Here is a 288,358-nt window from a genome sequence, read left to right as displayed (position 1 = left end):
TGGGGGTATTTATGCATGTACTTGCCCCTGTGCCATCTGTTTGTGAGTTCTGGGGGTATTTATACATGTACGTGCCCCTGTGCCATCTGTTTGTGAGTTCTGGGGGTATTTATACATGTACTTGCCCCTGTGCCATCTGTTTGTGAGTTCTGGGGGTATTTATACATGAACTTGCCCCTGTGCCATCTGTTTGTGAGTTCTGGGGGTATTTATACATGTACGTGCCCCTGTGCCATCTGTTTGTGAGTTCTGGGGGTATTTATACATGAACTTGCCACTTTGCCATCTTTGTGTGAACTAGGGTTGCCACTTGTCAGACAACCGGTATTTTGAAGGGTTGCCCGGGTCAAATTAGGGAAACTGTGCAGGATTCCCTTGATTGACCCGGCGATCGGCTGATCGCCGTGGCATAGCTCCACCCCTTGATGGCAGTGACACACCCACCTATCTCACAGGCCCGCCCACAGATGCCTCCTTGCCCCACCCTGGAAAATTTTCTGCGGACACCCATGCTTTGGGGTTATTCCTCTTGGGAGGTATGAGGATTGTGCTACCATAAAAGCATTTGTTAAACAACAATAATTAAAAAAGCTGGCTTTTTTGGCCTTCTTTTGTTTGCCTATTTTTTTCTGCTTTATGCACCCGTTTTGTTTTTGTTTTCTAAATTGTTGCAATGTTATCTTCACGCTGCAATCTCCAAAATACAGGATACTATTTTTTCCGACTGCTTAGCATGAATAATGCACGTCAGCTCTGCCCACCACTCCCTGGCTCAACAATAGGTATTAATCATTATAAAAGTTTTAAAGAGGAGTATGATGGTACATATTATTCAATAGAGCATATTAAGTGAACACAATTTGAGAATATGTCTAACTAACTTTTTACCGCAGTGTTTTATTGAGGAAGATGTTACTGAAGATGTAAACTGGATAGCATTTAATAAAACTGCATCCTTAGATGATATAATTAATTAGTTGGAGTCCAGGAGAACAGTCTGGATGCTGGCTGATTGATTTCTGATTCATATACACAACTCAGATTTGCTACAGACTTCAACATTATTAATGAATGGCCAAGCTTCTTAATTTGCTATGCAATAAAACCATAAACTTTCTTAAAAAACATGATTCTAAATCTCTCTACTCTCCCTGACTTTGCTAAATGTTAGAAATGGCTAAAAATTTCTTTAGCAACTTAATATTCAACTAGCTATGGAGCAGAGACTATCAATTAAATAAAATATCATGAATCAGCTTTTTAAGATTTAGATAATTTTCTCATTATAGATTAAGAGAAAAAATGAATACCCATATGAACACAACAACATTTTTTTTTTCACAACATCATATGATAGAAAATTTGTGAACAAAAACTTTAAAATCATGAAATACTATGTTAAATTCTTTAGTAAGTAATTAATATTGGCTGACTAACCATGGTTGTAACGCTCCTGGCTACAATTGTAAAATCAATAAACACATATTTGAAAAAGAAAATCATGAAATACACATCATTCCTTCTTAATATGAATTTGAATGGTATGTATGGTCAGTATAATGCATAATGCTTAATATAACATGTTAGAACTATGCTAATGAATGATATTCACAATATTTAAATAATCCCTAAATTGTCTGCAATGTATATTTTAGCAATAGAAATATTATTTACTCAACACTTGGACAATTAGGATAACCCCTCATATGTAATGGAAGGCACTAACTTTACCCAGGTGCTGTAACCGATAGCAACCAATATGATGTTTGCTTTTAAACAGATGACCATTAATCATGCTGATTGGTTGCTATGGGTTACTGCTTCTGGGCAAATGTAGTGCCTTGTTTTATATAAATCCTAAATAGTCTTTTAGTCACCAGTTCATGTTAGTCGGTGGTGTGGTTTAAGTCCCTAGAAATTGGTAAATTCATTGTAATAAGCTTTATAATAAATTATTTAAGATGGTGCATTGCTAGTAATGGCCTAGAGCAGATGCACTTTTTAGAGCTTTGCTTCTTCTAGCCCTTTAAAATAAAAATTTTAAACAACTTTTGCATTGTCAAATTGGGAAAGAATACAATGCTTACCAGATAGGGCAAAGGAAAACTAAAGATCTGATATTTGCTATGTCTCCATTCTTACAGAGATCTTCTCCAATGAGACCTATCCAAATTTAAGATTGTGACGATATCAACATAAATCATGCTGCCTCCTCCCCAGCTTCACAAAATAGAATAAACAAGGCACACACCCTCAAACCAAAATTGTGGGTTGCTAATCCATAGGGGACTCCCCATGAGGGTCTCCAAGAGGGATTACAAATATTACAGAACATGGATTGCACACCCAATTCCAAGAATAATGAATTTATAACAAAAAAGCAAAAACAAGAGAAAATTACAAAATTATACAAAAATTATATAAAGGGGTGAGCCCAATGCATTTCAACCTTAAGGGTCTTGCTCAGGGGCACAAATAGACAAAAAAAAAGAAAAAAGGCAGCTTCATCACACAGTGGTAACGGTGCTTTGCATCCTCCATCTCCAGGTCAGTCACAATTTACTCACACTTTCTCACTAGAATTAAACAATAACCAGTCCAGTGCTGCCTAGATACTATCAGAACAGCTTTCATTAGCTAAATATATGTAAATAAAGCTATCTCTTTGGTTATTTGGGCAGAGACAGAGATATTTTTTTGGGTGACAAGTGACTGCAGACAATGATTATTTCCTTGTAATTGTGTGCTTAGCCGACAGAAATAAATCTGAACTTGGCCCAAACTCAGCAAGAGAATTAAGTCCCCCAACCAATTTGGACCCAGGTCCCCACATAGACCCCTTATCTTTGATAGCCTGCCAACAAAACTCATTGGAAAACAACTCACTTCATCTACCAAATTTGAGGATAAATCAGATTTAGTGTAAAACCTGTGTAGACTCTCCTCCACCCCAAAAACAATAATATTTGTGCTTGAATTAATCTATATGATCCCAGATACGGCTTCAGATGGAAAGAGACAGTATTTATGGGCTTTCAAGGCTATGATCAGAGACTTCTTGTTTCTATTAACTAATTTTGAAAAATAGTATACAGTCCAAGGTTTTAGACATAAGAACTTTTAAACTCAAGTACTAATATACAAATACTACAAATAATTAATTCCCCTACAGTACCGGTATTTATCTTCCATGACTTTCTGCCTGCTTCTCGAGCTGTATTTTGTTACCACCTATTCAGACTTATTCAGTCACTTCTAATACTTATCTCTGTGGGTCCTTGCTGTTTTCATTATTAAATCTTTTGTAAAACACAGTCTTTTTTTACAGCAATATGTTTTACTCAGCATATTGGTTCCTCTCTGGTAATTGTGACACTTAGGGGCAGATGTAAGAAGGGTCGAATATCGAGGGTTAATTAACCCTCGATATTCGACTAGGAACTAAAATCATTCGACTTCGAATATCGAAGTCGAACGATTTAGCGCAAATCCTGCGATCGAACGATTGAAGGATTATTCGTTCGATCGAACGATTAAATCCTTCGAATCGAACGATTCGAAGGATTTTAATACAACGATCGAAGGAATATCCTTCGATCAAAAAATCACAGGCAAGCCTATGGGGACCTTCCCCATAGGCTAACATTGACTTCGGTAGCTTTTAGCTGCCGAAGTAGGGGGTCGAAGTTTTTCTTAAAGAGACAGTACTTCGACTATCGAATGGTTGAATAGTCGAACGATTTTTAGTTCGAATCGTTCGATTCGAAGTCGAAGTAGTAGTCGAAGGTCGAAGTAGCCCATTCGATGGTCGAAGTAGCCCAAAAAACACTTCGAAATTCGAAGTTTTTTTAATTCGAATCCTTCACTCGAGCTCTGTAAATGTGCCCCTTAGTTCATCAGATTTAGAGGTTGTAAATCAGGATTTATATAAAACATTCCATCATAAATTTATTCTCCAGTTACGTTTTAAATCTGTATTCAAAATGAGATCTAGTTCCACCAACTGGCCTTGCCTCACATTAGCTTAGCTCACATTACTCAAGAGAAAAGATGCAAAATGGCAATATTTACTTAAATATTCCAATTTGGTAAGATTATTTAAAATGCTACTTAATATTATGTATCTATCTGTCGCTTAAGTATTAATTTTGGGGGTATAGTTTTTCTTTAAGTGAGAACCTGTAATACACCTGTCACATTCAGTATGCCAAAACCCTTCAGCTCTTCACTACTTGGATGCCGCCAGGTCTTAAAGTGAGAAAACCAAGGTGATGGTTCTGGGCAGGCAAAGGAACAAGAACATGTGACAGGAGGAACAGAGAAAGAGTGGATTTAGTCATGGAACAGGCCAGGGTCAATAACCAATCAGTGCAGTACAGAATCAGAATCTTAAAAGGTCGTCAATAATCAAGCAAAGGTCGGTTCAGGCAGTGAAGCAGCAATGTCAATGATAGGCAAGCATCAAGAACAACAAATAAGACAAGAGCACACCCAGGAACTATCTTAGAATATGCCTACATTGAGCACCAGAAAAAGGGATACTTGAATTTTACACCAAGCACGATGATGTCACACACAGCACGCTGGGTAGAAAAAGTCCTGCACAGGTGGTATGCACGTCAACTATGAGGTAGCGGACACAGGTACTTAAGGGATACTGTCATGGGGAAAAAAAAAATCAAAATGAATCAGTTAATAGTGCTGCTCCAGCAGAATTCTGCACTGAAATCCATTTCTCAAAAGAGCAAACAGATTTTTTTATATTCAATTTTGAAATCTGACATGGGGCTAGACATATTGTCAATTTCCCAGCTGCCCCAAGTCATGTGTCATACTGCTCGGTTGGAACATTTGCACACTATTTTTGACAGGCACTATATGCACTTTTTTTTACCTACATAGCCCTTTCTACTTTTTTAACTGTCCTATGAAATAATTTTTATGTACATGAATTATTTCACTATCAATTAAGGCTATAAATTATTTGTACCAATTGACTGTTTTCTTAGTATGAATTTTACAAAATAATACTTCTATTAACTTATACTCAAACATCTATTTATTTCTAATTTATACTTCATATTTATTCCATGAACTCATTAATGAACATTATTATTCATTCATGACCTTTATGATTGTTCTTTGGCATCTGTAGGGCTATGGCGTAGCTTTCTCTAAATAAATCTTTTTTATTTTCTTTGGTAGTGGTTTCTTTGACATTGTGGCCTTTCATAATCTACAATTTGTCTACACTGGTGAAACGTGATCTATGTAGTATTGAACAAATCTTTTTATTTTTCAATTAAATGAATAATTAAATATTTATTTATTTTGTTGAATTATGTATTTGATATTCCTTCTCTTGTAATCTGTTGTTTCATCTCCCAAGTCTATTCTTTTTCTTGATTTTTAATTATGGGACGTAATATAATCAATCAAGATATACTTGGTAAACTAGATAACATGCTTACCCAGACTGGGCAAACTAAATCCTCCTCTTGTAAGGATCTACTTGGCAAATTGTATAAACTATCATTGAAAGAACTATAAACCTGCTGGGAATCTCAAGCTTTGAAAAAATTAAAAAGTTTACAGATGATCCCCAGGGGCTTACATATTAAGAAGTATCCTAAAAAGCGATGATGAAACGTTTATGATGAGATGGAATCAGGTTCTGTCTGATTGTTCTATAAAGCTTATAGAATTAAACATTTTGAAAAAAACTATTCATCAACGTTATTGTCTGAAATAGAGTCGGTACAAATCATTTTTTGTGAACAAGAGTTCAAGAGAAGGCAATTTTTGATGAGTTTAGTATTAACCTTAAAAGGAAGTTGAATAAATTGGAGGATGATCTTGCAATAAAAGCAATTATGAGGAGAATAGGGTTTGTAACTGGTAACACTTTAGTAAATGTTTTCCATCTATGATTCCTGGTAATGTGTATGTGACTAGCACACCCAGACAGTCTATTTTAAAAAGGAACGTTAAACATGTGAACTTTACTTGTGGGGAGTTTGATACTAGTGGGAGTGATAAGGATGTTGATATTGCTTCTGGCTCACCCTCTTCCCTTTCTTTACAGGACACAAGAGAGAATAGAGCCTTAGCAGCTTTTTCAGGGAGTGAATCAACTAACAGGCCACTACAACAGCAGAAAAACTCCAGAGGGGTCTCCTCAAGAAACTCGGAATGGACTTTTAAGAACAAAAAAAGACCCGAAACAACAGAAGAGTTAGAGGGGGACCCTAGGAGTCCAAATTTCAGGCTACAGGAAAAGAGGAAGCGATTCTAAACCTTTAAAAAAAATCCTTTTATCCTCTGAACTCTTTATTTTAAGAAAAGGACTTTCATCTGTTCCTACAGATAAGTTTGACTTATTTCAGACTGTTGTTGATGTTAACAATTTTGTTTTTCCCCTCATACAAATCAGAGCACTCCTCACTGCACTGCACTGCATATGCAATGTTACTCTTCACCCAAAATACCCAACCCCAAAGCACAAGAAGAGTAACATTGTGTATGCAGTGCAGTGCAGTGAGGAGTGCTCACTGCCAGGCCATTGTGTGTTGGTAGATTGAGTCTCAGACTCATATATGGAGGCATCTCTCTAGTGCCTTTTGATCCTATATGAGTCCCTCCTTGAATACGTTTCACCAGTCGGTAATGCCCTATACCTGTGCAATAAAGGCATTTTAAATTTCAACAAGATATTGTGGTGCTGTTCCCATCGAATCTCTGCTGTATTTGCTGGTGGGAAGTGGCCACTGGAGAACCTGCACCCATACAAAGTAAGAAGATTTAACAAAGATTTAACAAAATTGTGCTGACTATTTTGCCTATATTTGCACAGAAAAGAGAAAAAGTATGACCCATATTGTTGCACCTTCCCACACTTATAATCTGGGTTCCCAAAGCAAAAAAGTAAAACATAACTTTTATTGATCACATCCTAAAATTAATATGAAACGAAATTGGTATAAAGTGTATGTTAAAATCAAGGTTAGGTGAGGAAGCTGAATAGACTCAAGGTCAACAGCTAGTAAATGGTACTTGAAAGTTGGAATAACAATGTGGGTTTTTAAGTCCCAGTGGTGGCAATTTTTTTTTAAATTGTTAGGCAGGGACGGTGTATTGGGAAAGACTGGTGAAAGACGGTGAAAGACGGAAGGGTGGAAGGGTGGTTTGGGGTGTAATGATAAGCTAATACGAGTCCTATGCGTTCCGCTAGTTGGACACCTTTGTTCAGCGTCTTAGGTTAACTGCAAAGGAAGGGTGGTGCGGGAGTAAGCCGGCAGCTAATACAATATGGGGGGTCTGCTCCTCCCTCGCTGACGCCGTGACGGTTATGCCGAACGGGGGAAAGCAGGCTATTTACTTAATACCGGCAGATCCGCTCACCGAGGACTAACGCTGAGCCAGCCTCCCAAGACAGGAGCAAGCGGGCAGACCAGACAATATCGGCTGGTCCGCTCGCCTCCTGCTAGCATCGCATTAGTTATTAAGGACGGTGTGGGAGGGCATATGTGATTTGTCTGTGTACGACAAATCCCTCTGTTTCAGTAAAAATCTATTTCAATTGATACTGATGCCTACCATACTCGGTTGTAAATGTATCCAAGCAATGATATATTGCTAGAATCAGGTGTGTGGTGTATGACTCAGGTCCATTTGTAACCACACTTGGCATTATATACAGCATCAACCTGACCCTATACTCCACCCGTTTCGTACACATACCGTGGGTCACCAGCACTCCACTACTGTTGGGATAGATGTGGGCAAATTGCCACCACTGGGACTTAAAAACCCACATTGTTATTCCAACTTTCAAGTACCGTTTACTAGCTGTTGATCTGAGTCTATTCAGCTTCCTCACCTAACCTTGATTTTAACATACACTTTATACCAATTTCGTTTCATATTAATTTTAAGATGTGATCAATAAAAGTTATGTTTTACTTTTTTGCTTTGGGAACCCAGATTATAAGTGTGGGAAGGTGCAACAATATGGGTCATACTTTTTCTCTTTTCTGTGCAATTATATATAACTAGCGACCTTGCACACCACCATTTTGTATCATATCTCCATCAATGGATGGTGCTACCTACGTTTTCTCTAATCTATTTTGCCTATAGTACGTTTCACCAGTCATCATAGCTAAATTGGGTTTAAAAAGACCAAAGTCCATCAAGTTTAACCTTTCCAAATGAAACCCAGTACTCATGCACACACTTACCCCATCTTACACTAACATAAACTATATATACCAATATCTATACTATTATATATAATTGTAGATTTTGCTTGGATATTATGCTTGTCCAATAAATCATCCAAGCTCTACTAAAAGGAACAGTAACACCAAAAAATGAAAGTGTTTTTAATTAATGGAAATATCATGTACTCTTGCCCTGCACTGGTAAAATTGGTCTGTTTGCTTCAGAAACACTACTATAGTTCATATAAACAAGCTGCTGTGTAGCAATGGTGGAAATTGAAAAAAGTCTATATGGCACAGTTTAAATAGTGGATAACAGATAACACCATTATGTTCTACAGAGATTATATGCTATCTACTGTGTAAACTGAGCATTTTTCCTTTGAATGGCTGCCCCAATTGCTACACAGCAGCATCTTTATATAAACAATAGTAGTGATGTGAAGCAAACACAGCAGTTTCACCAGTGGAGTACAACAAGAAAAACTGACTTTATTGTCTTCTGTGTTTGTATTCTTGGTCTGTATTGGTTTGGGAAACCAATATTTATTAATTTATTTTAGTGCTTTCATAAAGCCAATAAGTTACAGCTTAAAATGAAAACTGGAAACCTTGTTAGTATGAATCAAGTTTATTTAATGATGAAAAGAAAGGTAACAAACAGCATATACCATGCAAAGTACATTCAAGAGGCACCTCATTATACTGGGTGGTAGTTGAGCCAGTCAGCAACCAACAATAAGTCCTTCAGGCAGGCAGAAGGTCTAGGCAGGATGCAATCAAGGGCAGGTCTAAATAGTAGGCCGAGAAAACCAGAAACAAGAAGGGGCAGTAACATCTAGGATGTACAGGAATTACATTTTGTCTTGGCTGCTTTTTTTGTTGCAGGAAATTTTTCGCAGAGAATCCATGCCTGGTGAAATAATTCACTCATCAATAGTAATAATGGGCCGACACTAATATTGATGCCACATTTTTACAACCTATACACAATTGCTTTTTAATGTGAATTTCAGCTTTCTGTTCAAGAGATATTTCCTAATCATGTTGCCATACATTCACACCTTTACTAGACTACTGAGTGACCACAACAACAGCACCCTTCCCTGAACAAGCAGAATCTGTAAAAAGAAATCAACTGTTGGTGGGTCTCCTGTAAAAAAGAAAAGTCAAACCTGTGAAGGTACAATACAGTATAAAAAAATGAGATGGATCATTCGCTCATCAAATCATAACAAAATTATTACTTTAGCCCACTAAATATGTTCTATGGTGTTTTAAAACTCAGAAGACTAAGCTTCCTCAGAAGCCCATAAACATGTTCCAAAAGTGCTATTCCAATAGAATGAGAACAAAACATTTACAATACAATACTGTATATAATTGTGAAACAAGTGCATACTTTAGTACTGATGCAGAAAAAATGCAACATATAGCTTCTTCAGAACTTTATCTAAATTGCCCACCCCTACTGAATAGGAATAGGGAAGCTTAAAATATCACTCCCATAAATAATGACAGATTCCCTGGCTAAACGTTGGAGCCCAGTATAAGTCTATGCTTTCAGGCATGCTGGTTATACTTATCCACAGAGTGGATTTGAGGCGATCAAGGTGAATTATGCCCAATACTAATAACAGGAGAGGAATGAATGCTGAACACTGTCATGTCATGTTGCATTGAGTTAATGTAGCCTCTGAACAGAATATTTTAGCAATTGTTGTGTGACATTGTAATATGGAAAACAGATCAAACAATTAAATAAGGACATCATTTCAGACACTAGAAAATTAACTCTAAGAAACTGCAAAAACCTGTATTCCCTGAAATACTTGCTGGTGTTGTGACTATATTTTCTACTGTTGTTATTTTACATGTTTGTGTTATTGTTGTTTGCTGCATTAATTCCCAGAACCATTCTCTCAGAATAGAATATCCTCAGGCATCACAGTCTTTTATAAACAGAGAAGAGGTTGTGTTGAGTTCCAGTCGTCTGTCTCCTTAATATTGTATCCGCATTTACCTCTGATACATCCATTACTGGTGATGTGATTTATTAAGAAAGGTATAAAAACTCAATCAGTCTATGCATGTTTACCCCTATGCTACACCATGCATACACAGCCTGGTAAGGTAGTTGCAATCCTATGAGTGCCTTTGCAATGCATTGCCTAGTAGAATTATGTTGTCCCTATTCACTGCCTGTTAGGATGGTGTAAAGGATGGTGTTGTTTCTAAACGCTGAATGGTAAGATTATGTTATCCCTTTATGCTGCTTACTGGGATATTTTCATTTTTATGCACTGCCTATTAGGATAGTGTCATTTCTATGCACTTTTAGGATGGTGTTCTGGATGAGGTTCAGGATTTAACCAAACCTAGTCTTTTTAGGCAGAATTCAACCAAATCTAAGTGCCAAACCAAACCAAATACAAACCCTTAAAAATTGTGTGACCAGTGCCATCCATTCCATCTGTGCCCACCACTGCTCCATCTCTGTCTGAATGATGTGCAAGATAAAGTAAGGGTAGGGTGGAGTATGATGTGCGCTCCCTACTGCCTCCATGAATACATTGCTGCCAAATTAAGGCAGCATTGCATTTGTGGGAGCAGCCAGAGTGCACTCCCCATGCACCAGGAGGTAGATTCCAGGCCACCATAGTGGGGCATACTCATTTGAATGATTGGGAAAACACCTTTAATATGATAAGTGCCCTATAACTTGCCTATATTTAATTTACACTTGAAAAAGATGCTCATGCTAAAATGCTCACATCTCAAACAAAGGATTCAAGCAAAGTGTTTCGGCTGTAAGTTAGAAAAAGGCATTAGTGACAGCAAAAGCTGTACTGAAACATTAATTTTGTGTGAGTGTGGGTGATACAAGACCAAAGAAAAGGGTGGAAGGTATAAGCAGATAGTGAGGGAAATAAAAAGAATACGTTATAGGTGTTGTGCACACAACAATAGGGTAGAGAAGGAGTGCAGAAAATGGATGTAAAGAAAAAAGTTGAGTATGGTATAAATGTGAGGAAAGGGGAAGGACAAATTTAATTGGTGCTACAAGAGGAGGGAAGATTAGAAGAGTAGTGGGTGGGAGTGAAAGGTATCACTGGAATGAAATATGTGGTGCAGGAAATTAAAAAAAAATAGAAAAAGCAGAAAGAGATAGAAGGAACAAGAACTAGAAGCAGAAAATGGAGGAGGTCAGAGAATGAGAAGGCATGTGAGTGCATAGGGACAACATCACCCTTCTGGGCAGTGTATAGAAACAACAACATTCATGCAGCCAGCACGTAAGGACGACACAATCATACTAGGCAGCTATTCTACTCCTCTACAGGGTTGCTTTCACTTCTCAAATTACTTTTCCTTCAGTCAGGAGGAGCAGATGACATCAAACAATGCATCATTAGAGAGAGGAGCAGATGACATCACATACTCCATTATTTGTCAGCTTTATAAAATGTAATGATGGAGTCTACTGTCCAGTTAGTTGGGGAGGTATATTGGACTAGTCTAGAAGAAGAATGTGGCTGATTTGTTATCAGCCTAAAAAGCAACATTTGTTACCTAATACCCGAAAATTTAAGCAAAGTGCAACAATAATTGTTATAACCAAGAGCTAAAAACATTGGGGTGTCCACAAACACATAAATTGAAAATAAAAGTACTAGAAATGGGACTTAACCCCCAAAAGATCAGCTCTTGAGTAATATGATATTGTAAATAATCCAAACTAGAATACTTAAAGGGCAATATTTATTCACAACCATGCAATGAAATAGTAATTAAAAAAATGTTAAAAACATGCAATACTGCATCTGGAAAGATGGATCGCTCTCCTATAGGTGCTCGACCACGCCACCCGATTGATATGAATCAATCATGAAAAAGCAGGTGATTTGAATTAAGACCGTCTGCTGTACTGGGAATAACAATAAACAATAAGCAATAAGCGACAGATCTGTCTATATCATGTGCGTGGTAGCCACATTTGCAAAGTGCATTGGAAAGATGAGACAGCATAAATCATATTAATCCATTATTAGTAGTGATGGGCGAATTTATCCAGCAGGCAAGAATTTGCGAAAAATTTCTGCATTTCGCGCTGGAAATTAAATTCATGAAATTGGTGTGAAAATTCGCCGTTGAAAATTCGCTGGTGTCAAAATATATTTGCCGCCGAAGACAATTATGATGCCGGCAACAATTCTGACACCGGCGACAATTCTATGCTCCCATTGTCTTTAATGGGCGTCACAATTGTCGCCAGCATTGGAATTGTCGCCGACGTCAAAAATTCACGTTTTGCAAATTTAGCGGAAAATTCGCAAATTTTTCGGCAAAGCAAAACGGGAGAAATTCGCCCATCACTAATTATTAGTTGGTAGAGAAAAGGTCCCAAGGAGCAAGGAGTCCTGTGATGTTTGAAATCTAGTGTAAAACTTGCATCAAAGATATTGAGTGGGTGGGGCTAGTGAGCACATTAATTTCTGTGGAACCTAAAAAGGATCGATGTTGGTAGTGTGTTAAGGACCGTATGGTGGTTGCGTGGAGACTCAGACCGCAGAGTCAATGTACGATGGCCGACAATCAAATCAAATGTTTATAAGCAGAATATTCAGTCCCGTGACACAATTAGCAATTCAGTGATCGCAGTATTGTAAGGTCAGTTCAACACATTGTGTTAATGGTGCAGATAATCTGCCACAAGGGCTTCCAGTGTTATCGAAGTTTTGCTCAAGACAAAGTAAAAGTTTATAAAGACCATATGTCAGGATGCGTCACCACCGAGCCATATTTTGTGTGTGGGATCCACATCTATAAGGAATGGAACCTTGTATTCTCCTTGCGCCACAAATCCTCAGGGAGGGGGCCTCATCTCGCAGATGCAGCACTGCACCTCAACAGCCATTTCGCTACAACCATAGTTTTGTCAAGAGGCCGAGTGCAGGAAATTATGTGATCTTAAAGGGAATGTCACGTGTCATCGACGTAATCTGCCATAGTGATGAGTATAGCCCAAACGGTTTCATAGGACAAATCCTTATGTGCTTACACTTGCCGTGATCCACAATTCCAGACAGTGCGTCCAATCTTCCATAGGATCTGCAATTTCCACAATCACTGTGTTTAAGTGTGGAAACCTTTAGTATGAGAGCTTGATAATAACACAATCTGTTCATGTTATAAACAAGTAACACCTACTTAAATACAACAAATAATATCTCTAGGGCTATTGAGAACCATGGCATTGTAATGATATTGTAATTTAAGATACTCAAATCTATACAACAGTAAAGATAATGACAATAGTGATATATGTACATCAAGGGGCACATTTACTAAGCTCGAGTCAAGGATTCGAAGTAAAAAAACTTCGAATTTCGAAGTATTTTTTTGGGTACTTCGACCATCGAATAGGCTACTACGACCTACGACTTCGATTAGAACGATTCATACTAAAAATCGACCATTCTATAGTCGAAGTACTGTCTCTTTAAAAAATACTTCGACTACATACTTCAGCAGTTTAAACCTACCGAGGTACAATGTTACCCTATGAGGACCTTCCCCATCACTTTTCTAAGGTTTTTTTGATCAAAGGAAAATCCTTCGATCGATTGGAGGATTTGCGGTAAATTTAACCAGACCATAATCAAGATTGAGGAAGCAAAAAAAATTATATATATATATATAGTGGTGGGATGGGGAATATGGTCTGACATGCATCACCACATCACAATTATTTATTAATGAACGCTTGAAAATTCAAGTGACCATTTAAACCAAATTCGGATTTAAAGGTAATGGACCTAAATATCCAAGTGGTTTCCAACTGAAGCAATCTGTTATCCAGGTCATTGCCTCTTGGATCCCTATGTTGACGGTCTATACCTTGGAAATAGGAACCTGCAAAATGTCCCTTATGTGTACAATGAATGTGCTTGGCAATGCTTGACAGAAAATTGCAATGTCTTATGTCCAATAGATGTTCATAAATTTGCCTCTTAAATGGTCTTTTTGTTTTGCCTATATGCAGACTGCCGCAAGCACAGGTAAACAGATATGTTACATGGGTGGTAGTACAACAACTGTAATGGCGCATGTCGAAACTACGTTCCCCTCTCCCAAATGTATTAGACAATTTGATATAACGACTTTGTTCACAAGAACCACATCTGAAGCTTCCAGGTGTCTTATAACAGCCCGTTTTTTGATGTTTCTGAAAATGGCTTTGGGTTAATATATCCCCAATGCTGGTATTTCTTTTATAAGTAAATAGTGGTCGGGGAGTAACTAAATGAGATAAGATAGGATCTTTGGACAAAATGTCCCAGTGTTTCTTATAGATCTGATGTCTTTATCATTTTCATTAAAATTCAAAATGAGTCTGGTCTGACCCTGTTTATGTAAACCCCCTTTTTAATGAAAATAATAAAGACATCAGATCTATAATACACAAACACTTTATGCTAACTTTATGACTCATTTGTACTTAGCTCCTGCTTTGGCCAGGTTAATGCTTGGCATACCTGACATCAATCACATTCTTGATGAAAGATGTGTCAAAATAGGGTGAATATAGGGTGCTGCACTTTTCACACTAGCAATAATTATTAAAGGACCCTAGGCTATAGCAATATATCTTCAGCAAGTGTATGTCTTGTTTTACTGAGGCAATCAAATCTATTATTTAAACAAAAGTATTTCTCACACAATGTTATTAAAGTAAAATCAAATGTAATCAACAAAGTTTATGCACACCATCACCCACACAGGACTAAATCTACCATATTTTATTAAAATAAACTCAGTATTCATGATTTATAAATATATTGATTTGTATGTGTCAGCTACCTAAAGGTCCCTTGATAGGTGTTTGAAGCACTGTGTTTTGCATAAACATTACAGTGCTCATGATTTATTTGACCAGATTACAGGGATATGCATGTCAACAACCACATCACTTACTCCATCCTAGCAGCTTTTTATTTATTTTCCTTTGAATGAAGGATTTATAAACATTGCTTACACTGTAAGCTCTCGTGCAACAAGCAATTGCTATTCTTTAAAAGCTCTTTTTGTACCAGCTTGCTGCCCTTGCTGTCTATGTTCTTAATATTCACATAGCACGATTGCAGGAAACTCATTTTCATGCAGCCAATCAACCCTTTATTGTTCATTCATAACTTGTCAAAATAAATATGCAAGTTAACCATTAGTCAAAATTTAGAGGCGCAATCATAATCAACAGTCATTTCTAAAAACAAGAGACTTCCTTTGCTAAGCCTGGGGATGCAAGTGCAGAAACACTACAGGGTATAAGAGCATACTTTCATTCCTTCCCCATCCTCCTGTAATACAGTGTTATTGTAATGTTAGTGTAAATAATGTTTATTTTTTGTTGTAAATTTTCAATAAAAAAATCCAAAAACTCTCTTTTTGCCCTGCATTGGCTAACACAGTCAGCGCTGGATGTCAAATGAATTCTTGTGTTTAAGAAAAGAGCTATTCCCTTGTTACACGATAAAACAACATTGTAATCCCTTCAGAAGCAATGGAACCAACAACTGTAATAAGATAACTTACAAAAGAGAATTGTGAAGCCATACAGAAGATGCTATTGTCATTCTAGCATCAATATTTCTGTGTTGTATAAATATCTGTCTGGTGTACTGAATTCTTTATCAGAGATTTCTGAAGTCTCTGTAAAGGATCAAAAATGGCGGAACAATTGACCAGGGAATAGAACGGATTTTGTTAAGCTGCTTATCCTAAAGTATTTAGAGACTAAGCTAAAAGTCCAATGAGAAGAGGCAAAAGGAGAAATCATGTTTTTCCATTTTAGGATGACTTTATATACTAAATGACAAGTTAGTGTTCTTAGTGCTGGTCAAGTAGCAGTTCAGAGATCAAGAACAGATTATTTGAAAACCCTTTACACATTTAATAACATTCTTCCCCAGACAGCTAATCTGGGTTTAGAAAAGTTATGGTGTTGCCTGTTCCAGAAAATGTCAGTCTTATCTTTTTCTCTTCTTTGGACATATGGTAAGACTCTCTGAACTATATGTTGACATTGATTCAAGGTGGAATACTGAATATTTCTTTATGGCATTTTAGTAACTCACTGGGGCTCATATATAAACACTGGGCAAATTAGCACCTAGGCAGTAACCCATAGCAATCAATTAGTGGTTGACTTTTTTCAGCCACTTGCAGGTTGAACAATGAAAGCAAAACTTTGATTGGTTGCCATAGGTTACTGTCCAGGTACAAATTTGCCCATTGAGTCTTACTGTCTCAATCACAATTAATGATCCCAAAATCGGAAAGGGATTAGGCTTTGCTCTAGAAAAGACTATCCAGATTCAAAATAATATAACACACCCTTTATATGGAAAGTCTAATCTCAACAACATTACTGCTAATTTGAATTTATTTGGGCCATGCTTTCCCACCTTTACCAAATAAATTGCCTATTTTATGATATACAAATTTTTTGTATCAGATTATCTTAAAACAATGTCATCTTAATTGTTGAGAGTTTGAAGCCAAATGTTAATGTCCACATGTAAACACAATTTGCTACCCATGTAAGTTCCAATTTGGTGGACATTTCATATGCACAATGCATTAAAAATATTTCAGTATTGAAGGGATTCATATCATCCCCCACATAGAAATGGGTATGAGCCCCCACTCACAGCCCATTAAACTGCCAATAACTCCTTAATGACCACACACTTGTTCCACAATTACATGTATGAAGATCCAGTACTTTACCACCGCTGTTTTACCAGAATAGCTGCATACTAGCTCCCTTGTCATAGAGGGTGTCCTCTAATTTCTTAAAGCGATACTGACACTAAAATTAAGTAACTAAAAGGTAACTAAAACTGTTACTTGAAGTTCCTAAACCTGACTGTTTTGCCAACCTGACTGTCCCTTCTCAATATGTCAGTAGAGTTTCTAATGCTAACAGACTGCTGAAGCTCAAAATATGGCAGTCCCCTCATAGAGGAACATGGGGGATCAGATGGGTAATGTAAAATAATCTGCGAATACATTTATGGCAGAATTATAGATAGCATGCAAAGACAATATTATGATAGATGTAAAAAAATGTTTAATTTCTGGTGTCGGTATCTCTTTACTAAGTACAAAGAACATAAACAACATCCTTATGAAAGTAGGTCATTGGCCCCAATTAGATCTTCTAAAGAAATTGCATTGTCTTGTTTTTTTAAAATAGCTTTATTTTTACCCTTGAGTACTGCTAATTATCAGTAAATTATTTACTAATACAAATGGAATATAAACCAGGTCTTCTGCAAGCACTAACAAAAGGCTTCAATCACACATCTCAACTTGTTTCAGTGAGTTATATATCACCTCATGATTTGCATAACAATGTCATTTTATTTGTCTATGCTATATTTCTGTTTCCAGTTGGCAATTCGCTCTTTTATATTAAATATATAAAAAGAGCCGATATATCACAGATGTACCTATGCAATTATCTTGTTTGCTCCATCCCCCCCGTTAGACTGAAATTCTCTGAGAGGCTCAGGTCACCGTGGTGTCTTTGTTTCTGTTATAGCATAATCACTTAGATAAGCTCTAATGTTTCTCTTTATTTCTGCAACTAATTACACATACTTTTGAAGTCAAAGGGTGCTGTGTAAAGACTTTTAATTTAGTATCTAATTTGAGGAAATGTGAGGAAATAAATCCTGACACTGCATCAGAGTAATTGTTTATTTTCTTTAGCTACATTAACTTAAGCTGAAACATAGTTATTAAAGAATAAAGATTGGTAAAACACATACACACTCTCTACAACCTCCTAAATCAAATGGTGTCTAGAGAACGAAGGCTGCATATTTCCAGTTAAGAAATATGGGGTACCACTGGATTGTCTGTAAATTTTTATTTTGCATAGCACAGACACCTCTAAAATAATGTCAGCTTTAAGTTCTACATTTAAAATGACCCAAGGAGGTGTTTTGTCAAAAGCATTTGTTTAGCTTAAAGACCCACTTTCCCCTGCAGCTTTCTGTCACATCTCTCTTGCTTGTTAAGTCTAATGAGGTGCAGGGTCTTCTTTACCTCCCTGTCCCAGGTCAGTGCTTATAATGTACATGTATAAAATGTATTTCTCCAACATAAATTGTGTACTATATTACATAATAAATAATACATAAATAACATTATAATAGCATAAATAACAGTTACCTCAAAGATTAAGATCTCGGATTTCAGAGAGAAAATTAAGGAGAAGGTTCTTAGCCCATATAATTCTTAGCCAGGGGGCAGATTATATAAACATAGATCCAGGTGGTCCCAGATGTCAGTGGGCCCTCATGCTGCTAAACTTTTGGCCCATTTCATGGCCATTCCCTATTTCTATGAGAACACAGAGGCTAAATAGGTGGAATAATAGATTATGTAAAGAAAAGAGACTAGGAGAATAAAGGTTGAGTGAGGAGAGGAATATAATAGTACTGAGGGTGGACCCCTGGTCTAAAAACTTTTGATGGGCCCCTGGTCTAAGGTTTCTTGTTGGGCCCCTGGTGTCCCAGTCCGAAACTGGTAGATGCGACATTTGTATTACTGTACTTACATTAGATTTGGCACATCCGACGTGACGCCTGTTCTTCCTCTCATCGCATTTGATGTGTACCATGTAGTTCCAGCCTTAAAGTTAAAGATCATTTGTAAAAACTCTAACCAGTTTTGTGACACAGCATGATCTAGTCTTACTCCACCTAATGGTTACTTATCCTTACTGTATATAAATTATATATATTCAAAAAGACCAGCAACACCGGGATTTTAGCGAAACAAATAAAATCTTGTATTTCTGAGTGCATATACAGCATACAGCAAGTAAAAGCAACCATTATGTGATTTTTTTTTTTTGACAGGTGAGAAAATACAGGGTTATTGAAAATAACTCTTGTAGTCAGGAAGGTTTTTTTTCCTTCTGTAAGACAAATAATAGAGGCTTCAGATGGGTATTTTGCCTTCACCTGGATCAAATAGCAATTAGAAAGGTTTTATGTAGACATAATGTAAATGGTTGAACTTGATGGCCATGTGTCCTTTTTAATCTAACTTACTATGTTACTCTGTATTTAAAATAGGTATACAGCAATTAATTAGTTACAGATAGTGATGGCTATTTGCGCGATTCGCCGCCAGCGAATAAATTCGCAAAACGCCCGCGAAAATTCGGCCGAAAAAATTAGTCAAAAACGGGCCGCCGGTGTCAAAAACTAGACGCCGGCGCCGTTTCGCGAATTTCGTGCGAAATTCGTGAATTTTCCAGCGAATCGAAACGGTGCAAATTCACCCATCACTAGTTACAGAGTATTTAGTATAATATTCAGTATGCCGAAATCTCACATTAAACCCTCTTACTATTAAAGTACACAGTTACAATGTAATTTAAAATAGTTCAACAGAAATGTTGCCGAATTATAACTTCATAATTGAATTTAAACATTAACTTGAGATTGTCTTTAGATTGTATTCAAAGTAAATATTTTTTTTTTTGTTCAGGTAGGTTTTATTTGAACAACAATAGCAGGTACATCAATGAAATCACATGCATGCGGTTCAGCAGACCGCAATCATAGTATTACAAATCAAGGAGACACAAAGGGGATATGCACAACGAAAAAACATTTCAGTATATAATCATAAATGAATCTAGACATTTTCAAGAATCCATAATTGCCAGACGTCAAGATGTTGTTTGACCGTACCATTTTTCTTAGATCAAATGTTCTACTGCCTGAGTTTCTTGAATAGAAGTTTCCCATTCTGAATAAGTGGGAGGGCTCCTATCTTTCCAGTGCTGTGCAATCAGCCTACGGGCCTGAAACAATAATTTGAGTACAATCTTTTTGGCTGGGCGGGTTAGTTGGATGGGGGGGTCAATACCCATAAGGTACCATTTCGGATCTAGCGGGACCTCGAACCCTAACAGTCTGGTAACTCTCTCTTGTATCGCTAGCCAGTATGGCTTTACTACCCGACAGGAACAGAAGGTGTGGAAGAAAGTCCCCTCCTCCTGGTTGCACCTCAAACACATAGGGGAAATCTCCGGGTTCAGTTTATGCAGAAGAGGAGAGATCTGTAGAGGGGTCAAAAGCACCTGATCCCACTGTTCATCAGTTATCTGCTCAACATCCACTTCCCATCTATCTCTGATTTTCAATGGTGCTCTACGTACCATGGGCAACAAGAGGGCTTTATAAAACAACGTTATTTTATGACCAGGCTGTTCCCGCTGGAACACTTCAACGACTGGTGTAGCCGTCAGCTGAGAGGTCCTATAATGGAGGGAATGCCGAACAGCTCTCCTAATTTTGTAATAGGTAAACCATTGCGTATCTGGCAATAAATAGGTCTCCTTGAGGTGAGCAAAAGAAGCTATACCTTGGTCGGTCCAAATCTGCCCTAAGGTGTATATACCAGCATCCAACCAAGATTTGGGCGGAGTCAGTCTATCAAGAGGGGCAAGAGTTTTGTTATACCAAAGTGGTGAGAGTGGGCCCAAAGTGTCAGCCTTATTGATACGATTTGCTAAGGAAAGAACGTACCTCTGGGAGATCAATAGTGGGTTGGAAATTGGCCTAGGGCCCCCCGACCCAGTGGACTCCAAAGCATGAATGGGGGGTAACTCAGTCTGCAAAACCTCCTGCCATAGCTGGTATAGCGCCTCCCCCTTGCTCGAGTATCTAAGGGTCCAAACTTGTGATAACTGAGATGCCAGGTAATAAAGCTGCATATCTGGTAAAGCCATTCCTCCTAGCTCTTTAGGCCTATGGAGGGTTGCAGTAGAAAGTCTGCTTCTAGATTTACCCCAAATAAACAGCCTAAAAGACTGCGCTAGTTCGTTAAAAAAGGCCTTATGAATTTTTATTGGTGCCTGCCACAACCCATACAATATTTTGGGCGCTAATACCATTTTAATGAGTTGAATACGGCCTGTCGGCCCCAGTGGGAGTTGTTTCCAGACCTGAAATTTATCACGAGACCATTGTAACAGAGGGGCTATGTTGTTCTCATAGAATGACGATATTGGCAGGGCCACCTTGACCCCAAGATATGTAAATTGCGAGGCAAGCTGTAGAGGGAGTGGTGTAGGAAACGTATAAGTCTCCCCAGGGTCAAGCAAGAATAAGGAGGACTTAGCCTGGTTAGTTTGCAGGCCTGAGACCTTCCCAAACTTCTCAGTAAGGATCAACAGAGCCTCAAGTGAACCCAGGGTGTCACCCAAATACACTAGGGTGTCATCCGCATATATCTGAATTTTCTCTTCCCGTTTTCTTATCCTGAGCCCCCTGATGTGCGGATTCTGTCTAATTGCTATTCCCAATGGCTCAATTGCTAGTGCAAAAAGCAAGGGTGACAGAGGACACCCTTGCCGGGTGCCTCTAGAAAGTACAAAACTGTCTGTCTGGGAGGCATTAACTCTAAGTGAAGCAACAGGGGCCCCGTAAAGAATTCGAGTGAGTGAAATATAATATGGACCTATACCGAAGGCCTCCATTACGTTCCATAAATATGCCCATTCCACCGTATCGAAGGCTTTTGCAACGTCTAAGGCTGCAATAGCTCTCTGGCCCGAGTTAGCATGGTCTATAGTGAGATTAAGCATAAGCCGTCTAACATTATGAGCTGTCGTTTTCCCCGGGATGAACCCTGTCTGGTCCTCAGTGACAATATGTGGGATGACTTGTGCCAGGCGCCTGGCTAAGACTTTTGCCAATATCTTAACATCAGCCGTTAGAAGGGATATAGGCCTGTAGGAGTCCGGGCTTGTTAAGTCCTTACCCGGCTTGGGGAGGAGTATGATAGTGGCTTCATACATAGAGGCTGGGAGAATCTTGTGTTGAAGAGCATATTCATAAGTTTTGAGAAGGTGAGGTGCCAAGGTAGCAGCATGCCTCTTAAAAATTTCTATGGGCAACCCATCTGCGCCAGGGGCTTTACCCACTGGAAACGTATCTATTGCCTCTACAATTTCCGCTACGGTCAGTGGTCTATCAAGGTACTCCTTAACTCCGCAGCTAGAGCCGGAAACTTAAGGGAGTACAAGAACTCATCTATAGCCAAGTGCCCTTCAGTCAATTTAGAGCTGTACAGGTTAGCATAATAACTCGTCATCAAGCATTTAATTTCCTCCGGGTCTGAAGTAAACTCAGCTGCGTTTTTCCTTAATGACGCAATTACAGGGGGAGAAGTCTGTTCTCTAGTAAGTAGTGCTAACATTCTACCTGCCCTCTCCTCCTGTTCCAATACCCTGGCCTTGGTAAACAGGTGCCTATACTGTGACCTCTCCCACATATGTTGTGCATATTTGTCTTGTAAAAGTTTTAAGCGGGTGTAGTGTAGAGGGGTAGGAGAGATAGCTAGCTGGGTTTCAGCATGGACTATATCACTCTCCAGTACGGTCTGTTGCTGCCTGGACTGTTTCTTATACCCTATGATCTCAGTATTTAACTGGCCTCGCAAGTATGCTTTAAAAGAGTCCCATAAGACATTCATATCAGTAGTGGCAGCATTAAATTGAAAGAATTCTTTGAACAACACCTCATGCTCTTTATCATTGTCAAGAATTTTTAACCAAACCGGATGAAGTGCCCACCTGCTCTGTGAATGCGTGGTACTTAATGAAAGGGTAAGCTCTAAGGGGGCATGATCAGTTATACCCCTAGGAAGGTATTCTGCCCTCGTCACACAGGTAAGAGAAATATCATTCACAAATGCAAAGTCAATTCTGGATAGCACTAAGTGTGAAGCCGAAAAACAGGAGTACTGCCTATCTAGTGGATGGAGATGTCGCCACACTTCAGTAAGCCCCACACCTTTCGCCAAATCAGCGAGATTAGTATTCGCGTCCACAGTGCCTTGTGAGCGAATCCGCAGTCTGTCTAAGGTACTATCAAGTAAGGAGTTAAAGTCCCCAGCCGCAACAACCCGTGCATGTGGATGTTGGGCCATAAAGTGAATCAGCTGTCTGACACAAGTAGGATCGTAAGGAGGCGGGATATATATATTGGCGATAATAAACTCCTGATGGTAAACATTAGCATGCAAAAATATGTATCTCCCTTTGGCATCCGATTGAACATCTAGTAGTTGAAAAGGGATGTGCTTGGCAACCAGGGTTGCCACTCCCGAGGAGTGGGTACTATAAGTTGCATGGAAGTGCCAGCCTACCCAAGGTTTCTTAAGGGTAAGTATTTTACTACCTGTCAAATGGGTTTCCTGCAAAAGAGCAATGCCCACACCCCTACGTTTCAGGTAGTCAGTAACCAGCCGTCTCTTAATGGGATGATTCAAACCCCGCACATTCCAGCTAAGTAGGGTCAGAGTCATGGTGGCTTTAGACACTCGGGTACCAGTGTAAATGTATCTGCTTTGTCATTGAGTACAACTTCCCTGAACATATTCTGTGCATAGAAATAAACATTGTCAAAAACAACCCATAAGCATTCCCCTAACCCACCCTTTCTACCCAGATCCCCAACAGTAGGTAGAATGTTTCCCATAACCTTAAGTGAGAGGACACACCGGGTGGCCAAACAATAAACCTAAACGTGAAGCAACTTGGGCAGCTCCATATGATGCCCTCCCTCCCATGTCCAGTAACACAGTGTCCGCATATATGGTTATGTCCTATTCAATTAGCCGACCCACATGCAAATCAAACAAGCTTGCAGCCCAACCGGCAGGTAAAAGAAAAAGGGGGCATTGCATGCCATATTGGCTCTTACGTCCCGATCCACGCTTGGTCCCGAGGCCAAACATGTAGCAGAGGCCTAAGATGCATCCGGTACGTAGGGTTGCCTCTGGAAGGAGACACATGGACCAGACGAGGGGAGAATGCCAGCATACTGGAAAAAACACAAAAGAGAGCAAAATGTCACCTCCAGGATCCATCACTGTGGGGCCGGGTGATCCGGATCACCCCTGCGCCCGTTGCGGTCAAGCCAGTCGTTGAGGTCTCGTGGAGAGGTGAAAAAGTGGGTAGCTCCGTCGACAGAGATCCTCATGCGCGCAGGGTACAACATGGCGTATTTTAAATCAAGCGCCCTCAGCCTCCTCTTGCTATCAGCAAACTGGGCTCTCTGCTTCTGTATCTCAGCTGAGAAATCCGCATAGATAGACACATTGGTGAATTGAAAGGAAATGCTGCCCTTCTCCCTTGCCAATTTCAGAAATTTGTCGCGGTCCCTCGCGTTCAGTAGGCGTGCAATCAGTGGCCGTGCAGGAGTCCCTGGCGGCCCCCGTCTAGTAGGGACCCTATGGGCCCTCTCAATGGCGAATGTAGTGGAAAGGTGGTGACTCCCAAAAGTATCTCTAAGCCACTGTTCCAAAAAGGATTCCGGGTTGTCTCCCTCCGCTCCCTCGGGAAAACCCACAAAGCGTAAGTTATTGCGGCGGAGCCTGTTCTCCATGTCATCAGCCTTAAGCTGAGCCTGCTTTAGAGATTGCTGTAGCTGTTGTACTGTGTCCGGCAATGGCAAGCAAGTATCCTCTAGCGTGCTAATCCGCTGCTCCGCCATCTTAGCCCGCTCCCTGATTTTCTGCATGTCATGTTTAATAATGGAAAGATCTACCTTGATCTCCTCTGTAGTGGCTGTAATCAGGGAGGCACATGTTTCTCTCGTGGATCTTATCTCCGCCAGCAAGTCCGAGAGTGTGGGTTCGGCCGTTTCCACCTGTGAAGCAGGATCATCCGGGTCCGGGGAGCTGGGCCTAGAGGGAGAGGCGCCATCTTGCGCAGACTTCCCTTCTCTGGCAAACTTTCCCAGCTTCGCCGCCGCCTCTGAGGCTCGCTTTTGAGCTCGGTTCTGGCCCATCAGTTGTCTGGGAGGTAGTTGGTCACAGGGGTGCTCCACTGTACCAGCGGAATGCGGTTCCGTCAGGAAAAACAGGGTAATTAGGAGTTTGGGCACCGGAGCTCTTAGCAAGTGCGACCGCTCACATCAGGCCGTTGACCACGGCCCCCAAAGTAAATATTTTTACCTATTACCCTCAGGAACTTCAGAGGATTCAGGCTTCTCACTCAGCACTGCTGGCTTCCCCTCCTGGGACTCAGGCTCACTAGCCTCTAACAGTCCCTTCTCCCCTCCAGGGATTTAGGCTCACCAACTTCTGCAACACTTCTGCCTTCTGCCAGGCACTGTCTCTCCCAGCACCACCACACTTCCCTCTGCTCTAGGAGTGTCCAGAGAGCCCTGAGGTGTAGTAACACAGCCCTTTTACATTCCTGGGTAGTTCCTCATTCAGCTGACACTTAATTACTTGACTTGGAGGGAATATTAACCCTACCTGTGCTGGGTATCTTAAATGCACTATTTTCAATGCATTTTACTCCAAGACAGTGGTGTTTCCCAAACACCCTGTCACATATCCTCCCACGTTGTTTCGACTCAAGGGGCGGGAACACGTTTACCACATAAGACTCCCTTCCCTTTAAAGTGCTCACTCTGCCTTTTAAAGGCAATGTTTCACTCACTGTGCCTTTAATTCAAGGGTTAAGAACCTGATTGTCCATTGCACCTCACTTTAAAAGGGATCTTGACCTTTCTTTCGCCTGCAAGAGATTTAACACATTCATCTTAATCTGAGGGCACACACACACACACACATGCGTCCCCCAAAATATTTACCTCTCTCAGGCATCACGTACTGTACATTTGTTTGCACCTTTGGTTCACTTCACTCCCCAGATAAGCATACAGGAGTCACCAGCACATGCAGCCACACATTCCAACATCATGTCTGAAACTATATACAGAGATTTTTTCTCTACATCACCATCAGTTAAGGAAGGTGTTACACTTTTGGAAGAACCTATTAAGGCATACCTATTGCCTATATCACAGGGATCCAACACATATGTCTCTATGAGACTAGTCACAGACCTTTCACCTTTGTGCTTCTCATCAAATAGAGCAAGACTTTTGTCCACAATGTCAGGTTCACACACTTCAGGGGCTTTGTCACAAACAGGCCAACTCTGCCTTTTACCTTTACCCACTGTCTTGGATATAGGCCACCCTTCCGCAGCTGGCAATAGTGGGTTTTCTAACAAACTTTTGGCTTGGACGTGATCAGTAGATGCAGTCTGACTTTGGATAGCCTTTGTTACCTCTTGTCTGCAGACTGGTGTCCCACACTTAAGGCTAACAAACAAAACACATTTGTCATCACCTGTATCAGGACTTAACCCATTCTCTAACAAACACTACTTTCTGTTGGCAACACTCCTTCCACAGCATGTAAGACAGGAGTGCTAACCTCACCTTTAAGAGGCTTTATACACAGGGCCGCTCCGGCCATGAGGCAAGGTGAGAATCTTGCCTCAGGCGGCACGGATCGGCCAGTTACCAGGGGCGGCAAAAAGCCGCCTCTGGTAACTTTAAGAGCCGAATTTCCGTTTTTTAAAACGGAAATTCGGCTCTTCTAGCGCAGCGAGCGCAATAGCGCTCACTGCACTAGCGATGCGGCCCCTCCTCCACCCGCTCCGACGCTTGTACAGTAGTTAGAAGAGCGGAGCAGGAGGAGGGGCGGCATTGGGACTGCTGCCTCAGGCGGCAGCAGCCCCTGAAACGTGCCTGTTTATACAAGGCTTTACAAGAATGTTTTGCAATAAACGATAATGGGCAGTGCAATTATTTTAGCATTTGGAATTTCCATAGGGCATACATAAGGGAAATCCTTATAAAAATGGGATCCATAGAAAAAAAAAACAAGAGGTATCAGGATCATCTTTTACAACTGTACTCTATGGAACATAAGCATAAGCAAAACCCTTCCGAACAATTGGGTGCCCAAATTAAGGAAATGAAGCAGAAATTCCAGAATATAACTATGCTACAAATACAAAATAAACTAAATTATAGTAAAGCTAGCCATTATAGAATGGGTAAGAGGGCCTCTTGTTTGTTATTCAACCAAAGCCAAATGAACCAAGTACAAAGACATATTCATAAGGTTAAAGATAGTCTTAATAAAGACCATAGGACAATGGGTAATCAATTTCCATAGTTTTATAAATCCCTCTACAATTTGGCTGAAAATTCGAGAACAACACCTCCAACTATACATCAAATGAATGCCTTTTTAGATACAGTACAACTTTCTCAACTTTCCTCATCTCAGGGAGTAGAATTGAAGAACAAAATTACTAAAGATGAGGTATCTAAGGCAAGAGCATCGTTCCCCAGTAATAAAGCACCAAGCCCTGATGGGCTGACCCATTTATATTATAAGACATACTCCTCATTATAAATCCCACAATTAACCGAAATTTTTAATTTAGCATTTACCTTGGGAAGTTTCCCTAAGGAAATGCTTCTATCTCGAATAACAATAATAAATGTGGGGAAAGACCCTACAATAGTCCAAAACTATAGACCAATCAGTCTATTAAATGCTGACCTATAAATATATGCCGAAATTATTGCACTGCGTTTACAACCGATGATGACAAAAATAATTGATCCAGACAGGTGGGATTCACTATGTGAAGAGGAGCTCCAGATCATACACGTAGGGCTATAGATATAATTCATTATTTGCAATACACTTGGACGCCTTCTCTGCTTATATCATTAGACACAGAGAAGGCTTTCAATCGAGTTAACTGGATGTATTTATCCACAGAATGAATTTTCCTGTTGAACTGAGAAGGGCCATAATGGCTCTGTACGAGGAACCCTCAGCTCAAGTGATTATTAATGGCACCCTTTCTATTTCTTTTAATATAACTAATGGAACACATCAGGGTTGTCCATTATCCCCCCTGATCTATTCATTCAGTGATTGAACCCCTAGCACAAGCCATAGGGCAAGATCCCAAAATGAAGTGGGTTGATATAGCTGGATATAGTCAAAAAGTGGGATTATTTGCCCATGACACTATTATTTATGTGACCTCTCCATCACAGTCACTGGAAAGTTTAAATAATCTGATACAAGCTTATTCAGAAGTATCATATTATAAACTTAATGAAACAAAAACACATGCACTATGTATTAATATCCCTGACAGCGAACTTCTATTTTTGAAACAAAACTATCAGTACGAGTGGTGATTTGATCTTGGTTAGGAAGGGTACATGCGTTAAAAATTCTGGCGTTACCAAAGATATTGTATATATCAAGAACAATACCTATTCATATTCCTGTGTTAGACTTAAATTAAATTACAGAAATTGTAATTCATGTGGTCAGATCATACCCCCAGAGTGTCACAATCTATATTACAATCTCCTAGATGTATGGGTGGTATCAATGCTCCAAACATAATACGGTATTATCAGGTGGTTAATTTGGAACAATTTAAGGCATGGATGACATTAGATTGTGACAAACGATGGGTGCAAATAGAACAGGCATTGGATTCTCCATTGCTATTACCACAAATTGAAGGCATTCCAACTCCACTGAAAGTAATTAATCATCAAGTAGTTTTACCCACAATGATTCATACTTGTGAAATATGTCAAAATCATAAGAAGAAATTTGATAGTTCCCCTCATCTGTCCCCATTGGCACCAATAGCAATATTTGAACTTCTCATTCTGAATCTTAGATTAGCCCCATGGGGTCAATATCGATTCACACCTATCCATTACTTAGCTAAGAATGGTCAACTATTACCATTCCAGGATGTGCAGCAATTGTTACAAGTACCGAAATCTACATTTTAGCAATATTTACAAATCAGGCATCTTATGGGAGTGATGAATTCGATACCTAAGGAAACGTACTCCTCTGGAAAAATGGTTAACTACTCTAACTCCAGCAAGAGGTGGTATTTCCTTGTGGTACAAAGTCCCAACTCCCTCTCAGGACATTCAACAAACTTCTATAGTACAAAAATGTGAGAAAAGGCTTAATGTGAATCTTTTATCAACAGAATGGATACAGGAGTACTCTAACCCCTCTGTATTCTCTAATTGTATAACCCATTTGGAAACATAGAGAAAAATCCTATATGATTGGTATATGACACCAAATAAGTTACATCAGATTTAGAAGAGGGATACAAATGGGAGCACTCTCCCTCTATCACCTGCACGAGTGATTCAGCAAACCTATATGCTTGCACGCAACATGCCCTCGGTCCAGGCCAATATCATATGAAGACAATACAGAACTGTGAGAACGCATGCTTGCGTCCTGTCCGGCGCAGGCGCGGACGCGCTAATGCGCGTCGGCGTCTGACGCGGGACGCCGGCGACGGTCGCGGACGCGGAGGCGCCGGCGACGGTCGCGGGCGCAAGGACGTAGGCGGAAACGCCTGTGACGGACGTGCTGGCGTCAGCTCCGCGACGTCAGCGCAATGACGCCAGTTTGGCGCCAAAACTCCTGTATTTAAACCCAAACCAGATTAACATGCATTGCCTGGTTATTAGGTTATTTGACTGAAACCCTAGCGATTCTGAACTTTGGATTCCCGATTATTGACCCTTGCCTGAACCCGGACTTTGATTACTGCCGCCTGTCTCGACCTTCTTGCCTGTTTACCGATTACGAATATTGCTGCCTGCCTTTTGACCTCAGATCTCCTGACTACGTCTTTGCCTAATCCCTTGTACTTCGCTGAACGTCTCACTGGCTACTCTCCACAACCCTGCTCCCTGTTCCACTCCAGGTGGGTAGCGGTTGTGTGAGGCGCTTGTGGGTTCATTAACTTCTGCTCCAGCCTCTTCTACGTCTGGATTATAATGGTAAGTCCTGACAGTATAACCAGGCCAAAGATGGATCCAGCTGAAGGGGCGTCCCCGTTTGCAGTCCTGACGCAACAGTTATCTTCCCTTACGCAAGCCGTCCGGGAGCTGCAAAGTGGCTATGCTCAGTTACAGGAGCACATTAGGACCCAACCACCGGTTGTTCTCCCTTCCACGGCCGCAGCAACTCCTCCGGTTCCAGCGGAAGTCCAGGTGATAACTTCTGAGATTTCGGAACCTAAGGTGGCCTTTCCGGAGAAGTTTGCGGGTGACCGAAAGTTGTTCCGGAATTTTAGGAGCAGTTGTAAGCTACTGTTTACACTCAAGCCTCATACCTATCCCTCTGAGCAGACCCGGGTAGGGGTGATTATCTCTTTCCTGACGGGAGAACCACAGACGTGGGCTTTTCGTCTTATGGATCGCCACAGTCCTGCATTGGCCACAGTAGACTCTTTCTTTGATGCCATGGCAGTTCTTTTTGACGATCCGCACAGAGCCACTACTGCTGAAGCCGCCCTGCGTGCCTTGAAGCAAGGTAGCCGCCTAGCAGAAGACTACACCCTGGAATTCCGGCAATGGGCAGATGACACGGAGTGGAATCCGGCTGCCCTTAAGAACCAGTATCGCTTCGGCCTTTCGTCTGAACTAAAAAATGAATTGGCCCGTACTGGCATTCCCGACAGTCTGGAAGACCTTATTTGTCTGGCCATCCAACTCGATCGGAGGCTCAGGGAGCGCAGAGAGGAAGAAGAGGCAGAGAAAGCAGGTCTTCCACCGCAGTCTTGGATGTTACCAACCGCTCCACCTCCTATCCGAATGCCTTCCACTTTTCCTCCAGCTGTTCCGCCACCCGTCTTCAGTGCAGCCCCAGAGCCGATGCAGATTGGAGCCATTAGATCTGCGTTCCAGAGGAACAGATCAGACGTCGCAGACTCAACCTCTGCCTTTATTGTGGACAAGCAGGTCACTTGCTTCGGGGTTGTCCGATTCGTCCAACGGGTAAGAAGATTTTCAAAAGAGACTTTTCCAGTTGTCATGTTCCCGTGCCTCTCCTGACTGTCTCTTTGTCGTTGCAGTGGGGAGACAAGCGGGTAGAGCTCCAAGCAATCCTTGATTCTGGGGCCAGCGGGTGTTTCCTGGACAATAAAGTGGCGCTGCAGTTCCAGATCCCACTCCAGTCCAAAAAGAATCCCATAGCCCTCCGTGTGGCAGATGGTTCCCTGATTACCTCGGGCCCTGTGGTGCAAGAGACCGTCTCAATTTTGTTGTGTTAAATAAAGGGCATGCTGAAGCCATGAACTTTGATGTAGTTTCTTCGCCTCTATTTCCCGTTATTCTGGGTTTACCCTGGTTGCAGAAACACAACCCGTCCATCAACTGGACTACCGGTGAAGTGGACTTTCTCTCAAATTTTTGTTCTTCTCAATGCATTTTCTCTTTCAATAGAGTCTGTTCTTTGTCTCCTGCTTCCGAAATTCATAATCTTCTTCCTCAAGCGTACTGGGAATTCACGGACGTTTTCAATAAGAAAGGGGCAGATAAGTTGCCTCCTCATCGTATTTATGATTGTCCTATTAACCTTCTTCCAGGGGCCCAGATTCCTTTTGGACGAGTTTATCCGTTGTCCGAGTCTGAACTATCAGAACTTCGTTCTTACTTAGATGAAAATTTAGCCAAAGGCTTTATTCGACAATCTTCTTCTCCAGCAGGGGCTGGGATCTTCTTTGTTGAAAAAAAAGATCATTCCTTAAGGCCGTGTATTGATTACCGGGATCTGAACAAGATTACTGTTAAGAATCGTTATCCACTTCCTCTTATTCCTGAACTTTTTCAACGTTTGGCGGAGGCTAAAATCTTTTCTAAACTGGATCTCCGTGGCGCATACAATCTCGTCAGAATAAGAGAAGGTGATGAGTGGAAGACGGCTTTTCGTACACGTTATGGGCATTTTGAATACCTGGTCATGCCCTTTGGTCTTTGCAACGCTCCTGCAACGTTTCAACATTTTGTCAATGATGTTTTCAGAGACTTCCTAGACATATTCGTTATCATATATTTGGATGATATCCTTGTTTTTTCTAATTCCTTGGAGGAACACAGATCACATTTAAAGAAGGTGCTGGCTCGTCTACGTATTCATCAGCTTTATGCCAAGATTGAGAAATGTGTCTTTGAACAAACATCTGTGGACTTTTAGGTTTTCTCCTTTCTCCGCAGGGAATTCAGATGGACTCCAGGAAAATCTCCGCAATTCTTGATTGGCCAATTCCTTCTTCCAAGAAAGCTGTCCAACGTTTTATTGGTTTTGCAAATTTTTATAGGAAATTTATAAAGAATTTTTCCCAGGTTATTCTTCCAATTACTGAGTTGACTCGTAACAATCAAAAGTTTTGTTGGTCACCACAAGCTCAGGCGGCCTTTGAGAAATTGAAGGCACTCTTCACTTCAGGCCCAATTCTTCATCATCCTGACGTTTCCCTTCCTTTCATCCTGGAAGTTGACGCTTCAGAGCTTGCGGTGGGTGCTGTGTTATCACAAAGAGCTGGGTTTCAGGAGGATCTGCATCCTGTTGCTTTTTTTTCTCGTAAACTGGCCAAGAGCGAATGTAACTATGATGTTGCCGATCGTGAACTACTTGCCATCAAGTTAGCACTTGAAGAGTGGAGGTATCTCCTTGAAGGATCTAAACATCCAATCCTCATCTTTACGGATCATAGGAATCTAGAGTACTTACGTTCGGCCAAGAGGTTGAGACCCAGACAAGCAAGGTGGGCTTTATTCTTCATGAGATTCAATTTTCATCTTACATATCGACCTGGGTCTAAGAATGTTAAAGCAGATGCTTTGTCCCGTATGTTTTCTTCTGAAGACGAGCCGTCCTTGGTTCCTGAAACAATTTTAAACTCTAATAATTTTCTCCTGCTACAGTCTACCCTGGTTGATGGAATTAAAGACGCTTCCTCAAATCTCTCTGAACCATCGTTAGTTTCCAAGGAGGGTCTTCTTCTTCATCAAGGTAAAATTTTTGTTCCTGAACCTATGCGCTTAGAGGTCCTCAAGAATGTTCATGATTCAAAATTGGCAGGTCATCCAGGTATCAAGAAAACTATTATCCTGGCTAAGAGACTATTTTGGTGGCCTGGGTTGGCTAAGGACTGTTTTCAATTTGTTTCGTCTTGTGAAGTCTGCTCTAGGTCCAAGGACTCTCATTCTCGGCCTATTGGTCTTCTACAACCTCTGCCGGTGCCTTCTCGTCCATGGGGTTCGGTTTCTTTGGATTTCATTTCTGATTTGCCGTTGTCTTGTGATTGTTCCACGATTGTCATTTTTGTGGACCGTTTAACAAAAATGGCTCATTTCAAGTCGTTACCCAGACTTCCTTCTGCTTCTGAGACTGCTGATACCTTCATTAAGGAAGTGGTAAGGCTCCATGGTCTTCCGGATGAGGTGGTGTCGGATCGAGGACCACAATTCACTTCTCAGTTTTGGAAATCGTTGTGTGGAGCACTCAAGATTTCGGTGTCCCTTTCCTCTGCCTTTCATCCCCAGTCCAATGGTCAGACCGAACGAACTAATCAGACTCTCGAGCAATATCTGAGATGTTATTCTTCATACCTCCAAGATGACTGGGTGAATCTTCTTCCCTTAGCCGAGTTCGCCTATAATAATTCCCATCATTCTTCAATCAATCAGTCTCCCTTCTTCGCAAACTATGGGTTTCATCCAGTAACTTTTCCCTCTGCCATTGTTTCTGCCATTTTAGTTCCTGCTGTTAAAGACCGATTAACCTTCTTATCCAATAATTTTCAAAAGATCCAGGAAAACATGAAGCAGGCCCAACAAAATTTCAAGATGTATGCCGATCGGAGACGGAGAGGGGACCCAGAGTTCAAGGTGGGTGACCGTGTTTGGTTATCAACTGTTAACCTTAAGCTTTCTTGTCCCAGTAGGAAGTTGGGTCAGCGTTTCCTGGGTCCCTTCCCTATTATTCGCCAAGTCAATTCTGTGGCCTTTCAACTCAAACTTCCAGCTTCCTGGCACATCCATCCAGTGTTTCATGCTGCTCTTCTAAAACCAGCCTCAACATTCCGATTCCCTGGGCGTTCGACTCCTCCTCCGCTACCTGTGGTGGTCAACGGACAGGAAGAATTTGAGTTGAGGAGATCCTGGATTCCAGATTAAGAGGCAAGCGGCTCCAGTACCTGGTGAGATGGAAGGGCTACGGTCCGGAAGAGAATTCCTGGGAACCAACGTCGAATATCCACGCTCCTGAGTTGCTGGAGGAATTCCATAGAACTCACCCTGGTAAGCCTTCTGGTGGTCGCGTCCTGAGGCCGCTCCTTGATGGGGGGCAATGTGAGAACGCATGCTTGCGTCCTGTCCGGCGCAGGCGCGTCGGCGTCTGACGCGGGACGCCGGCGACGGTCGCGGAGGCGCCGGCGACGGTCGCGGGCGCAAGGACGTAGGCAGAAACGCCTGTGACGGACGTGCTGGCGTCAGCTCCGCGACGTCAGCGCAATGACGCCAGTTTGGCGCCAAAACTCCTGTATTTAAACCCAAACCAGATTAACATGCATTGCCTGGTTATTAGGTTATTTGACTGAAACCCTAGCGATTCTGAACTTTGGATTCCCGATTATTGACCCTTGCCTGAACCCGGACTTTGATTACTGCCGCCTATCTCGACCTTCTTGCCTGTTTACCGATTACGAATATTGCTGCCTGCCTTTTGACCTCGGATCTCCTGACTACGTCTTTGCCTAATCCCTTGTACTTCGCTGAACGTCTCACTGGCTACTCTCCACAACCCTGCTCCCTGTTCCACTCCAGGTGGGTAGCGGTTGTGTGAGGCGCTTGTGGGTTCATTAACTTCTGCTCCAGCCTCTTCTACGTCTGGATTATACTGGTAAGTCCTGACACAGAACTTGCTGAGCATTTCAGCAGCTGAATTCATAAAATCTTCATTTATTAAATATAATTAAAAGCATATATATCATAGCAGTGACATATACCCCACTCTTGAAGCGTTTTCGTGGCGTCTCGCCACTTCCTCAGAAGCATATATATGCTTCTGAGGAAGTGGCGAGACACCACAAACCACGTCAAGCCTCTGCTCAATGCAACAAGGATTGTAACTGCTACTTGAATTTTTCCAGTTGTCAGATCTGTCTTGCTGGAGGAGACAGGCTTTTGCTACATTGTTTAAAAAGAATCAACCAGGAGTTAAGCAAATGCTGCTTTCAATAACAATTACATTTAGAAATAAGTACTATCAATTTTCATATTGGAAAGTTGCTTGTAATTGTGTTTTGTTTTATTAGGTAAAAAAAAATTTTTTTTTTGGGTTGATATGTCTAAAATTCCCTAAGTAGTATTGAGGGCTGGGATTGGACTGTGTATATGTACTCTGTGTATATCTGTTTGGCATGTTTAGGTGGCTCAGGACCTAACTGCTTCACCACACATTAAGTTTGTCTTCCTATTTAAATTCAAAGTTGTTATCCCAGTAGTTTTCAGGATTACCATCAAAGTGTGAGTCCTTGTAAGGCTTGCAAGCACATGGCAGATCATACAGTACACTCCGCAAACTGAGACATCGCTGACCTTATATTTTGTTGAATTGAGGAGTTTATTAGTGCCTGGCTTTAAATCACTGAAAGATGTGCAGAATTCTTTAGTCCTAGGGGGATTTGGTAAGTGATATTCTCATTGTAGCTGAATTGGAATAGGAATATTAGAAGTGCCTGTCGTAAGATATAAGGTTGCATACCACTTTTTTTTTTAAATTTATATTGTCACAGCCATCTCAGGCAGAGTTTTGCCTCTTTAAAAGAGAATGTATTTAGAGTAGATACTGTACTCTGAAATTTGTTGTTGGGCAATATGTTCTTGCTGAGACCACACTATGCTTTTGTGTAGACTCTTAATTCTTTGATGCACCTTGCACCAAAGTGTGCGGCTAAAAAAAATTTAACTTCCATGTTTTGTGACGAAAAGTCACATGATTTTAAGGATTCGGATTCGGTTCAGCCAGGCTCAAGGATTCGGCCGAATCCTGCTGAAAATGTCAGAATCCTGACCGAATACTGAACCGAATCCTGGATTCGGTGCATCCCTACTTTTTATGCAAAGGCTGGAGGGGACTTTCCTGCTCTGTAGAGGTCTTACATATATTTTACTGCCGATAACTCTAGACCATGTTGGGGAGGTTTACTATGTGTATGTATTTTATAAAAATAGGAATAACTGACTGACTCCTACAGATGCAGCCACTTTGGTTTGTCTGTTTGACACAGAATAACTAAACACAGATATCCCATTTATCTCATTTAACACAGAAAACTGTGTCACAACAACCCATCTAATTAAAGCATTCACCATTGTGAACAATGGAGCTTTGGTATGCTAATGAAAAGGTTAAATGCATTAAATGAGTTAAGATGACTTAAGATAACACAGTTTCTTCAATTACCCCTGAGTCATGACGCATTTAACTCACAAATCCAAGTGGCTTCATCTGTACATGAGGAAGAATGTAGAAAAACAGATGAAGAGAGGGACATAGTGAAGAATGGCCTAATTTATTCAGAATCAGTACAGCATTTTTAACTTTGTTTAAATTCAGAATGTTGTATCGTGATCATGAATCTTTTATTACATTTACATTTTTGTAACAGTTCTCCTTTAATTCTTGCTCCAAGTCTTGAGCCAAGCCCAGCCCATATGGTTGGTTAGATTTTGTCACATGATTCAAATTGGAACATCACTATTCAATTTCTTTAAGTTAAAAATGCCATAATTTTCCAGGCATTACAGCTATGTTTTGGGCACTCCTTTGCCCTTTATCAAGCTTAACTAGCAATTAATCATGTACATTTCACATGTACAGTAAATCTACAGCAACATGTGATACTGTAGTTCTCATTTGGTTGGTTAGATGGTTAGATGTTGGTTAGATGTTAACACATGTACAACAATCAATCAAAAGAACCTGGCTGGTCTTTGGCCCTAACTTGAATTAGTGCTTACTAACAACTGTAATGTAAATATAATCAACAAAAAAAGGAGTCAATGAGTCCGACAAGGAAAGCATATAGTCAATCTGACCTTGTAACTTTGAGGAGACCTAGCCTCCACAAGCCTTTATTTTAACCTGCCCATACTTTCACTAATTGAGTGTTGTGGATATGCAGAGCTAGAAGATTTAGATGACTTGCTGTATGCCTTGAAGATACACTGATATATGATCTGACTTCTTGTAAAAGTGCAAAGAAGTGCACAGTCTTGCACCTCTGCCCATTAATGAGATATTAATGCATATAAAAGAGTTTTATGACAAGATCAGTTGAGTTTATTGTATTTGCAATACCTCGAGTAGCAAGGATTCAATTTCTAAATGTTATTGCATTTGAAATCAGTGTTTTTTTTATCCCTTTCTATTCATGGTTAGTGATGGGCCAATTTCTCGTGTTTCGCCAAAAAACTTCAAGAATTTCCTGCGTAATTCACGAAACAGCAATAAATTAGCAAAATTTGAAAATTGACGTCCATGTAAATTTTGACACAGGCGTTAAAGTCATCTGAATAGTGTTGACGTGTGACGGTTTTGATGCAAGCGACTTTTGCAACACATGTCTAACATTCCTCGAGACTTTGCGCCTGGCGAATTTATTCGCCCATCACTATTCATGGTTGTAATTCTTGAAACAAGGTAGTAGAAGTCAGCTGATTAACAAACATGGAGGAGAACCGGCCTGCTATATTGTTTAACTAAATTACAGAAATTACTACTAATGACCAGTGAAGTTGAAAAAAACAAAAAGATAAACAAATCCTATGGTCATCTTGGGTTCTAAGTAACACAAGTCAAAGTCCTTCTGCTCACCCTGGACCGGTGCAGTTTTTTGCTAACAGGAGCATTGACCCTGGGTAAGTAGTTACAATGACTGGGAGGTTCCCGATATTTGGCAACGCCAAGTGATTTTAAGTTTCTCTTTCCTTTAAATATTAAGCTTTGTGTGCAAGACTGAAAGAGAGTGTGAATTAATAGATACAAAAGCTGGCTTCTAATTTTGAGAACCTTGTTAAAAGGGATTATCTGCAGCGCATGTGAAACATTTCATTACCTATTTTAAAAGTTTAATAAAAATGTGATACTGCCTATTTATACAATATATATGATTTACACATAGGATGATAAAGTACTATGCTAAGCAAGGAAATTATAGGCACCTCTGAATTGGCACCTTTGTTATGGCATATTTTGAATATTAAAGACCAAGAAAAGAAGGGCAGAATACAATCAATATATCCATAGCCAAAGAATCAGAGAGAGTTGCACACTCTATATTTATTTCATCCCACAACTAAATATGAATATGTGGCATTTTAGGGGGGATTTTTTCATAAAGAACCCAGTTAAAGGAAGGAGAGCACTGTAATTTCTCATGAAATTCATATTTTATGTTTATTTTAATGGCAATGTACCGAGTTACTCTGAGAGAGTCCTTCTTTTGTGTTTCATTACATGATTTAATTTGCAGCTTAATGTAATGCAATTTTTATATGTAGTTTAGCAGCCATTTTCTGATGTGCTTGTTGGTTTGTAATAGGACCTTCTTACATTAACTTTTCTTGAATGTTTACAAATAAGAGCTCCAAAATTTTTTATCTAAATTTGTTTTAAAATATAATTTTATGCTACCAAGGTTTTACATGGTCTGGATGGGGGGCTCTAAATACATAAAGGTTGAAAGCAAGACGAAGGAATAATTAATTGATATCTTGGCCCACAGTAAATTAGCGTAATCTAGGTTTAAGTTGCATGCTGCAAGAGAAGTCATCCTGACATAGTTTACGTTTTACCTTATTATCTGCAAAAGGAGAGATGCTTATCAACCAGCAACATTGTTTAGGACAAAAATAGGAGAAGTTCTGGATGAATAGACATTGATAGTCTTGCAAAGCTTGTAACATTACTAATTTAAAATAAATGCATAGTTGATACTTCCAGTCCACCCAACAAGGATCCACTATAAACCCCTTTCTTATCTTGGAAGGGTCAAACATTTCTTCAATGTGGAATTCGGCAGAAAAACAGGCAGTTGACATATACCCATATATAGTCAGACAAAGCAACACTATTTTTTCAGAACTCTGTTATTTCACAACAAAGTATTGGGAACACTATTTGTTTGCTTTAAGTATTGTTTTAAGAAATTTGTCTCAGGTTTAAGGTACTTAAAGGAGAAGGAAATGTTAAAACTAAGTAAGCCTTATCAGAAAGGTCAATCTAAATATACCAGTAAACCCCCAAAGTAGTGCTGCTCTGAGTCCCCTGTCAAAAGAAACACTGCATTTCTTTCCTTCTATTGTGTACACATGGGCTTCTGTATCAGACTTCCTGCCTTCAGCTTAAACCTCATTGCCCTGGGCAAGAGCATGCTCAGTTTGCTCCTCTTCCCCTCCCCCTTCCTTCTCTGCTGTAATCTGAGCCCAGAGCAGGGAGAGACTCAGGCAGGAAGTGATGTCACACCATGTTAATACTGCAGCTCCTATCCTAAACAAACAGAGACTTTCTAGAGCTTTTTACTCAGGTATGGTGAAACATTCTACAGAATAAATATAGCATTATAGCTTGCACTATTGCAGCTAATCTATTCGCAATAAAATGCCTCCGTAGCTTTCCTTCTCCTTTAAAGAAATGTGTCTGAGTGGTTTTTAAAATGTATTTATAACGTACTTGCACATCCTATGCTAGAAATATGCCTACTGTATATTAAGCATTATATTACACATCATTTAATTAATAATTATTATGTGATTACTTATAGTGATAGATGCCATTCCCAGTATGACAGTTACATCTTTTACCACCTAGCACTCCTGGTGAAACTTAGGTCACTCATTTTTGGCACCAGTATGAATGCAATTTTGAGGTCTGTGCTGATACCATAACACTTAACCAACATATAATGTGCCTCATTTGTAGCATATAATACTTTTCTGTTCTTAATTGTCTTGTTTTTCATCTTTTGCCTGACTTGGCTCAATTTCTGGTTTCTCTTGGCTTCTTGGCTTTTGTCCCTAGCTTGTCTGATCTTTTGATTATCTTGATCTTATACATGTTTTTTGAAAACAGGTGCTGAGCTCTCAGTGGTGACTGTATTAATGGTTTATTTCTCTGTTCTACTTTGCAGTCTAACTAGAGCATTGCTTTTGCTGGTAGAAAACATTGAGCAGCTAAATATTCTAAACAATGGCTTATAGAGTCTACAAAAAGCTGGAGGCTTATTTAGGGCCAGATTCCTCAGGTGGCATCCCTAGGCCGCGCGGTCTGATTGCCCGCAAACCCCCTGCCACCGCCACAAGCACATGCCGAAAGGTCCGGTGAACGGCGCAGTTGAATGAGGGATGCACCTAGGGATGCACCTAGGCATGCACGAGGTCCTAGCACCTGCACTACTCCCCGCCATGCGATCATGCGTGTGAGCACTGGCAAACGGCGCAGTTGAATGTCCCCATATTGCGGCTGGACGGCCCTAATTTTTTGCCGCTCTAGGCCCGGGCCTTTGTGGCCTCGCACGGTCTGATTGCCTGCAAACCGCCCCTGCCACCGCCACAAGCACATGCCGAAAGGTCCGGTGACCTTTTTTTTTACAAGGTTTTTGAATATTTAAAGGGGCTTTGGGCTGGAAATCATTGCCCTTTGTTAGGTCTAATTCGTTAGTATATGGGTGTGATTTATATCTGTTTTGATTACGGTTTTGATCCGTGCCTGTCTGACCGTCCTGAACTTTGCCGATTCTGACCCTTGCTTCCCTGATTATTCTGACCCATGCTCTCCCCTGCCTGCTTTATGTGATTTTCCATAAAATTATTTCAGTGGAACATTCAATAAATTTGGATTTTATTATACACATTCGTCTAATCGTGCAATTTTGTGAGCTTTTGGGTGCGCATCTAATGACTGATTATTCTGAACTCTGCCAATCCTGATCCTTGCCTGCCTGACTATTCTGAACTCTACCAATATTGACCCTTGTCACTGAAATAAAAAGCCAGTGCCAAAGTCACGGGAGACAGACAAACAAGCAAGATAGGGTAATATTGTTTTACAATGTTGCCACCTCTTGTGTAAGGAACAAACCAAATTGTTTCACCTTATAAGTTTTACCCTCATTTAGTATTAACCTCCACCAAGGGATTAAAAACTTTTCTTAAATGCTTGTTTAGGTGGGTACTCATAAACAGGGAATATCAGCTTGCACGTAAAAAAATCATGAAGCGCTTCTCCTGGTATGAACTGTAAATCAACATGCAGCAGCGAATAGTGTAAAAATACTTTAATATTTTTAAAAACAAAGCTTAAAATGCACTCACATGGCAAAAGTTTCTAAAAAGCATATCTATGCACCGTCCTCCTGGAAGCTCCTCCTGTATGCAACTGTCCTCTAATGTACTTGTAATCATGTCCCCTCGCAAGCTCCGTCTCTCTACGCGTCACTCAACAGCTCCTCCTCCAATTTAAGTTGGGATTTTCTTCCTTTTCTCCAGCGGTGTTCTGAGTTATTTCCCTTTTATCTGGGCTTCCTGTAGGAAGAGCTCTCTGTGGGTAGCTGAGAGATAATCAGATCAGATAATTATCTCTCAGCTACCCACAGAGAGCTCTCCTTACAGGAAGCCCAGATAAAAGGGAAATAACTCAGAACACCGCTGGAGAAAAGGAAGAAAATCCCAACTTAAATTGGAGGAGGAGCTGTTGAGTGACGTGTAGAGAGACGGAATAAAAGAAGTACACATGCGCAGCTGAAACCAAGCCTCTGAAGAAGTCGCAAGACGAAACGCGTAAGGCAGGTGACGTCACTGGAAGGCGCCCAGCATCACACACGAGGAACGGATGCAAAGAACCGCTTTTCCATCTTCCCAAGTCATTCTGATCTTTTGGGACTTTCTTTGTGCGGATGGTTGCATACAGGGGGAGCTTCCAGGAGGACGGTGCATAGATATGCTTTTTAGAAACTTTTGCCATGTGAGTGCATTTTAAGCTTTGTTTTTAAAAATATTAAAGAGGTATTTTTACACTATTCGCTGCTGCATGTTGATTTACAGTTCATACCAGGAGAAGCGCTTCATGATTTTTTACGTGCAAGCTGATATTCCCTGTTTGTGAGTACCCACCTAAACAAGCATTTAAGGAAAGTTTTTAATCCCTTGGTGGAGGTTAATACTAAATGAGGGTAACACTTATAAGGTGAAACAATTTGGTTTGTTCCTTACACAAGAGGTGGCAACATTGTAAAACAATATTACCCTATCTTGCTTGTTTGTCTGTCTCCCGTGCCTTTGGCGCTGGCTTTTTATTTCAGTGACAAATTTGCGGACTTGGAGGGATACAAGTGGGAGCCGGCTGGGATTTGTGGACACAATTGAACCTTGGGCCTATTTTTCTTCTACAATATTGACCCTTGCCTGCCTGACTTTTATTTGAACTCTGTACCGACCCTGGTCTGATTGACCTTGCTTGAATTCTGCCTTAATTTTATTTTTTGTAGCTTTCAGAAGGCTGATCAGATCTAGTTTATAATTGTCTTAGCAAAACACTATGGGTTATTTAGCACATATTTTAGTAAATCAGCTCCAGTAGTATGAGATGCCAACTGTATCATATAAAAAAGAAAAATATATTGTCAAGTTACTTACATTTAGTATTGTTGTAAGGAATGATTTCCTGTCTTACAATCTGCTGGGTTAGATCCAGTTATCTGGTACATTAACTCACTATACTACACTAGCTGGTAACAGAATGGCTAATAGAATACCTGGGAAACTCCTGGACACAGTTTATGTTTGTCCCAGGTTTCTGTCAGAATGGTTCCAGGCTATGCAGCCGGCCTGGGTTTTCTCGCACTTAGGTAGGCTAATTTAAAGAGTTTTTTTTATTTTTAAACATTATAACTAAAATGTAATATAATACTTTCTGCGTGCATCACTAGAAAATTTCTCATTAGACATTTCTGGGTGAAAAAATCATAGCTGTGTTTTTTTCCAAATAATCAAAATAATAATTGAAGGGTTAATAAAGGATAAGATACTGGACTTCATAGCAAATCATAATACTATGAGTTTGTGCCAGCATGGTTTTATGCGTAATAGATCTTACCAGACTAACAATTTATTTTTATGAGAAGATAAGTAGGGACCTCGATTCTGGGATGGCAGTGGATGTGATTTACTTTGCTAAAGCATTTGATACAGTGCCACACAGAAGGTTACTGGTTAAATTAAGGAATGTTGGCTTGGAACATAGTATTTGTACCTGGATAGAGAACTGGCTAAAAGATAGACTACAAAGAGTGGTGGTATATGGAACATTTTCTAATTGGACCAGTGTTGTTAGAGGAGTACCGCAGGGCTCTATACTAGGTCCCTTGCTTTTCAACTTGTTTATTAATCACCTAGAAATGGGCATTGAATGTACTGTTTTTATTTTTGCAGATGATACTAAATTGTGCAGAACTATAGGTTCCATGCAGGATGCTCTCACATTGGGAAACTGGGCAGCAAACTGGAAAATGAGGTTCAATGTTGATAAATGCAAGGTTATGCACTTTGGCAAAAATAATATAAATGCAGGTTATACACTAAATGGCAGTGTGTTGGGAGTCTCCTTAAATGAGAAGGATCTTGGGTTTTTGTAGATAACAAGTTGTCTAATTCAGTGCAGTGTCATTCTGTGGCTACTAAAGCAAATTAAGTTCTGTCTTGCATAAAAAAGGGCATTAACTCAAGGGATGAAAACATAATTATGCCTCTTTATAGATCCCTGGTGAGGCCTCATCTGGAGTATGTAGTGCAGTTTTGGACTCCAGTCCTTAAGAGATATATAAATGAGCTGGAGAGAGAGTGCAGAGAGGTGCAAATAAACTGGTTAGAAGGATTGAAGACTTAAATTATGAGGGTAGACTGTGAAGGTTGGGGTTGTTTTCTCTAGAGAAAGGAGCTTGCGAGGGGACATGATTACAAGTACATTAGAGGACATTATAGACAAATAGCAGGGGGCCTTTTTACCCATAAAGAGGATCACCGTACCAGAGGCCACCCTTTCAGACTAGAAGAAAAGAACTTTCATTTGAAGCAACGTAGGTGGTTCTTTACAGTGAGGTCAGTGAGTTTGTGGAATGCACTGCAGGGTGATGGCTGATTCTGTTAGTGCCTTTAAGAGTGGCTTGGATGATTTCTTGGACAGACATAATATCAAAGGCTATTGTGATACTAAATTCTATAATTAGTAAAGAAGTGGGTATATTTAATTTATCTGAGAGTAGGGAGGTGTGTGTATGGATGCTGGGTTTTCATTTGGAGGGGTTGACTTTGTCTTTTTCCAACCTGATTTAATTATGTAACGAAGTAAAAGCTAATGCAACATTCAGGGTCAGGGGCAATATCCAACCTTTTTACACAGGGTTACAGCAGTGAAAAAATGAAATAATCTGAAAAGCAGTTTAGCTTTGAAATCAATCAGTATCCAAACAATGATTAGAACATGCATTTGAACAAATATCTTAGTTTAACGTATATATATATATATATATATATATATATATATATATATATATATATATATATATATATATATATATATATATATATAATATATATATATATAGGTCAATTTTGTATTTAATGCCATTAATTATCTATACAATACTAACGTACTTTCCAAAGTGAAAACATAAAAGGTACTTTGTGTGGGTTTACCTTTGTTTTCTATTCTCAGTTTTTTGTTCATTTTCTTCATTCTTTTTTTCAATCAGACCAATTCTATGGAGGGTAAAAGCTTAATTGCTTTATTCAGAGCTGTTTATACAGGCAGTGAGCATTCTGCTCTCTATGGGATCTTTCCTGTTGATTCCTTTTTTCCTTTGGTTTGCCCTATTTATAAAGTAAAAGTATTATCTATTAAATTTGCCAAATCTTTTTAAAGGTGCTTGTTGCCAGATTTCAAACATATCAGAAAATAATAATTAAAATAAATATTGGATCCATTATCTGGAAATCCACTGATAAAAAATAATCTATTACTATACAGCAGTTTCCATCCCGCTAATACCAAAAAAGGCCTACCCTATAGTCAACTGTTTAGAGTTAAAAGGATTGTGTCCTACAATACACTGTATGATTTGAGATTGGAAGAAATGTCACAAAGTTTCATTGAACGTGAGTATAACCAGTCCTTGACACCTGATCCGGTGCACATGGGAAGGTTGCCAGCAGTTAATTAGTTAATGTGCTGGTAAAAGTGTACAGCTGTATGTAATTAAATGCATTTTGTTCCTATTGGGTGCATTTTGGTGCAATATTGCTCAATTTGCAGGTATCTGTGTGATTATTTGCTGGTGAAGGTTAGGTGGTGGTGGACAGAGGGTTTAAATTACCTGGCACAGGTGAGAATTTACCTAATCTGGAACAGTCCTTGAGGTGATCCAGATACAGAATGGCTCTGCATGGGGACGTCAGCATGGGAAGAGAGCTTTCAGTCCCTCCCTCCCACCCTAAAATTAAAACAAAAAAGAATTGTCACAGCTTTTAGGGGGAATAAAGAGAATTTGACTTTATTTTTGATTTGATTATTGCAAAAATAGTACTCCTGGCAGCTTAACGTGGGAGTTGCATATGTATGAGAACACAATTTTTGTTAAAACTATAACATGCTGTTATGGGTTCTTGGTAATTTTAGAGAGTTAAACTTAAATAAAAGCTGTGGCCTTTTTCTCCAACTTCAAATAGTGTCTGGGAGTTTTATTGTGGGTTTATTTTGTTAGTCTGGCATACTTATTCCATGGTTGAGTCACAAAAAAAGAGAGTAAAACAATTGAGAGAGACAAGCTACTAAAGAAACAAGAAAATTAATTCATACTTACCGAGATTTTCTTTTCCTGGACTGGAACATGGCAGTGGGCACACAATGGGTTAATCCCCCTGCCACATGGTTGGACAAGAATTCCTCTGTAAAAAACTTACTGGCTGCCATCTTTGACCTACTGGAGTCTCCCCCAAAACAGGGTGGGTAGCTGTGCCCACATAAAAATGCGAGATTTCTCAGAAAAATGTGAGATTGCTGTAACTTGACCTTGCAGTCTTTCTGGATGAGGATAGACCATTACTCCCTGACTGAGGAGATTCGGGAGGTTGGGAAGGCTGAGAGGTTATTCAACTGAGTCATAGGAGAAGGGGGAAACAGGGTCTCTTTTTCCATAAGAGTGGTCAAGGCTAATAATTCTTTGGATCTTGTTCTGCATTGTTTGTTGCCTTGTTTGTTGATGTACATTACCGCTGTCATGTTGTCGGACTTGATCTGTACTGCCTTCCCCTGGACTATGTGTTGGAATTTTTGTAGTGGATGGATTTTAATTCCTTCCAATTGGAAGTGGTCCCATTTCGAGCTATGGAGTGAATTTGAGCCCATTTTACACACTCTGAGGTGGAACTTAGTTGTTTTTCTTCAAAGAAAGATTTTTTTTCTTCCTTAAATCCTGAATAATCTTGGAGATAGCTAACTTGCTTTCTTGTGACTGCGGAGGAAATAAAACATGTTGGAGGGGCTTTCTTTAGTTCTAGTCTGTATCCCTTTGATACGATGTCCATCACCCACTTGTCTTTTATTTCTCGAGCCCACAGTGTCCGGAAATGAGAGAGTCTGCCTCCTACTATGGACAGAGGGGCTCCAAAACCTTCATGCTATTTTCTCTTGTTTCTGAAACCCTGGTTTTTGGGTTTCCATTGCCTGAATAAATGTCTGCACTGTTTGTATTGTTTTGTGTCCTTTAGAGTGGTTCTATAGGTGTATGGTCTGCCTCTGAAAGAATTCCCATCTCTCTTTTCCTGGGGAAGGAAAGATGATTTTCCTGCTGACATGATTAGATACAGTTCAGGGTCAAACAAAAGGGAATAGAACACAGGTTATGTTTGGATTGAGGGATAGAACTCAAATGTCTGAGCCATAGTCCCCTACTTGTGGAAACTTTCCAGCTAGCTTGACTAAATCCATGGATGCTTCTGCTACAAAGTCATTTGCTACTTTGATGTCTTTTAGCATGTGAGTGAGTTTCCCTCTGTCTTCACCTCTTTTGCGGATTCCGAAGGGATACACCTTCGTCCACTGGTCCTTCTGGCCACTCGAGTGATAGTGGCATCCACTTTGGGCGCAAAGTCCCATGTTTTACACTGTTCAGGTTGAAAGGGGAACATTCTCTTTAATCTTCTGGAGATCATAATTTTCCCATTCTGAATTGACCATTTTCTTAATTAGTTCGTGAATTGGGAAGAGATGATTATTTTTTGACACTGCTTTAAACATCTTATGTCTTTTTGTAGGTGACTTGAGTTTTGTCTTCCAGATCCAGAGTTTGTCTTAAGGCCTTTATTAAGGGCTCAACTAAGTCAAGATTAAAGGTGGACTCTTCTATAATAGAACTTTCTGAAAAAAAGATCTCCCTCGGAGTCTGAGGTGACGAGTCTATCCATTGGACTGGACCGGTCATGAGTAGAGGATCTAGGTTCAATACTAGGTTGGTGTGGATTAAAATTATTGGTGACCTGTGTGAACATGTCTGCCATGTCTCCAAGACATGAATTCTTTAAATTCCCTGCTGGGTTATGTAGGCAGTTTACACAGTGTTCTCCATCTATTAAAGCTGGATCTTTGCAAGACCTGCATTCTCTTCTTGTAAAAATTCCCTGCATCCAGTTAAGCTTCTGCTTTGAGTGCATATGTCCCATTCTTCTGCCTCTCGTGAAAACAAACCTCGCCCCTGAGTGAGAGCGCCTGGAACTCATGATAGTTGTTAGGCTGACTTAGTTTTCCAAGGTCCTGGAATAGAGTAACATGAACAGCTAACCAGGTCATTTGCTCAATTATGTGGGCTAAACGTGACCAGCAGAGATGTACTCACAGTTGTACCCTCTGAAATGCACTAAGGCATGCACTCCAGGCAATCAGATTTGTCTTACCAGTTTGGCAGCTTGTAGGAGGATAAATAGGCATTGGATTTTTCCGGCAAAACCACTACATTGAATCTCTCTGCGTCATTTCCGCCTGGTGTATTGCTTGACGCTCGTCCATGTCCGGAGCCATTCGGCTCGTATGTGCCTGTGACCAATCTCTGCATGCACCGGTGCTATGTTGGGAGTGGGATACATCAGCATCTTATTGCGCATGCGCCATATACTGTATTGTACACAAGGACTCAAGCCTTGGCTACAGAGATTGAGCAGAAGAGAGGCAGTATGCTGGACAACAGGGGGGAGCAACAGGAGGAAGAAGAGATGGCAGCCAGGGCCGGAAGTACATTTTGTTTTTTTTTAGAAGAATTTCTGTCCAACCACGTGGCATTAACCCATTGTGTGCCCACTGCCATATGGAAGGAACAATGGAAGGAACAGGAAACATCCTGTAAAAATGAGAACAGAGTCCCATTTGTTACTACCTATAATGCCCATTTAGATTGCATTAAGGCAATCATTTATAAACATTGGGAAATCTTACAAAAAACAGAAATTTGTATACTTACCATAATTTCTCTTTCCTTTGGATCCATGCAGCAGCACCTATGAGATAGATTCCTCTCCTTAAACAGATAGGACAGTTAACCACACACCCCTCCAACCATTATGTAGCCCATAACCCCCCCCTTCGCTCCACCCACACTATTGTCATATGAAGTCACAACATGTAATGCTAATCAAACATTTATTGAAAACACACAGGGTGGGATATTTGCTGCTGCTTCCAAAGGAATCAGCACATATGAGACATAGAAAGTAATTCTATCATATAGGGAGGGAACTTCCAGACATTGCAGACTGAAGAAATTTTCTGCAAAACTCCGCCTCCTGTGAAGCCCAGATGTCAAGCCTATAATGCTTTGAAAAAGTATTTAGACTGCTCCATGTTGAAACCTTACAGATTTGTTCTGCTGAGACTTGACTCTTTTCAGACCAAGATGTGGCCACTGCTCTGATGGAATGCGCCTTAACAAATAATGGTGGTGATAGACCTTCCAACTAATTTTGATGAAACTTTTGGTTGAAAAGACGGAACAGTTCTCAACAAGAGTCTGTTTTTTAGAAAAAGAAGAAACGGTTCTTTGATAGAGAGTGCCCCTAGTGACAACCAACAGGAATGCCACCTTCATAGATAACAGCTTGATGTCCACATCTTCCATTTGCTTAAATGGAACGATACAAAGCCTGTTCAGAACAATATTTAAATCTCAGCTAGGTACAGGTTCCCTCAAGGATGGACAAAACTTCCAGAAGGACCTCACAAATCTTGCCAGCAAAAGATTAGCTGAAAAGGTAATTCCAGTGAAGGCCGAGATACTGAAACTTGTGCTTTGATTGTACTTGGTTTCAGACCCTTATCAAAGCCTTGCTGTAAAAATTCTAAAACATAACGAACTGAAGGATGCAAGTTCATGACCTTATTCTCCACACACCATCTGTCAAAGACTTTTTTGACTCTTGCATACGCTTTATTTGTAGAGGACATTCGGGACTGTAACATAGTCTCCACCACCTTGGTGGAAAGGCCATATTGAACTAATAGGGGCCTGTCAAGTTCCATGCTGTCAAGTGAAGCATTTTCAAGCCCCTGTACAGAAATTTTCCTTGAGACAGCAGATCCTTGACCTGCGGGAGAACCCAAAATTCTCCATGACTCATTTGCATGAGTTGGGCAAACCATACCCTTTTGGGCCAAAATGGGATCACCGCAATGACTCTTGCTTGGTCTTCCCTCACTTTCTCCAGTACCCTGCCTATCATTGGAAATGGCGGGAATATGTACGCCAGTCTGTAATTGCATGTTACTGACATTGCATCCAGGACCTCCGGAGCATCCCGTACAAACAGTGAGTGAAACCTGGGCAGTTTGGCATTCTCTCTCGATGCAATCAGGTCTATCTGTGGAACACCAAATTTTTCTGTGATTCGCCAAAATATTTGTACATTCAGGGACCATTCTCCAGGGAGCAAAATGTCTCTGCTCAGACGATCCGCCCAAACATTGTCCAATCCTTTTATGTGGACCACTACTATCTAGAAAAGATTGGTTCCTGTCCAATCCAAGATTCTCAGGGCCTCTCTCAGCAGGACTGGGGACCTTGTCCCCCCTTGGCGATTTATATAGGAGACGACCGTAGCATTGTCCGTCTGGACCTTTACGTATTTCCCCGCAACAAGTTCCTGAAAACTCCGTAATGCTAAGCCTACCACTTTCAACTCCTTGAAATTTGATGAGAAGGTTCTCTTCATCATTGTCTAGACCCCTTGGGCTGAGTGGGTACCTATGTGAGCCCCTCATCCCTTGCTGGATGCATCCAAGGTTAGCAGACACCACTTCCTGTGAAGTAATGATCTTCCTTTCCTCAGACTGTCTGTCTGTAACCACCACCTGAGTTGGGACCTGGTCTCCCTTGATAAAATCCAAGACTTGTCCAGAGAACTGACTCTCCTGTCCCACCGTTGCAATAGTTCTTGCTGCAGGTGACGCATATGCAGTCAAGCCCAGGGAACCTCCTCTATCGTCGAGGTCTTTAGGCCCAGAACTTTCATTACTTTCCTTACTGAAACAGGCATTGTTTCTCTCAGGTTCCTTATGTGCTGCATTAATTTTACTTGCCTGTTTTGGGAAACTGTTAACGTCATCTCCTTTGAGTCTATTATGAACTCCAGAATTGCTTATTGTTTTCTGGTTTTAGAAACCACTTCTGGATATTTGTCATCCATCCTAAATATTGCAGGAAATTTACGACTTTGTCCCGATGTTTTTCCAATAAGCTCTCCGATACTGCCTTGAGCCATCATTCAATGGGTATGCCTTCTGCTCTCACAATCGCCACCACCGATGCCACAATCTTCGTGAATACTCTCGTGGCACATGAAATGCCAAATGGAAGGGCTGTGAACTGAAGATGCCAAATTTCCCCCTGAATGCAAACTGCAATCCTCAGAAATCTCCAATGTGGTTGACAGATCGGGACATGTAAATAGGCATCCTTCAGGTCTATCGTTGCCATTAAATCTCCCTTCTCTAAGAGGCTGATTACAGCCTTGATTGAGTCCATTTAAAATGTTTTCTTTTGTATGAAATTGTTCAAATATCTGAGATCTATGACTATGCGAAACCTGCCATCCTCCACTGGTATGACTGTTCGCTTGGAAAACCAAGCGACCGCCACATCCACTTTTGGTGGCATCTCCCACTCATCCACTGATTGTTCTATTGGGTACAGGAGCTTAAACCTTTATTTAAGACCATTCCATCTGCATCAATTCTTTCATTTATGGATGTAAAGGAAAACTCTTAGGGGCAAATTCACTAACCGGCGAAAATTCGCCAGTGCTGGGTTTGCGCACATTGCAACACTTCGCCAGGCTAAAATTCACCTGGACAACGCTAATTCACGAAGATCAGAAGTTTCGCACAGGGTACCGAATGCTGGTGAAATTACACCAGCGAAATTACGCTCAGCAGTTCGAAGTTACGCTAGCGTTGGCTAATTAGCATACAGCGAGCAGTTAAAGTACAATCGCCGTATATGCTGCAGCAAAAACATTACACTACACAAGGCCAGAGAACCTTAATAAAATTATATAAAGTTGTTATAATGTCCTACACATGTGTCCACAGTATTTTAGGTGCCATATGTTAGCAAATGTAGGGGGGAAGGAGGGTACCCCCAAAAAAGCATTTACAATCTTTTTCAGTCAACACCCTTTAAATAGGAAAAAATGCCAGCATTTTGGGACTTAGAAAAAATGCCAGCTACCGTTAGTAAATCAGTATGTCACGCTGGTGAATTTTCGCCAGTGTTAGCCACTTCGCCCTTTAGTAAATTTCCCCCTTAGTTTTAATACACCCTTTGAGATCTCCCTCCGGATCCTTAGACTGAGCTTCCACTTCTGAAGCTTCATTTTCCGATCTCACTGCTTTAATCAATATAGGTACCTTCTCCGTTTGAAAAAGAGCTATATGCAACTACTCTTCTGAGGATGATGAACCAACTTCACCCAGGACTACTAGGTCACTCTCTGGCCCTGTATCGGAGTCCTGTTGAGAAGGACCCTTCTTAGAAACACCACTTTGGTGTCCGACCGCCTGCAGTGATTTTTTTATAAGGTCTTTAATTAGACCAATAGTAGCTGCTGAGAGCTGGTCTCCCCTCTGGGATTCCCCCTCTAAGCACTTTCCACAACGTTCTCTCTGATAATTATCTTGTAAGGGTGCCTCGCACTCTCTACAGACTAAGTGCTTGCTCTTCCTTGACCTCTTTCTAGTCCCTTTCTAGTCCCTCCATTGGACTTGATATCCAAGTATATTTAAGGAAAAAATATTATGTACACACAAAAAATTATATCATATATATATATATATATATATTTTAATTGAGTCTTTTCCAGGAGATACCTTAATAGGGCTCTCAGGGTTCTCTTAGGCAGAAGAATTATGTTTCCATGACTCCCGCACTGTAGAATACAACAGGAGCAAAGATACCCTGCAGAGAACTGCTTTTATAGGCAATTTGAAATATCTTGGCGTGAAAAAACCTGCGCCATTACGCCGACGAGTACTTTTGCACATGCGCATAGACGCCTTCCGCATCTGTGCATCATAACGCCTACGTCAGGATGCGCATGAGTCCCCTCCGGACTGAATGCCCCGCTCGGCACCGGATTTCTGCGGCACAAACAATAAGAAGGACGAAAACTTCTCTACCTAAGCAGAATTCGCCTCCCTGCCTCACCTCATTCTGGCCTTCACTTGAATCCTCTGACCCATATGGCCACAAAGTGCTTCTACTCTGCATCATCAGGCTCCCTGAGCCTGGAGGTATCACTCCCCTAACCCTCCCATCCGTCCTTTAGGACAGAAAAAAACTATAGTGTGGGTGGAGCGAAGGGGGGTTTTATGGGCTACTTAATGGTTGGAGGGGTGTGTCTAACTGTACTATCTGTTTAAGGAGAGGAATCTCTCTCATAGGTGGTGCTGGTACATACCCATGTCTATCCTGTGGGTGCTGCAATGGCATTATTAAGGGTGAAAGATTTAATCACCCTTCCAAGGGTCATACCATTAAGTTACATGATTTTGCCACTTGCACTACTACAGGGGTCATTTACATGTTAAAATGTCCCTGTGGCATATGTCAGCACAACTAAACGAGATATTAAAGTAAGAATTGGTAAACATAAAAGGGCAATTAATAACTGTGATTTGGAGAAAGGAAAATGTTATACCATCGAGTAGATATTTTAAACTACAGGGCAGTAACAGCAAGCAATTGAGTTGGTTAGTTCTACAGGTTGTGAGTAGGCCCCCTAGAGGGGGTGACTTTGATTGGATTTTGTTACAAAAAGAAACCATGTGAATTGATAAACTTAACACCATAGCCCCTATGAGATTAAATGAACAACTTAATTATGCGTGTTTTTTCTTATAATGTGATACCTCTTCTTATTTAATTTAGATAAATTGTGACCTATAGTTTAACCCAGGGGGAATATACTGTACATATGCTTATTTTTTTCTTATGTTTATATTCACAGTTTCAGTGGAGGATCTATCGATTTATGGACTTATATTCCTTGTTATTGCGCGTATTTGAGTTGATGTTGCGCAACCATGATATGAACTAGCACTTCATTGTCACGTAACAGGTATTCTTTCATCTGTATATGATGTTCAGATTTTTGTATTTAAGAATCAGGTGATGTCCCAATTATGTAGGAGGGGCTTTCACCTCTACACCTTTATATAACTGTATCCTGTATTACAAATGTTAGAGGACTTGAGAAAGGGGAAGGAACCCCTGAAACATTGTGTGACGATATCAATAAAACACAAAGGATTTAGCACATATGTTATCGTGAGTGCCATCTGAATTTTTTGTTTTATGCCGATTACTGTTACTCATAGCACCAGAGTTTCCACATTGAGCACCACATTGAATCTTACACAGAACTTTGGACTTTTAGTATCATAAGGTTCCCTGTGCAGAATAACCTATGGCAGTATGTTTACTGATAATGTATAGATCTTATCTTATCTTATCTGTCTTATAAATGTAATATATATTTTGGTTTTATATAAATAGTTAAATAATATTAAGTTTGGGATTTGATTATTTCACACTCAAAAGATCACCAACATTATTTACAGCAGACTCCAATGTTTTTCAAAAGGTCATTATCAATTGGCGGTTTTCATTTTAAAGTAACACAAATGCTATTAATTGGCAAATAGTTATGTTTATACAACAGAGGAATAAACCAGTATTTGATTTATTATTAAGGTTTGTTTTTGTCCATGTTTTATGCAGTAGGATCTTTTTATCTCCCTGTATGTTCAGATCCCTATCAGTACAGAGAGCAGCGGAGATATGACAGGCACTCTGCCAACTGAGATGATAGGAGACATTTCTTAACTGCTTAACCAGTGTGAACTGCCTCATTTCACAAACTAAATTCTGTTTTATATCAGGTAGATGATGCAATAAAAGTAATGTTATTATTATGTTAAGTATTTTTACATTAATGTAAATATGAAGGAAGTCAGTTTACACAATGTACTATACATACCAATAAAGTGGTACAAAAGAATACTAGCAACATTTGGGACTAAAGTATTTGTCTGTCCATGTTTATTATGTAGGGAGAGGAGACCACATTTAACAATACCACTGCAACTACTTTTTGAGTTGACTTTACATTTTGGCAGGTAACACTAAGAGGTTCATTTACAAATTATGATTTGTTTTTTCCACGAATCACAAAAAAAAAAATTGTTGTTTTTGTACATTTCTAAAAAGCTATAAAAATGTAAGCTTTATTAATTGTGTAAAACTTGGAAGATTGAGGAAGATCTGGCTTCTTTTTAGCACTTCACCTGGTCTGAGGTGGCAAATGGCAAACTACAACAAGGGACTCATTTAACAATCGCATTTCATTTTTTTCCACGAACCTCAAAATATTTGTGGTTTTCCTGTGTTTCTAAAATATAGGACATATTTCTATACTCACATTTTGATAAATATGCCCTTATGTGTAGAAAACCCAAAAACATCTAAGGCAAAAGTTCACCAAGTAAAAGTTGCAGAGGTCCCATAGAAGTCAAATGTAGCTGCACTGATCTGAAAACCTCTAAAATTCCACCTTTAATAAACAAGCCTCTACTATTCTATGATCTGAAGCATTCCTGGATTCAGCAGCACAATTTCAGCATTCTCTTCAAATTTCTTTAGCAATAAGCAAAGTTATGTCTCAGCACCCAGTGGTGGTGATTTGTCTGCTTTTAACTTCAGTCCCCAGCACCACCCATTCACTCCTGGAACAACTGTACTCCTGAAGTAAGTCCTCTGATAATTTCACTACCTAGATTACTTTCTAAGCCTGTAAAATACACAAAGTATCATATTTGGGTTTTTGTCAACTGATCTTACTAATAAATGTCTTTTTTACAGCTTTTATTGGTTTTATTGTTGTTTTTTTATTTTTATTGTGTTTGTGTTGCATGTAAAACATAAAATTAAGTCTGAATTTTATCCACAATCCTTACAGACCAATAATTATGTATTGCTTGGAATGGTTTTATAGAATTTTTGGTGGTTTTGTCATTTTAACATTTGTGCATGTTCTTGTTTATTTTTCCCATAAAAGTTTTCATAAGGCTAATAAATCAGCAATATCACCATAAAATATATTTTGTGTTACTTAAGAGTTTATTTAATTTGTAGTGACTTTCGATCTTGTTTTCAGTTTTGTACTGTGCTTGATTATTTGTTTTTGCCTGTAAAACATTAATTGCACAATGAGGCTGATGGATCAAGGATTTGACCTTGTTGAATTCTACAGAAACTGTATATATTAAACAAATGTATATTGTTTAAGGCAGTGATCCCCAACCAGTAGCTCTCCAACCCTTTGGATGTTGCTCTCAGTGTCCTCAAAGCAGGGCCTTATTTTTGAATTCCAGGCTTGGAAGCAAATTTTAATTGCATAAAAACAAAGTATAGTGCCAAGTAGAGCCTCTTGTAGGCTGCCAGTCCACACAGGGGCTACCAAATAGCCAATCACAGCCATTATTTGGCACACCAAGGGACTTTTTTGTGTTGCTCCCCAACTCTTTTTACAGTTGAATGTGGCTCACGGATAAAAAGATTGGGGACCCCTGGTTTAAGGGGATACCTGATTGTGTAGTGTGAGTCTGGTAGGTTTCATCTCTTTAATCCTTACCCTTGAAATAGATTTACAGAAATTACATGTGTAACGATTAATTTATATGACAACAATCCTAATAAAAATAACAATATAATATGTGGTATAGAATGAAATAAAAGATGTAAATGGAATAGAAATTAGCGAAAAAAAGTAAACATAAATAAAGCAAATAAGGTATAAGCAGTTTGGGATCTAATGACCATACAGTAGGAAAAGAGAGAGAGATATTGTATCTGTATGTTACATAGGCCCACTGAATGGTAAACAACTTTGCATTGGCAGATTGTAGGTCTGCAGTTCTGTGTTTGATAGTTTCACATGAACTGAATTAGGAGAAATTTTTTTTTTCTCCAAATTAAATCTCGTACTTGGCATGATAAACAGTGAGAGAACTTTTTCTCACTGAATTGAATCTGGCCCAAAGAGCCACCTTGTGTCCTTGTCATATTCTCTGTAGAGAATACTTCGATGGTCGAATTTAGAAGTGTTTTGCACTTCGAAATTCGACTCTTGATAAATCTGCCCCTAAATGTTCTTATATGTTGGACCTCTTTATATCTGAGGGATTATGCTTTCCTACCCTTTTGATGTGTGTCATTAAAGGGGACCCGTCACCCAAAAAAATAATTCAAAATCCTATTTTATCATGTTAGTCAAGCAAAATGAACTTTAATTACACTGTTTAAATTATTTGAATCTTGTTTCCTTCAGTCTGGGAATTCAAAATGATAGCAAGCAGGCAGAAGCCATTTTGTGGACACTGTTTTTAAGGAAAGCCTTGAATCATCTCAGAATCTTGTTTGTGCACCAAAGTGGGGGACCCGATGTCCATTCCCATGCACTGGCTACACAATTAAATGGTAAAGAGAACGGGGGAATGTGGGGAGAGCAGTGACATCTAGGAAGTGCTGAATGGAAAGTGAAAGTAATTGTCTGCCCCGCCTCTATGCCCATGGCATAGAGGAGGGGCAGACAATATTTGATTGACATCTGAGATTTTTAAATGAGCTTACAGCAGCTATGAATGCTTTAAAAAATAGAAATTGGATTTCATGTTTAATTTGAAAAGGACTTTTATTATACAGATTTTTGTGTCTGGGTGACAGGTCCACTTTAAATAATCTTTCTCTCCATGGAGGTCTTCAAAGTAGAACCTAGTTATATAATGACATTGTCAAGGATTTCCAGGTATCTTGCACAGTTGCCATGATTGCCATCATTAGTTTAAAAAAATAAAGCATGTTTGTGTCTGCTTCTCCTTTTGATTAGCCATTGGCAGCAGTTTAATTGATAAATTGGAGAAAGCATGCTTAGAAAGTAATAAAAATAGTAATGCTGTGCCAAAACATGTAGTGTTTTTCATTTGATATGTTGTCTACATGAAATAAATGTAATTGCTGCAAAGTTTGGTTTCTGACCCTCTCCAATGTATCTATTGGTCCAATGTATTCATGGGAGGGTTACTATACAGTAAGAACATAGGACAAAAGGATCAAGACAAGTGTTCTGCCACAACTGGTCTCACTGATGAAAATCAATTACTCACTCATAGTCTGATGTCATGGTGTCACCTGCCTTGCTGAAGACATAGTTTATAACTCCATTTTTTTTCTCAGCAATTAAATCCTGTGGGAAAGGGGTTTAATGAACCGCTGGCCTGAAGGACTCCCATGGTCATTAAAAAGGCTCTGTTCTATAGAAGTGTAAGACTGTAACATCACAATATTGTCAGAGCTGTTCCTCTAGTGGACCATTTTGTACTGTGATGATGTGGGTTGAAAGAGATACACATAATTTGATGTGATAGATTCATGAGCTGTAAGCAACTGTAAAAATGTAAGGAAGGGATACTGCATGAGCCTATAAAGCATAATAATCAAAAGAGCATGGCCTTATACCTGCAATAACATGAAACCAAAGTGATGTGCTAACTAAATACTTAATTAATAGAATGTGTGCATAGTATTAACTAGTAAATATGATTTTTTTTTAATAAAACATAATAAAAAAGATAAATATTGGCATTTGTCATTTGAGATTCATTTTATTTTAAAGAAAGATAAATACACCGCAACTGATACACCTGATACAAAGATACACCTCTACAAGACCTCCTGCCAGCAAGCGGTTCTCAACGGAGGAAACTTACCACCTTATGGGAAAGAGTTCGTTCTCATTCACAGAGGTCACGTTCTTCTCTGACCTGAAGATTGGGATTTTTTATTTCCTAACCCATTTGGAGTCTTCGTTGGCTCGAAACAACAGATGTGGTTTCCCAATGTCTCTACTTCTTCAATACAGTTAAAGTTAGAATGCTTAGTTCTCATTTTACCATGCTTTTATATGGTCTCTACAGTTGTATTTGCATTTATTTTTGACTAACTCAGAGATGGGCTTTTCTTATCCTAGCAGCTCACATGGACCGAGATCAGCACATTTCTCATATCTGCAGGCTGGTTTCTGCCTTCCTCCCCTTGAAAGTGAGTCCTTCAAGGCCTAGTGTGTCGGACCCTGGCGGGTCGGATGAGGAAGACTCATTTTTCCTGGACGCAATCAGGCAAATTTAGTTGCATTATTGTTGGTTTTTGTTCAGTTGTGTATTATATATTGTTTTGACAAAACCTTAGTACTTTTGTTCAGCAGCTTAGTACCTATTCAGGGGTATAGTAGTCCTTTACTGTTTACTGGAGAATGTGTATTTTTAATGGGTCTGGCGAAGGTCCTAGAGGTTTACGCTTCAGGCAATCCCGTTAGCTACTTACATGGAGGTGTCCAATGGCGCTTAAAGTATTGAGTTTAAACGTCCAGGGATTTAACTCCCCAATGAAAGGGTCCAAAGCTTTTTCTTATTTCTCCTTCCAGAAGGTAGACATAGTCTGTCTACAGGAGACTCATTTTTCGCATTTATCCTACCCAAAGTACAGTATTTGCATAAAAGATTCCCTAATGTTTTTTTTTTTTTAAAGGTTAATTTTTATTGAATTTTAACAACAGAAAATTAGAAGGAAGAAAAGCAAGTTAGAAGAAAAGAAAAGAAAAGAAGGGGAAAGTGGGGAGAAGAGGTATGGCTGAAAAAGTAACTATCAATGGTTGGTCGAGGTGGCTGGCGACTCGAGCCAAGGGTTCCAAATATTCTCAAACTTCTTTGGGCATCCTCGTGCCAAGTACGTAAGCTTGTACAGTTCCAGTTGAGATTTAACCAGACCAATCCATCTACTCAGAGACGGTGGCGATGGGCCCACCCAGTGCAGGGCAATGACTTTCTTAGCGTAAAAGAAAAGCAACCTCATCAGGCATCTAGTATTTACTCTGGGTATCACGGAGTCAAGGAGACCCAGAAGACATGTAGCAGGGTTAAGTATCTGGGGAAGTTCCAGTTCAGTAGCCATGAAGTTCAAAATTGCCCTCCAATATCTGAGTATTACTGGGCAGTCCCACATTAGATGTATGAAATTAGCTACAGGAGCACCACATCTCGGACAGCTGGGTGAAGCTACCTTTCCCATAGTAAATAGTTTCTGAGGGGTGAGGTACGTTTGATGTACTATCTTAAACTGTATAAGCTTGTCTCTGACACTCACTAAAGGAATGTATAGATTGTCTATAATTTCTTCCCAATCATCTGGGTCAACACAAACCCCACTACTCTCCCACTTATACTTCACTCTGGGTCGGGGATCATATCTATTGGAGATTAAGCGCCTATATGCATTGGATAGAAGCTTGACTTTGGCGGGTTGAGATATTAATTCTTCCATCCCTGTGTATTGCAGGAGCGGAGGAGGGGTTGGGAACTGCGCGGAGCAAAGATGACTGATCTGGTTATAACGGAATTAGGACAAATCAGGCAGAGAGAGGATCTGGCGAAATTCAGGCAGTGTGTGAAGAGTTCCATCAGCGTATACTTGTGATAGCCGCTTTAAACCAAATTTAGACCATGTTCCCACCTCTGTGAATGTGGCTAAGTGTGGATAATTACTATTACCCCATAAAGGTGAATCCGGAGAAAGACTGGTATCCGCATTAGTGATTTGCACAATTGCATCCCAGGCTCTCTTAGTGGCATCCATTACAGGTAACAAAGGGCCAAGATCCTTTCGAGTTCTATAGAAAGCATGGTGCAGGCTTTCCACAGAAGTAAGATAGAGTGCCTCTATTATGGATGCCGGGTTATCAGCGTCAAACACTTTCCAACCGGCTGCATGCGAGGCCTGAGAGGCAAGATAGTACAGCTCATAATTGGGAGAGGTCAGACCCAACTGATCATGAGGAGCATTAAGAATGGCTCTGGACAGAGTGGGCGTTTTATTCCCCCAAATAAATTCAGACTGTGTTCGGTCTAGATCATGTAAGGCTTTCTTGGGTATGTGGCAGGGGGTATTACTCAGTATATAGAGAAATTTAGGAAGATAAATTATTTTGCATATATTTATTCTGCCTATTAGCGTGAGAGGGAGTTTGGTCCAGTGTGCAAGTGTGTCTTTGAACTTACGGAGTAAGGAGTGTAAATTATGCTGCAAAAATAAAGTCGTATCTTTGTGCACCATTATCCCTAGGTACTTAAAATTATCCGCTACTTTTAGGTTACAGTTTGCGGCCATCCCTGTTGGAAGCTGTCCGTCAAGGGGAAACAGTATGGACTTGTCCCAATTAATTTGAAGGCCTGAAAATATACCAAATTGTTTGACAATCCCAAGTACAGAGGCAAGTGATTCATGTGGGTCTGCTAAGTATAGGAGCGTATCATCTGCATACAATGAGACCTTCTCCTCTACTGTTTTGTAGATGAATCCCCGTACCCTCTGAGATTGCCGAATAGCTATGGCCATGGGTTCAATTGCCAACGCAAATATGAGCGGAGAGAGAGGGCACCCTTGACGAGTACCTCTGGACAGGCGAAATGGTACGGAAGTAATGCCATTAACCCAGATGGATGCCTTTGGTTCGCTGTACATCAGCCGAAGCCACTTTGTAAAGGAAGGGCCAAAACCCATTCTAGTTACTACCTCCCATAAGTAAGGCCACTCCACCGAATCAAATGCCTTAGCCGTATCCAAGGAGACCACCAGCCTGGAACCCATATTTTCGTGTTTCAGTTGCAAATTTAGGAACAGTCTTCTCAGGTTAAAGCTGGTTGATTTAGAAGGCATAAAGCCGGTCTGATCAGGTTCCACCACCGTAGATACCACTTTGACAAGACGTTTAGCTAAAATTTTTGCAAGAATTTTGATTTCCATATTGAGTAATGAGATTGGCCTATAGGAGGAGCACAATGTAGGGTCCTTCCCTGGTTTGGGGATGACCACAATTGTCGCATCTGAAAACGTTTTAGGGAGAGAGAAATTTTCAAAGGCATACATCAGGGTTTCATGCAATTTGGGGACTATCTCGCGTAAATGAATACGGTACCATTCTATAACAAAGCCATCTGGGCCCGGGGATTTGCCGGAAGGGAAGGATAGTATGGCTTCGGCAATCTCAAGAGGGGAAATCGGGGAATCCATGTACTTTGCTTGCTGAGGTGAGATATTCGGAATGGGAATCCCATTAAGATACTCGTGAAGGTCAGCGTTAGAGTAGAGCGCAGTAGAAGTGTAAAGAGAGGAGTAAAACTTACTGAATTCTAAGGCTATCTCAGACGGAGAGGTCAACATGTCCCCTGTTGAGGAGAGTATCCTGGGGACAGCAGAAGTACCATTAGGAGGATTGGCTAGGAAAGCTAGGGGCTTGCCATTTTTATCACCATACGCAAACGTAGTGCTGGTGGCGTGAAGAAGTTGCTTTTTAGTCAGCTCTATCCTATGCAAACTGAGGTGCCTAAGAGCAGCCGTGAATTCCCCATGCGTCTGTGGTGTGGGGTTGGCAATATATTCCGTTTCGGATTGGGTAACTGCCAGTTCTAGGTGGTGTAGGGTTTCTTTAGAGGTATTTCTAGCCCTGGCCACTGCAGCCATTAGGGTGCCTCGGGAGACTGCCTTAAAGGCCTCCCAAGCAGTCGAGGGATCCGCAGAACCATAATTCACACTCCAATATTGTGCGACAGAATCAGCAGATTCCCCGACCACACTAGGGACCTTCAACCAGTATGGGCTCAGCCTCCAAGTTCTATGCGCGGGGTCGGAGAGGAGGTCTAATGAAAGAAGCAAAGGGGCATGATCTGAGATTCCCCGTGGCAAATATCCAACCTCTCTAACTTTAGGGAGGAGATCCGAAGAAACCAGTGCAAGATCTATTCGAGATAAGGACTGATAGGTAGTAGAATAGCAGGAGAATTGTCTGCGCTCGGGATACTTCCAGCGCCATACATCCACCAAATTGTAGGCAAGTTTTGATGTAGTTACCGTAGGAGCGGACAGCCTATCCAACAGAGGGTTACAACAATTGTTAAAGTCACCCATGATACACACCGGGGCGGGGGGCAGCTGCATCAGTGTTTGATATAGGTCATGAAGTAATGTTTCTGCGAAGGGAGGAGGAATGTAAATGTTAGCTATGAGGATGGGAAATCCAGCTATAGCACACGCCAAAATTTGATATCTGCCTGATCTGTCCGAACACACCTCCATAAGATCAAATGGGAAGCCTTTCCTAACCAGGACCGAGGTGCCCCTAGCATATGTGGAATATGTAGTATGATGAATATACGCAACCCACGGTTTCCGGAGAGCCAGGACCCGACTCCCCACTAAGTGGGTCTCCTGAAGTAAAAGAATGTGGGGGGTATAAGATTTAAGATAATTGAAAACTAACGCCCGCTTTACCTTATCGTTAAGGCCCCGAACATTCCAAGATATTAACTTAACAGCAGCCATTTGGTGATGTGTAAAAGGGATGGGTACTCACACTAAGATGAATACAGTTCAGGTTTCCGGACACCCTGCGACACATCGGCCCGCCATATACATACATTGTTATCCAGCCAGGGAGGGAAAGAGAAGAAGGAAAGAAAGACTGAAATGAGGCAGAAAAGACATAGTTAAAACAACATACATAAGAATAAAACCCCCACCCAACTGCCCCCCACCCTGCCCAACCCTCACAGTCTGGTGGGCTTAGTATCCCAAACATAATATCAACTGGGGAGTTTGGTTGCCCTCAACAAGCTCGTTCCAAATCTTGTTGTGGCCAAAGAGCATCCGTGGTGATAGGTCAACAGTTCACAGGAGAATGAAATAAGTAATCTTCAGAACTAAAAGCTAACATGTAATCCCAAGAAAAATATAACACGTTGCGTATATGAAGCATGAGAGGCCCAGTGCACAATAAGGTCTAAGGCAGGTGTTAGTGCCTAAGGAAGATTTTATGGCAACACCTACACATGTCCAGGATATCCGGAGAAGGCACCGTGTCTGCCACTGAAATAGTCTCAGGACTATAATGCACCGGTCCACATGGCACTGCCGAGACATACAGAGGTATTAATTACCTAGCAACATGAGATGAATACTTGCACTGAGAGGTACATCCCGCAACAGGGATTACAACGAAAAATTCAGAGTATAAGCTTTTCCTCCTCTCCTAGCAGTGGAAGGATATTGAAACCATTTATAACAGGTCAACTAACTGTCAAAGAAGAGGCACAGTAAAGAACACTTACGGCCTGGGACCTCGGCCGGACCGTGCTTCAATCCAGCTCAATGCCTCTTCAGGAGTATTGAAAAAAATGAGATTTATTTGCATCAACGACCTTGAGTTTAGCCGGGTATAACATGGCATAAACCAACTTCAAGTCACGCAACTGCCGTTTTACGCCAGTAAAGGTGCTGCGCTGCTTCTGCAGAGAAGTAGAGTAATCAGGATACAATGATATATTGGCTCCTTCATGGACCAGCTGGCCTTTTGCTCTTGCTTCGGAGAGAGCCGCATCCCGATCCCGAAAGTGAAGCAATCTTATAAGAAAAGAGCGCGGGGGAGCACCCGGGGGTCTAGGACGACCCGGGACACGATGTGCCTGCTCCACCGTATAGTGTGCGGTAAAGGGTGCATTAGGTAGAAGTTGCTTAAGCCATCTTTCAGCAAAATCAGTAGGTGAGTTGCCCTCTGCGCCCTCCGGGAGCCCCACCACCCGCACATTGTTGCGGCGCTGACGATTTTCGTAGTCATCTAAGAGAGAGGCCTGCTGCTTTAGTTGCCGCTGTAATTCAGTGAGTTGTGCTGGAACTGGTGTACACATATCTTCCAGATCACTAACCCTAGCTTCCACAGCTGCCGTTCGCTCTCTTACAGCCTGCAAATCCACTTTAATCAGAGATAGGTCAATTTTAACCTCCTCAATGTGTGTGGTGAGCGTGGTTTGGCAAGTCGCTATCGCAGCAAGAATTGGTGCAAAAGTCGTCTCCGAGGTATCTTCGGTTGGTACTGAAGAAGGGGAGGAGGGCACAGCGCCATCTTGGCCAGACCGCCTCACAAACTGGTCCATCTTCTGCGACTTGTCACCAGGCTTCTTTGGTGCTCTGCTACTACGCATAATAAGCGTGAAGAGGAATATTCAGCACGAGGGGAAGTACAGATCGTTAGTAGAGTAGTATAATATCAGGATCAATAACACCACGGAGCTCACAGAAGTATAACCTGTTAATTCAGCATGGAGACAATAAAGTAAACAGTTCTGTCATATCAGCGCGTGAAAGTGGTACATTCAACTTGCAGCGGTAGAGATCCACTACTTTGCAGAGTAGAGAGAGCAATAGGGAATGTAGAAACGACCCGTAGCTATGGCACTCCTTATTCCCAAGCTACACCACTCAGGCACCAAGGGTAGCAATACAATGTCATAGAGGAGCATATAGGGTACCTCAGCTGTGGGGTCGAGGTGGTATTGCCAGCACTCGAGAGCAGTGCAGGATCCAGCAAAATGCAGCACTGATGCACTATGGTGACCTGCGCCCTCAGTAATGGCTGCGCAGCTCCTCGTGGCACATGCGTTCCAGCTTGGAACGCTTCATCGGCGCGACTGTGACAGGCACTATCGGCTGCAGGGAGCAGGCAACAGAAGCGCACGGCACACTGGAGCAGCCCCAGCCCAGTCAGTTCCCCAACTTCAGCGCCTTGCGCACGTTACAGCGCCTTAGGTGGACGGCGCGATGTGGAGGGAGCCGTGCCGCACCTCCAGGTTGTGCGCAACTACAGGCCGCAAGGAACACCGGCCCTGAGGCAGGCCCCAATCAGCAAGGCGGCTCCGCCAGAGTCTGAGAGCCGGATGCAACCTCCGTGTGCAGCGGGTAGCTCCCCAAATCGTGAGTACTTTAAGATGGTAGCAGGAGCGTTTTAGAGACAGAAACGTGGCAAAATTGTGAGTGGAAGCCGCAGAGCTCTCATGGAACGCGTCTGCTCCGTTGGATAGCTAGCCACGCCCCCCTAATGTTTTTTTAGCTACCAGTCCTACTAAAACAAAAGGAGTTGCGTTATGTTTCCACTCTTGCTTAACTGTTTCGGTGAATAAGACAATTATTGACCCTGATGGCCGCTATATTATACTGTAGCTTTGGTTCATATAGGGGATATACCCTTTACTGTGGTGACCTATTATACGCCGAATACTGACCAGCTTCAATTTCCTTATTTGATCTTTGCTCTCAATACCAACAGGGCCAAATTATCCGACCCAGCAAAGATTCCATTGCTTTTAAGAAGCTACTGGAATCTTATGGTCTAATTGATGCATGGTGGGAATGTAACTCAGATACGAGGCAATTTTCCCATTATTCTGCCCCACATAAATTGTCTACTCGCATTGATCACATCTTTCTGACTCCGGCCCTTTTACCATCTCTTAGGGCAGCTAAAATGAATAATATTAGTTGGTCTGACCATTGCCCAGTAAGCCTTACTTTTTCCACAATATTAGACAGTTCCAGTGCCAGAGTCTGGAGGCTCAATGAGTCCCTTTTGAGTATGCCGGCAGTGGTGAAAGACATTAGGGAGTCTCTGAATAATTATTTTAAAGAAAATGTTCATTCAGTGGCTTCTGAGGTTACTCTTTGGGAAGCTCACAAACCAGTGATTAGGGGCACCTTTATACAACAAGGTTCTCGGATCAAGAAAGCTAGAGTGACTGCTATTAACGCCTTAACCCACAAACTTGATAATTTAGTGTCAATACAAAACGAATCCCCAGAAGTTGATTATTCAATTATCAGTCAATTATGAAGGGAACTAGACTTACTGTTAACCTCATATGCAGAGAAAAACTTACGTTGGTCAAGACATAACTTTTACTGTAATCTAGATAAACCGGGTAGGATGTTGGCTAGGAAATTAAACGAACGAAATAAACCTCCTGTAATTCATAAGATTAGAACGGCCCATGGCCCATTCTAAAGTAATCCAATTACCATAGCTAACGAATTTGCCCAATTTTATCAAACCCTTTACTCCAAACAGACTACAGTACCTACCAGGACATTAGAAAAATTTTTCTCTACCTTAAACCTTCCCCAATTGACTCTAGATCAGGCTCAATTGGTTGACCGGGATATTACCATGGAGGAGGTGTCCTTAGCAATAAAATCTTTATCAGCAGGCAAAACTCCAGGTTTAGACGGATTATCTAATGTATACTATAAGAAATTTTCTAGGGAACTATGCCCCTATTTGACTACTATGCTGAATTCCTTGAAAAAGGGAGGGAAATTTAATCCAGACACCTTGAAAGCCAAAATTCCAGATATTCCGAAGCTGAATACGGATTTATTTGAATGTAAAAATTATCGCCCCATCTCAGTTCTGAATACTGATATTAAGCTCCTGGGGAAAATATTGGCTCATAGGATAAATTAATTTTTTCCACAAATAATCCACAAGGACCAGGTGGGGTTTCGTCCCAGGACGCCAAGCATCAGATGCTATTAGACGCCTTATCCTTCTGATGTTGGTGTCCAAGACTCAACAATCCAAAGCTATGCTTCTTAAATTAGATATTTGTAAAGCATTCGACTCCCTCAATTGGGATTATTTATATTTCACTTTAGAGAAATGGGGCTTTGGTTTCAGATTTTTGAGTTGGGTCCGTTCCCTGTATTCTAAACCTGTGGCCTTGGTGTATATGATGGGCTCTTTCTCTAGGGCCTTTCCTATACACCGGGGTACCAGACAGGGGTGCCTCTTATCCCCTATTCTATTTAATTTGGCGATTGAACCCTTGGCATTGGCCATTAGAGCTAACCCAGACATTTCTGGTATCACGACTTCTAGCACTCAGCATAAGGTTAGTCTTTTTGCGGACAATCTCACATTAATTCTCTCTAGACCTTTAACGTCCCTCCCAAATTTATACAGTTTATTAGATCAATTTGGTGCCATATCAGGTTTGAAAATTAATCATGGTAAAATAGAAGATCTTAATCTATCCCTCTCACACCAAGAGGTGAAATTATTACAGCTTAATTTCAAATTTGGTTGGCATTATATATCTATGTTAGGGGTTAAGCTTACTTGTACTTATGGCACTCTCTATAAGTTTAATTATCCTCCTCTATATAAGAGCTTGTGTTCTACTTTGGTAATTGGAAACACCACCATATATCTCGGGTTGGTCGTATCAACTCCATTAAAATGATAATAGTGCCGAAATTGTTATATCTTTTTCGGACTCTCCCGATCCCAATTGTCCAGGAAGACCTGAATAGGTTTAACTCGAAGTTGGGATGCTTTGTTTGGGCAAAACAGACGATTGCAAAATCATGGAAAACTAAACAAATTTCCTTTGTCGCTACCAAAAACAAAATTGACTGGATTAGAGAAACTATCCAGTATCTTATTGGACTCCCACCAAAATTTTTTGCGGGTTTGGTCTCCTTGGCTGGAATATAGGTATGGGGCTGACTCTCCAATAGCTCTTTTGAGTAACTAAGTACTACTTTACCGTGTTACTCCTTTAAGTATATGAATCTTGTAATTTCAATACTAGGTTTTGTCATTTTGTAAGAGTGACGTTTCTTTGATGTTTCAATCATGAAGAGTTTGATGCTTACAGTTTATTGTAATACTAGGTTATGATGGAATTTGAATGGAAAAGAATTGGTGTAATGCTGTTCCCTGTATGTTTCCTGTACTTTCTGACCAATGTCATACCTGTATTGCACTGCAGTTCTTTTTGTTGTAAACAATAAAAATATTAAATATAAAAAAAATTACATTCTTTTTTACACAGTGAAGCATGGTGATGTGTGTTGTATTATCCCACAGTTGGAAGGTGAAAGATCGCAGAAAATACCAAATAGGAGTTAAGGTAAATCGATCAGTTATTTTAAAAGTACAGCCAAGGAAATGAGTACACATGTTTAAAAGTTACTGTACCTGGGGGGCGTGGCCTGGACATGGAGGGATAGAGACGTTGCCTTGCTGTGGCTCCGAGGTCCGTGATCATTATAAGTTGAAAACCAGCACCAAAGCAAATATATCGTCGGCGATGGGCAAGCACAAAAAGACTAAAGGTACTCCTGGTCAACAACCGGCTCTGGACAAAAGCGCCATCGCACAATATTTCAACAAACAGCACTGAGCGGCGCCCGGATCTCCTAAGATGGCGGCGGGTGCGCAGGACATGGATCCGGTGGATCGACAAGGCCTCAACCTACATAGCCCCTCACCTGAGGCTTCAAGAGGCACATGGTCGCCCCCTCTAACATGGGATTCGGATCCTACTCCGACATCGGTGGTGAGTACTAAACCCGCAAAACCCCATAATACTAAACCACGAAGGGACGCACATGCCAGAATACAGTAAGGCCCGGAGGCCCACTTGGGCTGCGTTTCCCCAGGGTCAACCTCAGATGAGGAATGGGACCTGAGAACCCACTTACGCTCCTTGCCCACTAAAAAAGACATGGAGCAGTTAATACAGAGAATAAAGGAATCGCATAAGGCTGACATGCAGGAAGTTAAAACAGACCTGCTTAATATGGCGACTCAAATTGCAGAGATTGAGCAAGCAGAAGCCACAACAATGACCATGGTGACCCAGCTGCATACCATGGTTCAAAAACAAACAACCAAATTGCATGACCTCAGGTCACATGTGGAAGACCTAGAAAACAGACAATGACGTAATAATGTAAGGATAAGAGGCCTCCCAGAAGCCCGTGATCAAGAGGATCTAAAAGAGACTGTAAAACTGATGAAGTTGCTGGACAGATCTTCCACGGATGCAGTGACGTTAGACAGGGTACACAGAGCGCTGAAGCCCAAAAATATGGATAGTAATGTCCCTAGAGACGTCATATGCAGAGTGCATGATTACAACGTGAAGGAATTGATCATGAACACAGCAAGGCTGAACCCGAAATTTGAATATGCGGGGACACATCTTTTTTTTTTCCGGATCTTGCCAGGGACACTCTTTACAAAAGAAAGTTGCTCAAACCTCTCCTGGTGAAGTTGCAGGAGAAAAAAATCCCTAACAGATGGGGTTACCCCTTTCAGTTAACAGCCAAGGCACAGGGAAAAAGTGCTACATTGAAATCACACAAGGATCTGCCGGCATTCTTCAGCACATGGGAAATCCCTGAAATTGCAATCCCGGATTGGCAAGAGATGCAAATGCCACAGTTGCCCTCCCAAGGGTCCCAGTGGCAAGAGGTACAGAAAAAGCGTAACAGAGCTCCCTCTTCTCATCCAATGACACCAAAGAAGAACAAGGAAATACCTCATCAAACCTGAATTCCTCACCGAAGATGTTGATACCTCCTCTTTGTGGATTACAACAGTTACTATGACTGGTTCAAGCAAAGTTTGCTTCTACGATGGAAATTTTTGCCTTACACAGGACCTCCCCGCGGTTATTGGCTGTGCTATGGCTTCATGTTCACTCTAGTCCCCCCTCAGGAAATGTGTCCTTTTGTCACACTTTTGGACGCAGGGGGCAAAATGGGGACACAGTTTATCCCACTTGGACAAAGCTATTGTCCCATAGGGAATTATGCGTCCAGAAAACTGGGATCCCCGGTTCCCCACCAATGTTTGTTGCATATTTTTTTTTTTCATTGTTCTAATTTTTTCTCTCTTTTATTACATACTTGATTTGAATTTGTTATTGCAGGCTTATGGTAAGGGTGTTACATTTTATTGTTTGTATTTGATGCTGCAGAATTTTAAGAAAGGTGTTACGGCTCAAGGGAGAGCTCTAATAGACCTGGGGGCAGCGGGATCCCCCACCCCTTTTAACATCCAATTATGCCACGGATAATTTCGATGAACATTAAGGGCCTCAATACGCCACGTAAACGCTATTTGACCTTAAGAGAGGAGAAACGGCTCCGTGCAGACGTGGTCTTCTTACAGGAGACACACTTCTCCCAATTAAAACCGAACAAAATCTGTTCAAAACTCTACCCCCAGGTCTATTATGCTTCGGGTCAAACCAAAAAAGCGGGAGTGGCTATACTTTGTAACAAAAACATAACTTTCTCGCCTTTGGAGATCATTAGGGACTCTAGAGGGAGATTCTTGATCATTAAGGGCATTCTGGGAGGGGTAGAAATTATATTAGTGAATGTCTATTGCCCAAATGTTAGTCAGAATAACTATCTGGAAAAGGTGTTAGCAAAACTGAATTTTTCCCCAGCTATACCGCTGATTCTGGCAGGTGATTTCAATATGACCTGGTCAGCAATTAAGGATAGGACTAAATACACAATCCCGGCAGAACATATGGCCAAGACTTTTCGGAAACAGATTAGGTCCCAGAAACTGTACGACCCCTGGCGTATCCAACATCCAGTAGATAAAACCTATACGTTCTACTCCTGTCCCCATGAAACACATACTCAAATTGACTATATCTTCTTAAATCAAACAGCTATGGGACATGCACATATGACTAAGATACATCAGATAACTTGGTCTGATCATGCGCCCATTGAAATAGACATTCATTTAACACCCATTAAGCCTAAGGTATTTTCATGGAGATTAAATGAAACGTGATTGAGTTATGATCAGATCAAAACGCACATAGGAAACTCCTTGAGGGACTACTTCTCAATTAACAAGGGGTCAGTTTCTTCTAGTGCTATACTCTGGGAGGCTCATAAAGCCGTGATTCGGGGAGAGTTCATAGCCCAAGCCACTAATCATAAAAAGAACCCTACGGCCAAAAGAATAGAATTACTAGAAGCCCTGAAACGTGCTGAGACACAAATGTACAAAAGGCCCACCATCACACTGCTAACTAAAGTTGTAAACTATAGAAATCAAATTAAACAATTGGGCATAGCCCACGTGGAAAAATTGATGTCTTGGACTAAACACACATGTCACGAGTTTGGGAATAAGGCCCATACATTACTGGCCAAGAAACTGAAAAATCAACAATTGGCGAGGGGCATAATATCTATTAGAAATAAACAGGGCCAATTGGAGTATACCACAGAAAAGATAACCAACACCATTTATCAATACTATAAATCATTATACAACTTAGACCCCCACTCCCGGGAAAATTTGACTCAGCTCAGGGAGACGCTTAAACGTAAGATAAGTAAATGGCTCCCGCAAAATACGCTACCTACTCTACAGGATATGGAAATTTTGCCCCTTAATAGAGTAATTACCGACACTGAAATAGCGCAAATTATCAAAGATGCCCCTGGGAAAAAAACGCCTGGACCAGATGGTTTCTCTTATAGTTATTATAAAACATTCAAGGCTATCCTTCTCCCTCATCTGCAGGTCTTATACAATGGTTTCCTGGCTGGTGAAAGTATACCCAAATCTATGGCTCTTTCTCATATTACTTTAATCCCCAAACCGGGGAAGGATCCCCTTGAATGCCCCAACTATAGGCCGATATCTTTAATTAATGTAGATTTAAAAATATTTAGCAAAATACTGGCCAATAGATTGGCCCCCTTGTGCCCCGACTTGAAGATCAGGTGGGCTTCATACTGACATGACAGGCAGGGGACAATACTAGGAGGACTATTGATCTAGTAGACATTGTTAACAATGAGCCCCAACCAACTCTACTTCTAAGTCTTGATGCCGAAAAGGGCTTCGACCGTCTTGATTGGAACTACATGATTTCTCTATTGGAACTTATGGGTTTTGGTGGGAGTTTCCTCAGGGCGGTCGGAGCCTTATATAATGTACCCACAGCTGCAGTAAAAGAAAATGGCTCTTTATCTAAGGAATTTCAGATTACCAACGGGACCCGACAGGGCTGCCCCCTTTCGCCCCTTCTATATGCCTTGTGCATAGAGCCCTTGGCTTTGGCTATAAGGACTAACCCCGATATTAAGGGAATTCAATTCCACCAAAAAACATACAAATTATCCCTCTTTGCGGACGATGCCCTCTTAACATTGACACAACCATACACTTCACTCCCAAATCTCCATAAAACACTTCAGGAATATGGCATTCTATCCGGTTATCAAATAAATTCACGTAAAACAGAAGCTCTGCCGCTCCATTTCCCTCCTTTTATGTTAAAAACACTCCAATTAAATTTTAATTATGCTTGGAAACTAGACTCCATTAAGTACTTGGGTATTAATATAGCAAAAACGTATGAGGGTTTGTATGCAACTTTCCCCCCTTAACACAACAACCCCGGAGGGATCTTGACAAATGGAACCAGGGAACTCTGTCTTGGTTTGGAAGGCTGGCCACGATAAAGATGAATGTGATTCCGCGATTGTTATATCTATTCGAGACGCTTCCCATACCAATACCCAATGCCGTATTGAATCGTATCCAATCCATGTTCACCAAATTTATTTGGGCCTCTCGTAAACCTAGGATAGCCAAGGGGGTATTACTAAAACAGACAGCACAAGGGGGTCTTTCAGTCCCGGATGTTAAGAATTACTACAGGGCCTGCCAGCTTCCGCAGATAATTCATTGGACAGCATTGCACCCTCGGAATAAATGGACAGAATTAGAAGGGTTAGCAGTACATCCGCTTCATTTAACTAACCTAATATGGGGCTCTGACCAGAAAATACATAGAGTATCACGCTCGTTACACGCAATAGACTTCACAAGAAAAATATGGAAAGTGACCCAATCACAACATACTTTACAATCTGAGACCTCCCCATTACGTAGTGTACTTGGGAACCCGGGATTCTTGCCAGGCCAGAACTCAGACTTTAAAGGTATATGGCAGCATCCGAAAGTTTTTCATTTATATAGTATCTGGGATATCGCTAAGCACAAACCCCTTGACTTAGTAACTCTGCAAACTAAAGCAGACGGCACGACTATCCCACTTTACCAATACTTACAAGTTTCCCATTACTTGAGGTCCCAAATGAAAATGTCCACTGCAGTAGGTTTGACACCGTTTGAGCAAATCTGTCGGAAAGGTCCAGGACAAAAGAAAGTTATTTCTAATATTTATAGGATGCTGATAAGTCTACCTACAACAGATTTCCCCAAACACGATTACATAATATACTGGGAAAGTACATTCCCAGCAGATGTTAGTCTCACCACTTGGGAAGCTATTTGGGACAATGCGAAAAAATCTTCTATTTGTGTCCAATACAAGGAGAACATATATAAAATTCTGTTCAAATGGTATTATACCCCAGAGAAGCTCCATAAAATTTACCCCACAACATCAGATAGATGCTGGCGGAATTGTGGCAACTAGGTTCTCTACCACACATACTCTGGGACTGCCCCATTATTACCCCCTATTGGGAGGAGGTGCGGGAGCTTCTCAGGAGGGTCCTTCAGGTGGAAGTAAGGAAAGACCCTTGGACATTTCTCTTAGGGAAACCCGATACCAAATTTATTAAGCCAGTCAGGAAACTGCTGAATCACATTTTGTCTGCAGCCAGGAGATTGCTCTGCCAGAAATGGAAACAATCCAGCAAGCCCACGATGGGGGAATTACAGAATAAGATTGTGGAAATAAAGCGTATGGAGTACCTCTCGGCACTTAGTAATACTTCCATGCCCAAATATATTGAGACATGGAGCTCCTGGCTCTCCTGCTTCCCTGAAAGTTGACTCACCTTATATCTGACACAACAGTTAACACCGAACTCCCCTCTTAGATATGTTACTTGAGTATCACCCTAAGCCTGCATATATGATTTTCTTTGCCTTTTTTTCTTTCTTCTCTTTTTCTCTATGTTGTATAAGTTTACATACAGCACTCGACACTGCTATAATTGTATTGTGCGCAATATTCTCATGATTGTACCATGTGATTTTTATTACCTGCTACTTAGTAATTGAAAACTATTGTCACTGATACTTGATGATTTCAGTTGTTCGAAAAATTGAAAATAAAGTGTTTCAAAAAAAAAGTTACTGTACCTGAGTATAAAAATGGCTGTTATATAAAGTGTAACTACAGAAAGACAACTACAGTATCTATACGGTATTTAAAGGACATGTAAACTCCCACACAAAAATGTAATCACTGAAGAACCTCTTGGAAATATCTTAATACCTGCAACTCTGGTTGTTCAAAGGTTAATAGTAAGGCTGCAGAATCCCCTTAATCACTTAGGATTCCTTCTACGCCTCTAACCCACTCAGCCCCCTCCTTTGGGAAATTTCCTTTGACTGTTGGCTACTGAGCATGCTTAGTTCTTCTCAACTCAGATTAATAAACACTCCCTCCAGTCTAGCAGCCAATGAAGAGATGGCATTGCTGATTCTCATAGAAACTCTGCTCTAGCTGTCTGCTCCTATTTTTAAATCCTAACCCCTCTTCTGCACTCAGAGTAACCATTACAGTGCTCAATCCAAGCAGGACTTGTCATCATAGTAAATTCTGCTGTGTTAGCCTGCATTCATCAATTGCGTGAACTATACATCGCATATGTGCTGTTTGCAGATATAAATGTACTGAGGAAAAATGGCCTTGGGTGAAAGCTGCTATTTGTTTAAGAGAAATGTAATGATGCTGGCAAACGAAGGGGATGCAGTTCAAATAATGTGATTTGGGTAGGGGAGATTGGCCCATTTTAAATACATGTTAGGAAAATGTAGGTTTTACATGTCCGTTAAATCGAATCTTCACAAAGATTAGTAATTAGTAAAGTAATAAAGACAATTAACATTTTGAAATATGACTGCGTACACAGAGGACAATATTTGAGATAGGAATACAATAGTAAAATTAATTAACAAAAGCAGGTACCTTAGGGGAACAAATTTCTGTAGCCTACTGTAACTGAGGAGTGTGCTCATTTTAGTGTTAGTTTGTGCTAGGATCTTATTTTTTGCTTAAGTTACTTGGTCAATTCCTCATCAAAACCCTTTTAGTGATTAAGCATTGCTTTAATGGTTAGCACATATTTAGGTTTGGTTATTAAACTATACAGGAGGATAATAATGTTTGCAAGTAAAAAATTTTTTTTAACCATGTCAGAATGTACCATGAACCATGAGCTTTTTAGCTTGCTGTTAAAAAAAGACAAACTCTTTGATTATGTCTTAGTCTTTATATTCTACTGCCAGTTTGAACAGAAAAATTGGTAAACAGATTGTAGTTGTTTTTGTATTCAAAACATAACCTTTAAAAACATCTCTGCAAAACAGGTGAAGCATAATGCATCATCATAGTTAAACCCTACACAAATGGATCTTTATAAAACGGAATAATGATAATTGCTGCAAAATGTAAATATAACAGATCACGATTATTAAAAATTGTCTACAGGTAACACTAATTTAACTATCATAGTTTTCACAGTTCAGATCACAAGTATAGCTCTCTAGTACATAATTTGACAATGCTGTGTGTCCCTATCTGTAGTACCCCAAAAGTGTATTTTACTGCCATATTCCATTGCCAAATTCTCATTGTTTTCCTTTCTTTATTCTAGTTATGCATCTTTCAGTTGCATATCCTCTGTTGTTTGAGGCAATGCGGTGCAAAAGACTCAACCTGTGAACTGCAATGTTCCCCTTCTGTATATAGAATACAGAACCTCAATCATTAAAGGGATATTGCCATGGGTACATATATTGCTCTCAAAATATATCCGTTCAAAGTGATCATTTATGCAAGTGATAGCTGGAATGTTGTATAGAGAATTGTCTCTAACAACTTTATCTATTTTCTTTATCTATTTTTTTTACAGCATTCAAGACTTTCAGCCTCATTGAAAATAAATAGAATAAAAAAAATGAGCAATAAAAATGAAAAAAAAAATTATCTTCTTTGTGTTTTTTTCTACTCTTTTGTGTTTTTTTCCTTGTCTTTGAAACTTAGTAGGGGCTCTTACACACAGGCAGTTTTATTGCGTTTTTTAAAAGCATGCTGAGTAAAAAAAAAGCATACATTGCGTTAAAGTGCCTTTTTGTAAGTTCGAAAAACAACTCTCAATTCTACTGGTCTCTGAACGTGCATCAAGATCAAGAAAATGTAGCATGCACAAATGGAGTAAAATGCAACTCAGAATTCTCATGATTACAACCAGGAAGAATATAATTAAATCAATTTGTGAATTAGTTTAGGTGAGCTCAAACCTGCACCTCAACACATAATAGCCAGTGTGTAAGAGCCCTAAATCAGTCTACCAATGTAATTATATTGAAAAGGATTTGTGGAAAACAGAACATGCAACTCTATAGTCAGTGTAAGGCACGGTAGAAAAAAACAACAAAAAACGACTGCCTTGCATAAAAGTATTAAGTATAATTTTGCCCCTTTATACTTTAGGTCCCTAGTAAGACCTCTCCTTGAGTATGCAGAACAGTTTTGGGCTTCAGTCCATAAAGGAAAACTAATATTTAAGCAACAAAACTATAATTGTGCTTATGTAAATACAGTAAAAAGGAAACACTAGACACAGGACAAGCTTGAGAACTATCTTTTATATTGCATTTCCACCATCTACAGACAGAAACGAATTTATGGCTTTTTGCTTCATCAAAAAATGTGTGGAAAATTCATTGAAATGCATTGGAGTCAATGGGAAGGTGAATATACATTGAGATTAAGGCATTTTTAGATCTACAATAGCATACTGTATACTTTGCCCTGCCATGTTAAAGAAGCTCATTTCTAGTATGCTACAACTGTAGTTTACATAAACTACAATATTTTACCAGCCAAATAAGTGGAAACGTAAATAATAATGTAAAGACCAATATGGAGTAGGGAGTAGGGATGTAGCGAACTGCCGATTTGGTGTTCGCGAACGCCCTTCGCGAACACCGGCAAAAAATGCGAACGTTCGCGAACAGTTTGCGAACTTCGAACACCCGCTAAAATCGTTCGAATCGAACGATCGAAGGATTTTAATCGTTCGATCGAACGATTTTCATTCGAATCGAACGATCGAAGCAATGCTTTTCATTCGATCAAATGCTTACAATCGTTCGAACGAATGGAAATCGTTCGATTTTTAGCGGTCGAAGGAATTCGAATGGTCGAATGGTCGAACGATTTGTATTCGAATCGAACGCGAACTCAAAATGCGAACGTCGCGCGACGTTCGCGAACATTCGGCGGACGCGAACGGTCGAAGTTCGCGCGAACAAGTTCGCCGGCGAACAGTTCGCTACATCCCTAGTAGGGAGCACCATTCATCAGTTAGAGAAACAGTGGGTGGTGTGCAGGGTCTGATATATTAGTCACATGTGAAGAAAGAGAAAGAACTGACCCATAAGGTTGCACCACCCCATCCCACAATCCATTCACTCGGTGAATAAACTTAACCCTTTGCCTGCCAAGCACGTACGCTGTACGTTCTGGCAGGCAAGGGCTTTAACTGCCAAGCACGTACATTGTACGTTCTTGCAGTTTAACATGCTGTACTCTGCATCAGCGGCTTTAGCCGCCTCTGCAGAGACTTAGCAGTGCTGACAGCCCCCTGGGCAACAAGGCTGGGGGGCTGTCATGTCGGTCCTGCAACAGGATTGTTGCAGGATCGACCTAAAATCGCAAAAAGAAGCAACTTACCAGCTCCTCCGTCTTCCTTCTGCTCTCTGCTGCTCTGGCGACGCCCAGGCACTTCCTAACTGCAGTGACTCAGCACACACGCTGCTGAAAGAGGATTAGACTCTCTCCCCTGCTCCAGCAATGGTAAGTGGACTTTATTTGCTAAATTACACACTACACAAACACTACATACACACTACACTACATTGTATAGATCTGTACACAGTTACACAATCATTTTAGTAAAGATTTTTTTTTTTTTTTTTTTATTTTTTTTGGAAAGTTATGTACACTTATTTGCACTTATTTCACACTTATATACACACTGTCACACCACTTTTAGAAGTGTATACACATGTATACACAAAAAACTCACAAAGAGGGATTTTTTTTTTTTACTTTTTCATTTTACTAATTTGTGTTTTTTTACCCCTAAAAACCATTTGTTTTGGCAGCATGACTATTGGGTAATCGATTTTGGCCACTAATTATGCTGTTGGATCAGTAATTTTGTTATTTCATTGATTTACACAATTTTTGTGGTTTTATTGCAATTTTATCCCTGCATTATTTTTCCTTATGTATCTTTAGTATAGTTTTGCTGTTTGGTGCTTTGGTATAGAATGATAGATTTTACTTTGTTTGATCCGTCAGAATATGTACTTTCCAAAAATGTATGCTGTTCTGGGGGCTTTTTACAGTTTGGGGGTCTTACAACACATAACGCAAAGTTGGGGTACTGTTTTCAGCAGCTTAGTTGGCTAGTGTGAAAATTCATATGCATGTTTTTCATTTGGGGTCCATACACACCACATACTTGGGTAAATCTATGCATATTGGGCATCAAGCTATTCATCAGACCTCTGACGTCCATATTTAGGGTGATTTTTCTTTGTACGTAAAACATTGTGTGCGAAAAATGCGGCAAACTGCAGCATTTTTAGGCAATTTTCAGAAATGTTGTAAAAACCTCTAAGTTTAGAAAAGCTTTGCAGTTTGGTAGTTTGGTGTAGAAAGACGTCTTTATCTTTGTTGGATTCGTCAGAATGTGTACTTTCCAAAAACATATGGTTTTGGGGGGTCTTTGCTGTAAGGAGGGTCTTGAGGCACATAATATGAAGTCAATGGTCTATGTTCAGAGAAGGCGAATCGGCAGTGGAGAAAACTCATATGCACTATTTTTATTTGGGGTCTGCACATGCCAGCTGCCTTGGTGTATCTATGCATATTGGGCATCAAACTGTTCAGTCGTCCCTTGGCATAAATATTTGTTATTTTACAATTGTATGCAAGAAATTGGGTGAGATAAATGTGGCCAATTGCAATATTTTTAGGCGATTTTCAAAAATGTAAAAACCGTTGCTTTTATCGCCAAATTTAGGAAAGACTTGCGACTTGGTACTTTGGAGTACAAGGACATGTATACCCAATTTAGATTCGTGGGAATGTGTACTTTCCGAAAATATATGGTTTTCTGGGGTGAACTTACTTTTATCTACATTTGCCCCCTTCAAAACAATATAAATGTGTTGATTTTGCAGTATCTGAAATGACAGACCATATGGGGGTCTTCTTTTGGGGCCCCTATATGCCACATGCTTAGGTACACCTATACATATTGGGCATCAAACTGTTCAGAGGACCCTAAGCTTTCATATTTGGGGTGATTTCTCTTGATACCTAAAAGTATGTGGGTAATATGATGCTGCAGGGTAGAAATTTTGAGGTGATTTTTGGAAATGTCACCGAAATCACCACATTTAGGAATGATTTGCAGCTTGGTACTTTGTAGTACAAAGACATGCATACCCAATTTAGATTCGTGGGAATGTGTACTTTCCGAAAATATATGGTTTTCTGGGGTGAATTTACCCTTTTCTACTTTTGCCCCCCCCAAAACGATGTAAATGTCTTGATTTTGCAGTATCTGAAATGACAGACCATATGGGGGTCTTCCTTTTGGGGCCCCTATATGCCACGTGCGTGGGTACACCTATACATATTGGGCATCAAACTGTTCAGAGGACCCTAGGCTTTCATATTTGGGGTGATTTCTCTTGATACCTAAAAGTATGTGGGTAATACGATGCTGCAGGGTAGAAATTTTGAGGTGATTTTTGGAAATGTCACCAAAATCACCACATTTAGGAATGATTTGCAGCTTGGTACTTTGTAGAACAAAGACATGCATACCCAATTTAGATTCGTGGGAATATGTACTTTCCGAAAATATATGGTTTTCTGGGGTGAATTTACCCTTTTCTACTTTTGCCCCCCCCCCCAAACAATGTAAATGTCTTGATTTTGCAGTATCTGAAATGGCAGACAATATGGGGGTCTTCTTTTGGGGACCCTATATGCCACGTGCTTGGGTACACCTATACATATTGGGCATGAAACTGTTCAGAGGACCCTAAGCTTTCATATTTGGGGTGATTTCTCTTGATACCTAAAAGTATGTGGGTAATACGATGCTGCAGGGTAGAAATTTTGAGGTGATTTTTGGAAATGTCACCGAAATCACCACATTTAGGAATGATTTGCAGCTTGGTACGTTGGAGTACAAAGACATGCATACCCAATTTAGATTCGTGGGAATGTGTACTTTCCGAAAATATATGGTTTTCTGGGGTGAACTTACCCTTTTCTACTTTTGCCCCCCCCAAAACGATGTAAATGTCTTGATTTTGCAGTATCTGAAATGACAGACCATATGGGGGTCTTCTTTTTGGGGCCCCTATATGCCACGTGCGTGGGTACACCTATACATATTGGGCATGAAACTGTTCAGAGGACCCTAGGCTTTCATATTTGGGGTGATTTCTCTTGATACCTAAAAGTATGTGGGCAATATGATGCTGCAGGGTAGATATTTTGAGGTGGTTTTTGGAAATGTCGCCAAAATCACCAAATTTAGGAATGGTTTGCGGCTTGGTACTTCGGAGTACAAAGACATGCATACCCAATTTAGATTCGTGGGAATGTGTACTTTCCGAAAATATATGGTTTTCTGGGGTGAACTTACCCTTTTCTACTTTTGCCCCCCCCCCAAAACGATGTAAATGTCTTGATTTTGCAGTATCTGAAATGACAGACCATATGGGGGTCTTCCTTTTGGGGCCCCTATATGCCACGTGCGTGGGTACACCTATACATATTGGGCATGAAACTGTTCAGAGGACCCTAGGCTTTCATATTTGGGGTGATTTCTCTTGATACCTAAAAGTATGCGGGCAATACGAAGGCTGCAGGGTAGATATTTTGAGGTGGTTTTTGGAAATGTCGCCAAAATCACCAAATTTAGGAATGGTTTGCGGCTTGGTACTTCGGAGTACAAAGACATGCATACCCAATTTAGATTTGTGGGAATGTGTACTTTCCGAAAATATATGGTTTTCTGGGGTGAACTTACCCTTTTCTACTTTTGCCCCCCCAAAACAATGTAAATGTCTTGATTTTGCAGTACCTGAAATGACAAACCATATGGGGGGGGGTCTTAATTTTAGGGCCCTTATATGCCACATGCTTTGGTACACCTATACATATTTGGCATCAAACTGTTCAGGGGACCCTAGGCTTTCATATTTGGGGTGATTTCTCTTGATACCTAAAAGTATGTGGGTAATGCGATGCTGCAGGGTAGATATTTTGAGGTGAGAAGTAGAATTACACCAAAATTCCTGCATATTTTGAAAGTTCAGGTTGTCCTGAAAAAAACAATATATTGTTTTGCTGGGTAAACTAAAAGACCGCCCCAGGAAAGGCCCTTAAAGTGAAAGAGTGCAAAATATCTAAAAACTGCTTGGCAGTAGATGTTCGCATCTAGGACAAAATGGCTGGCAGGTAAAGGGTTAAAACATAACTTTTACTAAGTAAGCATAAAAATCCAGGAGAAGCATCAAAATAAGGGGAGGAACAGGGAGATGGAAGGACCATAAGTAAGGGGTTAATGGTCTATATCTGTATTGTTAAGAATGGGTCTCAGACCCACCTAGCAGGTTTACACCAGTACAAACAGTGCACAAATCGGCTGCTGAAGTAGTGTAAGGGTATCCCTTTGAAGTGCGATTGATCACCTCCATCTTCAGAAAAGGTCTCAGACCTACCTAGTGGGTTTACACCAGTACACACAGTACATAAACCTGCTGCTATAATAGCCTAAGGATAGCACCAAAAAGATATGTTATATATATATATATATATGTTATTGGTTACCGTCACAATTGAATTTGTCAGTGTGTTCTTCCTGCTCCCCGAGAACAGTATCAAGGGAAAGCAGAATGCAAGTGGAATTATTTATACTAGGTGAATTGAAAGAGGCGGAATTTCTCTCTGGCAGAGCTTCACTTTCTCATGAACGTGCCCACATATGTAATTTATAAAGTTGTGTACTTTGATTTACTCCAGAAATTTACACCATTATTTATCACCTCCTCAGAGCTGATGTAATCTATTAAAGTTAGCTAGGATGTGGAGATATTCTCCCATTAAACATTCAGTATGTAAGCATAGAATGCATTTTGACTGTAAGCATACTTCTTTAAATAATAGATCTGGATGCTTATAGCTGTATATATAAATATAAATATATATATATATATATATATATATATATATATATATATATATATATATATATATATATATATATATATATATATATATATATATATATATATATATATATTTGCAGCAGTGCTGTCATATCAATATAAAGATTTGGAAATGGGTGAGCTGTCATTTCATAACATTTTCAATTCATTAAACAAGTTTTTTTCATACATACAATCAAATAAAATATCATAAATGGTCATGCTGTATATGCCAGTGATGCATGGAATCTAAAAATATCATCAAACACTACTGATAAAAAAACTGGATCAAATTAAATTTGCTAGACATTTTATTACACTGTAATGTCATTTTGATCTGTTGCCTTACCATAAAGTCCTTTGCAACTTCAAGAATGTAATATATGAAAGGTTAATATCAAAATCCTTCTAAATGAATTGTGTATTATCCTTGAGGCTGTGACACTAGCTTGTATTAGATGAGGAGAGTACTACAGGTCATGATGGCAAAGCCTTGCATTCTTAAATGTTATTGAGGCAGATGTAAAGGAAATCTTTGTTGTTCCTTGTGGATTTGTGCAGAGCAGTTTTTACTGGCAAGGGCTATCCCTGTACATGTTATAAAAAAAAGCAAAAAAAAAAAGCAGAAGGGTAAGTAACAAGTTAGGGGCATTTGCCCAGCGGGACGGGTAGGCCAGGGGGAAGGAGGGAGGGTGGGCAACACACGGGAGGGGGAAGGGTTTTTGCGCCGACTAGGTTTCCTTCTCCTTTAAGTGCCAAGTCTGCACCAGATAACGTTCTATTGCTTTAAAAGGTAGGATCTGAGGTTTTTTTTAAGGGGTTGAGACAGTTTTTCCTACAGAAGATTTCACAGATAGAATTCAGAAGTTAAGGAGCAACAAGATAGAACAGTTTCAGATGAGAGTTGGCAGTGGCATCAGGACATAACAGAGGCAAGCTTCAAAGACACCTTGTTTTGCATACAGTTGTTAAGTCCCCTCCCCTTTGACCAAGGGCAGTTCAGAAATCAAGCTTTTCTGCCTCCATACTGCCTTTCCCACCTTGATACTTGAATGGACAGCCTCAGGAATCCATGCCCAACTCCCTTAGATTAACTTAATGGTCACTGATCAATCAGAATCTGACACATGTACTTTTGGTCAGTCTCTATGGTAAAAGAATGGTTTAAGTTAGTCAATGAGTTCCTGGAGCTTCTAGAGTGAGGACACAGATGCCAGACCCAATGGAAGGATTTAGATGTAACATATACATATTTATAATTTTCTTTGTAAATATTTGTTATACATTTTCTGAAGTGTAACATGTTTGGTATTTCTGCAGATATGTGTATAGCTTTTGTAAATAAATGTATATTTTGAGTGAGCTATCTCTTTAATTAAAGAACCCTTGTAACCAGGAATACTTATGTACATGTGTATATGAGACTAAATATACAGCTTTGCATAGATATATCCATGGTCAACAGGGCAGAGTGAAGGACTTTGAATATTAGTGTAGCGCTATAGTAAACTGCTTTGTGCGAGGGCAGTTTAGCTACTTTCCTTTGTGGGTTGAGACCACAGATGAGCTCTCTTTCTCAGGGGCAAGCCCTCACAACGCGGTGGAGGCAGGGTGTAGTATATCTGTAACAGGGTGCGATAGCACAATGATGGGCGCCAGTAGTTCTTTAATGGTTGAACATAGAACTGTATTTATTGAACAATAGCACATAGATCATTCAGCACAGTGATCCACAATGGAGCATAGAACATACACAGCAGCATAAAGGAAGCATATACTCACAGCACATATAGGCTGAATCCCCATAGGCTAGGGAATATACAGCAGAGAGTAAGTTGACAGCATGTGATGGGTATTGCCCAGTTTTCAGGATATCTTCCAGTGGCAGACTAGGGGAATTCCTATCATCCCTATCTCAACACTTGGTTCCTTACTCCGGGTCAGTAATACCCTGCGATCTTAATCCCTCTAATCTCCTCTGCGGAGCCTTGAGCTGCTCAACTAAATAACCTCTCTATCACTCCTAGGGGCAAATTCACTAAGATGCGAAGTTGCGCCAGGCGCAACTTCGCCGCACTTCGCCGCACTTCGCCAGGCGTAGTTTCGCCAGCGCTCCGCAAATTCACTAAAATCCGAAGTTGCACACAGGGGTAGCGTAAGGTTGCGAAGTTGCGCTAGCGTTGATTCGCTATATAAAGCGAAGTTACGCTAGCGAAGGCTAATTTGCATACGGCGCGTAATTCAAATTTCAATGGAGGAACACGTATCTGCACTACAAATGCCTAGAAAACCTTCAAATCAGCAAATAAAAATTTTATTTTGCCCTACACATGTGCCCACTGTCTAGGTAAGTTGCCATGAGTCAGGAAATGTAGGGGGGAGGAAGGGGAGGCCCAAAAAATTTTCGATCTTTTTCAGCCTATCAGCCATCATGTAGAAAACACGCCAGCGTTTTTTTGGGACTTAGAAAAAAAATTGACTTTTTTTTAAACAATCCCTATCTACTCTATTGCGCTTCACCAGGTCTGAGGTGGCGAAGGAAGTCTAGCGTAAAAGGTAGCGTTCAGTACACTGCGCAAGTTAGTGAATTTGCGTAATTTCGTCGCTAGCGAAGATTCGCCTGGCGTAAGGTTGCAAAGTAACACTAGCGAAACTAAGCCAGCATTCGTTAGTGAATCTGTGCAGTAGCGAAAATGCCAAACGCTAGCGAATTAACGCTAGCGTTCGGCGCTTCGCGCCCTAGAGTGATCTATAATTGAGTATAGCTGTCTAATTACTAGGGCTAAGGCGCCTAGGGTCGACACTACCCATTCCCTTCCAGCCTGCTTGGTTGGGCTAAAGCAATGGACCCAGACCTCATGGTTCCTAAACCTTTTATACTCTGGCACAGTGCCATCTGGTGTACACTGTGTGAACTACAGGGGTTACATAAGCACAAGGTCCCTATAAGGACCCACTGAGGTGTCCATATTACTAGGGATGTGCCTGTCTGAAAAGTGTAAGGGTGTCTAAGATTTTCACATCCCTACATTCTCCCCCTGGTGAATTCCTTCCGTCCCTGCAAGGAACCTTTCAAAGAGCAAATACTGAAAATATAGCAGTTAAGGCACATCATGCAAGAAACCTTGTCAGAGACCAAAAATACATTGCACTTAGCTATATGTATTGCATTTCTATACCATTACCTTATAACCTCTTCGGGGTAACTCTCCTGAGTAACCCAGGTACAATGGCATAGCTGGAAAGAAACATATCAATAGCAACAGTTTGATTCATGGGCAGGTAAACTTTGTCAGTAAACACCTGCAAAAGAAGGTACAAGTTAGAAATACTGCATTTCAAACACATCAGTATTCTAGTCCATCAAATGGTCTAACCCACAGTCCTTTTCAAATGCACTTAGGAGGGTAAGGGGAAAAAATTGGATGAACCTACCAACGGGCAGGTGTTAACTAAAACAGTCCTTGGACCTAACTCCAAGAGAAGCAAAAGAAGAAAAATCCTTCCCTGAAAAAAGTTCAGTCACTTTGAAGGGACAGGAAAATGGGCAGCACAAAATGTAACTAGAAACAAACTCCCAATGGAGTATCATCAGTGGCAAAAACACCTTCCTTCAAACAACCTCCACCCACCATTCAAATCATGTGAAGAAACCTGGCCTTGGTGTCTTCATAGGGGATGTAGTATTTGGGATGGGGTTTGTCCACCCATTGTCCATCTCCCAAATAAACTTCCAAATTGAAGTACTTGGTGGGATTATACTTGCCACAACTCTTCACAGCATTTTTGAGAATGGTGCGACCATACCACCACTCTTTCTCAATAGAGCGTAGGTACTGCCAATCCTGCTCACGCCTCGCCTTGTCTGGGTTAGTGAGGCAACTGTGGTGCATCTTCTCCTTTCATAGGATCTCATCGATCAGCCAATTCTCGTAAGATGCAGCCACCTTTTCATACACCCACAGAGGAGCATAGGGCATAAAGTAACCCCAAGTTCTATTGACATGGAAGTTGATTACTCTCTGCACTCTGGAGACAGACGTAAACACATTCGGATCTGCCCGTACTGGCAGCACCCAGAAATCTTTTTCCTCCTCGGGTCCTATGATGGGAGGAGCAATAAAACTGTGAGGCACTTTGGTAGAAGGATCCCACTCAGGTTCAGCTGTGGGGGTATTCTCCTCATACTCTTCCCATCCTGGAACAGTTCCTAAGGGATTGTCTTTCTTAGGCTTGGGGATAGCAGCAAACAAATTCTTTTCCCTCTCCAGGGATATCTTTCCCCATTCATAGTGGTACAATTCAGCCACACAAGTGCTTTCTCCTGGTTCACTAGGAGTTTGTGACACCATCACTTTGGGGCATACTGATTTGGTTGGCTCACTCACCACAGACCTTTTACTTTGGCACCGAATCTGTGCAGGAACTTCCAGTATAGATTCATCCACACTGTTCACACTGGAGGACATCAACTTCTCCAGCAGATCCTCATCATCCTCCAATATTGGAGGGTCACAAATGGATGGGGCTATGGGTGCAATCGGCCCCAATCGGTTAAAGGAAAACTTTCTCCAATCAAACATCATGGCCTATGACTGGAGTTGGAGTAGGAACAGCAAGAGCTGTATAGATGGTGACAGTCAAATCCCCACAAGGCTTCGAATCCCTTAGCAACACTTTGCGGGATGAAGACTCTGGCTCAGAAGAATTAGACCTCACCTGAGGAGCAGCGGCTCCTGTAACAACCATAGGAGTACTGGAGACTTGAGAATCAGCAAGAAGGTTCTCTGTTCCAGAAATCAGAACATGCTGAAAGTATTCCTCCTCCGAGGATACAAGAACAGCATCAGGCCTGCACGCCGCATCAACTTCAAGCGCATGCCACGCCCTTTCCAGACAGTCCTCTGGTAGCAGTTCTTGTGCAGGGACACAATAAACGGGGGCCCCTATAGCAGAAGGGGTATACACTTCTCCCCCTGGTGCATCCGACACTGGTGTAGGCACAACCAATGGTGTAGGCACGGACACCCCTCTGGTACATTATCCACTACAAACATGTAGTCAGGATCCGCTCCCATTTCTAAGGGCCAGTCCCACAAAGCAGCTTCAGACAGGGGAGCCATTATGCTTTTATGTGACCGAATGGTGTGAGGGAAATACACGCTCACAATATGATCAGTAGGCACACCGCTCGGGGAATAAGAACTACAGACTTTCCCTGCCTAGGTGCCTTTTTCCTACTGAGCCCACACACGCAGCGCCTGTCACACTAGGCTGCGTGCGGTGTTACAGTTTAACCCTTAAAGAGCCCCACGTTGGGCGCAAAAATGTAGCGCTATAGTAAACTGCTTTGTGCGAGGGCAGTTTAGCTACTTTCCTTTGTGGGTTGAGACCACAGAGCTCTCTTTCTTAGGGGCAAGCCCTCGCAACGCGGTGGAGGCAGGGTGTAGTGTAACTGTAACAGGGTGCGATAGCACAATGATGGGCGCCAGTAGTTCTTTAACGGTTGAACATAGAACTGTATTTATTGAACAATAGCACATAGATCATTCAGCACAGTGATCCACAATGGAGCATAGAACATACACAGCAGCATAAAGGAAGCATATACTCACAGCACGTATAGGCTGAATCCCCACAGGCTAGGGAATATACAGCAGAGAGTAAGTTGACAGCATGTGATGGGTATTGCCCAGTTTTCAGGATATCTTCCAGTGGCAGACTAGGGGAATTCCTATCATCCCTATCTCAACACTTAGTTCCTTACTCCGGGTCAGTGATACCCTGGGATCTTAATCCCTCTAATCTCCTCGGCGGAGCCTTGAGCTGCTCAACTAAATAACCTCTCTATCACTCCTAGGCGCAAATTCACTAAGCGCCGAAGCGCCGAACGCTAGCGTTACTTCGCTAGCATTTGTCATTTTCGTTACTGCGCAAATTCACTAACGAACGCTGGCGTAGTTTCGCTAGTGTTACTTCGCACCCTTACGCCTGGCGAAGTTTTGCTAGCAACGTAACTATGCAAATTCACTAACGCGCGCAGTGTACTGAACGCTACCTTTTACGCTAGACTTCCTTCGCCACCTCAGACCTGGCGAAGCGCAATAGAGTAGATAGGGATTGTTTTAAAAAAGTCAAAAAAATTTCTAAGTCCCAAAAAACGCTGGCGTATTTTCTACATTATGGGTGATAGGCTGAAAAAGATCGTACATTTTTTTGGGGCTTCCCCCCTACATTTCCTGACTCATGGCAACTTACCTAGACAGTGGGCACATGTGTAGGGCAAAATAACATTTTTATTTGATGATTTGAAGGTTTTCTAGCCAATTGTAGTGCTGATACGTATTCCTCCATTGAAATTTGAATTTCGCGCCGTATGCAAATTAGCCTTCGCTAGCGTAACTTCGCTTTACTTAGCGAATCAACGCTAGCACAACTTCACAACCTTACGCTACCCCTGAGCGCAACTTCGGTCAGGACAGTGAGGTTGTGGAATGCACTGCCGGGTGATGTTGTGATGGCTGATTCAGTTAATGCCTTTAAGAATGGCTTGGATTATTTTTTGGACAGACAGAATATCAAAGGCTATTGTGATACTAAGCTCTATAGTTAGTATAGGTATGGGTATATAGAATTTAATTAAAAGTAGGGAGTGGTATGTGTATGGATGCTGGGTTTTCAATTGGAGGGGTTGAACTTGATGGACTTTGTCTTTTTTCAACCCAATTTAACTATGTAACTATGTAACTATGTGAGACAACCTTAGCTAGCTAACCAGCTCCTGAACTCACAGTTTAGCTTTATGTGCATGTGCAGCCTTCTACTGATAATAAAAACATATACTTCATGTATTGCATAATAAACAGTAACACCTGACAGCAGCTCTCCTTGCAAAATATGTTATATATATAGCCACAATTGTAAAGCAGCTCAAACAGAGGGCACCTCTCCATATGCTAAAAGTGTCTCAGATACATAGAAATGCTCTGCTCATGGATAAGGTCAGAAGTTTTTTTGGAGCAGCTGCAAATGAAAAACAGTGATAGGGAAGGTGAGCAGAGACATCCCAGTGTAAATAATGCGAATAAGCATCCCACTTGTTCTAATACCAATCCTATAATAACTTTTCATTGAATCCCCATCTTCCTAATATTAGGATCTCGGTCAGAATTTTCATTTGATGAATGAAAAGGTTATAAAGTGCTTTACTTTTATTTAAGAAAATACATATAAAAATGAATACACTCATAAAAGACACTATTAAATCGTTTAAAACACAGACATTTCCACTTAAGTTGAAAGTCAGATTCATCAGGACTTCAGGAAGACTTCCAAATGCAGTGCATACATACTGTACAGCTGTATGAAGTATATTGGCTAGGGATGCACCAAATCCAGGATTTGATTCAGGATTCAACCAGGATTTGGCATTTTTCAGTAAGATTTGGATGCAGACAAATCCAAGTGCCTGGCCAAACCGACAGGACCGGATTTGTGGAAAGGCCACCTAGGCCCGGGCCTAGGGCGGCAGGATTTTAGGGGGGCGGCATGCTGCCCAACCACACCCACATTTGTTCAAAAACACTGGGGATGCGCTGGAGATACAATATTTTTTTTTTTTTTACATTTCCTGTGCGCCAATCCCCATTGCTCCTGTCCCCCTGAAGGGTACAGGGGTGACGAATGGTAGTGGGCCTAGGGGCGCCCACTATGTAAATCCGGCCCTGCAAACCGAATCCTTAAAAAAGAAGATTTTTATCCACACACTACACACACAATATTCTTTAACACTTCCTGGATTTGATATTCAGCCGAATCTTTCACAAAGTATTTGGCATTCAGCCGAGTCCCAAAATAGTAGATTTGGTGCATCCTATTATTGGCATTTTATAGATATGTCTTTTATTTAAATGCCATGATTGTGACATGCACTTGTTAAATGGAGGGGGGAAAATACCTGTGAAGTAATAAAAGCCAAAGCCTATATGTAATAAATGGCACAATGCTTCCTCAGAAGTAGTAGAGCCTTGCTTCAAACAATAGTGCCCCACAAGTTACCAGGGGCGGGAAAAAAAAGAAAGTAAAGAAACACTAACTCCAGAGACCTTTTAGATGAATTGGTTGTAATGAAGGGAGGTCATATATGGGAGGGAAGCCTTGATTCTCTTTTTACTCGTCAACGGTTATTGTATAATAAAGAGCAACTTTTTTCTACAAGTCTAGTTACATATAGTTAATGCAGGTTGCATTTATAGCTAACCTGTTTGCAAGTAAACATCTACTTTGTTGCTATGGGTGACTAGACCTTAGCAAAGTTTGCACCTTTTATTACATTAGTCCATAGTGCACAGCCGCCAAAATATCAGACACCAATCTGTGTATAAACATGAGATTGTGGCCCAGCACAATGAAAACTTCTGCATAGACATACTAGCCTGAAAAACTCCAACCAGAATGTTCAACATTCAAGCTAGATCATGAGTACTGTTAAAAAAAAGATAAATTCAAACTCACCAAAAAATATTCAGTAAATAGTATTTTCACATAATATATTAACCTTTTTTTCCCTACCCTATTCCTTTCGAGGAATATACTTAAAGGAAAATGATACCCCCGAGCAATGTAGATCTCAATAAAAATATATTGCATAAAGCAGCTCATATGTAAAACCCTGATTTGTGTAAATAAACAATTTTCATAATAATATACTTGTTTAATAGTATGTGCCATTGGGTAATCATAAATAGAAAATTGCCATTTTAAAAATAAGGGCCAATCCCTGGGATCTTAGAATTCACTGTGCAAACAAACACACCATACATGTTTTGCTTCCACGCTTCTTCCTGTTACACTTAGAGCTATAGTATTTCTGGTCAGGTGATCTCTGAGGCAGCACTATTTACTTAAAGGGATACTGTCATGGGAAAAAAAATATTTTTTCAAAATGAATCAGTTAATAGTGCTACTCCAGTAGAATTCTGCACTGAAATCCATTTCTCAAAAGAGCAAACAGGTTTTTTTATATTCAATTTTGAAATCTGTCATGGGGCTAGACATTTTTTCAATTTCCCAGCTGCCCCTGGTCATGTGACTTGTGCCTGCACTTTAGGAGAGAAATGCTTTCTGGCAGGCTGCTGTTTTTCCTTCTCAATGTAACTGAATGTGTCTCAGTGAGACATGGGTTTTTACTATTGAGTGTTGTTCTGAGATCTACCAGGCAGCTGTTTTCTTGTGTTAGGGAGCTGCTATCTGGTTACCTTCCCATTGTTCTTTTGTTTGGCTGCTGGGGGGGAAAGTGAGGGGGGGTGATATGACTCCAACTTGCAGTACAGCAGTAAAGAGTGATTGAAGTTTATCAGAGCACAAGTCACATGACTTGGGGCAGCTGGGAAATTGACAATATGTCTAGCCCCATGTCATATTTCAAAATTGAATATAAAAAAATCTGTTTGCTCTTTTGAGAAATGGATTCCAGTGCAGAATTCTGCTGAAGCAGCACTATTAACTGATTCATTTTGAAAAAAAAATTTTTTCCCCATGACAGTATCCCTTAATCTGTTGCTTAAGTATTCATTTTGGGGGTATAGTGTTCCTTTAATTACCAATCCACCCCTTCCTAAATGTGAGGGGGTTTACACCCCCATATAACTCAAGTCTATTTTAGTTGATGTTTGAGCAAATAGGATAAGTACTTGGAAGGATATGAGAGTAATTCCCCAACCAGCCCAAGGGTCTATACGATATACAAGGGTCAGTAAAACATCCTGCAGATGCATCCTGCATCTGGCAAATAACTTTGGACCCTCTAGCCCCTCAGCAGCATCAATAATTAGAGTTGAATCCTACCAGGAGTTGGCCATTAACCCCCAAGTCCTTGATATCCCTGTCCTGTGCAGCCACTTGGCTGTTATACGCATCTGTGGCCAAGCCATTCTGTACAAGCAAACTTGTATGTAGGTTAGCAGGAGCATTCTGACAATTTCAACTGATTTAGTGACTGGAAAAGCATTTTTAGTGGAAACATTTTGAACATTATAATAAAAAAGGGGATGCTCGTACAATTTAGTCTGTATAAGAAAAGTTCACTGAAAAATGCACCAGAAGCAGAAACACAAATGAAAACTGAGAAAAGGCTGTACAGCAAACATGCAGCAAATCAAAGGGAAACTGGTATTTGTGAGCTAACTGTGAAAATTTTATTTTCATATTATTTGTACTGGAATGTGCTGTTCTCATCAGCTTAAGAACAGGTAGTATTACCTTTGGTTGTCTTCTTCAGAAGAGTATACTTATTTGCCACGAACACATTAATGTTTTAATTACACATGTAAATACTTATTCTGGTCTTGGTGTCTGAGCATTTCATATATTTCTGCATGAAAGCATCCATCTGCAATTAAATTGGCTGATACCTTTGCATACACCAAATGTATTACGGTGTGTGCGACATATGGCTCTAAGCTTCTGCACAGCTGTTTGGCTTTGATTGATTCATCCCTATTTTATCTGAGGTACATCTGGATAATATATTTATCAATGTTTGAAGTACTGTAATTAAAATGAATGCATACAGTATTTAAAATGGTTTGGTACAGAAGCAAACCAGGCCTGTACCACATATATTTGAGGAATAACCCACCAATTTTTCTATTTGTATCTCAACAGCTCAACAGTGTGTGGTAGGTTGATTACCTCACTGTTATTGGAGAATATAGGTGAGTGACATTTAATACTACATCAGCAAGAGACATACAGAGGATATTTGCATATGATTTATTGCACATCAGATTGCCTGGACACCTAGACAGGATATGGCTATAAGATTTATAGCACATCAAATCGCCTAGACTCATGCAAAGGATGTATAGTAATTGTTTCTTTAAATTGCTTGGGCACATAGATATATTAGGTGTGTGCAAATTTCTTATACATGTAGGGAGACAAACTGAAACTGTCAGATTTATCTACCTCTCACTTTATAAAAAAATGACATTTTTACTATTTTAAAAAATTAACACATATTTGGATGGTGTAAAGGCTGTGGTTAAACTTGTAGGGGCCTATTTATGGACCCTATTGTGGTTAAACTTGTAGGGGCCTATTTATGAAGCCTCAATTTTTTCTGGTCAAGTTTTTTATGGGGAAAAATTATTTAGAGTGAAAAAAACTAGAATTTTCTAGATTTTATATTCTCCAAAATTGCTAAAAATCCAAAAATATTCCGGCTGAAACCTGTCAAAATCATGTTAAAGTCAATGGCAGATGTTGCTTTAACAATTTGAAGATGTTTATTGCTTTCATGATCTTCAAGGGTTTCGGGCTGTTTTCCTTCGATGTCAAATCGGAAAAGTTGCACAATTCTATTTGACACACAATTTTGTCACAAATTTGTCCTGCACATGTTTTTTTTTTTCCGTTTTTATTGTTAAATTATGGGCATTCGGATTTGGGAGTTTGCTCGAATTCTTTTTTTTAGTAAAATGAGAAAAAGTCGAGTTTTAGTAAATACCCCCTTAAGGTATAAATTATATCTACATTAATTCAAAGGATGTATTAATAGTTTAAATTAAGTATTAACAATAGTAAATTACACTTGCATCAGTTCGGGGATTTTCAAAAACAACTTGGTGTAGAAGAAATTACAACTGAATGCCCTTTCAGCTCTTGTTGTTGAAGATTTGAAGACTGTATAAAATCAGTTCAGTAAAATGCAAATTAGAAGACCACACTCTTTGCCTAATACTATGTTCAAACAATTCTAAAAAAATATTGTTAACTTTTTACTTTTAAGCTTGCCATTATTCACAATAAGAAACACAGGTTGTCTGTTGTAGACAATGAGCATGAATCCTTACACTGACTGGATCTTGCTGATGCCCCTTGCCTAGGGATGCCTAGGCGCCTGGCTGGCATGGCCAAGCCCTATGTTTATAATCTATGCACCTTTGAAGATGTATTCCTAACACCCTCCAGCCCAGTTATTGTATTAGTTCTATAGTGACCCAGATAGCTGAAAAAAGTATGCAACATTATGTACTGTCTAAAAAAAGTTTAAAAATCTGTCTTTTAAAACAGTTTATTTTCTCAAAGAACCAACATTGCTAATACTGTTATAACAAAATGAACTGTTCCACAGAGTGTGAAAGAAGTATGTTGCTGAACCTTTTGTGTCAGATTTATGGCTGTATACTAACATTGCCATAAATCTGACACAGAAGACTCAGCTGATGCAGTTTGTTTTGCGCACAGTATGATATCCTTGCTCTGCTTACAGGATGCACTTTTTTTTTCTCTTCTGTCCTAGTTTATCCTTACTATATGTGGTGAACACATAACACTGAAACTTTTCATTTAGTATTATTTAATTAGTAAATGATTCTTAAAAAGATAGAACACTTGGGGAGCCCCTCAACCTTTGATGTGAGAAAATCAATTGATGATCCCAATCCAAATGTCCTGGCACTGGTTCAGGAGACCTAGATTAAGCCCCTGCGCAAAAGCAATACTCCTTTTAATACAGCTCAAGACCTTCTTTGGCCTTGATGCTGCTGCAAGGTAATTTTTCATTATGGATTTGTCTAGTGCAGTCCCGTTAAGGTGGCTTGCATATTTTTACATCCCAGGTACATGACTTTACATTTATCAACATTGAATCTCATTTGCCATTTAGCTGCCCAGATTGCCAGTTTTTCAAGATCCTGTTGCATCCTGGATGGAATTCATTGGACTGGATAGTTTTATTTCATCTGCAAACACTGATACATTACTTACAATACCCTCCCCTAAGTCATTAATGAACAAGTTAAAATAAAAGTGGACCCAATACTGGGCCCTGAGGAACTCGACAAAGAACCTTACTCCGAATAGAGAATTCACCATTAACAACCACCCTCTGTACCCGATCCTGTAGCCAGTTTCCTATCCATGTGCAAATGACTTCATTAAGCCCAACAGATCTTAGTTTAGAAAGTAGTAGTTTGCAGGGCATGGTATCAAACACTTTGGCAAAATCCAAATAGATCACATCTACTGCCCCCCCCCCCCACTGTCCAGCATCTTACTTATCTCTTTATATAAAGCAGTCAAATTTGTCTAACATGACAAATCATAAAGCTGATTGCTGCTCATAATGCCATTCACCAGGACAAAATGTTGAATGTGATCATTCAAAAACCCTTCAAATTATTTGCCCACCACCACTTACTGCCCTATAATGGCCAGGCTGAGATTGTAATTCCTTTTTAAATATTGGAATGACATCAGCTTTTCTCCAATCCATAGGTACCATACCAAGAGAAAACCATAAATAGGGGACAGTCTAAAACTGAATTAAGCTCTCTTAGAACCTGGGGGTGTATGCCATCTGGCCCTGGTGCCTTGTTTATATTAATTTTTATAAAATCTTTATGAATCATATCCTGAGTCAGCCACTGACTAGATTGGGCTGAGCCATCAGTGAAGCTATGGAGTGAGCCTGGGAACTCAGACTCCTCTGTTGTATACACTAAAGAAAAGAAATGATTTAGAACATTTGCTTTTTCTGTATCTGTTACAACCATACTGGTACCATTATTTAAAGGAGCAACACTCTCAACCCTCATCTTTTTACTACTAATATACTTTAAAAAAAACTATATGGGTTAGTCTTAGCCTCAGCAGCAATGCGCTCCACATTTCCTTTCTTTGCCTTCCGGATTGCTGTTTTACAACACTGATTATTTATTGATGGGCAAATAAATTTGGCAGGCATGAATTTGCCTGGAATTTCTGTGCTTTGACACCTGCAAATTAATTCACAAAACTGTAGCGAAAATTTCGTCGAAAATTTGTAACGTCAAAAAAATTTGGATGCGCGCCAGAATAGTTGCGGGCATAAAATTATTTAGACACCTATTGACTTTAATGTGGGCGTCAAAATTTATGTTTTATGAATTTATCACTGTATTGAAATGGGACAAATTCGCCCATCACTATTTATATTCATTAAATGCAGTTTCTGTCCCAACAGACATTAGTTTCTAAATGCCTTTTTCTTCTTTCCTATTAACTTCTTTACTTCTATATTAAGCCACAAAAGGTGATTCTTAGTGCTTCTACATTTACTCCTTTAAGAGATACTGACACCAGAAATTAAACCTTTTTTTACATATATCGTAATTTTGTCTTTGCATGCTATCTATAATTTTGCCAACGTAAAAGTATTTACAGATGCTTTTAAATTACCTATCTGTAACGATTACTTACAAAAGCAACTTTATCTGTGAAAAACGATCAACATGAGCTATAGGTAACTTTTGATGTACATTAATATTTTAAATATTAACTTTTAAGTGTCAGTATCACTGTAAGGGAATAAATTAAGAACATTAATGATTTAATATCATTTTAAATGACAACCATTTCTGTTCTGTGTTTTTAGCTGAAAACATAATGCACCAATCTATGCTCCGAAGGGCAGCCCTTAAAGGACCAGTAAAATAATTTATTTTTTGAAAAAAATGTAATATACCATAAAAAAAATCAATACTAATCAAACTTTAAAATTGCACGTTCTTTATTAAGAAATAACTTACAGAAACTCCGCTTGTGTTCCTCTGCAGAAAAGGCGACACAGCGTCAATCCAATGTGTGTTGCTCAATTTCTCTGTCCTTGCTATCTCCTATAAGGAGGGCAGGGAGGAGAAATTGAGTGCCGCACGATGGATCGCCAGAAGCCTTTTCTGAAGAGTAGCGCTAGTGCAAGTGGAGTTTAGGTAAGTTATTTCTTAATAAAGGCTGTACAATTTTAAAGTATAATTTGTCTTGTTATTGAGATTCAATGTTGATAAATGTAAAGTCATGCATCTGGGATGAAAAAATATACAATCCAATACCCTTAATGGGACTGCACTAGGCAAATCCATGATGGAAAAGGACCTTGGAGTCCTTGTAGATAATAAACTTGGCTGCAGAAAGCAATGCCAGCCAGCGGCATCAAGGGCAAATAAGGTCTTGAGCTGTATTAAAAGGGCCATTGATTCACAGCAGGAAGTATTCATTTTTCCACTGTATAAAGCACTGGTAAGGTCCCATCTAGAATATGCTGTACAGTTTTAGTCTCCAGTGCTGAAACAGGGCATTAATGAATTAGAGAGGGTACAAAGAAGGGCAACTAAGCTGCTAAAAGATATAGAAAATCTATTTGTTGCTTAAGGGGTGATATGATAAGTATGTACAAATATATATGGGGATCATATAATAATCTCTGTAATGCTTTATTTACCAGTAGGTCTTTCCAGCTGACGCAAGGTCATCCATTTCAATTAGAAGAAAGGAGGTTCGGCCTAGATATTCAGAAGGGTTTTTTACAGTGAGAGCTGCGAAGATGTGGAATTCTCTCCCTGAATCAGTCGTACAGCCTGATACATTAGATAGCTTTAAGAAGGGGGTTGGATGGATTTTTAGCAAGTGAGGGAATGCAGGATTATGGAACATAGCTCGTTGCCATTTTGGAGTCAGGAAGGAATTTTTCCCCCCTCTGAGGCAAATTGGAGAGGCTTTAAATGGGGGTTTGCCTTCCTCTGAATCAACTAGCAATTAGGCAGGTTAAAATAGAGTTAAAAGGCTGAACTTGATGGGCGTGTGTGTTTTTTCAACCTAACTTACTATGTTACTATGAATAAGAATCCTAATTTTTTGTATTTTTATATTGGAGACTTTAATGGTAAGCCTCCTTAGGAGTGGCACCTCACATTTAAGTTCTTGGAGTGTGCATCTTCTAACTGTTCTTTGATTGGCATTATATTCTCAGGTCTGAAACCTCAACAGTGAGTGTACAAGCTGCTAAGTGAGTCTTGGTACACAGTGGTTAGAGTATGTCCTCAAGAATGATTTTTTAAAAAACTAACTGACTGAAGTGGAGGACTCCTATGGTAATTATATCAGTAATACTACTTGTACAGCGTGCTTTCTAGGAAAGAAACAGGTTTTAGGAAGATTAATGGCTAAGAGGTTGATGTATGGAGTTGGGATTTGGGTTTTTAGATAACTGGACTGAATTTCGCATTAGCTTTTCTGGGCACTTTGCCTGGAATGAGCTGTACCTCAATGATAATGGTGCAGCTGCTTTAAAGGATAGGATGGCTAAAAGGTTGGAAGAGATTTTAAACTATGCACGGGGAGAATGCAGCAGTTAGGTTTTATGATGATTTGGAGAGGGAGAACCAAAGTTTGTATACACACAGGATACAAGCCAGTAACAGTATTAAATATATGTTTACAAATTCAATATGCTTGACTGGTTAATAGGCAGAACAAAAAGTAATGGCAGTAGAAGAGATAAATTATGTCATTGTTCAAACATGAGTCACACCGCTGGGCAGTAAATATAAAAGGCTATACTTTGTTTAGGAAGAAACAGAAAAAAAATTGAAAACATAAATGAAAACAAATAAAACTACAAGTCAGAAGGGGCAGAATCTTCTTTTACAGAATATAAATACTAAGTACTAGTGTTGTAACAGCAAACAATAAAGCAAAAGAGGAACTCATTGCTACATAGGCAAAGTCTAATCCCAAACATTGTTAGTATATCAGCAGTAAAATATGCAATGTGGGACTCTTTTAAAGACATACTAAACCTTAAAAACTAATATGGCTAGAAATGCCATATTTTATATTTTAAACTTATTGAACCAGCCTAAAGGTTCAACGTCTCTATTTTACTAATGATCCAGGGCTTCAAAGTTGTCACAGGAGTTTCCTATCTTGGATTTTGAGTTGTCATGTATCAATTATTGTTTACTAATCAGCCTCAGAATCATATTGTGACATTTACATGATATATATATATATTGAGTATCTTGTGCGTCGGTCACTAAGCTTAGTAACTGACAGAAGTACAGAGCATGTGCAGTGAATCAGCAGAAAAGAAGATGGGGAGCTACAGGTGCAGGTTTGGTGGCACAGATCTTCTGATGCTAAAGGGCTGTGGTTGCCTTGGATTGGTACAGAAGCCTTAAACATAATGCAAAACATTCCTGCCCTACTTCTTTAGTTAAGTTTTAGTTATCCTTTAAATGTGCTTAAAGGAATAGTAATGCCAAAAAAATTCAAGTGTTGTAAAGTAATGAAAATATAATGTACTGTTGCACTGCACTGGTAAAACTGGCCTGTTTACTTTAGAATTGTTCTCAATCATAGCAATATCACTACACTGGCACACTACAGTAATGACAATTGTCATTGGAGCACTTAATAACCTCAAAAAAGATTTACCAATTATATGAAATGGCTTCCTGGAAAGTAGTGTTAAATAGAAGATTGTACTCTTAAGGACACTGCACATCCTAAAAAGATTCCTAATGTTAAAAGTATACTTAGGTCTGTTGAGACCTACAGTACTTACTGAGACATGCTTAAAGGCCAGGGAATGTAAATAAATGTATTATCATTATCATCCTCATTACATAATTTACAAATTACAAACTTAAAATAATCAGTGTATCATAAAAAATGCATTTCATTATGGATAAATGTTGACATTTCAGTTAACTAACAGATTTTCAAAGGTTGCAATGGAATTTACATGAAATTACTCCAATTAGTTTCTCATTTGAATATAGCTTATATCTAATTTTTCTGTCACATTTTTAAATATAGCCCAAAAGGAGACCCCAAACCAGAGAATCATATGCTGCAAAATAAGCTGTTCAGGGCCAGTAGGTCTGAAAGTTGTAGAAACATAGATAAAGTTGCCACTGTTACTGTTGTTACACTGAAATCATTTTGGCCCACTCCTAATTACAATACTGTTGCTTATTGATGTTTGAGATCATTTCTTTATCCATAGCCCACCAACATTGTATTATGTATGATTGGTATGACATGCCCTGGACTTGATTATTGGGATGTCCCTTTTTTCTAAAATACATGAGTTTCATCAGCACAACTACCCAACATTCTAGGCTCAACTCCCTATGATGCATTGCGTGTTGACTTCCAGCCACATTCCCTATTACTAGCACAGAGCATCATGGGAAACAAGCATTTTAAAAGCAAGAAACAAAAGCAATTAAGGATTCTACTAAATCCTTCTGTATATGTTGCTGATTATGCTAATTATCAGCACACATTGCACAGCAATGTCTAATAAGCTCCAATACGCTTCCTGCATCATGCAGTTTGGCCTGGGAACATAGATCTTTCACCCCTTTCTTCCCTTGTACACACTCTGGGGACTGTAAGTTGTAAGACCTGGTAGCAACTGTGTAGCTGTGGTTTCCCGTGGTGAAAGGAGAATACGCCAAGCAAGGTTTTCTTTAGCTTCCACTAAATACTCCACTTGATAGCAGGCTAATGCCAAATTGAGCCTGGGACTTTATTTCTATTCCAGCATCATAGCTACTGTAAAAACGTTTTCACAAATTGGCTTTTGATATATCTCAAAAAAAACATATTTTTTTTCAGGTCCTGCCAGTCCTGAATTTTTGTGTACTTTCACCTGTGTAACATGACATATGACTCTAAATAACCTTTAAGTTTTTAAAGCTATTTTTCATAATTAGAAATATATTTGATGAGTAAAAATACACTTGATTTGGAAAGTCCCATGTCTGTAGAGGGACGGATTTTTCCATCCTATGTGGTGGAGGGCCAATAATGGAAGCTAGTGTTGACCACTCCCCTTTTAAACCACACCCATTTACACTACATCCATGTAATCACAAGAACTTTTAAGACCATGTCCACATTGATGGTGGTAACACACACAAAAAAAAAAAAACAACAAATGGTTGGTGTTTACTGCAGGGATATCACTCATATGAAAATATACCATAAACATACCCTTAAATCCATATGCCGCCTCCTACCCTGTGAATAACACAGTGCTGACTAATACAGTCAGAGCTGTATTTGTGGTGGAAGCAGCAGGTCTTTGTCCTGTGTAAATGCAATAAAAAGTCAGAGTATAGCCGTTATCTTTTGCACTTTAATTTGAAAGTAAATATCTCTTTGCTAAATGTAGCATTTTTTAATGAAGTTTCTGAATATCCCCTCAAGGGTTCATTTTACTTCATCTTATCTCCCATATTTTCTTAAATATAAGGATAAAACATCCAAACATACAAATGTCAAGGATGCTCTACAGCAGTGATCCCCAACCAGTAGCTCGTGAGCAACAGGTTGCTCCCCAACCCCATGGATGTTGCTTCCAGTGGCTTCAAAGCAGTTGCTTATTTTTGAATTCTAGGCTTGGAGAAAACTTTTGGTTGCGTAAAAACAGTTGTATTGCCAAATAGAGCTTTCTGTAGGCTGCCAGTTCACATAGGGGCTACCAAATAGCCAATCACAGCCCTTTGTTGGCATCCTCAGGAACTATTTTCATGCTTATGTTGCTCCCCAACCCTTCTTACATTTGACTGTGGCTCACGGGTGTAAAAGGTTGGGGATCCCTGCTCTACAGTTTCATACATTAAATTTCATGTGATTTGTTTGGCATGTGGAGATTCTAAAATACAAATAGTGCCGACAAATGTTGTGGCTGTCGCTGCAGCAAAACACTGCCTATATTTCTGTGTGTGCTAAAATCTCTAAAACATCACCCCAGAAAATCATTTATTTTTGAAAAGCAAAAATTTTAAATGGTTAATGCCTTACCACTACAAACTACAAGAAAAGGTTTTGCGAAATGTAATTTTTTTACAAAAAAAATCTGAAAATCCTCTCAATTCTTATATTTTACAGCATTTTATCTCCTATATATGCTCATATACAGAATGTAGACATCCTTAATCCAGTATGAACCCCTGGAGTCTCAATATGCATATAATTCTTAAAGTATGTGGCATGCAGAGATCACAAAATGAACTAGTACATACAAATTCATAGATGATACTTTAGTTGCTGCAATATATGCACACTGCCAGCATGTTGTGATTAAGATAACCTTGTAAGAAAACAACATATTTTTGGAAAGTAAACATGACAAATTCAAAATGGGTTAATATGTCTTTCTACACTAAACTACCATACTAGCAAAGCTTTGATAGAGTTGATTTTAGTGGTAGTAAATAAGGATGTGCAAACAGTTTCACTAGATACATTTTGAAAAATATGCAATATCATTATACCCAGCCTTCCCCTTCTATCTAAGGAGCTGTCAAGGCATCATGATTGGATAAACTGGCAAATTGGGAACCTTATTTTTACTATAAAGATTTGCAGCATAGTGGAAACTAGTTTGGCAATGTATATGTTATTGCAGAGCTAAAAATGCCTTGATCAAAATTACATTTTGCCTTCACATTGAATCCGATACATTTCAGAGACATTTCACCACTGCAAACTTTTAAGCATAGTAAATATGCTTCAAGTTCGCTCATCATATTTATTTAAGTGGCTTATAAGAAAATTCTAAAAATCACCTTGAAGCAGACACATGATTTATCTGGATGGAATCCTAAGAATTACCTCATGTTCTTTGTCATTTTTCTTCTTCCTATGAATACACTCCAGAAAGTGTATAAAATAAATATTTTAAAAACAATAAAAAAATGTAAAAAAAAAAAAAACCTGTATCAATCAAACTTTTCTACCATAGCCTAAGAAATACATATTAAAAGTTACACTGTGTTTCCATACACAGATGTTTACAACAGTACTTTTGCTTGAAAAATGCTTATGAGGTTATTACAGTATCATTTAAGGAAATGAGAACACACAAAATAAGCCACTTTCTATTATGAAGCAAACTCATTTCAACTTGAGTAATGAAAGCTAAAATCAGCCTTTATTTATTTTTTATGCTTCAATATCCCCCAGAAGTCTTAGTCTTTATTGTGATAATGCATTTGGTAAATCTTGGTTGTGCTTTGAGATGGTGTCTGTAGTATAGTAACACAATGGTTTTAAACACAGCTACATTTTTTTAGTTCAGCAGTGCCACCTGCTGAATATCTTCCAAGTTTTAATATTTTACAGTGCAACTATGTTGACAGAATTGCACAGATATCGTTTCACAAATTATGTAATGAAAAAAAATGTATATTAAAGACAGTGCATTACAAAATGAGAAGCAATAAACATCTGTGAAATGTGCTTACTGAATATTCTGTTAATGTGCTACAATATAATTTTCATATAAATTCAGACACTTCTGGAAATTTTTATTTTATATATACTGTAGAGAAAATAACTGTCATCTTAGGGATGCACCATGGTACATCAAACACATATGAGCTGTCCATTTTCCCATGTTGTTGAGCAATTATCAGACTGAGACTCTCTAAAATCTAAGTACATTCCCATTAATTAATGGGAACTTTTATTCCTCAGTGCAAAAGATTTTACAATGACAGCTTTAGTGGAGTTCTCAGCATACCAAGCAATTAAGTATCAGATTCATAGGTGAGAGTTACTGAAAGCAGGTGCAGGTTTAGGGCTATTCCACACGGGGAGATAGCGACGCGTTTGCGGTCGCGGCGACAAAGCGCCGCGACAGTCGCCGCGACCGGCGCAGGCGACAGTTTTGTATGGGCGCCTATGTAAAAACGCCTGTGCTAACCACACGAGGCGATGCGCTTTTCAACAGTCGCCTGAAAAAGCCTGGCGAGGCATTTTCAGGCGACTGTTGAAAAGCGCATCGCCTCGTGTGGTTAGCACAGGCGTTTTTACATAGGCGCCCATACAAAACTGTCGCCTGCGCCGGTCGCGGCGACTGTCGCGGCGCTTTGTCGCCGCGACCGCAAACGCGTCGCTATCTCCCCGTGTGGAATAGCCCTTAAGGTTACTACAGTAGCTGTGGCTAATTTTAATTTTCCGGATGTTTGGAGGCATGGCTGAAGTGTAGTTAGTTAAGGAGGCTACAAGGAAACTACTGCAAATGTTTTGTTGCATATTTGCAGTTAGACGATAAAGAAGTTCCCCTTTATCAAAATATATTAACTTTTTGTCCAAGGTGTGACCCTCCCTGCTATATTCAACATGCTGCTTAACATAGAAAAAGTTAAATAACATGGATACTACTCGTGTTCTGTTATCTAAAAACCTACATTTACTTTCCAGGTTTATCAAAAGCAGCAAGGTCTGTGCCTGTGTTTTGTTCACAGCAGGGTCTACAAGATAGTTTCCATCTTCATACAACATTTGCAAACAGACAAATTAAAGGCCATTCTTCTGAAATCAGAAAATACTGATCGACCTTCTGTATAGCTAAGAATCTTGATCTTTGAAAGAGACGTGGCCACTACTAGGGCAAATCAATTAATCAAAGTAAAAGTACATATTTAATTTTCACTGTCAGTAGATGTTTTTCTTTTGCTCTCCAAGCCACACTGGCTTATACTCCCGGTGAACAATCAAACTAACACGCATCCGAAACTGCAGGGGTGAGAGACGGTGAGAGCGAGTAACCCCTGACCAGCTGCAGGTTTTCCACTCTGGTCACGTGGATTGCACTTGGAGAAACAAAGGATAGGCGCACTCAAAGCGTAGCTGGATCCAAAATAGGATGAGGCACTCTGGTACAACATGTACTGGTAAAAAATCCAATTTTATTAAACATGCGTTAAAAACATCATTGTTATTTGGAGTGGATGTTTAGAGCAGGGGAGTGCATGGCTTTACGCGTTTCGTGACTGCATGGGTCACTTCTTCAGAAGCTTCTGGTGCAATAAGTGCAGTATATAAAATATGACATTTTTGGACATATTAGTTATATATATATATATATATATATATATATATGTATATATATATATATATATGTATATATATATATATATATATGTATATATATATATATATATATATATATATATATATATATATATATATATATATATATATATAACTATCAAATTTAGAGTTTTAAGGGGGGGTTTGGAGGGGGTACATATTTGTAACTTTAAACAATGTTTTGCCCATTTTTCCAAGCAGATTTTCTCTAGGTTATTCAGTTAGTCAGGTGGTTTCTCTCTGTGTTCATTTTTCAACAGCTTTCTGGTTTGGACCCTAGCAGGTTGCCAGGCAGTAATGTGAATTAGAGGGTGGAAAATGAATAGAGGACCTAAATATAAAGATTGGTTATAAAAAGGAAAGATAACAATGTCATTTAGCCTTTCATAGCAATAGCTTTTGACCCCCTTTTAAAAGCGGAAAAGAAAAAGACAAATAATTCAAAAACTAAAGAAAAACATAAAGAATAATAAAATCTCTATAGAATACTCATAACATATGAAGAAAAAAATCACTTATGTGTGCAACAGCACCTTCCTCTTCATTCCTGGAACAAGTATTTGTCACATATGGCCTTTAGGAATCCTTTATTGACAAGGTATAAATGCATTTCGGAAACATAGCAATGTATTTTACATACAAACACATTTTTCTTGCCTTCTTAAGTGGAAATGTGATATTATTCTTACTTATAAATATGAATACCACAGCCTATCTGTAAATAGCTTTTTTATCTCAGTTGTAGCTCAGCAACAACTCAGCTCTTTAGTTGGTTGAGAGCTTTCTCATTAAATTATTAATTTGATGGCCTGTAAAAACCAGGCACATTTTGCAAATGTTTATCTGTAACCCAAGAGGCCTAGATTTTCTCAAAAGCATTACGAAAAAACTTTCATAATGAGAAATATCATGTAAATATTGTTTGGGCTTATATTTGAATTTATTAAATTGTCCTGTGGTGATAATGTACTGCACAGGGAATTATCCCTGTGCAGGCATGGGCTGGTTGAGGTCTGTGTGGGTTAACCTCACCTGCCGAGCGTTTCCTGGATTGAGTGTACAGGCCCGGCAGGTGAGGTAATTTTTTCACTGATTCCGATTGGTCTAGAGAGGTCAGTTGATCATTCGGGTAAGTATAAAATACCTGCGCCGACATCGGAGCTGGTTCTTCGGCTAAAGGCAGCAGAGGAGAAGGACTGCGCCCACCCATTGTTTATGATTGTTATATTAAAAAAAAAAAATCTGTTGCAGCATTAGAATGTACTTTTGGATTTACAAGACTGGTGGCCATAACAAATAAATATGGCATGTATATTATAAATTGATAAGTTTTGGATATTCTCATGGCGGCCAGCTGGGCAAGAGCAGAGGCTGGCCGGTTTTTCTTCTGATATCAATAAATGATAACTTTTGTTTTAAACTACACTGTAGTGTCAAAAAATGCTAATAAAACAGTGCTGCGGCCTACCCTCCAACCAACAAGATGTGTTCCTGGTTTTGTGTGTGCAATTATTTCTATATATTTGTTATATTATAAGTACATCATACCTAGCCCATGTTTAGAAGTTAGTGATTTTGGAGTCTGTTGCTTTCAGACATGACCTCTCCCAACATGTCTTTCCTCCTGGCTTCCTTCAGAACAGTTCAGTAACAACATGTATAAGAAACAGATGCAATATACAGTATTCTAAGGGCACTTCAAAACATGGGCAGTTTTTTATTGACCAATTTTAATATTATGTATACTATAGATTCTCATGGCTAATTATTATGTTTTTTTTTATTGGGTGATTAATAAAGTTTTGCAAATGAAGCCTACTTTACATTTGAAATAATATTTCCTTTGTACTACATTTTTTGTGACATTGTTCCAATATCTTCCAATATTCTTTACAATGTCATTGTATCAAATATCAACCGATTCTGCTTTTGTACTGAACTATACTTGTTCACATGTACACTTGCATATGCTGTCATGCTAAAATTCATTCTGCACTTCCATTTAATCTTAACTGCTTGTTTGCCTAAGTGGCCCTTCATTCTTATGACACAAGTCTCAAGAAATGTCAGTTTTGCTTTAAAAGGCTGAATTTTAATAAATGTAAGCAAGTACAGCCTGGAAGGTCTTTACCTTCCTCTTTTTACAAGTAATTGTATCTGTCACACAGACAATTCATTTGAAAGGGCTCTGATGCTAACATTGTTCATTTTCTGCTCTCTGGGTTCTGTCAGGTAGACGAAAGCACTAGGAATATACAAGATAGCCCATGCACATGGATGAATGTGTAGTATATAAATTGCCCTTTGATGCTGATTGGATGAAAGCTGCTGTATAAGTGCAAGGTATTATTCTTATTATAAGTCCTACTAAACCCAAGAGTCATTTTGTTTTATCGATATGTGTAATATGTGATATCCTGTGAAGAAATATCCTTTGAAGTCGTTTCACAAAAACAAATGTGTTAGATTTTCTTCAGCAGGCTTTGCTTGATGAAACTCAGCTCACTGCTTGATCAAAGCTATATTTCATGTTAAGAAGTAACATATTCAGACCCACTTCCTATCTTTTGCCCCACTCTGGATTTTGTGACATTACTAGAGAGATTTAAAGTCTCATTTATTATTTGTGTAGTTTAATTCACATATGACAATCATTTTCTTTGAATTTTACAAGGAGCCCACCAACTGTTAAAAAGCCTCCAGCTGCTGATTAGCCTCCAATTTATAACGAATATTTGTTTCAGTCTTCAACTAATGGTGAATTCATTACTTGTAGTTTGTATCTGTATATGAAATGTATACATTAGCTTGTTTTGTATGAATTTGATTAGTCTTGGTATATGTAAAACTACTTGTATGTTTTGCACTGATTATCACGGGGGGTTTATAACCAGTGGTAACTTTTAAATATATGAGAAGAATAAGTGGCTTTACATTAAGCTGCTTATTTGGTATAAATATTGGGGTATACTAAGTGGGTGCTCATGTTAACTTTAGGAATGATTTGCAATAGTACTGGCAGATCAGACTATTGATTTTATAATCAGGAGGGTCTGGAGATAATTGACAAATAGTGAGTGATTATGGCTCCCCAAAATTGACAGTTAAATGCCTGCCAATATTTTAGTATTTTTGAGGGGTTATATAACCAGGTGTTAAACATATTTTTTCTTTTGAGATCATATATTTAAACAATTATTTAATATTTTTATGTTGTTGAATAAGACATTTTGGGTTAGCTTAACTGGATTTTTAAACATGGGTAATATATCTGTCTAAATATATATATGTGTATCAAGATCAAGCACTATGTAAATTTATGATATTATTTTATTATGGATCTAATTGGCACTGTTCACTGATTAGTGTTTTTAAATATTTATACACTGCAATGACTTCTGGGTGGATCCTGACGACGGTTCAAAGAGAACAAAAACAGCAGCAGGCACGTGTAACTTACGTGTCCTGCTGCTGCAGCCTACACCGCGCTGGATATCTCCGCCCCCACAGCACAGGCACACAGAGGACGTCGCAGATCTCTTCCTGAGGCCCTTCCAGATCGCCTGCAACAGTCTCCAGCGATTTTTTCAGGTTAGTGCAACAATTACACACACAAACACACCAACACACACTTATTACAGTAATACACACTTAGATTCACACTTACACACACTTACACATACATTTTTGGGGATTGGGGGGGTCACTTACACTCACTGCACTTACACACATGTGCACACGCACACACGCGCACATAACATGTAATTTACCATTTGTACACACGCACACGCACATACATGGCATTGTGGCTTTTTTTTTTTTTTTCTTATCGCATCGTTTCTTTTTTTGGCTGAAAAAAATGTTTTATTGCCATTACGAATAGCGTATTCGCTAACCGTACTGTGCAATATCTTTTTTATGTTATTTCGGTGATTATATTGCAATTTTGGGTATTTGGTATTTTTGGTGCATTTTTAGCCATTTTATTGAATTTTTAGCCATTTTATTGCATTTTCAGCTCTGCGTATGTTGTGTTCACTTGTTTCTAGCCGTATAACCTGTTTGGCCCAGCTAAAATATTCAAACTGTGATTCTGACGGCCGATAACACGAGTCTGGAAAAAAAACATTGATTTTTGTGGTTTTATTGGATTTTTTTGCATTTCACTCTTTACTGCCTTATTTTGTTTTGCCTTGTAAATTTTATTTACTATATATCCATTTGGGGGTCTCTGTGCGCCACATAGTTTGGTATATCTATGCATATTCGGCATCAAAGTGTTCAGTAGACCCCTGGCGTTCATATTTAGGATGTTTTATGCTGATACGTTACGAAATGTGGGGCATATAATGGGGTAAAATTCAAGCTTTGTGACGATTTTCAGAAATTTGATAAAAACCGTTATGTTCAGCATTGCTTTGCAGTTTGGCAGTTTACAGTAGAAACATTTATTTACCCATATTGTATTCGTCAGAATGTGTACTTTCTGAAAATATATGGTTTTCTGGGGTCTCTGTACTGTTAGGGGGGTCTAATGTCGCATAATACACACACCAGGTGCTCAAATTGAAGCAGCCAGCGCGTCAGCCGTGAAAATGTATATACACTATTGTCATTTGGGGGTCTATGTGCGCCACATAGTTTGGTATATCTATGCATATTGGGCATCAAAGTGTTCAGTAGACCCCTGGCGTTCATATTTAGGATGTTTTATGCTGATAAGTTACGAAATGTGTGGCATATAATGGGGTAGAATTCAAGCTTTGTGACGATTTTCAGAAATTTGATAAAAACCGTTATGTTCAGCATTGCTTTGCAGTTTGGCAGTTTGCAGTAGAAACACTTATTTACCCATATTGGATTCGTCAGAATGTGTACTTTCTGAAAATATATGGTTTTCTGGGGTCTCTGTACTGTTAGGGGGGTCTAATGTTGCATAATACACACACCAGGTGCTTATATTGCAGCAGCCAGCGCGTCAGCCGTGAAAATGTATATACACTATTGTCATTTGGGGGTCTCTGTACGCCACATAGTTTGCTATATCTATGCATACTGGGCATCAAAGTGTTCAGTAGACCCCTGGCGTTCATATTTAGGATGTTTTATGCTGATACGTTACGAAATGTGTGGCATATAATGGGGTAGAATTCAAGCTTTGTGCCGATTTTCAGAAATTTGATAAAAACCGTTATGTTCAGCATTGCTTTGCAGTTTGGCAGTTTGCAGTAGAAACACTTATTTACCCATATTGGATTCGTCAGAATGTGTACTTTCTGAAAATATATGGTTTTCTGGGGTCTCTGTACTGTTAGGGGGGTCTAATGTTGCATAATACACACTCCAGGTGCTCATATTGCAGCAGCCAGAGCGTCAGCCGTGAAAATGTATATACACTATTGTCATTTGGGGGTCTCTGTGCGCCACATAGTTTGGTATATCTATGCATATTGGGCATCAAAGTGTTCAGTAGACCCCTGGCGTTCATATTTAGGATGTTTTATGCTGATAAGTTACGAAATGTGGGGCATATAATGGGGTAAAATTCAAGCTTTGTGACGATTTTCAGAAATTTGATAAAAACCGTTACGTTCAGCATTGCTTTGCAGTTTGGCAGTTTGCAGTAGAAACACTTATTTACCCATATTGGATTCGTCAGAATGTGTACTTTCTGAAAATATATGGTTTTCTGGGGTCTCTGTACTGTTAGGGGGGTCTAATGTCGCATAATACACACTCCAGGTGCTCATATTGCAGCAGCCAGAGCGTCAGCCGTGAAAATGTATATACACTATTGTCATTTGGGGGTCTCTGTGCGCCACATAGTTTGGTATATCTATGCATATTGGGCATCAAAGTGTTCAGTAGACCCCTGGCGTTCATATTTAGGATGTTTTATGCTGATAAGTTACGAAATGTGGGGCATATAATGGGGTAAAATTCAAGCTTTGTGACGATTTTCAGAAATTTGATAAAAACCGTTACGTTCAGCATTGCTTTGCAGTTTGGCAGTTTACAGTAGAAACATTTATTTACCCATATTGTATTTGTCAGAATGTGTACTTTCTGAAAATATATGGTTTTCTGGGGTCTCTGTACTGTTAGGGGGGTCTAATGTTGCATAATACACACACCAGGTGCTTATATTGCAGCAGCCAGCGCGTCAGCCGTGAAAATGTATATACACTATTGTCATTTGGGGGTCTCTGTACGCCACATAGTTTGCTATATCTATGCATACTGGGCATCAAAGTGTTCAGTAGACCCCTGGCGTTCATATTTAGGATGTTTTATGCTGATACGTTACGAAATGTGTGGCATATAATGGGGTAGAATTCAAGCTTTGTGCCGATTTTCAGAAATTTGATAAAAACCGTTATGTTCAGCATTGCTTTGCAGTTTGGCAGTTTGCAGTAGAAACACTTATTTACCCATATTGGATTCGTCAGAATGTGTACTTTCTGAAAATATATGGTTTTCTGGGGTCTCTGTACTGTTAGGGGGGTCTAATGTTGCATAATACACACTCCAGGTGCTCATATTGCAGCAGCCAGAGCGTCAGCCGTGAAAATGTATATACACTATTGTCATTTGGGGGTCTCTGTGCGCCACATAGTTTGGTATATCTATGCATATTGGGCATCAAAGTGTTCAGTAGACCCCTGGCGTTCATATTTAGGATGTTTTATGCTGATAAGTTACGAAATGTGGGGCATATAATGGGGTAAAATTCAAGCTTTGTGACGATTTTCAGAAATTTGATAAAAACCGTTACGTTCAGCATTGCTTTGCAGTTTGGCAGTTTGCAGTAGAAACACTTATTTACCCATATTGGATTCGTCAGAATGTGTACTTTCTGAAAATATATGGTTTTCTGGGGTCTCTGTACTGTTAGGGGGGTCTAATGTCGCATAATACACACTCCAGGTGCTCATATTGCAGCAGCCAGAGCGTCAGCCGTGAAAATGTATATACACTATTGTCATTTGGGGGTCTCTGTGCGCCACATAGTTTGGTATATCTATGCATATTGGGCATCAAAGTGTTCAGTAGACCCCTGGCGTTCATATTTAGGATGTTTTATGCTGATAAGTTACGAAATGTGGGGCATATAATGGGGTAAAATTCAAGCTTTGTGGCGATTTTCAGAAATTTGATAAAAACCGTTATGTTCAGCATTGCTTTGCAGTTTGGCAGTTTGCAGTAGAAACACTTATTTACCCATATTGGATTCGTCAGAATGTGTACTTTCTGAAAATATATGGTTTTCTGGGGTCTCTGTACTGTTAGGGGGGTCTAATGTTGCATAATACACACACCAGGTGCTTATATTGCAGCAGCCAGCGCGTCAGCCGTGAAAATGTATATACACTATTGTCATTTGGGGGTCTCTGTACGCCACATAGTTTGGTATATCTATGCATACTGGGCATCAAAGTGTTCAGTAGACCCCTGGCGTTCATATTTAGGATGTTTTATGCTGATACGTTACGAAATGTGTGGCATATAATGGGGTAGAATTCAAGCTTTGTGACGATTTTCAGAAATTTGATAAAAACCGTTATGTTCAGCATTGCTTTGCAGTTTGGCAGTTTGCAGTAGAAACACTTATTTACCCATATCGGATTCGTCAGAATGTGTACTTTCTGAAAATATATGGTTTTCTGGGGTCTCTGTACTGTTAGGGGGGTCTAATGTTGCATAATACACACACCAGGTGCTTATATTGCAGCAGCCAGCGCGTCAGCCGTGAAAATGTATATACACTATTGTCATTTGGGGGTCTCTGTACGCCACATAGTTTGGTATATCTATGCATACTGGGCATCAAAGTGTTCAGTAGACCCCTGGCGTTCATATTTAGGAAGTTTTATGCTGATACGTTACGAAATGTGTGGCATGTAATGGGGTAGAATTCAAGCTTTGTGACGATTTTCAGAAATTTCATAAAAACCGTTATGTTCAGCATTGCTTTGCAGTTTGGCAGTTTGCAGTAGAAACACTTATTTACCCATATTGGATTCGTCAGAATGTGTACTTTCTGAAAATATATGGTTTTCTGGGGTCTCTGTACTGTTAGGGGGGTCTAATGTCGCATAATACACACTCCAGGTGCTCATATTGCAGCAGCCAGAGCGTCAGCCGTGAAAATGTATATACACTATTGTCATTTGGGGGTCTCTGTGCGCCACATAGTTTGGTATATCTATGCATATTCGGCATCAAAGTGTTCAGTAGACCCCTGGCGTTCATATTTAGGATGTTTTATGCTGATACGTTACGAAATGTGTGGCATATAATGGGGTAAAATTCAAGCTTTGTGACGATTTTCCGAAATTTGATAAAAACCGTTATGTTCAGCATTGCTTTGCAGTTTGGCAGTTTGCAGTAGAAACACTTATTTACCCATATTGGATTCGTCAGAATGTGTACTTTCTGAAAATATATGGTTTTCTGGGGTCTCTGTACTGTTAGGTGGGCTAATGTCGCATAATACACACACCGGGTGGTTATATTGCAGCAGCCAGCGCGTCAGCCGTGAAAATGTCTATACATATTGTCATTTGGGGGTCTCTGTGCGCCACATAGTTTGGTATATCTATGCACATTGGGTATCAAACTGTTTAGTAGACCCATATGTTTATATTTAGGATGCTTTATGCTGGTAATGATACATGGACAATACGATGCTGGAAAGTTGAAGCTTTGAGGCAATTTCCAGATATTTCACCAAAACCGACAACTTTGGGAAAGCCTTGCGACTCAGTAGTTTGGAGCAATAAGGCATGGGTACCCATTTTGGATTCTGTAGAATGTGTACTTTCCAAAAATGTATGGGTTTGGGGGGTAAACATATATTTCTGTGTTTTTACCCCACAAAAATGCAGTCAATGTGTTGATTTTTCATTAGCTGAAGTTACCCACGGGACTGTTTGTATGCGCTAACTTCATTTTGGGGCCTCTAAATGCCAGATACTTTGGTAAACCTATGAACAATGGCCACCAAACTGTTCGGAGGAACCCTGGCAATCATATTAAGGGTGCTTTTTCTTGGTGCATAACGATACATGGGTGATATGGTGCTGAGAAGTTGAAGCTTTGAGGAAATTTTCAGATATTTCACCAAAACCGACAATTGTGGGAAAGCCTTGCGACTCAGTAGTTTGGAGCAGAAAGGCATGGGTACCCATTTTAGATTCGGTAAAATGTGTACTTTCCAAAAATATATGGGTTTTGGGGGGTAAACATATATTTCTGTTTTTTACCCCACAAAAATGCAGTCAATTTGTTGATCTTTCATTAGCTGAAGTTACCCACGGGACTGTTTGTATGCGCTAACTTCATTTTGGGGCCTCTAAATGCCAGATACTTTGGTAAACTTATGAACAATGGCCACCAAAATGTTCAGAGGAACCCTGGCAATCATATTTAGGGTGCTTTTTCTTAGTACGCAATGACACATGGGTGATATGGTGCTGGGAAGTTGAAGCTTTGAGGCAATTTTCAGATATCTCACCAAAACCGACAATTGTGGGAAAGCCTTGCGACTCAGTAGTTTGGAGCAGAAAGGCATGGGTACCCATTTTAGATTCTGTAGAATGTGTACTTTCCAAAAATATATGGGTTTTGGGGGGTAAACATATATTTCTGTTTTTTACCCCACAAAAATGCAGTCAATTTGTTGATCTTTCATTAGCTGAAGTTACCCACGGGACTGTTTGTATGCGCTAACTTCATTTTGGGGCCTCTAAATGCCAGATACTTTGGTAAACTTATGAACAATGGCCACCAAAATGTTTAGAGGAACCCTGGCAATCATATTTAGGGTGCTTTTTCTTAGTACGTAATGACACATGGGTGATATGGTGCTGGGAAGTTGAAGCTTTGAGGCAATTTTCAGATATCTCACCAAAACCGACAATTGTGGGAAAGCCTTGCGACTCAGTAGTTTGGAGCAGAAAGGCATGGGTACCCATTTTAGATTCTGTAGAATGTGTACTTTCCAAAAATATATGGGTTTTGGGGGGTAAACATATATTTCTGTGTTTTACCCCACAAAAATGCAGTCAATGTGTTAATTTTTCATTAGCTGAAGTTACCCACGGGACTGTTTGTATGCGCTAACTTCATTTTGGGGCCTCTAAATGCCAGATACTTTGGTAAACTTATGAACAATGGCCACCAAAATGTTCAGAGGAACCCTGGCAATCATATTTAGGGTGCTTTTTCTTAGTACGTAATGACACATGGGTGATATGGTGCTGGGAAGTTGAAGCTTTGAGGCAATTTTCAGATATTTCACCAAAACCGACAACTTTGGGAAAGCCTTGCGACTCAGTAGTTTGGAGCAGAAAGGCATGGGTACCCATTTTAGATTCAGTAGAATGTGTACTTTCCAAAAATATATGGGTTTGGGGGGTAAACATATATTTCTGTGTTTTTACCCCACAAAAATGCAGTCAATGTGTTGATTTTTCATTAGATGAAGTTACCCACAGGACTATTTGTATGCGCTAACTTCATTTTGAGGCCTCTAAATGCCAGATACTTTGGTAAACCTATGAACAATGGCCACCAAACTGTTTGGAGGAACCCTGGCAATCATATTTAGGGTGCTTTTTCTTGGTGCGTAACGATACATGGGTGATATGGTGCTGGGAAGTTGAAGCTTTGAGGCAATTTTCAGATATTTCACCAAAACCGACAAATGTGGGAAAGCCTTGCGACTCAGTAGTTTGGAGCAGAAAGGCATGGGTACCCATTTTAGATTCGGTAGAATGTGTACTTTCCAAAAATATATGGGTTTTGGGGGGTAAACATATATTTCTGTGTTTTTACCCCACAAAAATGCAGTCAATGTGTTGATCTTTCATTAGCTGAAGTTACCCACGGGACTGCTTGTATGCGCTAACTTCATTTTGGGGCCTCTAAATGCCAGATACTTTGGTAAACTTATGAACAATGACCACCAAAATGTTCAGAGGAACCCTGGCAATCATATTTAGGGTGCTTTTTCTTAGTACGTAATGATACATGGGCGATATGGTGCTGGGAAGTTGAAGCTTTGAGGAAATTTTCAGATATTTCACCAAAACCGACAATTGTGGGAAAGCCTTGCGACTCAGTAGTTTGGAGCAGAAAGGCATGGGTACCCATTTTAGATTCAGTAGAATGTGTACTTTCCAAAAATATATGGGTTTGGGGGGTAAACATATATTTCTGTGTTTTTACCCCACAAAAAATGCAGTCAATGTGTTGATTTCTCAGTAGCTGAAGTAAAGTCCTGAACAATTTGGATGTGCTAACTTCATATTGGTGTCTCTAAATGCCAGATACTTTGGTAAACCTATGCATAATGGGTATCAAATTGTTCAGTGGACCCCTGGCAATCATATTTCAGGTGCTTTTTCTTGGTACCTAATATAGTTTGGGATATGCGGAGCAGCAAAATAAAACCTTTGAAATGATTTTTCAGAATTTTGAATTTTTTGTTGAAAAACCGCTATGTTCAGACAAGCTTTTATGTTTGGTAGTTGGGAGTAGAGAGACATAGTTACCCATTTTGTAATCGGCAGAATGTGTACTTTTCAAAAATGTATGGTTTTCTGGGGTAAACCTACGGTTTCAGGATTTTTTGCCTTGGAATCTAAAGCATGCCGTTTTCTGCCTTAGTGCTTTCAAAATTCGGTAATATACTGCCGGGAGTTTTTGCTGTACAGAAATCCTAAATCTCCCTAAAACTATACATATCTGGTATTGGCACGTTCGAGAGACATAAGGCTTTCCAAATCAGTTGGATTTTCATCCGTAAAATGAAATATTTTTCTGGTATAAATTGATATACGATGAAAAATGGTAATTTTTCATTTTGTTTTGGTATTTAGCACTATAAATTTTTTTGCACAGGTGGAAATACATGAAAACTCAGGCAGATTTAGAAAGCTCAGTTTCTACCGAAAAAAACAATGTATAGTTTTCCTAGGTAAACTATAGGTTTCCCCTCAGAAAATGCCCCTAAAGTGAGAGAGCACAAAATGTTTCAAAAACGGCTGGCATTTCGCGTAACCAAAATGTGAAATTCTGCTGGCACTTAAAGGGTTAAAAAGTGTAATCAATAGTGGCATAATCAATTAACAATGTAATATAAAAAGGGAAAGAAATGAATCAATATAAACAACGAAATGCTCTGTACTATTAGGAAGCTCAACCTGTGTCATTAATACTGAGCAAAGCAAATAGTCAAGGAACTATTCATTTAACTCGATAAATAACATTGTAGCAAATAGTGCTGTTTTCCCTCTGGCACCGGGTGGATACAAATGTTTCAATATAATAAGTCCATAAGAGCCTAGCACAATTGTGTATTGCTGCAGATAGGCACCTTCAATCAAGATTCTATCAACATTATCTCGCTAGAACCACCAATGAATACACTAAGTTTGCAGAGTCAACTTACAGTGTATCGATGAGTTACAGTAAAATCAATTGCAATGCGTCTCCATTAGTAAGCTTGTGGACTGCAACATCCCATAGTGCATGCACCTGCAAAGGATGGTGTTGGGGGGTTGCCGGCGGAGGGGCATGTCTCAAGTTACATGTGTGCATCAATCATGCTGTTGTCAGGGTATCAGTCCATAGCAACCCTGTGCAGTTCATGAAAATTTAAATATGCTCACTTTAGATTGGAATGTTAATACAAAATTATTTACTAGGCGGCTGTGAGAAACAAGCAGGGAAGAGGTAGAAAAGGAAAGGGTAGAAAAAAAACTGTGTTAAACAGCAGAAGGGAGAGGAGACCTTACAAAATGTCAGTGTCCTTAGTGTACCGACTTATACCCTTGTTGGGCACATATAGTAGGGGAAATATATAAAGATGCGGATCACGGTCATAAATCCGTGTATGTAAATATTTATATCAGACACACAGGATACTAGGTTAACCACCCATTGCCTGGGGGTATGCCACATTAACCCGTCCAAGATGTGTGTCCACAGGTACATCTTTTTGGCCTCAATTTAAATTTATCTATAGAAGTTTGTAGTGGTTTAACTCAGTCTGTAACAACAGTCTTTCACGGTCACCACCACGTATCGGCGCTGGAATGAATCTATAATCATGCTCCTTAATGAGGCTAGAGGGTGTTTGTGTTCAACAAAATGTTGTGAGACTGGTGTATCACCCGAGCCCTTGCCCAGGGCAGCACGAATCGCTGACCTATGGTTAGCCATTTTGTCTCGAAAGGAGGTAATAGTCTTGCCGACATATACTAAGCCGCAGGGACACTTCAAGATGTGAATGATGCACTTGGATGTGCATGTTACTCTATGCTTAATTGTAATTTGTTTTCCTGAGTGTGGATGGGCAAATAAAGGTCCTGTCAAGAGCTGCCTGCAGGTGGTGCAATCCGTACATCGATAGCACCCTGTCTTGGTGGTGGGAAGCCAAGTGGATGTTGTGGAATTCTAGTAGCAATGTTGGGGATCGGTTTTTACCAGTTGATCTCTGAAGCAATTCGGAGAGGAGACTTGAATGTAGGTGGTAGAGATCTATCTTTCTGTACAATGGTCCAGTGGTCATTGATGGCTCATATGAACGATCGGGTACTGGGAGAGTATGTTGTGAGGAAAGTTAGTCTTTCGTCTGTCCTTTTAGACTCATGTGTGGTAGTAAGTTTCAAGAGTTCCACTTGTGTGAGTCGTGTGGCTCTTGATTGACAATCTAGTTCATGTAATGGGTAGCCCCTTTGTAGGAATCGGTCAATCAGATCCCCCAGTTGGTGTTCCAGAAGTCCAGGGTCACTGTTGTTCCGGACCACACAAATCATCTGTGAGTATGGTATGCTTTTGAGCAAATGTGGTGGATGGCAGGATTTGTGGTGTAACAGGGTATTTTGGTCAGTATCTTTGCGATGGATAGTAATATTGAGATGTGTTTCTTGTTTCATGAGACGGATGTCTAGAAACGGAATTTCTACATTGTCGATATGCGCCGTAAATTTGATTGAAGTGGGAAGTGTATTGAGTTGAGAACTGTTCTTTGGTTCCCGACCATAAAATTAACAGATCTTCAATGTAACGCCAAAACCTGTAGATGTATTGTCCATACCTGGGGATAATGTGATGTTGTTCGAACTGTGCAATGTATAAGTTGGCGAATGCAGGAGCCTCATTAGACCCCATACTTGTCCCGTTAAGTTGTAGATAGTAGCTCAAACTTGAAATAGTTCAATTTCAGACAGTATCTAGCAATTCAATCAGGAATTCTGTATTGGGACGCGTTTGGTCAGGGTTCTGTATAAGAACCCCTGCTTGTTTCTCACAGCCACCTATTAATTAATTTCGTATTAACATTCCAAGCTAAAGTGAGCATATTTCCAGTTTCATGAACTGCACAGGGTTGCTATGGACTGATACCCTGACAACAGTATGATTGAGGCACACATGTAATGTGAGAAATGCCCCTCCGCCGGCAACCCCCGACACCATCCTTTGCAGGTGCATGCACTATGGGATGTTGCAGTCCACAAGCTTACTAATGGAGACGCATTGCAATTGACTTTACTGTAACTCATTGATACATGGACTTACTGTTGTTTTTTTTTCCAGTGTTTTTTTTCTTTTTGCTCTGTTGCAACTTTATTAACACTCTAACCTACAACGATGCTCTATGACATCATGACCCTCATTTTCCAGCCATTTTGTGTTTAAATGTTGGTTTTTGATTGTGATATGCACTTTGAGAAAGGCTCGAAAGCTTGCCGAAATGTTAGCAGTTTTTTGCTGAATAAACACCTTGGACAAGACCTGTGAGTGCATGCCTTATTTGGCAGTTGTCATCAGTTATAAACAAGTGATGTCATTTCTGTCACATGACGAATGAGAGTCGAGATCGGTCTCCACCGCATAGGGACATTATCAATAGCCATGTAGTTGAACATGGGCAATCGATGTCCAGCCTCTTAAAAATGTCTCAACATTTGGTCAGTCTTGCCAACTTACGATGATCCACAAGGACAACACTAAATTATAAGAACAGGGAGAACAAATAATTTACCAAAATCCATTTTAATGCCTGTTGTAATCAACTTGATAAAGCATCAGAAAAAAAGTCTTCCAAAAACCAAGTTCTTGTCTTTATATTGGAGAGCACATAGATCCTTGTCATATTCTGTTGCTGGTGAGGAAAAATATTGTCTGCAAATGAGACAAATATTAATGTGTTATAGTAAAACCTCCACACTACTTCCAACAATGTCCAAGAATTAACCTGGGGAAAACAAACCTGTGGCAGGTAAATCCAGTGTTTTTTTCCATATTTTTTTCACAATGTTCATATTCATCCTAGTCCAATATACACATTTACATGATTTTAAGTACATATGATTTGTTCACTGTCTATTTAAGCAGTGTTTAGTTGGTGTTAAAAGAGGATCTATTTCTAGTTTTAAAGGAAATATATATTTTTAAGGAAGCTGTAGAGACATAGTTCTTATTCTAACCAATAGCCTTATGCATCCAATATGAACACTTTCTATATGTGGCTATGTTGTCTGGGATACCAACAATAGCAGAGAAAAGTTCTACTTTCATCCAGCAGAACAGACAGGGAATTTAGGGAAGCATTGTTCATGTTATACACCTTCTATCTCTGAAGGCAAAAGTGATGTACTGTATATAGCAGAGATTCACAAAAAAGAACAGAATGAATTAAATAATATGGCAATTGCACTACACATATGCTCAAAAGGATTAGTATATATGAAGAAAGGCCTACAGCATGTCTATTTCCAGTTGGCTAGTTTTGCTTTTGAATTGGCTTGTTATGTGATAAAAAGTGACAGGCAGCTTCTTATCTTATTGGCTGGTGACTTTTAAAACAGAGGAAAGTAGAGCAATTGTGGAATAGATAATGAGGATAGAGTGCAAAGGATTTGATAGCAATGGAAACTGACGGAATTCTATTATCTCCATGAATACTGTATCTCTCTCTCACGCGCGCGCTTTTCCTACAACGGTTTTGCATTTGATTGCTTAACATTCTTGTTGCTGCAGTAGCTACTTTACTGTTTCCCTTCTGGGAATATAAAATGAAATCTCGACCCTTCCAGCAGTCAAAGATGAAAGGCCAAAAGGCTTGCTCAAACAATGTAGCAGAAATGGCTAATAATAGTTAATTTGTATTTTGTAATTTTGTAATGAACATGTTTTGACTTGTTTATGCTGCATAGCAACAGGAACTAAAGATGCTGGTAAAATTAGGATATTTGAAATCCAGAACTAAAGCTACTGATATGATTAAGTTTTCTAAAATCTCTCTGGGGCAAATTCACTAAAGCGCGAAGCGCCGAACGCTAGCGTTAATTCGCTAGCGTTGGCCATTTTCGCTACTGCGCAAATTCACTAATGAACGCTGGCGTAGTTTCGCTAGTGTTACTTCGCAACCTTACGCCAGGCGAATAGCGCAATAGAGTAGATAGGGATTGTTCAAAAAAAGTCAATTTTTTTTCTAAATCCCAAAAAAACGCTGGCGTGTTTTCTACATGATGGCTGATAGGCTGAAAAAGATCGAAAAATTTTTGGGGCTCCCCTTCCTCCCCCCTACATTTCCTGACTCATGGCAACTTACCTAGACAGTGGGCACATGTGTAGGGCAAAATAAAATTTTTATTGGCTGATTTGAAGGTTTTCTAGGCATTTGTAGTGCAGATACGTGTTCCTCCATTGAAATTTGAATTTCGCGCCGTATGCAAATTAGCCTTCGCTAGCGCAACTTCGCTTTATATAGCGAAACAACGCTAGTGCAACTCCGCAACCTTTCGCTACCCCTGTGCACAACTTCGCATTTTAGTGAATTTGCGTAGCGCTGGCGAAAATTCGCCTGGCGAAGTGCGGCGAAGAGCGGCGAAGTTGCGCCTGGCGCAACTTCGATTCTTAGTGAATTTGCCCCTCTGAGAGAAAATCAGTTATTGTTATGGTTTATGTATTTACTCAATTTATTGTAAACAATATAATTGTTACATTTTGTTTAACTACTGATCTTAAATTCTTAAATGATTTAATTGCATGATCAGAATCATGAGTCAGATCATTGTAATATACAAAAAAGACAATTGACCATGAAGAATAAAGACAGTGTTCATGTTTAATTCATACACAGAAAGTTCGGTGAAAATAAGGTCCAGACCATAAACTGCAAATATTGATCTTTATTTTATTTGTTTTATAGTATTGTTTTTGTTCTTGCATAATTATACTTGGCACATGTGGTATAACACATGTGATATAATCCTGCATTGTTCTCATCAGTAATCCCCTGTATTTTTCACACCTGTTAGCTAGCAAAATGGCAAAATGTCTCCAAATGCATTGGAATCAATGAGCATTTATTTCTCATGTTTCCTTCTCATGGCAAATGCATAAGGGTCAACTGGCGTTTTTTCTTTTGCCAAATGCAATGGTTGTTTTTTCTTGTATCAAATCCATTGTTTTTTTTCAGAGTGAAAAACAAATGAATTGCAACATTTACAATGCAGATCTGCTAAAATGTATGCCACTTGGCAAAACACACATTTTACCATAAATCTGTATTAGCTCAACTCTCTTATCTCTACATAAGATTAAAATATAATGTTTCAGAACATTTTTCAAAACTATTGTAATTCTCTCAGGATCATGTACATGTGTATTTGTTAAATAAACCTGTGACCAAAACATGTCTATGTGTAGAATTTATAAGAGGTATTTACAAACCCTTTAAGTGCCACAGATCATAGAATCTACATTCTGTGGATAAAAGTACCAAAGTGCCACATATCGTAGATTCTAAGTTCCGATGCACTGCGGTTGCACTTAGAACCGCAAGCACACATCGGATCCTCACAGAACCCGCTAGGCAATTAACAAAACCATGCTTGCCGGTAGCTCCCCCGATCATTGCTGGCAGCCAATAGAAGAGCAGGGAACATGGCTGTGACATCCTCTGGCTGCCCAAATAAATCCAGCCCCCCCCACTGACAACGCCCCCTTCACTCCTGCTGCGCACTTGTGTATGTTGGAGCCCTCCTGCTGCTTTCCTGCAGTTCTCCTGCTGGTTTGGTCGCCTGCATTGCCTGCCTTGGATTGAGTGAGCTGAACTGCAACACCCTTACGCTGTTTATTGTACTTATTTCTTTCTAAACTCTCTAAATTTGGGGGGGGGTATATTTTTTCTTCTTCTTCTGTCTTTCTCATTTAGCACACTTTTGTACACTCACACACACACACTTACACACAGTCACACATACACTTTTTCTTTCCCCTACACTGCTTTTATTTTATTTATTTCTTTGCTTTCTTTAGTAGTTTTTTTTTTTTTGCTAAAACTTTATTTCTACTCTTGTTCTATAATTATCTTCTTTATTTTATTGTATTTTTGCAGTTTTTTTGCCATTTTCATTGTTGCTTTGTGTTTTTATCTATTATATTGCATTTTCACTTTTATTTTGCTGTTTGGTGCCCGTTATCACTAGTAAAAAGTTTGCCTTTACAGTGAAGCTGGTAGATCAAGGTTTCTGATCACTGATTTTACTCCAATAGCTGTTAGTTTTATTGTTTTAGCTGTTAGTTTTTATTACATTTTGTTGTTTTTATTACAGCTGTTATTTTTATTGCTCTGTTTAATTTTATTGGATTTTGTTGAGTTTATTCTGTTTTAACTTTGCATTGCCATTTACAGTTTGTTTAATGCCCCAAAAAAGTTTGCCTTTGCAGTGATGCTGGTTGGTCTAGGATTCTGGCCAACAATTTTCATTCCAATAGCTGTTAGTTTTATTGTTTTAGCTGATTTTTATTACATTTTGTTGTTTTATTCTGTTTTTAATTTGCATTGCCCTTTGCTGTTTGTTTAGTGCCCCAAAAAAAGTTGTGTTTGCAGTGACGCTGGTTGGTCTAGGTTTCTGGCCAACTATTTTATTCCAATAGCTGTTGTTTTTAGTGCTTTAGCTGATTTCTATTACATTTTGTTCTTTTATGTTGTTTTTCATTTTCAAATTTTGCGCTGGTCATCATCACGCTGATGTCACACGTCCGGCGTGGCGCAATGACATCAGTGCGCGGCGCTGGCCACCGCTGTCTAGGATGGCAGTGCTCCTGACAGTACCCCCTCCCCCAGGAATTTCCATAGAAATTGTTTGTAAAATTCTCGTATGAATCGAGGAGCATGGACATCAGCCTGTTTTATCCAAGAGCACTCCTCGAGACCAAATCCTTTCCAGTGGATCAGGAATTGTAGAGACCCTCTAGAAAATTTTAAGTCCAAAATATTCTCTACTTCGTATTCCTGTTGACCATCCACAGTGACAGAAGCAGGGGGGATTGTTCAGTAGAGAAGCGATTAACAATTGCCGGCTTTACCAGAGATACATGGAACACATTAGGGATTCTCATCTCAGGGGGAATCTGAAGTCTGACAGCCACAGGATCAACAATCTCCACAATGAAGAATTGACCAATGAATCTTGGACCCAACTTGGGGGAAGGAACTTTGAGATGAATGTTCCTCATAGAAAGCCATACTTTGTCCCCAAATCTATATAAAGTTCTGAGATCAGCATAACTTTTTTAGGCTAAGGAGCTTTTCTTCACATTGGTTTTAGTAACAATGTCAAGAAGGGCGATCTACAAGTGGAAGCATAACAAACATTGTTATAAGCGAATTCTGCCCAGGGAAGTAGACCGGCCCAATTATCCTCATGAGGGATACATGACTTCTTAGGAACTGTTGCAGCACTTGGATTACTCTCTCTGCTGCCCCGTTGGATTGAGAGTGATAGGCCGAGGAGAATTGAAGAGTGATACCCAGATTTTTACTCAGAGAGCGGAACTTAGACACAAACTGGGAACCTCTGTCTGATACAATCTCCACTGAAAAGCCATGAAGTCGGAAGATATTTTGAATAAACAACTGAGTTGAGTTCAATAGCAAAAGGAAGTTTTCAAAGAGAAATAAAGTGTTCCATCTTACTGAAGCAGTCAATGACTACTTATAGCACAGTGTTCCCCTTGGAAGGTGGCAGTTCAAAAATAAAGTCCATAGCTAAGTGAGTCCAAGGACTGGAAGGGATGGGTGGAGGTTGCAATAGCCTACTAGGGTGAGAATGACAAGACTTAGAAGAGGCACAAATGGCACAGGCCACCACAATGTCTTTCACATCTTTCCTAAGAGTTGGCCACCAAAGGAGACGATTAACAAGCTCAAAGGTCTTTTGGGCCTCTTAGCAGGAGAGAATTTTTTTAAGCACAAGGGTGTAATTTCCGATCTGCAACTTGCCTCTGGGAGAGGATAGCTCCAGCCCTGACATCGGAAGCATCTACTTCAATGAAGAAGGGTTGCAGAAGGTCAGGATGTCGAAGGACAGGAGCAGAGGCAAACTAATCTTTCAGGCACTGAAAGGCCTCCAAAGCGTGAGGGGGCCATACATTCGATTTTTCTCCCTTCCAAATGAGAGCCAAGGCAGGTGCAATAAGAGAGGAGAACCCCTTGATAAATACACACTTCTCCAACTTGTAAATAGGGAGTTTTCTCTCAGAAGGGAGAGAACTTCTTTCACCCGGGTTCAGTGACTGGATCAGACACTAAGTAACGAAACTTCTGCAGGCTTGAGGATCCCCATTATAGTGGGGCGGTGGAGGAATGTGGGGCTCACCAGTCGATGAGGCCGAAGAAGAAGGAGCTACTGCAGTGGGAGGATTTCCCGTGACCGAAGAAGTGGATGGCATCCGAGAAAGAAGTGTATCAAGTACTTGTCCAATGCAGACCTGCTGAGCTTCATAAGCTTCCATGCAGGATGCCAACCCCCCAGAGAGCTCTCACAACATCAGGCGTAGCTTTCTCAGTGGGGTCCATGGCCGGATGATACTATCATGGGCCTATCAGCTCCTAGCAGAGAAGTCCAGACCAAAGAGGAAGCTATGGGGTTAAAGACAAAGTTTGTGGTATCCAAAAGGGTCAAGGCGTAAGCGTAGTCAACTTCAGGCAAAAGATCAATAGGCAGGCAGATGAGAAGCAATATCAAAGTTTAGGCAGGGTCAAGGAATCAGTCAATAGCAAAATTAGAAGCACCCAGGAAACACAAAGGAAATCCTATTATCGGGCATCGAACCTGTGACGTGGAAGGGCGCCACCATCTTGGACGGGGAGCAGATCGCTCCGGACAAAGAAAAGCTTAGACAAATTAATTTCATTGAATTTGGCTGCATGCTAAAGGGTAGCAATAAGTATATATGTTGACAACACATACTTTCCTATATACACTTTCCTATATACAGTACATTTATAAATGTAATTGTTTATTTTACCTCCTTATCGTTAAAACTTTGATAATCCTTAATGTAGAAATTTCAAGAAAAATGGCAAAACTATATAATTTGTCCCTGTTGGTTTAAGAAAAAAAAAAGAACAGCAATTTCCATAATTAGCAGGAGTGATTAATAAGGCAGTTCCATTTAAGCCATTAAGTCTATAAATTAGCCCTGACAACACTGCAGTGTGCAGAGAGAGAGAGAAAAATGCCTTTGCATTAGTGTTGGTCTAAATGTGTGTGCTAAATGCTATTTCCAGCTTGAATCAAATAGAGATGCTAGGTAACGGGACACTGCATTTTAGAAAAGATGGATCAAAATGTTTAGGGAATAAATGACATATGGCATGTTAATTAAGAATAGCAATATAGCAATGTGGCTCTCAGTTGAACTGAGAATACTGTATGTTAAAGTGAAAGATAATTTGCAGAGTTTTTTTTTAACTTACTATATATATTTAGTTGTAAATGTTTTATTGAATTCAGCAATGGCAGCTTCAAATTTAGACTGATTGTTGCTAGGGTTTGCTAACCCTAGAGCTGCATAAACTCAGCTGCGACAGATGTTTGTGTTGATGGTCATTACATTAAAACAATAATTCAGATCATAAAAAGAAAAATCTGAACCTGTTGATCCGAAGTTTCCACACAGTTTCCAGTATCTGATCTTTTTTATTTAAGGACTACTAAACCCTAAAAATGAATATGGCTAAAATGCCATATTTTACAGTGTATACTGAACTTATCCAGGACTTCAAATTTGTCACAGGGGGTCACCATCTTGGAAAGTGTTTGCGAAACTCACATGCTCAGTACGCTCTGAGTAGCTGTTGAGAAGCTAAGCTTAGGGGTTGTCGCAAATTATCAAGCAGAAAATGAGGTTGGTCTGTAATATAAGCTGATGCTACATGTCTGATTATTACATTTTGATGCGTATAGCACTGGTTTCTATGCTGCCATATAGTAATTATCTGTATAAATTACTGATAAACCTTATATTGTGACATTTATATTCTATATGTACTGTATATTGTGAATCGACCCCTAAGATCAGTAAGTGACAGCAGCACAGAGCATGTGCAATGAATCAGCAGAAAAGAAAATAGGGAGCTACTGGGGCATCTTTGGAGACACAGATCTTCCTGCTAAAGGGCTATGGTTGCCTTTGGCTGGCTCAAAACATAATGTACAACATTTTTAGCTTACTTCTTTAGTTAAACTTTAGTTTTCTTGTTGTACATGATATTTTGGTCCTCTATAACAGCCCAAGGCCTCAACTGCAATTTAGCAGTACAGATCTGTGCCACCAAAGATGCCTCTGAAGTTCTCAGTCTTCTTTTCTGCTGATTCACTGCCTATGCTCTGTTGTTTGATTCCCACCATCTGCTGGAACACAAACTGGGTGTCATTAGAACTCTGCACCACAGGGTGGAATGTGTGGCAACTGATACAGAGTCCAAAGACAAAGAGCAAAAACATCTTAGGAGCTTAGAAAGCATGTGGCTACCCAGACTGGGCCTTTGTCAAAACAGCAGCAACCAAGCCCAACAGGAACACCAATAGAAATAACCGCCCAGAGACACATAGTAGGCGAAACGTAGTCGTCCCATATGTAGCTGGAGTGTCAGAGAAACTCAGGAGGATTTTCAACATACACCACGTCCCCTGTGTTTTTCAAACCTAGCGACAAAAACTGGTACACCCAAAGGATCCAACATCAAAAGAAAAACAAAGCAATGTGGTATATGGAGTCCAGTGTAGCGCGGAGTGCACAGATCTGTACATTGGGGAGACAAAACAACTGCTCACCAAGCACCCGGCAGTTTCAGAACACTTCACACATCCATTCATGCAACTCTCACAAGTAACACCTGTTTCTAGGAGTTGCATGACACATTGGATAAACCTATAACAGTAACTACACAGAATCACACCTCTGTGAATTTCTTTAGATATCACGTCTTTAAAGAGTTACAATGTGCCATTCTGATTGGATTAGTGGAAGAGTTTATATGCAGAGAACTTCCCACACCAGTCAGTTGAACTGAAGAAGCTGCTCGGATGAGTAGTAAAATGTCTTCATTGATTACTCAGCAAGTCCAGTTGTTTTAAGATTTACCTATACTAGATATACTGGACTGGATCATTACTGTTATCAAGATGCTGAAGCTTTAGGACTATTTGTACAACTATTTGTATTATACATGTAATGGCTGAATCTGTATTAGGCAGATTCCACCAGCAGCATTGTGCCCCCTTTAATTGCCAGTACTGTCTCAGGACATTCATGGTAAAGTTTAACCATGCCCTTGCCTTTGAGTTCAGAACTACAATGTAACATCCTAAAAGTCTATAAACACACTGTGATTCCTTTGTCCAGTATTCTAACTCTTGACAAGTTCAGAATCCACGCAGCGTGTCAAAACAAGCATTATCTTTTTACCTCAAGTGGTCTTCAGTAAATTAATTTCCAGTTTTCGAAAATATAATTCAAATGTGTGAGTTTGGGTGCAAAAAAAATCTAATTTTTATCACATTTGATTTTTGATAAATCTGCCTCAAAGTAAAGTTAATGTTCTTTGTTGTATGGTAACAGTTGCGCATGATCTAAAATAGTGAACTGAGGCCTCATAACATGCTGGCACATACAAAATAAGGCAGCCACTGAGATCTTCATCTGTACTTCTTTCTATTAAATGGTCTACTACAAAGTTATGTATGTATGTGTCTCTGTTTGGAAGCTCTTCTAAAAAGCTAACGAATAAGGATGCAAGAAACATTAGTTTGCTTTCCACAATTTACATTCTTCATATATTATAGACATTTACAGTTGAGGAACTTTAAAAGCAAACACTACTTAATGTAAACCCTCAAAAGCACTACAAAAGTGTGAAACTCCAGCATAGATGAATTGGTATAATTCTTCAAGCATCCTCTTAACAGCTGGTAATCACCAATAAATGACTTCTCAAGCATAAAATTTGTTAAAAAATACTTCCTCTTAATAATTTGTTTACTTGGAAGAGCAAGAAATTCTTTGCTTTTATGTTTCTCAAAGAGAAATCATAAAAGCATAATCAAATTGATTGCTAATCTGCATACCATTTTTAAATAGTCCACGTGTTTCTTTGAAACAGCTTTGCAAGATATTTTTTGTTGGAAAATATCTACACAGTTTCAAAACATCAAGAGAAATCATTATGACATTTATCTTTAGCAAAGGGATCTTTATTATCTGGACTGTAAGAAATGCTCCCATAGAAAGTCTATATTTTGGTGATAAAGCACTGAGGAAGCTGCACACCATTAGTAAGTGCTACATTACCAGTGGCAACCACTCAGTTCTTTGCTTTAATTTTCCAATTTGTAGTAGGGAAACTAGCCACTTATTGGTTGTTATTACCAACTGCACATGTGCAAAATAACACCTATGTAAGTAAACCTGCCCCATTTTCCCCAGTTGATCCCTAGCAAGAAAGATAGAGACAGTACTTTTCACTGTAGCATTTGGTCATATGTGCACTTGACTCAATCTAGAGTGGGTTCAGAATTTTGGGGTTCATGCCCCTTTTTATATGTGCAGTTGACTCCATAAGTCCATAAGAACTGGAATAAAGACAGTATTACAATATTTATATAAAAAAAAAAGAATACATAAAATTAAGGGAACAAGTTTTAAGTTGTGAAGACAAGAGAAGCTGATGGGCATCATATGTAAGTATTACATTGAAAGAGGTTTCTAACAGACATGTTAATGTTTAAAATGTATTATATAAAAAAAAAAAAAACAAACTGAAAATCAGTAAAAATTGTAAGTTACAAAAACAATTGTATTATAGTGATCTTGCTTTGCAAAATTGAGCCATGGCAGGACGAAATTATAATGATGAAAGGGAATTTTTTAGAAAAATTCCCCAGTCCCATGTTCAAGAGTCTGCCAGTATTGTTCCTTCTGGCTCTATGGAGAAGTAACATTGGGTTGAATGGTTTCAAAGGGAAGGTAGTTTCATGTTTAAACCACTGCTTCTGTGTAGACATTCATGTTACTATAAACTGTATAACATTTTCTTAAATTGAACATCAACAAATATTACTTGACAGACGATTATCTGTTTCAAATCCTTCTCCCACATCCTTCCTGAGTTTTTTTAGTTTTGTTTTTACATCAGGTTGCTGATATCTCTCCAATCCTAGTCTCTGTCACAAACCCATTTGCTTTTGCCCCCACACAATACATCCCCTTTGTTTAAACATTTTTATACGTCTCCTCTACCCTTATTCAGAATCATAACCTATCTGTCTTATACCCATGTCCATACCTGTTTTGTAATTAATAAATCTACTCTAATGCATGTTGTGTACTCCTTGTTCAAGATGATGCCGTGGCGGTGGAAGGAACTTTTGCATTCATCTTTCATTTCAGATCCTTATACAGGTAAGTCACTCCCTTGACTCCCTCTTTAACTGTTCCACATGACTTAGGTTGAAAAAAGACAAACACATACATCAAGTTCAACCTTTTAAGTCTATATATAAATTGCCTAACCACTAGTTGATCCAGAGGAAGGCAAAAACCCTTTAAAGTCTCTCCAATTTGCCTCAGAGTAGGATAAAATCCCTTCCTGACTCCAAGATGGCATTCAACCCCTTCTTAAAGCCATCACATGTGTCAGTCTACTACTACATTCTTTGTGATAGTGTGACATTGAATCCTGGCTATTCCTTGCATTTTGGTTTCCCCATTTATCCTCCTCTTTTGACCTTTTACAGTGAATAGAAACCAATAGCAGTGAATATAATCTACCCATAAGGATCTGGTCTTCGTCAAAAATCTAATCCTTTTCACATTTAGCATTGATCCATTTCCCATATAGAGCATTATTATGCACCTCTTTAGTCACACTCTCTCCTCCATTGTCTTTTCCTACACATGGAAGGTCATTTGTCATCATTCTAATTTTAGTGGCTTTAGAGCTTTTAGAAATCACAAATAAGATTATTTACTCTAATCCAAGAATGCCATGTAATTTAATAAAAAATCCAAAAGAAAAAAAAGTTGAACAATGTATTAAAAATAAGAAAAAAACTACAATAGGTTCAGCACAGCTCCAATTGACTTCTATAAAATCTTAACTGCTTTAACTTTTCAAATGTTTCTATTAATATGGTTTTACATTTAATAAATGTGGAATATTTCTTTTTTAAAGAGATAAAAAAAAATTCTGAGAAAAAATTTGAATTTAATGTCCTGGTTCAGAATACTTGCACTATTACTTTTGTGGTGTAGTAGACACATTCTATTCCCTACAAGTTTCAGAGTCTGGTCTACCATCCTGCACCTGAACACCTTAGTTTAACATTGGAACAAGAAGCATGTGCAAGATATTCATCTAGACCACCTTTCTTGCCTACCAATTCTGAACTGTCCACAGTTTCCAATATTAATCCCTGCTAAAGTAATTTTTATTGATTATTTTGCTCGGCTGCCCCCTGTTTCTCCTTTGGTAGTGGAAAATAGTCATATTTTTTACAAATAAAACACATCACATAAACTGCTAGTTTATCCAGAGGAAGGCAAAATGCCCCATTTGAAGCCTCTCCACTTCCAAGGTTTCCTGAACTATTTGGCATTGAATGCCACACCCAATCTGTTACCCAATCCCAGAATCAATGGCAATGCTTTAATGGCAAGCTTGTTAGCTTTTCCACTAAAAAGCAAGATTTAAAACATCCTGAAATGTTATCCCGAGGACCGGCATTGTTTTCAGAGTTCAGCAGAGGAGGAGTATGTTCTTCACTAAGCCACTAGACATTATAGTACAGTACAATACAAGGGTTGCAGTCATCACCAATCAATAAAATAGCAATACAGCTAATGATACATAGTGTTCAGTTTATGGTGGATAGAAACATCTCATTCTCTATTTATACACCACTTGAGATTGTTAGCAAGAAGTGGGGTAAATGCTATTTATAAATTTTAGTTTTCCAGTAGTTATGGATTAAATGTCAAGGTATTTGTGTTGGTAGGTAAAATTATCCCTTCCATGGTTGTTTCCAAGTGATTTGACATGGCCTCGGGAGATGGACCAATCACTTAATTGGTATTGTCCTTGCTCTTTAAATAAGGCTTTACTGTCAGTTAATCATATCATAGGTCTCCATCAGAGTCCCAGACAGTAGATAAAAAATAGCCTTTCTATTACTGAACTGCACATTAATTTCTTAAATATTAGCAGTTTCTTCTTCCGCAGCAGAATACAAGTATTGTGTTTAATAAAGAAGGAATGCTGCTGCCTTTATTAGCAGTAAATGCCATTGACTGTTAGAAGCTTTTGTTCTGTCCTTAATGATCCAAGGACAACATATTTCCTTGATATACCTTAATGACTCTTGAGGCAAATGGTTGGAATAAAGAATGGCATCTACTTCACAGTATACTACAATACAGAACAAAGCAGGGGTTACATTATCACTGAACCTACTGTAAGTCTTAGGTTCTCAGTCTCAGTTTTAACCATTTCCACATTTTACCTACACAATATAGTACTGGATTTCTTTGTAATTTCTTTGCACATTTGTCATGAAACAAAATAAAAAAAAAAAATAGAACCCCTTCAGAGGGACAAATTATTTTCACTCTACAAGGGTGGTATATCAGGCATACCTATCATACCTATCAGAGTTGACAATAAGGGGCAGATTTATTGAGGGTCGAAGTGAAAATTTCAATTTTTGTATTTGTTTTTTGGTCAAAAATCTCAAATTCAAATTTTTAATTATCCAAACTCGATTCAAGCTTTAATTCGAATTTCAAGATTTATCATACTCTGGCCCTTGAAGAACTTGAATTTGACTATTCCCCACCTTAAATCTACCTAATTGCTATATAAGTCAATCGGAGAGGTTCAGGGATCAATTTGGTGATGTTTGCAGCCTTCCTGACATTCAAGTTTTTTTGGAGGAAAATACTTGAACCGAGTTTTCTAATTCGAATTTAATTCGATTTGAGTTTTTAGGTTGATTCAATTTGTCTGAGCTAAGAAAATTCTATTTCATTAATACATTTTGATTGGTTGAATTTCATATTTCTGGGAGTATATGATTTGGTGATGTTTGCAGCCTTCCTGACATTCAAGTTTTTTTGGAGAAAAAACTTGAATCAATTTTTTTAAATTCAAATCAAGTTTTTCTAATTCGAATCAAATTCAATTCAAGTTTTTGGGTCAATTTGTCTGAGCTGAGAAAATTCTACTTTATTAATACATTTCGATTGGTCGAATTTCGTATTTATGGGAGTATATGGGAGTTTTAAAATACTCACTAGTGATGGGCGAATTTGCTCCGTTTCGCTTCGCCGAAAAATTCGTGAATTTCGCGCGAAATTCGCGAAACGGCGAAAAATTCGCGAAACGACGCCGGCGCCCGTTTTTAACGCCGTCGTCCGTTTTTTCGGAAAAAAAAATTTTGACGCCGGCGAATTTTTGCTGCGAATTTTCGCGGGCGTTTTGCGAATTTATTCGTGGCGTGGCGCCGCGAATTCGCGCCTGGCGAATAAATTCGCCCATCACTAATACTCACATGAATTCAAAATTTGACCCTGATAAATGTGCCTCCTAATGTGTGTATGGGCAAACTAGAAGAGTACTGTCATTATAGTCATGTAACATGAAATCTTGCACTTTGACACAAATCAGCTGCAAACTAAATGACCCATACAACCTTCTGGTAAACAAATGCATTTTTATTTGATGTTGCCCTTGATTCACACCTATTGAAAATAACAATATCCTGCCCTTGGCATGCATAAGCAAAAAGATGACAGGCATTTATGAAATACAATGCCAATTGGCAACTGGTAACTACATTTGAGTTCATTTTAGATTGCTTTGGATTTATTTGAATCATACAGATACGTTTGAGATCTCTTATTGTGTAAATTGACATGAATCTGCACAGAAAATGCACTGATTGATTTGTGTGTAACAAATCACCAAGGCCCATACCAAATTGAGATTAGGTTTAATCAATGTATCTTTAGTTAAAATGCCAACCTAAATAAATTCATTGTCCATTGCATTTGCAGCCAAGACACGCTATCATTAAATTAAATGTTTGAGAAAAGCTTATTGTGCAGTACGCTACATGTAGCTCCAAGCTTTAAAAAAATGCTTTTCCCTGGGACAGAAATATTTGAATTTTATGCTGATGAAAGAGGAACCCCCTTTAAAGTTTTACCTCCAAATTTACTTAATTAACTTATCTGCCCCTAAGCAAGTTATAAACATTTGTACAGGTATGGGACCTATTATCCAGAATGCTCGAGACCTGGGGTTTTCCGGATAACGGATCTTTCCGTAATTTGGGTCTTCATGCCTTAAGTCTACTAGAAATTAATTTTAACACTAAATAAACCCAATAGGCTGGTTTTGCTTCCAATAAGGATTAATTATATCTTATTTGGGATCAAGTACAAGCTACAGTTTTATTATTACAGAGAAAAAGGAAATCATTTTTAAAAGTTTGGATTATTTGGATAAAATGGAGTCTATGGGAGACAGCCATTCCGTAATTTTCTGGATGTCGGGTTTCCAGATAAGGGATCCTATACCTGTATTTGGTAATTTTTTTTATTCCACAAATATGCATTATAAAAAAGTATGAATGTGCCTTTATTTATTAAAACAGTTGATTATATAAAATGCAAAGATAAATAAATGAATGATAAATAAATGTGTGAAAAATAATCCCAACACCTTCAATTTATTATTTGCTCAGCTTTCTTTTCATAAGTTTACCAAAAACTTGATTTAGATAAATATATTACAATTTGCTAAGTTTAGATCCCATTAGCTTCTAAGTGACCTCATGAGTTTTAAAACGCCAAAGTTTTATATCAGAGTTTTTCATGCTGTTTTCATTTAAGAAATGTAGAATAATCATGTTTAACTTTAACTGCACAATATTTTAATGCAAAAAGTGTGATTTGCAGAAAAACACAGATAAAGAAATTGACAAACACCCCGCAATGTGTAGGTATAGGATCTATTTTGCAGAATGTTTCATAATTCAAGTTATGTTTTTTTTCTGTAATTTGGGTCATCATATCTAAATTTTAAAAATCATTTTAACATGAATTTATATGAAGTCAAGATACTGTTTCATTATTACAGAGAGAAAAATAAATATTTTTTTAAACATTAGAATTATTTCCTTAAACAGAGTCTGTGGGAGATGGCCTTCTCATAATTTGGAGCTTTCTAGATAACAGATTTCCTGATAATAGCTCCCAAACCCGTAGAAAGTGATCATTGATTGTCTGTCCATTTCCACACTGGCATGGATACTGGTTTATTGAATTTTCAGAAAGCATAGATATGTTATATTTAAATCTGTTTATCTGTTAAAAGAAATGAGTAAATTGATATACACATGCTAACCAAATGCATTGGACTGTATGTGCACTATGGCATTAAAAATGCAAGATTGTGAGCCATGTGGCTGTCAAAGGAATCCATGCACAGAGCTATGGCCCCTTCCATGTATATTTTGATGCACCTGCCTCCCTTTGGAAATAATTACTGTATTTTTTTTTCATTTTTGAGCTGTCAATAAAGATGGATAGTTTTTTGCCTTGTAAAGTTTAAAATATATTAGTCCTAATTTCATTCCAGAGTAGAATTTTCAGTGTTTAATCTAAACACTCTGACTGACTGTTTTCACGCAGCTGTACCACATTAGCTCTTGCCAAATGTTTCAGTGAATGAACAGCGCTGTAATAGACAAGTCAATTAAAACAGGGGAATGCACGTGCCAATGTCCCAAGCTGACTGTAGGAGTTGAGGCTGGTGGAATGGCTTTTTACATGATCCTGTGTCATTGATCTGTGGAGGTAATCTTTACTACAGCTGCAAAAATTCTAATATATCTAAACAGAGGGTTGAACAAATAAGAAGGGCTGTTAATTACATTCAGTAATTCTCAACATGTATAAAGACTCTCAAAGGGTCTCATAAATGAGACTCTTTACAGGATGTAATAAAAAAAGATGCTATGGTTTTTACATATAATGCCTGCCTGTGATACATTTTATAGGCTCCAAATGCATTTGTGTAACAATTCTCTATGTTGCAAAACCTTTCAGCACTTACTAAATCTCCCTTTGATAGTAACTCATCTCACAGATGTTTGACTAACAATGGGCCAGATTCAATTCAGTGAGAAAGGAGTTTTCCACATGATAAGTCATAGACGAGCTTTAATTTGAGATGCAATTTAAATCATAAAAACTTATTTCATGGTTTATCACATGAAAACTCTATTGAAGTCTATGGGAAAAAACTGGAACTGAATTTGGAGAAAAGTTTTTTCTCTATGAATTGAATCTTGACCATGAGCTTTCACATGATAAACCATGAGAACTTTTTCTCACTGAATTGAATCTGGCCCATTATTTGTTACATATATTTTATAGGCTTATTAAACATATGTTCAAAGCATCCTTTTTAAAGTTAAATATATTCTATTGCTGATAAAAATCATGAAAGAAATTAGTTTAGCAACTGACTAGCCCATGCCATATAAATATACATTTATAAAAGTATATCATTTTCTCGAGAAGTTAAACATTCTTTGAAATGTCATGACTATTTCATTGTTCTAGCAAAAGCTAATATATACCTGTTGTGTTAACAGCCAATAATCATGGACAATATATATTTTTCTAGAAATTAGAGCCATTGTTTATATTCATATGCTAGATTTGGATTTTTCTTTATTTTTGATGGGTAAAATAAGTAGGACATGACCATATATTTTCAGTATATATATATATATATATATATATATATATATATATATATAACAAAGAAACGAAAGGCAGACGGCACTTCTGAAGATGGGGTTTATTGGAGTTCCTGCTGGAAAAAACCTGACGCGTTTCGGGAGTTATCCCTTAGTCATCCCTTAGTTTGGCTATGCGTCAGGTTTTTTCCAGCAGGAACTCCAATAAACCCCATCTTCAGAAGTGCCGTCTGCCTTTCGAGTCTTTGTTGTACCTACAGTGGGGACACTGTTTTTGACTGTGCACCTGAATTGAGGGGAGAGCGGTGAGCTAGTGCGGTCCTTATTTGCTTTTCTATCTATATATATATATATATATATATATATATATATATATATATATATATATATATATATATATATATATATATATATATATATATATATATATATATATTTATATATATATATATATAGAGAGAATATGCTCTACATCAGTTCACTGTTAATTATACACAGACCAATCTATTTAGCAGATTTGGTAGTTAAACTGTAAGGAGGTTATTTACTAAGCTCCGAATACCCGAAATCTGAAAAATTTGTGATTATTTTTTATAAAATCTGACTTTTAAAAAAATCACACATTTTTTCGGAATTTATTAAACCCAGAGGGCTAAAAAGCCAGAATATAAAAACACGGCATCTCAAAACTGTCAAGGTTGCATAAAAGTCAATGGGAATAGTCCCATTGATTTTTGGTTGTGTTTTGGGCAATTTCACAATGTTTTCGGAGTTTCGGGGAAAATTCAAGAAAAAATCATGAAAATCCTAGCTTTTCCCGCAAAGCAAATTTTCGGGAAAATTTAATAATAAATAATTGTTATATACGGACTTTGTAGCAGCCAATATTGAGATAAATTCGGTCTTTGATAAATAACCCCCAAAGTATCTTTACTTTACATAATTAAGAGACTGAGTGGCACGTTGCAAAAACAAGTTACTCATGACATTAGACAAGCTAATGTATATTTATAAATTATCTAGTCAAAGTCAGTATACGTGATGAACTGTCAAGGTATCCCAGTGTTACAGAGGCAGCATTCATCACTTTGTCACACTGGTATGTTAGTTAGGGGCTTACAGAGAGGAAATCTGCCATAAAGCACAGTGAAAAGTTACATGGAAAGCATTTTTGTATAGCTTAACATGAAATGAAAACGTAATGAATTCAGACAGCGGCACAGCTAAATTAAAAATCTCTTTGCCATAGCAACATCTGAGGATTTCTGTGTAATATAGTACTATAGATATGTGAGGTAGAGTATAGATTCCTCCAAGGTATGAATCAGGGCTTTTAATATATAGGTATTTAAGCAATCCTTAACTGTAGCATTTCCATCACTAGCAATTTTATGACAAGACCTGTGGGGTCAGAAAATACAGAAAAATGAAGAGCAGTGGCAGTGATGCATAATATATATAAGCAATTCATAAAATATGCAGGAAATGTCTAATGTATTTGCGTCAGAGATTTCTCACATACCAATGAGGATTGCTGCAAGATTCAACAATATCAGAATGTATTCACCCAACATCAGTTGCCATAGGGACAGAGAAAAGTAATTCACGTCTTCTCAAAAAAAAAGAGAGCCTGTGCTTGGCATGAATTGCAAAAGAGAGCACAAAAGCATCATCAGCTGTTGGAGAGACAGGTATCAACCCTCAAGTATTAACTGTCGAAATGCTAGAGAAAATTCATCCTGAAAAAGTTGTCACTTACAATAAGCATGCCTAAACAATAGACAGAGTGACGGAATGCAGCAACCATCAATTGTTTGTGACAGAAAGCAATTACTGAAATTTAAGTGGCAGAAAATCAAAGAGTTTTCACATATCAATAAATATCACAAAACTAGATTATCCACAGTAAAGCTGCAGAGCCCTTGCCTTGTTTGTAAATTTCTCTGCTCTTTAGTCTAGACACGTATGATCATGATTCCTTTTAATCCTTTGTGTTGCCTCTTATACTTATGTGCTTTGCTCTCCTTATTGTAGAGAAATGAAACATGTGTTATTAAAATTTGACAGTCGTGTTATTATAGTGATACTATGTTTTAGATGATACTGTAGTTATTTGTTACATTGCAGCAAAGGAAGATTATAATAAAACCAAATGAAAACAACAAGGAAAACTGATGCACACTTGTAACAGAAAAGCCCTGTCACATTTGAAACAAGCTCCACCAGGAACGTGTGGCACTGCGAAGGAGCTGTCTAGTGTCGGTAACTCTTTGGGAAGCTTATTGCTCTTTTGTTATGATAATTATTATCTATTTATTTTCATAGCATCCACATAATTTGTTGCACTTTATAGAAATTATACATTATTCACAACAGCCTCTGCTCCAGTAGAGCTTACAGTCTAAAGTCCCTATCACATTTATACAAACGATAGTCAATTTTATCAATAATAAATGCACTTGCCTTTACATTAAAAGAATCTGAAAGGTGGCAATTTATGAAAAATCACAGTCAGTCATGTCAGTGACTAAGTTGCAATTCTGTATGTTTGTAATATTTATTAAAAAGCAATCATGGAAACAGGTAAATGAAAATCATGCCAGTTCAAACATGTTAAGATGGGGGAATCCAGAATCCAGAATGGCAAGTGGAAAATCAGAAACTCCAAATAGAATCCCAAACCAAATGTGTCCCAAGTCCAACAACCTATCAGGCTCTCCTCTGCCTCCAACACAGTTCAAATACAGGTCGTGGTGTCCCTTAAAAAAGGAGAAATGCGGGGGCGCGGCCTGGACATGGTGGAGTGAGGACACGTTTGCCAGAGCTCCGAGCAAAGAGCCGTTTAATTAGCCTGCAAAACACTCAAAACCTTCTCTAACCAAGATGGGAAAGTCGAAAAGGGGTAGGAGAAGCCCTGAACCGCCTGAACCTCAACAGAAAACACATTTCTCAAGGTTTTTTCAACGGCGTTCTGCTTCATGCTCTGATGTGCAGAGGTAATCGCAGCAACAGGCGCCATCTTGTAAGCCGCCCTCTCCAAATGGCTCACCGCCGAACACGCCGCGAGTCGATAACCTCGATGCTGACCCGGGCTCCGTGCCCACAGACTTACCCTGTGCACTCAACCACCCGATGCCACAGTCCGGGGAGCCGCAAGTGGAGGCCTCGCCGAGCTGGGAAAGTGGCGATGAATGGCGGCTCTCCCCTAATTTGCTTCTCCCCGGCAGACTCTCCAGGCCCGGACATTGGATGCGCCCAAATAATCGCAAGTACCTCTTTTCCTACTATACCCCACATGGCGCTCTCTGCCCATGCTGAATGCCAGATCATAGATCGTACGAGGGCTGAAGGCAATATTGCGCACATAGAATCTTACCAATATCTGTCGGATGGGGCCCATGCTTTACTGGATAAGGAATTGAGAGCGCATTTATTCTCCTTGCCTACTCGGCAAGATATTGAACTGTTACTACAAAACTCAGAAGCAACTCTGAAGTCTGAAATCACAGCAGTACATACAGAACTCCAGTCCCTGGGGGAAAAGCAAGCCCACCTGGAGAAATCTGTCACCTCCAACACTGCGCACATTAAACAGCTTGAGTCTAATGTTTTGCAACATGAATACCGCTTTCGACACATACAAAACTTTCTGGACGACCAAGAAAATCGTTCCAGAAGAAACAATATAAGGATTAAAGGCCTTTCAGAATCAGTTCTGCCTCAAGATCTTTCTGCAGCTGTTACGAGACTGTTCAATATCCTTCTGGGCGAAAAACATGACAAGCCTATTATTATTGATCGAATCCACAGGGAACTGCGTCCCAGAGATACCACCTCTGAAATCCCTAGAGATGTGATTTGTCGGATCCATTTTTACAAAACCAAGGAGACAATCATGCTTAAGGCCAGGGACATTGGTGAAGTGGAATTTAATGGTTCCAAAGTCAGGCTCTACCAAGACCTCTCCAGGAACACACTGGAGCATGGGCATTGAAACCCATCCTGGACTTGCTTAAAGAACACTCTGTTCGTTACAAATGGGGTTACCCATTTGCTCTGATCGTTATTAAGGACGGTAAAACATTCTCAGTACGCTCTCCTAAAGATGTCCCCACTTTTCTGGATTGTCTTCAGCTCCCTCAAGTTGATATTCCCAACTGGGAATCCTGGGACTGGATTTCTTCATCTGGCCCTTTACAGAAAGATCCTGGCCCGTTCAAAAAAGCAGCAAAGGCCCAAACCCCAAGGCACCGCTTGGGCACCCCCACTAAGTATAATAATGCCAACACTGGAAGTGGCACCTAAAACCAAGTCCATCTTTTACAATGGTCTAATATTGTGTACTTAACCTTTTAGCCCTTCTACAGGTTGTTATTATTGAGTGTTGCTTGTCCATATATCCCTTCACAAGCAGGTTCACTGAGTTGCTCAGAGTTATGACTTATGTTTATTTGTTTTGATCTGTTATGCCCGAATCAAAATCAATCAAGCTTTCTTGATATGGTAGTGACCCGGCTTGATGGTTTCCATCAAGGGGTGGTTTTGATGGGTGGAGACTTTAATCTCACTCTAGACCCAAAATTAGACTCCTCCTCTGGAAAGTCGAACCTCTCTTATAAGGTCTTAAAACGTGTTAAGTCAGTATTGCATAAAAACCAATTAGCGGACAGTTGGAGAGTATGCCACCCATCCAACAGAGACTATTCCTATTTCTCACATGTACACCACTCATATAGCAAAATTGACTATCTGATCCTCTATCATTATGCATTGCAATGGGTATCTGATTGTTACATTAGGGTACAAATCTTGTCAGACCATGCCCCGATCTTTATCACATTAGCTACCCCTGGTGCCACACGCAAGTCATGGACTTGGAGACTAAATGAATCTCTATTAAGGGATGTGGATTGCCTAGCAGAAATTAAAAAAGAGATAAAATTTTTTACCGAGACTCACCGCTCAGATGACTCATATCCCCTAATAAAATGGGAAGCCTTAAAAGTGGTCCTTCAGGGCATCTGCATTAAACATGGGTGCAGAATCAAAAAGGCTTTTTCCCAACGCATCACTAATCTTCTCCACAAAATCTCCCTATTGGAACAAAAACATAAAAATACGCTGTGCGGTGACACACTGAAGGAACTCACAGCGACTCGTGAACTGATGAAGGGAGAACTGAATAAAAAATCTCTATCAGCATTGCTGAAATGTAAAAGCTTTTACTATGATCATGGTAATAAAGCAGGCAAATTTCTGGCGAAAGCTACTAAACAATTGCAGGCAACCTCCTTTATTCCGGCAATTAAAACACATACTGGTCATACCGTACATAAGGACCAGGAGATAGCCAGTGCAATGCATACATTTTATTCCGATTTGTATAACATTAACTCTCCCCCGCCTGGGTTGATTGACAGATTCACTCAGAAAATCCGAAATTATATCTCACGTACTGCTTTACAACGACTTAGACAGGAGGACATTGACTTACTGGAGGCCCCTTTGTCATGCGATGAGCTGAAATTTTCTGTTATGAATACCCCTACTGGAAAATCTCCGGGCCCAGATGGGTCCCTATTGCTTTCTATAAGACACTTCTCCCTGATCTCTCCGATCTCATGCTACAAGCCTTTAATAATCTAGATTCTAATCTTGGCAGAGAGACTCAAAATTCACCTACCTCAATTGATAGATCCTGATCAGGTCGGGTTTGTCCCCTATAGGGAAGCTAAGGATAACACTCTAAAAGCTATATCGCTCATAGATTATGCTAAGAGAAGCAACACCCCCATACTGGCCCTGTCGACGGATGCTGAAAAAGCGTTTGACAGGGTCTTTATCTCAAATAGGATTGGGTCAACTTGCAATGCAATGCTTCATGGCACTCTACCATTATCCCCAGGCCAGAATTAAAGTTAACGGATCTTTATCTGAACCCCTAAAAATTAGCAATGGGACCAGACAGGGGTGCCCTCTCTCCCCACTCCTGTACGCCCTGGTTATGGAACATCTGGCCATTGCTATACGTGAAAATCCAAACATCACAGGGCAGGACAATAAAATCGCATTATATGCAGATGATTTATTGGTTTTTGTCACTCAACCAATCACCTCCCTCCTCTCTCTGATGCAAGAGTTCAAAGAATATGGTCAATTTAGTAATTATAAAATCAATCTAGACAAGTCGGAGGCAATTAATGTCTCCTTATCTCCCCAACTGCAGCAAACTCTGCAATCGACTTTTAGATGGAAACCCGACTCTATCAAATACCTAGGAATTCATGTCCCAGCAGACTTATCAAAATTGACCACATTGAACTATATGACACTACTGTCACAAATCCAGGCGGACTTGAAGCGCTGGCATACTCTCCAACTGTCTTGGTTCGGACGAATTAATCTAATTAAAATGAATGTACTACCCCGAATATTGTATCAATTCCAGACATTGCCTGATGCCCCTCCACTTCGCTTTTTTGACGTCCTACAGGCTGCATTTAACACTTTTATCTGGAAGAGTACCAAACTCCTGATAAACAAAAATGTTCTGTTTAAACCAAAGTCTCAGGGGGGACTTGCTCTCCCACACCTACAATGATATATGAAAGCAGTCACGTTAAGTAGAATACTTGAATGGTTTTACTACCCAACTGACAAAAAGTGGATAATACTAGAACAGTCTTTAGTGGATAGACCATTACAAGCATTATGGTGGACACAACCTCCTATTAGGCCTTCCTCAAATACTCTTCCTAAAATCTGCAGAGACACTATCATCCAAGCTGACCTCGAAACCCATCCACGACTGATATCCAGGGAGGGCCCTCTTACCCCCATCGTGGGCAACCCCAATTTTGCCCCAGGCATGTCCAAGGCAGGCTTGTTGGGGAAAAGGTATAATGACAGTTTCATTTGCGCACAAGCTTTGGAGAATAAAGTGTTAAAGCCGTTTACTCATGTCTGCCCTGACCTACTCGTTTTTAACTAGATTTAAATATACCCAACTCAGTCACTGGCTGATGGCCCCACAAAGGGAACAGTTGAGAAATACTCCCCCCACTCCCTTTGAAACTCTTTGTGTCTCACTAACCCCTACCAGGCATCTGATCTCAGTTCTGTATAGAGTTGCTGACTCACAAGATACTTCAGTTTTCCAAAATTCACTGAAAGGTGGGAAAGAGAACTACAATGTACATTCACTGAGGAACAATGGCACTCATGCTTTACCCTAACCCATAAGTTTTCTATAGTTTGTAAATCTCAAGAAACTATAAAATACTTTCCAGATGGTATGTGTCCAGGTATTCTCAATAAAATATATCCTCTTGTGACAAATCTCTGTTGGAGGTGCAGTAAAGAATTGGCACACCTTCACATATCTGGTGGCACTGCCCGATCCTCCATCCCTTCTGGTTAGCTGTTTTTCAGACCATTTCCAAGCTAACGGGCCTGACATTACAAGCTCACCCCGCTGTGGGCCTCCTTTCAATGCTCCCTGGCTCCCCCACTAGATACAAAAAAATGCTTATAGGTCACTGTCTCAATGCTGCCAGGGCAGTAATTCCTCGACATTGGCGTTCTTCTTCCCCACCCACTGTCTCTGAATGGTGGGAAGAAATGGGTTTTGTCATGAGAATGGAAGAATTATTGAGTTATGCACACGGTAAACAAGATTTATTTGTAACTACCTGGTCGCCCTGGATTGTCATGTTGGAGTCCGAATCCCTTCCTACCTCCTAATCGGACTAGGAGCGCTTTTACCACCTCCTTGTTAAACCTTAGGATTTTCTATTCAACCCCTCACTTTGCATGTAACTTGTTGTTGTGTAAGGCACCTCGGAACAGCTGGACTTTTCTTTTTTCTTTTCTCTTCTTCTCTTCATTCTACTCTCTTCTCTATGACTCTTCCCCCTCCTTTTTCCTTTTACTCATTGATAATACAAGGGCAAAAAGCTTTTACATGGCTAGCTACTATTCTCAATACTTCTGCATTTTTGACTACTGAAGTGTTTAATGTGTGATGTATGGATAATCTCTATTTTGCTACACACTTATATGAATAATTTTATATCTATGCAACTTGGCTATATTGTGTTATTCACACAGTTGATGTTTGAAAATTGTGAGAGTTGTACGATATATATATCTTTGTGGACTCATCCACCCACTTCATGCTGGTCGTACATATGTGAAATGCTTTTTGTACTGAAAAATAAAGAATATATATAAAAAAAAAAAAGGGGAAATGCGAAAAAAACAGAAAACAAAAATAGTGTAGTTGAAGGGTTAACATGCCTACGTGCCGACCCTTGTAGGCCTCTGTACTTGTTTTTCTGTACGACCCTGTACTGTCTCTTCTTAGACAACCTTGCATAAGTATCATCATGTACTATAAACAATATTATCAGCTTGCCTCAGACAAAATATCTTAGCTAACGCGCATGCACATATTTGTCTCTTTTCTATCTTGTCCATCCTGAAGGATATACCTATTACAGACATATACTATGCTAATAACTATGCTGATACGTCACTATATTGGGACGTCTTTACTTATAACCTATATAAGCCTATGTTTGACCTTCAATAAACGGAACTTGTTATTCTGATCCACTCGTTGGTGTTTCTTTGTGCAAGTTCCCCGGATCCGGAATACTAGGCATTGTTGGTCAGACGAAATCCAAAGGTTCCAGTAGCAGTCGGTTCATTGTCCCCTTCAGTCTAGTGTCAGAAGCTGTAAATAGCAAGCGGCACGGAAAGGTAAGAAAACATCTGTCTTATAGACAATATTTTTTCTTACGTATTAGAAGCTCTAGCCCCACAAGAGTTGAGTGGTTGTAACTCATATGGCATACATAGAGCCATCAACTCCCTATGCTAGGAATGTTTCCCGTAATCAGAGCAGGGGAGAGCAAGAATCAGAAAGTGCAGTAGAAGAAGGTAAAGTAAGTGACATAGAAGAAGGCCAGGAAAGTGCCATAGAATCAGAGGAAGCTAGAAAGCAAAGAGAGGAACAAGAAAAGTTGCAAGTAGAAGGATTAAGTTAGAAAATAGAGAATAGTGAGAAGAGAAATTCATCTTTCAGTGCTGAAAACAGCAGCGCTGATACAGGCAGTTCTCAGCCCCGCAGCCAAGCTCTACCCTGCCCGTAGAGAAAAAGGGCGGGTGGCGGGCGTCCCTGCAGCACGTCTCATTAACAAAGACAGAAAGCTCATTCCATAGACAGCACCAAATCTTAAAAGGATTTTTCAAGACGTTCCACAGCCCCGTACTAATCCACACAAATTTGGACAGGAACTCTTGTTTATCCATAATGCCCATAACCCTAATTGGACTGATATGTTAGTTGTAATCAAACATGTGTGTGGTCCAGCGGATTACCAACATCTGCTAGCTAAAATGAATTGGGACACTAAACCTGCTAACCCTGCCCAAGTAGGGGTCCCGTATCTACACAAGCTGCCTTTCTTATAGTGCCCCCATCCCTGACAGTTTCATAGGTAGGGACATCCTTTGTAAACTAGGGTGCACCATAAACTGCATTCCGGATTGAGTGTGTGTGTTTCTGTCCCACCTCAGTAAATGTCTGAGATGACTTATGCCCCAGATACAGCAAATCTTTTGTCACTCAAAGAAATGTCTAAGGAGGAACCTTCCGTACCTCCCGAATTACAATGTGTCCTAAGTGATATGTGAACTTTATCACTGACGGATATCTAGTTGATGTCATCCATCCCACCTGTGTCCAAACAATTAGACCCAAGGGCACCCCTTGCCCAACATCCCATAGCACCCACTGTCCAGGGCGCAAGTAGAGGGGGTTCACCCAGTCATTCAAGGGTTACTTGACAGGGGAGTGTTAATTCCCAAGATCAGCCCATCTTGCCAATTAAAAAGCCCGTCAAGAATGAGTGGTGTTTTGTTCAGGATCTCACAGCAGTTAACAAAGTTGTTATTGCATCCTATCCGGTAGTGCCTAATCTGACTACCAAAGCAGGTTGCAAAACTCCAGAAGGTGATGTTTCTTTTTTGCGCTTAGGCAATTGCCCTGTCACACCCCGTGCTCTGTTACCATATTTGGTTGCTGCCTCACATGGTCTCACCCACATTTCAAAAAGGGGGAGGTGTGATGCAGTATCAAGAGTGTGGTTTGCCCCGTGTTCTTATCTATCGCAGCCAAATATGTACAATCAATGTACCCATTTCATATATTGCAGATAGATTCAACAAATCTGTAAAGACATTGGGATATACCAAATGCTTCACACACCCTGACAAAGTGAGGTACATGGGTTTGATAATGTAAAAGATGAACCTTTGTTAAATCCTTATTGTGAATTGTTTTTTGATGGTTCTCGCTACTGTACTGAGGATGCTAAATATCATATTCTGTCGTAACATTTGTTTGATGTTTTAGTTCTGCAGAATCTCCACCTCCACATATGTCAGCTCAAGAAGCTGAGCTACAAGCACTCATCACAGCATGCACACTAGTGGAAGGTCAAAGCGCAAACATCTTTTCTGATAGCAGGTACTGTATTGGTATTTGTCTCGACTATCTTCTGATTTGGAGGGCCAGAAATGTTATGACATCATCAGGTAATCCAAATAAGAATACAAATACAAATTTAGTAAAACAGCTATTGTTAGCATTACAGCTTCTTACTGAGGTAGCCATTCTTAAAGTACAAGCGCACACAAAGCTTCAAACTCCAGAACCTACAAGGAAATGCAAAAGCTGATGAGAGAGCCAAGTCAGCTGCCCTCTTGCCTATAATGACAGTAAGTTGCATCCAGAAAGACCACAAAGGGCCGTTGCACATGGATATCCTGGCTACAATACAGGACTAGGCCCCTGAGATGGAAAAAGGAAAGTGGTCGAAGCTGGGAGCATCCAAGGATGACATGGGTCTATGGAGAAATGGCCTATTATACTGTCTATCAAAAGCAGTGTATGCTATGATGGCACATCTAACTCATGGACTTGCGCACTCAGGTAAGAATGCAATGGCTGCTTCAGTTTAGAAAAGTTGAATAGCACCTGGGTTTCCAGCATTTGTTGCAAAATATGTATTTTCTTGTGTTACCTGTTTACGTCATAATCCTGGTCAGATAGTCAAATCTCCGAGACAGCACTTTGCTAAACCAGAATAACCCTTCCAGCGATTACAAATAGACTACAGCCAACTGCCTAAAGTAGGTACATATGGATATGTATTGGTATGTATTGACATGTTCTCAGGATGGCCTGAGGCATGGCCAAGTTGCTAAGGCTACAACAAAAGCAACTGCTAAGAAATTTTAAATACCTAAGGTAATCTGTAGGTATTCTTTACCAACCTACATTGAAAGTAACAGGGGTACACATTTTACAGGGCAGATAATGTCTTAAATAAAAATAACCCTCAGAGTTTTGGGAAGGTTGAAAGCCTAAATGGTGTTATATAGAATAAAATTTAATAGATTCTGAAAGAAACATTAAAATCTTGGGTTAACTTCCTTCCATTGATTTGTTCTCAATATGCGCCAATCCAAGAGGCCCTTACAAACTGTCACCCTATGACATTCTGTCTGGGTCAGCCCTAAGAATGGGATTGTACATGTAGCTGTTGTACAGAAATGTCTAAATGAAATACACAAATATGTTTTTGAATTTATTCCAGATCCAAATGTTAATACTGGTTCACACTATCTTAAACCGGGTGACTGGGTAGTGATTAAAAAGCATGTGAGGAACAGCTTGGACCCAAGATTTGAAGGTCTTTTCTAAGTGCAATCAGTAATACCTACTTCAGTAAAATTACATAACAAAGATATATACGTAGATACATGTTTCAAAATTGTAGTAGAGCAAGTGTACCCGACAAGCATGTATTTATATTTTAAGTACTACTGATTTTTGGTTTTGTTCATATGTCCTCTAGCAAAAGTAATTTTCATGAACAATCAAATCATTACATAACTTTACAAAAAAAAAAAAGAATAACTAAGGGAACCAATAAAACTAATTGGTGGGTGTGTGGCATTAGGCCAACTGATTCAATGGGACTACCCATGGTAGTTTTCCCAATTTCTGCTCATAAATTAGTTTAACAATAACAATTATTATTTATATACGGCTTGGAAAATATCACTATTAAAGCATTAAACATGTTTAAATTGCACATGGAAAATAATGATTGGTCTAAGTGTGTTTTTACAGACAACCAAAGATGAAGCTAATGAATTTAGCATCAAGCAGAAGATGGTATTTATAAAACAACTCTTAATTTGACAGATACTAACTTTAAGAAAAGTACAGAGTGTTGGAACCTATTCTATTCTAAAATAAAATTAGCTATTTATGGATTAATAACATAGAAATCTACCTACTACTTTATATGTGGTACATGGGCTTATGTTTGGTTACCAGAGAATAGCTATGGTACCTGTATTATTGCTACTTCAGCTCCTGCCATAGCAATTATAGATTAGGATAATGTAACAGCAATTTTTTTAATATCACGCCACAATCTTCTTAAGAGAATTGTTTACCATAGTAAGGTTTCATATTTTTTGTGGAATTGTAAATAAGATTAAAGAGTTACAATATGAAGCAAGGGCAATTAAGCATAAGGGGTGGAACCCTTTTAAAGGTTTCCAATTTAGTAATATATTTAGTTTTACTTAAGCAAGATTGTGTTTTCTTGTTCATGGTTTTCATTATATTGCTATCATTTTATGCCCTTTATAAACTTACTGGGGCTCATTTATTAAAGCAGCGCAGCGCATAAGTGGACGCAAAAGGTTGTCTGCGCCATCACAAGTGTGATCGCTAATATATTTGCGTGATATTGCGCATAACACAGAGCTTTTGCGATGGTTTTGTTTATGCGCATTGCGCAAAAGATTGGGCATTTATGTAGCAAATGATGCCGTGGTTGTTAGGGGCGTGGCTGTGGGCGTGGCTACAATGCGCTTGCACTGCGGCCGTCGCAGATTTGCGTCTGTATATGTGCAAAACTGCACCCGGGCAACAGCACCACAATTTTTACGCCTGCCTCTTCGTGGCGTAATAGTAACGCTCTTCAAAATGCGCATTCCTGCCCAGCTGCGCTAGTATATTCAAGATGAACAACCCTTGTAAAGTGCATATTAACCACGCCTTCCACCCAACATGTTTATATTGACCAAGGTTCCTTTAAGGGTATCAGGTAGGCTAAACACCTTTGCAACCAAACAAATATTAGCACAGAAACAAATGCAGATGCGTCTAAGTGAACGCAATATGCGCAATATGTGACGCAACTAATTAAAGCAGCGCATTCATACATGAGCACAACTAATCCTTACCTTTGCGGTATCTTCCTGTGCGCACAATTTATTATAAGCACTGCGACAGCTGATACGCAGTTTCACACGTCGCACCTGTCTTGTGTCTACATTAGCGCACAAATCGCACTGTTAAGGTATCGTGCGCTACATTATTAAATACTCGCATGCGCTGGGCAAATGTCTGGCCACTGCGCTCTTTTTAGCGCTGCGCTGCGTTAATAAATGAGCCCCACTGTGTTTATAATTTCTCAAAGTACAAAACCTAATGCTAAACATATCTACCGTATCAGGATTCAAGATCCTGACTCTGAAATTCTTTATAAAAGTAGTTTCTAACATTATAATTTGTTTACTTCTATAGAACAACTGAGCATGTGGAAGATTTTGGCAATCGTTTTTCTTGCTACATGTTTATGATGATGATGATTTCAAATGAACACTCTTTATTGATAATTCAAAATCGGTGATAGATGGGAACCATTCTTATTTCACAGTTAACTTTAATTACGGATGTCTTTTCCATGTCTCTTTCCAAAGCACTATATAGAAAAAGTTTGATGACACCTGTCTCTACAAGAACACGACTATATCATGGAGATGCAAGTATACTAAGTTCATCACTTCTAAGAACTATAATTGGGACAATACCTTTGCAGATGCCTTTATTCAAACCATCTTTTCTAAACGGCACTGGAACATGGATAAAAAGACTTATGTTTACTAAACGCAATATTTCAAAATACAGTACATGGCATGGAATCTTTTGGGCGTTGGTTGAATTAGATATGTAATACTTCATGATAATTCTTTTAAACTGAAGTAGTTTGTATAGTTAGGCAAATAACAAGATTGGGATGGATTAGGAACTCTCCAGCATGTAGTTGTGTTAATTCTGCTGGTCAAGAATGAGTTCTTGGTTTTGAAGACAGGCCTAGCCCCTCTTCAGAGCATAGTAGTCTCAATATGGTTATTTGCATTTAGGTGAGTTTATAGTTTAGGTTAATTTACCTATTGGCAATTATCAACTTACCTGTTTCTCTGTTTCATTCACTTATTCATCATCATACTAACACTATTGATGCATATCACAAACACACTGATAAATTCTATGATACTGTTGTTAAAACTGTTGCTACCAAACACAGATTAATTTCTTTAGGTTCTCAGTTACAAGATGATTTACAACACCATTGGTATGATGTGTTTACTGGTTGGTCACCTACTGGTTCTGCTATCATGCATTCTATTATTTATCCCCTTGTTATTGTTACAGTCATTCTTGTTCTTCTTGTTATTTTCAATTTATATCTTTCCTGCTTTTTTAGGAAGCGTATCCGCTCTATGATATGTACTTCAGAAAATTCTCAGTTGAAGAAAATACATTCTCATATGTATTTTTCACATTAGATGATCATGTTATGATCAAAGAGGGGGTTGAAGGGTTAACATGCCTACGTGCCGATCCTTGTAGGCCTCTGTACTTGTTTTTCTGTACGACCCTATACTGTCACTTCTTAGACAACCTTGCATAAGTATCATCATGTACTATAAACAATATTATCAGCTTGCCTCAGACAAAATATCTTAGCTAACGCGCATGCACATATTTGTCTCTTTTCTATCTTGTCCATCCTGAAGGATATACCTATTACAGACATATACTATGCTAATAACTATGCTGATACGTCACTATATTGGGAAGTCTTTACTTATAACCTATATAAGCCTATGTTTGACCTTCAATAAAAGGAACTTGTTATTCTGATCCACTCGTTGGTGTTTCTTTGTGCAAGTTCCAAGTGTCCCCTTCAGTAGCGTTCCTGGTATGTCACACACCCAGTGTTAATGATGTACAAAGAATCAGTGTTAGAATAGATACTTCCACCTTTTATAAACAGTGAAAAGTGCTCTTAAAGCATCAAATTGCCAGTGGTTGACCAAAAAGAGATAGTAATAATACTGTTAATGCCCACACTTCAGTTCATGTGAAACTCTGGTGGTATATTATACTCACAAACCTCAGAAATAACAATTGCACATCAAGGGTTAAAAGTGTTTTCAGCCAGCTTCTGATATTCCCTCCTCCTTAGTGGACAATAAAGAGAAATGTGCTGAATCGTTTCATATTTTTTATAATAAATAGTAGTAAAATCGCACTCACAAATTTTCTTCGCATTTAAGAACAAAGTTAAAAGTCCCAGCAGTAAATGCACAAGTCTCCAACGTCTCTCAGAACACAAAGCGTATGTCTCCAGTTCGCCTCTGCACACTTCCTCATACGTCACCGCTCCGACGTGTTTCGCCTGTATGGCTTACTCCATTTCTCTTTATTGTCTACTAAGGAGGAAGGAATATCAGAAGCTGGCTGCTAACGGGAAAAATTTGCCCATCACTATTTACAAAACATATGGCAGGATGCATGTGTAGGGACCCATAGGATCTGTACCCTCCCTATGGCTTTAAATCCCTACATTTCCTTATTCTCATTGTTACTGGGCCAATGCCCATGTATCTATTTGTTCATTTACATACTTATATTATTGGCCTTTGGGATTATGACCACTTTCTGGCACAATTTTATACAGTGTGTGGTTAGGGATAGATCTCTCTCTTTGGCCTTCAGATGTTGACCCAGCTGGATGTGCTCCAGAGATTCAACAATGCCCCAGTAAAGCTATGCTGTCCTAGAGGGACTCTACCTCTAGTGACAGGGTAATTCATTTAATAGCACTTTCTAGGAAAGTGAGATAGTCAGATCTAGATAGAATTAGCAGCCTGTGCTCCAACATGGAATGATTGCAGAACATAGCTCTCCCTTAGGCTCAGATTTGCCTAAAGTGAAGGGACCACAGTTTTGAAGAGGGATTCAGGCATAGTCTTCTCCCTGATCTTGATTGGTTTATGGGTTTCAGACCACAAGGGGTATTTACATCCTAGAGGTGTACCTTAAACTTCCCTAGCTGTCTCTACATGGTGCCACAGAGTACGGTAAAATATACACTTTACATAAAGTGAAACAATATTTACAGGCACACCTGCTCATTTGGGCTTTGAACAGTTCTATCACAGGGTCTTTTATTTCTGCGATTTTTTTCAATGAATCTAAGTAAGGTATCAACTCAATCTTTAATGTATAGAATCAGATTTGGATTGAGGAAGTGCTGTAGCTAAAGTTAGATTAGCTATTACATTTAATAGTTGGGTGTCAAACTCTGGATGGAGAGAAATATCATATTTCAATCAGCAAATAACAAGGAACGTTACGTAATTTAAGGACCTTAATTATTCCTTAATATATTACTTTTTCTATTGTAAAGCTTAAAATTTAAAGAATTGTATTCTTTTCAAGCAGCGGACCACTTTTGCCAATTGTTTGCTGTCCTTTTAATGCATAATATGTCTTCCTCTCAGTCAACCTGACACATATTACTAAATGCTGATATTTGTCTTCCTTCCAGGTTATCTTTTCAGGACAGTACAATTTTCATGTAGATTTACAATCATGAATAAATAACATCTGAATTAGTTATTAAAGATTCTTGAAAAAGACATGCCACAGTATTGTTCTACCAATGATGTATTCTACAATTGCAAATCTATAAATAACATTCTATTAAAATACACAAGGTTATAAACTGCCATGGACACCCTGCCCTGTTACATTGTTCTGAATTTTAATAGCATTGAACATTATACATTTACAGTGCATGAACAATACTAAGATCACTGAATTTCTCTTGTTGACAGTGACACTCCATTTGTACCAATTCTTTTGCTATGGAAATCTAATTGTAATAATAGGTTTTCACTGTGGACTGTCACATAAGCAAAAAAAATACTCTTTAACAATGTATTGTCTCATTTTTATCAACTTTATAACAAGTATGGAACTTGGTTTAAATAGCAGAATTTAAAAGGATTTGCCTGACCCATATCAATGGTCAAACTTACTAAATCTTTTCAGTCTTAAGCAGATGTTCAGTAATAAATTAATTAATTAAAGGTGTATTTGGAGACTTAGTAGATGTTCAAAAGTCTAAGACATTCTTTGACATGACTATAACAAGCTTTATTAATTGGTCACATTTACAACTGCAATCTCTGTACAGAAAAAGAAATAAGAGGATTCTAAAACACATATATATTGGGCAGATTTATAAAAATCCTAGAATCTTTCTTTTTGTCACACACTTACAATTTCTAGTGTCAATGCATAAAAGTATATATGCATAAATGTGCACGTTAGACATTTATTAGGTACAAGGAGGCAAACAAAGTATGCAAAAAACAAACAGGAAAGCTAAAATAAAGAATGAAGGGAGCACTGCAGCAAAGCGTAAACCAAATGCTGAACTATTTTTTAAATATATAAGTAGGGGGGTTAGTATCAGAGGGAGGTTTATTGGTTGATGAGAGAATGGAAAGAGAGAAAGGTTTTAAACTATTATTTTTATACCATTTATAAACAATTTAATAAGAGCTTCCTTTTTAATAGACTGAATGACTTTGAGATTGACATTGTAACTGATCTACAGTAATTTATGGGGCAGATTTAGGTGTCTAGGTGAATTTTAGAATGAAAATACGGGCCTATTAGATTGAAAACTGACCTATTCGACCAAAAAAAAACTTTGACTTAATTTCGGTTGGTCTTTTTGAATTCGAATTTCGAAGTTTTTTCAATTCGAAATTCGACCCTTGATAAATATGCCCCTATATGTTGTGTATGTGTGTATATATATATATATATATATATATATATATATATATATATATATATATATATATATATATATATATACACACACACATTACCAAAAATAATGGTGTTGACCAGCACCCAGGCGGTTGTTTGTTTTGGATAGAGAGTGCACCATTCAAAACTTGATATATATATATATATATATATTTTTTTACATGTGAGTGTTTCATTAATCCCCTATGCATTATGGATTAATAGACTACCGTATATACTCGCGTATAAGCCGAGTTTTTCAGCACCCAAAATGTGCTGAAAAACTCTACCTCGGCTTATACGCGGGTCAGCTAAGGGGAAAAATAGACACCCCCTTCCTCAGCGGAACCCCAGTTCTCATATGTGCCCTAAATCCCTGCGTAACCAGCCAGTCCCTCACCGGCCGCAGATACGAGGCTCCTTCCGCGGCCCCAACACTCCTCCCTCTCCCATAGCGCATCAGGAGAAGACTGAGTATGACGTAGCGCAGCTCCTCCTGTCTGGTGACGGTGAGGTTGTCGCTAGAGGTGTCATGGCTGCTCAAAAGATCAATGAGGCGCTGGAGCACCTAGCAAAAGCAGAAAAAAGGTACCGGTAATATTAAGGCACCGGGAAGGAAATTAAGAGATCAGTTGCCTTAAGAGATGCGTTGCCTTTTATCGTCGTTGGGGTTCAGTGTGACTTTTCCCGACGAGGGAAGGGCTGCTGTGTTCTAAATAATGTCCATACGATTGCCATGGGTTATAGTCTACTGTTGTTCCGCAGACATTACCCTAATGGCGTCAACATTGAGCTAATACTTATTTCCCTCAAATGAGAGCCCTAGTCTTCCTGCAATCACTGGCTTCCTTTGATCTCATCATACTCTGGCCTAGATCAATAAAAGAAGTACACTAAGAGCAGACACACTAAGAGCAGGCCTACCTTTCATTGTTATTCAGTGGGTGCAGGTACAGATTGATTTTCAAAATGAATCAGTTAATAGTGCTGCACTGAAATCCATGTCTCAAAAGAGCAAACAGATTTTTTTATATTCAATTTTGAAATCTGACATGGGGCCCGTAGGCTTATACACGAGTCAATAAATTTTTCCAGTTTTCTTAGGTAAATTAGGTACCTCGGCTTATACACGGGTCGGCTTATACACGAGTATATACGGTATTTTCTTTTTTCAACCCAAATAAACGAATGCCTGCGCATTAGAAAGAAGGGATATTATCTACTCTTTTCAGCTCTTGTTAAATTATAGATATATTTTTTAAAATAACCCCCACTGGCAAATCACTATAAATTATCACTAAATATGTCATTATAAATTTACAGATCCACCTTAACTCTAAAGATACTCAAAATGTATGCCGTTATTGAAACTTTAGGGCAGATTTGAAAAACCAATTAAGATAGATGAAAACTTGAAACCCAGAAAATTCAAGTGTAAACCATGAGCTTGCTGGAACTTGATTTAGATTCTGGCTAGAACACTGTTTGCACTTATATTGTGTCTTCTCCCCTTTACTGATATGCATTGTCTGCAGGCGCTGTGATTTCCTTTTACACTGCCTGTGATAGTGTAATAAGATTGTGTGTACAATTAGGTCAGGCAGGAACTTCTGTTAGTGATTAAGAATTTTCTGTAAAACTGCATATAAAACATCAAAGAATTTCAAATAAAAATGAAAGCTGGCTAGGGGATTTGCTCAACCTAGCCTTGCTTACCGCAATATATGATCACTTACTCATCAAGTCGTATCTAGTGACAGAATCTATATATAAACTCTTGTGACAGCCTTGTTTATCTTTCTTCTGCCATAAAACCATATCATCTTTTTCTAATATTTAGTTGCTTTTACAAGCATGTTACATTTTCTGGGGTTATATTTGTATCAACATTTTTGTTGCAGCAGTAGGACATGCAGTATTGAAGTGTTCTGTATATATTTCTTTATTAAAATGAATCAGGCTTAGAATAACATTGCTGACAGTGGCTGTCACAGCTCAAATTCAACTTATCATGTAGAAGAAATCAGCTGCAAAGGGGGATTTGTACCCTTTTAGCAGCAGGTTAGTCAGGCTTAGAATACCAGTGCTGACAGCAACTGACACAGCTCAATCTCAGTCTTAACACAGAAAGGAAATCAGCTGCAAAGGGTAATTTGTACCATATTAGCAGATAGCTAATAGCACATCAATAAAAATTCTAGCCAAATTGTAAGGTCTGCGCTGGAACAGACAAAAACATCTTTAAATTAAATTCTTGTGATGGCATCTCTTTTAAACTATTTCAGTTGGGTGACAAAAGTTATGATTAAAAAAAATGTAAAGTTCCTATGGTTCATTGGCTAATATGATATCAATTTTACAATCTTCAATAAACAATTTTTACAGAAATATAGAGTAATTAAAGCGTAACGTTTTTGCTTTCAATTATAAAAATATATAGAAATATGGCTATTAAGTATCTGGCTTGAAATATTTTATTAGAGAATACAGATGGTGGGGGATGTATAACAAAACTGTACAATGAACGGTGAATGTGATTCAGTCATACTAGCATGCAGAGATTTATTATGCTTGCTATTGCATTCAGGACTATTTTTAGTAAAGCTCTTGAGATCAACCTTCTTTGCTTGTACCCAAGAATAAAGGAATCAGAAAAAACACTGGCCCAGCTATTTATGAGGGGCTGAAATTTTGGGATAAATACCTCTGCATAAAGATAAATGTCATTCATTAGTTAAAAAAATAATCTGACTTATGTGCAATGATTGGTGACATTACCAAAAACCACCTCAAAATTTCCACTTGCAGCAACACACATACTTTTATGTATCATGAAAAATCACTCCAAATATGAAAGCCTGGGGGCCCTCTAAACAGTTTTTTGCAATTGCCCACATTTATCTCACACAATTTCTTACAAACACCTGGAAAACACCCTAAATATTGACGCCAAGGGTCTACTGAACAGTTTGATGCCCACTATGCATAGATATACCAAAACAGCTGGCATGTGCGGACCCCAAATAAAAATACCGCATATGAATTTTCTCGGCTGACGATTAGCCTTCTATGAACAAAGGTACGTCACTTTGTTTTTATGTGCCACAAGACCATCCTTGCACAAAGACCCCCTATATATTTTTGGAAAGTACACATTCTGACGAATCCAACAAATATAAAGACGTCTTTCTACACCAAAAAGCAAAGCTTTTACAACATTTCTGAAAATCTATTAAAAATGTTGCAGTTTTCCGCATTTATCTCACGCAGGGGGAAATTTAATAAAGGGCGAAGTGGCTAACGCTGGGGATAATTCGCCAGTCTGGCGTCATTTCACCAATTTGCCTATTTGCTAACGGTAGCTGGCATAAATTCGCTGGTGTAATTTCGCCAAGGAGATTTCGCACTCTAACACCAGGCGAATGTTCGGTCTGTCGAAAGAGCTTTACTACGCAAATTCTATACGTTTTTTATTTGACTGACCATTACCTCTATCGCCAGACTTGCCTTCGCCACCTCAGACCAGGCGAAGTGCAATAGCTCAAAACAAAGTTGGAAAATTTTCTAAGTCCCAAAAAACGCTGGCATTTTTTCCTATTTAAAGGGTGATAGACTGAAAAAGATCGTAATTTTTTTTGGGGGTACCCTCCTTCCCCCCTACATTTGATAACCTATGGCACTTAAACTATACTGTGGACACATGTGTAGGGCATTATAAGAACTTTATATAATTTTATTAAAGGGATCCTGTCATCAGAAAACATGTTTTTTTCAAAACGCAACAGTTAATAGTGCTACTCCAGCAGACTTCTGCACTGAAATCCATTTCTCAAAAGAGCAAACAGATTTTTTTATATTTAATTTTGAAATCTGACATGGGGCTAGACATTTTGTCGATTTCCCAGCTGCCCCTGGTCATGTGACTTGTGCTTTCACTTTAGGAGAGAAATGCTTTCTGGCAGGCTGCTGTTTTTCCTTCTCAATGTAACTGAAGGAGTCTCAGTGGGACATGGGTTTTTACTATTGAGTGTTGTTCTTAGATCTACCAGGCAGCTGTTATCTTGTGTTAGGGAGCTGCTATCTAGTTACCTTCCCATTGTTCTTTTGTTTGGCTGCTGGGGGGAAAAGGGAGGGGGGTGATATGACTCCAACTTGCAGTACAGTAGTAAAGAGTGATTGAAGTTTATCAGAGCACAAGTCACATGACTTGGGGCAGCTGGGAAATTGACAATATGTCTAGCCCCATGTCAGATTTCAAAATTGAATATAAAAAAATCTGTTTGCTCTTTTGAGAAATGGATTCCAGTGCAGAATTCTGCTGGAGCAGCACTATTAACTGATTCATTTTGAAATTTTTTTTTTTTTCCCATGACAGTATCCCTTTAAGGTTCTCTGGCCTTGTGTAGTGTAATGCATTTGCTGCAACATATACGTACATTGTACTTTAACTGCACACTGTATGCTAATTAGCCAACACTAGCCTAACTTTGAACTGCTGAGCATAATTTCGCTGGCGTAATTTCGCAGGCCTAATTTCCCCAGAATTCGGTATCCTGTGCGCAACTTTGGATCTTTGTGAAATAGCGTTGTCCAGGTGACTTTATGCCTGGCGAAGTGTTGCGATGTGCGCAAAGCCAGCCAGGGCTGGCAAATTTTCGCCGGTTAGTGAATTTGCACCATAATGTTTTACAAACAAAGAAAAATCACCCTAAATTTGGACGTCAGAGGTCTACTTAATAGTATGATGCCAAATATGGATAGATTTACCAAAGTATGTGGTATGTACAGACCCCAAATGAAAAACTTGCATATGAATTTTCATGCTGGCCAACTAAGCTGCTGAAAACAGTACCCCGACTGTGCATTATGTGTCATAAGACCCCCAAACTGTAAAAAGACCCCCAGAAAACTATATATTTTTGAAAAGTACATATTTTGACAGGTCAAATACATCTTTCTATACCAAAGCACCAAACAGCAAACTATACTAAAGATACATAAGGAACAGCAATGCAGGGTTAAAATTGCAATAAAACGACAAAATTGTGTAAATCAATGAAATACCAAAATAACTGGTCCAACAGAGTTATTAGTGGCCAAAATAAATTATCCAATAGTCATGCTGCCAAAATAAACAGTAAAAAAAGAAAATGTGTATACATGTGTGTACACTTCCAAAAATTGTATGACAGCGTGTAAGTGTGTATATAAGTTTATATAAGTGCATATAAGTGTGTAAAAAATAAAAAATGCAAAAAAAATATTTTTTACTAAAATATGTGTGTAAGAGTGTATAAATGTAGGTAAGTGTATGTAAGTGTGTAAAATAAAGGCTACTTACCATTCCTAGCTGGAGGGGTCCTCGAGAACATCTCAATAAGCAGGAAGTGCATGGGCGTCGTAGATCAACGCAGGAACACAAGGTAAGAAGGAGGAAGCAGAGCAGCAAGGCAGACACGCAATCCGATGTGTCTGCCTCTTTTAGGTCGGCCCTGCAACAATCCTGGCGCAGGACCGACATGACAGACCCCAGCCTCATTGCTCAGGGGTCTGTCAATGCTGCTAAAGCTCTGCAGAGGTGGCTTAAGGCATCAATGCAGAGTACATCTCCAATAACTGCAAGCACGTATGGGGTACGTTCTTGGCAATTAAAGCCCTTGCCTTCCAGAACATGTGGCATATGTGTTTGGTAGGCAAAGGGTTAAATAATCTTACTATATTGCCATAAACATATCAGTAAATAATGCTCTTTTATATCTTTTACTTTGAGACACAATTTTGTGATGGTCTGTATGATCCTTCAGAGATCACCTGTCCATTCATTGGCTAATGTAACCTAGCATATATGTGCAGCGCCAGGCCAAGCTGGCTGGGCACCCTAGGCAGCCAAGCCAGCACATAACTCCCTCACAATTGAATATTGTTGTTCTGTTTAGTTTACTAATAGCAATAGCCATTATCGATATCTGCAAAGTGCAAACATAATGTAAAGAGGACTCACAAAATATATTATACAAATATTGAAAATGACCATACCAAAGGGTTTTGCAAGTCTTTGTGATTTCAAGGTATGACCCCAGAAACACTGTTGAGACTAATATTCTAGTTCTTCAGAAAAGTGCACTTAAAATATATAGTAGAGCTAATTGAAATAGTATTGTCCTACTTTAAGAACTTGGAGGATAGGTTGTTGCAAGGTGACAAAGATAATGTAAGATGTTTACATGTATGAAGTGCAGCTATATGTATATGATACAAATTAATTTAAAAATGTTTTCATGGTTATCAATTAATTACTTTCCTAGTTCAGAGAATAAGTGTTTGGATGTTTTGCTACAGTATATTCTTTAATTATTAGCAAGAGTAATGTAGACTTTGGCACTGCACTAATGCACATTAAAATACATTTGTATATGCTATTGATCTTACACAGAGCCCAAGTGCAACTGCATTAAATGGAGATCAAGGATGCAAGAGTAGCCTACAGGGGTTTCACTGACCTTCTACCATAATACCTTAGTTTTTTTTAGCTCTCAAACTTTAAATACAACCTTTTGATGCATATTTAATATTAAACTAACATTTTAGTACTATTTGTAGCATTATAATAGGAATAGAAATACTACAAATTATTCTGTTTTTCAGCTTTCAATCTCATAGAATCAGGGGAATTTTATTTTATTGAGAAGTAAAGTATAAAAGAACTCAAACTCCACACCTACAAGAGTTTGCTGGCTTAAAGAGGTTGTTCACCTTCAAACACTTTTTTTGAGTTCAGTTGGTTTCAGATTGTTCACCAGAAATGAAGACTTTTACCAATTATTTTCTATTTGTGTTTTTCTAATATTGAAGTGTAAAGTTTCATCTTTCACTTTTGAATGCATCTCTTCTAGGGGGTTGCTGACTTTTAAAAGGTTCTAAATTGATAGAGTTGATACATTTTTTATCTTTGACCCAGCTGAGCAGAATCCCTGAGTTTCATTAAAGGCAACGTTTAAAATTGATACAATAGTTGCTAATATTCAACAGATGCTGCTGAGAAATGTATCAACTAAATGCCGCAAATTGTAACAGTTCAGAATGCTCCTGGATCACTGAGCTGCCAGACTGAAACACCAGAGACACAAACATTAAACTTTAAACTTAAATTTTGTGGAAACGGTAAAAAATAAAAGGCAGAAAGAAATTTAAAAAAATTATTTAAGGTGATCTGCAAACAAATTAACTGAAAAAAGTGTTAGGAAGGCGAACAACCCCTTTAATGGACAGATATTATGCAATATGCTTTGGGTGCCCATCAATTTGTTTTGTTTTTCCTAAGAGCTGTAATAAACACTTCTCTATTTGCATGTGTTTTCCCACATATCAGCTGTATGTTACACAGAAAACCGCTGGGAAAGTGAATGAAGTCTTATTACAGGGTTTACAGTTGAAGTTCATATTCACAGCCAAAAGTGTATATCCCATATAATTATTCACTGGTTTCTTTCAAAGCAACACTTACTTGATGAATTGGGTGGTATTACTCGCATTCAGATATGGACTGACTGATGAATGGAATGGAGACAGTGTGCTATTTAAACAAAGAAAAGTACTTTTTTTCAACATAATCACTATTTATTTGGTTTATATTGAATATCAATCTATGCTTACTCTTTATAGCTAAGGGGATTACACCATGTAGGGCAGTATAATAGGCTGATTATATGTGCATTCACTTTCTTACTTACTATAGTCAAAATGTTAAAAAAAAGATTAGATATATAGATAGCTATCCACAGAATAAATACATTTGCTTTATAAAGTTGAGCCCTAGGAGTGAAGAAATGTTTTGTCTTTTAAAATATATAGATCTGTAGTAAGCTACAATTACCATTAGGCTTTTAAATGTTCAGTACTATATGATCTGTAATCTGTCATAATTATTCACAATATAAATTATATTACCACTATTACTGCTATAATATGGCTGAGGTCTACAACTAAAGGAAGATTTACAAACTGGCAAAAATTCACCAGCAACCGCTTCGCTACCATCGCAACACTTCACCAGGCAAAACTTCACAGGGACAACGCTAAATGCAAAGTTTCATCCTGGCGATGGACACTGTTACTTCGGCAATGCGAGCAAATCAAAGCGAAGATGTGCTAGTGTTCAATTCTGCCTAGCACTCAGGCTAATTTACATATGGCTAGCATCTATCTCTTTCGCTAGCAAATTGGCGCCTGCACCCATTAGTAAATTGGTGAAGTCCCTGCGAGCAGTAAGGCTGGTGAATTGTCGCCAGTGTTATCCACTTTGTCCTTTATTAAATCTGGCCACTAGAGGCTTATTTATCAAAGGTTGAATTTTGGTGGTTTTAGAGGTTATTAAAACCACGACTAAACTCACAAATTCTAAAGCCACAATTGTCATTGAATTTTTTTAAAAGATCCAAATATAAAAAGTACGAACTAAAAAAAAAATCGCTGAACAATGTGCTAAAAAATATCAGGTCAGCGCAGCTCCCATTGACTTCTATAGGACAACTTTTTCTTTATGAAGTTTTCGTGTTGTTTTCACTGAATAAATCTTGAATTTTTAGAGCTTTTTATAAATATAGGAAAACCACAAATTTTTCAAGATAAGTGGGAAAAATATTTTTTTATCAATTCTTTATTTAGCAAAAAAAAAAAAATTTATATTTTTTAAAACATTTCTCCAACGGGGATTTTTGCTCTTTCATTCTGAAATGTAATAGCTCTTTTGGGAATTAAATTGATTACAATATAAAGATTTGTACCTAAAAACTAATCTGCATTAAAATTAAAAGAGCTTAATTAAACAAATTAAAAAGAGCTTTGTATCTGTATTCCATTCAGAGATTTGCAGCAAGCATTTTTTGTATGTTCAGAATATTATTCACTGTCATTAGCAGACCTGTGGAAAAATGTATTTCCTCTTAGTGCCATTTGTCATTAGCTCATGTAGCCTGTATTTTGATACAATGACAGAATTGTTAAAATGTAACCATTTACATTTTTAGTCAAATAGGATGCTATAGTTAGGAGTTTTCTTGATCTGCCCACAAGGTTCCACAAGAAGTTCCCCACCAGAACTCGTAATGACTTCTTCCTGAAAAGAGAACCAAAATAAGAATAAAAACCTGACTTTTAAGATACGTTTAAAAGATGCTCTAAGGCAGGGGTCAGTAACCTTAACTATCAAAAGAGCCATTTTGTCCCCTCTTCCACTAGAGAAAAAGTCTGGAGCCGCAAAACATAACACAGCTTATAAACTTTTAAAAGTTTTAACCTTTTTTTAATTTTAACTGTCACAACAACAGAATACAACAAACAGAAGTGCAGCGTGTATGTGTAGGCCTACTTTAAATAAATTAAATACTTAATAGCCTTATTAAATGCTAGTGTTCTCATCTGCTTAATTTAGGGTTGCCACCTTTTCTGGAAAAAAATACCGGCCTTCCTATATATTTAAGTTTTTCCCTATTAATTACATTGGGATCAACCATAATTTTTACCGACCAGGCCCGTAAAATACCAGCCAGATGGCAACCCTAGTTTAATGTGACTTCTGTTTCTGAAGCTCCATGCTGATCTTCCCTCTACTCTCGTCTTGAGTGTGTGACCTCGGTAAGGACCATGATGATTCATTTTGCTGTGGCTCGTCTTGCCTGTCACTTCTGGGATGTCTTTACAGCCCTCGCAACTGAACTCAAGAAGCCGCCAGCAGGTGCGAGGGCTATATAGACAACGTGACAGGCAAAGCTGCAAGACCGAGCCGCAGCAAGCAGGATGAAGAGCCACATGAGGCTCTGGAGCAACGGGTTGCCTACCCCTGTTCTAAGGCAAAGGAGTGTGAGTTTTTCTTTTTAAACATGCATCATCATCTATATACAGTTAACACTAACATCAATGATACAACATTGGGAGACAAATTTAATAACTTCAAATTTTTATTGGAAAATTTGTGATTAGATCACAGAAAAATGTGGTCACTGAAAATAACTCAACAAAAATTGCATTGTTGTATTCATTTTCACAAATTTAAAAAAGTCTCAAAACATAAAAAGGCTAAATTTAAGCTGCCAAGTTTTTAAATACATTTTTTGCTAAATCTCAAAAATGAAAGATGAAAAAAAAAAGTGATTGTGGTTTTCTTGCATAACGGCAAGAAACACAATCTTGAATCTTAAGAAACAGGCCTTAATCTATCTATTTCTCTTCCTAGCTGTCTGTCTGCCTACTTAATGTAAACTTTAATATCTCCATGAGTGATACCTTATGAAAGTCAATAAGGTTTGTGAGCGTTGCATGCCTGTTGGGGTCCACGCCAAGAAAACTGTAGTAATCCCCTGATGCATCCACCAGAAAATGCTTGAAACCAGTTTGTTGACGGTAAGACAAGGCATAGCCCCAGATCATCTCACTAATGCGGACAAGAAAGGACCCTTCTGGTTTATTCATTAGTAATTCTTCTGCGTCCTCTCGACTTATAATTCCTGACAAAATGTTAAACAATTAGATAGAGTGTTTATATTGTTTTTTTTTACTAAAGAAGCCTTACTGTTATAACTGTAGTGCAGGCTTTAAATGCCATCAATATTTTTGTTTTCATTAGCTCTCTTCCCCATGTTTAAATACTAGTGTATATTTAAAAAACAATAGTCATTATGATACTGATCCTTTTACAGCTATGGAAAAACCTATATCCAGAAAGCTCTCAATTAAAGAAAGGCCATCTCCCTGAGTCCATTTTAACAAATAACTCTAATTTTCCAATTTTTCTCCAACATAATAAAACAATACCTTGTACTTGATCATTACTAAACTGCATTAGTCGATAATGGTAGCATAACAATTTCATTGGATTTACTGTATTTAAGTTTTAATGTTTTTTGGTAATACAAATTATAGGAAAATAGAACTCATTCTGTACCTGTACTGCACTTTTCTACCATGTTTTCTCTACCATATTTGCAGAATCATAAGAAAGTGGCCAGTATACACAGGACACAATTCTATAACACTTCAGAATAAAGTTTAAAAGTGCTATGGGGTTAAGTCCCAGCTATTTATAGATGGGATGGAATGATCCCCTAATGTTTACCTGTGCTCTATCCAGTTTCTCCTTACCACATATTAGTAAGTTATTGGTAATGGTAAGCTTCTAATGAAATAAGTCAAGTGTGGGCCCACGGTAGGGAAATCGTACAGTGAATTCTACTGGTCCAAGGACTGATGTGAAAAATTACATATTACTTGTGTAACCTGTTAGTACTAGGAAAGATATTGCGTGCTTTGACATTAATGCTGCAATGCTTAATCCTTGCCATTAACACAATACATATTGTGTTTAAAAAGTGCATTACCAAAATTGCATTGGACTATTTTCTTTTACTATTTTAAAATATCTTATAAAATCAAAAAGAGTAAAGTAAAAAAAAATATGAATGTTACTGGATCATTTACTGCTTATGCAGCCCAAAGTTTTTAGTATAGGTTTTCTATAAAATGTAGCATATAGCATATTATTAGTAGAAATGCTTTTAACAAAACTGTCAATACAATCAATGTTCAGATTCAAATTTCCACTCAATAATGCGATGGTAATTAAACCGAAATGTTGAGGAAATAACATACTGCAGTAAGTGCAACAATATTTCCACTCACCAATCCTCTGCTTCATTACACAGCATTGTATTATGTGAAAAACAGTCATTAACCTAGTACATCAATGGTCTTCATTCTCCACACGGAGTTCTCTGCATACACACACAGAAATCTACTTTCTAATTTGTGACATTGCCTTATTAAAGCCCATGAGTTGCTGTCAAAGTTCATATTCTAATTAAGCGCAATGTAAAATGGTGGAGCAAGCAGACTGTTATCTAGAAAAACATATTGTAATTCAAATAGGTGTAGAATTTGCTTACACTCAAAGGGCAATGCAGCTCTATTAAAGACTGTCTTGAAAAATGAGGATTTGAATTAAAGCTCTTGTAAATTTATTTTACATTAACCCACAGCCTATTTTCATGCTTATTTCTCTTTTTTTCCCTTCTTAATCAAGCATGCTTTAGTTATGGGCAAATTGCTTCTTACTTAAACCTGCCCTCCATTCACCAACAGAAAATTAAAAATATTAATGTACAGTATATGAAATGTTTCATTTAGGGGGCATGTTTTGTATGTGTTTGTATAGATTGGATTCTGCAATACAGAATTAATTTCTGTACTACATTGGAGCTGTCAAATTTAGGGCCCAGGGGCCAGATGAATTCCTGCAAATAATTTTATTGTCATAAAAGTAAAATTCTTCACACACACACACACATATCGTAGTTTGTATGCACTCACAGGTCTTATGGTGAAATAAGAAAAATATTTTATTATCAATACCCTCTAAGGCGCAACTGATGTTTCGGCTGACTCCTCAATCAAAGTGATTATGCAAACACCACATCAAATACGCAGTATTATCGGGAACCCAGCTTGACATGCAGGGTGCAGTGTAGTCATCAGTGTAGAAAAACAACGAAACAAATGTGCATAGCAAAACTGACTGATTGTGAACAATCAGAACTCTAAAGTAAAAATGTTTTCAGGCATTCGCAGACAAATGTAAAGATATTTAAACATATTTAAACATAGTATGAGAAAAGTAGGCACCGACTACAGGGTTATAATAATACAGAAGTGTATATCTCTAGTGCAGTCAGTGGTATAGAGTAATGCAGGATCTGTGTTACAGATAAGCCGACATAAGATACATACATAGTAACGACACCTCGTTAGTGATACATCGTAGCCAAAAGTAATAAATGTGACAAGAAAAGGAAACAGAATATCAATATTGAGTCCCAAGGAAAAACAAGGGAAGCGAACAGATGACATACATGTACCTACAGGGGAGGGAAAAGCAGCATGTGGGTCCAAGTCGCTAACCATGCACTACAACCCTTAGCCATTTTGGTGGACCACTTCTTACAGCCATTGGTCCTTAACACTAGCTCCTACATCCATGATACTGGGGACTTCCTAGCAAAACTAGCAATGTCACTACCCCCCATGGTCAAATTGGCCACCATGGATGTTACTTTGCTATACACAGTGATCTCGACCAGTGATGGAATGCAGGTTGACAGTGAAGCTCTCAGCACACATCCAGAACCAGACCAACCACCAACGCAATTCCTCATTCAACTCCTACACACTTGTCTTTCTTTGAACTATTTCAAATTTCAATTGTCCTTCTACCTACAACTGAGTGGGACCAGCAGGGGTTCCAATGTCGCAGCATTGTTTGCCAATCTATACATGGCCTAATACGAGCAGACACATATCCTCACAAAATATGGGACTTATATCTACAGACTTTATAGATATATCGATGACCTGTTCCTATTATTGACAGGTACTACTAAACAGTTCCAACAAATGGCGGATGAACTCACTTCTTTGACCTTTACAATATGGTTTACAGCATTGATTCATGATACACAGATCTCCTTTCTTGACATCTCGTTGATTCTCACCTCTACTCGCTTGAAAACCCCTATGTTCAGAAAGGTCACAGACCGCAACACACTGCTTCATCATTCTTCCTGCCACCTACCACACACGCTACATAGTTTGCCCTACTCCCAAATGCTACGTATGTTGAGAAATAACTCAGAACTACCAGAATTGCAATAACAACTTGATGATCTGGTCGAAAGTTTTCTGCAGCGGGGCTACAAAAGACAAGACTTAGTAGCCTGTAAACTGAAAGCCCTTGCTCATACAGAGGATGAACTTCTTTTCAGAAGCCAGGCCCATGACACTCGGACCAACAATGGAGAGAATGACTTTTCTTACTACCTATTCTCCAGACAAAAAAACACTTATTGATGCCATTCATAATCATTGGTCCATATTGGAGAGCGATACCACCCTACCACCCTCCTTTAGGACACATCCCCGAATTGCTTACAAAAGGGGTAATAATCTACGTGACCTGTTGGTCAGAACTGACCCTAAACATTGTTACCTCTCGGAACCTACCACTTCATGGCTCAACCCTTTAAAGAAAGGATGTTAGAAATGTCCAATGTGCACTACATGTAACAACCTAATTTCTGGTTCCACCTTCAATCACCCACACATGGGGCAAATTCACTAAGCCGCGAAGCGCCGAACGCTAGCGTTAATTCGCTAGCGTTTGGCATTTTCGCTACTGCGCAAATTCACTAACGAACGCTGGCGTAGTTTCGCTAGTGTTACTTCGCAACCTTACGCCAGGCGAATTTTCGCTAGCGACGAAACTACGCAAATTCACTAACTTGCGCAGTGTACTGAACGCTACCTTTTACGCTAGACTTCCTTCGCCACCTCAGACCTGGCGAAGCGCAATAGAGTACATAGGGATTGTTTAAAAAAAAAGTCAATTTTTTTCTAAGTCCCAAAAAACGCTGGCGTGTTTTCTACATGATGGCTGATAGGCTGAAAAAGATCGAAAATTTTTTGGGGCTCCCCTTCCTCCCCCCCTATATTTCCTGACTCTACAACCCTTAGCCATTTTGGTGGACCACTTCTTACAGCCATTGGTCCTTAACACTAGCTCCTACATCCATGATACTGGGGACTTCCTAGCAAAACTAGCAATGTCACTACCCCCCATGGTCAAATTGGCCACCATGGATGTTACTTTGCTATACACAGTGATCTCGACCAGTGATGGAATGCAGGTTGACAGTGAAGCTCTCAGCACACATCCAGAACCAGACCAACCACCAACGCAATTCCTCATTCAACTCCTACACACTTGTCTTTCTTTGAACTATTTCAAATTTCAATTGTCCTACTACCTACAACTGAGTGGGACCAGCAGGGGTTCCAATGTCGCAGCATTGTTTGCCAATCTATACATGGCCTAATACGAGCAGACACATATCCTCACAAAATATGGTGGGCAGGCAGCGTACAAAGCAAGGTCATGCAGGCAAGGGTCAAAACCAGGAGATCAATCAGAGGGATACGGCAGAAGAGGTCGTCGAAATTCAGGCAATGGATCAGGATACAGAGGTCAGAATCGTCAGGAACAGGCAGGGATCACAACAGGTAGTCAGAATCAAGTTTCAGAATCAGAATAGCAAACAGCTAAAGGCACCAGGAACAACCTATAACGAGCAATGAAAACTAGTAAGATGGCCCTTTTAAATATGTTCGCGCCATTGCGCGCTGATGTCATTGCACCAGCGCGCATGCGCTAACAAAACAGCAGGAGCGCGCACCGCGCTCCCCTTTTTACCAGCGCCTAGAAGGGAAGAAGAATGCGGCGGGCGTCCCCGCGAGGGGGCGGCAGGCGTCCCTGCCGTCCCCCCACTAGACCACCAGGGTAAGTTCTTACATTACCCCCCCTCTAGGGGGGCCACTGGACCCCCAGGTTTCTCAGGAAACGTCTGATGGAATAGTCTCCTGAGACGGTAAGCCCTGATGTCACTAACTGAAACCCAAGAGTTCTCCTCGGGGCCATAGCCCTTCCATTTAACCAAGTACTGAAGCTTACCTCGCACAAGGCGAGAATCGAGGAGCTCTTGGACTTCAAATTCAGACTGACCTTCAACCAACACTGAGGGAGGAACAGACAATTGACGAACCTGTGAAGCTGGCTTTAGAAGAGACACATGAAAAGAATTAGAAATTTTGAAATTATCAGGCAGCTTGAGACGAACAGAAGAGGGATTAATTATTTCAATGATGGGATATGGACCAATGAACCTGGGCCCCAACTTGAGAGAGGGGACTTTAAGCTTAATGTTCTTTGTAGACAACCATACAGAGTCTCCTACCAGATATTTGCTTTTTTCTGAGCGGTTGTAGCTGCAGAAAGAGAGTCATGCACCCCAGACCAAATTTTTGCAAATTGTTTGACAGAAGAGTTGACAGAGGGTACAGGAGACAAAGAACCGGAAAAAGAAAATGCACTGGGATGTAAACCGTTAACAATAAAGAGTGGAGATTCACCAGTAGAAGAATGAGTCGCATTATTGTAAGCAAACTCTGCCCAGGGTAAAAGTTCAGCCCATGAGGACTGGTTGTCAGACACATAACACATTAGAAATTGCTCAAGGGATTGATTAACCCTTTCGGTTTGACCATTTGTTTGAGGGTGATATGCGGTAGAAAATGATAATTCAATACCAACCAAGGAGCAGAATGCTCGCCAAAACTTTGAAACAAATTGTACCCCTCTGTCAGAAACAATATTGACCAGGAACCCATGCAACCTAAAAATGTTAGAAATGAATAATTTGGCTTAGGTTTTGGCAGAGGTGTGGGAGGGAAATGAAGTGGCTCATTTTGCTAAACCTATCCACCACCACCCAACTCACAGTTTTTCCTTGAGAGGAAGGAAGATCGACAATAAAATCGATCGAAAGATGGGCCATGGTCTGTCAGGAATATGAAGTGGCCTTAACAACCCCTGTGACAATTTTTTAGAGAATTTCAACCTTTGACAAATAGGACATGAAATAGCAAATTTTCGAACATCCTGCTTAAAGGAAGGCCACCAAACATTTAGAGACAAAAGGGACACCGTTTTAGTGATGCCAGGATGTCCCGTCATTTTGGAATTATGGGCTTCACATAAAACCTGTTCCATCAAATCCTCTGGAACAAATAATCTACCCGAGGGAGTTTCTATAGGAGCAGTTGACTGAACAGAGGATAGGAGTGTGGCAAGGTCAGGTCCCAGAGCAGCCACAATTAACTGGCCGGGAATAATGGGAATGCACTCACTAGTTTCAGATGGATTGGATTCAAAACTTCCAATCCGTCTTTGTATTTTTAGTACCAGGCCTGAAAGTAAGGGTAAAATTAAATCGGGTAAAAACAAAGCCCATCTAGCCTGCCTAGGATTTAGTCGTCTAACAGATTCAATATATAGCAAACTTTTGTGGTCGATAAAGACCGTTATTACATGCTTAGCCCCCTCTAACAGATGACGCCACTCCTCAAAGGCCCAATTAACAGCCAACAATTCTCTATTCCCAATGTCATAATTAGCCTCAGCGGGCGAAAATTTTTTAGAGAAAAAAGCACACGGATGTACTTTGTTGGTTGTTGGATGCCTTTGGGAAAGAACTGACCCAGCCCCAACTTCGGAGGCGTCAACCTCCACAATGAAAGGAAGCGAGGTGTCAGATGACGAAGAATGGGGGCAGACGAAACCTCAAAAAAGCATTTTTCTAGTTTAGCATACAGGTTGTTTTTCCTTAGCCTGAGTAACACTTCCTGAACGTGTCTACGGTGATCACACGGATTAGAAGAAAAGATCAGATATCATCTAGATAGACCACTACGAATAACCCCAGTAGGTCCCGGAAGATGTCATTGACAAACTCCTAGAACACTGCGGGGGCGTTACAAAGACCAAATGGTATTACCAGGTATTCCTAGTGGCCGTCCCTGGTATTAAAAGCCGTTTTCCACTCATCCCCTTCCCTGATACGGATGAGGTTATAAGCACCTCTAAGATTTCATTTTTAACCTGATCAAAAAGTTCAGAAATCAGAGGAAGGGGGTAACGTTTTTTTATGGTGATCTTGTTTAGACCTCTGTAGTCTATCCAGGGACGAAGACCACAATCTTTTTTCCCAACAAAAAAGAAACCTGCCCCAGCAGGGGAACTAGAGGGTCTGATAAAACCTCTTTCTAGGTTTTCCTGGATATATTCTTTCATTGCCTGGGCTTCAGGCAAGGAGAGAGGGTAAGTTCGACCACTAGGGGGAGTAGACCCAGGGATAAGATCGATTGGGCAGTCATACTGCCTATGTGGGGGTAAGATTTCTGCAGCCTTCTTAGAGAACACATCAGAAAAGCTTGCATAAGCTGCAGGTTACCCCTCAAGGGACGAGACTGCCACCACCGGAGGAAGGCAAGAACCCATACATTCAGAACCCACTGGAGAATCTCCCCTGTTACCCAATCTACATGTGGGTTATGTGCCTGAAGCCAAAGTAACCCTAAAATTAGAGGGGAAGAAGCACCCTCAATAATGAAAAAGGCTAGTTCTTCAAAGTGTGAGTTGTTGGAACACATGGATAGAACTACAGTTTTCTTGGTTACCAGGCCCCAACCTTAAGGCTTCTTGTCCACCGCTAAAATTCTCATAGGAGGACAAAGAGAGGTTAAAGGAACATTAAACCTTACTGCGAAGGCAGCATCCAGAAAATTCCCCTCCGTCCCAGAATCCACAAAAGCGGAGACCTTGACAGAGCCCGTAGGCCATGTTAATTTAACCGGTATCATAATCCTAGAGGAAGAATGGGGAGAGGAAACTTCAGCACCCAAATGGAGCTCCCCTTCTCCATTTAGGCTTAGACGTTTCCCAGCCTCTTAGGACATATATTTAGAAAATGACCCTTTTCTCCACAGTAAATGCAAAGACCCAAATTACGCCTACGGGCCTTTTCCTCAGGAGTTAGATGGGATATGCCCAGTTGCATAGGTTCATCCTGAGGTAAGGGCACAGAGGGAATAGGGGGTTTGACATGAGTTACCACATTAGGAAGGAAAGACTTAACATTAGAAATCCCAGAATGAAAAGAAGTTCCCCTCTCACCCCTTCTCTCCCTCTGTCTTCTATCTACTTGGATGGCTAGAGACATGAGGTCATCCAGGTTAGTAGATAGCGGGTAATTTACTAAGCTGTCTTTGACAGAGTCTGAGAGCCCTATCTGGAAATGGCTACAAAGAGCCATGTCGTTCCACCCAGTTTCTACTGCCCATCTGCAGTAAACCTCCGCATCTCGCTTTCCCTGGCGCAGCTTACGAATCGCGGAATCGGCAGAGGAAGCACGATCCGGGTCATCGTAGAGAATAGCCATAGACTTAAAGAAAGTTTCTAAAGAAAAGCGGGCAGGGTCAGTGGAAGGTAACCTCAGGGCCCAAATTTGGGGATCACCCTGTAGCAGGGTCATTACGAACCTCACTTTTTCTTCGCCAGTAGCGAAAAAGTGGGGGAAAAAGCTGAGGTATAGTTTGCATGCCTCTTGGAAAACAAAGAATTTGGATCTGTCCACATTAAACTTATTGGGGAACACGTTACCCATCATGGCAGAAGAACCCACAGGAGCGGCCATAGGAGGGGTGACTACTGGAGCTGAAGACTGAACAGAAGCATCCAGTCGACGAGTCAAATTGTGAAAACCTTGCATAAGGTAATCTTGCCTCTGCTCATGTTCTTCCAGGCGCTGTAACAAGGTGGTGAGTAGCGCTTCAGTGGTGGAAGGAGCAGCGGCAGCAGCGGCTTGACCTTCTTCATCCATTCTGGCCCGTTATAATGTCACGGTCGGCACCCAACACCAGAACAAACATCAGGCACCCTGGTCTCGGCTCGTGCTTCACCAGTAGTGTGACCTCCTTTGTGCCTTGGGAGGAGCCCTCGGCTTACTTGGATGCCACCTGGACTTAAACGAGAGGTGCAAGATGAGGGTTCTGGATAGGCAGAGGGGCGCGACTGTAGAGCAAAGTCTTTGGACAGAAGGTCATAGTACAAGGTGTTTGACGGGATCGTAGTCGGAACTGGCCGGGTCGAGGCAGGCAGAAAGTCAGCGTAAACAAATCAGGCCGGGTCTGGGCAGGCAGCGTACAAAGCGAGGTCAGGCAGGCAAGGGACAAAACCAGGAGATCAATCAGAGGGATACGGCAGAAGAGGTAGTCGAAATTCAGACAATGGATCAGGATACAGAGGTCAGAATTGTCAGGAACAGGCAGGGATCACAACAGGTAGTCAGAATCAAGTTTCAGAATCAGAATAGCAAACAGCTAAAGACACCAGGAACAACCTATAACGGGCAATGAAAACTAGTAAGTTAAATATTTGAATTTTCATGCCGTTGCGCGCTGACGTCATTGCGCCACCAAAACAGCAGGAGCGGGCCGTGCGCCCCTAGTTACCGGTGCCTAGGAGGGAAGAAGAACGCGGCGGGCATCCCCGCCGAGGGGGCGGCAGGCGTCCCTGCCGTCCCCCCACTAGATCACCAGGGTAAGTTCTTACACGCAGGTTCTCATATGTAGCAATTTTACAAACCCTTATGGGTGACAGATATGAATACAAAATTACAAGAGATAATTAGTGATGGGCGAATTTATTCGCCAGGCGCAAATTCAACTGCCCAAATGTGGTGTTAGGAGGAGATTGTAATATGGTTTTATCTCCGGTAAAGGATAGACAAAAAAATGTCTCACAAATTCAGAGGGCTCATGCTCTTATAGACATATGGAGGGTGGAGCATCCAGCGGGCAGAGAATACACACACTATTCCCATGCAAGTGCATACCAGAATTGATTACATTTCTTATCGTCTTCTATGTGTATTCCCCAACAGTTTTCAAGAATCCACTCTATTACATGGTCGGACCATACTCCGGTGGAAATAACAATTAGATTGGGACAGCGTAACAAATAAAATGCACACTTGGCGTCTAAATGACTATTTGCTTAAGATACCAGATATAAGGGATAAAGTGAGAGATACAATACTGGATTATTTTAAAATAAATGTAGGATTGGTAGATTCACAGGGAATACTGTGGGAAGCCCACAAATCAGTTATAAGAGGGCAAATAATGTCATTGGGATCGGCACTCAAACGATCATCCCAAATACATATACAAGGGAAAGAAATCCTATTAAAGGAAACTGAGAAAAAGCAAGCAACCAATCCCACCAAGAGACGGTTGATTAGAATTGTACAGCATAGAAATGAGATAAAAGATTTACAGATTCAGCAGGCAGAAAAAAGTCTCATTAATGGGAAACAGCTCTATTATGAGAGTGCAAATCAACCCCATACTTTACTAGCTAGAAAGTTAAGGCAAAGAAAATGGCTAAATACACCACAGATTATTTCTACCCTGGTAGGCCCTACATCTGATCAACAGCGAATTATAGAGGAATTCACTCTGTACTATCAGAGATTATACAATTTGTCCCCAGAATCAGAGGGTCGGATCACAGCTACAGAGGCAATGCCGTTCGGAGCTAGAGATCCTTAACGCAGAGGTGACTGAGGAGGAGGTGACTGAAGCAATTAAGAAAATGCCTACATCTAAGGCCCCAGGACCGGATGATCTAACATATAATTATTATAAGACATATCAACAAATACTACATCCCCATATGTTACAATTATTTAACGCCTTCTTAAAGGGCCAAGAAATCCCCTCTACTTTTAAGAAATCATTTATCACTCTTATCCCTAAAGAGGGAAAGGAGCATACCAGATGCTCTAATTACCACCCAATCTCCCTGCTGAACTCCGATTATAAAATCCTAACCAAGATACTATAAAAGAGACTGAATCAGTTTCTCCCTAAGCTTATAAACTTAGATCAGGTGGGCTTCATGATAGGGAGGAAGGCAGGGGACAATACCAGGAGAATTATAGATCTGATAGATGTAGCAAACAAAAGGGACACCCCGATGGTGCTCCTGAGTTTGGACACCGAGAAGGCGTTTGACCGCTTAAAGTGGGACTTTATGTTCGCAACACTGGACAGCATGGGTTTTAAGGGGGAATTTATTACAATTTTATCAGCATTGTATGGTAATTTAGTAACCAAAATAAAAATGGCATCGAACATATCACAGCCCATACATATTCTAAATGGAACCAGGCAGGGGGAGTCCATTGTCCCCTTTATTGTTTGCCTTAAAGGACCAGTAACATCAAAAAAAATGTTTAAAAATTCGTTAGTGCACAACGAAAAATAAACACCAAGACAAATGAAACTTTTAAATAGCAAAGCCTTTATTAAGAAATAACTTACAGAAAGTCCACTTCCTGTCCTCTGCGAAACGGCGAACAGACGACCATCCACACTGCAGCAATCGATTTCTCCTCCCTGGCTATTCACAGACATCCTCCTCCCGGCATCCAGCAGCAGCAGCAGTGTCACAGGCTCTCCTTCACCGTCCATCAGCTTCCCTCCTCCGCTCTCCTCACCTCCCTCTCAGTCTTCCCTCCTCTCAGACAGAGAGGCGCCTGAATACATTCCAGTTATAGGCAGAACAGAAAGGCGCACGTTACAGGCGTCCAGCAGCAGCAGTGTCAGCAGTGTCACAGGCTCTCCATTCCTTCACCGTTCATCGGCTTCACTCCTCCGCTCACCTCCCTCTTACAAACAACGTCTGAAGAACCATCAGAAGTGACACATAGGGTTAATCCCAGGCCAGTCCCCACGTGGAAGCGGAGGGCACAGACAAGGATCGCTCACTGCTCTCGTGGGCTGCTTGTTCACATTTGGAATATTGGACGCCTGTATAGGAAAGGCGTTTGTTGAAGAGTGTACCCCAATTATAAAACTTGCCCATGTCGCAAACTGACTTCTCCACTATGATAAATTGTGCACCTTTCTGTAATCAGGTGCTGCATGTCTCTGTCTGAGAGTAGGGGAGGAGGGAAGACTGAGAGGGAGGTGAGGAGAGCGGAGGAGGGAAGCTGATGCAAGGTGAAGGAGAGGAGAGCCTGTGACACTGCTGCTGCTGCTGGATGCCGGGAGGAGGATGTCTGTGAATAGCCAGGGAGGAGAAATCGATCGCTGCAGTGTGGATGGTCGCCTGTTCGCCGTTTCTGAAGAGGACAGGAAGTGGACTTTCTGTAAGTTATTTCTTAATAAAGGCTTTGCTATTTAAAAGTTTCATTTGTCTTGGTGTTTATTTTTCATTGTGCACTAACGAATTTTTTAAAAAATTTTTTTGATGTTACTGGTCCTTTAAGCATAGAGCCCCTGGCACAGAGAATTAGAAGCCATACAGACATCCATGGACTCCAGATTCGGGAACAGCCCTATATGTGGATGACGTAATCTTGTCCATAACTTACCCTCAGACATCCCTCCCTAATTTACATGCCACACTACAAGAATACGGAAAGCTGTCTGGATACAAGACCAATGACTCTAAGTCTGAGGCACTTCCAATTAACATTCAGGGCTCCCAGCTTAAATTATTAAAGCTGAATTTTCCATACAAATGGCAGGATAAGAGCATTACATACCTGGGTATACAACTAACCCCGAGTTATAAAACATTATACTCGGCAAACTATCCAAAGCTAATAGAAACAATAAAAACAGAATTACTAAATTGGCACCAATATAATTTGTCATGGTTTGGGCGAATATCATCCGTGAAAATAAATGTTCTACTCCGTCTACAATATCTATTCGTTACTCTTCCAATAGCACCTCCTAGACGAATTCTGGAAGAGTTACAAAGGGTAATAATGCGCTTCATTTGGGGTCATAACAGACATACTGTAGGGTGCAAAGACGGGTACTAATGGTGGCGAAATCAGAAGAAGGGCTGGCAGTACCCAATTTAAGAAACTATTATTTGGCAACCCAAGCGAAACAGATACTAGGGTGGATAACAGAAGTACCATTAACAAAATAGGCTGTAATTGAAAGAACGTATCCACAGGTTGGTTCCCCCAATTGCTCCTTATGGATAAAACATAATCAAGCACCACATACCCTTCCCCTAGAAGCCATGAAACATACAGCCGGGTGTTGGAATAAGGTGGCGACTCAAGTAGGGTGCAACCAGCAGAAATCTCCACTAATCCCATTAGTAGGAAACCCGGAGTTCCCCCCAGGAGTCACCCCCCGTCAAGGGAATATTAACAGAAGCCAAACTGACACAGCTGAAGTCTCTCTTTAGACAAACATATGGAAAGATGAAAACATATGGTGAACTGGTGGATATGGAGGGAGCAAGTAGACTCTCTAAATACCTATATCTGCAACTGAGAGATTATGCACAGTCAGTTTATCCAGATCTATTGCTCCCTCCACTTGATTGTTTGCATAGTTTCAAAATAGGTAGTGGAACGAGCAATAGATCAGGATAAACTGACTGTGCATAATGTCTCAGTTGCAGATATAGGTATTTAGAGAGTCTACTTGCTCCCTCCATATCCACCAGTTCACCATATGTTTTCATGGCAAGTTGTAAGTTCTACAAAATGATAAAATGAATAAAAAGTTTATTAAAAAAAAATTCCTGTATACCCATCAGGTTCAGGGCTTTTCCCCAAGGGGGGGGGGGTCTATGAAATCCTCAATTTCTTTTTCTTCAAAGGGGGCTTCCAATGTTTGGGTCTGAGCAAGAGATTTTTTTTTCAAACCTGCTTCTTGGATGAATTTTCCTCTATTTTGTTTATTGTTTCAGCATTGGGAGGAGCAGATCAGTTGTAAAGTGTTTGGTAATATTCCTGAAATGCCCCTGCTATGCTTTTAGTATCAAATTGTATTGTATTTTCCTTATCTTTAATAGACATTATCTGTGTTTTTGATTATTTTACCAAAGTGCTTATTGCAATTATCACTTAATTCATAATACCTCTGCTTTGTTCTCAGATAAGAGTTTTGTACTTTTTGATAAGTAAAGATCTTAGCTGTATCCTCTTGCTTTCTAATAAAATTAATGTTTTTTGAGCTATAGTCTCTTTTGTGAGATTGTTCTAGAACTGTTATTTCTTTTAGCAGGTTGTTAATCTCTCTTTCCCTTTTTTTAGTTTTCTACCTAAGGCGATCAATCTACTTCTCAGGACACATTTTAAAGGAATTGTTCAGTGTGAAAATAAAAACTGTATAAATAGATAGGTTATGCAAAATAAAAAATGTTTCTAATATAGTTAGTTAGGCAAAAATGTAATGCATAACGAATGGAGAAACTGGATGTCTAACATAATAGCCAGAACACTACTTCCTGCTTTTCAGCTCTCTTGGTTCACACCGACTGGTTACCTGGTTACCAGGCGGTAACTAATCAGAGACTTGAGGGGGGGCCAGATGGGTCATATCTGTTGCTTTTGAATCTGAGCTTAATGCTGAGCATCAATTGCAAACTCACTGAACAGATATGACCCATGCAGCCCCCCTTCAAGTCACTGACTGGCTCAGAGTTATGGGGGCAAATTCACTAAGCGCCGAAGCGCCTAACACTAGCGTCAATTCGCTAGCGTTGGGCATTTTTTGTTACTTCGCAAATTCACTAACGAACGCTGGCGTTACTTCGCTAGTGTTACTTCGCACCCTTACGCCTGGTGAATTTGCGCAACGGACGTAACTACGCAAATTCACTAACACGCGCATTGTACTGAACGCTACCTTTTACGCTAGACTTCCTTCGCTACCTCAGACCAGGCGAAGTGCAATAGAGTAGATAGGGATTGCTTCAAAAAAAGTTCAAATTTTTTCTAACTCCCAAAAAACGCTGGCGTTTTTTCTATATCATGGGTGATAGGCTGAAAAAGATCGAAAATTTTTTTGGAGCTCCCCTCCTTCCCCCCTACATTTCCTAACTCATGGCAACTTAACTATACAGTGGGCACATGTGTAGGGCAAAATAAAAATTTTATTTGATGTTTTGAAGGTTTTTGTAGTGCTGCTACATATTCCTCCATTGAAATTTGAATTTGGCTCCGTATGCAAATTAACCATCGCTAGCGTAACTTCGCTTCGCTTAGCGAATCACTACCCCTGAGCGTAATTTCGGATTTTAGTGAATTTGCGGAGCTCTGGCGAAACTACGCCTGGCGAAGTGTGGCGAAGTGCGGCGAAGTTACGCCTGGCGCAACTACGAATCTTAGTGAATTTGCCTCATAGAGTTGAAAAGCAGGAAGTAGTGTTCTGGCTATTATGTTAGACATCCAGTCACTCCAGCCTTTATACATTAAATTTTTGCTAACTAACTATATCAGAAACATTTATATATTTTGCACAGCCTATCTATTTACACAGTTTTTATTTTCACCCTGAACTGTTCCTTTAAATAGTGTCGCCAGGGATGTATCATCAGAATTGTTTGTCTGTAATATTAATTCTATCCATGCTTGGATCTGTTTTCTTCTATTTTCCATGTGTAGCAGGTATTCATTGCCATGTATATCCTGCTCTAAGGGTTTTGGGGACTGAGAATTTTAAAGGTTACCGGGGAGTGATCTGATAAGTTAAAATTTCCAATGTTTGCCTCTGTATACCATTTTAACCAGTACAGAGATGTAAATATATAATCTGTTCTTGAATAAACTGAGTTACATTAGAAAAGTGTGTCTTTGTCTGAGATTGTTTCTGAGGGGCACATTTACTATGGGTCGAATATCGAGGGTTAATTAACCCTCTATATTCGACCATCGAAGTTAAAGGGCCAGTAACACCTTTTAGAGAACCCAGTCCCAATCAATGTACTTACATTACTAATATCCAATATGCAGCTGCATCATGCTTCCTAGTAAGGAAAGTCAAAAAAATGGAAACCGCAGTTTTCCAAGGGGCCCCACCATCTTGCAGCAGTAGAAAAGCTTATTTTTCCCTGCCTGCGCGCCACTGTGAATCTCTTCCTGTTCTTTGGGTTGCGAGTTCCTGGTTTGTGACGTCACTTCCGGAAGTGACGTCACCTAGCAACCACTAGTTACCCCTAAGCGTCTTCCACGCTGTCAGTGTGGTCTTATCTGTTCTCCTCAACCGATCATTTGATGCAGCCATTTCATTTGTGCCTCTCCCCCCAGCCCTTACATGATTTTTAGCAGCAGCCCGTTCCGTATGTCTGCCTCTCCCCCTCCCGTTCCGTAAGTCTGCCTCTCCCCCTGCCCTTCCGTTTGTCTGCCTCTCCCCCTGCCCTTCCGTGATCTTCTGTAGCAGCCTTTCGTTTGTCTGCCTCTCCCCCTGCCCTTCAGTTTGTCTGCCTCTCCCCCCTGCCCTTCCGTGATCTTCTGCAGCAGCCTTTCGTTTGTTTGCCTCTCCCCCTGCCCTTCCGTTTGTCTGCCTCTCCCCCTGCCCTTCCGTTTGTCTGCCTCTCCCCCTGCCCTTCCGTTTGTCTGCCTCTCACCTCCTGCGATGATCTGCAGCAGCCAGCAGCCTTTCAGTGTGTGCCTCTACCAGCACATAAGAGGAGAATATCAGCATCCGAATCCTCCGCTGTCTGCCTTGAAAATGAAGCTGCTTCCGGGTTCAGTCCTGAACCGGAAGTCATGTGAGTAGGAGAGCTGTCGGGGACGCGCACATAGGACAGAGCTGCAGTCTCGCCGTTTCTCCTGTTTTCAAAATGTATTGAACAACATGGAGGCGATTTTTATTGGTGAATTTTTAAGCTAAACCCAAGGTAAATATGGAACATGTAGTAGGATATGGGTATTATTTGGAGGGTATAGTTTTGGTTTTTTAAATAAAAAAAATTGGTGTTACTGGTCCTTTAAATCCTTCGACTTTGAATATCGAAGGATTTTCCGCAATTCAATCGAACGATTAAATCCTTCGGATCGAACGTTTCGAAAGGATTTTAATCCATCGATCGAACGATTTTCCTTCTATCACAAATTGCTAGGAAAGCCTATTGGGACCTTCCCCTTAGGCTAACATTGGTGCTCAGTAGGTTTTAGGTGGCAAAGTAGGTGGTTGAAGTTTTTTCTAAAGAAACAGTACTTCGACTATCGAATGGTCGAATAGTCAAACGATTTTTAGTTTGAATCGTTCGATTTGAAGTGAAGTCGTAGTCGAAGGTCGAAGTAGCCAATTAGATGGTGGAAGTAGCCAAAAAAATACTTCAAAATTCGAAGTATTTTTCCTTCTAATCCTTCACTCGAGCTAAGTAAATGTGCCCCTGAATGTTTAAATGGGAGGTCTCTGTGGATTAAAGTTAAAAACCCCAGAGATCTTTTTTAACCGAATTGTTACTCAAAAAATATAGGGGTATTGCTGTAACCTTACCTTTGGGCCATGTCCTTCTTTAAAGTGTGTTTCTTGAATCCTTACTCTTTTGGCTTTGTGCTTCAAACATTCATGAAAAATCTGAGTTTTTTTTTACTGGCTCGTTTAAACAGTTCAGATTAAAGGAAAGAATTGTGCATTCCATATGTGGTTCCGTAGCCATAATAACCCGTTTGGATCTGGAATTTGTAATTAATTTTTGGCTTACACTTGTTGTCAACTTGCATAGTGATGGAAAACAAAAGGGGAAAATTATAAAGTGTTTGGAGTTTCAACCTCTAAGAGGCCAGTGGGGGAGTAAAGGGATAGTTATTGCTGCCATAGACTTATCGGGGGTTTGTCCCCTTTGCTGTGGTGGTGTTGTAGCGGCTCGCTATACACCTTAGTCATGGGAGTGGGTGGTTGTCTGTAGAGCAGACAGAGCATTAGTGGGTTTAAAGTTAAATGAGACTCCACTAATCCTAACCAGCAAGATTTTATCGCCTCCTGGCGAGTGCTATCACATCTGGGAAATTCTCATTCTTTCCTTCGGGGGTTTTTGGTGTTCTTGGTGGTCTGATCGATGCAGGGATTTGTGTCCAATCTTCTTGTAGTTCTAGATGTAGTTCCTGGATTTTACCGGTATCTGGCATCCATCCAGGTAGGCTTGTCTTAGGTAAGTGGAACTTTTTCAGGAAGGATAGTAGCTGTAGTGCCGTCTTTATTTGCGGATAAGGAGAATGGATATCCCCATCTACTGTATATTGAATGCTATGTTCTCTCAGTTTGTCAGTTAGTGGTTTCAATAGTTTCCTCTTATAAAGAGTTGTTCTTGATAGGTCCTGAAAAAGTTTTATAGTGCAATCTTCATAAGTTAGGTGATTGGTCTCTTTTGCTTTATTGAGGATTTCCTATTTTAGTGAGAAGCTGTGTATGCAACATAAGATATCTCTGGGTGCATTCAAGGGGGTCTCCTTTGGACTCTGTGAGCCCTGTCCATAGTTAAATCTGTAGTAGGTTCCCTCTTTAAAATAGAATTAAAGATTTGTAACAGTGCTGCTCGTATTTCCTCAGACTGTACTCCCTCAGGGACACCCCTTATTCTTATGTTGTTTCTCCTACTTCTGTTCTCTTGGTCCTCTATCTGTCTTTGGAGCTCCTGAATCATATTGTCTTGTTGTTGAATATGTTTATAAATAGCTTTTTGATTTTTGTTGCACATACTGAGATTTCTTCTTTAATAGTAGCTGTAACCTCTTGGAGCATCTCCTTGATTTCTTTTTAAGAGGGGAGGTTGGCAATGTATGATTGAATATCCATATCATCTTCTGCCTCACTCTCTGCCTCAGACTGCTCCCTATATGAGTCAGCTTCCTCCTCTCATGCATTTCATGCAGCCGCCATTTTGGATTCCATGCGGTGGGTTTTCTTTCTCAGAAAGAGCAGTGCTATCTCGCTAGAAGCCGCTTGTGATTGTCTCCCTGGGTTACTCTCTTCTCAGCTTTACTTTTGTGAGTTTTCCCCATCTTTGGAGCACTGTAGCAGGCTGGCCAGGATCAGTGGAAATGGAGCTCTGGGCTTATGTGGCCATCTAGCTCTGTGGCAGACCACACCCTGATTTAAGTATATATCTAATGGTGTGACACTCTTCCTTTACCTGCCCCGTCCACACAACTCATGATGGACCGGGATGCAATGTTGTCAAAATGAAGGGACCAGATTGACACCATATCCAGAGAAGGTCGGATTATCCGTGACTATACCACTTTGACTTTCATATACATTAAATTAGGATGTAACGTTGTATTCCCTCTCTGCTTATACCCACACCATCCAGACAAGAAGTGATGTTTCCTAGTGTCAAGAGTGCTTCATACTCTTTCATACTCTTGCATTTCAACAGGAGTATAGAAAGTTCTGTGTAAATAAATGATGATGATGGATGAATGGTATAGTCTATCTCATGGTAGAAACTCAATTCGTTTAGGATAATAGTTATCATAACTGAACACTCACACAGAGGCCATAACATACTACAAAGGGCATACACAAATTCCAAGATCCCCACACTCACACAGAGACTAGTGATGAGCAAAATTTTTTGCCAAGTTTCACTGTGAAAATGACCCACATAGAATCTATACATTTCAGATAATCTTTGCCGCTTCGCAAATTTTCGGCAAAGTGAAATGGGTCAGATTCGCCCATCACTAACACTAAGACCTCACTACCACAATCTATGGTATTTGTGTGCATAGTCACATGAACACATATGCCATCAACCCCATACATACAGAGGTACAGCCTCATAACTCCCCCGTCACACAAACCAAATCAGGGCAGATGTTATTTTTACATGTCTTCCTAACATCTGCTATGCATGTAGCCCTGTTTATATGGAGAATGTGATCAGTAACAATTTAAATTGAATAACTCAAAACAAGCTAACCAGTTTTTCCCATTAAACAAAAGTGTTTGCTTATTTGCATTCATTGTGCATTAAATGCATTGTTGTTTTGTGCCAGTTAACTCTAGTTATTTCGAATAAGTGAGCTCAGCATATGCATGCTATAGGTGTTCAGTTTTAAAGGAAAGACCTGGCAAACCTATTACTTTAAAGGTGAAGTAAAGGTTAAAACTAAGTAAGCTTTATCAGAAAGGTCTATATGAATACACTAGCAAACCTTCAAAGTAATGCAGCTCTGAGTCCTCTTTCAAAAGAAACACCACATTTCTTCCTTCTATTGTGTACACTTCGGCTTCTGTATCAGACTAGGGGGTATATTTATCAAAGAGTGAAGTTAGAGATCACCACAGTCCACTAGAGTGACTCTCCATTAATTTCTATGGGATTTTAAAAAGAGGAGACGAGATGGTGACTCTTAAGACTGCAAGAGAAGCAAGCATGGAAATACTACATTAACGGGCAGATTTATCAAGGGTCGAATTTGAAAAACGTTGAAATTCGAATTAAAAAAGACCAACTGAAATTAAATCAAAGTTTTTTTGGACGAATAGGTCCATTTTTCGATTGAGTAGGTCCATACGAATCGAAGTAATATAGCATTCGAATCATACAATTATAAGTTTTCCCCCAAAAAATATAGATTTTTCTACCAATTGACTCCAAATAGGTTCTAGGAGGTCCCCCATAGGCTAAAACAGCAATTCGGCAGGTTTTAGATGGCGAATGGTCAAAGTCGAATTTTTAAAGAGACAGTACATGATAAATTTGAATGAATGGTGTCCCTGGTACCACAGCTGGGCTGTGTCAAAGATATGTTACATTAATTTTATGTGTTAGCTTTATGTACAATATGATAGGCCACAGAATGAAATCACCAGCTCTCAATCTAACCCACGCTGTGGTGTTGACCAACTGACAGAAGCTCCCTTGTACCAGCGCTCAGTCCAACCCACATTCTGGAGTTGACCACATAAAGTCATATGGAAAAGTTTGGGAACCCCTCTCAGCCTGCATAATAATTTATTGCACTTTCAACAAAAAAGATAACAGTGATAAGTCTTTCATTTCCCAGGAGTACGGGGGTGTTTTCTGAACAAAGATTTTTAGTGAAACAGTATTCCGTTGTATGTAATTAAATGTGAAAAACTGGCTGTGCAAAAATTTGGGTACCCTTTTGATTTTGCTAATTTGAATGCATGTAACTGCTCAATGCTGATTACTGGAAACACCAAATTGGTTGGATTAGATTGTTAAGCTTGAACTTCATAGTTAGGTGTGTCCAATCATGAGAAAATGTATTTAAGGTGGCCAATTGCAAGTTGTGCTTCTCTTTGACTTTTCTCTGTAGAGTGGCAGCATGGGATCCTCAAAGCAACTCTCAAAAGATTTGAAAACAAACATTGTTCAGTATCATGGTTTAGGGGAAGGCTACAAAAAGCTATTTCAGAGGTTTAAACTGTCAGTTTCAACTGTAAGGAATGTAATCAGGAAATGAAAGGCCACAGGCACAGTTGCTGTAAAACCCAGGTCTGGCAAGCCAAGAAAAATACAGGAGCGCATATGCAGAGGATTGTGAGAATGGTTACAGACAACCCAAAGATCACCTCCAAAAACCTGCAAGGATTTCTGCAGATGGTGTATCTGTACATTGTTCTACAATTCAGTGCAATTTGCACAAAGAACATCTGTATGGCAGGGTGATGAGAAAGAAGCCCTTTCTGCACTCATGCCACAAACAGAGCAAAAGCTCATTTAGACAAGCCACATTCATTTTGGAACAAAGTGCTTTGTACTGAAGAGACAAAAATGGAGTTATTTCGTCATAACAAAAAGCATTTTACATGGTGGAAGAAGAACACTGCATTCCAAGAAAAGCACCTGCTACCGACTGTCAAATTTGGTGGAGGTTCCATCATGCTGTGGGGCTGTGTGGCTAGTTCAGGGACTGGGGCCCTTGTTAAAGTCGAGGGTCAGATGAATTCAACCCAATATCAACAAATAATTACATTCCTTACAGTCACAAAGTTGAAGTTGAAGGGGTTAAATATTCCAAAAAGACAATGAACCTAAACACACATTCGACAAAGGCATTTATGCAGAGGGAGAAGTACAATATTCTGGAATGGCTATCACAGTCCTCCAACTTGAATATCATTGAAAATCTATGGGATGATTTGAAGCAGGCTGTCCATGCTCGGCATCCATCAAATTTAACTGAACTGGAGAGATTTTGTATGGACGAATGGTCAAAAATACCACCATCCAGAATCCAGACACTCATCAAAGGCTATAGGAGGCGTCTAGAGGCTGTTACATTTGCAATATCTCCCAATATCTCTGTTGGGGTGCCCACATGTATGCACCTGTCTAATTTTGTTATGATGCATATTGCATATTTTCTATTAATCCAATAAACTTTATGTGACTGCTGAAATACTACTTTTTCAATAAGGCATGTTATATATTAAAAGGAAGTTGCTACTTTGAAAGCTCAGCCAATGATAAAAAAAACTCCACAGAATTAAGAGGGGTTCCCAAACTTTTCCATGTGACTGTATTTTACAAAATATGTAGGTTCACGTACCACGTTAAAGGACAACGAAAGGTTAACAAACATGCTGGGTTAAAGTAAAGGCTTTATGTGTTATCAATTACTGGGCAATGCAAATCCAGGCTCTCTTTCTTCTTTCATTTGTAATTCACTGCCTGCAGAAGCAGAGTTTCACAGTTGAGTGACATCACCAACATTCCTTATCGTTCCCTCCCCACTGCCAGGGACACACAAGAGTCTCCTTACAGCCTTTTTCTACATTCTGAGCAAGTGTCTAATTTTAGCCCTTTCCTCTGTGCCTGTGCTCAATTTCACGCTCTACTTTGTGACGCTGTGTAGCCCGCCCACCAGCCAATAGGAATCGGTGTGCCTAGTCTCCATGGCGACGCTGGATTCCTTTCGTTACACGGAGCCATGCAGAGCTGTATATTATCCCAGGAGCTGTGAGTTGGTAACATTTCTAGAGCAGGGAGCTGTATATTATTCTGACAGCTGTGAGTTGGGCAACATTTTTAGAGCTGCAAGGACATGAGTGCCGAGGTCCGTGCTGTGCAGTGAATATTTAATTGTATATTTTTATTTGTAAAGCGCTCCTCGAGGGCAAAGCACTGTACAGCAAAACAATAAATTAGTAGTAACAAACAAGGGGTCATTGGAATAAAAAGTAACAATAAGTGCATTATTAGAAATACAATTCACATAAGTATAAAAAATATAATTACAATACAGATTAAGTGCTCAGTGTCAAGGAAACAAAAGGCTAGAGGACCCTACCCCGTAGGGCTTACAGTCAAAATGGGAGGGTAACATACAGACACAATTCAGAGGGGTTTAAGGTGCTGTAGGTTACAATTTGTTGCAATGTTATATAAGTACCAGTTCCCAGTTCAGGTGTTATCCAGGTGCTCCCAGAGGTAGTCTTTGAGTTTTGTTTTAAAAACACTAAAGGAGGATTCTCTCCTGAGATATTCAGGAATGGCATTCCAAATAAGCGGAGGTTTTGGGCAGGAACATATAGAGAGACAAGAGATGAGATGTAGTTAAGTGCAGAGGAATGAAGGGCTTTGAAGGTTATGAGGAGGAGTTTATAAGTTATTCTTTGTTTTATAGGAAGCCATGATAAGGACTTCAGCAGTGGAGGGGCCTGTACCCTTTTGGATGAGAGGAGGATAATTCTGGCAGCAGTGTTTAATACAGACTGTAGAGGGGGAGAGATGGGAGTTAGGGAGGCCAGTTAGTAGAAGGTTACAGTAATCTAGTCTGGATAGGATGAGAGCATGCATGAGCGTCTTGGATGTATCAGGTGAAAGGAAGGGACAGATTTTGGCAATATTGCATAAGAAAAAGTGACAGGTTTTGACAGTGGATTTAAAATAATCAGAGAAGGAGAGAGAGGAGTCAAAGATTACCCCCAGACAGCGAGCTGAGTTGACAGGATTAATGAGCATGCCTTCAATAGAGATAGTAAATAGGGGAGTAGGAACAGGCTTAGGTGGAAAGATGATAAGTTCAGTTTTTGTTAGGTGGAGTTTGAGGTGGTGCTGGTTCATCCAATTTGAGATAGCCAGGAGGCAGTTAGAGATCTGAGCCTCTGTTTCAGCTCTTAATGAAGGGGTGGATAAATATATTTGGGTATCATCAGCATACAGATGATAATTAAAGCCAAATGAATGGATGAGATCTACCAAGACAGAGTGTACAGGGAGAACAACAGCGGACCAAGTACAGAGCCTTGCGGCACCCCCACATTAAGTGGAACTGGAGATGAGGTTTTGTTATCATAGGAGACAATGAATGATCGGTTAGAAAGGTAAGAAGAGAGCCAAGATGCAGCCTGGTTACGGATGCCAAGCGAATAGAGAATCTGCATCAGGAAAGAGAGATCAACTGTATCAAATGCAGATGATAGGTCAAGGAGGAGAAGGATGGAGAAGTGACCTTTGGCTTTGGCAACCTGAAGATCATTTGTAACTCTGCACAAAGCAGTCTCAGTAGGGTGACCAGGCCGGAAACCAGATTGCAGAGGGTCCAACAGATCATGGGTGTGTAGAAAGTTAGTAATACGGGAGAACACAATACGCTCTAGGAGTTTAAGTGGCAAGTGGTAAAAGGGAGACAGGACGGTAATTTGATAGACAGGCTGGGTCAAGCATGGCCTTTTTAAGAACAGGCTTTACACAGGCCTGTTTGAAAGGAGAAGGGAAGGTTCCAGACGCTAGAGAAGAATTGAAGATGTGAGTAAGTAGTGGTGTAAGCTCTGCAACACAGTGTTTGAGCAGAGAAGAGGGCATAGGGTCAAGGGGGCAAGTTGTGAGTGGGGAGGACACAAGAAGCTTGGAGACTTCAGATATTGTTACCGGAGGGAAGGAATTAAGACATGCAGAAGGGGGCTTAGGAAGGAGGAGCTGGTTTACATTAATAGAGGTAGGGATCTGATTGCGGATGGACTCTACGTTGTCTTTAAAGAAATCTGCAAAGTCCTGAGGAGAGTGTGTCTGGTTGACTGATACTGTTGATGAGGGATGGAGAAGAGTATTGAATAGAGAAAACAGGTGTCGTGGGTTTGAAGACTCGCGCCTGAGTTCAAGGGGAGGGATTTTGGTGCATGTGCGGTATTGAACAGTAGCCGAAGGCAGAAGGGAAGCCAGTTTCTTCAACAGTCTGCAACTTCAGAGCTGTGTTTTATTAAGAAAATAAACGTATTTTGGTTAAATAAAAATAACAATTCTGGATTGGCATATGAGATCTACAAAATGAGAAAAGAAAGTAAGGTTTGCCTTTCGGTCTCCTTTAAGGCCCAGTACAATGGGGCCAGTCAGCATACAGAGCAAACTCAAAACTGGAACACAATAATCACACGATTCAAGCCATTCAGAAATAGAATTTAATGTCCATTTTCATTAAAGGGATTCTGTCATGATTTTTATGATGTTGTTTTTATTTCTAAATTACACTGTTTGCACTGCAAATAACTCACTCTACAATATAAAATTTCATTCCTGAACCAGCAAGTGTATTTTTTTGTTGTTGTTATAGTATTGGTGTGTAGGCAGCCATCTCAGGTCATTTTGCCTGGTCATGTGCTTTCAGTATGAGCCAGCACTTCAGAATGCTATTGTTTCTCCTACTCAATGTAACTGAATGTGTAGCAGTGGGATATGGATTTTACTATTTAGTGCTGTTCTTATATCTACCAGGGAGCTGTTATCTTGTGTTAGGGAGATGCTATCTGGTTACCTTCCCATTGTTCTGTTGTTAGGCTGCAGGGGAGGGGGGAGGGATGCAGTACAGCAGTAAAGAGTGACTGAAGTTTAGCAGAGCACAAGTCACATGACTGGGGCAGCTGGGAAACTGACAATATGTCTAGCCCCATGTCAGATTTCAAAATTAAATATAAAAAAATCTGTATGCTCTTTTGAGAAATGGATTTCAGTGCAGAATTCTGCTGGAGAAGCAATATTAACTGATGTGTTCCCATGACAGTATCACTTTAAACTAAGTCATTTATGGATTTATCATTAAACCAGACCATAACACAATGGCTCAAGACATAGCACTTCTGCCTTGCAGTGCTAGGCTACTGTAGTAAGTTGCATTGCCGTGAGGGCACGATTTGTCACAAGTCTGTATGCTTCTTCCACACTCTAAAAAACCCACAGGCATGTTAACTGGCTTCTGATTAAATTGACTTTAGTGTGTGTGAATGTTATAGCAACCTTAGCAGGTCCGAATTTGCAGCTTGTCGCAAAGGTGTGGGGCAACATATATTAAGGGGCAGCATGCCACCCAGCTGCACAGGCAATTCGTTTGATTCCAAAGACCTAGCCATTAGCCGCTAGTACTCTGGCAAGAAGTAAGGATTCGCTTGCACGCTATCCTTTGAGCGAGAGGGGGCAATGGAGGATGCTGGCCTCTGGGCGCCTTCAGGGCAAATCCGTCCCTATCCACTGGGGCAGGGACAGCTGTAAATGACACTGCATTAATGTCATGGCATGATATAAATAACATAATGACAAACCTGAATCATGGAAATTCACAAAATAATTATGGTACTCTTAGAATAACATTAATTTAGGAGTTTTTTACATAAAACACATTAAATATATGCATATTTACATTTTGCATGTCAAAGATTGTCTTTTAGTAAACCAGCTGCTAAATACTTCATAAAGAAAAGAGTAGAACTGGATTTCATACTGCAAGGTTTAATAATATAAGCTAATAAAGTTTTCCATATTACACTAGCTGCATGACAACTCTATTACAGCATCAGCAGAAGAAGAATGATAGCATGTGAAAATGTAGAGATAAGAGTGAATAAGTCTCTGCACAGAGGAGAGATGAACCTGTTAGAAATGTTAGCCTGTGTCCTTCCGTGTGCCCTTGATCTAAACATTAATAAGTGGCGCTGACACAAATGTTTCATTTGGAGTTTGTTAGTGCAGTTTGATGGATGGCAGTATTTCAAGAGGTGTGAATCCCAGGGAGATCTAAAAGTTTCTGAAAAACATCACATACTTTATGCAGATGTCAGCTGACATTACTTATGAAGCCTTTGTGCTGTCTTATATGATTTAATGACTCCATCTGGTAAATCTGATGCATAATATTGTGTGGTTTCCAATTATAAATACTGTATGTTTGAAGATCTTTATTAGTTAGGTGCAACAATGACCTTTTTGTTATTGCAGTTTAATTAGTGATTGTCATGTTTGGCACCCTATATCCAGAACCAGTGCTAGACTCCCTGGTCTCGGCTCTTGCTTCTACCTAAAACAGTCGCCTTTCACTTCGGGAGGAACCCTCCGCTAATTGGATGCAGCCAGGTCTTAATAAGAGAGGAGCAAAGCTAAAGGTTCTGGACGAGCAAAGGGACACAATCGTTTCACCAAGGATACTGGATGGAAGACAAGCCAGACAGACAAGCATGGACAGGCAGGCAGGGCCAGCACAAGCAGATCACAAGAATAGTCAGACAGGTCGGGTCGGTGCAGGCAGAGTTCAAGGAATGGTCAGACAGGCTAGGATCAGGATTGAAGAGCATAGAATAGTCAGTAGGCAGGTAAGGGTCAGATTGGAGAGTTCAGAATAGTCAGCAGGCAGGCAAGGGTCAATATCAATAGATAAAGCAGGATTCACAAGGAATAAATACCCAGGATAATAACGAATAGAACCTACAATGGGCAATTTCCTCAATGCCAAAATCCCCTTAAATAGCATTTGAATTTCGCGCCATTGTGCCATGACATCAAGAATATACCCGAAAGAGCACGGCCGCATGTGCCATAGGAGAACCTGCGCTAAAGGGGGATACAACCATGCAGCGGGGGTCCCCACCGGCCGCTAGACCACCAGGGTAAGCAGCAGTCCATACAGTGATTTTCTGGGCTGCATTTTGAGACATATTTCATTTATGGGAAAACACTAAAGTTGCCAAACATTTTGGGGGTATTTATTAACGTGTAATTTTTTTTGCGGCATCCCTTTTGACTCCAAAAACTTGAAGAAGTTGTGGTAAAAAAATGCTATTTTTCCGCAATTTATTATGCCCCAAAGCTGTTCCAAAGCCCAAATCCAAAAATACACCATCTAAAACCTGCCGAATTCATGTAAAAGTCAGTGGCAGATGTCCCCTTAATGATTTAATATGTGTTTTAGCCCTCACAAAATTCAAATTTTTTTGTGGTTTTTGAGTGTCAAACGCGCAAAATTCTAAAAATTACGAAAAAGCTGGGCAAGTCGTAGATTGCAGTTTTGTCAGACTTTTTATTTAAAAAAATCATAAAAATTGCAATTTTGATAAATAACCCCCTTTATTTCTGTATAATAGAGGAATATCACTTTTCTATATTTCCTTTCCACCAGGTTATAAAACATGAGTTTTACTGTTTACTGAAAATGGCACTGTTGAAGAAATGCATTGCCCATTCCTGCTTCTGTCCCAAAGGTCAAAGCCTTTCTCACAGAGTCAAAGTATATTGATGCCATATTGGTCAAGGCAAAAATATGCCACCAGGAGCCACATGTGTTATTCCTAATGTTTTTGCACTTAAATGGGGGATTGCAGAGCATAGCAAGGCTATAAAGAGGAACTTTCCTTGACCTTGAGATTCAATTATATAGACCGTGATATGCCTTTTTATTGCCATTTCACTAAACATACATAAAGATAGCAAACAGTTCAGGTTTTCCCTGCAACCCTTGAAACACTCTGCCCTGACCTTATCCAACAGGAAGCACCATGATTATTGATTACAAGTTTGCATTCCCCGCTGTAGCAACCAAGCCTCAATAATGAGGCAAATCAACAAACAAATAGCAGCTGTACAAAGAGTCTGGCACACAGCAGGCCCTGCTTTCTCCCAAATGAATAAACAGCACAGTTTTTAATGGAAAGTTCACTTTGCCTCTGTGAATGCATGCTTTCTCTTAGGACTACAAAAACATAAATTCTGCATGTGCCAATAACCTTTTACCATAAAATCTTAATGGATAAATCCTGGACAGGTTTATCTCTAAATGATACACTAAACTTAGTGGTTTCATTTCTCGTGGATTATTTAGCACCTCCAATTTTTAAATCAGATTATACCACATTTCAGGGAAACAAAAGGGAAATTAGCTATAACTGCACAGTATTATTTCATCTTTGCTTATATGTACTGTGGAAGGTCCTTTAAGGCCCATTGATCTAAAAGAATAATGGCATTACTGATTGAATAACAAAGAAGAGTATCAGTTTTGTCACATCACAAATCAGTTAGATAAGCTGCTGTTGTAAATTTCTATTTCTGCCATAAATGGGTAATGTCTCAGTAATATATTAGGCAGTTAATTATATGAATGGCATGTTTGTGGCTAATGCAAGGAAAATTAAAAACAGGCATGACTATTTAAAATTAATACAATCTTACAGCTTTGTAAAATCCATAAGGTCTTTATTTTCAACCATAGAATTCCGCTACTGGAAATGTTGGGAAAGTAATGAATCTAGTTAGATTAGCCTTAGAATTCTGAAGCTTATTGTAGGGAAATGCTGCTTATATCATATGCAAAACCATAGTATACATATATTAAAGGGAAAATTCACCTTAATGGTGATTAATATTAAACAAATCATATCAACAAATCTTAAATATTTTCCCTATTGATCAAAAATCTTTAATAAATTGACACTGTTAAGTAATCTTATACCTGAGTCATTTCATCAGAATGAATTATGAAACTGTCCTAACAAAAAAAAAAGTCCAAAGTGGGCAAAAAGGTTTTACTGGGCAGTATCGTACCTAAAACGTTCTGAAAAATGATACATTGACCCTTACATTGTTTTGAATAGTGCAGCACAAATAATTACATTTATTTGAACTATAATGTATAACTTGAATATACAATATGCATTAAGTTGTCCCAGGTGCATTAACATATGGAAACAAATAAAGCATTTGCATTAATACAGGAGGTGATACTAGTAACTGCTACCTGCTGATTGATTACTTTATATGACTGCACCTGGGCAATTTACAACTTATTTACATCACAGCATTAACAAAATAATAAATGGTTTATTCTACCCTAAGGAGACAATTATAGATATGTGACACAAACATGTGCAACTGTGTTTTATAGGCCCAAAACTTATTTTTTATGTTATATTCCATTTTTGAGTAATTTTAGTATTTCGGAATGCAAAATATACCACATTATGGGGCAGAGTTATCAAGGGTCGAATTGAAAATTGAAAATTCTAGATTTATCATACTCTTACCCTTTAAGAACTCGAATTTAACTATTCACCAGCTAAAATCTGTCAAATTGCTCAATTCAATGGGAGACATCCTGGGATCAATTTGGAGTTGTTTGCAGCCTTCCTGACATTCAAGTTTTTTCCGGAGAAAAAACTCAAATTGAGTTTTTAAAACTCAAATTGAATTCGATTCAAATTCAATTCGAGTTTTCGGGTCGATCCCATCAATTTCGAATGTCGAGTTCATGGGAGTTTATGGGAGTTTTTAAAAATTCACATGATTTCGAAATTGGACCTTTGATAAATCTGCCCCAATCTGTGCTTAAAGTTCAACAATAAAGTACGCTAGAGATATTAGACATAGTAGAATTAGTAGTAATAGTAGTAATTCATATTTACTCTAATGCTAGAGCACTATGAGGTGCATCTAATAAGCGTATGTGCCCCAGAGAAAGCTGCACTCTGTACCTCACGGAAAATCTGGCACAAGGAGAAGAGCACAGTGTCAGGGGATGCAGGTGATCCCTGTCATTACATCTACCATAGGGCAGGTTAGGGGACAGTTATGGCGCAGGGGGGGAACACTACCTAACTTTCATCTGCCCCTCTTGGATAGTACACTGCCTAATGCAGGCAACACTTTTTCAAGGGGCTATTCTCAAGCACTGAGAAACCTGTGGCTATTCATTAAGAGCTGAATCTAGTGTTTTTATTTTTAATTTTTTCATTTGAAAAAATGCCCAACTGTGTTTTTTTTCACACATTCCACACTGTGTTTGGCAACATAAATGACCCCTTATGTTTTGGACGCAGCCTTTTAGCAGGGATGTTTTGGTCCTTAAAAGATACCCCAGGTATCAGCAGAAAATTCTCCTTAAATCAGCATTCTACCACTGATTTTTCTTTTTATATAATGTGTCTTGCTGTTCTATGGAAAGGTTTATATTATAAAATCAAATTTTTTAACACAGACTACAAATAAACACAGTGATATACTGTTTTCAGAAAAAAATATATTTTTTTACAATATTTAAATTTTCAATTTTAAAACATTAAAAATGACATCTAATGTAGCTTATATTATCCAAGAAGATAGATGCAAATAACTCAGCTTTAATGTAAGAAAGATGGATTCTCTAATACATTCTCTGCTTATCTTCCACAGCACCTTAATACCCCTCTGAATTGTGTCTGTATGTTACCCTCCCATTTAGACTGTAAGCCCTACGGGGTAGGGTCCTCTAGCCTTTTGTTTCCTTGACACTGAGCACTTAATCTGCATTGTAATTATATTTTATATTTATGTGAATTGTATTCTTATAATGCACTTATTGTTACTTTTTATTCCAATGACCCCTTGTTTGTTACTATTAATTTATTGTTTTGCTGTACAGTGCTTTGCCCTCAAGGAGCGCTTTACAAATAAAAATATACATACATACATCTTCCGGTAGGTAATGCTGTTTTCAGCATTCAGCATTCAACCTTTCTTCATATTCATTTATATTCTTAGCAAAGGATATTTTTTCTTGCCAATTGGCTGATGATTGTGAGATATTTCCCCCTTTGGCAGGTAAGCTAGAACATGAATCAAAGGAAGCACCTAAGTGTAACGGAAAATCCTTTCTATTAATTATGAGATGATTGAGAGGTGGTGTCCAAGCCAAAACAAGAATGGAGCTAAAAGCAGCTACACAAATCTAAAGGAAAACTGGCATTAATGTATACATGTACCTAAACTGTATTAAATATTTAATGATATTTTTTTTCAATTTTTATACAGTGGTGTTTGATTATTACAGAGAAAAAGGAAATAATTATTAAAAAAAAATTAAAAAAAATTATTTGGGAAAAATTCTATGGGAGATAATGGATCCCATACCAATACTACAAACATAAAGTATTGTACAACTGGGAGGCATAGGAGCACATTGACTTACTGACTTACAGATGCAGATATATGGGCTCTTTATGTTTCTGAACCCATCCCTTGTCACTATGTATACTTTAATGTTAAATATAGATGTGGGAAGGGTGCAAGGGATCAAGGTTATTGAATTTCAACCAATATGAGGGTTCAGTTGTCTTCAACACCCCTGCCCAGGCTAAAGGTAATGGGTAGCAGATAACTTCATTAACTGCATTCAAATCGAAACTAAATGAAATATACATTTATACATACTAAATTTAATTTTATTAAAATGCATTTAATACTATTAAAGCTAGAGGAATTATTGTGGTAAAATATGTATACACAATAAACACATTATAGCTGGTTATTGAATCAAGCAATAATTAGTATATAGAAAATGTTTAATGATATACAGTGATAATAGGCATTTACGACTTTTTTAGTTAATGCCCCCCCCACTGTCTGCGATTGTGCAAAAGAGCAAGTAGAAGCAGCAACTAAATACTAAACACTATAACACTAAAATGAGCATTTCTGTTCCAGTGTGAATACTTAACTCTACTACTGTACTAATGTAGTTTGCCAGCATAAAACAGAAGGTTAATAGTTAATGATGTTCCATGACATTAATTAAGGATTTTTGGATCTGCTTAGTGGAACATTAGAACTGCCAGGTTTTCAACTCATCTAAATTCTGTGCCAAAGTTATTACTGACAAATGGATTTATCTTTGAATATCCCTGAATTGAACATACTACATGAGCTATTGTTACTTAAACTAAAGCTTTGCCATATGACGTACTGTATAAAGGAGAATTAAAGAAAAAGCTGTTTCCCCCCAGGTATTTTGCTCATTTCTATGAATTATTCAGTTTGCTGGAGCTCGGATTACAAAGCACTGGTGCCGCCATTCAGTTCTGTTTTTATTTTACTTTCTCCGGTCTGGTCTGTGTTACCTTGTTCATATATCCCCCTCTTTGCTGCATAAAATTCTAAGGCATTTAATTCATTTGCTAATAACTTTCTTTTGCAGACTCTTCAAAAGTAGCAAGTAATAGCAAAAACAATCTCATAGGCAATAAAAGCTGATGAACTGTAACAATTACTAAGAGCTACTGCACCTGAAGCAATAACCTGCAGCAAAGCTTTTCCTTATTCACAGACCATTCAGGGGCTGACAAAGAATGGCAGACTATCAAACCACAAATCCTAAGCAATGTATTAAAAGCAGGAAACAGAAATAGATATTTGAATCTGTTAGAAAGAAAGTTATGGTTACAGACAATAGGGGTCATTTAGAAATACTAGACAAAAGCCATGGCTATTTTAATGGGAACAAAAATGTTTCAGCATGCTCTTTAAAAAGTGCTTGTTCTCCCACTCCCTCTGCAGTGTATCCTTGCTCTCTTGTTGAAGGAAGAAAACATTTCATGGAAAGTTTAGGGCTCCTGCTGCATTTTGGATACATAGGCAATCCTAGGGTCTAAAGAATGGATCACTAGTAAAAGCCATGTATGCACTAATGGACTGTCCACATGTGTGCAAATGTTGCCCTCTTTTGCATGACATGCACAGTTGGCACAGGTCCTTTGTCTTCTGTAGAAAATGATCCCTTAGGCAGTATTGACTTGCTACCAAAGTAGATGGTATTGGCTGCCAGGGGTCCTTCTCTTTGCTGGACAGTTGGCTAATCCACTTTTTATTTAGAGCCACAAAAGACAATATAGGGGGGAGGGGGAAATAAATCTCTGTCGGGTGCAGTGGCTTGAATGGATCATCACAACCTTTTTTATAACCTTCCGTACTATAACTAACTGTATTTTTCTTTTTCTTTAAAACTCAATGTCATCAACAGAATGGGGTTTTTGTTTTATATACCTAGTTGTCATAGTGTCAAATACATAGAGTGAAAGCTAAATATGCCAGATTACATGGAGCTTTTGCTTTGCATTTGCCTCAGGGTTGTTTGCTCTGTCAAATATACACACAGCAAGATATATGCTCTGGTGTGAGCTATGAAGATAGCTAATGATAACATTAATGATACATCTAAAGCTTGGGTACAGCATGGGTTGTGTGGTCTTGTCTGGAGTCAACGGAGTAAAAGATGGGAGCTGTTCCCCTAGACATTATGCAGATAGATAATATCAGCTTGTCTATCTGTCAGTGTTAGCTTGACGATACAAGAGAGGAAAATGTTAACTTCAGTAATGGACATGGCTTTGTCTTGTAGGTTATAAGAATCTGTGTATGTGAGCATGACAAAAAAAAACATAAGCTTGATGTCTGCATTCTGCAACAGAGAAGATAAGGAGTCACTACAAGCAGTTAAATGGAAGAAAATTAAATTGCTTTAACATTGTATGGGGGAGGACAAGCAAAATATATTGGTACATTAAAGCACTTAAAAGTAATACAATAAACCAGAAATATAAAATACAAAGGAACTCTTGATGGCAACATGACTATAAGCTCTCTGTTTGTTTAGGATAGCAGCTGCAGTATTAGCTTGGTGTGATGTCACTTCCTGCCTGAGACTCTCCCTGCTCACTTATAGCTCTGGGCTCAGATTACAGCAGAGAACGGAGGGGGGAAGAGGAGCAAACTGAGCATGTATGTATCAGGCTGGGAGTCTTGTTTACATTCATTTTTATTAAAGCTTTATGAATCATATCCTGAGTCAGCCATTGACTAGATTGAGCTAAGCCATCAGTGCAGCTATGAATTGAACCTGGGAACTCCTCTATTGTATACACTAAAAAAAAAACTGATTTAGCACATTTGCCTTTTCTGTATCTGCATACTGGTGCCATTATTTGATGGAGCAACATTCTCAACCTGCATCTCTTTACTATTGATATATTTAAACTTTTTGGGGTTATTCTTAGCCTCTGCCGCAATGCACTCTTCATTTACTTTCTTTGCCTTTCTGCCTTTGCTGATTTACAATATTCATTATAGTGTTTATATTCATATATTTAAATGCCTTTCTCTTCTTTCCTATTAACTTCTTTACTTCTATATTAAGCCATATAGGGTGATTCTTAAAGATTCTACATTTACTCCTTAAGAGAATAAATTGAGAACAGTAATGATTTAATTTAATTTTAAATGACAACCATTCCTGTTCTGTGTTATTAGCTGAAAACATAATGCCCCAATCAATGCTCTGAAGGGCAGCCTTCAAGGTACTAAAATTAGCTTTTCTGAAATTCATGGTTTTTGTTGCCCCAGTGTATATTCGTTTTTTGCAGATCGAATGTCTTTTGCCCTGGGGTTCAATGACTTGCACATTTGCTATAAGTTCTGGGTCATTTGAGATCACTAGATCCGGAATAGCATTTTTTTTCTGGTTGGCTCCTCAACAACCTGTGCTATAAAATTGTCATGTTTATAAACTTGTGTAACTAATCTGGCAGTACTGTTGCTCCAGTGAATATATGGGTAATTCAAATCCCCCATTATCATAACTTTACCTAAACTAGCAGCCTTTTCTATTTGCATCAGGAGCTTCGCCTCTTCCTCCTCACTTACATTAGGGGGTCTATAGCATGCCCCTACAATTAATTGCTGGACTCTTTACAATTGGTGAAGAACTCTACCCATTATACTTTTGCCCCCTTATTTTCTAAATGAACCTCCTCCTTTATATGCTTTTAAATCCTGCAATATGAAATAACAATAACAATACAATTGTAGCCTCACAGAGCATTAGTTTTTTAGCTGCTGGGGTCAGTGAGTGAGCCTATGAGTAAGTGCCCACTTTAGGCACAAAATGCGTTGGGCTTATGCATGTCCTAATAAAGCTTTTTTAACTTTATCAATATTTTGGATACTATTTTAATATTGGATGGACTCTTCCCAATCTGAATTTTCTACATACCGTATATACTCTAGTATAAGCCGAGTTTTTCAGCATTCAAAATGTGATGAAAAAGTCTACCTCGGCTTATACTCGAGTCATTGGGCAGTAGCTGAGATTGCAGTCACTTTTAATCATTCCTATACCAAAAGTTCGCTTGGGGAGAGACTACAATATCACACAGTGCCCTCTGTTGGTTATATGAAAGAATAACAGTGACTGCAATATCACAGCACCATCTGTTGGTTATATGAAAGAATAACAATGACTGCAATATCACACAGCACCCTCTGTTGGTTATATGAAAGAATAACAGTGCGCCCTTTGTTGGTTATATGAAAGATTAACAGTGACTGCAATATCACACAGCGCCCTCTGTTGGTTATATGAAAGAATAACAGTGACTGCAATATCACACAGCGCCCTCTGTTGGTTATATGAAGGATTAACAGTGATGGCAGTATCACACAGCGCCCTCTGTTGGTTGTACAAAAGATTAACAGTGATGGCAATATCACACAGCACCCTCTGCACATGGTAGTGGGACAGTGGGACAATACACACAGTAATCCGTTTGGCAATTCTCTGTCACCATCAACTTTGCAAAGAAGTCCGGTTGATTGTTGGGGGGGTTGCTTTGGCGGAATGTGCGCTGCTGGGAGACAGGGCTGTAGTTGTGTCTAGGCTTATACTCAAGTCAATAAGTTTTCCCAGTTTTCATAGGTAAAATTAGGTACCTTGGCTTATACTCGGGTCGGCTTATACTCGAGTATATAGGGTATCTACCTTGGTAAGAGACCATCTTGTAAACTATACATTTACAGCTATTTTCTCTTTTTTGATATTTTTGACTTTTGTTGAGAACAGAGCCACACACCACTATCTAAGCAGCTATTTGCTGGGGTCAGTGATCCTCATTTTAAAGTCAGATGAAGAAGGCCAATTTTCTTTTTTTTTAAAAAATAGAGAGAACAAATAATGAAGACCAATTAAAAAGTTACTCAGAAATGGTCATTCTATTACAGTAAAACATTACAACAAAACATTCAGTAAAGTGTTACCATGGAACCACTGAGCAACAACTTCAGTAGTCTTTTCCATTACAGCTCTTCGTGGAAGCTGTTCTTCTTTGAACCATCGTACAATGACATCTCTGGATATTGGTCGAGCTGGTCGCTCCCACATTTTGCTAAAATTATGAAATTAGTTAATTTCATCAGTAAGCACATAATAGTAATAATAATAATAATAACAATTGGAAAGAAACATCATAGTTCACATCATATTACGAGTCAAATGACTTAAGGACAATAACAGTTAAAGAAAAAATGTACTGTCACATTCTAAACATCCTCTGCCACTGATTATTAACTCTAGTTATTTACCACCTGCAATTATATTTACGCTTTAGTTGGTAAAAGATAGCAATAACACAAAGTGCATATAAAACTCACCCAACTGGTACTTGGAGTTTAATGAGCTGAGGTGTGCTGTTGTTTTCCTGACTGAATTCTTGACCATTGTTCAGATTAACAGTTTGGAACAGATTGCTCAACCCTGCCACTTTTCCTTTCTGAATGGCTCGTAAGGATTGTCGATGATATTCAGCTCGGGCCCATCTTGCCTTGTGCGTACGATCTTCATCTGCTGCTTTGGATTTCCGCACTGAAAAATAAATAGCTATATAAAAAGATTTCCCAAGTTGAAAGTGTTAGCTTTGTAGGCCAGTCATTGTATGATGCAGATATAACACATGGGGCTATCCAGCACTCAAAGCAATCCACAGGGCAAAAAAAAAAAAATTATAAGTGCCTGTAGGGCACGAAACGTGTAGGTCTTATGGAGATGTGTATGTTTTAAATTCAATTAATAAACATTGTTTTTACTTTATGGTTTTTTTGGCCCTGTGGATTGCTTTAAGTGCTGGATAGCTACATTTGATATTTTTGCCTTATTTCAGATTGCCGCTCCCTAATTTACATTTGGTGAGTTATCTACATTGGTACTCTGTAGCACCTTTTTATTCTTTTTTCCCAGTCATTGTATGATCTCACAGCTGATCCTAAAAGCCATAACTATATAATTCTGTATTATGCTTTAAACAGAACTTTGACATCCTAGGTATTCAAATATGAAGTGTCAGGATGCAGTGAATTCAAGTCTGTACAGTGCATGAAAAAGGTGGAGGGAGGATATAATATCATGACAAGGACAGAGTCAATGTTGGAGCCCTTCTTCCTGACAAAATCCTTCTCATCCCACTGGCCCCTTTACCAGGGCCGGAACTAGGGGTAAGCAGAAGATCCACCTGCCTGGGGCACAGAGATGTGGGGGTGCTGGGCAGGTACCTGTTCAAAAGTCTTCTGTCTACCCCTAGGCTGGTGGGGTGGTTTGCTCCCCTGCAGCTTTCGCCTCCCTCCTCTCTCCTCCCCTCTATCACTCTCCACTCCCTCCATCACTCCCTCCTCCTCTCCATCCTTTATTTTCTTATGACGCATGCACCGGGGGGGGGGGGGGTAGACAACCGGGTGCCTCTGCACTATGTTGGCTTGGCCTGGCCCTGCCCTTTACTTAAAACATTCAAACTGACACTATGTTGGGTTGAAAAGGTTGCAGGCTTGCAGAACATTTATTAACAGCAAATTTGCTTTACATAACCAATATGCTCAACTATACCTAGTTTACATCAATATCAAACTTTTTTCAAACCTGGGTCCCCAATTGGCAGAAAATTCAATTGGCAAAATCCATTTTTCAAAAGAGCAAACAGATTTTTTTTCTTATATTTAATTTTGAAATCTGACATGGCGCTAAACATATTGTCAGTTTCCCAGGAGCCCACAGTCTTGTGCTCTCATAAACTTCAGTCACTCTATACTCAAGGACAGTGAGGTTGTGGAATGCACTGCCGGGTGATGTTGTGATGGCTGATTCAGTTAATGCCTTTAAGAATGGCTTGGATGATTTTTTTGGACAGACATAATATCAAAGGCTATTGTGATACTAAGCTCTATAGTTAGTATAGGTATGGGTATATAGAATTTAATTAAAAGTAGGGAGGGGTGTATGTATGGATGCTGGGTTTTCATTTGGAGGGGTTGAACTTGATGGACTGTCTTTTTTCAACCCAATTTAACTATGTAACTATGTAACTATACTGCAAGTTGAAGTGATGTCAGCCCTCTCCCTCCCCCCATCAGCAGAACAATGGGAAAGTAACCAGATAACAGCTGCCTGGTACATATAAGGAAAGCACTCAATAGTAAAACTTCATGTACCACTGTGACTCCTTCAGTAACTTTGAGTAGGAGAAACAATAAGCCTGTCAGAAAGCAGTTCCATAGTAACATAGTAAGTTAGGTTGAAAAAAGACAAACACCCAACAAGTTCAACCTTTTTACTTTTTTTAACCTGTCTGCCAGTTGATCCAGAGGAAGGCAAAAAAAAAAAATTACAATTTGCCTCAGAGGTGGAAAAATTCCTTCAAGACTCCAAAATAGCATTCGGACTAGTCCCTGGATCAACTAGAACTATGAGCTATCTTCCATAACCCTGTATTCCTTCACTTGCCAAAAAGCCATCCCACCCCTTCTTAAAGCTATCTAATGTATCAGCCAGTACAACTGGTTCAGGGAGAGAATTCCACATCTTCACAGCTCTCACTGTAAAAAAACCCTTCCGAATATTTAGCTGGAACCTCTTTTCTTCTAATTGGAATGGGTGACCTTGTGTCATCTGGAAAGACCTACTGGTAAATAAAGCATTAGAGAGATTATGATATGATCCCCTTAAATAGTTATACATAATTATCATATCACCCCTTAAGCACCTCTTCTCCAGCGTGAACATCCCCAATTTGGCCAGTCCTTCCTCATAGCTAAGATTTTCCATACCTTTTACTAGCTTAGTTGCCCTTCTCTGCACCCTATAGATAGGGTGCAGAGAAGGTCCTGTTTGAGTGATGGGGACCAAAACTGTACGGCATATTCTTAATGGGGCCTTACCAGTGCTCTATACAGTGGAAGAATGACCCCCCTCCCGTGAATCTATGCCCCTTTTAATACAGCTCAAATCCTTATTTGCCCTTGATGCTGCTGATTGGCATTGCATAAGTTGGATAAGTGGCTTTGATATTTTTACATCCCAGGTGCATGACTTTACATTTATCAACATCTCATTTGCCACTTAGCTGCCCAGATTGCCAGTTTGTCAAGATTGTGTTGCAAGGATGACACATCCTGGATGGAATTCATTGGGCTGGATAGTTTTGTGTTATCTGCAAACTGATACATTACTTACAATACCCACTCCTAAGTCATTAATGAACAAGTTAAATAAAAGTGGACCCAATACCGAGCCCTGAGGGACCCCACTGAGAACCTTACTCCAAGCAGAGAATGTACCATTAACAACCACCCTCTGTACCTGATCCTGTAGCCAGTTTCCTATCCATGTGCAAATGGCTTCAGACCTTAGTTTAGAAAGCAGTCGTTTGTGGGGAACGATATCAAACGTTTTGGCAAAATCCAAATAGATCACTTCTACTGCCCTCCCACTGTCCAGCATCTTACTTACCTCATCATAAAAAGCAATCAAATTTGTCTGACATGACCTATCCTTCATAAAGCCATGCTGATTGTTGCTCATAATGCCATTCACATTTTGAATGTGATCCCTTAACAAGCCTTCGAATAATTTGCCCACCACCGATGTCAAACTTAGTGGCCTATAATTGCCAGGATGAGATCGTGACGCCTTTTTAAATATTGGAATGACATCAGCTTTTCTCCAATCCATAGGTACCATACCAGATGAAAGCGAATCTGAGAAAATCAGAAATAGGGGTTGGCCTAAAACTGAACTAAGCTCTCTTAGAACCCGGGAGTCTAAGCCATCAGGCCCTGGAGCTTTGTTTACATTAATTGTTATTAAAGCTAAATTATGGATCATATCCTGAGTCAGTCACTGACTAGATTGAGCTGAGCCATCAGTGAAGCTATGAAGTAAGCCTGGGAATTCAGACTCCTCTATTGCATACACTGAAGAAAAGAACTGATTTAGCACATTTTCCTTTTCTGTATCTGTTACAACCATACTGGTACCATTATTTACTGGAGCAACACTCTTAACCTGCATCTTTTTACTATTAATATATTTAAAAGACTTCTTGGGGTTAGTCTTAGCCTCCGCCACAATGCACTCTTCATTTCCTTACTTTGCCTTCCAGATTGCTGATTTACAACATTTATTATAGTGTTTATAATCATTAAATGCAGCTTCTGTCCTAACAGTTTGTAGTTTTTAAATGCCTTTCTCTTCTTTCCTATTAACTTCTTTCCTTCTATATTAAGCAACATAGGGTGATTCTTAGAACTTCTACATTTACTCCTTAAGGGAATAAATTGAGAACAGTAATGATTTACTAATATTTTAAATGACAACTATTTCTGTTCTGTGTTTTTAGCTGAAAACATAATGCTCCAATCAATTCTCTGAAGGGCAGCCCTCAAGGCACTAAAATTAGCTTTTCTGAAATTCATGGTTTTTGTTGCCCCAGTGTATATTTGTTTTTTGTACCAGACATTAAATGATATAGCATTATGGTCACTATTACCCAGGGGTTCAATGACTTGCACATTTGCTATAAGTTCTGGGTCATTTGAGATCACTAGATCCAGAATAGCATTTTTCCTGGTTGGCTCCATAAAATTGTTATGTAACAAGTTTATAAACTTGTTTCCATTAACTGATCTGGCAGTACTGTTGCTCCAGTCAATATCTGGATAATTAAAATCCCCCATTATCATTACCTTAACCAAACTAGCAGCCTTTTCTATTTGCATCAGGAGCTTAGCTTCCTCCTCGTCAATTACATTAGGGGGTCTATAGCATACACCTACAAATAATTTGCTGGAATCTTTACAATTGGTGAAGAACTCCACCCACCCATTTTCTAACATAACCTCCTCCTTTATAAAAGCTTTTAAATTCCTAACAAACAGACATACCCCTCCTACTTTTCTATTGCCTCTGTCCTTCCGAAACAAAGTATAGTTTTATTAGGTATAGTGATATTACCTGCCCAGTCATGCGACTCATTCAGCCATGTTTTGGCCACACCAATCACATCATATTTTCCCTCCAGCACCAGCACCTCCAGCTCTCCCATTTTACCAGTCAGACTCAATGCATTTGCAAACATAGTGCAGCATCAGCTCTGTCTGAAAGCACATGACCAAGCAAGATGACCTGAGATGGCTGCCCACCCACCAATATTACAACTAAAAAAAAAAAAATATACTTGTTGGTTCAGGAATACATTTTTACACAGTAGAGTGAATTGTTTGCAGTGTCAATAGTGTAATTTAGAAATAAAAACAATACCATAAAAATCATGACAGAATGCCTTAAAAGAGACTAGGGCTTCCACAACCACTAGCCTAAGCCTAACTTCTGCCCGTCGTGCAAATGATCTAGCCCTGCTGCGTTAGCAGCCTTGAATCCGTGCCCCACTGACCCTTTCTCCAACCACGTTCACGGAGGGCAGGCATGGCTGCTAAGGTAAAATGGTGTCCTCATAGTTTCCCCTCTCTTCAGAAAAACCTACTCTCCCAGGCTCTTAGGCAATCACTACCTGGTCTACATAACCCCTTGAGCCCAATCCTGCAACTCTTGATAAGGAAATGGGGCCTCCCTTCCCAAATCTGTTATGGCCCTGTCTGTCCATCTGCCTTGTTTATACCTTGGGCCTGTTAGATGCACATTATCTTAAAGGGCCAGGTTTATATATGAAGCTGTATTTCAGGAAAACTGGGGTGGTAAGTAATGCAAAGCACTCAGTCTTTGGGTGAAATGTTGAAGAGTTGATATGCTCAGAAATATAAAAAAAAACTGCAATCTAGCTGTTTCTTAAAATATATATCAATGCATAGAATCTTATTGTTACTGATTGGAAGGGATTGAGCTAGACCAATCAATACAGGATTAAGTAATTAATACTACAGGCTGCAAAACATGTAAAAGGGATTTAGAAAAATATCAAAATGTATCTGAAATTAATAACAATAGGCGGGGACTTGAGAAAAATGTTTTGTTATTACAGCGCCTGATAAGTTCACTTATTTTGACTCACCCAAGTAGAACATAAAATGCATGAAAAATTTATTTTGAAAACTATTTTGAAGGAAAGGGAGATGTCACCTATTCCAGATTTCTATACACATTTAATACACCAGCTTTCTCTAAACAGCTGAATTGGAAGATATTGGAGTATATGGAGATTATAAAGACTGGCTGAGTTTTTCCAGACCACTGATGCCTTCAAAAACCAAACGAATTATGATAAAAGGTTAGCTGCATTTTCAGTTTAACATACAGGCCTTAATCAAGCATAACTGGAAATCACAGTACTGAAAAGCTAGTATTAACATCTGACATTATGGGATATATTTATCAAAGCATGAAAATAGAGCTATAACAGTTTACCAGAGGGGAACTGCTGAGCTCTCTCTTCACTTGCATAGGATATTTAAGGACATATGTATATGATATATATCATGAAATGTAGCGTAAGATGTGCCAGGAGATTGCCCGCACATCTCTCAGAGATTGCTGGTGCGCAGGCGTACACTTCCGGGTTCCCGGCCTCTATGACACAGGCGTCATGACGCAGAGCGTCATGACATCACAAAGAGGCACTCAATTTGAAAATTAGTGCCAAATTGGCACTTTTAAAAGCCAAGTCTCCATTTTGGAAATTGCCCAAGCTGGTTCCAGTTTTACCGAAGCGTTTGTTTGTAAATTGACTTCTGCCTGACCCTTAACTACAATTTCTGGCGCCTGCCTTGAACTCTTCGCCTGACTACGCTTTCTTTCGTTCCCTGCCGGTACCTCGCTTACGGATTTATTATGCACTTCCTTGTTTGCTTCCGCAGCAGAAAGGCCGGGGCCCCAAAAGGGAGTTGGTAGACACCGGAACCCACAGGGTCCACCTGTGCGTCCAAAGGTACTATTGATGAACAAAGTTCCTGATAACGAGATTGTTACAGTTAGCTTTGGCCAATATGGAACCTTCCCAGGCTGCTGCTTCTATTCCATTACATGGAAGGATTTTTCGATGTAATGATGAAGTGTCTGGAGAGCCAGAGCTCAAGCATTACAGCGTATTATGTCTCGTCTTGAGTCACTTCAAATTTCTGTGTCCGTGGCTCACTCTTCACAGCCTGCACCTGCCAAGGTTCCCAAGATTCCTGCTCCTGTTCATTTTGGGGGTGGTCCAGATGCATGTCGTGGTTTTCTAACTCAATGCAAGATTCAGTTCGATTTCGCATCAAATCATTTTCAACCGAAATGGCTAAAGTTTCTTATATTATAGCCCTTCTGAAGGGGAATGCCCTTGCTTGAGCTTCTCTGTTGTTGGTCAGAGACGATCCCCTGGTACATGATTCCACGGCTTTTCTTTCCACTTTTTGTCAAATGTTTGATGTTCTGGGCCGGAAACTGAATGCCTCAGATCGTCTCATGAAAATCAATCAAGGATCTGATACAGACTCCAAATATGCTATTAATTTCCGGACTATGGCTGCAGAAGTGTCATGGAACAATGATGCTCTTATTGCAGCTTTCCCGGGGATCTTAAGGATGAGCTGATCTACCTACTTCTTTTGAAGAATTCGTGATCTTCATTGTCAATATTGATTCCAGGATGAGGGAGAAGTTTTCACTTAAGTTCCATGCCCGCAAACCTTTGGTTACCTCTTTTGTCAGGTCTGAGTTTCCTCCTTCTGTGGCTCCCACATCAAAGTTTTGCGATGAAACTATGCAGATCAGAGCTACACGCTTAACTCCTGAGGAGAGAACCCGTAGGAGAAATGCTGTTCTCTGTGTGTACTGCGACCATGCTGGACATTTTTTGAGAACCTGTCCTACCAGACCTCAGAATCAGGGAAACGTTCCAGCCTAGGTGTGAGGGGGGGGGGAGTCTCACCTAGGAAAGATTTCTGCATTCCCAGTCTCCTACCGATCTCGTATGTTTATCCCTGCTTCCCTTTCTACCTTGTCTGGTACGTTTTCAAGCCTTTCTGGATTCCGGAGTGGCAGGGATAATTCCTTTGCTAACTCCTGTGGTCTTAGCCCTGTACCTCTCAAGGTTCCTCTTTCTGCCCGGGCTGTGGATGGCAGACCGATTTCACCAGGTGTTCTCATCTCTGCTACTGTCCCAGTCCTAATTCGTGTTGGCAGTCTGCATGAAGAGGAGATCTCCTTCCTGCTGATCCAATGCCTTGAGACTCCCATAATTTTGGGTTTCCCTTAGCTCAGGCTCCATAACCCATCCATTGACTGGTCCACCGGGAACTTAGTTCTGTCGCTCCAACTGTATGGCTTCGTCAATTCTTCCTGTGGCCACTTCTTTGCTTCCTGCATCCAGTCCACGTCTTTCTGTTGTCTACAAAGACTTTGCTGACGTCTTCAAAAAAAAAAATTCTGAAGTCCTGCCTCAGCATTGTTCCTATGATTGTCCGATTGACATGATTCCTGGCTCAATTCCTCCTAGGGGTAGAACATATCCCTTATCCATGCCTGAGGCGCAAGCTATGAAGGAATATATTTCGGATAATCTGGCCAAAGGTTTTATCAGAAAGTCTACGTCTCCAGCTGGTGCTGGCTTCTTTTTTGCCCAGAAAAAAGGTGTCACTCTGAGACCATGCATCAACTACCGTATAAAATAAAGATTAAGAACCATTACCCTTTGATTTGCCATTGATTCCTGAATTGTTTGATCGGCTAAGGGGAGCTTGTTGGACTAATGAGGGGTGTACAACCTTATTCGCATTTGTCAAGGGGATGAGTGGAACACGGCCTTCAACACCCGGGATGGCCATTATGAATATTTAGTGTTTTTGTTCCAAGACCTCATCAATTATGTTCTTTGGGAATTCCTGCAAACCTGTGTCATAGTCTATTTGGACGATATCTTGGTCTACTCTTCCTCCATGTCTGATCATCATCTTCAAGTGAAACAGGTTTTACTCAAATTAAGGGAGAATTGTCTCTACGCTAAACTTCAAAAGTGTGAATTTCATAAGTCCATGATTTCTTTTCTGGGATACATAATTTCTTCTTCTGGCTTCGAGATGGATCCTGGTAAAGTCTCTGCTGTAGGGGTGGGTGAATTTTTGGCGAAATGAAATGGGTCAAATTCGCCCATCCCTACTCTGCTGTTCTTGATTGGCCTGTTCCCTCTGGTCTAAAGGCCATTCAACGCTTTTTGGGATTTGCCAGTTTTTATCGGAAATTCATCAAGAATTTTTCCCAGACAGTGGCACCTATTATGGTGCTCACAAAGAAACCTTTTAATACTTCTTGGATCCCACAAGCACAGGAAGCATTTGTGACTCCCGCTCCCATTATTCTGCATGATCACCAAGAATTTGAGGTTCAACAAATTTTGGATTCTAGGAAAGTGAGAGGCAAGGTCCAAATTGCCCAAACTGGTTCCAGTTTTACTGTTTGTGAATTGAATTCATGGTTTTGACTTCTGCCCAACCCTTGACTATGATTTCTGCTGCCTTTCTTGAACTCTTCGTCTGACTCTGTCTACGTATTCTCTAGTTCCCTGCCGGTACCTCAATTATGGACTTGTTACACACTTCCTTGTTGGCTTCCTCAGCAGAAAGCCCAGGCCCCAAAATGGCATCTGTGAACACCTATCCACCTGTGCATCCAAAGGTGCTATAGCTGAACAAGGTTCCTGATAATCGTTAAATCTAGTTTGTTCTCTTTTCACCCGTTGATGTATATATACCCCTAATAATCCAATAAAATGAATTGGGATTGGGAATGTGAGTTTACAAATGCGGAACTGCTGTCAAAATTTTCATGCTTTGACAAACCTACCGTAATGAGCCGCTAAAAGAAAACATGTTTTTCTTCTTATTTGAACACAAAACATGTTTTTAAATCATCTATGATGATACTGAATTTCTTATAAACCTGCCTTCTCGTGTACTTGCTGTAGTCTATACACTATAAAGCATATGTACAAGTTATGTACCAATTACATTATTATCTATCTGCTTCCTATGAAACTATAGCCCTGCTGTGACCATTCAGTCCTCTAGACACAACTTATTGCTGTAATCTGTTACTGTGTGACTTTTACCCTCCACTCATAATGAGCACAAGTGCTAAACTTTGCTGTGCTTTTTATTTCCCATGCTATCCTGAATCCAGGGGCAGATGACATAAATTGTGTGCAACCCTATGTATATGAGAGCAACTCTTTAGAATGTATGCAGCAGAGAGAAACAATATGTGTTACTTAGACTTGTAGCAGGACTGAATCAGTTAAGCAAAGCTTTGCACAATAGGAATTCAGCTTCCTATCATATCAATTGTTGGGTTATGATGACATGCTTTGCACTATTAAGGAACTTCTCCAGACATTACCCTGAGCCCAGCTTCAGAAAACAAATCCAAGAAGAAGAATGCCTTGTTAAGTTAGATGAATGCCAATAAAATAGAGCATTTTCAAATGACTAGTTACATGTGCAGAGAAACTACATTTCTCATTTTTTTTGCAAAGGCTTCCATGTACATAGCATTTTGTTTTTCTTATACACTTTCTGGCACAGTTTGTCCTATCCCCCTGTTTAATGGGCTGTGCATAAATCTGCACTCAAATGGATTTATTCCAGTTCTGCACACACAAGTGCTTTGATATTTTATAAGTATGAGTTTCTGCAACGTTTGTTGTATTTTGCTATAATAGAAAAATACTGCGGGCTTGTATAATTTCATGAGAATCCGACTTGCAGTTCAAAAAATAGAAAAAAGCAAAGTGGCCCAGTTGCTACTTAAAAAGAAAGACAATTTTTGCAGTCTCTCAAGATTCGCAGACTGCATTTTTTTCCTAAGAATATGCCAACTGGCTTTTCTCCAAAGTGGTCTCCATATCCCTACAAAACACTCACTGCCAGCTGACTTGAGTAAGCTTGACTACAGCATGTGGGCTTCACCTAACCTAAATGCAAATGGACTGACAGAACATCAGTGTATCTGATCATTTAAATGTACAGAATAAATCGTCCTCGGATGTGTTCGACCTAGGAACATACATAACACATGCTTTTGAGAAGATGAATAATTGGACTTTAGTGACCCTTTAAAGGAAAACTATAAACCCTCTTTGAGATTAGCGCATTTGTTTGGGGTTTTGTAGAAAAGTGAACTTTACAAAATTATTATAAATCTATTTTTTACACAGTCCTGATTTGACAGATTGAAGAGAAAACTTGTTACTCTGATGAACCATTTCTCAATTATGGTTACCACCTTTTCCAGAAGAAATGTCAGTCTTCCTAAAATATTTTTCTTCCCTATTAATAACATAAGTATCAAGCATCATTTTTAGAATGGTATAAAAAAATGGCCAAGAGGCATCCCTCTTCCCAATCCCTATTTAGGTTCACAGCAACATTCAATCCTTCCCTCACTTTGGTCTATAAGCCCTACATTGGGTCTGGTACCCATGGGATACCCGCAAAGTGGTTGGGTTTTGGACAGAAAGTTTAGATTACTGTGGGTAGACAAGGTGATGGAGGAGTTGGATCACATACAGTAGACTAAAGTGGTAGTGTTTATGCACATTTTCTAAGTTAGCCCAACTGACTAAGTTCATGTGAGAAAGGACCATTTATGTTCCCTTTTAAATAGGATCAGTCTTAATTTTACCCTGCTGTCAAATTTTACTGTCCGAATTTCAATCATGAGTAATTAAAAGACTACATTTCCAAAGATAATATACCGGTATAAATTAAAACTTAGTTGCTTATACTGCCAAAAATTAAACCTGTGAAAGATTTTAATGAAGATGAAGAAAAGCAAGATTTGATATTCACAAAATTGATAAGTAACATGTTAAAGGCAGCAAGAATGCAGACCCCTTAAACAACCAGTAACACCTATGCTAAATTTCTAAAGAATGCAGTGTAGTTGTATAGTATCCTGTGAATTTACATGCATTGAACTGCTTTAAAGGAGAAGGAAAGGCTATATCAGAAAGGTCTATATAAATACACCAGTAAACCCTCAAAGTAATGCTGCTCTGAGTCCTCTGTCAAAAGGAACACAGCATTTTTTTCCTTCTATTGTGTACACATGGGCTTCTGTACCAGACTTCCTGTTTTCAGCATAAACCTCCAAGACAGGGCTTGAGCATGCTCAGTTTGCTCCTCTCCCCCTCCCTCCTCCAATCCCTGCTGTAATCTGAGCTCAGAGCTTTAAGTGAGCAGGGAGAGACTCAGGCAGGAAGTGATGTCACACCAAGCTTATATGGCAGCTTCTATCCTAAACAAACAGAGACAGTGTTAGAGCTGTTTACTCAGGTATGGTAAAGCATTCTGCAGAATAAATATAGCGTTCTAGCTAACACTATTGTGGCTAATCTGCTGCCAATAAACCATCTTGAATCTTTCCTTCTCCTTTAAACCAGTTCCTGTGGGGCCGCACTCCGCTAAACTGTTTCAAAGTCGGGTGCAAGGTAAAAAAGATTACATAATGTAGAAAAGACCAGCAACACCGATATATTTTGTGCAAAAATTCAAGTGTATTGAAAATGCATGTACAGCCAACGTGACGTTTCGGTCCTCTCAGGGACCTTTCTCTGAGAGGACCGAAACATCACGTTGGCTGTACATGCATTTTCAATACACTTGAATTTTTGCACAAAATATATCGGTGTTGCTGGTCTTTTCTACATTATATATATATATATATATATATATATATATATATATATATATATATATATATATATATATATATATATATATACACACACACACACACACACACACACACATATATACAGTATATCCTACCTAATCTAACACAGCACATTAGAAAATAGAATTCCTTTGGAAAAAAAACAAAAAAAGAAACACTCTTATAGAAGACATGAGATCTATTATACAGAATGATTGGGACCTCAGCTTTTTTTTTGCATAATTTGGATTTCTATACCTTAAGTCTACTACATTATGGGTTTTTTGCAGCTTAGTTAGGATCAGGTACAAGGTACTGTTTTATTATTATTATTACAGAGAAAAAGGGAATCATCATTTGCTTAAAGGAAAACTATGTCCCCGAACAATGTAGGGATCTATAAAAATATATTGAATAAAATCATATGTAAAAGCCTGCTTTGTGTAAATAATCAATTTTCATAATATTATATTTTTCTAGTAGTGCCATTGAGTAATCATAAATAGTAAATTGCCAATTTAAAAAATAAGTGCTGCCCCCTGGGATCCTAGGATTAATGGTGCACACAAACAAACCATAGGTTAGGTCACGTGCAAACTTTGACAGTATAAGGGCATCTCTGCAACATATAAAGTGGGAAATGCTTTTCACAGGGTTAAACACAGAACAAAAATGGGAAGTCTTTAAAATGCTGCTTAATAAATATACTTGTCAGTATATTCCACTTGTAAGCAAGGAACGTCGTTGCAAAGCAAAACCTTTTTGGTTCAATAGAAGCGTTAGTGTTGAGGTGGGTAAGAAAAGACGTGCTTTTAAGGCTTTCAAGTTAGCTGGTACAGCCGAAACATTTATAAGGTACAAGGAGGCCAATAAATCATGCAAAGAAGCTATAAGGCAAGCTAAAATTGACATAGAAAAGGATATTGCAACAAGCAGTAAAAAAAATCCCAAATTATTTTTTAAATATGTTAATAGTAAAAAAATGAAGCAGGAAGGGGTGGGACCTTTAGTTTCAGAGGGGGTTAAGCTGGTTAATGAAAACAAAATAAAAGCGCAGATTCTGATTTTCATCTGTCTACACAAATGAGGAACCAGTAAGTGAAGGTTTCCTTCTTAATAGTACCAATTCTAGTAATACAACTAATGATGCATGGTTCACACATGAAGAAATTCAAAAGAGACTAGAACATGTTAAGATTAACAAAGGTCCGGGGCCAGATGGTATTCATCCCAGGGTACTTAGCGAGTTTAGCTCTGTTATTGCCAAACCTCTTTACTTAATTTTTTAGGATTCATTGAGATCTGGCATAGTGCCGAGAGACTGGCGAATTGCTAATGTGGTGCCTCTATTCAAAAAAGGATCCCGTTCTCAGCCTCAAAACTATAGGCCAGTTAGTCTGACGTCAGAGGTAGGAAAGCTTTTTGAAGGGTTAATAAAGGATAAGATACTGGACTTCATAGCAAATCATAATACTATGAGTTTGTGCCAGCATGGTTTTATCCGTAATAGATCTTGCCAGACTAACTTAATTTCTTTTTATGAGAAGGTAAGTAGAGACCTCGATTCTGGGATGGCAGTGGATGTGATTTACTTAGACTTTGCTAAAGCATTTGATACAGTGCCACACAAAAGGTTACTGGTTAAATTAAGGAATGTTGGCCTGGAACATAGTATTTGTACCTGGATAGAGAACTGGCTAAAAGATAGACTACAAAGAGTGGTGGTAAATGGAACATTTTCTAATTGGACCAGTGTTGTTAGTGGAGTACCGCAGGGCTCTGTACTAGGTCCCTTGCTTTTAAACTTGTTTATTAATGACCTGGAGGTGGGCATTGAAAGTACTGTTTCTATTTTTGCAGATGATACTAAATTGTGCAGAACTATAGGTTCCATGCAGGATGCTGCCACTTTGCAGAGTGATTTGTCTAAATTGGAAAACTAGGCAGCAAACTGGAAAATTAGGTTCAATGTTGATAAATGCAAGGTTATGCACTTTGGCAAAAATAATATAAATGCAAGTTATACACTAAATGGCAGTGTGTTGGGAGTTTCCTTAAATGAGAAGGATCTAGACACGTTGTCTAATTCTGGGCAAAGTCATGCTGTGGCTACTAAAGCAAATACAGTTCTGTCTTGCATAAAAAAGGGCATTAACTCAAGGGATGAAAACATAGTTATGCATCTTTATAGGTCCCTGGTAAGGCCTCATCTGGAGTATGCAGTGCAGTTTTGGACTCCAGTCCTTAAGAGGGATATAAATGAGCTGAGAGAGTGCAGAGACGTGCAACTAAATTGGTTAGAGGGATGGAAGACTTAAATTATGAGGGTAGACTGTCAAGATTGGGGTTGTTTTCTCTGGAAAAAAGGCACTTGCAAGGGGACATGATTACACTTTACAAGTACATTAGAGGACATTATAGACAAATAGCAGGGGACCTTTTTACCCATGGAGTGGATCACCGTACCAGAGGCCACCCCTTTAGACTAGAAGAAAAGAACTTTCATTTGAAGCAACGTAGGGGGTTCTTCACAGACAGGACAGTGAGGTTGTGGAATGTACTGCCGGGTGATGTTGTGATGGCTGATTCAGTTAATGCCTTTAAGAATGGCTTGGATGATTTTTTGGACAGACATAATATCAAAGGCTATTGTGATACTAAGCTCTATAGTTAGTATAGGTATATAGAATTTAATTAAAAGTAGAGAGGGGTGTGTGTATGGATGCTGGGTTTTCATTTGGAGGGGTTGAACTTGATGGACATTGTCTTTTTTCAACCCAATTTAACTATGTAACTATGTAACATGAGCCAATTAACAGACAGAGTTCTGTCTTTTGCTTCCACACTTCTTCCTGTTACAGTTAGAGCTGTAGTATTTCTGGGCAGGTGATCTCTGAGGTAGCACATGGATCATCACAAAATGGTGGTTCAAGGCAAGAGATGTAATATATACTTAAAGAGATACTGACACCATAAAATAAACTTTTTTAATATCTATCTTTGAATGCTATTTATAATTTTGCCATAAAAGTATCTGTCTGATGCTTTTACATTACCTTTCTTACCCCTTTTTTTCCCTATGAGGGGGCTGCCATATCTGTGCAGCAGTAGTCTATTAGCATTAACTGACAAGCTAAGAAGGGACAGTCAGGTTGACAAAACAGGTTTAGGAACTTCAAGTAACAACTACTTACAAAAGCAGATCTATCAGCGAAAAACTATCAACATGACCTATAGGTAACTTTTAATCTAGATTAATATTTTGAAAATATTTTTTTTTAGTTTCCGTATCACTTTACATATATATGCCAGTTGATATAGACTGTTGCTTAAGTATTAATTTTGGGTGTTTAGTTTTCCTTTAAATCAGAGTCTATGGGAGATGGCCTTCCTGTAATGTGAAGCAGTCTGGATAAGGGGTTTCTGAATAAGGGTGTCAGGATCAGCCCGGGACTTGAACTCTGGTGGTGCTGTTCTGCTCATTGCAGCACTTACCTGATGAGCCACTGGGGGCTCTCAGGGCTGATTCTGAACTTTGGTGTGTATTGTTTTCTGTTATCTGCCATTCACAGTCTGTTTTCCACCCACCTCGTTTACCCTCATGTGTTTCCCATTTCCTAATCACCTTCCCTTTATAAACCCCGCCCTGAGCTTTGCTCAGTGCTGAGTCATTGATTGTATCCTGTTTGTTCCTGACCTGCTATTTTGAATCTGAATCTGAATCTGAATCTGAATCTGAATCTGAATCTGAATCTGAACCTGAACCTGAATCTGAACCTGAACCTTGAAAACCTTGTTTGTCTTGTTCCTGAAAACCTTGTTACCTTGTTTCCTGAGTGAGTACTTTTGTTCCTGTGTTCCCCTTTTTTCCCTCACCATGTGGATTCCTCGATCAGCCATTCTGCTTGTTCCTGCCTTTTGTGTTTCTGTGTTCCGTCTGCAATAAACCTGCTATAACTTCATCACCATCATGTTTTTGCCTACTATTACCTATGGCTACACCCCTGGGCGTCCACCATATCCACTCCCCTTGGAGTGGCTATCCTCGGTCACAACAGTTCCTAGTTGTGAACGTTACAGAATGACTCAGCCCAACTACAGGAAGCCTTTGGGAAAGCCCTCCATGCCTTCTGACTCTGTTGTTAAACTGCAACTCCCTTGGGATGGAGAGGGTAAGGCAGAAGACGCCATCCATTTCACTGATGATGTCTGGCAGGATTTTGTCTCCGATGATGATTGGGAGGATTCTGCCTTCGATGAGGACTGGGAGGATCTAGACTCGGATGAAGATGAACTACAAACCGCTATCTGGCCTGTGTCAGATCGGCCACTTCCAGTTTTTGGGCCCTTGTCTCCTCCACAACCTTCTGCTCCTGTGGCAGCTGCCAAACCCAGGTCACCCTCTTTTTCTCTCAGACCTGAACCCCAGTTTATTAGTTTTTCTACAGTTTCCCAGCACCCTCTCCAGTCTCCAGCTCGTGTGCCGGCTCGCCAGCCTCCAGCTTTGGTGCCGGCTCTCCAGTCTCCAGCTTTGGTGCCGGCTCTCCAGTCTCCAGCTTTGGTGCCGGCTCTCCAGTCTCCAGCTTTGGTGCCGGCTCTCCAGCTTTGGTGCCGGCTCTCCAGTCTCCAGCTTTGGTGCCGGCTCTCCAGTCTCCAGCTTTGGTGCCGGCTCTCCAGTCTCCAGCTTTGGTGCCGGCTCTCCAGTCAGTCCTCTCTCCTGTGCCGGCTTCCCAGCCAGTCCTTGCTCCTGTGCCGGCTTCCCAGCCAGTCCTCGCTCCTGTGCCGGCTTCCCAGCCAGTCCTTGCTCCTGTGCCGGCTTCCCAGCCAGTCCTTGCTCCTGTGCCGGCTTCCCAGCCAGTCCTTGCTCCTGTGCCGGCTTCCCAGCCAGTCCTTGCTCCTGTGCCGGCTTCCCAGCCAGTCCTTGCTCCTGTGCCGGCTTCCCAGCCAGTCCTTGCTCCTGTGCCGGCTTCCCAGCCAGTCCTTGCTCCTGTGCCGGCTTCCCAGCCAGACCTTGCTCCTGTGCCGGCTTCCCAGCCAGACCTTGTTCCTGTGCCGGTTCCCCGAAAGCTGCCTGTGCCGGCTCCCCGAAAGCTGCCTGTGCCGGCTCCCCGAAAGCTGCCTGTGCCGGCTCCCCGAAAGCTGCCTGTGCCGGCTCCCCGAAAGCTGCCTGTGCCGGCTCCCCGAAAGCTGCCTGCAGCCCAGCCGGTTCCAGCCTCGCTGCCTGCAGCCCAGCCGGTTCCAGCCTGCAGCCCAGCCGGTTCCAGCCTCCGTGCCTGCAGCCCAGCCGGTTCCAGCCTCCGTGCCTGCAGCCCAGCCGGTTCCAGCCTCCGTGCCTGCAGCCCAGCCGGTTCCAGCCTCCGTGCCTGCAGCCCAGCCGGTTCCAGCCTCCGTGCCTGCAGCCCAGCCGGTTCCAGCCTCCGTGCCTGCAGCCCAGCCGGTTCCAGCCTCCGTGCCTGCAGCCCAGCCGGTTCCAGCCTCCGTGCCTGCAGCCCAGCCGGTTCCAGCCTCCGTGCCTGCAGCCCAGCCGGTTCCAGCCTCCGTGCCTGCAGCCCAGCCGGTTCCAGCCTCCGTGCCTGCAGCCCAGCCGGTTCCAGCCTCCGTGCCTGCAGCCCAGCCGGTTCCAGCCTCCGTGCCTGCAGCCCAGCCGGTTCCAGCCTCCGTGCCTGCAGCCCAGCCGGTTCCAGCCTCCGTGCCTGCAGCCCAGCCGGTTCCAGCCTCCGTGCCTGCAGCCCAGCCGGTTCCAGTCTCCGTGCTAGCAGCCCAGCCAGACTCCGTTCCCGTGTCAGCTCGCAGAAGACTGCTTCTTCCCGAGCCAGTTTCTGTACGGTTTGCCCTGGGCCTCCGGGCCTGAGGACCTGTTTGCCCTGGCCTCCGGGCCTGAGGACCTGTGCCCTGGCCTCCGGGCCTGAGGACCTGTTTGCCCTGGCCTCCGGGCCTGAGGACCTGTTTGCCCTGGCCTCCGGGCCTGAGGACCTGTTTGCCCTGGCCTCCGGGCCTGAGGACCTGTTTGCCCTGGCCTCCGGGCCTGAGGACCTGTTTGCCCTGGCCTCCGGGCCTGAGGACCTGTTTGCCCTGGCCTCCGGGCCTGAGGACCTGTTTGCCCTGGCCTCCGGGCCTGAGGACCTGTTTGCCCTGGCCTCCGGGCCTGAGGACCTGTTTGCCCTGGCCTCCGGGCCTGAGGACCTGTTTGCCCTGGCCTCCGGGCCTGAGGACCTGTTTGCCCTGGCCTCCGGGCCTGAGGACCTGTTTGCCCTGGCCTCCGGGCCTGAGGACCTGTTTGCCCTGGCCTCCGGGCCTGAGGACCTGTTTGCCCTGGCCTCCGGGCCTGAGGACCTGCCTGCCCTGGATAGTGCCACTTTCCCTGCTACTGGACCTGGTAGGGCGGTTAATCCTGTCTCTATCAGGTCTATTGCTGTAGGTGTTGGTATTGCTGTCCTGGCTTGCCTCTTCCTATTTCTAACGGGTGCCTGTGCTCCTGGTCCGCCACCTGTGATGAGTGCCTGTGCTCCTGGTCCGCCACCTGTGATGGGTGCCTGTGCTCCTGGTCCGCCACCTGTGATGGGTGCCTGTGCTCCTGGTCCGCCACCTGTGATGGGTGCCTGTGCTCCTGGTCCGCCACCTATGATGGGTGCCTGTGCTCCTGGTCCGCCACCTGTGATGGGTGCCTGTGCTCTTGGTCCGCCACCTGTGATGGGTGTCCAAGCTCCTGGTCCGCCACCTGTAATGGGTGCCTGTATTGATTTTGTCTGTCTTCATGTCCTGGTTTCCGACTCTGGCTGTGATATCTTGGCTCCTAATTCTGCCAATGTTCCTGTTCTGGCTCCTGACCCCAGCAATTTCTTTGTTTTGTTTTCCAATCCTCAAGAAGCTCCTGTTCTCGTTTCTGGCGAGGCTTCGGCCCATTTCCCCAGGGTTTGGACTAAAATGGATGGGGGACCATTTGATCCTGGGATCGCCCGGAGGTCGATCCTCAAGGGGGGGGTAATGTCAGGATCAGCCCGGGACTTGAACTCTGGTGGTGCTGTTCTGCTCATTGCAGCACTTACCTGATGAGCCACTGGGGGCTCTCAGGGCTGGTTCTGAACTTTGGTGTGTATTGTTTTCTGTTATCTGCCATTCACAGTCTGTTTTCCACCCACCTCGTTTACCCTCATGTGTTTCCCATTTCCTAATCACCTTCCCTTTATAAACCCCGCCCTGAGCTTTGCTCAGTGCTGAGTCATTGATTGTATCCTGTTTGTTCCTGACCTGCTATTTTGAATCTGAATCTGAATCTGAATCTGAATCTGAACCTGAACCTGAACCTTGAAAACCTTGTTTGTCTTGTTCCTGAAAACCTTGTTACCTTGTTTCCTGAGTGAGTACTTTTGTTCCTGTGTTCCCCTTTTTTCCCTCACCATGTGGATTCCTCGATCAGCCATTCTGCTTGTTCCTGCCTTTTGTGTTTCTGTGTTCCGTCTGCAATAAACCTGCTATAACTTCATCACCATCATGTTTTTGCCTACTATTACCTATGGCTACACCCCTGGGCGTCCACCATATCCACTCCCCTTGGAGTGGCTATCCTCGGTCACAACAGTTCCTAGTTGTGAACGTTACAAAGGGATCCGATAACTATACTTGCTACTGCAAAGCATATTTTACATGAAAAAACAAATGAGAGTACTTGTATGTTTGCATAAACCTGGAAGTTACCTGCAGCTTTCCTTTATCTTCACCCTGGCCACTTCCACAATATTTATTTATGATGGCTTATTTTCTAAAGCAGAATGGTTACATTAAAATGGACCTGATTTTTGTGCTTATTAATGCTATGCATTAAAAGGTACTTACTGTATGTACAGAGATAGGGGCAAATTCACTAAAGGGCGAATTTTCGCCAGTGAACGCTACACCACACTTCACACTGTCGGGCACAAATTCGCTACCACTACGCTAATTCACTAAAATGCAAAGTTGTGTCCCAGCAGCCGAACGCTGGCGAAGTTTCAATAGCATTAATTAGTCAGCACGAGCATTTCATAGAGATCATGCATTAGTGTTCAATTCTGCCTAGCGAAACTTTGTTTGTAATCTTACGCTTAGGTCAATTTAAATATGGCAGGTACATATATATATATATATATATATATATATATATATATATATATATATATATATATATATATATATATATATATATATATATATATATATATATATATATATATATATATATATATGTCATATATATATATATATATATGTATGATATATATATATATATATATATATATATGTATGACATATATTACATTATGTTGGTGTAAATGCTTGAAGTGGCCACTTATTATGACAAATGTCCAAGGAAGCAAAATAAAGACTAAAGAGATCCGCTAATGCCCTAGACATGAGCATACCCTAAAACAAATGTGGCATTCCCCTTCTCTTGGAAAGGGTTAAGTCTTGAGCAACAGCCTCCCAGAATATAATGGCAATTCCAAATTTCCCACTGTAGGCTGTGTCAACAGCAGAACTGCGCTTAAAGAATCTTAGGAAAACATCATATAAACAGCAAGCCACTTCAATTACCCAGTTTCAATTATTCTTTTATCTGACAGGGATCCTATGTTTTGATCCACTGTGCAACAATAAATTGAATAAAAATCTAAAACTACAAGGCAGATGTCTATTATACTAAATTAGCAATCTCATTATGTGAAGCCAAACATTATGTGAAGGGACACTCAGATTTGGAGTTAAAATTTATTGTCTTGGAAAAAATTCTTCCACTTAAATGAGAGGTGTGGTGGATCCATCAATTAAATGTATTGGCCCCTAATTGGTTAAATAAGGATTATGATTTGTATGTTTTTTGTACATAATAGATTCCACTGTTTTTCTATTTTTTTTAATTTATAAATATAAATGTATTTTTATATATATATATATATATATATATATATATATATATATATATATATATATAGTAGAATACTTTGTTCTCCTAGTAATGTTAACTACAGTTCTACACCAGCCCAAGTTAACCATAGTCCTGTAGCAATGAAGATCAGAGTCTGCATAATTCTTTTTTGCAGAGTCTGAAAGTCTCAGAGTCAGATCTTCTTTCATGCAGATTAACTACACATGCTCTGTGCTGCTTATCTGAGCTTAAAATTGACTTTACAAGTCATGAAACAAGACTAGTTAGTAATTAATTAATATTTACATTATATGGTAGCACTCTTGTTGGTGTCTTGTTTTTGACACCGGCATCCATTTTTTCGAATTCTCTCGGGCGTTTCGCGATTTTATTCGCTAGCGGCCAATCTCACAAATTCACCATCATTTCGCACCTGGCGAATAAATTCGCCCATCACTAATGACAGTCCTAAGAGAAGCCAAAACATAGATTTGCCAAACCTTTAGGCTGGTGCAGTAAGTTCAGAATCTAAAATACATTTACAACCACATTAGTTTTTAGGGTTTACTCTTTTAAACAGCAGTTTCATATCAACTATTCACAATAAAGTTGAATTAAGAAGAGATGCCTCCAGTTACTGTGTATTTCGCCTATTTCGTCTATGATCACCTTCATTTCACTTAAAATTTGACCATTATTATTCCTATTCAAATATCAGACTCTAACAAAGCAGGTATCAGCAAGATTTGACATTGTCAAAGGAATACTATATTTTTATAGTTGGTGAAAGACAAAGAATTTATCAGTCACTGCTTACTTGTTCAAGGATCTTGACCTCCCACTGCTCTTGCAAATGAAGTAGCAATTTCTTCTACTGGTTGCTTAAACACACTTGGCCTCAAAAAACATCCAAATGCACATTTTAGGGAGAATGAAATAAAATTATTTGCGATGCGAAAAGTTATGCCTTTGGCGAAACAAATTTTCCTTTGCACAAATTTAATGTAGCTTTTGCAACCCTGAAATTGTTTAGTAACCTCTTCTGACAGTGGAAAAAAGTTTACGAATTTTATAGTTTGCACCAATGAGCAGTGAATGTAATAAAACTGAAAAAAGTTGCTGTGTTTGCTCCAAAAGATTTTGACACCTTCAAGCAATTTGCAATGCACTGACAGATTTTTATTCTTATTCTTATAGGTGCGCCTTGGTTTCCTCTTTGCGACTTTTATCACATTCCCTATTTAGCCTACTAAAAGCAGCCAGTTATAAGTTTCTTGCCCATAAATTCTCCTTCAATTTAGTCAATCCAGTTAAATGATCGCTAACATCACTCACGTTGTTCTTGCCACTCCTCTTCCTCATTTCCATTCCTTTGGCATTGCTGTTGAGCCTTCTTTAGACTAAGGTATAACTCCTTCGCTCGTAGTTCTTCTCGCTGCCGGATTTTTTCCTCCCCTTTCCGTCTCTCTTCTTCTTCTCTTTTCTAGGCAATAAAAACTAACATGATTTGTGCTGTTCAGATTACAGACGAAAATGATTTGCTTTATCCAGAACACACACATAATAGTATTTTATTTTAGTAATCTATGTAGTAATCCACAGCAACAAATGTTGTGCAAAAAACAGAACAGTGTAACAAACTGTAACCCACAACACCTTAATACCCCTCTGAATTGTGCCTGTATGTTACCCTCCCATTTAGACTGTAAGCCCTACGGGGTAGGGTCCTCTAGCCTTTTGTTTCCTTGACACTGAGCACTTAATCTGCATTGTAATTATATTTTATATTTTTGTCAATTGTATTCAAATAATGCACTTATTGTTACTTTTTATTCCAATGACCCCTTGTTTATTGTTACTACTAATTTATTGTTTTGTTGTACAGTGCTTTGCCCTCAAGGAGCGCTTTACAAATAAAAATACATACATACATACATACAAATACTACTGGGGCTTTTTATCTACTGTGTAATTCATAGCACTCATAGATATATCCAAATATACTTAAACAAACTAGTGCCCAAACAAAAAAAATTATGTGCACTTTGATATATATATAATATGACTATGAGTAAAATCTGTTATAAGAACATTTACTTACAGGTAAGTAAGAAAAGAAAAATTTCTGGCATCATACTTATTAATGAAGAAGGAAAGGTAGATTCACCAAGAGGAAAAGTACACAGGGTACACCCTCATGAGATGGAATGTTAGTGTAAAGCAGACCCCAAAAAATTAATGTGGTTAGAAATAATATATTCTATATGCTGAGCCTAATGCAACAGGCTAAAGGTTCAGTAACAATACAGGCCTTTAAAGTTGTCAAAGTAGTCCACTATCTTTAATTTTGTATGTGTGTCTTTAACACAAAAATGCTCATAGTGCTTTGAGAAACTGTTGAGACGGTATGCTTAGGGGCAGTTACAAATCATCAAGCAGAAAATTAGTTTTAGCCATTATATAAACTGCTACAGCCAGTGGCGTAACTAGATATTACTGGGTCCCACAGCAAATAACTTTTCAGGCCCCCAAAATGTTTATGGGTTGACCTGTTTTACCAATATTTATTGAAATTGTATATGAATTAGGGCCTCATGGGGCCCCTATACCTCCTGGGCCCCCCTGCAGCTGCATGGTCTGCTTGCTTCCTCTGTAGTTATGGCCCCGGCTACAGGGGTTAAATTCAGTGCTACACACACTGGTTTCTGAGCTACTATACAAAGGTCAATCTGAATTAATCACTGAAGGAATCAACCTTTTATTGTAACTTTTATATTCTATTTATACAGTATATTGTGAGTCTGATCCTAAGATAAGGTAACCAACAGCAGCACAGAGCATGTGCAGTTAATCTTGTTTTTAAATGAATGCACTGGAAGGAATTCCATTTGAACCTCTTATTGCAACAGAAGATGGTGTTTTCCAAAAAAGGTTCCACAGCAGTAGAGCATAGTACGCATAGTACTATTGATGAGGCAGTGAAAACACTGATCTAGTTAAATAGTGTAGGAAAGTATTAGGTCCTAGGACCCATTGCAAAGTTGAGGCACTGTCCTTCAGTATATTAGATGTCAGTTTCCAGGTCTCACCAGATAATTATGTGAGTTAGTAAAAAGGTGAAGTGTACTGTATATAACAATTGATTAAGAATAAACTATATTAACATGTACAGATAAGAAAAGTTCTAGAACAATATGTCTTGCACACATACCAACAAAGCCCAGTGGTAGAACTATTATTATTGCCAAAAAATATATATTATGGCTCGTCAGCCCCCCACTATCTTGTTACATCTTTGAGACTCAGCTCATGAAGACTAGACCGTCCATTTCCTCAATTTGTATGGACGGTTATCACTTGTATTATTTGTGCAATCATTTTTGGGTATAACAGAAGGCCACTGCTATTTTAATATAAATTTTTAATAAAATCATACAGTAAGTCATTCTGCACAACAATACGGATGAAGAAAAAGACTGGAGAAAATGTTTTTCTCATAAGATGCATTTTGGAAGGATTTTCCTTTTAATATGAAAATGTGGGTTCAGATTAGGTCAAGTATTCATCCAAATATTTGGCGGAGTATAATGTTATTTGAGTCCTAAAATTTTGGAACTGGTGCATCTCTTATATGCATTAAAGGAATAGTAACACCAAAAAATTTAAGTGTTTTAAAGTAATGAAAATATCATGTACTGCTGCCCTACACTGGTAAAACTGATCTGTTTGATTCAGAAACACTACTATAGTTCATATAAACTGCTTTGGAGCAATGGCGGAAATTTAAAAATGGCTATATGGCACAGGTTAACTAATGGATAACAGATAACACCATTAGACAGACAGAGCTTATTTGATATCTGCTGTGTAACTTGAGCTTTTTCTCCTTTGAATGGCTGCCCCAATTGCTACACAGCTGCTTATTTATATAAACAATAGTAGTGTTTCTTAAGCAAACACAGCAGTTTTACCAGTGAAGGCAACAATGCATTATATTTTCATTACTTTAAAACACTTTTATTTTTTGACATTACTGTTCCTTTAAGGGCATGGACTAAAAAGGGATCGGACTTCCCACGGGGATACCAGGAAAACTGGATGGTCATTACCTATGTCTGTATGGGAACAAAGAGACTAAATAGATAGAATTATAGATTATTGAAAATAAAGAGAGACTTGGAGAATAGAGCTTGAGTGAGGAGGGGAAGAGGAGAAATAGTTTGAAAAGTGGACCCGTGGTCTAAGGTTTTCTGGTGGGCCCCTGGCATCCCAGTTCGACACTGAAGGGAACACAGATTTTCAGTAGATTTATACAGAGTAAATCGATATCACTTCTACTAGATATACAGTAGCTTGACCTGGATGAATGAAAAACCTTCACAGACAAACTGATTTACATATTTTCATGTGGTCATTTTGTGCAAGAAATCACTTAATCAAAATGTGTGTGTTGTGTGAGCTTCGGTGCCTACATCTGTTTTTGTGCTCTGATTTGCCAGTGAAATGTAAGTCCCGGTAAAGCCACATGAGGATTGGATGGGTGACATTTCAACCTCCCCTCCAGCTTATCCAATCCCCATGGGCTTTACTGGCATTCAGACTTCACTTGCAAATCAGAGCTCCAAAAAGCTGAAGATGCAGGCACCTGAGCTCCTCCAAACCCCATAGCTCACTCACAGCAGGAGGGCCCTTTAATTTTATTTTCATAACTTGTAGGGGACCTGGCCACCAATGTTCTTTTTTTATCTTGCAGGGGCCCTGGCCACCAATGTTCATTTTTTAAAAAAAACTTTAAGGGGCCCTAACACCCATCTTCTTTTTTTTTTTAATTTAAAGGGGGTCTGTGGCCACCAATTTTTTTCTAACTTGCACGGGAGCCTGTGTGGCCTGTGTTGTACTGATGGATAAGGAAGGGGTGGGGATGGGGCCCAGAAACTTTTGTTGTGCAGAGCCCCCTTTTTTACTGTCGCCAGTCCTGTCAGCTACCACTATGAATAAAATCAGTGTACCGTATTTAAAAAAAAAAAGTCTACCTCGGCTTATACTCGGGTCAGCGGTACCAACCCGAATGGCTGAGATTGCAGTCACTTTTAATCATTCCTATACCAACAGTACACTTGGGGAGAGACTGCGATATCCCACAATTCCCTCTGTTGGTTATATGAAAGAATAACAGTGCGCCCTCTGTTGGTTAAATGAAAGAATAACAGTGACTGCAATATCACACAGCGCCATCTGTTGGTTGTATGAAAGAATAACAGTGACTGCAATATCACACAGCACCCTCTGTTGGTTATATGAAAGAATAACAGTGCGCCCTCTGTTGGTTATATGAAAGAATAACAGTGACTGCAATATACTTTCAGTAGGAGAGAGGAGAGCACTCAAACGCAGATTAACTGCTTGTGATTAATATTTATTTAAGCTGCTATACACTATACACAGTGACTGCAATATCACACAGCACCCTCTGTTGGTTATATGAAAGAATAACAGTGACTGCAATATCACACAGCGCCATCTGTTGGTTATACAAAAGATTAACAGTGATGGCAATATCAAACAGCACCCTCTGCACATGGTAGTGGGACAGTGGGACAATGCACACAGTAATCCGTTTGGAAGATATACAGTGGCTGCAATATCACACAGTGCCCTCTGTTGGGTATATGAAAGAATAACAGTGATGGCAATATCACACAGCGCCCTCAGTTGGTTATACAAAAGATTAACAGTGATGGCAATATCAAACAGCACCCTCTGCACATGGTAGTGGGACAGTGGGACAATGCACACAGTAATCCGTTTGGCAATTCTCTGTCACCATCAACTTTGCAAAGAAGTCCGGTGATCACTGGGGGGGGGGTCGCTTTGGCAGAATGTGCGCTGCTGGGAGACAGGGCTGTAGTTGTGTCTAGGCTTATACTAGAGTCAATAAGTTTTCGTAGGTAAAATAAGATACCTCGGCTTATACTCGGGTTATACTCGAGTATATACGGTATGCTCACGTTAGTGTCCATTTGTGAGCTTTGCACTTTGCACTTGCAATTGTAAATCAGGCCTAAAGTTAAACTTAATTTTGCCTGCTCACAGCTGTTTAACTTTCAGCTTCCTGCTTCGTACTTGGTCCTTCATCCTGTTTATTTCTTGTCTTATTCCTGGTCTTACCTATGGTTTTCCTCTATTACAGTTCCTTCTTGCCAGCTACTAGTCCTTGTGTGCTGCTTTGTCTTCTTATATATTTATAGAACAGGCCCCTTTCACCACTTCTTCTCTTTATTTTTGGATTTTCATACAAGCTAACAGTCAGTAGAGGGCTAAGCTCTACATCTCACTAATGTTTATATTTTACTTTCATGGTTTAAAAAGAGAATGGAAGCATGTCTAATAGTTAAATGTATAAACATAATTCAAGTGTTAAATTTGAGTGTATTTGCAAAAGGAGCATGCTAGCATGAGCTACACCTGGCAGTTGCTATTAACCATCTGCGATTATGCATGCTTTGCGGTTGCACAGAGAAATATTGCCTTTTATATATAAGGATTTGCCTGTCGATCTCATCTGGTATTAACAGATTTGGAATCTGAAGACACAAGTAGGTTTGCAGTTCCATTTTATGTATTATGTTCATATATATTAGGTTTTGCTACACTTCTCCTTGCTTCATCCTCCCACTGTCTGCAGACTTTACACAGCCTAGGCTGTTCCAACTGGATGCTTTCCAGAATTTTATGTTAACACTTTAAAGTAATGAAAGGCACATTAATGAATAAGTAAATTATAACAAAATTCTGTAAAAAGTGCTACTTTAGCAGCACATTCGTTTAACGTGATTAACATTGATATAATGAACACTAAATGAGATTGTAATTATGTGAAGGAGTACAACATCATTGCAAAGGAAAAGAGATGGTGATGGCATTTTATGCAAACTCTATCGTGCTTCATGGCAAAAATGGGGACTGTTCTGAAAGCAATGAGATAAATGCTGTTAGTCAGTCCCTGCACCCCTTTATTACTCAAAACCTGAAGGGCCTGAAAGAAAAGCTTAAAGGAATTATTTAAAAAAGTACCAGAGCAAAGTACAAATAAGATTACAAATAAGGACTGTCCTTTTCAGACAGGTCTTAAATGAGAAAAGAAAAATGCTTGTTAACAAAACTACTGATGATTATGAAGCCACATATATTTATTCCTTTGCCTAGGGTTATGTGCCCAGTGGACAGGCTTTACAAAGCCCATTATATTGCATGTGAAGATAAGGATCATTGATCTCCTTGACTGCGTATCCACAGGGAGTCATCTGAAAGCTAAATGCAGAAAAAAATGTTTTATTTTTAATGTGTTTATTTATTGTGCTACGGTAAAGACCTGCAGGTAAGCAGGTCGAATGTAGTGTTGCCGTTGTCTAATGTCACCAATCATGAGTATGGCCACATTCCATTGTTTGCACAAAGCACAGCTCTAACAATCAGATTTGACAGGAAGCTCCTTTTACTTCCTCATCTGCTAATGCAACCTGCACCTGCCAAAAAAGAGCATTGGCAGATTAAAGTTTCCCTGTAGGTAGACTGTCTGTGATGTGATCTGCCCCCAAAGTGGCATTGATATGTAAACAGCCAGGCTGTATGTTTGACTCATTTGCCTAATCATTTATAGCCAGCTTAAGCAGGTAAGTACCTTTGTATGCTGTGATACCATATCAATCTTGTAACCTTTGCTATTAATTTGGTCAGCATTTTAATACAAAAAGAGTATGAAATTATGCATTCTTTTTATTTAGAGCAACTGGTCTTTTTAACTATTTTACAACATTTGTACTCTATTATCTAGGATTAAAAGGCAGTTCAGGCAAAGAAAAATGTGTAGGCATTTACAATTAGAAAGGCAATGTGCAAAGTGTAAAAAACTGTTACATCTTTTTACGTTACACACTGCCTTCCTTGTTTAAATAATTGCAGCAGGCCTCTCTGAACTCTGTTTCTGAGCAAAGATTCATGCGGTTGCACCCATGAATAAAGCACTACCTGTGTACTGCAGCACTGTGTTCATCAGGGGCTGGCAGGCACATAGACACCCCCTCTCTTTCCCTACCTTGCATGTCATTCTAACATGTAAGTAAGGGAGTGACAACAGACTCACGCAACATTGTCTAGCTCTTACTGTTAGGGAAAGGGCTGACCCGTGCCCACTGGAGCAGGTCTGGACTGGGATTCGAAATAGGCTCTGGCATTTCACATACACGGAGGACCAAACAGCCCCCCATCAGCCCAATTAATAGTGACTGTCTATGTGGCAACTTACAGCAGCCCCTCTGGCATTTGCCAGAAGCTACAAATTGCCAGTCCGGTTCTGCACTGGAGTTTTGCTCTGCACCACCGCAAGGTGCTGCATACATAAGCACTATGGCCCTCTTAGAGCTCTTGCACTTCTGCCCCACAATTTAAAAAAATATGTTTTACATACACCAGTAAAATATTGAATGATTTTTGCCCAGTGTTACATATTAAAGAACAAGATTATATTAAACTACCCAAAATACTATCTTCAGAATATTTTGACTAGCAATTAGCAGTGTGACAGCTGGGTTTAAGGCTGAAGCATAAAATACTCTTTTATGAGATGATGACATGAGCGACTTAAATGTGTGGTTTGAAAAAGTAATTCTGACATCAGGGTTAATATCGACAAGGAATAAAAATGACCATGCTTCACTTTGAGAATTGCAAATCTAATTGATCTGCTGCAGCAAGCTTTCAATTCCTGAGCCACTGTTCAAGACAGAACGTGCAGAAGCTGCTAAAACAGGAAAGGGAGGACTGCAGCTTTGCTTCAAATAAAACAGCTTCACAAAATTATTCCTTATGTAAATCAGGATAAAACAATAAGGCCATAAATGTCCATGCAGTTTGCTTAGATTCATGCATACACAGAAGCTTGTAGAAAATAACATTTCTGTACTACAGTAGTGATCAAAGCTCTTTAAATTCAAATATTTCAGTTACTCATTTAACAAGCCTTATGTTTGCAGATTTCAAAAGGTAATAAAATGCTAAAGCTGTTCTCTATTAGACAACTTGTTTCTGTATTAGTAGTATGATGGAGTAAAGTTGCGTTGAGTTCATAAACTCTAGGTTTAAAGGGGTTGTTTACATTAGAATGAACTTTTAGGGGCAGATTTATTATGCTGTGTAAACTGAAATGCGCCAAAAAAATTTAAAAAATGGTGTAAAATAAATGGCGAAAAGATTTACGCCGTTTTTTACATGACAAAGCCTGGCGATGTGTGGTGTGTTATTTTACACAGCATAATAAATATGCCCCTATGTATGTTCAGCAGCTCTCCAGTTTGGTCTTTCAGGAGCTACCTGGTTGCTAGGGTCCTGTATACCTTAGCAAACTAAACTAAGTTTAGTAAATGGAAGCATAAGGAATAAAAATTCACAATAATAATAAAATTGTAGTCTCACTGAGCTATAATTTTTGCCTGCTGGGGTCTGTGATGCCCATTTGAAAGCTGGAAAGATGTAGTGGAGGATTAAAAAATAAATAATTCAGGACATTTGCAAAGTTGCTAGGAATAGGACAGTCTATAAACTGTTATCCAGAATGCTTGGGACCTAGGGTTTTCCGGATAAAGGATCTTTCCGTAATTTGGATCTTCATACAGTAAATCTAATAGAAAATCATACAAACATTAAATAAACCCAATAGGCTGGTTTTGCTTCCAATTAGGATCAATTGGTGGAATGTCAAATGTTCGCTAGAGCAAAAAAGTTTGCAGAGTAAATAATGGCATCAAGATTGCAAACACATTTGACTGATTAAAGACATCAAGGACTTCCTCGCAAAGTTTGCCAATAAATGACTTTTGCGAACGTTCGCAGTGTATGTAATAGAATTTCACAATCGCAAACCATTTTTTGTAACAAAATATGGTGTTTAGTGAAACTGTAGAGCAGGCGGTAAAGGTTTGCAATGTGCAAATTAAGATTCACAATGCAATAAAAGCCTAACGAAAAATATTACATTGCGACAAGTGAATTCTTATTCTCAGAGTTTTGCAATTTTTGTGTGCGGATCTGTGAATTTACTACTGATGCTAAGGGACCTTGCTGGGTCAACAGAGGAACAGCACCACCATTGCAGTGAAAGTGGATTTGTGGGAGTGTGGTAGATATAACACATTACTCAGGGATCACCTGACCAGAAATTTGCTCATGTGACCTAACATGTTTGCATGCACTAGGAATCATAGGATCCCGAGGGGGGGGCTTATTTCTTAAAATGGCAATTTTCTATTTAGGATTATCTAGGAAGTAGAATACTGTGAAAATGGTACACAAAGCAGGATTTTACATTTAAGTTGTTTCATGTTTTCCTTTTACATAAAGGTGAACCATCCCTTTTAAGATTAAGGGGCATATTTATCAAGGGTCGAATTTCGAGTTGAAAAAACTTTGAAATTCTAATTCAAAAAGACCAACCGAAATTAGGTTGAAGTTTTTTTGGGTCGAATAGGTCTGTTTTCCCGAATTTGAATATTCGAATAGAAGGAATAGGAATGCTGCACTGAAATCCATTTCTCAAAAGAGCAAACAGATTTTTTTATATTCAATTCTGAAATCTGACATGGAGCTAGACATATTGTCAATTTCCCAGCTGCCCCAAGTCATGTGACTTGTGCTCTGATAAACTTCAGTCACTCTTTACTGCTGTACTGCAAGTTAGAATGATATCACCCTCCTCCCTTTTTCCCCCCAGCAGCCAAACATAAGAACAATGGGAAGGTAACCAGCAGCTCCCTAACACAAGATAACAGCTGCCTGGTAGATCTAAGAACAGCACTCAATAGTAAAAACCCATGTCCCACTGAGACACATTCAGTTACATTGAGAAGGAAAAACAGCAGCCTGCCAGAAAGCATTTCTCGCCTAAAGTGCAGGCACAAGTCACATGACTGGGGGCAGCTGGAAAATTGACAAGATGTCTAGCCCCATGTCAGATTTCAAAATTGAATATAAAAAAATCTGTTTGCTCTTTTGAGAAATGGATTTCAGTGCAGAACTCTGCTGGAGTAGCACTATTAACTGATGCGTTTTGGAAAAAACATGTTTTCTGATGACAGGATCCCTTTAACTTCCCACTATATGCAAATTAGCCAACACTAGCACAACTTCGCTCTGCTTGCTGAATTAATACTAGTGCAACTTCGCCAGCGTTCCGCGCCCTGGACGCAACCTCACATGTTAATGAATTAGCATTGTCTGAGCAAATTTTCGTTTTGCGAAATGTTGTGCTGCCTGCGAAGCCGCCAATGGCAAATTTACGCCGCTCAGTAAATTTGCCCCTTACTCTCTTAAATTAAAAGACTATTAGATTGAGTATTTTGTTTGTCTCAAAAACCTTGTGCTTTAACTCTTTGCATGCTGGAGCTGGGCTGCATGTTGGGCTGGAAAGAGCAGAGCTAAAATGGTTTGTGCATTTTGAATAGTCTTCCATAAAAAAAATATGATCTTTAAGGTGATTTCAATAAATTGAAAAAGTAAGATTAATTGATAGAGAGAATATAGTGCAAGAATACTTGGGAGCTGGGCTTTTCCCAGAAAGGGGATCTTTTCCTACATAATGTACAGCCCAGCATGCATGCCAGAAATTTGTTTAGCAATCTGCATGATATTTTTTGAACTTCATTCAAAAATGAGCCACACTTCTCAATTTCAGGCAATTAAGTAGCCAAAGTGTGTATAGCGACTGATATGGTAACAAATAGAAAGATGCTAAATAATGGCTTGCTTTTTCTTTCTAGTGTGCTGCACACAGGCAGATCAAATTCAAATTAATTGAGATGAGGCATAGAGAAAAATATGCAGGCTGAGAGCATTGGAGACTTCTCGCCATGTTTCCATGGCCTAAGGATTTATGATGGTTTGGTGCTATATAAAGACATGATATAATATGTTTATAGTGGGTTTCAACACTTTTGAGAGTGGGAGGCCTATGAGCCCCTTTAATACAGTGACATATCCTTCAGCAACAGACTATATTCATTAAAAGGAGGCTTAATCTCCGATTTTTTACCAGGTATTCCATGATAGGTTTTTAAAGATTTTGAAGCAATATGTAAGTACACTTCAGTTACATGAACCGAAAATGCATGCACAAGCAATGTATGAGCATGACATTATTTTATTAAAACTGGGCTGAGTAAAATGCAGGAAATCTAGGTCCCCATCTAAGGATTGGAAAAACCTATATAAATATGTATGCACTGCTGCAGCTCAATAGAACCTAGAATATTGCAGGGGACACACAGTATAAACTTAACATTTCAATAACTGTTGCATAAACTAGATGTCCTTTAGACTTTTTATCTATGTTTCCCCTCTAAAGCTGGCCATAGACGCAAAGATCTGATCGTACGAATCGAGGATTTGTACGATTTTCGGACCGTGTGTGGAGAGTCCCGACATTTTTAGTCCGGCGGAGGATCGGTCGTTTGGTCGATCGGATAGGTTAGAAAATTTCGGCTGCCGATAATATCTCTGCGTGTATTGCCGATCGTACGATTTTCAGTGGGAGACTGTCACTAGCTTTGGTATGACAGATATTGTACGATTGCTGTCAGGGGCAGAACATTGTTGATCTGTTCTTTAACTAATCTGACTGGTAAGACTTTGATCTGAATGGTTAGTGGTGGGTCGGGAGATGGTAAAGTCCGATCGTACGATGATTCGTACGAACGGATCTTTGCATCTATGGCCAGCTTTAGTGGCTCACTGAAATCAAGACAGAGCACAGCCTTCTATACCCTGAAACAGGCCAGTATTCTTGCAAATGAATATCTGATTTTTTTTCAGATGATAGTTTGTAAAATTGAACAAAAAAAGAACATGTTAGCATATGCTTTGGTGCACTGATCAGCAAAGGTATTAAACAACACATCTGAGGATAGAGAAAGCAAGGTCAAAGACAAAGAAATGTCATATCTTAGAATATATGCTTTTTAACCTATCAAGGGGGAATTATCTGGAAATTCACAGAAATCTGCTTTTAGTGTTTCAGTGCAAATAGAATAATAAAAGTGAACATACAGTATGCAGTAATTTGATATTTCTAAACTTTTGCTTGAGTTGCTAATAAACTTCCAATATTTTTGTAGTATTTTGTGGATTATTTTCACTGTTTGAAAAATACAAAGGTGTGTGTGTAAAAATGAATTGTTGCAGTGTTTCTGGCAGCTAAAAGCTTCTCTATAATACAATACAAATATATACAGTAAATGTTAATGTCTGGTGCTTAATCTCTTTTAAATGGCCATTGCAAAGTAAATATTGTACCGTTTTCATGTCTATGAGAACAAATAAGGAATAAAACCAAAATAAAGCTTTTTGGTTAAATGTTTCTATAGATTGGGAACAGAGCTAGAGACTGATCATTCTGACTCAGCACTCTACTCTAAAACATTCAGTTTATAAAATAAAATCATACTATATACTGTATACTAGTAAATGGCTAGTAAATGGATAGATTTATTTTTCTTGTGCACAGACTTTCATCACTAAATTGTAGAAAAATGTAATGCCATGAGTTTTAAATAAGCAAAGTGAGTGATACTGTAGCTTTAACATTTTTAATGATACAAATCGTATTTAAATCTTGTTCCTGATTTCAGAAAGGGTGATTTGTAAGGTTTTAAATATTTTAGCAGGGTTTAAAGCATGCTTGTTAAGTGTTTTGCATATAATTCAAGGCTTTGAATTGTTAATAAAGGTGCTGTTCATTGGGAATAGCAATCAGTGCATTATGGATTTACCTTTGCAATGTGTAGGTCTGAGGACACTGGAAGAAAGATGCACCACTTAACAGCCAGATATGTTTATGGTTTAGTCATCTTACATAGTCACTAAGTCAGTTTAAAGCAGAAATATGTGTGAAGCAATATGAAGATATTTCAGTAAAAAAAGAGTATAGCATAAAAAACAGAGAATTTGCAGCACAATAATTTTTACAATTCATTGGAAACTGTAGAAACTCTAGAAAGTTCAACATTCATGAAAGGCCAATGTTATTGTTAGAATTATGATTGTTTCCTTTAATTACTGAAGAGTGTAACTAACATAATCTCTTTTCCTTGCCCTTGGAGAAGTAAGAAAATTCTGCAATGCACAAGTGAGATATTATTCTTCTCCAAGATCTAGTCAGTAAGTAATAATTACATGTATCCTGAGTGTAAAGTATGTTATAACTAGTGATGAACGAATCTCTCCCATTTTGCTTTGCCAAAACATTTGCAAAATAGCAGAAAACGTGCGAAAAGCATTATAGTCAATAGTCTCCAACATTTTTTTACTTGTTTGACAGTTTTTTCTCACTCCAAATTCATTAAGTCAATGGGCATTTTTTCTTATGGCGACTTTTTTTGTCTCTGTGTCAATATTGTCTTAGCGACTTTTTTGATGCTGTGAACCCATGCCTGGTGAGAAAATTCACTTATCACTAGTTATAATAATATTTTTAGGTGAATGTTTAAATTTTTCACTATATGGACAATTATATGAACAACAACAATAACATACTCATGATGAATGCTATCACTGGAAAGATACTATGAATTGTCTGAAGTTTAATTCATTGACAAATTACTGAACTGTTATAAGTTTTATTTCTTTTTAGAACCTATTCTCAGTGGTCTTGGTAGGGGTAAGTTTATGGCTTCCCATAAACCATGTGTTATCTCACTGGTTCACTATCAATGAGAAATGGGCATTTAGGTCCCAAAATGTACAGTGATACAGTAGTTTGTGAAGTGTCATAAACACCATGTAATAAAGCTGTGATCACGCCATTTGCTACATAAACTCTGATATTGGCTCTCAGTTTGTTCCTATTCTTCAAGGCTAACTATTGTTGTTTATGAAAAGAATCTTCTGTACAGGTACAGGCATATATCTGTATCACACAGAAAAATCATTTCATTACCTTTAATTTTTCCTGAAATTTCTTTTCCATCAGTTTTGCTGCTTTTCTATCTTCTATTTCCTCCTTCCATTTTTCAGCTACTATTCGCGCTTTTTCTTTGGCCATGGCATCTCTAAATTTCTTTTCAATTTCTGCTTCTTTCTGCTTCCTTTGTCAATGAAAAGATGCATTAACATAATATGATATAAAGCCAATCCTAGATTAAAAAAATAAAATGAAAATAGTCATATGGCCTAAAATCTTTATTGAATATTTTACAGCACCTTATGTTAAAGGGAAAGACATTGCAGGTCTTTATAAAAATGGATCACATAAATATGTTGTTATTTGAAGAACAGTTTTATATAAAACCTTTATTTTCTAATAACGTTAACCATTGGATTGTCTCATAATAAAACCATTTTAGGCACTATATCCTCCCCTCCTCTGGCTGATACAAGGCAGTGTGCTCTCACAGAAATGAAGGGCAGGTATATCTGCTAGATGACATCAGTTAATGAATGAACAGAGGTATGTATTTTACACCTTCAGTGTTTCCTGTTAGACACAAATTTTTACATATCAGATTACTAGCTAGCGAGCATGCAAAGCATCACACAATGGTGGCTCAAATTAAAAGATGTAACAATGAAATACTTACTTACATGCATTGCCTATTTAATAAGATTCTTTGATAGGTCAGTTAGCATTATATATATTATCTGTGTCTCTTGTAAAACCCCAAAAGAAAGTGTTTGGCATGATGCACGTGTTCCAACTGTAATACATGTAGAAGACAAAAGAGCATTACCCAGCCATCTCCTGCTGTAGGATTCTCTAGCACAAACTTGAAGCCCCTCTCCTGTTGAACTACAGCCAATAGAATCTTGAGTCTGAAGTGATGTTTGTTGAATTTTTACATAGCAGAATACTGGCTTAAAGACGCTACATTTAAAAGTAAAAATATGTGATTACAAGGCTCACCATTGTTCTTCTGCCTCCTTTTGAGCTTGCAGTCTTGCTCTTTCTGCCATGAGTGCTTCACAAATCTGCTCATAGGGTTTATCGTTTAGGGCTTCTCCCATAATCCACACCCACACCTCTCCATCTGAACCACATTGCCATTGTATGTGCTTGGAATTATCTAAAGAAGGACCAAGAACATCTTAGAAATGTTTAATTAGGTAATTCAATAAATGATAATTAATTAGTTACAAATACTATTAAAAACATTTTTTGGGGCCAATATAACATTTTCAGTTAAGAGAGGTTATGGCATCATCCTAACACATTATTAGCATAAATGTTATTAATGAAACTCTTGAGCTATGAAGCAATGTAAGACAGTACTAATGACATACCATAATGATGTAACTGAACCACAAACATATAGGGGTAGATTTACTAAGCGAGAAGTGGCTAACGCTAGTGACTTTTCGCCATAGTTGCCACCCACAGGGACATAGCCAGTTTACTAACAGGCACAGGCAGCAATTCGCTAGCGAACAGGACCATCACTAGAGGTCATTTGCATTCTATCGCCAGGTGACTTTTCGCTCTGGTGAATGGTCGATACTCGAACTGCAAATTCACTAAAATGCAGATTTTACAGAGTTGCCTTCGACCCCCTCAGACCAGGCAAAGAAGGGATTGCAGCATGTGCCAGGTCCCTCTGAAGATTTTTTTGGGCAGACAAGCACTTTGTAATTACAAAGTGCTTGCCTGCCCATAAAAATCTTCAGAGGGACCTGTAATTACACCACACCACTGTTTAGAATTTGTTATCCAGAATGTTGGGACCAGGGTTTTTCAGATTCCATTCTAAAATCATTTAAACATAAAACAAACCCAAAAGGAATGTTTTGCCTTCAATATGGATGCAGTTTAGTTAAGATCAAGTACAAGGTATTATTCTATTATTATATAGAAACACCAATACCATTTAAATAAATAGGCTGCTGTGCAGCAATCTGGGCTGCCATTAGTGCAAAAACAAATATTTTAACTTTATGTTGTTATTGTTTTTTTAATAAAGCCTAAATCTAGCTAACATTTACCTGGTCATCATTTATAATTATTCTAAAAGTAATCCAATATTTAAAAATAGGTCAAATTTACAGGTCTTATATATGTACTGTATACTTGTTTTAAATGGTTTATTTTTTTTCTAGCAAGTATTTTATTATAAATTCCAATGTAACTGTAACTACTGTTTGTAACTATGACTGACCAGAGAATTTGGTATGACAGTTATACCAGGTATAAATGATTTGTGTAAAAGTTTATATTCCATTTCATGATTTATTCCATATACAGTAGTCTTCTGTTTGAGTATTTTTTATCAGAGGGTGACAGGTCACATTTACACTGTCATTGTACTGACAACCAGAAACGACTCATGGGACAAACTCAGCAACTAAGTGAAAATTACATTCACTTTTAAAACACTTCCTTGCAACTGCAACACAAGTAGTACTTGCCTTTGTTCTTGAAGTTAAGGTATTATTGCTTGTATTAATGTGTATGAAAGTAAATTGTTCTATTGACTTACTTCTAAAAACCATTCTGAAAAAACCTGCCTTTTACTGTATAATATTTTAAATATATATATATAATATTTAGGAAATTGTACATAATACTGTTTATATACATTGATTTTCTCACATATATTCTACGTACAAGGAGAACATTTATGGTGTAGATATCATTCCTTTATATTTTAATATCACCTCTGAATGTGACCATACTTGAAGTCGACACCAGAGCTATATGCAAAACTGCCTCTCTGCTTTTATTATTTTTGAGATGAATTCAGAAACCAGAGTTCATTTCAGAAAACACTGATTGTATCAGTACTGATTGCCTTGTATGAAGCATACTAAATATCATACCTTGAGGGTTTGTCATGGAGCTTTCTATAAGAAAATATAAGAATGACAGATATTTCATTTGACTGCCAATAATGTCTAGGAAAATATAGAGTCATGCATAGTGACCGAAAACCCACATAAAATGACCATCAGGGGGCCACAACAGGTCACATGGGCCACTATTCTAGTATTTGCAGTATAGACTAAGTGGGAGAAGACTGGCAACAAGACAGGTTGGATGCTTACATAGAAAACAGTTTAATAATCCAAGATAGAAAAACAAAACTGAGCAGTTTGTAAGCACAGACAAGGAAAAGGCAGCAGGCTCACTGGCTTGATAACAAAGTCCAATGGTATAAGCAGGTGATAGGATTTGTGAGGCTCAAGTCACAGGTCCAGGTAACCCAACAGCGTGACCAGGAGGTATGAAGACCTCTAGAAACTGGCAAAGTAGGAAACCAGTACAGGGTTTATATAAAGACTTTCTGCTGGGAGTTCATTAAAGACTGGCTGTACCTGCCCATTGATGCAGAACAGCTGAGTGTAATTGACAGCACAAGGATACACCTTAGTACAGGAAGCCTATAGCTATAAGCAGCCAAAATACAGTAGAGATATAGGTAACCCAGCAGAGGGCAAAATGTGGGACCATTCTTTACAGATTGATGTTGTATTATTTGAGAAAATGCAATTTCATAAAAAAGTATTAAAATTACAAATTAATTGTATGCAATATAATATATATAGTTGAATAGTATTTAGCATCTGATGTTTGCAAATAATTTAAGGACATTTCTCCTAAATGCATGTTCCTGGTCTGAACTAATTTCAAACTCATGGCATGACAAATAAGTGCAATCAGTGCAGGCCCTTCTTTTTACATGTTGATTATCACCCCAATGCACTTGCCAATTTCCCTCACTGAGATTCTTTACATATACTCCTTATGAGATTCTTTACCTATCCTCCTTAAGCACTTACTATGGGAATCCACAGTGAAATAGTAGAGGTATGGGACCCTTTATCCAAAATGCTCAGAACCTGGGGGGTTTCACATAAGGGATCCATCCTAATGAAAAGAGAGAAGGAAAGAAAAGAACCTTGTTTTGTAACTGGGTCAATTACTACACCTCTATAATTCGAACACTTCCCTCAAAATAATAATTTAGTTTTAATTCGTTGTATAGTTTAGAAAACTACAAACTACAAGCTAACAGACTAAAAGATAGAGGATATTCCAATAAACAACTTAAAAATGCTTACCATAGGGCTCTATGTACAGAGAGACAATCTCTATTAACCAAGAAGGATGGAAGATCATAAGGCGACAACGCCATACGGTTTATAAGTACCTATAGTATTGATAGTAAAGAAATTCGGAGCATCCTTAACAAGCATTGGAATGTTCTTCTAATGGATGAAACATTAAATTCCATACTACCTAATCAGGTACAGGTCTGTTACAGAAGAGGCCCCAATCTAAAAGATTTAATGTGCCACAGTCATTTCGGCAGTAAAAAAATCCCAGAAAGAATCAAAGGCTCCTATCCATGTGGAGAGTGCAATATGTGCAACCAAATGGTGAGAAAGGAAGCATTCCAAGATAGATTTGGAAAAAATAGACAAATACGAAACTATATAAATTGCAAAACAAGAGATGTAATCTATTGTATTGAGTGCCCTTGCAATCTACAATATATTGAAATGACCACCCAGATGTTAAAAGAAAGGATGCAGAAACATTGCAGCACTATTAAAGGGGTTGTTCACCTTCCAAACACTTTTTTCAATTTAGTTGTTTTTAGATTGTTCCCTAGAAATAATGACTTTTTTCCAATTACTTTCCATAATAAATATTTTACGTTTTTTCCAAAATCTAAGTTTAAAGTTGAATGTTTGTGTCTCTGGTGTTGGAGTCTGGCAGCTCAGTAATTCAGGTGCAGACTCTAAACTGTTACAATTTTGCAACATTTAGTTGATACATTTTTTAGCAGCATCTCTGGAGTATCAGTAACTATTGTATCAATTCTAACAGCTGTCTGTAATGAAACACAGAGATTCTGCTCAGCAGGGATAAAGATAAGAAATGTATCAACTAAATGTATCCATTTAGAACAGTTTACAGGATCGGCGACCCCCCCCTCCCAGAGCTGCTTCAGAAGGAGAGAAATGACACTTTACACTTCAATATTAGAAAAACCGTGACACATAGAAAATAGAAAGTCATTTGAAAAAGTCGTTATTTCTGGTGATCTATCTGATAACAACTAGTTGTTTGAAGGTGAACAACCCCTTTAAGAATGCAGAAAATGATAAAAAAACAGAAAAAAATCTTATCCACTGTGGCACAACATTTCAGGGCCAAACATCAATCAGACCCAAAAAAATTATCTTTTTGGGCGATAGAAAAAGTGACACTGGGAATTAGAGGTGGAAATTTAGAACAAGAACTTCTCAAAAGAGAAACTTTTTGGATTTTCAATCTCAATACAGTTGCACCCCGAGGTATTTATGAAAACAATTTATTTACAGCATTTATTTGAACAACATTAAATTACACAAGGGTAGCGATAACGTGACAGTATCATCATAACATAGGGCTGAAGGTATTATTATCAGTATAGAAACCGCCTTATCCAATCCCCTAAATATCATCACATAAGCTCCAGTAATGTATAGGTTAACTCGCAGAGAAGCCCCTTACATCCTTGGAGGCGGGATTGGGAATTAGATATGCGCCCATCATTGAAACTTGCGTAGGTACACGTCTGTTATAGTTAGACGTGTAATCTCGCGAGAAGATGACGTCAACGCAAAGGATATGTGGAAGTGTATGCGGCTATAAAGAACCGCGAAAAAAAGCTTTAAATCACCGGATGGTGGGGCGGGATTGAAACCATTGGAAAACCTTTTTAATAACATTCTCAGACTCTTTTTACTTATCTATTTTCTATTCTAAGGACTGTGGGTTTTGCGGTTTTGTAGGTTAAGCTAGCCTCTTCCAAACACATAGGAAGGTACAATTGAGACCGCAGCCCTACAGGTCCTGTCGTTCTACATCTTTGTGGTGTTCCTAGGGACTTAGAAAAAACTATTAGTTATACTCTTGGGAGCAACTCCACCCTCTATACAATTTTCACTTTTCCTCAACTTTTAATCAAGAGGTTGATAACCAGGGTGTTTTTTTAATTGTGACCATAGTAATTAACTTTTAGATCTTAATTAATTTATGCACAAGCCACTAAATGAATTGGTGAATTAATTGACTGCACATGGCACTTTATTAATTAGAGCACATCAGAATTATCCAAAATCAAATCGATTGCACAGGTCACTTTATATTGTATATTTTAATGAATTGCAATAGTAAACCTCTTATTGGTTTAATTGATTAGAACGTTGAGAGCGAATTTAATTAATTTATGAATGAATTGGAATCCTTATAAAATAACGGCACCTTAAATTAAAGTGATTGAATAGGGAGTAATTAACTCCGAATTTTAATTCTAGTGGTTATCGATTTTGTGGGTTAAACCGGAATAAAATAACAAACGATACCAATTGATAAGTTTTTCTCTATTAGAAATATTTATTGTAAGGTCTTTGAAGGTGAATGTTGCACATGGCTTGTTATAACCAGTAGAGAGGAGTTAAATTTACCAAACTACAATAATAAGCAACATTGTAATTTGCTAACCTGGTCAGCTTATTTTAAAGACTGCAAACATAGTTTCAATTCGGACTACTGCAATAAGATAAGGGTATCCTTTTCTAAATTATACAACTAATTGAAACTAAATTATTATTTTGAGGGAAGTGTTCGAATTATAGAGGTGTAGTAATTGACACAGTTACAAAACAAGGTTCTTTTCTTTCCTTCTCTCTTTTCATTATAATTGACTTATACCTTGTGTTGCTGTAGAGTCTGAGCCTTTATTTACTCATTGTAAGAGTTAACCTTTTCCTTCTAATAAAATAAGGGATCCATCCATGATTTTGATCTACATACCTTAAATCTACTAAAAATAATTTAAACATTAAAATCAATACAATTCTTTTCATCTCATTATAATAAATTATAGGTTAGTTGGAATCAAGCACATGGTACTGATTTATTAAAAAATGTAACTTTAAATTTTATAAAATAAAGTCTATGGGAATTGAGCTTCCAGGCTTACTCATTCATGCAGGAGTAAGCAAACCCTGCAAAATGGATACTAACGCCATTAGTTCCTTTCTCAGCTACTGCATAGCATTCACCTTATCAAAATGATGGTATTCGTAGTTTAGCACATTTCTGAACTAATAGGCTAGATTCAAAACAATGAGAAAATGTTATTTTTATGGTTTATAGCTTTATAACTAATGGGTGAGATTACATTTTAAGTAGAAGAAAGCTTTTCTCCTAATTCAGTTCCAGTTTATTTGGGTGGGGGGAATCTGGAATTGAATAAGGAAATAAGTATTTTTCTCCTTAAAAGTCCAACCAGAAAAAAACAGACTTTAATAAATAATCCCCTCAATGTGATAAAAGTGAATCAAAGGGGTTGTTCAACTTTGTGTTAACTGTTAGTATGACGTACAAAGAGAGATAAATTCTGGGAAAATTTGCAATCGGTTTTCATTTTTTATTATTTGTGGTATTTTAGTTAGTTAGTTTTGTATTCAGCAGCTCTCCAGTTTGCAATTTCAGGAATCTGGTTGCTACGGTCCAAATTATCCAACAATACATTGATTTGAATAAGAGATTGGAATGTGAATAGGAGAGTACCTGAATAGAAAGAGGAGTAATAAAGCAATAACAATAAATGTGTAGCTTTACAAAACATTTGTTTTTAGATGGGTCAGTGACCCCCATTTAAAAGCTGTAAACAGTTAAAAAGAAAAAGGCAAATTATGCAAAAACTATACAAAAATATATAATGAAAACCAATTAAAACATTGCTTAGAATTGGCCACTCTTTAACATGCGAAAAGTTAAGTTAAAGGAAAACTATACCCCCAAAATGAATACTTAAGCAACAGATAGTTTATATCAAATTGAATGACATATTAAAGAATCTTACCAAACTGGAATATATATTTACATCAATATTGCCCTTTTACATCTCTTGCCTTGAACCACCATTTCGTGACTCTATCTGTGCTGCCTCAGAGATCACCTGACCAGAAATACTAACTGTAACAGGAAGAAGTGAGGAAGCAAAAGGTAGAACTCTGTCTGTTAATTGGCTCATGTGACCTTACATGTGGTTTGTATGTGTGCACAGTGAATCTTACAATCTCAGGGGGCGGCCCTTATTTTTTAAAATGGCAATTTTCTATTTATGATTACCCAATGGCACATACTACTAAAAAAGTATATTATGATAATGGTTCATTTACATGAATCAGGGTTTTACACATGCGTCAGTATCTTTTAATAGAGACCTACATTGTTTGGGGGGTATAGTTTTCCTTTAAAGGTGAACCACACCTTTAAGTGTTTTTCATTGAATTGCACCTGGCTCTATTGAAAAACGGGGAACTGGATTAGGAGATAAGCTTTTCACATCAGTCTAAATCTAGCTTGATGTATACTGTAAAACAATCTTTCAGGGGAATGTGATTTAAGTAGTTAAAAATTCTTTTTGCTCAAAAAGATTGGACCACCTTCAATTATGCATTAAAAGTCTGGTATTTGCAATTAAAATATGCAGTGTACTAACTAACAAGGAATATTACATTATGTTTGTCTATGTGCATTTTTTTCCAAGTATTTTGTCTATAGGGTCCTGCAGTCAATTCCATGACCACAGTGCTGCCTGCATTCATCAGCACTGTATTCATGAGAGGTTGGAAGAGAAAGGCACATGGATGCCCCCTCTAACTTTATTCACATTATTCAGGCATGGACAGAAATGGTGACACATGCAGACCACAATGATGCCTGCATGCACTAGCACTGCACTCTGCACCTCACCTCAGAGAATGTAGCCAGACCATCGGCAGAAGTGTAACTGCATGAGCACTACAGGGCTTGAGCCTATACTCCTTAATGCTCTTGTACTTCTTCCTGGTGTCATATTAAATGACCCCTTATGTATTGCTTAAGGAGAAAATTTTACATGGAATGGTGACAAAACATACTTATCATGGGAAACTCATTCCATAGGTTAAGAACCATCCAACCAACCAAAAGTTGGTTTCTTGTAATGTAAACACGTGTACATACCAAGACCCATCAATGCAAAAATCAGCTGAAGGCAAACATTTTATTCTAAGATTTATTACATTCTTGAAGGTTTCAATATGTTTCCATTAGTACAGGTACAGGTATGCATGCCCAGGGAAAGCAAAAATCCAATTGCTCAAGGAATTAATTTATGAATGAGACAACTGACAATTAATGTTTGCTGCTATTTATCCATTAAAAAACTGACATCAGCAGACATATGTTTTCCCATTTTGATGCATGATTATTACCCTTAGGAAATAGTAAACTTTGTTTAATCAAGCTACGATATTGGTATATTCGAAGAATTATATTTGAGCTTGCCAAGTTGCAAGATAAGCAATGTTAACTAAATTAAAAAGTGAACTTTCAGAAACAAACTTTTGTGTGCTACCCGTTTGATTTTATCTAATTTTGCTTTGGATACTTAAAACCTACTGGAGAAATAAAACTCAAAGTGGTGACCACCACAAATAACTATGTATTACGATTTCAACCTATCCCAGTATTATATAGGTTACTACACATTAGATCTCATGTTGGTCCTCAATATGCTACATAACCTAAATCAGTGCATAATCTAATTCACTTGGGTTCTTAACTGACCGAAGAACAACTACTAGAGTGTATCCCTTTTCACATACACCTCAGGGCATCATACAGCTATTACTGAAAAAAATGTGTGCTGCAACTCAAAAATAAGCACCTGCTTTGAGGCCACTGGGAGCAACATCCAAGGGTTGGTAAGCAATATGTTTCTACTGGTAAGTGATTCACTATACTGCAGCTTTGGGCTTTATTTCGGTAGTATATGCAGCATACAGCAACTCGGAATTTATGGATATATGGAGATATATATATATATATATATATATATATATATATATATATATATATATATATATATATATATATATATATATATATGTGAAAAACCTAAATTGAATACTTTGTTGTGTTTGTTTTAGGGTTCTTGGACTTGTCTCTCACATTCTTCTCAACAAGTGAAATGAATAATTTGGGTGCACTAAAAAGTGCATAATAAGAGACAGGCAACTGATTTTGACTCTTTTCTTCCTTTGAATATGGAACTTCAACCTGGAGAAAAACAAAGTTTTATGCTTTGCCAAAAGACTCTTGGTGGTGTTGTGGTATTTATTGAGGTTTTCGATAGTGCCTTATGATTGGGTGAGGTGTTTTCTCTTCGTAATGCCACTACCTTGTAAAATATTAAATTCTAATAAGATGTTATTTCTGCTGTAGAAACAGATTTTGGTTACAGCTTTGTTCAAGCACTCTACTTAAAAGTTGGTATAGTAACTGTGTGGACATTATTGGGTAGACCTGCACTAACCTTTTGACACAGATCCAAAGGGTTCTGGTCCTCCTGTTGGAAACCAAGGCAATGCAAGATGTATGTAGAATTAGAGGAACTAGATTGCATAGTGAGGAACAAGACTAGACTTAGACAAAATGATAACAAATCATGGAAGGCCCATGATGCCTATGAACTAAGAAGAACTGTATTTTTTCCATTGTGAGGCAATAGACATGACTTATGAGTGACTGAACCAGAACAAAGGAGTAAGCCACTTGCTGTTTTTGCCAGGAAGATCTTATAACAAGGAAGTTTCCATCTGCTCCTGACAACTCTAATTGTTGAAACCTCCTGTCCATGAAGAATACATAGACAGGTCAAATTTTTGAACTGTTGTGAAGCGAGGGTTTCTGAACATTTAGACTGGGGCCCAAGTTTTGGATTCTTCCACATGGACTAATCTTTAACCAAGTCTGAAAGTCCAATATATAAGTGGGATATTTGGGGATTTTTGTGTTTGCCGTGTACCAACTCATGGAATTCAGCTACTTAGCTGCTAAATGCTTGCCTTGACACAGGGTTAGCAAGATTACCCGAACTGTTGTGTCACAGTAAAGGAAATCAAATATATGGGCCAATTTATCCAAATTGCTTAAAATGGCAGTTGTTCTGCTCTAGATAAAGAAATGATAATCCCCACTTTAACTCAATTATTTTGAAAACCAGCCCTATGGCTTTGAAACTGCAGATGACATTGATTCAGGAAGCTACCTACAATTATGATCACTGTAAAAATTTTGAGGAAAAGGAATGTGAACAGGATTTGTACTGAAAGCAGGAGGCTGAACAGATTAATTCAGCAATTACTCTTGAAGAATTTAAAAAAATCCGTTTAACATTCATGTTAAATTTGGATAACCTGAACTTTTCTTAGCAACTGGCCACGAACTGTTAAAGCTATGCAGGAGGACCACAGAGTCTTGAAGCGTACTTATGCAGACAGATGAGTAAATAGCCTAAAGCCTGTCAAATCAAGATAATCCAGTTGATATGCCAGAAACATACTAGTTCAGAACAGAAGAAAGCACAAACTGGAGCCGAACAGAAATCAGAAGCAGTGTCAAGAACGAGGCCAGACTCAGAATGGAAATAAAGAAGTGATATTTGCTTAACGACGTGAGGTGTATTTTCTAAGAATTCACAATCACACAGTAAAGCAGGAAGCAGGAAATAGGCTAGCAGTGTTCACTTCCTGTCTGAATAATTTGTTAAGCATTAAAAATAGCTGTGTGCTATTTCAGAACTTTCAGGATAATGAGTAATAGCTAAATTAAATATGACTATAATATGAAGGCAATATCAGATAATTATTTAAATGGGTTAATATGTTGTGACAGAATTCCTTTACAGTTTTTTTTACCTTTAAGTAACATATACATAGAATTACTAAAGTTGCACATTATGGTTGTGCCGTACTTTAATATTTACAGTAAAAAACTTTCCTGAGATTTTTAGTTTATGCTTTATGGAAAAAGTTAGGGGAAAAGAAAGCAAATTCATTTCAATAATATGCTGTATATAAAATTAAATGAAAACAGTATAGATCTCCAGTTTACTGTACTCATATTTGTTGAAAGTGCAATGTGCAAAAATTAAAGAATATAAAATTCTAAGGAAACACCAAGGGGCACATTTACTAAGCTTGACTACGACTCGAACGATTTGAACTAAAAATCGTTTGACCATTCGATAGTCGAAGTACTGTCTCTTTAATATAAACTTTGACTACATACTTCGCCACTTTAAACCTACTGAGCTACAATGTTAGCCTATGGGGACCTTCCCCATAAGTTTTCTAAGCTATTTCTGATCTGAGAAAAATCGTTCGATCGATCGATTAAAATCCTTCTAATCATTCGATCTTTACTTCGATCGATCAAAGTATTTGCGGTAAGTCCTTCGACTTCGATATTTGAAGGATTTTACTTGGAGGGACAAATATCGAGGGTTAATTAACCCTCGATATTCGACCCTTAGTAAATGTGCCCCCTAATATACATCAAAGTGATAGAGAACATGTCAGTATCCCTATCACTCTCTTCCGTATCGTCTCTACTTTGACCTACATTATGGACAAAAGTCTCAATAAGATGTGGACAAATATAAACAATACAGATGTCTTATTAGTGCCAACAAGTTATGTTGTCCTGTACCATAATTTAGTATTACAGGTACAGGTATAGGATCCGTTATCTGGAAACCCGATATCCAGAAAGCTCCGAATTACGGAATGGCATTCTCCCATAAACTCCATTATAGTCAAATAATTCACATTTTTAAAAATGATTTCCTTTGTCTTTGTATTAATGAAACAGTACCTTGTACTTGAGCCCAACTAGGATATAATTAATCCTTATTGTACGCACAGCAATCCTATTGAATTTATTTAATGTTTAAAAACTAAACACATTATTCTCTTTCCATTTCCATTTCCTAAGTTTTAGGGCAGTGATAATGCATCTTAGTTCCTGTAAAGGTCAAGGAAATCTTCCACTTTCTGGCATTTATACCAGAAAGTGGAGGATTTCCACTTTCCGTTATATTTTCTGGTAGATCTTAAATATCCATTTAGTCCATACTAGGTCACAATTTCCCACCTTTAGATTTAAACCCTGCTTTTGACTTTTTCTGTAGAATTTCTGTATACTAAAGGGCTGATTCACTAACTTCGAGTGAAGGATTCGAAGTAAAAAAACTTCGAATTTCGAAAGTTTTTTTGGGCTACTTCGACCATCGAATGGGCTACTTCGACCTTCGACTACGACTTCGAATCGAAGGATTCGAACTAAAAATCGGTCGACTATTCGACCATTCGATAGTCGAAGTACTGTCTCTTTAAAAAAAACTTCGACCCCCTACTTCGGCAGCTAAAAGCTACCGAAGTCAATGTTAGCCTATGGGGAAGGTCCCCATAGGCTTTCCTAAGTTTTTTTGATCGAAGGATATTCCTTCGATCGTTGGATTAAAATCCTTCGAATCGTTCGATTCGAAGGATTTAATCGTTCGATCGAAGGAATAATCCTTTGATCGTACGATCGCAGGATTTGCGCTAAATCCTTTGACTTCGATATTTGAAGTCGAAGGATTTTAATTCCTAGTCGAATATCGAGGGTTAATTAACCCTCGATATTCGACCCATAGTGAATCAGCCCCCATGTGCATTATGAAATTGTTACACACTTCCTCTACACTCAAAAGTTAGAAGATAAACTGGTGAGCACAGCAGCCATAAACGTGAAAGTAAAATATAGCAGAAACATACAAGTAGAATTCGAGCAGAACTGCATGACAGGATTCACCATAGAACGTGACAAAAAAATCACTATCATTTCAAGCTGGACAGATGTTACCTTTTAAACAAGGATAACAGTTGTTTTTATAATACATGCAGCTTTTATTTTCCTTTAACATTGACATGCCAAAAATCCCAGCGATTACCATTTAGATATGTTATTTTAGTCACTAAATGCATTTTCTTCATTTGATTACTGGTTAGGTTCTTTGGAATTCACAAAGAAATAAAGTACACAAAAGGTCTCCTAATATTAAACTGACCTTTACCAAGGTGGTTGGCCTTCAGCAATCACAGGACATTGATTAGTAAAGCTTGAATGTATGGATATGCATATTTATGTCAAAGTTAAGCTAAAATGCTGCAGCACCACCTACCAGCAAAATGTGTTTACAACTAAATATCTGGATCATGAGTTTAATATGGTGTAGCCTGATTCATCAACACCTACCACACTGGGAAAGGAACAAAAACATCTGAGTGGATAGTCGTAAATAGAACTATAGCTATTGGTGATAAACAGAAATAAAGATGGTGTTGAAACCTGAATTTGAAACAAGCTTAGAAGAAGAATGCAAATTACAGAGCTTGGCAGAAAGGGATCAATGACAAGATACTGTAAATCATTATTTAATATAATTTATTCATGTCAGTGTAACGCTTTCTTGGCCTATTCTGCCAATTAGGAGTTAATGGTGACCAGCTAGGTAGTGAGCATGGGTTTACATTGCGAATCTTCACCCAGGGCAGAGCCTTCCCCAAATGGAAGCTTCCCCTTTAAACTGTAGTTGAACTACAACTCACAGGCATTTAAGTGTAAAATAGAATAATGGACACCAGGAGGTTCTTTAAAAAGGTAAAACAGGAGCACAGATTTATTATGCCAGAGGCAAATGACCACAGGTTTACTTACAATATACTGAGGACACAGCAGGTGGAATCACTTTGGACAGTACAAGGTTCACAGTCAAACAGGTGCGACTCCCAAAGGATATTGCAGATAGGTGTACATCAATTCCCAGTTTAACCGACGTTGCACAGTGAGGGGATCGGGATCGATCAGGTAGGGTACAGGTAGTCCTTTGCTCACCTAGATGCCTATCAACTGAGTTCCCTGCTCTAAAGGCAAACAGGCCTTGTGGGAAGCTACTTCCTCCTACAATCCTCGTTGGAGCGACAACTGCTCTTTCTGCTACACCTCTCTGTCTTTCTCTCCTAGAGAGACTATAACAAGTTCTTACTATATTAGCTGGTCCTCGTTCACGGGGTTACCTGGTCCCCGACTTAGCACCAAAGGTGTCAGGTCCCTCTGGGGTAAATGCTTACTGGGGCCTATGGTGATCCCAGGCTCAATGGGGATTCACCTAGCAGCAGCACCAGGAGCCAAAGAGGAAGAGGACACTCCCTGCACAACACTATATAGCAGTGTGGCAGGGGAGTGTCATTACACTCTTTGTCCAATAGGTGTGGGTGTTACACTTTACCAGTTACAAGGGCTTGGCCCAATAAAAAGGGAAAAGAGAACTACATACAAAAGGTAAGGGATTAACTCTATAGGGATAGGATATCCTATTGGTCCCTACATCAGAAAAACACAACTGGCTATCAAGTTCTATCACGTAAATTATCCTGGGGGGGAGGCTGCATTAAGGCAAAAACATGGCAAATTGCATCTTTACATACCGAAATGACAGCAAGATGAAAGCCAAGGCCCTTTTAAAGGGAATTAAGGCAATCACATTACCTGGCATTTAACAGCCTTGCTGTGGTGAAGCATTTGCATTTATTCAGGTTATTATTATTATTATTATTAACACTTCTAACATTATGTTTTTTTACATCAAGAGTAACACATTCATACACAAAGCAACCAAATGAAAGGTTCAGTTCTGTCCCACTGCAAAAACAAAAAGAAATTGGATAATTTTCATTATTATTAATGCGATATATAAAAGGTCAACGGTATGTTAGTAAGTGACATTCACTTTTGTGAGGGATCAGTCATGAAGCAAAAGATAATTTGGCAACACGCAGGGAAGCAGTGATGGATTTTTGTGGCCTGAAGGTAGAGATTTTTCATGTCAGCTTTTCTCATTTAAGAACGTTTAGTTATAAATAATGTGACTGCTTTTTGTATTTGATAAAAGGATCATGCAGTTTAATATAAATGTAGCGTCTATAAACATATGAAAAAAATGTGATTGCTGGTTGGCACCTTGGCACTAGGTTGTTGACTGTATGAATGAACTTTTGAGCATACCATTCCCTATAGTTACAAACCCCACCTGGCCTTCAATTACAATAACAACCATCCTGCCTTTCTCTGGCCCATGTGGCTGGAAGAACATGCTCTGCTCCTAATGCTATCCCTAGTGCGTCTAGGGCAGGGGTCAGCAACCTTTACTATCAAAAGAGCCATTTTGCCCCCTCTTCCACTAGAGAAAAATAGTCTGGAGCTGCAAAACATAACACAGCTTATAAACTTTTAAAAGTTTTAACCTTTTTTTAATTTTAACTGTCACAACAACAGAATACAACAAACAGAAGTGCAGTGTGTATGTGTAGGCCTACTTTAAATAAATGAAACACTTAGGGGCTGATTCACTATGGGTCAAATATCGAGGGTTAATTAACCCTCGATATTCGACTAGGAATTGAAGTCCTTCAACTTCGAATATCGATGTCGAAGGATTTAGCGCAAATCTTGCGATCGTACAATCGAAGGAGTATTCCTTCGATCGAACGATTAAATCCTTCGAATCGAACGATTCGAAGGATTTAAATCCAACGATCCCCATAGGCTAACATTGACTTCGGTAGGTTTTAGCTGCCGAACTAGGGGGTCGAAGTTTTTTTTAAAGAGACAGTACTTCGACTATCGAATGGTCGAATAGTCGAACGATTTTTTCTTTGAATCCTTCGATTCGAAGTCGTAGTCGTAGTCAAAGGTCGAAGTAGCCCATTCGATGGTCGAAGTAGCCCAAAAAATACTTCGAAGTTTTTTTACTTCGAATCCTTCACTCGAATTTAGTGAATCAGCCCCCTAATAGCCTTATTAAATGCTAGTGTTGTCATCTGCTTAATTTAGGGTTGTCACCTTTTCCGGAAAAAAATACCGGCCTTCCTTTGTATTTAAATTTTTCCCTATTAATAACATCAACCATAATTTTTACTGACCAGACCGGTAAAATACCAGCCAGATGGCAACACTAGTTTAATGTGACTTCTATTTCTGAAGCTCCATGCTGATCTTCCCTCTTCTCTCGTCTTGAGTGTGTGACCTCGGTAAGGACCATGATGATTCATTTTGCTGTGGCTCGGTCTTGCCTGTGACTCCTGGGATGTCTTTACAGCCCTTGCAACAGAACTCAAGAAGCCGCCAGCAGGTGAGAGGGCTATATAGACAACGTGACAAAGCTGCAAGACCGAGCCGCAGCAAGCAGGATGAAGAGCCACATAAGGCTCCGAGCCACAGGTTGCCTACCCCTGATCTAGACACAAATCATACATTTTGGAGCCATTACAAATTTAATTATCTTTATTTATTGGGCAGTTTTAGTGGCTCTGTGTCATTATAAAATATTTTTATTTTGTTATTCCACCATGTGGGTTTTGGTTTTTTGTTGATCTGGTTATTTGATAATACTTTATGGGTTTATTGGCTCATTATCTTTAGATAATATAATTATCTTGCTCATCTTTATATAATTATGATATACTTTTGAATTTTAATTTGCATGACATGGACATAAATTGCATCTTATCACGTTCAACATAATCTGTTCAATTGTAAATCTTTTATGCTTTGAAAAACCCAATAAAAATTATGAAAACAAATTGGCACCTAAGAAACTATCACAAAATATAAAATGAGTTTCATCCCAATGAAAAGAAAAAATATTAATGAATTAAATTAATCAGTTATATACCATTTCTTAAATAATCAAGTTACTCTTGAGTATTCATATTTAGGAAGAGTTACCCATCTGGGTAACTTATAGAAACTGCAAGTAAATTAATGAACTCATTTTCTGCTATTGATTGTTATAGCTGCATGGAGTGTAAAAAAAATAGAGCCTGCCACCTAAAATCTGGCAAACTACTTATTTTTGTCAAAAACCTGTTTTTTAAATGCCATTCACTAGGAAGCTAGAGCAATAGATGAGAAAAAGTGAGTTTAGCAACTCACCCACTGTTGTTGTTCTTATAAGTATCTACCGATGAGCAAAAAAGTCGCCATAAGTACAAACACCATTGACTTTAATGCATTTTCTTGCACAGCTCTTGTGGAATATGTACTGCAGTGATGGAAGAGTCACTCCAATGATGTTGCCAGCTGCTCTGGCACTACTGTACCAGACGGAGATGCAGCTCGTCAGGACGCTCTCTATGGTGCCCCTGTAAAACACTGTGAGGGTGAAGGCTGGCCCATTTCAGTCATCTCAGGAAGAGAAGATGATTCTGAGCCTTTTGGTGATGGTGTTGGTGGTCCGGGGTGTGTTAATCAGAGATGTGGACTCCCAGGAATTTGGTGTTCTTACTGTCTCTACTGTGGAGCCGTTGATGTTGAGTGGTGTGTGAGCAGGCAAAACTCCACCATTTCTGTGAGCTCTGTAGCAGGCTAGCTTGGCTAGCTGGATAGCCGAGTCAGCGATGTCCGCGATTAGCAATGTTTCCGTGCCAATAAAGATACAACAGTCCTTTATTTCTCTCTGGCTTGAATGCTGGAGCCACAGATGATCATCTTGTTGTCCAAAAAGCGAAGGTTCGAGAGCAGGATTGACGGTAGCACCGGTCAGACCCGGTTAGCCTTTAGCCTGGTGCTAACACTCGCACACTTTCCTCGCTTTTGTTTACAAGCACAGTGCTTGCACCTCGGCCAGCAGCTCCCTCTCGTCATCCCGGTCTTTGTTCTGAGCTCCGGTGCTGTTAGCAGGCCCAGACTCTGTACCATCTCCATCTGCAGATTTGGCGTAGAAGTTGTGTGTTTCTTTCAAGCAGAGTGTGTCTGTCATAGGTGGTAGGCATTGTGACAAATAGTAACACAAAAACAAACAGGACAAACGTACGGAAAACACAGTTTTTCCACTGTATTCACTGTAGCACAGTTAGCCGCTGCCAGGGATCTTGCCAGCCGGCTGGGATATTTTTTGTTTGTCCTGGTAGAGCAGCTCTAGCGCCGCAGTTCCGGTCAGGCCGCGGTCCCAGGTACCTCTACTACTCGAGTACCCGGCTTCCGTCAAGGAGATAGGCCAGGTTTTGTTCTTTGGCTCTGTGTATGCTAGAGAGCCAGTTTTTCCTCCTTTAGGCAGTGGATGTCCCTTTTAGGTTGCTGGTGTGGGAGATGTTGACAGAAGGCGACTTGATAAGCACGGATGGGCAGGCCTGGATTTACATACCGGGTGCCCCAAGGCCCGATGTGGTTTGTTGCCCCCATCCCCTCCCTTTTATTTGTTCAAATTTTCATGATCGGGACTGGAGCAATGGGGATTGGCGCATAGGATATTTAAAAAACAATCCTATCACCTGCTCATCCCCAGTGTTTCTGAACAAATGTCGGTGTGGTTGGGCAGCATGCCGCCCCCTAAAGTCCTGACACCTTAGGCCCTGGCCTTGGTGGCCTCTCCACAAATCCGAGCCTGCGGACTGGGTGCAGATTGTAACAGAGCCCTAGGAGCCCTTGTAGATGTGTCTTGCCTGGGGGGTGGAGCCATGTACATAGCTGCACAAGTAAAAAATTGTTGCTGGTAAAAACACCCATTGACTTCAATGCATTTTACGAAATTTTGGATTTTTCTGCAGTTTCGCAACGGGACAGCTTCGCTCATCACTTTTGGAGAAGGAACTACAGAGTATAGAAGATCTCAGGAATACAAAGATTATTCTAAATACGACCACGGACATGAACATGAAAAACCTTATAAAATCAAGGAGGTGATGTTACTTTCATCTCAAAAGAGGTCTCTTTTATTTGTTTCCTTTAGCAGTTTGTATGTATACAGTATTTGTGTTTAATCAATGTTAAAGTTCATAACAAAGCTGAATCCTGTAGCAGTTAATCGCTAAATCAGCAAAGTAACTGGCAGGCTCATTTATCACACTTTACTCCATTATGGCATTGCTGACAATTTCCATTTGCAGTCTGTATGGAATTAATGTACATGGTAATAGCCCCATTCCAGATTTCATTAGGATAACGTCTCCTCATCATGTCTTACAGGTGCACTGATCCCATGAGCTATGACTTTAATACAAATGCTGGAAGTGCATTATGTGCCGGCCAAGACTTTGTTTCATACACATACACATATATTAGTGTAAAGTATTTTATCATGAACCGAGGAGCACTGCTTTTCTACTTCTCAATAATATGCTCTTATTTGCACAAGATGCCTAAATACCTAGGAAAACTTTATAAAAAAAATTCAGTGGTTCAAATATATACAGTTATGGGACCTGTTATCCAGAATGCTCAGGACCTGCAGTTTTCCGGATAATGGATCTTTCCTTAATTTGGGTCTTCATGCCTTAAGTCTACTAGAAATTCAATTGAACATTAAATAAACCCAATAGACAGGAAATCATTTGTAAAAAATTGGATTATTTGGATAAAATGGAGTCTATGGGAGACAGCCATTCCGTAATTCGGAGCTTCCTGGATATCGGGTTTCCGGATAAGGGATCCTGTACCTGTATTATTAACACATATACACCACGAAAGGTGGGGAATGCAACTTCACTAATGTAGATAACTGGAAGTTTTCTGTTTAGATTTCTCTTTCTACATATTAAGGAAAGATGTGTAACAAGACAGTTTTCACTTGTCTGCTTTTTCTCTGTAATAATACATTAGAGCTCATTGCAAGTGCAAAGTGTTAGGGGCAAACATTTATGCAAATAGTCAAGTTTGCAATATTTTGCAATAATACATTATTTTTTCTCATAATAACAGCTTAATGTGTGCTTCCACAAAAAGTGGAACCAGTACCAGTAAGTTGTGCCCTCATAGGGGTTCTGTGTAGAATGGAGCTGAGGGATACAGTAGAGTAACTGAATATTGACCTGTGAGCAGTGCCAGGCCAAGTCGGGCAGATGCCCTAGGCAACACAACTGACTATGTCACCCCCATCGTTTGTGCATGCACAGAAGAGAGGAAGCATGAGTGTGCATGCGCGGAAGCGTGCAGAATCACCATTCAGAAGGAACTACAGCCACACATGGGTCCGAACTAGGGCAAAGCATCAAAAGAGGTACGTGCCTGGCGCCCCTCTGCCTTTGCACCCTTTGCAATTGCCTCTTCTGCCTACCCCTAGTTCCGGCCCTGCCTATGAATTTTACCTACAACTGTGTGGAAACTCATATTTGACTCTTTATACTTTCAACAAATAAACCATCTGTAGATCAACCATTCATCTTTTGATAAGAAAAAAAGATATTTGAATGGCAACTCTAACAGACAAGGATTTAGATAATGTAGAAAGATGTTTTAATACCTACCCAGACTTTAAAATAATCAGATTAAATATATTTCTCTGACTGCAAATGTTACACCTTTTACTTTGCCCTCCATTTCATAAATTACCACTTGTGGCTTGTAAATGTAACTTTTGCTGTAATATGACAGTAAAAAATATTTCATTTGGGCAAGTTCTCCAAGAACCTCATCACTTATAGGGGTTATTTACCAAAAGTCAACTCTTATTTAAAACATCACTTTATTTAAAAACATTTTACCAAACTGGCAAACGAGAATGCCATTAATTTACCATTAATTATTTTAGATTCTAGACCTTTTTCTTTTAATTTTCACTCTGAAAAATCTTTTTTTGAGTTGTCACTGAAAATCTCATATTAATCGGATTATTGAACGAAAATCAGCATAAACAGCCTAAAACTATCAAGAAACCTGAAGATAAAAAACATGTTCAAACTGTTAAAGTGACCATCTGCCACTGATTTCAACAGGTTTTAGCTGGAGTATTTTTTCAGATTTTTAGAATTTCTAAAAATTTGAGGGTTTTTTCGGCCCTCTAAACATTTGAATTTTTTGCACTTTAAAACTCGACAAGAAAAATTTGAGGCTTGCTAAATGAACCCCTAAGGGGGTTATTTAATAAAACTTATCTTTTATCTCACTGTGTTTTTTTAAAACTCCCAAACCCGAATCCCTTTAATTTACCAATAATTTTTCTTGAAAAAAATCAGTGTGAAAAAACATTGCCGCAAAATCGTACATCAATTCCAATCTTTTTGATTTTTTTGAATTGTCACCCAAAAAACTCAAATTTATCCGATTATCAGACGAAAACCAGCGAAAACAGCCCAAAACTATTGAGAAACCTGAAGGTCGAAAACATGTTCCAATTGTTAATGGGATCTGCCATTGACTTCTACATGATTTGATAGGTTTTAGCATTTTCAGATTTTTAGCAGCTTTGGAGCATAATAATTTTCAAAAAAAAAATTCTATAAATTAGATATTTTTTTCTCTTTAAAACTTGATCAGAAAAAATTGAAATTCCATAAATAGGCCCCTAAGTGTCTGGCATGCTGCATTGTTTAAAATAGTTTGATTTAGGGAATAGATCTAGATCAGTTTTCCTAATTTCCATTCAACTGAATGAATTCACACAAACAGAGAGCATGTCCTCTCTGACAGATCTGATTGATTTCCCAATGAGTTCCTAAGGTTTCTCTGTCTGCACTCCTATTGAGATGATTGAGATTTTTATATCTATTTTTAAAACAACATGCTATCAAAGTGGACCAGCCACCCAAAAACAATCAGTCAAGTAAAATGAACTTTAATTACCAATTACCCAATGTTCATCCCCATGCACTGGCTACACAATTAAACAGTGAAGAGAACAGGGGAATGTGTAAAGACATCTAGGAAATGCTGAATGGAAAGTGAAACTAATTGTTTGCCCAGCCTCTATGCCTAAGGCATAGAGGAGGGGCAGACAATATTTGATTGACAGCTGAGATTTTTAAATGAGCTTACAACAGCTATGAATGCTTTAATAATAAAAATAGAAATTGGATTTAATTTTTAATTGGAAAAGGACTTTTATTATACAGATGTGTGTGTCTGGGTGACAGGTCCACTTTAAATGCAATATAACACCTTAGCAACTGTGGTTATTTGTACATGCTGTACTAGAAGCTTGACATTATTTGGTGTATGCTTTTATATATGTCTTCCTATTTTTTCCTTTACTGTAATGTCTTAAATATCTCCAAGCAATTGTAAAACTGTAACGTTTTTATTTATATACAACTCTTTGTAAATTATAGATATTGTAAAAATAATCAAGGGTATCACCTCCAATCACAAGAGAGCAGTCTTTGAGAAAGATTTCACTCTGATGCAGGTTACAAGATCTATTATCAAGAATTGTTTGGGGCCTGGGGGTTTCTGCACCTTTCTTTAATGCGAAGTTGCTATCCAACAAATTAGTTTTGTTTGGTTTCAAAGTTTTTTGACAATGGGTTTCCAGATAATGGATCCAGTACGTGTAATTCATAAACCGTAGATTGATAGAAGCAGCAGGTAATATAATTAAATGCACCAAGAACCAATGGATTGTTGTCTTATAGTTGGTATATACTCCATTGTTCCTCAGGACCCAGGGATTTCTGGATAATGGATCTTTCCATCATTTGGATTTTCATACCAGAAAATCATGTTAACATTAAATAAACTCAATAGGCTGGCATTGCTTCCAATAAAGATGAATTACTTACTGTATGCTGTACCTTAGTTTGGATCATGTACAAGGTACTGTTTTATTATTACAGAGGTAATCATTTTTAAAATGTTGGACTATGTGGATAAAATAGAGTCTATGGATGATGGGCTTTTCAGAATTTGGAGCTTTCCGGAGAACCTAGAATAAAACCACTATTAAGCTGACCATACATCTAAAAATCTTTTACCAAATTGCCCACCTTGAGGTTAAGCCCAAGTAATGTAGTCTTACTGTGTGAGGACTGCATTAAGAAGCCAATGCAGTCCTCATCTGTGAAGGGATTTTTTAACCTGCCCAATCAATATCTGACTAATTTTTGGACATACTGTATATTGGTCATGCAGGCCTGTCGGAGGGACCCATACACGGGCCAATGAGCTGTGAGGTGTATGTCCACCTTTAGTCCAAATAGAAAGGGGAACAAACGCCAGCCCTGGGGTTTATTAAAATCAGGATTAATGGTTCCTTTTTGAAGGTCCTCTTTTTCTGAATAAAATACAAAGTTTCTTGGACATTCTACATTCTTTCCTGTTTTTTTCTATAACCTTAAGAAAAACTAGATCCAAACTCCTCTGTTCTATGCACGCTTTTTTGTTATTTATATTTATAAGATTAGGTTTATATTGGAGCATTGTAGCATGGGTACTTTCTTTGTGTTTACCTGTGATTTATCTGCCTGAACATGGCCTTGGATCTTTACCTCAACTGAAAGACCATCTAAGCAAACATGACATTGCAAGAGCTACTTTAATAGGTGAAAGTCAAGAAAAGAAATGATAAAGACTCTAAAAAGAATATCATAAATGAAAATTAATCATAGTTTTATAGAAATGGCTAGCAACTTATGCACTGAACCCTTTCATCTTTCATAGATTCAATGCTTTTCTCATTTCAAGCTCAATGTTGTGTGATATTTCCACATCCCGATAAGTATTGCTCTAGGCCATGACTCTTTGAACTGACTTCCAACTGCGTGCATTAAATATTCACCTTTTGTTTCCATTGCAATGATTATTTTATAGGAGCCACTGCAAATTTCCACTCTGCTCCTTTGTATGCTGGAAATGAGATAGTGCTCTGATCATGAATATGCTGATGGTGTTCTTCTTTATATCCAAGTAGTGACTTGAAGATAAAACATTTAAACCATCCAGTGAGTCATAGACTAAACATCACACTTTAAGTAACCTGGATTTTGGATTCATTAGGCTTAACCACTTACTGTACCTTCGTGCAAGGGATGAAACAAAGCTAGTGACCTAATAACTTCAAGGGAACAATTGGTTGTCAAACACTGAGAAAGGAGAAGCTTTTTGTATTTGAGAAAATCTTTTTCAGACCGTTTCCATTTTCATCCTATACACTAAAGAAGGGCATACATGTAAATGATCTCCAATGCAGAGCACATATTAGTTAAACTTTCTTTGATCTTTGCATATGATGGCATAATATCCATCTGGCTATAGTGCAGATAATAGAATATTTTGTATACAGCTCTGTTTAGATACATATTCTTAAATAAAATGCCTCATTTATCAATTATACAGATGCATGTGGTGTATGTCCTAAATATGCATTAAGTATAGGACTCTTATGACTAATAAATCCCATTTCTGTAGTGTATTCTTACAGAAAGGGAAAGGAAAGGACAGTGTTACTGACAAAGGGAACAATAGATTAAAGATTATGTAATAAATGGCACTAAATTTGCTCAGGTGCAGTAACCCATAGCAACAAATAAGATGTTTGCTTTTAAACAGGTGATCAATAAACTCTTCCTGTAGATTGATTTCTATAGGGTACTGCACCTCGGCAAACTAAGCAGTATTGTATTATGACATAACCCCATTAGTCTTGGTATTCTACACAAACCACACTGGTATCAGAAGGCAATAACCTTGTGCCAAAAAATTAATGAGACATGAGAAATTATAAATTTAATGTCAAGGTCCTTCTACACACATAAATGCAAATGTATTCAAAAATGATATTTTTCCTCCGTTCCTTGAGATGATTGTGGCAAAAAAAATATAGAAAAACTATGCCAACGAAAACCTGCTGGGCTTCTCAAAGGGGCAGATTTATCAAGGGCCGAAGTGAAAATTAGAATTTTCTACTTTTTATATGGCCAAAACTGTGAAATTTGACTAAGGAATTGTTAACATTTAGAGTTGTTTGCAGCTTTCTTGATATTTGCGTTTTTTCAGAGAAAAAACTCGAATCAAATTTGAGTAGAATTCAATTTGAATTTGATTCGAATTTTCAGGTCATTCCTATTCACCCGAGTTTGCCAAATTAGATTTTTTTAATAAATTGCAATTGGTCGAATTTTGAGTTCATGGCAGTTTTAAATAACTCCCATGAACTCAAAATTCAACCCTTGTTAAATCTGCCCCTAAAAGTTCATGGAGGGTGTATCTGAAGCATTCAAGCAAATTTAATGATAAAGTATTTCTTTGAGATTTTTAAAACAGTTAAGAAATAACAGTCTCGTTGAATTGAACATAACAATGCAACTTCTGTTTGCAATGAACTTTTAGTTTCAAATTTTAGTTTGCAAATGTTTTTATATATTGTACACAATATATAAGAGATCAAAAAAAAGATTTTTTTTTTCTTAATCTCAAATATTAATACATATTTCCAATGGGAACTAGGTAACCAGACAATACTTTGGTACAAAGTTATAATAAAAATGTTTTATACTGCTGCAGAGTTACTAATCCTGTTAATAAAGCCCCATGATGCATTCCGATGGCTGTGAAAATAGGAATATAGCATTCTAATCTAAACCAAAGTCACAGTGCAAGTGTGGATTATTGGTACCTCAGTGGGACAGTGCCTCATGTTTTAAAAAATTAATATAGATTGAGTGGAAGGAAAAACTGAGAGTAAGCACAAAATGTGCTGGATATTAACTGTATGTAGCAAATAGCATTACTTTACACATATTAAGATGCCTGGTTTATCTTAGCTTCTGTTTTTCAGTTTTGCTGTGTTTCATCCTGAGCAATTATTTTGTTATTGTGAAATAGTAACTACTTGACTTTTGGAAATAACACAGTACATGCCATGAAAACACAAATGACTACATTATGTTGCTAACATGACTACCTAAAATAACTTCATCCAAAGAGTCTCTGGCACATTAATATTGATGAATATTCCAATTAGGGATCAACCCTTTCACTAGATTAGAAGGTATGCTCATGGTTTCACTGACTAAAGATAAAAGATTAGCTTCCATCATTAACAAATGAAACAATAAGCCTCCACTCCTTGCTTGATGGATTTACCTTCAGAGTTATCTGACTACAAAACAAGTATTGAGCATCTTGTTAGTTCTCAAATGAGAGAAATTAGATCCTCATACAACATGTGTCTAGAGAGCCATCAGAGGATTAACGCGTACCTCCACTGTACATCTGTTCCATCCTTAGTAGTGTCAGGATCTTGCTTTATTACTTAGTATTCTTGTTCTACAGTATGTGTTTAATTTAAAAGTGAAGAGCATGTTCATTATTAATAGTAGCTGCTTTCCTGTCAAGCAACAATTAATATGGATAAAATGAAATGTGTATTAGCTGCATACTCATTTTCATCAAAAAATAATCATGATATACATAACTAATGAATATACATGTTTGATTACTCATCTTATCTTCACAATTAACCTCCTCAAACAACGATATCCATATTATACTGTACATTCCATAAAATATTTTGTTGTGTTGGTGTATTTTGGCCTCCTACAAAATGAGCTACATTAAAGTAACCAGTATTAGCATTGTCTACAAAAGCTCAGAACAAATAGGAAAAAAATGCTATTGCAAACAAAAAGGATGTATAATAAATATTTTACAATGTCAAGAAGGTAAGAAAGTTTAGAAGGGATGGCTCACCTTTAAGTGAACTTTTAGTATGTTATAGAATGGATATCTCTAAAGCAACGTTTCACTAACCCTGGGGGGTTATTTAAGAAAAAATTTGAATGCCTAATATTCGATCAAATGGTTCCGACCCAGAAATTCGAATCGTGGCAGGTTTTAGGTGGTAAATATTCAAATTAGGACTGTTTCCATGGTTAAGGTGTGATAAATCTCACATTCTAATTTACATTCGAATAGGGGGAGTAGCATTCAAATGGGTGAATTTTTAATTTGAATTTACTATTCGACCCTTGATAAATCTGCCCCTTATTGTTATTGCCACTATTTATTGCTCTTCTTTCTATTCAGGCCATCTTCTTTTCATATTCCAGTTTCTTATGCAAATAAGTGCATGGTTGCTAGGGTAATTTAAGCCCTTGCAAACAACCAGATTGCTGTAAAATGCAAACTGGAAAGCTGTTGAATACATAGCTAAACAATAAACAACACAAATGTTAAAAAATGAAAACCAATTGCAAATTGTCTCCAAATATTACTTTCTATATCATACTAAATCATATGTTAAAGGTCAACAACCCCATTAAGTTTCTACAAAGGTGGGGTAGAAAATAAGTTTCAAGGAAGTTCACTGTCTATGTGTCAGGGAGCCGGGAGCCCCCTCTGGGGAGTAGTCCGGATCTAGGAGGAAGCCCCTCAGGAGGGATCAGGATCGTGGTATCCAGGGATAAAGCAGAAAGGGTAATCGGGTTCAGGCTACAGGTCACAAGGTAGGCAGAATATAATCAAAGTCCAAAGTCCAGGCAGGGGGTCAATAGCAGGCAGAGAATCAGCGAAGTCCAGGTCCAGGCAAAGGGTCACAACAAGGAATCAGGCAGATATAAGTAGGGAAAACAGCAAGGGAACCCAGGAAACTCTCAGGGAACAGAATCCTATTTTCGGGCGCCATCTTGGCGTCTCAGGCGTCCTTTTATGTTTGAATTTGGCGCCCTTGCGCCAGCGTCAGCGCGCCTGCGACCGTCGCGCCGCGCTGACGTCACAGCGCCGGCGTCGGAACCCACGTGGGTTGACTGGGCGCCGCCATCTTGAATTCTTCGCCGCCGGGAGCGGACGCGACTCCTCGCGCTCCCGGCGGTCTTGACAGTACCCCCCCCCTCACGGGGGGCCTCAGGACCACCGGGACTTGGTTTCTGGGGAAACTTGGAGTGGAAGTCTCTTACCAAACGAGGAGCATGCACATCACGATGTCCCTCCCAAGAGCATTCTTCGGGGCCAAAGCCCTTCCAATGGATGAGGTACTGAAGGGACCCTCTGGAGATTCTGGAATCAAGGATTCTCTCCACCTCGAATTCTTGTTGACCCTCCACAGAGACAGCAGGAGGAGGAGATTGGACACCAGAGAAACGGTTGGAGACGGTGGGCTTCACCAGGGAGACGTGGAACACGTTGGGGATTCTCATCTCTGGTGGGAGTTGAAGTCTGATGGCTACGGGGTTAATTATCTCCAAGATGGGGAACGGACCCAGGAACTTCGGACCCAACTTGGGAGATGGCACCTTCAAGCGAATATTCCTGGAAGAGAGCCAGACATTATCACCCACCTTGTAGGGAGGAGAGGGCCTTCTACGGCGATCCGCGAAAGTCTTGTGGACTAGAGCACACTTCTCCAGATTAGACTTGGTTGCAGCCCAAATAGCAAGCATATGGGCTGTCAGATCATCTGCAGCCGGGACGTCCGACAACACGAAGTCCTGAGGAAAGGCTTGAGGGTGCTGTCCATACACCACCATAAATGGAGACCTTCCTGTGGAGGAATGACATGCATTATTATGAGCAAACTCTGCCCACGGGAGGAGGTCAGACCAATCGTCCTGGCAAAGAGACACGTGGTTCCTCAGGAACTGTTCTAAGGCTTGGTTCACACGTTCAGCTGCCCCATTCGTCTGCGGGTGGTAGGCAGATGAAAATTTAAGTGTTATTCCCAAGTCTTTACATAGAGAATGCCAGAACTTGGCGGTAAACTGGGTGCCTCTGTCGGAGACGATCTCCACCGGGAAACCATGCAGGCGGAAGATGTACTTAATAAAGAGTTGGGATAATTCCACCGCAGAGGGTAACTTCTTCAAAGGGATGAAATGGGCCATTTTGCTGAAGCGGTCAATGACAACCCAGATCACAGTATTCCCACCGGAGGGAGGAAGTTCGACAATAAAGTCCATAGAGAGGTGCGTCCACGGACGAGAGGGAACCGGCAAAGGCTGTAACAACCCGCTGGGGCGGGAATGGCTAGGCTTAGAAGTGGCACAGACATTACAAGCAGCCACAAAGTCCTTTACATCCTTGCGGATATCAGGCCACCAGACTAGGCGCCTCAAGAGTTCAAGGGTCTTGGCCGGACCAGGATGTCCAGCTTGTCTGGAGCAGTGGGTTTGTTGCAGGATGGCCAGGCGAAGTTCTGGAGGGACGAAGGCCATGCCAATCGGAGTATCTTGAGGAGCCGAGGACTGCCCAGCCAGAATCTGGTCGGCAAATTGGGGATACAGAGAGGCAATGATCTTGACTGGTGGAATGATTGGCTCCTGCCTCTCAGGGTCACGATCCACCGGAGTGAAGCTACGAGACAAGGCATCGGCTTTCAGATTCTTGGAACCTGGGCGATAAGTCAAAACAAAGTTAAAACATGAAAAGAAAAGGGCCCACCTGGCTTGTCTGGGATTTAGCCTCTTGAGGGACTGTATAAACTCCAGATTCTTGTGATCTGTGAAAATCTGGACAGGAATTTCAGAGCCCTCCAGGAGGTGACGCCATTCTTCAAGGGCAAGCTTGACTGCTAAGAGTTCTCGATTTCCGACATCATAGTTCTGCTCTGCGGATGAGAACTTCTTGGAGAAAAATGCACAGGGGTGCAATTTTCCATCAGTGGAGTGTCTCTGAGACAGGATAGCTCCGGCTCCGACTTCAGAAGCATCGACTTCGATGCAGAAGGGTAGTGCAGGATTGGGATGTCGGAGAACAGGAGCGGACGTGAAGGCCTCTTTCAAGGACTGAAAGGCTTCTATGGCGGATTGAGGCCACAGGCTGGGTTTACCCCCTTTCCGGATGAGGGCCAGGATAGGTGCAATGCGGGAAGAGAACCCCCGGATGAACTGTCGATAATAATTAGCAAATCCGATGAACCTCTGGATTGCCTTGGTACTCAGTGGGAGAGGCCACTCCTGGATGGCCGACACCTTCACGGGGTCCATCTCAAATCCCTCTGGAGAGATAATGTATCCTAGGAAGGGGATCTTGGATACCTCGAAGACACACTTCTCCAACTTGGCGAAGAGAGAGTTCTTCCTCAGACGAGAGAGTACCTCCTTCACCTGGGAGCGATGACTTTCAAGGTCCTTGGAAAAGATCAGGATGTCGTCCAAGTATACGACTACGAACCTTCCTAGGAGATCTCGGAACACATCATTAACAAACTCCTGGAAGACGGCAGGGGCATTGCATAGGCCGAAGGGCATAACGAGATATTCATAGTGCCCATCCCGAGTGTTGAATGCCGTCTTCCATTCGTCACCCTCCCGGATGCGAATGAGGTTGTAGGCCCCCCGGAGATCCAACTTGGAGAAAATCTTTGCCCCTTTCAGCTGGTCAAAGAGCTCGGCAATCAGGGGCAGGGGGTACCTGTTCTTCACGGTGATCTTATTCAGACCCCGATAGTCTATACAAGGCCGAAGGCCTCCGTCCTTCTTCTCCACAAAGAAGAACCCAGCCCCTGCAGGAGAGGTAGAAGGGCGGATAAACCCCCGCTGGAGATTTTCTTGGATGTACTCCTTCATAGCGGTAGTCTCTGCAGGAGAGAGAGGGTAGGTGCGCCCTCTGGGGGGCATAGCTCCTGGCAGGAGTTCAACCGGACAATCGTAGGAGCGATGTGGGGGAAGGAACTCTGCCGACTTTTTACAAAACACATCGGAAAATCCCTTGTAAGTGGAGGGCAAAGTCTTTAATTCCGCAGAGGAGACATTCACCTTCTCGAGGGGTTTTGACGGAAGGCAATGTTGCAGGCAAAATAAACTCCAACGAGAGATCTGCCCAGTGGACCAGTCTATGGTGGGGTTATGCAGACGTAACCACGGAAGACCCAATATTACTGGAGTAGAAGGACAGGGGATGATGAAGAATGAAAGTTTTTCTTGATGCAGCGCCCCAACTTGTACAGATAGTTCCGCCGTGAACTTTGTGACGAATTCAAACTCCAGGGGTTTGTCATCTATGGCGGTAATTCGCAGGGGTGAAGATAATGGAAGCAGGGGAATCTTCATGCGTTCGGCAAAAAAGGCATCCATGAAATTGCCATCCGCTCCGGAGTCGAGGAAGGCCCTTTCGAAGATAGACTTACTTGCCAGGTGAATCTGCAAAGGAAGAAGAAGTCTGCGTGAACTTTCTTGATACTTCTCCTGAGGACCTCGAGTGATGCCCCCTACATGAGAAACCTGAGACATACCTCGGGGTACAAAACTCTTGGCTTTGGCAGGACAGGCGTTGGCAAAATGGGAATGCCCACCACAGTATAAACAGAGACCTGCCATACGTCTTCGGAGTCTTTCCTGCTCGGAGAGGCGAGTCTTTCCTACTTGCATAGGTTCCTCCAAGGGGGACGTCGACACATGAGTCACAGGAACAGCGGGTGTTTGCAGAATCGGCCTTTGAAAGCGAGGGGCCAACAAGGGAGAAAATCGTCTGCTGCGCTCTCTCTCCACCTGGTGCTCTCTGAGACGAGTGTCCACTTTAATGGATAGAGCGATCAGCCCTTCCAAGGTGTCAGGAGTCTCTCTGGAGACGAGATCATCTTTGATGCGGATGGATAGGCCTTGGTAGTATACAGCCTTGTAAGCGTCATCACACCAGGAAGTCTCCGCCATCAGTGTTCGGAAGTCTATAGCATAGTCATTGACACTGCGGCTTCCCTGCCGGAGCTGCAAGAGACGGGCAGGGGCGTTCGTAACCCGACCTGGAGCATCAAAGATTAAACGAAAAGCTTGGAGAAAGTCTTTAACATCAAAAGTCAGCGGGGAATTCTTCTCCCAAAGAGACGTTGCCCACTCCAGTGGCTTGCCTTCCAATCGAGACATCACATACCCCACCTTGGAACGCTCACTAGGAAACTGTGTGGGTTGGAACTCAAATTGAATTTGGCATTGCGTGGCAAACCCCCTGCAGGCTTGTGGGTCCCCACTGAAGCGAGGGGGAGGTGGAATGCGAGGCTCACCTGTCGGGTAGCTTGCGTTCGTAGGGGCTGCCGCCATGGGGGGATCTCCAGTAGGTGGAGCAGTGGAAGGCTCAGAAGGCACTTGGGCTAGCAGGACATCGAGTGCTTGCCCAATGCGAACCTGATGGTTTTCGTAGTCCTCCATGCGGGATGCCAGTCCGCGGAGCGCTCGTCCGACATGAGGTGTGGCTTCCTCAGAAGGATCCATGGCCCGAAAATAATGTCAGGGAGCCGGGAGCCCCCTCTGGGGAGTAGTCCGGATCTAGGAGGAAGCCCCTCAGGAGGGATCAGGATCGTGGTATCCAGGGATAAAGCAGAAAGGGTAATCGGGTTCAGGCTACAGGTCACAAGGTAGGCAGAATATAATCAAAGTCCAAAGTCCAGGCAGGGGGTCAATAGCAGGCAGAGAATCAGCGAAGTCCAGGTCCAGGCAAAGGGTCACAACAAGGAATCAGGCAGATATAAGTAGGGAAAACAGCAAGGGAACCCAGGAAACTCTCAGGGAACAGAATCCTATTTTCGGGCGCCATCTTGGCGTCTCAGGCGTCCTTTTATGTTTGAATTTGGCGCCCTTGCGCCAGCGTCAGCGCGCCTGCGACCGTCGCGCCGCGCTGACATCACGGCGCCGGCGTCGGAACCCACGTGGGTTGACTGGGCGCCGCCATCTTGAATTCTTCGCCGCCGGGAGCGGACGCGACTCCTCGCGCTCCCGGCGGTCTTGACACTATGCAAGTAAAGACTCTACACATTAAGAAAAGGCTAAACACAAGCACTAGAACACTAAGAACAGAGTAATGTGGCACTTGGACTGCAATATATACATAGTAACATAGTAAGTAAGGTTGAAAAAAGACACATGTCCATCAAGTTCAACCTTTTAGTTTTGTTTTTTAATCTGCCTAACTGCTAGCTGATCCAGAGGAAGGCAAAAAACCCATCTGAAGCCTCTCCAATTTGCCTCAGATGGGGAAAAATTCCTTCCTGACTCCAAAATAGCAATCGGACTAGTCCCTGGATCAACTTGTACTTGTATTCCCTCACTTGCTAAAAAGCAATCCAACCCCTTCTTAAAGCTATCTAATATATCAGCCTGTACAACTGATTCAGGGAGAGAATTCCACATCTTCACAGCTCTCACTGTAAAAACCCCTTCCGAATATTTAGGTGGAACCTCTTTTCTTCTAATCGGAATGGGTGACCTTGTGTCAGCTGGAAAGACCTACTGGTAAATAAAGCATTAGAGAGATTATTATACAATCCTCTTATATATTTATACATAGTTATTATATCACCCCTTAAACGCCTCTTCTCCAGCATGTACATCCCCAATTTGACCAATCTTTGCTCATAGATTTTCCATACCTTTTACCAGCTTAATTGCCTGTCTCTGTTCCCTCTCTAATACAATAATGTCCTGTTTGAATGATGGAGACCAAAACTGTACGGCATATTCTAGATGGGGCCTTACAAGTGCTCTATACAGTGGAAGAATGACCCCCTCCTCCTGTGACTCTATGCCCCTTTTAATACAGCTCAAGACTTTATTTGCCCTTGATGCTGCTGACTGGCATTGCTTGCTACAGCCAAGTTTATCATCTACAATGACTCCAAGGTCCTTTTCCATAATGGATTTGCCTAGTGCAGTCCCATTAAGGGTATAAGTGGCTTGGATATTCTTACATCCCAGGTGCATGACTTTACATTTATCAACTCTGAATCTCATTTGCCACTTGGCTGCCCAGATTGCCAGTTTGTCAAGATCATGTTGCAAGGATGCCACATCCTGGATGGAGTTAATTGGGCTGGATAGTATTGTGTCATCTGCAAACACTGATACATTACTTACAATACCCTCCTCTGAGTCATTAATGAACAAGATTAATAAAAGTCGACCCAATACTGAGCCCTGAAGGACCCCACTAAGAACCTTACTCCAAGTAGAGAATGTACCATTAACAACCACCCTCTGTACCCGATCCTGTAGCCAGTTTCCTATCCATGTGCAAACGACTTCATTAAGCCCAACAGACCTTAGTTTAGAAAGCAGTCGTTTGTGGGGCACAATATCAAACGCTCTGGCAAAATCCAAATAGATCACATCTACTGCCCCCCCACTGTCCAGCATCTTACTTACCTCATCATAAAAAGCAAACAAATTGGTCTGACATGACCTATCCTTCATAAAGCCATGCTTATTGCTGCTCATGCTGACTCGGACAAAATTTTGAATGTGATCCCTTAACAAGCCTTCAAATAATTTGCCCACCACAGATGTCAAATTTACTGGCCTATAATTGCCAGGCTGAGATCGTAATCCCTTTTTAAATATTGGAATAACATCAGCTTTTCTCCAATCCATAGGCACCATACTAGATGAAAGTGAATCTGAGAAAATCAGAAATAGGGGCTGGTCTAAAAATGAACTAAGCTCTCTTTGAACAAGGGGGTGTATGCCATCATCGCTGGAGCCTTGTTTACATACATTTTTATTAAAGCTTTATGAATCATATCCTGATTGAGCTGAGCCATTAGTGCAGCTATAAAGTGAGCCTGGGAACTCAGACTCCCCTATTGTATACACTGATGAAAAGAACTGATTTAGCACATTTGCCTTTCTGTATCTGTTACAACCATACTGGTACCGTTATTTAATGGAGCAACACTCTCAACCTGCATCTTTTTACTATTAATATATTTAAAAAACTTTTTAGGGTTAGTTTTCACCTCCATCGCAATTAACTCTTCATTTCCTTTCTTTGCCTTCCAGATGTATTACAGTGTTTATATTCATTAAATGCAGCTTCTGTCCCAACAGATTTGTAGTTTTTAAATGCTTTTCTCTTCTTTCCTATTAACTTCTTTACTTCTGTATTAAGCCACATAGGATGATTATTAGGAATGAAAACCTATTTTCTGCTGAACAATTTTACTATTAATGTGGCAAAACATCTGGGCTGCAAATTTAAGTTAGACATAACACTTTGCACTTAATAATGTGCAGCTCCCAAACACATGTTGCATTGTAGAAAAATAAAATGACATTATTGGTGACAATCATTTTTAAATCTCCAAACTTTCCTAATACTAACTAACTCACATTACTAACGGAAAGGTAGATACATTAAATATACAGATAATATACAAATAAACACAGGGCACAGGAGTTAAAGTGGGCCCTGTTCATTAGAGCTTATATGAGCTCTTATAGCTAATACACAATCATAATATATTCCATATACCTGATATCCCACTTGACTTTAAGGACAGCTGATTAAGACATTAAGGGCAGATTTATCAAGGGTCGAATTTCAAAGTAATCTGAGTTATAACTCCCATAACTTTGAAATTTGAATAAAAAGAGACCAACCGCAATGTATTTTAAAAAATTTACGTTTTTTTCTGCAGGTGAATAGGTTTATTTGATCATTCAAATTGAAGTAAGATCAAATTCAATCGAATTCGATTTAATGCATTTAAAAAAAAAACTTAGATTCATGGAGTCCACCAATTGACTCCATGTAGGTTCTAGGAGGCCCCCATAGGCTAAAACAGCAATTTGGCAGGTTTTAGATGGAGAATGGTCAAAGTTGAAGTTTTAAAGAGACAGTACATTATAAATTTCGATATTCAAATGTTCAATCTTTTTTTTCAAATTCGAATCGAAGTACACAAAAATAGCTCAAAATTTGAATTTTTTACTTTGAATTTTTACTTTGACCCTTGATAAATCAGTCCTAAAAGAAAGCATATTTTTGCAAACTGTGTTAAATCAAAAAGTGTAGTATTGCCACATAATAGTAAAATTGTTCAGCTTAAAAAATAGGTTTTCATTTCTACTGGATTATGACAAATACAGCAGCATATTCATTTTTGAGAAATGCTAAGCTCCCTTAACATCATATCTTTAATGACAAACATGCTTTGAGGAATATGTCGTTGGCTTATGTACTGTGTCTACATTGCAGTTCTCTGATGCAGAATGACATATCTTGCTAGCGAGAACACACAATTGAGGGATTTCAATGACATTTTTGGTTTATTTGTTTTATACATCTACTAGTAAAGCGGCCATTACTGTATGACAGGTATATGTGCTTCTATTTGTACAACCCTTACCATTCTGTCCCACTCCTTTCATATCCATTATCTCAGCTGTCTTATGTGACCTTCCCTATTTTCTCAAAGTTATTGTATAGCATTATCTCTGCCAAACTGGCCATAAAGACACAGATTTTCTTATACAATTCATTTATCTTTTATCCTTTAGAATATGACTAGATGAGCACATTGTAGAGTAAATTAATGAAATGAATCATGAGCACTTACCCATTGTTGCTAATTCTTTTCAGTGATTCATTTTATTGCATTTAGCATGGCTGTGCACCTAATAGAACACCATGGAATTTATTGAATGCTTCAAATCTATGTATTTGTTGGAGGATTATCATTATGATTATTAGTTTACCTCTACCCAGTGAGCATCCCCATTTCTATAGTGGGAGTTCCCTATTCTCTTTTAATCTATAATTAGACAGTACAGTATTATTACTGGGCCACAAAACTAAATCTTTTTAATGTCCCCATAACTCTGGAAAGATGATCTCTAGTGAGTATTAACCTGTTGTTATGCCCATGGCACAGTATCTCTCCTCGCTCATTTTTTTAATTTAGTCATTATATACTATATATATATATATATATATATATATATATATATATATATATATATATATATATATATATATATATATATATATATATATATATAGAAAGATGATAAAGCTCGCACTCGCAGGGCTTACAAGGTCAAAAAGTGTTTATTTCAAACAAAAAACGACTAACGTTTTGGCTTGCACTCAAGCCTTTCTCAAAGTTGAGTGCAAGCCGAAACGTTAGTCGTTTTTTGTTTGAAATAAACACTTTTTGACCTTGTAAGCCCTGTGAGTGCGAGCTTTATCATCTTTCTATACATTTCTTGGGCTTTTTTGCACCCAGGCAACTTAAACCCATTGACGAGCAGTGCCGGCTTCCAGACTATTATATATATATATATATATATATATATATATATATATATATACAAATGCAGGGTAGCAGCACTCCAAGGATTTTGCAACAAGATAAGGTGTCAAATAAAGCAGGTTTATTAATCCGACGTTTCAGTTCCGTACAGGAACTTTCTTCAGGGAAAAACACATATATATATATATATATATATATATATATATATATATATATATATATATATATATATATATGTGTGTGTGTGTGTGTGTGTGTGTGTGTAATTCAGTCTTCAACATTTACATCCCTCTTCAGAGTTTCAAAGTGCCTCAGAGGTCCTGATTCAATGGCAAAGTATGCAATTTTACCACCATTACAAATATTGCAGACAGCAAGACATGACACTTTTAATAAATAATAGTTATCTGGCTCTCATTGAAACATCAGTTTACTCATGTGTGGCAATGCTGATACTGGCTTAAAAGCTGCTGAAGGCAGAGAATTACAGTGTGAGACCAGGGAAGTCCAGTCTGCAGTCCTTTAAGTAAAGTAGAACTGTGTGCTGTTCTTTATATAAAAAAAAAGGACTCATACAAAAATGTAACTTTTTTTGTGCTACAGACCTGGCGGTTCCACCTTTGAAGGAAAAACTTTTTTAAAAGCTTTTTGCTGGAAAGAATTTTGAAAATGATATACGGTGAAACCTCAATTTTACATCCCCTGATTTTAAGTTTCCCCTCATTTTACATTGTTATATTGCGGTCACACCTATATATTATGCATAATCCATTTCCATGCTCTTTCATGGATTTTACACCATTTTTTTGGTTCCCTAAAAAAATGTAAAATGAGGGTTCTACTGTAATGTTATGAATTGTGGTCACAGGTGTGTGTGAATTCATAAGGGTCCCTCACTGATTATTTTTACTTATTTATTTATGTTGTATTTATTTGCTGTTTTTAATTGTTTGTGAATTAGTAGACTGGTCAATAACTGGTTACTTAGGTGACTGATTATATTGAATTAAAGAATATACATTTTAATTCCACCATCTATTCCACTTTTGGAAATTGTTTTTGGTTTGAGCCCCCAACACAGAAGTGGTGCGATTGATTGTATTAATATGTATTTATGGTATTTTCATCTACCTTCTAGTCTTCTGCTAGATGTTACTACTTATTGTGATGAAATGACGTGGGCTTAAAATTGACATCTCATCTATATGCTCTACTCTGCTGGCATGATCCAGGGACATACCAGTAAGGACTGTAGATCTAGTAGTTGCTAGGTGCAAAAGTGGAATTAAAACAAGTTTCCTCTAGAACTTGCATATATAGAATAAGTCAACCCTTAAAGGAGATGAGACTGAAAGGACCAGCCATGGGACTATGCGACAAAGAGAAGTGAGAGGTTTGTGGGTGAGCAAGGAACATGGATCTAGCATAAGAAATAGAACAGGTGCAGATTGCATGAACATAGAACAATACAATAGAACAATACAACAGAACAGCCCAGAACAAGAGCATTATCGGGGTTTCATGTGCAGAACCAAAGTACAAGAGTGGATGTCCTTATTATTTCTATATAAGGCAAATGAGATATAAGGCAAAAATAACAGAGCAAGAAAACACAAATAAAGAGCAAACTATTTAGCGCTTCTTAGCACATTCCCACTTAGAACTATGGTAAAATATCAATTTAAAAAATGAGAACATTCTGTATCCTCTTCATGCCTTACTTTTCCAGGTAATGGGCCAATTATAATCAACAGCAAATATATGCAGCTGAGGGTGAGATTAGCATAAAGATACCTACCAGGTAAATATTCCTTCTGTAAACTATTTCTTTGTTTTGTCGATTTATTTGACATGTATCTCTTTGCAAATTCCTTAGTCAGGCATCCTCTGATTGGTTTGACCTTTCTGCAAGTATAACTATTTAAGTTCTAAGCACTTGCTCTCTTTGTAAGCTGTATAAAATAACCCATGCATAATTTGTGGGTTATTTCTCCTATACACTTTCCTGGAAACAGGAGTTACAATATGATTTTTTTTATCTTTTGATAACTTATTGTTGGGGCATTGTGCACTGTATTTTACAGATTATAGTTGGAATCTATGAATGTGCACTAGTTAAACATCTGTCTGTAATAATACTGGCATTCCAGTTTGTTTAACTACATGCCTATGGCTTTTCTTGTATTTACTTTTGAAATTACCTGACTATGCAGCAGCAATCAAGCAGCCACCACTTAAATAAGAAACCCCCTGTACTTTTGCTTGTTACCCCTTACCATACTCACCAAAGTACCTCTCCCCTACCCCTTTTAGAGACAATGAAAAAACGATTTTTCTTCGACCTGAAAAAGATAGCAAAGCCTATGGGGACCTTCCCCATAGGCTAACATTGACTTCGGTTGCTTTTAGGTGGCGAACTAGGGGGTTGAAATTTTTTTTTAAAGAGACAGTACTTCAACTATCGAATGGTCGAATAGTCTAACGATTTTTAGTTCGAATCATTCGATTCGAAGTCGAAGTCGTAGTCGAAAGTCGAAGTAGCCCATTCGATGGTCGAAGTAGCCAAAAAAAACATTCGAAATTGGAAGTTTAGATTTTCTCTATTCCTAATAAGGAAGCTAAGTAAATGGGCCCCTACATGTTATACCTAAATGGAATGCTTGCCAATTAACACTCCAACACCAACACTGGCTGCTTGCCATGCCGGCCCCCTTTTGTGCAGTGTCAGGTGGGCAAGTGAGAGCAGGCCGACTGAAGTACAGCACACTCCTGGGAGCGTTGTCCCAGGAGATAAGCACCCACCTTTTGAAACTCATGTGCCAAACACTGTGGCCTAGACCACCACCCCTGGCAAGCATCCAACATAACCTATGCTTCAACCACCCTCCACCCTGTTAACCCAAGGAGAGGACAGGCAGTACGATGTTCCTCGCTCCAGAAGGATACTGGCATCATTTCAGGGGCAATGCTCTTAACTTAATTGCACTGCGCCAACTGCAATTGCTTCTGATTTGCTCAACAGTGAGTGTGCTTCATGGTCTGCTTGGTATAAATTCCAATGTTCATTGTGCAAATGACATATGCACCCTATTCCTTTGGTGCAACTAAACTACAGCGATTGATGCAGGGCACTAAGGAAACCATGGATTTGGTCTGGTCTGTAGGTGGTGGTAGACCTAGGGTTCCCCTGGGTCAAAAGGTACAGAATTAAAGTTAAAGTGGTGTTTAATTCAACTGACTGTGGGGAAAGCTGCATTTGCAGTTGTAAATGAGCAATATAGTCTACAAAAGCTACTAGTTACATAGTTAAGTTATTTTGAAGGCCAGAAGTCTTCAATCAAAGTCCATCAGTTCAACCCTCCAAATGAACACAGCGTCCATACATACACACACTCACACTGACCCCTCCATAAACTCATATAAACTATACATACCAATATCTATACTAATTATAGATTTTAGCATCACATTAGGATACTATACTTGTTAGGATACTATACTTGTCCAAGAAAACATCCAAGCCCCTCTTAAAAGCATTAAAAGCAACAGAATCAGCCATCACAACATCATCTAACAGTGCATTCCACAACCTTACTGCCCTCACTATAAAAAACCACCAATACTGCTTCAAATAAAATTTATTTTCCTCTAGTCTAAAGGGGTGGTTTTCATTCCTTGAGTTAATACCTTTTTTTATGCAAGACTTTATGCAAGTACAGTACTTTATTTGCTTTAATAGCCACAGAATGACACTGCTCTGCTTGGAATTAGATAGTTACCTACAAAAACCCTCAATTAAGGAAACCACCAACTCACTGTCATTTAGTGTAAGTGCATTGTGCATAACCTTGCATTTATCAACATTGGTCCTAATTTCTCAGTTTTCCAATTTATTCAAATCACTCTGTGACAACATCCTGCATTGAACCTATAGTTCTGCACAATTTAATATCATCAGCAAAAGTAGAAACAATACTTTCAATGCCCTCCTCCAGGTCATTAATAAACAAGTTCAAAAGCAAAGGACCAAGTATAGACCCCTCCACTAACAACACTGGTCCAATTTGAATATGTTCCATTTACCATAATTCTTTGTAATCTATATTTTAGCCAGTTATCTATCCAAATACAAATAATATGTTTCAGGCCAAACATTTTAATTTAACAATAACATTTTGTGTGATACTACATCAAATGCTTTAGCAAAGTATAAGTAGATAACATTAACTGCTATTCCAGAGTCAAGGTCTCTGCTCACCTTCTCATAAAAATAAATTAAATAAGTCTGGCAAATTCTTTGCTGCATACATTCTGATTATATTCTTATCCAGCTATAAAATATTATAGGGTTTATTATAGAAAAAAATAGCTCATGCCAGCATACACATTCATTGGCAAACAAATACTGTATGTCAGTTTTTTAGTCACTGACATGCTAATGAGGTTATGGAACATCAGAGTGGACACACATCCTTACATAGGATGCGTCCTTAAGGAAAAGTTAAAAAGGGTTTTAACTCAAGAGACAGATTTTAAGGATGCCTGCTTTAGCACAGGCAAATTAATTACAATGACTGAGACATTCAGACGGGGATCTTCATGAAAGCATTTACTGTGGAGTTTTTTTTACTTTGTACTAAGGTAATGAAGCGTAACTCCAAAATGTCCCAGTATGCACTGAACCTCCCAACAGTACAGTTTAGTATTTTAACTGTCAATATAATAGCCAATAAGCATATGAAGCAGATGCGTAGTGTCTGCACATGCTTTTTAAAAATTTAATTCAGCTTTTTTGATATACTTCTAAATACTTTTCACTTAAATCATTTTGATAAGGTTCTCTGTATATGGCAGTTAAAACCAAATAGAATGTGCTTTGCACAACCAAAGCAGGAAACTGATGTACCAAAGGCTATTTAGGTGATAATGCAGCTGTTTTACTGCTTCTACCCATATGGCAATATTTTTTTAGCCAAAAAAGGCCAAATGCCATGTAAGAATGTTGTAGCTTGACAAACCACTTAATCCACTAATATTTTCTTCTGATATAGACATTTGGCACTATTTTCTCATTTCATTTACAATATATTGAGACTGAAAAAGAGAGGAGACTCAATCTCCTCTTTATCTTAATTAGCCATCTCATGTGTTCTAATTTTCTTTGTATTTTAAAATTCTGTAAGCAACCCATTCATGCAACATTTTTATTAATAAAATGTTTGAAGCAGACTCCATGGAACATCATTTTAGACTTACATTAGCCCCTCTCATGCTAATTTGATTTGAATATGTTATCCTTGCCTATCTTAGTCTAAGCAAATGGCCTTTAGAAAATCTCTTTAGTGTGTCTGTGTCCAATTTTCCAATCATGTAGCTGCTAGATTGGACGAGCTATTGAAAACAATGATATTCTAAGCCATTGATTTGATTGCAACATTTTCCTTCTCAAAACTGAAGCTCATCAACCATATTAGAAGCAAAATTTCATTGTCAGAAAATTGGACGGTTATGTGGGGTGAGTGTGAAATGCAGTTTGCCTGTCAGGATAATGGGCAAGAAAAAGAAAAGATTCACATAAAATCTATGAGAAATGCAATCAAAGACTAATCCAAAGCAGAAGCAAGAGGACTGTAAAGGGATAAGAAAAGATTGTTGTACTGACATTTCAAACACCTAATTGCTGTTTCTTTCATTCTTTCTTTTTTCTATCTTTTGAAATAGATTGCACTTTACTACAATTTCAATTAATGGTTCATTGTGCTTCTGAAGCTCAGTTGCCAAAGCACCGCCAAGGTAATTAAAAGTACCTTTCCCAAATGGAATTATGTATGTTCTACTACTTTGCTAAATGCATTTTCGCAGTAATCACTTCTGCTTGGGCAGAGTAAAATGGCTGCTGTCCATGTTCTGAATAGTGATCTTTCCCCAACACCTGGGAGTTCTGCAGGGCTAATTAAAATGTACAAAATGTAAATATTTTCTTATAAACAGATTGAATCTATATTACATATTGTATGAATGTGCCATAAGCAATGAACCATCAGACAGTTTAGTGAGTACATATTTGTGCATACTGTATATATAAAAATATATTGACTGTATACTATTACAGAAGCATTAACTATAAGTTATAGGAAACAATATGCATTTTATCAGCACTTTAAAAGAAGGAAATATTTCCTAAATGATTTGTATGCTGTATACCTATTTTCCTTTTCCATTCTGCTTACACAGAAAGTAACTTATCAATTTATGTTTATTCAAGGACAGTGATGGAAGAATAATCTAATAGTGATATTGATTGTTTTAACCTCTTTGTTACTTTAACAGATAAAAAACATGAATGTCCCTGCCAGACCACAGCATATTTCCTTACAAAAAAGTTTCCAATGAGTAGACCGAAAGGTTATGTAGTACTCCACTGTGGCTTTCATATAAACAATTGAATTAACTATAGGCCATTTTGGTGGAGAGGGTCAACAACTAAGTTTATTCTTAACAGTAGGCCCAACGGAATATTACCTTGTCAAAAGTGAGTCCAGCTAAAGTTTTTATATATATATAAATAATGCCTCACAAGTTGGTACTGTTACTTAGTTGTAAGTGTAGCAAGCATGGATTTTTGGATTTAAATATGTAAAATAGACATATAAATCACTTACTGTGCTTAAACTTGGCTTTAATTTTCATCTTGGACTCTTCTTTGTCCAGATTTGTATCCCATTCTGTCCATCGCCTGATCTGTTCCTCCCTCATCTTGTAGAAAAGAATCTGCTTCTGCTCATCATTTAGTTCAGCCAAAAGATCTGGATCTATGTACATATCCCGGAGAATTTGTTGCAACATGTTGATTCTTACACTTAAAAGTTTTCCTTCAGAAGTCAAAATAATTCCCACCTCAATGTCAGCCTCATGCTTAATTTTCAGCTAAAATATTATAAATTGCCATATTAGTTGTAAAACGTCAAAAACTAAATGAACACGAAAGAGAACTAATGAAAAATGAATAAAATTCTGAAAAACAAAACAGATACGGTAACTTTAAAAACTGCGAAGCTTGTAATAGACACGACAAATGATTATGTTGACTATGGCACTCTTTGTTTTTGTTCATGTGTTTCTGGCTTTGTAGCAATGGGCTTACAAGGTAACAATGTTTTCGGCGATGTCATGGTTAAAAGTAACAACTACACCAGTAATATCCATGTCCATGTTCTTTAGTAACAGATCTCTGGTGACAGACATAAAGGCTCGGTTTTGTTGTGAATGCCATCTGATTACATCAATGAACAGGTTTTTGCTAGGCTGTGCAGTATGGGATTTCACTCTTTAGTGCTTAACTATTGTGCTCCTGGAATTAAAGACAGGAAAATATGCATATTTTAACCTTTTGATACTCAATATAGTCAACTACTGACACATTTCCATGTAATACATCTTTTTCCTAAAGATTTGTAACACCAGATTCTGTTAAAAGCTGTATTGCAGTTTCAGCCTACCTGCAACCTTTCTTGAAATGTCATTATATCTATAGTATATAACAAAAGCGAACTCCCTGTAAAAGCCTGCATCACAACATTCTTTATATTATTCCTTACCTATTTGTTATTTATTTGGAATTTATACATGTTGTGTTCCTGTAAAATAAATAAACAGGACATTCCATTCCCTGGGGTTAGCATAGTGACTCTGAATTGTTATCACCAAGGAATTTTTAATCTAATAAATATAGCTACTACAGCAATTGTAGATTTTATACTCTTACCTTCTACCTTTATATAGATTTCACAGTTTCACTTTGGCCACTTAGTGGAAAGGTGGGGCTCATTCTGCAACACAATGCTAGTGTTCTGTAAATGTATAGAAAGAACAAAGGAATAGGATCCTACTACAGTGTTTCAATGGCTTAGAAATTACCCCATGAGGGACTTGTCAATTATTCCTGTATTGCAGTAGGTGTTTCTCTTTGTTGTTCTAGACTAAGGGATCGCTATCAAGAGATACCTGACTGCAGCCATAAGCCTCTCCCTAGACTGGAAGACATGTTTAGGGAAATGTAATAAAAGTTGATAACTCAAATGTGCAATGTGAAAAATTATTTTTTTGTGCAAACAGCTTTAGTGAGACAATCCATGGTGTCCATTAAGGTACTGTTTTTTGGCTGAACATGCCTCCACAATTGCTCAATATGATGGTGCCATTCCTGTCAGTCTTCTCAATGTACCATGTATGACACTGGTCTAGTAACTTCAGTTATTACTGTAGGGACCCACTTAGGACCAGCTCTGTAATTTCTACCATGCACCGGATCATTAGTAGCAAATTACCGTATATACTCGAGTATAAGCCGACCCGAGTATAAACCGAGGTACCTAATTTTACCTACGAAAACTGGGAAAACTTATTGACTCTAGTATAAGCCTAGACACAACTACAGCCCTGTCTCCCAGCAGTGCACATTCTGCTAAAGCGACCCCCCCCAGCGATCAACCGGACTTCTTTGCAAAGTTGATGACAGAGAATTGCCAAACGGATTACTGTGTGCATTGTCCCACTGTCCCACTACCATGTGCAGAGAGTGCTGTGTGATATTGCCATCACTGTTAATCTTTCATATAACCAACAGAGGGCGCTGTGTGATATTGCCATCACTGTTAATCCTTCATATAACCAACAGAGGGCGCTGTGTGATATTGCAGTCATAGTTATTATTTAATATAACTAACAGAGGGCGCTGTGTGATATTGCAGTCACTGTTATTCTTTCATATAACCAACAGAGGGCGCTGTGTGATATTGCAGTCACGGTTAATCTTTCATATAACCAACAGAGGGCACTGTGTGATATTGCAGTCAGTGTTATTCTTTCATATAACCAACAGATGGTGCTGTGTGATATTGCAGTCACTGTTATTCTTTCATATAACCAACAGAGGGTGCTGTGTGATATTGCAGTCACAGTTATTCTTTCATATAACCAACAGAGGGCGCACTGTTATTCTTTCATATAACCAACAGAGGGTGCTGTGTGATATTGCAGTCACTGTTATTCTTTAATATAACTAACAGAGGGTGCTGTGTGATATTGCAGTCACTGTTATTCTTTCATATAACCAACAGAGGGCGCACTGTTATTCTTTCATATAACCAACAGAGGGTGCTGTGTGATATTGCAGTCACTGTTATTCTTTCATATAACCAACAGAGGGCGCACTGTTCTTTCATATAACCAACAGAGGGCGCTGTGTGATATTGCAGTCACTGTTAATCTTTCATATAACCAACAGAGGGCGCACTGTTATTCTTTCATATAACCAACAGAGGGTGCTGTGTGATATTGCAGTCACTTTTATTCTTTAATATAACCAACAGAGGGAGCTGTGTGATATTGCAGTCAATGTTATTCTTTCATATAACCAACAGAGGGCGCACTGATCTTTCATATAACCAACAGAGGGCGCTGTGTGATATTGCAGTCACTGTTAATCTTTCATATAACCAACAGAGGGCGCACTGTTATTCTTTCATATAACCAACAGATGGCACTGTGTGATTTTGCAGTCACTGTTATTCTTTCATATAACCAACAGAGAGCGCACTGTTATTCTTTCATATAACCAACAGAGGGCGCACTATTCTGTCACCAACACGATTTATGCAGAAGATACCCTTCCTGAGACCCTCGCTCGCATGGACGGCGTAAATTTGCTGAGATATATTGATGGCAGAGAGTTTACTCAATAAAACACTGCTTGATAATCAGGTGGTTCTTTAATCCGGGGATATTGCATAATACAAAGATTCTGGAGTTCAGAAAGACCAAATGATCAACGGGTTCTATAGATAAGAACTGGTAGTTTTGCAGCTCTATCCAACTGACTGAAAGCAACTGAAACTAAGGAACAGCAGGGGAGGGCCCCAGCTAGTGGGTTGAACTAACAAACATTAAACAGCAGGGGAGGTGAGCCACGTACACGTACGAATATAATAACTGGCATTAGGGACAGCACACTCCCCGTCTGGTATCTGTAGATACCACTATATAATTATAATTGCATATTATGCGACAACAAAATAATGTCCATATTAAAGATGGCTTATCCTTGGGACCTGAAAGACAAAATGAGAAGAGACACAAAATAAACATTGAACTTAATCTTTTCAAAAGTCTTTCTAAGTGTCCATATCAGCTTGGTTTCTGTCATTGAAGTCATCGGAGATGTTCTAGGGGCAGAAGTAAGACAGTCTCTGTTATTTATAACAAACAAGGGAAAGTTGTGCTCACCACTATTTTTTAAAACCATTAGGCGGGGGTGCAATGAGGGTGTGACCACAAAATACATATAGTCAACTACAAGAGGTCCTCTGCACTCAACCCATTATCAATATATTTAAGACAGAGACATTTTGTGCATACTGCTACTAAAAAATGCCTTACCCTTTAAACAACACAGGGATAGTTTGTCCATATATTGCAATATATTTAAGCTGGCCAACTACGTCAAAGTCATCCCATATCTGGCCAGTCCTACGCTTAATTTTCATCTGATTCATTAAGAATTCAATTGCTTAATTATACATTTTACAAAGGGACTAAGTTTTACCTGCAACTTACTAGCTGCTTTCAAAGTAAAACTCCCAAACTTGGCTGCCCTTTTATTAGACACCAGTGGGATCACCTGACTATAGCTGGGAGGGGTGGGAGCTACAACATGGAGCTGGTCACTGCTCATGTATAACTATAACAAACAAGGGAAAGTTGTGCTCACCACTATTTTTTAAAACCATTAGGCGGGGGTGCAATGAGGGTGTGACCACAAAATACATATAGTCAACTACAAGAGGTCCTCTGCACTCAACCCATTATCAATATATTTAAGACAGAGACATTTTGTGCATACTGCTACTAAAAAATGCCTTACCCTTTAAACAACACAGGGATTGTTTGTCCATATATTGCAATATATTTAAGCTGGCCAACTACGTCAAAGTCATCCCATATCTGGCCAGTCCTACGCTTAATTTTCATCTGATTCATTAAGAATTTAATTGCTTAATTATACATTTTACAAAGGAACTAAGTTTTACCTGCAACTTACTAGCTGCTTTCAAAGTAAAACTCCCAAACTTGGCTGCCCTTTTAT

General features: G+C 39.4%; 1 protein-coding gene and 1 long non-coding RNA gene across 2 annotated transcripts in view; one reads left to right on the top strand and one right to left on the bottom strand.

Annotated features, from left to right (window-relative positions):
- Positions 1–6,711, top strand: part of LOC121396308 — an 8,199-nt gene extending 1,488 nt beyond the window's left edge. The window contains exon 2 of the long non-coding RNA XR_005962975.1: positions 6,086–6,711. This is a non-coding gene — a long non-coding RNA (uncharacterized LOC121396308). The remainder of the gene's footprint in view (positions 1–6,085) is intronic.
- A 157,560-nt stretch (positions 6,712–164,271) lies between these two features.
- On the bottom strand, positions 164,272–284,139 carry sh2d4b.S (SH2 domain containing 4B S homeolog). The gene is made up of 8 exons (XM_018239461.2): positions 283,878–284,139; positions 240,528–240,687; positions 239,565–239,712; positions 225,917–226,064; positions 203,370–203,580; positions 202,977–203,104; positions 165,917–166,137; positions 164,272–164,750 (listed from the first exon to the last, which is right to left on the bottom strand). Exons 1-8 carry the CDS (start codon positions 284,059–284,061, stop codon positions 164,658–164,660), a joined length of 1,293 nt encoding a protein of 430 aa, XP_018094950.1. The 5' UTR covers positions 284,062–284,139; the 3' UTR covers positions 164,272–164,657.
- Between the last annotated feature and the right edge of the window lie 4,219 nt (positions 284,140–288,358).

Source organism: Xenopus laevis, chromosome 7S (genome assembly GCF_017654675.1).
Source record: "Xenopus laevis strain J_2021 chromosome 7S, Xenopus_laevis_v10.1, whole genome shotgun sequence".
Taxonomy (NCBI): Eukaryota; Metazoa; Chordata; class Amphibia; order Anura; family Pipidae; genus Xenopus; species Xenopus laevis.
Note: the sequence above shows the minus strand (reverse complement) of the source record. Positions and strands in the feature narration are given on the sequence as shown.

What these genes read in the sequence shown, in the direction of transcription:
- sh2d4b.S (XM_018239461.2), bottom strand. Translation starts at nt 284,061, where the DNA reads ATGTTGCAACAAATTCTCCGGGATATGTACATAGATCCAGATCTTTTG. An exon ending in AAACTCCAAGTACCAGTTGG is followed by an intron (nt 203,105 to 203,369) that starts GTGAGTTTTATA and finishes TCATAATTTTAG; the next exon opens with CAAAATGTGGGAGCGACCAG. An exon ending in TGTTGCTCAGTGGTTCCATG is followed by an intron (nt 166,138 to 202,976) that starts GTAACACTTTAC and finishes ACATTTTGTCAG; the next exon opens with GAATTATAAGTCGAGAGGAC.